The 246147-nt window shown below is 38.8% G+C and overlaps 1 protein-coding gene and 1 pseudogene across 1 annotated transcript; one reads left to right on the top strand and one right to left on the bottom strand.

Moving 5' to 3' along the window:
• Positions 1 to 57153: 57153 nt before the first annotated feature.
• On the bottom strand, positions 57154 to 215144 carry Ddrgk1 (DDRGK domain containing 1). The gene is made up of 6 exons (XM_067142387.2): positions 214954 to 215144; positions 146790 to 146894; positions 110330 to 110469; positions 80928 to 81191; positions 64190 to 64295; positions 57154 to 57419 (listed from the first exon to the last, which is right to left on the bottom strand). Exons 1-6 carry the CDS (start codon positions 215039 to 215041, stop codon positions 57253 to 57255), a joined length of 870 nt encoding a protein of 289 aa, XP_066998488.1. The 5' UTR covers positions 215042 to 215144; the 3' UTR covers positions 57154 to 57252.
• Positions 215145 to 218243: 3099 nt separating this feature from the next.
• Positions 218244 to 242582, top strand: LOC137498524 (uncharacterized; annotated as a pseudogene).
• The last annotated feature ends 3565 nt before the right edge of the window (positions 242583 to 246147 follow it).

The following is a 246147-nucleotide window of genomic DNA, read 5'->3' on the forward strand; positions in this document are numbered from 1 at the left end:
AGTGTCCGAGGACAAGTTCGGCTCGCCAGGTGCAGATCTTTTGAGTTGACTCCCTTAGGTGACCTGCGTGTCATGATGAGGATGAAATGATAATTAAGATGACACATACACCCAGCCCCCGTGCCAGCGAAATTAACCAATGATGGTTAAAATTCCCGACACTGCCGGGAATCGAACCCGGGACTCCAGTGACCAAAGGCCAGCGCGCTAATCATTTAGCCATGGAGCCGGACAATGACATATTCAAATTTCTGATTGGGTTCCAAATGACGTGTTAATTAAATTTGTGTTAATTAGCCTAATATATCGGAATGCTGCCGCCGGTTAGATTACATGGTAAATAATGCTCGAAACTTATTGTTTAAATCGCAGTTCTAATGAATTATAAATAATGATAAAAAGATTATCGTGCAGATAATGTTTTGGAAACACGGAATAATTACATATTCACGATTGTTAAAAGTTATAGGAATATAAAATTACACCCTTACAATCATTTGTGGAGACTAACCTTAGAAAACAAATCAAGTGTGAAGGGGGAAATTAGGGATAACATGCAGTTAATGAATAAATAGATCGTACTCTGTCGTCGATGGATTGTATAATCAGCCGTGAACTCAGTGAATAATAATTGAGGAATATTACTCTAATGTACGAGGAAAGGATGATATCCGCACCAGGGATATTTATAATGAAGCTACGATGAAATGTGAAACTACGATGAAATATATATAAGGAATGTATATATGAGAAGCTACGATGTTGAGGCGCTGGCCTTCTGACCCCAACTTGACAGGTTCGATCCTGGCCCATTCCGGTGGTATTTGAAGGTGCTCAAATACGTCAGCCTCGTGTCGGTAGATTTTCTGGCACGTAAAAGAACTCCTGCGGGACTAAATTCCGGCACCTCGGCGTCTCCGAAAACCGTAAAAGACTAGTTAGTGGGACATAAAGCAAATAACATTATTATTATTATTAACCGTCTGAGCCACTCAGCCCGGTGAAGCTACGATGAAATAATGTCTACGAAAAACACAGAGAATGTTAGTGTCCCCATGTCACTACAGACCTTGAAGGGCCTTGGTCCATCCGGCCGCTGCTTAGCCCGAAGGCCTGCAGATTACGAGGTGTCGTGTGGTCAGCACGATGAACACTCTCGGCCGTTATTCTTGGCTTTCTAGACCGGGGCCGCTATCTCACCGTCATATAGCTCCTCAATTCTCATCATGTAGGCTGAGTGGACCTCGAACCAGCCCTCAGATCCAGGTAAAAATCCCTGACCTGGCCGGGAATCGAACCCGGAGCCTCCGGGTAAGACGCAAGCACGCTACCCCTACACCACGGGGCCGGCATGTTAGTGCCCGGGTACAGGAAAACATAATTATTATGTAGGCGGAGTAAGACAGTTACGGAGAGTGCAGGGATCGCACCTCGTTATAGTACGTACGAGAAGGATGGGCTGCATGCGTAGTTATTTGAAAGTACCACGGCCCCAGAGATCAGAGAGGTTGATAGTCCGCATGAGTGACCGTGGGGTGGAATGATTAATCTCGATAGATTAAACGAAATTTGAATGGGACCAATAATAGTAATAATAATAATAATAATCATAATAATAATAATAATAATAATAATAATAATAATAATAATAATAATAATAATAATAATAATAATAATAATAATAATAATAATAAAATAATACTATACTATTATTATAATATTATTATTATTATTATTATTATTATTATTATTATTATTATTATTATTATTATTATTATTATTATTATTATTATTATTATTATATTTAAAAGAAGCGACATAAGGAACTCTATCTATCGAACAACTCGTGAAACTGCTAATACATAAAGTTGGGACATTGTTCAGAAGATGTTGCTATTGAATAACTAATTTGTTATTTTAAAGTTTCCTAAACTGACTGGATTTCTTGTTTTGTTTTGGTGTACATCAAGAAGTTTGAACTTTTTTTCATAGATGTCTCTACTATAAAAGGTGAAATAATTAATGAGTTAAAGAAGTTTTGTGTTTATAGGTTTTCTCAACTAAATTAACTTTCATATATTTTGGTACTTCAAGGTTTGCAACACATCCTTCTCATCCCGCCAGCTTTTGAATCTGGCCAATTACAAATTTTCTCAAATTATTTTCATCCAATCACAGGCTTCTTGTAGGTTTTTAATGTAACCAATAAATGTGAGAGGGTGTGTCCGGATTTAGTCCAGAGCCTTCTCGAACCCTCCCGTCGGGTATATAAGCTTCCAAGTTACCTTGCCTTATTGATCGTCGGATTTCTGAGTGTGTGTGTGTTAAGACAGGAGGCGGGGTGCCTCATTCTTCGGCAGGCAGAACATCAGCCCAGGTAATGGCCACCAGTTTTATATCTCTGTAGCAACCCCCGCAGACTTACACGAGGGGAATGTTCTAATTTCTAACTATGTAACCACCACCTGTTTTGTAAAATGTAAACTTTATTTCAACTAATGTAAAATTTCTTAAAAGACTTAAACTGTAAATCGGGGATAGAGAGTGCGTTACCCGCTCGAGTTCCCCTTCAATTTATCTTGAGGTGACTACGAATCTGTAACGGTTTTTCTCCTGTTAATTCCCAAGTAACTTGTTCTTCTAGTCACTTCAGTAGCTTAGGATTAGCATCTGCATCATCGGGCCGCGAGCCCAAGTAGGGTTTTATATTAGGTTTTCCTGGAGCGCAAGTCTACGCCTCTATACACTTTGAGTTTGGACTAGTAATTTAACCTGTTCTTCTTTTCCACAAAGGCTTAGTAGTTTGGGTAATATATACCCCTGTGTACAAAAATTGTAAATTGTAGGTTGGACCTTTAGAGGACAGAAGTGTAAGGTTTTTGTGTAATGTTGCCTTGAGTAAGCAGTAAGAAATTGGGAGCATAGCCTCCTAGGTTGAAGTTTTTTTTTGCTAGGGGCTTTCCGTCGCACCGACACAGATAGGTCTTATGGCGACGATTAGGTTGAAGTTGGAGAGCATGTAAGCGGTTTTCTGAGATTGCTGTAACATTGAGGGGTGCCTATGGAAATCTATAATCACAAAAATTCACATGTAAAACATACAATAAGTAAACAAATTAGCAAGAATAAAACTTTCTAAATTCATTATTAAACAATGGATCAAATAATAATATTACTAATGATAACGTAACATCACATAAGTATTAAAATATAATATAATGAACCCATTTTGAGCATTTCCTGGCGTTGAATTTTCATCGCATTTTTCGCCCCTATACAATGAAAATATTCACTTATCTATAAAGTAACACACGGGACACATTTACTTAATACTACTAATTTTACTTTATAAAACTTATAGGCGTTTAGGCCGCCCTCCAAACGCCAGGCACGTAATAAATATTTAATTAGAATAATAATCATAGTTTTTTATTATAATGTATATTTCTTGAAATATATACTTAAATAGGTGTATTTAATATAAATGTATATATAAAATAAATACTTTAATTATTACCAAAAATTAAATAGATAATGAATATAGGTTATTATATATTTATACCAATATCTAAAGTATATATTATATAAACATTTATTAATATATATGTAGATATATACCCCCTACAATGCTAGAAATATCTATAAGATCCTCTTTTTCTCTCTCAAGTATATTTGTTATTAACATTATCGGGGGTTTGTATATCAATAAGTTATTATTAATTAATGTACCTTTTCTATATGTAATTGTAACGGTTGGAGCATAATGTTCTGTCTTGGGAGTTTCTCTCCTTGTCTATTTAACTCTACATTTGCGGCGTTGTAAACTTGTAATTTGGAGCTGGAAGCTCAGAAATTGTAAATTTCATGTATCTACATTGCCTTGTACATGTAACCTTGTTATTCCAAAAAGTGAAAACTTTTGTTAAGTTTGAGATTTGAAAAAAAAAATATAACCTTTATATAAAGTTTTAATTTAATTGTTGATATCGTAGAGAGACCCATTCAAGCCCACACCTTCTTTAACCTCTCTCTGTCTCACGGAAACTCCGTAACAACAACAACAACAACAACAACAACAACAACAACAACAATAATAATAATAATAATAATAATAATAATAATAATAATAATAATAATAATAATAATAATAATAATGTTTCGACGATCGTAAAGATAATAATAATAATAATAATAATAATAATAATAATAATAATAATAATAATAATAATAATAATAATAATCTCAATGAGAAACAGCCCTGAGAGTATGAATGTCAAGGTAAAGAAAGGCGTCAGTGTGGCCTCAGATCATTATATGTCTCTTATAAAATTCAAACCAATTCCCGCAAACACAACGAAGACAACCAAGCAGATCACACGCTTCGACAATGATAAACTTCGGCAAAGGGTCGAGGAGTTCCAGGAGAAGGCTAGACCAAATGACTGTGACTTTAACAACGCCAAAAGTCTCCTTGTTGAGGCCGCCAAAGACGTTGCAGAAATTAAGAGAAGCAAAAAGCATGCCTGGTGGAATGGTACCTGCGAATCAGTCCTCCAAGAAAGACTCAATGCGTGGAAACAGTACTACTCTACAAAATCAGAAAATGATTGGGAAACCTACAAAACCCAACGTGCCCAAGCAGCTAGGGTGTTCAGAACTGACAAACGTAAATACGAAAAGTCTCTCATTGAAAAGATAGAACAAAACTTTAGGAAGAATGAAAGCAGAGAGTACTACAGAGTCTTCAAACGCAAACTCACTGGCTATAAACCACCATCTCTATGTTTTGAGCGAAAGGACGGCACACCGGCGACGTCAAATGGAGAAAATTGCAGCATTCTGGCAGATTACTTCAAGAATTTACTTAATTGCTCTAAACCGCAAAGCGCGATTGAGACCAAGGAACCCTTACTCAGGTACCCAGATTCCAGACCACCCGACAGAGATGAAATCAAGCGCCACATTGCCCGTCTCAAAAATAACAAAGCGCCGGGGAAGACTCAGTAGTAGCAGAACTATGGAAATATGCCCCAGAGGAATCACTTCATATCTTGCAAAAGCAAATAGAAGAAATTTGGAACAAGGAGACCCTACCCGAAGATTGGAAAATAGCTTTGATCCATCCATTACACAAAAAAGGCAGCATGAAGAACATCAACAACTACAGAGGAATATCTTTGCTACCCGTGACTTACAAAATTCTATCACTTGTCATCCGGGAGCGTTTGGAAGCACAAGTCGAACATCAAATAGGTGAATACCAAGGAGGGTTCAGAAAATGTCGCTCAACAGCTGAACAGATCCAAAATCTCAAAACGATCATCAGATATTGTACACTAAAGTCCAAGTAGTATGTGTCTGTCTTTGTGGACTTTAAGAAAGCGTGCGACTCCATTGACCGGGAAGTCCTGCTTAACATCTTGAATGAATTTGGAGTTGATTTGAAAGTGCTGGCATTAATTAGAGCCACCTTGACCGATACAAAATCCAAGGTGAAGTTCCACGGATGTCTCTCGCATTCCTTTGACATCAAAACAGGAGTCCGACAAGGTGATGGGCTATCCCCGATACTCTTCAACTGTGTTCTTGAAAAGATCATCAGAACCTGGCGGGTGAGATTACAGGAAACCAACTATAGTCCATTGAGAATAGGAACCAAATCCAAGGGGATCGCAACAGACTGCTTAGCATTTGCCGATGATATTGCTGTTCTCTCAAACGACATAGAAACCGCTAGAGCTCAAGTTGAAATTTTAAAGGAAATTGTCGAACAAACTGGTTTGCAGATATCGTTTGAGAAAACAGAAGTAATGACTAACATCAAAGAGGCTCCACCAAAACTCCATACAAAATACGGGGACATCACCCGAGTAGACAAATTCAAATACCTGGGTGAGATTATCATGAAAAATGGACTGGACAAAGAAACACTTCAGGAGCGAGTACGCAAACTGGAAATAGCCTACCAAACATCCCGCACAATCTACAACAAAAAATGCCTTTCCCAAAACACCAACATACGTCACTATGAAACAGTTCTGAAGCCAGTAGTTCTATATGCAGCCGAAACTCTGTCTCTAAATGCCAACAAAGGACTCCTTGAAAAACTGGAGGAAAGAGAACGCAAAATTGTGAGAGGAATCTTGGGATCAAAGTACAGAAATGGAATCCATCAAAAGAGATCCAACAAGGAAGTCTACAGCAAAATAGAGAAAATTACCGACACAGTCAGAAAAAGACGGGTACGATTTTACGGTCATCTGTAAAGAATGGACGGAAGAAAGTTAACTAAAGAAATCTTTCACTTTTTTATTCAAACCCCTAAACCACAATTCCCTGGTTTAGAAATACCAAAGAAGACCTGCAAATGCTACATATCTCAGCTGAAGACGCCCTTAACAGAGATCTCTTCCGCAAGAAAATATTGACGAACGGGCTAAACCGAGACGAGCAACCGAAGAGAAGACACGGAGCCCCTTGACAGAGGAGCGTAAGCAGGCCCACTCACAAAGAATGAGGGAAATTTGGGCTCTAAAGAAGGCCAAGTTCAGTGTCAAATGCAACACGAATTAACGTGGTCCTTGATGACCCCAGCGAATTATATATATATATATATATATATATATATATATATATATATATATATATATATTATTATATATGATAATGATGATAATAATAATAATAATCATAATAATAATAATACAACATTGTATACCAGTAATAATGACCTAATACTGATGTTTGGGCGATCGTAAAGAAATAATAATCATAATAATTGTATCGGGCGGTACATCTCCACGCCGCTTATTTAAACTTTGCGCCAGTTGAAACTCCCCTACTGGGAGAAGTCTGAACTTTGTCTTATGTATTAGTTTTCAAGTTACCCTGAAGATGCCACTACTTGGAAATTTTGAAGTTTCTGAACTGTGTTGTTTTCGATGTATTTTTGTTTTGTTTGTAGTAAGAAGTGTGAACATTCTCTTCTAGAGGACACTACTGAAGAACTACAACGGTGCACCCTAGTGCGAAGTGAAAGAACTGTTTTTGTTGAGAAAATTCAATTTCAAAAGTTTGCTAAATTTCTTTCAGTCATTGTTTAAGTTGGCAATATTAACCCTTTCTTTCCCCTTGTTTTTAATCTAGCCAATCCCGAATTTCTCGAATTAATTTTCAACCAATAATATGTTTCTTCTTCGTATTGTGTAGGGGGTTTCTTGATGAACCAATAAAATCCTTGTGGGAGGGTGTTCCCATTCCAAAAACGCCTCGAACTTTCCGCGAGAGTATATAAACTGCTGATTTTCGGGTCTCGGTGCCACTTCAGTACCATCTTTCAGTGTGTAAAGTACATAGCAGGGGGCGGGAAGCGTCTCTTTCTTCGGGGAGCAGTCCAACACCAAGGTAATGGCCTTTTAATAACTTCTTTTCTTGCTAGCTCAGCAGTTTAACTCTCGGGGCGGGTCCGAAGCGTTTCTACCATGTAACATTCCCTAAAATGTAAAGACTCTTAGCCTCTATTCTCTTTCAAAACTACATATTGGGATAGAGAGTGCTTAACCCTCTCGATCTCCCACTCATATTGCATTGAGGTGAACTTATTTTCACAACCGTTCCTTCCCTTCTAATGTAACGTAAATTGTTTCCTTCTAAAAGTCACCTCTTTAGTATGGGATTAGCCCTTGCATTAACGGCCTAGTGCCAAGTAGATTTTAAACAGTGTATTAGGAGTGCAGTTCGCCTCCTCTCAATTGTTATTTTAGAGGTCAAGTAATTAACCTTTTTCTCACTTAATAGACCTCAGTAGGTTGGGTATGTTACCCCTGTGTATATGTCCTTAGAGGACAACTTGAAGGTGGAGTTGGGTGTGGCCTTTGACAGGTTTAAGGTTGAGAGCGAGTGGCTCCTTTTGAAAATTGAGTGTTGTATGCCTCGAGGAGGCTTTTCTGGGTAATTTGGAGCAAGTGCTCCTGAGCATGAATGGGGTTTTCTGCCCCTCTGTTAAAACTTATTTTGGAGTAAGGTTAGGCTGATTGCCCAAGAATTGTGAGTTGGGGGCTCGAAGCCCAAATCTTGTGAATACTGTATTTGTAATTTGTTACCTTGCTACTCTGTACCTGCCATTCGTGTTATTTCTTAATTTTGAAAAGAAAATATAACCTTGTTAAATTTTACATTAACTTTAATTTCATAGTTTGAGACCCGTTCAAGCCCGCACCTTCTTTCACCTCTACCTACCACAAAAATACGGTAACAATAATAACTGTAGTCGCCGTGAGTCGGGTTGATTTTGACCAATGAGTTAGGCTTTCCTTTGATGTCTAGTTTCATAACCTTGTGAGTGAGACCACGGCTAGCAAATATCAGGATTGTACGATATTTTAGCGTCACCTTCCGATACTTTTATAGGTAAATACTTTTATGGTAAATATTAAATTGGGCCTCAATTTGGCGAGCTATTATTGGCATGCTCGTGACTCTTGATAGTTAGGCTAGGGTCCTTCCGTCTAGTTTTCCCTTTTCTTACGATAACATTTCTAGGAATTTCCGAGCTATCTCATATGTGAATAACCGAAGGTAACTCATGTAAAGGAACGTGGAAGCGACCGCAAGGCAGGTTGTGCTCGTACCCGCGTCTCCTCAAATGGTTTCAGGTTTAGTTGTCTAATTACACGGGTCATTGGTTCGATCCATATGGATCAGGTGTTCGACCGATTCAGGTTTACGTGTACAAGCATACGGATCGCTGTTCAACCTCATATAATATTATTCCCACCGTCAAAGTGGTAGGGTGATGAAAACACAGGTTGTAATTTTTTTTCAGGTTTGATTAGTGTCGTGTTTGGATTTCTGTCACAATATAATATTGCCTAATTACTTAAATGAGTTGCTCCTTTTTGCATTTTCAAAAGGAAACAGTTACCGTACATTATCTTTTTATTGTAGACATTCGGTCTTGCCCGTTGTTATGGAATAACGTGTTTAAGCCCCTTCCTAAAACAATTTAGAACTGGCTATCACGCCGTGGAAATGCTCTTCATTTAATCTATTAAAGTATATATTTTCTCCTGTACACCAAGGCGATCTTAGAATTACTCATCCCATGTTAATTGTAATTATGCTTGTAGACTAAAAGCGAATTCATTTAAAACTATCAACACAATTAAACTGGCCTTTTCCTACGGCCTCTGCGGAGTGTTGTGATCTTGCGTTTGCGATCTACACTGGTAGCCCCTCCTACATCTCATCGACCAATCAGTGTACGGCACCAAAGAGGATAGAATAGAATAGAGATGAAACTCAATGATAAATTTTGGTACCAAGCCACTCGCCGCTAGTAGTTTCAGTCTCTCATCCGAGATAGCGCCACAGTGCGCATTTTGTACACTATCTTACCGCTATTATCAACAGATAGCGGAGAGAAGGGACATCCGGCGCAGTGACGCACATCCGGGTAAGCTTACGGCTCCTCCCTCCTCCTTTCCCCTGCCACCAGAACCCGCCCCCTTCCCAAACGGCGATAATAATGCAGTTCTACTACTTCCACGCCCAATACATTGTAATTCATATATTTTCATTTCCAAGTACTTTGATCTGATACCCCTAGTTCGTATGGCATACTATGTTACTGAGAACATAACCACACACCTCAAAGCAGCTTTAACTTCAAATGAATGATTGACACATTAACACAAAACTGATATTATAACAAATAAGAAATCCCTTCGAAAGCAAGACAACAGAGCACATCATATGCAAGACAATTGGGTATCACATCAATATCGAAGTACCACACGAAAATAAAAATAACAGAATTAAATGCGCTGAGACAGGAAATATGTAGAACTATATTAATTGAACCATTCAGCTTTCAGCCCCTGATGTGTACTCAAACAGGAAATACAGGATTTCAGGAGGACTGGCGAAGATATATTTCAAATAAACAAGCACAAGGCACAAAGATTTACAGTTAAGCCCCATTCACAATGCAAACGTAACGTAACGTAAACTTAAAGTTGGCGGCCATCTTATCTAATGGAACCATTCACATTGCGCCGGCGTAAACTTAACTGCGAGTCTGTAAAATTAAGGGATTGCAAACTCCAAGCTCTTGCGGTTAATTTTACGTTAACTTTAAGAACCAGCCAATCAGAGCAGAGGTAAACATTGTGTGTTGTGCACGATATAATGACTTCTTTCGACGAAACACTTGTAATTTTCTTTCAAAATAATCTTTGTGTATAGGTTATGTATGATAGAAGGAAAAAGAATTACAAATACGCTGTACCGAAAAATAATAGGTGGAAATATCCTGTAGTAGTAAAATCTGACGGTAAATGGCGGGAGACAAGCTCGCAGCGCTGGCGAACGGACGAGAGACAATCCCTGTCATAAATAAAACAGTGTCCCTGTATATTTCTTAACATTATGACGGACTACTAGTTTACGAAAACGATATCATCCAAACAAATAGATCCAAACATCTCATCGGGGTGTGATAGATAGGGTCATAGATGTCGGTAAAGGAGACCTTACGTTTCTTTTTATTACAAAAGGGCAAGCAAATCGTAATAAAGGCAAACAGTCCAGGTTTCATCCGCATGTCCAAAAATCGCCCTGAGATAACCTTCTTTGATTCAAGGGATGAACCCATTTTCTGCACCGTTGTTTAGATCGCCTTTTCAGGTACCGTAGGCCTACACAGCTCCCAGGAGCAAAGCATAGATGTTTGAAGTAATATGAATTTCGCTACCACGTTGTTTGATTCCATCGAGGTATTGAAATATAAAACTGCGAGATAGCCCAAAACCTGACTTCCGTACTAAATAACATTGCAGTGTTTTGATTGGCTGCTGTGTACTCATTACGTTAATGTTACGTTCCTCCATTGTGAATACCACAAATTTTACGTTAATTTTACAGTTACGTTACGTCGTTAAGTTTACGGTTACGTTTGCATTGTGAATGGGGCCTTACAGCACAAGTACATAAGCACTTGGAATTCAAACAACACAAATACTGTAGCCAAGACCGACTACAATATATCAGACCTTAATGCTACTCTCGATTGGGAGGAAAATGGCGACTTCGTGGGCGAGCGTTAGGGATATGTGGTTGGTTCATATCTGTGTTTACATTCTGTAAAGAGTGTTATTTTGATCGAGTTTATTGAAGTATAAAAGTATATGTTTGATAAAATAGTAATCTATAACGCTTTATTATTATGGTGTTTTGTTAGGAGTTTATATGATGGTATTTTTGATGTATAATAGTGTTTATATTGCCGTGCTGTATTTCACAAAATGGGTCGTTCCTGCTGCGTTCGTGGTTGTAGATCTAATTATACCGTTGCTGAAGTTTTAAATTCCCTGAAGATAGATCTCTACAGGAGAAATGGATAAGGATTATTCACCGGGTGAATTTGGAAGTCAAAGACCAAACTATCGTATGCTATGTGTAACCAAAATTTGTGGTTAGGGAAGATCTCTTTTCAACCGATAATGGTGAGCCTATTCGTTTTTGTTTTCTTATTCAGTCGGAGTAATTTCATGTAAGTTGACGATAAGTATTAGTTTCTATGTAGAATATAAGTGTGTGAGTGTATTTATACGGGTCAATGGTCACTAGGATCTGTAATTATAGGCAGTCATGTGAGAATATGTTTGTTTTGATCGTGTTGTGAACCGGATTTAAATCAAACTATGGCAGTGCCTCTCATACATCTATTCTTAAGTTCTCTAAGGAATAAAACATTAAGGGCCGGTTGCATAAAAGTTAATCTGAGTTCAACCACCCGAAACTGATCTCCAGTCAAGCTGAACTTAGAATTTTGGTTGTATAAACATTAATCCAAGATCATGTCTTCTTGATGGAAGATCAAATCTGACTGGTGAATTTTCTCAGATTAACCTGGTTGAACTAAGTTCAGCAGAAGGAATATAATTATTATTTCTGTGAGAAATAAATATGTTTAGGTGTCTATGACATAATATCAAAGAAAAATAATAAATAGGCCTACTGTTGATTAAAGTAAAATGATAAGTAGGCCTAATGCTAATTGTAATTATTTGAACAATAATCCTACTATTAACAAGTTGTTTGTTCTCCACTGTTTTATGCTTAGGGCCTATAGGTTATGCTATTTTCAGATTTCAGATTACTCTGACGTTTCATCCGAGAATGGAGAGTTTGAACTCCAAAGAGCTCCTCGCGTGTTTCAACATAGAAGGAATCCCTTGTTAGAACTAAATGATCGAAAATTTAAAATACGGTTTCGACTAGGAAAACGTGTAGTTGAAGAACTAGAACAAAGATTACATCTACAATTAAGGACACAAACTAAACGAAATCATGCACTGAATCGAATGTTCATGATCCTTCTCACACTAAAGATTTTACGCAACTGGAAGCTTCCAAATAGTAATTGGAGATGTACCGGTACGGTATTCAATGTAAATAAAGGAACTGCAAGTAGGACTATACACAAAGTCACTAGAGATATTGCAGCTCTAAAACCTCAATTCATCAAGATGCCTGCTGAGGAGGGTGAAGTAAGAAGGACATATCTTTTTCCTCTTTCTTAAAATTTGCAGTACGCGTCTTCTTGTTACTCATCTTTCTTCTCCATTTTGCGGCTTTGTTTACGTATCGCAGACAAATGAATGTCGAATGGCGTCGAGAATTGTCGATCGTTTCTATCTAAATCGCATGTTCGATACAACTCGATTCGATACAATCGTAATTATCTCTCTTGTTTAGCGATGTTGTCAACTCTGTTTCGTCGACCTTAGATCAAAACTGAACTTGGTTCAGTGATCTCAGATTAGTGTTATACAACTCACATAGAGAAAAGAACCGACCGATCTTCGATCAAAACTGAACTACAGTTAGCGATTTTTATGCAACCGGCCCTAAGAGAGAAGTGGATTAGGAACATACATCGTGAATATTTCTACAAAACAGTAGTGTGCATATGTTACCTGAGAGTAAGTCTGAGATTAGAGAAGACTATTTTTTCTAATTCTAAATGGTGGACCTATTCGTATTCCTCGAAAAAACAATTCATTTAGATAGAAGATAATTGATATGGTGATCTTCCTTCAATGTCTATGTTCTTCAAAGTGTCGCGTGATTTAGATGCAATTGTATTTTGAAAGAATCTGTGCTTGCCTGCGGGAAGATTTGGCTAGATCTTGGTGTATAACAAAACTTATAGTGTGACAGATGGAGCAATCTGTACACTGTTACACAGAAGAAATAGTGACTTGCAGGGATTAACTTCGTTTGTAACTCAGGGGTTTTATTGTTCCAATACCTTCCGATTCATGCTGTGGATATCTGTTATCAAGCAGTCTAAACCAAATTGAAGCTCGTCCATGTAGGTTAAAGACATCATTGTTTAGAGTCAATAGAGTTGATTTACTCATGTTCTTCAATGGGGAAAATCCTATTATATCTTTAGTGTCTGAACACTTCATTGCTAAGTTTACCATCATGGTTGGAAGTGCTACTATATCATATGTCAACATATGATTTAAGAGTTTCCAGTAAGGAAGGCTTAACATCACCGGGGCTGTTCATTGCGCTGGCGTAATCATTTCGGGTGTACTTCATTTTCATCGAGTGCTGAACATTAGAAATTGTCCACCACTTTGAAACTAAGGCAACACGTTATGTTTCACAGTTCTTATGGGAGTGAATAAATTGAGGAATTTCGCACCTTAAATTATTTTTAAACATTCAAAATGGTGTTATAAATATAATTTTAACAGTTTTATAATGTATTTCCATCTATCCAGCGAAGTGTAATCTAAGAGAAAACGTTATTTGACTAAGTGAAATTTCGAAATAATCAGCTTGTTGTTCTCTTTTGCTGTGGGGCTGTCCATATATTCTTTTTTTTTTTTTTTTGCTAGTTGCTTTACGTCGCACCGACACAGATAGGTCTTGTGGCGACGATCCCATCTATTCTAGCAGAATATGTGTGATTCTAGTTGATTATATGTGATGAGTACTTATTCGCGAAGCGTTTTCATACGTGCAACAGTGATTTTCCCTATGATGTTACATTTATCACGTACCTACCTATCATTCACCTACCACCTTTGGCAAAATATGTACGTGATAATTTCGTAATTTTTCTGGCGGATTGAACCAGATATTGTGTAGCTCTTTCAGTGGTATCAACACACGTAATTTAATGTGACGCCGGGCTGAGTGGCTCAGACGATTGAAGCTCTGGCCTTCTAAGCCCAACTTGGCGGGTTTGATCCCGACTCAGTCCGGTAGTATTTGAAGGTGCTCAAATACGTCAGCCTCCTGTCGGTAAATTTACTGACAGGTAAAACAACTCCTGCGGGACTAAATTCCGACTCTCCGAAAATCGTGAGTTGGTTTATCGTCGAAATGAAGTTATTGCGTGCTACCCTAACCTTCATCAGTCGGCAGCTACTGCGCCCACGACGTCCACCATCTTGGTTTTGATATTACGGTCTGATATATTGTAGTCGGTCTTGCTGTAGCATCATGGGAACTATCGATTAAAATCGATATAAGTTCGAAAAAGGTTAATCGATTGGGTAAAGTCGAATCCGATGCAATTCAGCAATATTATCTCCACAATGCTTGACGTTATATGACTAATTAATTTGTTAGAAGTGCCCACTGCTTGAGGTTAGACTTGAAATACTTGAAATACTTCACTTCGAGACAAACTGCCTTTAATTATTAACATGGCTCATTTCATGCTTACTTGCGTGCCATCTACAGTACGTGTACATAACTATTTACACGTTATGAATGACCTCCAGCGCCATCTAAGAGGGGAGACTGAAACTACCTGAAGCTAGCTACAGATTGGAACCAAAAACCCTATTAGAGTTTCACCCCCCATGGTACGGCACCTTAGCAAGCTTGTGTAGCTATGTTAGCGAGCAACGATCTGCCATGATGTGAAGGGACTTCGTGAGAGGATGCCATGGCGTGTAGAGGCATTATGTGGTCTCCGGGATCTAGCGTTGGTTAGGAATATAGACCCCGGATAGTGGTCTTAAATTTAGGGTTTCAAACCCCTATTACGTTCTTGTTGATTTCTTTTTACTCATCGTCCTGTGGATTTCTAATTATTGTTATTTTGTGACCTGGGATATGAACGCGTCTGTGAGGAGGTGATTATCTGATTTACTCTTCGCTGGCAATTGGATCTGTACACGTAAGTTCTTCAAGCCTACTTGACTTTTACTTCTGCGATCATGAGCTAAATTTCTTCTGAAAAATTACTTCACCGAAATCGGTGTGATTTTTAGTGTTCTGGAACTAACTCTCTCCACGCAAGCAGCTATTAAATGGTTTTGATAAAATTTTAAATGAAGTGAAGATGTAATTTTGAAATCTTTCAGCGAGAAGTAATGTCAAACAAATGGTAATATTGTTGGTCGTACAAGGAAATATATTAATTTCCAGTTATCATTATTCTTCCAGGAATAAATTTTACTCGATGATGTAAATTAAAACTATAAGTTTCGCCTATGGTGGCTCGAAGCTTATGAGATTCCGCAGGTGCATTATAATTCTATTTTCCATTAATTTATTTTATCTTTTAAACCCACGGTATAATTTATTTAATCTTGTAATTTAAAGTTCTTGGTGGGATTTGATTTCCTTTTATTTTGCTCATGTTATTGACCTTTGTTGCAGTCTTATTCTGTGATTGGTCGTTTTGCTTGTTCTTGAAATGTTTTTTCTTCGTTGCTATGGCGATCGGATTGCTTTTTGGTGTGGGTGTTGTCCTGCTGATATCTCTCGGGTCGATCGTGAGAATATTTCCGGATTATATATATTTTGCTCTTTTGAAGCACTTGACGAACCCCTTCCCTCTCTTGAATTAATATATTTTACTGCCTTCCCTGTCAGTTTTTGTCTTCAAAGTAATCCGAGTTTTTTAAGATAATTAATTGTGGAGCAAAAATTCAATGCTCTTGTGAAAGCTCAATAAAATAAACCTAACAGAAATGTTGTTTATTAATTGTCATTCCCAAGGTCACCACATTCCTTTTTAAGTTAGTCAAAAAAGACGGGCCCGTGTCGTTAAGTCTTTGATTTATTTTAATATACTATTTTACCATTTCCATGTAATTCGTGTGTAAAAGACGATGGTCAGTTTGGTTATTTATTTTAACTCATACGTTTTCTGAATCAAAATTATTGATTTTATTTAACGTTGAGTTTTCTTTCATTATCTTAAGAAATTTAACGCTGAAAATAGATCCTCTGGGTTCGAAGGTGCCTATTAATTGGTAAGTACTGGGTCTAGTGCTGGTTTCCAGTTTTGTTGTTGTATTTCGGTCCTTGTTTTTTCCTTGTACTTGTCCCACCGGCTCTAAGGTGGTACCAGCCAGTGCATATGTGGCTGACTCTTAGTGTAGTTGTGGGTTATACTACGCTGGCGGGGCACCATGGTAATCAATTCTGTTATTTCCTAGTGCTATTGTTGAGCCTTTCACTTGAGTGTGTCTAAATGAGGCCTTCCCCTATTTAAATGTGCATGCCCCATTCATCCCTGCAGTTACTTGAGTGCCTTATTTGAACGCATTAATTTGTTTTGGACATTTACTAAAGAACCGATCACCCCTGAGATAAATGCTAGTCTGGGACTCAGTTCGAGAATGGGTACAATACGTAACACATTATGCTCGAAAATTTCATGTGGTTTGACTTTTTACAATAGGAACAGGGATGAACCAATGAGTTTAGAATGAGAGATTATCTTTACGGTGCAGTATTAGATACACTACAGGACCACTTTCTGTACAAAAGATCTTCTCGCGAAAATCAACTATTGTATGCATCCAATTTTCTGCTATGAATATCTGCCTATTTTATAATAGGCATTCCTAGTTTTAAAATACCGTACCAGTAATGTTAACATATACTGAAAACCACATACAATAATTTTACGATATTTTGGAACTGCATCTCGAGTCACATTAGTGGAAATTCAGGATACAGGAAAATTTGAGTCACTTGACCAGTAGGCCTACAATCTCATACATGGCAGGGAATATCGTGTAATTGAATGAATAACCTGTAATATAATGAAAAAAGCTAAAAAGTTTCCGCCTGTCCAATACTATTTAAATAGTGAACACCTTATTATTCTGAAGAATATGTACATCCTCTGTAGCCTAAATCAGTCTTAAAAATTTATCCAATACCCACTCATAAGCTATAAATTGGCTTGCCCGAAACAGGAAGTAGAAGACATGTAACACTTGGAGATATTATAACAGCAAATAGTGACATTCATTGAGCTCCAATGACCGACAATGCCATTCATATCTTCAAGGCATTCTCAATACACGAGTCACATTTGTACACAGATATGCTCATACTATGAGCATAAAATAGAAGTGGCACATTAATGCTGAAAGTGTTAAATTGCATGGATTAAGTTTAATAAGGTGTATTCAGTAATGCCATGCCACAAAATGCACATTAGTAAGGCACTTACAAGAGTATTATATTAGAAAATTAACGCACTGATTAACCTTGCTGGCTGGTAAATAACACCTACTACTTCTGCTGAAAGGCATATTCTGTACTCTGTAATCATGATATAAAATGGAGTACGACTACAACTCTTAATTGTCTTGCATCCCTTTTCTTATTAATGAAATACGCGTTCAAGGTGTCCAGTACACAGCTGACGGTACGCAGTTGCAGTAGGTAAAAATAAACATGCAGAAAGTTCTTCAGAATAGTTCGGTTCAGATCAGTTAGTTAGTTCTTTCCCACGCGCAGCATGAAGTCGGAATACGCTTATCGGAAATCTTCGGCTTGCTCCATAAGGGCTTGGCCATGAGGCCTAGTAAGCCCGCTAGGGGTAAACGTCGAGTGAACACAGCTGATCAGAGCTGGCCAATAGGAACAAAGACAATAGTGGAATCTTGTTATTTCATGCTGTCTTGCTTTCAATTCTTCTACAGAAGTATGAATACTTCTTGGGGCGGGATGGTGGGTTTCTAGCAGATATTGTAAAACATTACTTTTCAATAATGCCAAATGATTCGCAAGTGCGGCCTACCTAACAAAGCGTCACCCAAGATAAATATAAATGAGCAGGCTCATTACTATGATTATTATTATTTATTACTAATGGATATGTTTATCTTGTTCATGAACATATTATATGCGTGAAATGTTTCCCATTCATTTATATATGAACATTTATTTCGATCATATAACTTAGGTCTGGTTTTCGTATATGCCAGAAAATAGCGATATTCAGTAACATTGATGCTATTGAACATTTTCAAGACTTTAAGAATGTGCAAGTGCATTTTTTGATAATAGGACCGAGAACATTAAATAAGTAATGCTGAATAAAAAATCGGAAATGAAATAATTAAGTATGGATTAAAAATCTGCCGGACCCGCGGTGTAGGGGTAGCGTCCCTGACTCTTACCCGGAGGCCCCGGGATCGATTCTCGGCCAGGTCAGGGATTTTTACCTGCATCTGTGGGCTGGTTTGAGGTTCACTCAGGCGAAGTGATTACAATTGAGGAGCTATCTGATGATGAGGTGGCGACCCGGCCTAGAAAAACCAAGAATAACGGCCGAGAGGATCCGTCGTGTTGATCACATGACTCCTCGTAATCTGCAGGCCTTCGGGATGAGCAGCGGTCGCTTGATAGGCCATGGCACTTAGGGGCTGTTTGCGCCATGGGGTTTGGTTTTATGGATCAAAAATATATCATGATGATACAGTGTGATTACAATATACAGTAGAACCTCGATTACACGTTTCTGGAAACTACACTTTCCCGGATTATTCGTCCAAATTACGTGGTCCTGCGAGCATCCTAATTAAATCACGTAAAAATTCTGCATTCTCCTCAGAGAAACGATTTCCCGGATCACTAGTCCAGAAATTTCAGCCCCATCAACGCTAAATCCTCGATCAAGCGTTTTTCAGGGAAATGTATCTCACGAAAGGACGGCTACGGCAAACTTGGTGTTAACGTCCAGTCATTGCGATAATTAGAGCAAGTACTGTACTGGAAAAGTGATTGGCGTTGAATTGCATAAGGGACCATCTTAGCATCGCATCTGGGCGGTACTCTTTCGAGAATCCTCTGAAAACATAAAGCAGAGATTGGCCACAATTGGAAGGAGACAGGGCAAATTTCGACAGCTCTACTTGAAAACGTAACGAATTTCGTCAAATGTTCATACTTGTGAAACGTCTTTATTACGTGCAGGGTCAGATTTTTCTTTTTCTTCGATTGTATCGCCGAAAAGTTATTTTGCACATCCTTCAAGGCACTGTATAGTCCCTGAGCTTTCGGGCAGCAATCGAAACTGCTCTTTCTTTACACAAATTTAGTATTTTAATATTATCGATAAGAATGTATTATCGTGATCAGAACAAATCTTGCACCTTACATACATAAAGCCATGGGAGGTTTTGGGATTGCCTATAAATGTTTTAGTCCTAATATAAGACAGAATTTTACGTTTTTGTGCATAAATGTTATAAAAACTACAGTCATTTTATTTGCGCACGTTACATTTAAAGTTCGTATCATTTCCAACTCGTACTGACTTGTAGACCTACAAAATTGGTTACTTTAACCACGATGGCCCAGTCTTGTACGCATTGACTTATATTCAATTTCTATAAAACACTTCCCGCCTTGTCAGTACTTTATATTTTATTATAATTATCTACCGTATATGTTTCGAGAGCTCTTCCTCAGCGGTGCAAAAACATCAAAATATATCCTTGGACTTGAAGCATTTGAACAAAACAGTCATCAACAAAACAAATTATAGGAATACATACATCTTGAAATTGTAAAAAAATCTCTTTTGTGTCTTAACTGTTCACGTACACTTACTATGTCATTTAGTAAATACTTTAAAACTAGAATAATTTTCAAATTATAGAATTAATAAAGCCTATTAAGTTAGTTACTATATACCGGTACTAAAGTTTAAAATGCTGTCTGCTCTGTTTTTGAAAAGACCTCCTTTCCTTATATTCTTGCTTACACCTAAAATATTTATATTTCTAATCTGCTATTCAAATATCTTACTTTATTTCAATAATTGTCAATTAACTTACTGCTGTAGTTCTAAGACCTTTCATATAAATCGGAATTTCTCCTCTTAATCTCGTCCGACAATGCGAGGCAAGTTCCTTTAAAATAAACAACCATCAAAACCAACTTTTTTACGAAAAAGGCAACTCACATAACTAGAAAACCTTATTTTTTACTTATTCCATTCCCAGTCGGTACCAAATTTGTCAAAATTAAAAAATAATATACTTGTCTGAACCGAACAAACATGTCCTCCTGTGCTTGCTGCCACTGAAATTACGAGGCGAGCTGCTACTTGTCGCTAAGCTGTCGATTACGTAATGTAGGGGTGGGTAGCGTAACAACGACCGGAACTATTTCTGTCGCTCTCTCTTTATATCATTTTTTCTTATATGATTGTACGCTAATTTGTACATCGCATTTTCTTCATTCAGCGGTTCATTTCAATTCTCATTATTGTTTCTCTGGTCTATATACGTATACACCTATTTTCTCTGCAGCGTCCATTAATTTTCCTTTCGTTGTCGTGTGCAGTATTTCCATCTTTTATATTCCCGTAAAATCATGACTGTACTCCATGTGTTCATCCATTCCTGAAAACCTTTATTATTATAATAAAATGTAAAGTATTGACAAGGGGACAGTACATGTTACAAATCTCATGTTACGGTCCGTATTGAAATGAACTTAAAGTAAAAGAATAACACTAGATTATAAATTCCAACCTATTCAATACATAAGAGTTTTTTATTTAAAATTTAAGAAATAGATCTTAACATATTAGATACAGGGACATGTTTCGCCCATAATGAGGGCATCATCAGCCTAAAAATCTCATATCTGAAAGAATAAATGTAAAAAAAAATTGTATACGAGAGGTTTCCTTTGCACCTTATGGTTGTCTCTGTGCACTCTCTTCCAATTAAGCTTATTTACATAACGTATTCCTTTGTTCGTGCCTTTAGTTCCTTATCTGGTTTTGTAACCCTAACTCTTGTAATTCTGTTGCTTCTGGCTCTACCCTGAATGTATTTGCAATTTTATATTGCTGCCTGGTTGTCGTCTGACTGTTCTGGGTTATTTTCCATTGAGTATGGGTTTATTTGGGATAGTTCCTGGTCAGTTGCTAAAATTCCCTTTCCGTCATTGGGGTATGGGACACAATAGATTTATTTAAGGTTCTTCTCCATCAACTCATGAGCATTGTCATCGTGTAATCTTTCATTTCTTCATCGTTTATATTTTATTGTATCTCGCGTATTCCGTCTGGCTGGAAGGGTATCTGTGTTGATTGGCATAATCCCACAGGGTGTACTGTCCTTATGCCACCATATTATTAGTTCTGGGTTATCCAGAGGTTCTTTTGAACGCCTGATGGTCTTGATAATACATCTGTGCTCATTATATTTGAAGATTATTTATATGGAGATGGGCTTATCTTGTCTTTTGGCCCTTATTATGCTGCGTAGAGCTAGTTCTGGTTGATTTTGTAATATTTTCATTTCTTGTCAGTTGTTCTCTATCGTCCTGATTGTAATTGTTGGCTGTTATGTGGTTGCTGACCTCGGTAATGGTTGCATGGTGATCTCTTGCGGACACACTTTGTGTACACCCCTCCACCCATTATTATGCTAGCGAAGTCTCCAGTTATTGCCATTGCTTGCTTCTTATTCTTGGTCGATTTTCCATGTGGTCTCTGCTTTATGGTTACGAATGGTTGTGTTTACTCTGATTGTTCTCTCTCTTTGCTACCTGTTTTCCTAACCTTCATGTTCTGACTTACCTGGTATCTGTAGAAGCTTTGTCGTTATGACTACTGCAAGGATCATCCAGTAATTAGCTTTTCCATTGTTACTTCCCTGTACCACCTGTTCATTCATCTTTTCTGTTCATTGTCTTGGGATCCTTCTGGTATCTGTATTGACCTTTAAAATTATGTATTGTGTGGAAGAATGCTAGTATTTCATGTAAATGAGTGTGAAATCTATAATGGTCTTCGACCTATTAATTTGTTGTTTGGTATTATGGTTGAGTCTATTAAATTTGGCTTACTTGCTGGGACTAAAGCTACTGTAACTTACCACGGGATTCCATGAGCCATCTTAAATATTCAAAATTATTTCTCTGATCTCTCGTGTTTAGTCTCGATATTAGAATACTGAAGTCTTGGAATATTTCAGTTAAGTTATTTCCCCCTTCTCTTAATATGTAATTCTTATTCAAAGGTTGGATTGTTAATACTATAATATATAAATTCGTGCTTCAAGGAAATTAGTGTATATTGGCTTACGAGCCAACAAGAATGTAAAATGTCTTCGTTATTTTGGTAATCCTTCAAATGCCGATACCAACAGTGTGGTCTGCCATAATTACGTTAACGATGTTACTTCTATGTTTAACTTGGGTTCAATTTTTGGCAGGTAGAACTTTCATAATCCCTCGAAACTTACTGAAACATTACATGTGTGGTCCCTAACATGTGTATTTGTGCCATTTCCGTTTATTGCCATCTGTAAAGTGCACTTGGTCCCTCTCTTTCTGCTCGTGTGTGTGGTGTTCCAGTTTATTCGCGCACCGTTACATCCATGTATCTGATGATCGGAGATCTAATGCGTGTGATACCTATGGTTGCCTACTGCACTCTACTGGTGTGATCTATGTGCTGCATCATGTACGTCAACTTGTGTGGTGTGCGATGAGACGCTGGCCACATTGCATCCCATTCTGTTCACACACAACATGTTTATCTGCTGGTATTATGTGAAGATCTATATTCCTGCAACCAAGTAAGACCATTTCTTGTTAATTCAACTTGAAAAATATGGTTCGTCTCTTCCCGTATTCAACGTATGAAGATTTGGTTTGGACATTGAAATTATACCATATGGCATGCTATCCATTGTTTGGAATCTTCGCCTCCTCCGTGTTCTGGCTTCGCGAGGGGAGGAACTGTAACGTGAAAATATGTCAACGAATATTTATTTGGCATGTCTACTTGTATATTGAAATGTTATCTACCATTATCGCCCATCGTTTTGAACTGTCGTCTAATGGTGAAATCTACCATACATATTTAATTTAAAAATTGTATCTCCAATTATTACGACTTTGCTGGATCCTTCTGATTCGCTCAATAAGTCGATCGATAGTGGCGCGCTTGCGCAGTGGGAATTCTGAACGCTGCGAACCTCTCACTCCGCCTTCTCTGTGAGCAAGGAAGCAGTTACTTGAGTGCCATCGTGCAAACATGGCTGTGTTCACCGGTGTCCGTAAGAAGACATCTTGGCATTCTCGGAGTGTGTGGAAAATGCAGCGGGACACTCCTGGTTAATCTATGAAAGAATTAAGACTGTGCCTTAATTGATTCTTTTTGCAGCTCCTACCTATATTCAATTTAATAGTGTAAGAAGAAAACTTCGTGTGAGTGTTAACCGTTCTTTACCAGCATGGCAAGTTATAAACGTAATGTAAGTTCTAATACTGGATACCCCACACAAGTAAGTACCGGAAATTATAACTATTTCTGGTGATCTCGTACGGCCATGGATTAAAAGAGTGATCTTATCGTGGATTTGACCCTTTTGTCAACGTCGGTTGATTAATTAAAATGTATAAACGTTGGTAAACAAAATTTTCATGTATCGGTTATGGACTAAATTGCTAAAAGTAAATGTAACTAAATCATGCGGGAATTTGGAATCGCTAGTTATGGGTCTATGAGGTTGTATTTTGTGATTTTTTAAAACTTATCGTCTTATCGTTCGTGCTTGATTGTCTACTCATTCTTCGTAATTATTATTTAATTTTGATGTGTATTTTCCTTCCTAATTTTCTTCGTTGTTTGAATTTGCCTTCTGTGTTGCTATTGCGTTTGCTGGCTGACTGTTTGTATGGGGTCGTTATTTGCATTGTTCGGGACTTTAATTAAATGACACCTCATGTATAGTATGCGCACTTTTTAGTGATAGATATTTGTACTCGTTGGAGAAGTAAGAAGGGTTCCGTTAATAGTGCCAACTGAATGGAAATGAAATCTGAATTGAATCGATAATATGATCGATCGATATGAATTTTATAACCCTTTATTATTATAAGCAAACAACTGTGTCACACACGCAATATATAATACTATATAAAATTTCCCGTTGCGAAACGTGTTCCTAGCATGAATTCTATAGTTTGGCTTTGCTGTGTAAATAACAACAGTACGAGTACTTAAAGTGTACGCCAGATGTCGCACAGCGATGATAAGCGATTTTTAGTTTGTGTTTCAAAGGTTGCCAATACGAATCTCGAAGATAACCGAAGTCGACAAATTCAGCACTAGGGTGTAAATCTATCACTAAAAAGTGCGCAGATAGTATGCGTCTTGGCGTTATCCAAAGCACGCTCTATTCTAAATTATCTAAGCTGTTGGCAAAAGTTTTTTTAAGAAGGCAAATGTAATTTCGTACTATCACCCATGGGAGTAATAATAATAACAACAATTATTATGATTTTTAATAACGTCGAGTCTGTGAAAAATTGAAATTTGCTGGTCGACATTTAATTTAATATATGCCATTCTCTTAACCTTTTCTTGTCGCATACTGCCCATTGTTTTGGGTCCTTGCATTTGTTTATTATTACGTAATGTGTCATCTCATTTTATCTCATGGACACGTTTTAATTTTGGTGGATTTGATGACTATTACGGGATGATGGCTTGGCGTCGGTAACGACTAGTTTTTGTTGTGTGCTTCCGTATTCTGTTATTAAGTGTGGAACGTTTATATTATTTTTCCCTTGTAATTCTTGACTTAGTTGGGATAGTTTTCTGCTATATTTTTATTGTCATTTAATCTTGTTTCGTTTATTTGTATTATATTTATTCGCAGTTGGAGCCACAATCTTCTAAGTATGTGTGTCATTGTGTGTGGCTTGTAAATATTTGTGTAGGAAGTGTAGCAAATTTCAATTTTAAACAGTGTTAGTAGTTGCGGGCCCGTATACTGATGATCATCTATTTAATTTATTTATGAATTTCCCATATACTAATTATCTCGTGTTTATCGTCCAAATATTTATATATTGGTTGCAACCGATTTTTCTTTCTAAAATTTTTGTCCTTCTATACCTTAAGCAAACATTATTTACAAGATTATTTAACGATATGAGTTTTAAGCCTTCCAAATATTTAATTATTTGAAGAAGCCCATGTTGATATCAGCTTCATTTATGCCAATTTGAAATTCATTATGAAATATTGTTTCACGATTTAATTTTCTTTGCGTCTTGGTTTAAATATATATATAACTGTACATATGTATTGTGACATTTAATATTTAATTTATTAAGTAAAATTCTTTAATTTAATTTTAATCTTGCTTCTTATTTAGTAGCTAGTAATATTGACCTGGGAACCCTTCAAGCGCTAATTTTAAGGTCCAGTCCTTTATCCTACATGTTTTGGCCCTCCACGTATTGTATTTTGTGCTACTGCCCCCATGGTAAGTAGCTGTGTTTTGTTTACATTTTGCTTTGTATGTATTTGCATTGTTACGCCTGTGTTCATCATAATGGGGTTGCGAGAGGTCCAGGGTCACTTAGTACTGCAAATTGCACTCCACCACGTGCCTAACGTAGTAGCCGTGAGGTATAGTCTCTAAAGATGGCACCACGGTGCTCTGTTGATTAAGGATGGCAGCTGTCAGCTGTCAAAAAGCACGTAGCTTTGTTTACATACAAGAGAACGTGGAATTTCAAGTTTCCCGCCACCACATGCCAAAGGTGGTACTCGTGAGGTTTAGTGCCGTAAAATTGGCTGCACGATGCTCTGTTGATTAAAGATGGCAATTGTCACCTTAACAGCTGTCAAAAAAAGCACGTGGTATTTCAAATTGCCCGCCACTACATGCCTAAGGTAGTAACCATGAGGTTTAGACCGTAAAGATAGCAGCAATGACTTTGCGATCGTGTGTTGTTTAAATATGGCAGCTTTCAGCTTGACAACTGTCAAAAAAGCACGTGGAATTTTTCAAATTGCCCGCTTCTACGTGCCTAAAGTGGTAGCCGTGATGTTTAGTGCCGTAAAGATGGCAGCACGATGCTCTGTTGATTAAAGATGGCCGCTGATGGCTGTCACAAAAGCACGTGGCTTTGTTTACAAACGAAAGCACGTGGTCATGATCTTGCCAGAGGTCAATGAGGAGGCGGCCTCTCCCGAGAGCTGGACGAGGAGGCGGCGGCGGCAGAACCCCCCCCCCCTCAAAAACAGCTACTAGTCGTGCACCTTCAAGTTTGTTAGTAACCTCAAAATTCCTCTTTTGAAATGTAATTATGAGTCATTTTCATCTATTTCGCCTACCCAGAGTGAGATGTCGTTAGATCTTAGGCATCTATCTGAGGAACAGGCTGAAAGTATTAGAAGGTTGTGTCAGTCTTTTCCTGACGTATTTTCACTAACCCTTGGCGTCACTGACCTTATTGAGTTCAAGATTGAGATAAACGACTCTATTTCAGTGAGGTTCCCTCCTTATAGGGCCATCTCTACCTAAAATGAAGGCTCCTAAGGAAATCATTAATCCGATGTTAAGAGACGGTATTATTCGACCTTCAATGTCGGCGTATTCAACGCCCATTTTTCTTGTACCAAACCCCAAGGTGGTTTCAGGCCTGTCATTGATTACAGGGCTGTGAACTCTGAGGTCGTGTTACAGTCGGTGCCCCTTCCTGATCTTCATTCTTGTTTTTCATGGTTTCGCAATGCTAAGTTCTTTACCATGTTAGATCTTAACCAGGCATATAATCAAATACCTCTGGCAGAAGAATCGAAATATCTAACGGCTTTCGCCACGGTTTAGAATTTGTATGAATACAACCGCGTGCCTTTCGTGTTCCCCACGGGCGCGGCTGTTTTTACTAGACTGCTGGATAGGGTCTTCTCGAACATCAAATTTGAATACCCTTATCATTATCTCGACGATGTCGTGTTTTCGGAGAGCTTTGAAGAGCACTTTATCTGAAAGAAGTCCTCAATCGCCTTCGTAAGTCTGGGTTGACTGTTATATTGTCTAAGGGGGCTTTTACTAAGCCTTCTACGTCATTCTTAGGGCATATTGTGTCACCCGATGGTGTTTCCAGAGACTACTCCAGAACGCAGGCTATTCGTGACTCCAATCCTCCTAAGGACATCAAAGGAATTGCTAGGTTGATTGGCATGGTGAATTTCTTCAGGAAATTTATTCCTAACTTCGCTAATAGGGCGGCGCCCCTGAACCTACTTCGTAGGAGTATCAAATTCGAATGGGGGCCGTCGCAGCAAGCTGCTTTTGAGGATCGTAAGTTAGCGCATTTTCACGGCCCACTATTAGCGATGCCAGAGTTCTCTAAAAATGCATAGTCCAAACTGATGCCTCTTCACTTGCTGCAGCAGCGGTCCTTCTTCAAGAAACGGAACTCGGAAGGCGGCCTATAACCTATGCGCCTAGGACATTATCAGCTCAAGAAGCCAAGTACTCCGTCTACGAACTAGAAGGTTTCACAGTCCTGTTTGCCCGGGAGAAATTCCGATTCTATCTGGAGCATGCCAAATTTGAATTAGAGGCAGACAATCGAGCTTTAAGTTGGGTCTTAGCTAGGCGTCGTCGTACCGGGCATGTCGCCCGTTGGGCTATCAGGATCTCAGTCTTTTAATTTGATGTGCGACGCATTAGAGGGTCAGAAAATGTAGTTGCTGATAGACTAAGCCGCATGTTTTCCAATGAGATTCATACCTGTGAACAGGATAGTTCTCCTCCTCATATGCCCATAACTTCTAGTGTTAGTGCTATTTTGACTGATGCCCCTAAGTTATTTCGTGACATTGAAAAAATCAACGTGAAGATCCAGTGCTGGCTCCTATAATGGAAACTCTTTTCTCTGTGGAACATGTTGTCCCTTTTGTGTTGATGAACGGGGTTTTGTGTTGCCCTTCGGGGCACGATCAGAAGATGAAAGTAGTTGTTCCAGCTGTGCTTGTGCCTATGATCTTCAAATGCTAACATGAGACCCCATTAGGGGGGACATTGAGGCATCTTCAAAACCCGAGAGATTAAGGATATGTTTATTTGGAAGAGCATGGACGGCGAAATTAGAGAAATGGTTAAAAAATGTAAAACTCTCTTGTTCAGCAAGCCCACATTGTCGACTAAGCTAGGGTTATTGTCATCGCATCAGGTGTCTCGCCCAATGGAACATTTGTACATAGACTACGTCGGACCCTTCCCTCAATCAAAGGGGAACGGGAATAAGTTCATTCTTGTATGTGCAGGCGGACTCACTAGATTTTCATGGTTACTTCCTACTAAGCTGGCCACCGCCCAGTCTATCATTTCTCGCCTTAATACGAGCTTTGTTTCTGTTGGTCCCTGCCAATATATAGTTTCTGATAATGCAAAGGCTTTCATCTCTAACTTATTCCGAAAATTCTGTTTTTGATCTGTCCATATCCCATGTAACTACTTCAGCTTATTACCCTCAAACATTTCTGGCTGAGCGGGTCAATCTTCGATCTGCTTTGATAGCTTTTCATCAAGAAGATCCTTCCAAGTGGGATACTTCTCTGCATTGGTTATCTTTTGCTCTAAATTACGCTGTTCATGTGTCCCACAAGTTCACTCCTGCCTCTCTCATGTTCAATTTGGTTCCCAACACGCCACTGTCTAATCTTTGGTCCCTCAATGAAATATTGCCAGAGACAATAGATCGCGATAATATTAGGGACCTGTGGAAGAAGGCTAAAAGTAACCTTAATGCTTCTCATGAGGTTAGAGAGAGATATGATCGTGGACAGAGGCCCACCAATATAAAGGTCGGAGATCAGGTTATGGTTAAGAATATCGTACCGGCAGGCAAGCTTGCCCCCAGATTTCATGGCCCATGTATTATTTTGGATTTCTTAACGGCGGTCACACTTTTGGTAAGTAATCCAGCCACCGAGAGGAGTTTAGTCCATTTATCTCAAGGAAATCCTGTATAAATCTCTTGTTTTTGCAATATAGGCCTCTTAAGTTATGGCAATAACAACTCGGCTATATTTCCTTCCTCAACAGCTCAGTAACTTAAAAGCCATTTGTAAAGTCATTTTGTAAGAGGGGTACGGGGAGGCAATAAGCCCCGCCCTATCCATCGAGGGTATTATTTTGTTGAAGTGTATAACTTCCCCTCAAGTAAGGTTTATTTTCTCCCGTTACGTGGCTGTCATTACCTGTAACCCCACCTCCAAAACAAAGCCTGCAATTCATACATTTATCCTTAATGCCACCCGCCTCATCTAAACCCGCAGAAGAACAAACTCTCCCTCTCCCTAAAACAATCTCTGTCGCCAAGTAAAGGACTGTTTCAGTGCCCTCACTGTCATCTGCAGCCGTATCTCAAAATCTGGCGAGTGATGCTGGCGTGGAGATAGTGGCCACCCTGCTCTGGCCCAGTCTCCTGATTAACGGCGTACGGGAGCACCATCCTTTCCGGCGAGGGCTGAGGTGCGGTAACTAAACCATCTACCTTTCTTGGAGCAGTGTCTCTATACCTGGTCTGTGGCGAACATCACCATGGCTACCCCTCTCAAGGTAGCAGGAGAGATGTATCTGAGAGTACTTGGGGGTCCGAGAGATCCCACCTTGGTATCGGCAGCGGCGGCCGCTCTTGCCGTCTAACTTGAACTTTGCATCCCGGACTTCTACAGCTTCGGAAAGACATCAAGTCTTGTTTTGACATAATTTTTATAAATTGACTTTTTATCAAGAAAATTTATGTCTGTAAAATTCAACTTCAAATTTTTTACCAATCAAGGCTTCAAAGTGTCACCGCGAAGAAAGACTTTCGAGGGGGGTCTGTGGCGGGAGGTACATCCGCCCCGTTCATTCAAATGAAGTGCCTTGAAGAATGGCAGCTACAACTAAAATGTGCAACTACTAATACAAGTAGTTTGGACGTTTTTCTACAGATGTGTCTACTAAAAAGTGACATTATGACATCTGGTGTAAAGAGGAATAATGATTAGAATTGTTAAGTAACTTTTTATTTTAAGGTTTACTACACTGAGTTGACTATTCTTTGTCTTTGGTATGTTAAAGATGACAACACTTCGACCTCTTCCCGCGAACTTAAGATGTTGGCCAACTGAGAATTTTGTATATTTTCAGCCAATCAAATTATGTCTAGTATTTATTTAATTATTGAATAAAAATTGGGGGGTGTGTCGGGCCTTGACCCAGAGCTCTCTAGAACCTTCCTCTCGGGTAAAAAGCTGGCACATTTTCAACCAGGTCGTCTTATTCTTCGCTCCAGTCTAGTGTGTGTGATTGTAAAGGGAGGCGGGGGTGCCTCGGCCATCGTCGAGTAGTCCATCAGTTCAAGGTAATTGCAGTCCTGGTTTTACTAAGTGATAGTCTCTGAAAGCTAGCTCGACGGGAAGTTTTCCGATCTTTAACTATGTAACTTTAATTTTCTGAAATGGAAATTCCAAGTTTGTCGTAGGTACGACATCGTAACTGACGTAAAACCTTCAATTATCATGTTTAATATATTTTAATTAGAGTTTATTTAAGGCTAAATTATATTTTATTAAGTGTTAAACATGACTAGTATATGGTTCCTCTGTAAATATGCAGTATAACTTTGTATAACCTCAAATACGTATGGTTTAACCTCAAATCTATAGAGTCGAAAGGGGTAGAAAAATTCCATAATGTTCGTGTGTTAGACTTATTGTACTATATTTGGTATGTATGAAGGGTTTTGGAAACTTACTGTAAGGTTTTATTATCCAGATACATGTAGAGACATTACGAATGTTGTAGATATTTCCATGTGTGTTTTTAAATATCGAAAGAACATTCGAGTACCCATTCGACTAGCTGGTCGATCGATGTTTCGAGTGTATTTCATTAGAGTGTTGTAAGAACTCTTCCAGAAGTCGATCATTCTAGATGGTTGATCGAATGGTATAAATATCAAGCTGTCAGTCAGTGAAGGCAGTTCTTAGTTCTAAGGTCGCAGATCTTGGTTCTTGGGACTCAGGCAAGTGATGGACTGGGAGTGACTGTTGGGCTCCGAGGTGGAGTCTGAGTATTGGACTCAAGTGAGTCGGGCGGTGAATTCGAAAGAGAGTATGTTATAGTGCGCGCGTCAGTGTTGTTGATATCTGTACTTGTCAGAATCGACTTCAGGGTACTCCGCTATTGGATGTTGTATATAGTGTCATAGTGTCATAATTGTGTGTTGTGACGAACAGTGTAAATAAAGTAATTTAAGAAGGAAGTGAACGTGTTCTCGTGTGATATTTATTTACGTAAAATAAAATCGCAACGCAGTACGATAAGTTCAAGTGTAAATTTCAAACTAGTCGAAAGAACTTAGCCGAAATCAGGGAATAGAGCCTGTGATACCCTCTCAGGTTCCTTATCAACTTGATTTTGAGGTAAGATTTTGTAACGTTTTTCTTTGTAATCCTTGCAATTTAAATATTCTCTCCATCTAGTCGCCTAATTAGTATAGGCTTAGCCTCTCTAACTTCGGGCCATAAGCCCATATAGGGTTTTAATTTTCATTTCGATTTTCAAGGAGCGCAAATATCCGCCTCCTCTCCATTTTGATTTTTGGGTCTGTAACTTAACCTGTTGTTTTTCAAAAAGGCCTGGTAGAATGGGTACTCGATACCCCTGTATCATTTCTTTTATGTAAAGAGGTAGACTGTTGAGCACATAAGGCAGTGCATACTGCTCGAATTGCAAAATGTAGGTTGTGCTCTTGATAGGCCCGGAAATGTCTGGAAATAGATTAGATAGATAGATAGATAGATAAAGCCTTTATTTTCTGTGGCGAAGTTAGGGCTCTTGGCCCTTTCTTACACTTAACCACACACATATTATTATTATTATTCCATACAATGACATTAACTTAAAATACTAAGAACTACAAATAACACTAATTTTTAAGACAAAAATATGAATATATACATGCAAAGAAGAATGAAAGAAAAAGTAACTGCCTACATAATACAGGTTTGAGGAAAAAAAAATCAATACACAACAAAAGAAATAAGAATGTAAAAATACTAATAAGCTTAATAAAAATACTAAATGAAAATTTAACTAATTGTATCCTTGCAAGACTAGATCTAAGTTAAATACTGTACTTACTACTAGCTATTTTTAGACTACTTCTACTTCGTAAATACAATGTGGATGTTTTTAATTTAATTTAAATTATTATATTAAACCAATATTTATTTTATTGTGCAATAATCTCATATCATTTTCACACACAATCACTCGTTCCACTCATACAGGTACTGTACCTTGCTGGAAGCACTTAACGAGGAACTGATGGTAGGAGGTTTTAAATATACTTTTTGATGCAGCATTCTTGATGTCTTTGGGAAGAGCATTCCACCATCCCGAAGCGGTGATAGTAAATGATCGATGGTATGTGGTTGTTCGGTGGACAGGTATTTCTAGGAGGGACACTGAGCGAGTATCATGGAGATGTAAAGAACCAAGGTGACGAAAATTGCTGGAGAGATAAGCAGGGATGTCTTCCGAAAGTACCTGGTACATAAGAGTATTTGCATGTAGTTTACGCCTGTCGTCTAGTCGTAACCAAGATAATTGTTTATAGTAGGGAGAAACTCGAGCGTCATACCGTAAATCCATAGCATATCTAAGACAAGCATTTTGAGTGCGTTGTAGTTTCAAGCTTAATTCTTTTGTTATATCCGTAAGAATTACATCACAGTAGTCAAAAATGGGAAATAATAATGACCGAACAAGTTGAATTTTTAGTGATCGAGGGAATACATTTCTGAAACGTTTTAAGGGGTGCAAGCCACAATAAACCTTTTTGCAGATATTCTTAACTTGCGCTGACCAGTTTAGAGTTTCCGTTATAATAACACCAAGGTTAGAAACTGATTCACAATAAGGTATAACAGTACTATTTAAAGTTACGGGAGGAATGCAATTTTGTTTTAAAATGTGAAGATTCTTTGATGTACCGATGATAATGGCTTGCGTTTTATGGGGATTTAATTTAAGGTTGTTTTTAATTGCATAGCTATCTATTTGCTCAAGGTCAGCGTTTACATTACATATTGCTTGTTGTATATTATTAGTTCTAGTGTGGTAATAAATTTGCAGATCATCAGCATAAAGATGGTACTTGCAGTGCTTAATTGATCTGGTGATATCATTTATATATAAAGTGAATAGGAGAGGGCCTAGGACTGACCCTTGTGGAACACCAATATTTTTTGTTCGCCACGTTGACTTATTATTATTTGCAACCACACACTGCCGGCGGTTTGTGAGGTAAGAATAGAAAAATTCCAGCACTTTCTGGCTAAAGTTTAAGGACTGTAATTTGGAAAGAAGCAACCTAGGATCGACAGTATCAAATGCGCTACTGAAATCTAAAAGAGTAAGTATTGTCACTTGTTTGTTGTCCATTGCATATCTAATGTCATCTGTCACTTTCAGCAGAGCTGTCATGGTACTATGTTTTTTCTTAAAGCCTGATTGGTAAGAGTCGAGTAAAGCATATTTATGTAAGTACGTAAGGATTTGCTCATGTACCAGGCGTTCCAGCACTTTGGACAGGGGTGGTAGGATAGAAACTGGTCGGTAATCTGAAGGAATACTGGGTCCATCCTTTTTTGGGATTGGGATGACGAGGGCATCCTTCCACACCGTAGGGAAAATTCCTTGGGTTAAACAGTAGTTAATAATGTGTGTTACGATCGGCAGGATGGCACCAATGATATATTTGTAGAAAGACAGAGGTATGCCATCGTGTCCAGCAGCATCTGATCTGAGACAATACATAACTCGTTTTACGTCATTTATACCAACCTCTTTAAACACAAATGTATCTTGAATTGGCATAAAATGAATATTATTATTATCATTATTACTGTTATAAAAATTATTATTATTACTTGTACAGTTATGAAAATTATTATTATTATTATTATTATTATTATTATTATTATTATTATTATTTGCTCTTACAGTGGATTCGGCCGACGTGAAGTGTAAATTTAAGTCATCAAGGGATACATTCGGCGCCTGCTTTGATAACGTTCGACCTATACCCATCGTTCGTAATTGTTTCCATATTTCTGTCGAGTTCTTGCATTTCGATACTTGACATATGTGTTTATATTTACTGTTTCTGATTAACTGTTTAACCCTGTTGCGGAGAACGCGGTAATTTTCAAAGTCATTAGCATTACCCGTTCGTTTAAACCTTCTGTACCATGAGTCACGCTTTGCCATTTCTGATTTAATCTCACTAGTCAGCCACGGAGAAGGTGGTCGAGTCACCCAGATCTCTTTCTTGGGAGCAAATCTGTCATACAGTTCTAACACCAGATCAGATAGTTTATTTATTTTTACGTCAATATCATCCATGTGTAAAATATCGTTCCACGGCAGATAATATGCTTCGTGTCGTATTCTTTCCTTGTCCAGATTTTTTATATCCCTGCGTGTTATATATTTAGTTTCATATTTTGGCATCTTTAATGAATAGCAGACATATATTAGATCATGGGTAGAAATACCTGGCACTGCAAGCTGTCCGTGATTTAAAACTTTCTGAGTATTGTTAGTTATGATCAAGTCAATCAAAGTATGAGTCGTCCGGTTTACTGTATGTAGATGGTTAGTAGCATTTAGATGTAGGATGTTCAGGTCTAAGCTAAAGAACATATTTTGTAAATGTAATGAGTCGTTTGTCGCAGTCAGCAGATTTGTATTAAAATCTCCAAGTATAATTATATTTTCGTACAGTGGAATTAACTTTGCTAAGCAAATTTCAAGGTCCGATATATGTCTTACGTCTGGGGGTTTGTAAACTACTCCGATCAGTACTTTTTGATTGTTAGCCAAAACTTCTATAAACATAAACTCAGGTCGATTGGGAATCGTCTGGTCTGAAGTAGCCACTATTTTACTTTTGAGATCATTACGACAGTATATAGCACACCCTCCCCCTATACGTTTTCTTCGGTCTAGACGGTGTAAAGTCATGTTATTTAATTCAACCAGGCCTGAGTTAAGTGAGGGTTGTAACCAAGTCTCAGTTACACATATGCAGTGCAAGGTATTACTATCTTGAAAGAGGGATTGTATTTCGTCAATGTGAGCCATTAACGATTGCGCGTTAATATGACAACACTGTAGGGCTCGCCGATATCTTGAAAGACTTTCCCTGAGAATGTTTCCCGCTGACGCTGCTGAAGGGTAGGGTGAGGGGGGCGACTGGGAAAGGGGTGGGAGCGGGTCACTGACATCAAGGTTACTACAATCGGTAGAAATAGCACTTGTATTGTGACTAGCCATTATCTAGAAAAGACTTCTGCTTACTCACCTTGTTTTCACCACAAGTACTTCCAGGGGCACAATCACATTCACTCACACACATACACGCACATTTACTTAAAACTACAACATTATCCATTAATGCCATCTCAGTAATGAGTCCGTATCAATGCTCACTCGTGTTTTACATTAAACTAACAAGTTGTACCATTGTTGTAATTAACACCTTTCGTCCATTGTCACATAGCACAACAAAGCGACCGTACTGACTCCAGACACGACTTAGGCCAAAGTGATCTCGTGCACGATTTAAAATGTTTTTCCTGGTACCCGTGAGCGATTCCGTCAGGAGAAGGTGCGTGCCTTTTAGCCGACGTTTAGCCCTCCAAATGCGGTCACGATCCTGGTACCGCAGGAACTTAATAATCAGTGGGCGTTTACCCGTGGCAACCACATCAGCCGTTGTTCGCTTCGGAACACCTAGGCGATGGCAACGGTCAATGTCTGACATATTAAGCTCGATATCCAGTTTTTCTTTAATAGTTGATAATACTTTAGCGTACACGTTTTCACCTGGTGCTTCCGGGACGCCATGCAAAATTAGACAGTTTCGGCGGCTGTATTGTTCCGCTTCGTCCATCCGTTCTCTTTGCTCGTCCAGCTTTTCTTCTATTTTTAAAATATTGTTTTTTATGTCTTTCAGTTCACCAGACACTTTCTCTTGAAACGCGCAGAACCCCTCCTCCAGCCGCTGTAGTTTCTCCTCCCGGGTGGCGCTGCTGGTCGCCTCCTTGAGTTGGGCGCGAAAATGCTGCATCGCATCTTCAATTGCCGATACCTTTTGAACTACATCCCGTAGCGTCATGATTTTTGTCAGTATTTGACGGTGATTATTAAAACTATGGAGATTAGGTCGCGAACGGCACTTAGTTGCTGTTTATCTTGCAGATTTACGAGTTAGCCTTGACACACACTTTACACTATGACTGAGCTCTCCGCCAAATTTCATAGATAAAATATGCTCTTTCTAGTAATGTAACTCTTGAATGGTGCCTTTGGAAGGCTGTAATGTCATAAAGTTCGTGGAGTAGTCTCGTAGATTAAGTTGTAAAGCAAAGATGCTCTGTTTTTGATGTAAAAGAACTTGGAAGACCCGTCTCCTTCACTGTTTGTTAATGGGAGCAGTTGCGCTCATGCAGCATTGGTAATTAGGGAGCTGCAAGCTCAAGTTTGCTAATTTGTCAATAGTTCATTTTTCTGATTTTCTAAATGTTGTCACCTAACTTGTAAGCAAACGTTTGGTACCTGAAATTGTAAAGTCTAACTTTGAAAAGAAAAAAAAGGAGAAAGAAATATAACCTTAATTTTCAAGTTTTAAATTAATCTTCTGATTACCTCCTATCGACCCATTCATGCCCGCACATTCTTTCAACTCTGTCCACCACGATATCAAAGTAACAATAAGGATTGATTATATGCTTGTTGTTTTAAGGGGCCTAACATCGCAGGTCATCGGCCCGGATTGATTAAAAGACTTTGTCATAAGAGTACTTATAACTAATGCCTTCCACTTGCTAGGCTAGGTAGAGGTATCCGTAGAAACTCTTACTAAAATATTGTTGAAATTAGGATAGGCTTAATTGCAGTTTGGAATTGTGTAGTTCTTGTATATTACTTTCGATATTCAGTAGTTAACAGCAGCTTTTATCCTGTTAGGGGTTGTAGGATACAAAAATAAAAAAAATAGAGCACGACTAAGTAGTATTGTAGTGTAGTCGTATATTAATTACCTTATTGTTGTGTACTATCCCAGACAATATATCCCTCCGTTCATTTATTTTCTTGCAAATAAGTCATTTTTTTAAAATTTAAAATCTTTCCCCCGTAAAGAATGGCTAAGGAGCGCGAGTGTACTTATTGTGGGTGTAGTGAGGCATTGAGGGGTATGAGGGAGGAGTTGGAAAGTTTGAGGGAGATAATTAGGATTCTCACAGAAGACGGGAAGGAAGATAGGACACCCTCAAACAATGCACAGGTTACAGTAGGTGTACAAGAGGGAGGGGAAGGAAAGGGAGGAGTTGTAGAAGACAGGTGGTCTAATGTTCTAAGGGGAAGGAGATTGCAGGCCAAGGGCTCTATTCAGGATCAGAATTCAGGACAGGTGTCTGTGTGAAATCGGTACGAGTCACTCCAGGTAGAACAACAGAGGGAAGATGAGGGACAGGGAACTGTCGCTGAGATGCGTGGAAGTAGGAGGAAGGGAAAAGGTAGGAAAGGGAAATGTAGAGTAGAGGATAGGAAAAGACAGGTGGAACAGGGTCATGGGAAGGAGAAAAGGGAGGAGAAAGTAGCTTCTGCAGCTATCAGGAAAGATAGGGCTGACCAGGAGGGGAGGGGATCAAATGAGGTGGGTAGGGTTGAGGCTCTGGTCATGGGGGATTCCATCGTTAGACACGTGGGGAAAGTGTGTGGAGGAAAGGGAACCAGGGTAGAATGTTATCCAGGAATAAGGTTGAGGCAGATGTTAAGGAAAGTAGAAGAGAGGGAGGAGGGGAAGGAGAAGGTGGTAGTGTTTCACGTTGGTACCAACAACGTAAGGCAAGCTGATATAAGTACCAACATAGTTGGAGATGTGTGGGATCTGGTAAATGCAGCACGGGTGAGTTTAAGAAAGCGGAGATTGTTATTAGTGGAATACTGTGTAGGAGGGATACTGACTGGAGGGTGATTGGGGATTTAAATGAGACTATGGAGTGGGTATGTGGGAAACTGGGAGTGAAATTTCTAGATCCTAATGGGTGGGTAGGAGAAAGGGATCTGCGCTCGGATGGCCTTCATTTAAACCGCAGTGGTACGTATAAGTTAGGAAATTTGTTTGGAAGGGTAATAGGGAGGGACATTCAGGGAAACGGGATGGCCTAGGGAGCGGTGATATGGGAACAGGGAACTGGAAATCAAGTAGGCATGACATAAAATTGTTAGTGTTGAACTGTAGAAGTATTGTAAAGAAAGGAATAGAATTAAGTAATTTAATAGATATATATTTACCAGATATTGTAAGAGGAGTTGAATCATGGCTGAGAAATGATATAATGGATGCAAAAATTTTCTCACGGCACTGGAGTGTGTATCGCAGAGATAGGATAGGAAAGGTGGGAGGGAGAGTTTTCATTCTGGTGAAAGAAGAATTTGTAAGCTACGAAAAAGTTAAAGATGAGACACATGAAATTCTAGGTGTAAGGCTCATTTCTAAAGATAATAGGCAACTTGATATATTTGGAGTGTACAGATCGGGAAAGGGTAGCACTGATGCGGATTCGGAATTATTTGATAGGATAGTCAGCTATGTGGGAAACGACATGGAAAGAAATGTGATTGTAGCGGGAGATCTGAATTTGCCAGATGTCAATTGGGAAGGAAATGCAAACGACAGGAAGCATGACCAACAAATGGCAAATAAGTAAATATGGGAAGTACAGCTGATTCAGAAAGTGATGGAACCAACCAGAGGGAAAAATATTTTGGATGTGGTGCTGATAAAACCAGATGAGCTCTATAGGGAAACTGAAGTAATAGATGATATTGGTGATCATGAAGCTGTTTTTGTGGTAGTTAAAAATAAATGTGATAGAAAGGAAGGTCTTAAAAGTAGGACTGTTAGGCAGTACCATATGGCTGATAAAGCAGGTATGAGGCAGTTTCTAAAAAGTAACTATGATCGGTGGAAAACGGTAAATAAAAATGTAAACAGACTCTGGGATGGGTTTAAAGAAATTGTTGAGGAATGCGAAAACAGGTTTGTACCTTTAAGGGTGGTAAGGAATGGTAAAGACCCACCTTATTATAATAGAGAAATAAAGAGACTAAGAAGGAGGTGCAGACTGGAAAGAAATAGAGTTAGAAATGGCTGTGGAAGTAAGGAGAAATTGAAGGAACTTACTAGAAAATTGAATCTAGCAAAGAAGGCAGCTAAGGATAACATGATGGCAAGCATAATTGGCAGTCATACCAATTTTAGTGAAAAATGGAAGGGTATGTATAGGTATTTTAAGGCAGAAACAGGTTCCAAGAAGGACATTCCAGGAATAATTAATGAACAAGAGGAGTGTGTATGTGAGGATCTTCAAAAGGCGGAAGTATTCATTCAGCAGTATGTAAAGATTGTTGGTTACAAGGATAATGTCGAGATAGAGGAAGAGACTAAGGCCAAAGAAGTAATAAAATTTACGTATGATAACAATGACATTTACAATAAGATACAAAAGTTGAAAACTAGAAAAGCGGCTGGAATTGATCAGATTTCTGGGGATATACTAAAGACAATGGGTTGGGTTATAGTACCATATCTGAAGTACTTATTTGATTATTGTTTGGCTGAAGGAGCTATACCAGATGAATGGAGAGTTGCTATAGTAGCCCCTGTGTATAAAGGAAAGGGTGATAGACATAAAGCTGAAAATTACAGGCCAGTAAGTTTGACATGCATTGTATGTAAGCTTTGGGAAGGTATTCTTTATGACTATATTAGACATGTTTGTGAAATTAATAACTGGTTCGATAGAAGGCGATTCGGTTTTAGGAAAGGTTATTCCACTGAAGCTCAACTTGTAGGATTCCAGCAAGATATAGCAGATATCTTGGATTCTGGAGGTCAAATGGACTGTATCGCGATTGACATGTCTAAAGCATTTGATAGGGTGGATCATGGGAGACTACTGGCAAAAATGAGTGCAATTGGACTAGACAAAAGAGTGACTGAATGGGTTGCTATATTTCTAGAAAATAGATCTCAGAGAGTTAGAGTAGGTGAAGCTTTGTCTGACCCTGTAATAGTTGAGAGGGGAGTTCCTCAGGGCAGTGTTATCGGACCTTTATGTTTTCTTATATATATAAATGATATGAGTAAAAGAGTGGAATCGGAGGTAAGGATTTTTGCGGATGATGTTATTTTCTATAGAGTGATAAATAAGTTACAAGATTGTGAGCAACTGCAACGTGACCTCGAAAATATTGTGAGATGGACAGCAGGCAATGGTATGATGATAAACGGGGTTAAAAGTCAGGTTGTGAGTTTTACAAATAGGAAAAGTCCTCTCAGTTTTAATTACTGCGTTGATGGGGTGAAAGTTCCTTTTGGGGATCATTGTAAGTATCTAGGTGTTAATATATGGAAAGATCTTCACTGGGGTAATCACATAAATGGGATTGTAAATAAAGGGTACCGATCTCTGCACATGGTTATGAGGGTGTTTAGGGGTTGTAGTAAGGATGTAAAGGAGAGTGCATATAAGTCTCTGGTAAGACCCCAACTAGAGTATGGTTCCAGTGTATGGGAGCCTCACCAGGATTACCTGATTCAAGAACTGGAAAAAATCCAAAGAAAAGCAGCTCGATTTGTTCTGGGTGATTTCCGACAAAAGAGTAGCGTTACAAAAATGTTGCAATGTTAGGGTTGGGAAGAATTGAGAGAAAGAAGAAGAGCTGCTCGACTAAGTGGTATGTTGCAAGTGATAAAAATCATTGCTATCCGTATTGAAGATACTGAATGTAGGATGCTAAAAGGTTAGTTTTTTCCACCTATTCAATACATATAAATTTTATAAATTAGGAATTTATTATTGATTCCACTTGAGACATGTTTCGCCCTTCATTGAGGGCATCATCAGTCAAAATATCACCTCAAGGTAAAAAATCAGGTAACTGGTTGGTAGTTGACATGTACAAATTAATACATATTATTAATACAATTACAAAAATTAAGTATGGGAAATAGTTGTACAAAAGTGATGGTTGAACATATAGGTTTATAGATGAAAAGTCGGCACCAATGCCTAAAATTAACATAGTAGAGTTCGGCAGTGGTGCTCTGGAGAAACAGTTGACGCAATCATAAGAAAATAAAAAGTTAAAAAATATTTACATTAAAACAATTAAGGGAGAAAAGGTGTAGTGTTCGGCGTCAATGTTTGTAACCAAAAATTAATTGGTGCCGACTTTTCATCTATAAACCTATATGTTCAACCATCACTTTTGTACAACTATTTCCCATACTTAATTTTTGTAATTGTATTAATAATATGTATTAATTTGTACATGTCAACTACCAACCAGTTACCTGATTTTTTACCTTGAGGTGATATTTTGACTGATGATGCCCTCAATGAAGGGCAAAACATGTCTCAAGTGGAATCAATAATAAATTCCTAATTTATAAAATTTATATGTATTGAATAGGTGGAAAAAACTAACCTTTTAGCATCCTACATTAAGTGGTATGTTCCGAGCTGTCAGCGGAGAGATGGCGTGGAGTGACAGTAGACGATTTTTAGGCTGATGATGCCCTCATTATGTCCCTGTATCTAATATGTTAAGATTTATTTCTTAAATTTTAAATAAAAAACGCATGTCTTGCATAGGTGGAATTTATAATCTAGTATTATTCTTTGACTTTAAGGGGGACAGTGTTTCATAGACATTGTAGGCCTACAGCGAGCGCGTTTCCAACTGAGTTAAAGTTTTCTATTAACCGTAATATCTGAAGTTTTGATGGCATTTTTTCTCTTTCCACAGTCTAGCCTAAGCAAGCAACGTAGGGGGGCGTGCTGAGTGCCGAGAAGTATGGAGAGAGTTGAGCAATACCGGGCGGCGACTGGGAGATGGCAATGGAGAATTAATTAGAATACAACTAAACGAACGGAAATCAAGGAAGATCTGGGAAAGATGGGGCAGGCGGTTTTGGTGGCAACTGTGGTAACTGTGTTACTGGTTATCGGGGCCGTGGAATTAAACCCCGGCCCGAATGCTGGTGGCAACATCAGCTGGGATGACGTCGAAACGATTGAGGAGGTGGTGAAGGAAGTAGTTAAAGAATCCTTCCAATTTGACCAGATTAAAGAGAAGATACAAGACCAATCTAAGGAGTTTGAAAATATGAGGAAATTGATACAAGAAAAAAATGGAAGAATCAATGACCAAGGTGGGAAGTGATGAGAAAGAAATCGTGATGCTAAGATAGAAAGTTAAAAATCTGGAAGAGGAGGTGTTCAAACTGAAGAAAGAAGCAGAAACCAGCAGTCAGGAACTTATGAAGAAATATATATTTATATAGTGTGCAGGAAGAAGGGAGAGAAAACATGGTGCACATAATATACAAAGTAGTGGACGTTATTCAGAATAAAATGAAAATTAATTTCAGTGAAGTTGACGCAGATGACGCGGAAATGGTAGGTAGAGTGAGAGGACACAGGCCAATCAAAGTGAAGCTGTTATCTACCTTGATGGCGGACATAGTGCTAAGAAACGCGAGTAATAATTTACAAGGTGAAAAATCTTGGTTAAGAGAGACGTGGGAAGAGAAGGGAGTGAGAATTTAAGATTTTAAAGAATCATTTAGTGAGAGCCAGACATCAAGGACTACAGGGCCAACAGCTGGTGGTATTCAATGTCATATGGGTACGAGTTTGGCCAGTGGCGAAACTGCAAGTAATGGAAGAGAAGCTCAAGCAGGAAGAAAGCATGGTGACAAGGCAAGATAAAAGGCAGGTCGCAAATCGAGCGGTGGGACGAGAGGAGGTAAGAGTCGAGCTCAACGCAGGGGTGAGTGGCCAGTGCAGTGCGGGATCAAAAACGAGGATCCAGGTGGTGGTGGAGGGCGATTCTCAAGAAACGGCAAGTACAGAGTGCAGTGGACACGTGCATAACAAAGGTGAAAGTTCGAGGGACGAAATGAAAGGAAGAGAAGCTATGATAAAAGGGAGGAGTCTGAGTTGAAGATATCTGTGGGGTAAGAAAAATAAAGGTACAGAGGACAAGAAGGGCAAAGACCGCCCCAAAATAGCAAGAGAAGATGGGCTGGAGGTAGGAGAGAGGGCCATAGTAACGAGAAATAAAAATAAGGGAAGAAATGGAGAAGGACGAGAGGGCAACTATAACTACATTGGAAGATAGTGTTTGTAAATATTGAAGAATTGTCAAGTAAATTAGGTAATAAGGAGGTCAAAATGAACTGAAAATCTTTGACATTGTGGCACTCTTAGAGACGTGGTTAGAAATAGGAAAGGAGATCACATGGGGTGGGGTTGTGGTCAACTATGTCAAAGAAAAAAGAGCACAATAAGGGGCGAACGCCGGGTGGGATAGTGGTGTTGTTAATAACGGAAGAGATTAGCGAACTAATAGAGAATATTGAGAACAAGCTGGAAGAAGTGGTCTGGCTTAGGTTTAACATGGGAAGGGAGAGTAAAGAAGGTATGCTTGGCTTTTACATACTGTCACACCAAGAGCTCCTTATACGCTGATACATTCTTTGAGGATTTATTACTGGAAACTAGAATGCTAGTATAGGTGAGCAAAGCCCAATGTTCAGCAAAGAGGATGAGATAGAAATGGGGGTAGGAAGAAGACGTGAAGATAAAGAAAGGAATAGTTATGGAGCAAAACTCTTAGAATTGTGCGCAGCAGGAAAATTCTATATTCTGAATGGTTGGTGGGATGGTTATAGGGAAGGGAAATTGACGTATATTACAGCTCAGGGAGGAAGCGTTATTGATTTAGTAATTAGCTCGAAAGACATGTTACGGAGAATCAAAAGGATGGCGGTAGGAGACTGGGTTAAATCACAGCATGTACCGGTCTGGGTGTTGATAGAAAAACGTGCGAGTGGCAAGGGATGGAGAGATGAAGAGGAGTACCGAGAAGGGTAGAAGTTACATCAAATATAAATGGGCAGATAAAGCAAAACAGGAATTGGACGCCCTTATAGAAAACGAGCCACAATTAATTAGGTGTGGTTGGGAAGTTGCTCTGAGGGAAGATAATATTGACAGAGCGTTAGACTCAATTGAATACCCACCGGGCGAGTTGGCCGTGCGGTTAGGGGAGCGCGGCTGAGCTTGCATCCTGGAGATAGTGGGTTCGAATCCCACTGTCGGCAGTCCTCACGATGGTTTCCGTGGTTTTCCATTTTCACACCAGACAAATGCTGGGGCTGTACCTTAATTAAGGCCATGGCCACTTCCTTCCAACTCCTGGGCCTTTCCTAACCCATCGTCGCCATAAGACCTATCTGTGTCGGTGCGACGTAAAGCCACTAGCAATAAAAATTGAATAGCCAATTAAAAGGGCAGCTCAGATAGACAGATGCAAGAGAAGCAAGACGAGAAGGGATGAAGGGTGGTATAACAAGGAGTGCGAGGAATTAAGGAAGGGTCATGAAGTCGAATATAGAAAAAACGGAGGGAATGCAGAAAGAGAAGTTTTCTGTTATTTAAGGAAAGAATACAAACTTCAAATTGTTGAGAGGAAGAAATTATGGAAGAAGGAACAGAGTCAATAAATAGGGAGTGTAGGATGAATCAACCCGAGAGAGTATGGGATAGAATAAACAAAATTAATAAGGGAGAGAAGAACAAATGAATTAATGAGAGGGGGGAAATGTCTTATGGAGAGATATAGAGGTAACGATATATGAACTTTATGAAGAAATTGCAAAAGAGGTAGTAATTTAGGTGGTACGTAAACTTAAAGGTAGGTCGGCGGGGGGAAGTAATGGTATCAACAACCTGTTTGGAAAGAAATTTGTAAACATGGGAATATGATAGAGGGCATAGTAAAATTAAAAGGATTTTAGACGGCGGTAAATTTGCGAAATAGTGGGAAACAGGGATTATATGGCCAATCTATAAGAAAAAGTAACAAGATCTCCCGAGTAACGAAAAAAAAGTAACAAAATTCTCCCGATTAATTATAGAGGAATAACTTTACTGGACTCATTAAGCAAGATTTACACGGGACTTCTGGCAAATAGACTGAAGGACTGGGCAGAAGAGAATTCGGTATTGTCAATTTTTCAGGAAGGGTAGGACATCAGATAATATGACAGTGAAGATGATCCTAGAAAAATACCTGAGCAGGGAAGGAGGTGAAGTATACTTAGCTGCCATAGATTTTGAAAAAGCGTTCGATACAGTAAGTAGAGGAGCATGAATAGAAAAATTAGGAAGGTTGGGGTGTCAAGAATGATTATACGAGCGATTGAGGCGATATATCAGAATGTTTATTGTTGCATTAAACTGGAGGTGCGATTAAAACAGAGATGCAAGTTACACCAGATTCTATTTCTATTATTCATAAACGATACATTGCAAGGGCATGGAGGAAATAATTGGGCGGCACCGGTAGTTAACGAGTTGGAAATCCCAGGACTGATATTTGCGGATGACGTGATTCTACTGACTTTAAAAGGGGGAATGCAGAGAAGTTTGAATGCGGTCTCGGAATATGCTGGGAAGTGGTCCCTTAAAGTTTTACAATTTGCTTTACGTCGCACCAACAGATAGGTCTTATGGTGACGATAGGACAGGAAAGGGCTAGGAGTAGGAAGGAAGCGTCCGTGGCCTTAATTAAGGTACAGCCCCAGCATTTTCCTGGTGTGAAAATGGGAAACCACGGAAATCCATCTTCAGGGCTGCCGACAGAGGGATTCGAACCCACTATCTCTGGCATACTGGATACCGGCCGCACTTAAGCGACTGCAGCTATAGGGCTTGGTCCCTGAAAATTAATGGAAATAAATCAAGGGTGGTGGTATTGCGCAAGAATAGGAGGAAGGAACGAGATTAAATTGGTGGTTCAGGGGGAGAGGAATGAACAAGTAGAATATCTAGGAGTTATTATAAACAGAAGAGCTGGATGGGAAGATCAAATAAAGAGAGTAAAATGGCAGAGGGGGGCGGCCCTGTCAGTTGTTAAAATTCTAGTCGAAGTTTGCGGGGATAAATTATAAAATATTAAGGTTAGTGCTAAGGACATTAGTGTTAAGTAGAGTACTGTATGGGGCTGAATTATGGGGTCTTGAAGAAAAAAGAGATGTACTAAATAAAATTATTTGTAAATTTAGTAAGGCGGTAATGCGACTACCACAGTTCACAGCAAACGACGGGTCGGTATTACTGTGTGGGGAGTATATAGAAGTGGAATACATTAAGAGAGTACTTAATTATTGGATGCGTTTAAAAAGAGGGGAGGGGGATGAAGTGCTGCAAGCGGCTTACCAACAACAGAAAAGTATGAATGCCGAGTGCTGGCTATCAAAAATTGAAGTGTATGTGGAGCAGATGGGGATGGGGTACATTTGGCAAGAAGTCTGGAATAGAAGGGGCAGCAGAAGCCAGAAAGCAATTATAAGGAGGATTAAGGATATATGAAGGCAAAGACAGGTAGAAGAAAGCAGGAATAGATCATCCCTTAGTGTATTTAATAAGGTAATACAAGTTGAAGAGATAAAAATTAGGAATGTGGACAGAATGATGAGAGGGGGTCTATTGTGGTATCTTATGGGATTGTACAAAAATGAGGGATGGATTAAGAAAAAATATAATTTACAAAGTATATTATGCAGGAAAATGATTGCTGACCTACACTTGGTAGAGCAATATAAAGAAACAGAAAAGGTAAGAGGGAAGCTTGTGAGTGCCAGTAATCAAGAGATATTAAAGCAAAGGTATGAACAAAAAATTTTAGGGTGGGTGATTAAAGAATGGAACAGGGGAGGGAACTTGAATCGGTATTTATGTGTGGTCAAAAAATTGTGTAAATAAATTAAAAGAAGTGGATACATAAATTTATAAAGGAGGTATTAAAAAGATAAAAAGCAGTTGTGTTGGCTCCAAAGTGGACACGAGTTTAAATGATAAAGAAGCAGCAAGTTGAAATGTAAGAGGAATTAGGGCACGTACTCAGCGGCTGACGAAATGTTTTGATTGTATCAGCAAGCCTTATTATAGTGGGATAGGACTCGAGTGAATATGGTATGTAATTCTAGGCTTGCTGACACAATCAGGTCAGAGGAGGCAGGTTATTAGCCTCCCTTGAGGAGAGCCGTGTTGGTTCATAAGCATCCTCATGATCCTCTGGCAATCGCCAAGTATCCAGTTATCACCAGGCTCCATCTCGCAGTTATCAATGCTTGGAGGAGTTACTATTCTTATTATTCTTAAGTTCTATTATTATCGTGAGCATCCCTGCTATCCCCTGGCAATTGCCAAGTATCTGGTTAACACCAGGCTCCACCTAGCAGTAATCACTGCTTGGTGGAACTACTATTCCTATTATGCTTATGTTCTATATTGTATAATATACCAAAATTGAAACAAGTATTTGACCAACTTACATAACCCTATACCACTTCATTTGACAATGACAAAATGTAAGTAATTAATATTCGTTGATAAAAAAACAATAACACTTTACAAGAAAAAACACAAATCATCCATAATAGTGAAATTACATACCATACTCAGTAAATAAGACATTCAGCAAGCAAGACTACTTTATATATGCACATGACTCGCTAACATAACCCTACAACCTGTGCACTTGAAAATGACAAACATTTAACCAAAATTCGTTGGTAAAACACAACAACGCACACAAAACACAATACAAGAAAACCACCCATAACAATGAAATGGCATACCGTACTCACTAAATAAGGAATTCAGCAACCTACACTACTGTACTTTAAATATGTACATGACTCACTAACATAACCCTCAGCCAGTACAATTGAAAATGACAAAATTAAACCAACATCCATTGGTAAATCACATCAATGGACAATATATTACAAGAAAAACACAAATTACACAGGACAATGAAACAGCATTCTCAACAAATACACTTTCACCAGCCTAGTCCCACGTGAAATATACAATTAAAGGTGTATTTATAAGAAAATCATAATTATTGATAAAAACAGTTGCTAACACCTTAATGCACTTTTTAATCATCGTTTTTAACTTCACACTGCACTGACACTCGTCAGTTAGCTTAGAACTTTGGCTGGTAAGGTTCTGTCATCTAAGGTGCAATATTGTGTGAATATTGTCAAGGCATTCTCGCTCTTCAAAATGTATATGCTGTAGAGTCAGTATATCTCCAAAAATATTAACACATAGGAAGTTTTGTCCCGGCAACGACGATATACTACTCTCAATTAACTGAAATCCTAACATTACCAGTGCCTCTTTTTGTGTAACTTACGAAATTCTGGTTTGTAACTGTCGCTAATTAACACCCGGAAAAGTCTGAACATATTACAACACAAGGACTTGACCATCAATGATGTACACTTCAAACCACCTCTCTTCACTAGATTAAAATGCATCATCATTTCCCTGTCACTATCCACAAGCAATTCATTTTCAGTCTGCAACATTTGCGCAATGCAGACATCACACTTTTTATATAATATATCAATCATTTGTAAACTGGTGCAGCTAGCAATGCAGACCATAATCCATACTGTATCAAGGGGAACTGTGATGTGAACTACTACTACTAATGCAGGCTGTAACCCAAGAAAATTCACCAAGTTTCATGGACCTCATCTTCAATACACCTAACCCTTTGAGCTTTCTTTCCGACTCCAGAATTTGTTCCAGAGAAACATTATAAGTGCAACCACTCAACCTCCTGTAGACACCAAATCTTCCCTCTAAACTATCTGTCTGCAATTTGGCAATAAGCACATAAGACCAGTAGTACTTACTGAAAATATATTTACACTGTTTTATCACTGTGCTAAGTGGGTGTGTCAATCTTCCTTGTGTTTATGACACGTGTCATGTCTTATGTATGTTCTTAAACATGTAAGGAATGAAAGTTTCATGTCATCAGGACCAGTAATTGGACTAGCATCTTCATTTCTGGTATATTTACCTTTCATGGGATGCTGTACATTACAATCTGACCATGACTTTTGAATTAATTTTAGAAACTGGACTGTGCCATCAGAAACATCCACACCTTGACTTTTAAGCAATTCCAAACCAGCAACATTCTTATGATCAAAGACTTGACTGCTATGATACAATCTGTCTCTATTGTTGTTTGGTACAGAGCCTTCTTAGATAAATTTGGAGTCACTTTTTAGCAACAATCTCTTCTCTGAATGAAACAACTCTTTAAGGCCTGGAAATCTGGCCTTAGCAGCTGTAAATTTACAGACTGTCTCTGTACCAACAACAACACTGATCACTTCACTTAAAACAGCAAATGTCTTATCAACGTTTGGTATAATAAGATAATGCCACAGCCCATGTCAGTAGTTCTGGAGAGTATCTTATTTGATTAGTTATAGAGAACTTTAACTGTTCCGGAACAAATTTTATTTTACTAGTTCTCTCTGCATTAAAGTCACAGACTAACTCAAGTGCATTTTTTCAAAAGTTTCATGAAAAGAAATTTTATCAGTTAAGACCAATATTATCAATAAAATAACTTGCGAGATGACTTTACCAAATTGTCAAACTTTGCGAGATGACTTTACCAAATTGTCAAACTTCGTTCATCTGTCACACTTTAGGTAATCACAAGCATCACATTCCAATATAAACCTAAAATGCTCTGTAGACAAGCACACATTTTTGTGACACACTTAAACTGCAAATGAACTTGAAACTTTCAAACTCACTGTCTCTGTACCAACATCAACATTGACCACTTCACTTAAAACAGCAAATCTTATCAATATTTGGTATAACAAGAGAATGCCACAGCCCATATCAGTAGTTCTGGAGAGTATCTTATTTGATTAGTTATCTCTCTCTTAATTCTCAATCCTAAGATTGGTTGGCAGCAATTCGTCTTCTCCAGTCTTCTCTGTAATCCGCTAATCTCTTCATTTCCACATATGAGCCTGCTCCTACGTCATCTCTGATCTGTCTTGCATATTGCAGTCTAGGTCTTCCTCTTCCTCTTTTACCTTGAATCATTCCTTCCATGACATTAACTATGAAACCATTGTGCCTATAGAGATGGCCAATTAATTGGTCTCTTTTCTTTCTTATTGTTGCTAAAAAGGATCTTTTTTCATCTATTCGTCGAATAACTTCTTCATTTGTGAGTTTTGCTGTCCACGAGATCTTTTCCATCCTCCTCCAGCACCACATCTCAAATGCTTCCAGACGTTTCTTATCACATGCACTAATAGTCTACGTTTCTGAGCCATACAAGGCCACACTCCATATATAGCACTTAATAAATGTCTTCTTAGTCTCCACATTTAAATTACTTGAAGTAAGAAGTATCCTTTTCTTGTAAAAAGCAATCTTCGCTTGGGCAATTCTGCTTTTTATGTCAACTGAACGTTTGCCATCTAGAGTGATTTTACTTCCTAAATAGGTAAAGACATTTACTTGCCTTAGTGGTATATCAATAATTCTAATGTCGACTGCAATATGTTGGCAGTTGCATACCATAATTTCGGTCTTTTTTTGTATTAATTTTCATGTTATATTTATCTCTCAATATCGTATTCATTTTTATTAATGCACTTTGTAGTTTCTCTTCGTTCTCCTCTATGACAGCTATATCATCAGCATATCTTATCATTTTGATTTCTACTCCATTTATCTTTATCCCTTCCATATCCTCTTTACATTCCTCAATGCCTTTCTCAATATACAAGCTGAACTTTAACTGTTCCAGAACAAATTTTATTTTATTAGATCTCTGCATTAAAGTCACAGTCTAACTCAAGTGCATTTTTTCAAAAGTTTCATGAAGTGTACTCGCTGTAGGGTTATGTTAGTGAGTCGTGTGCATATTTAAAGTACAGTAGTCTAGGGTGCAGAATTTCTTACTTACTGAGAACAGTATGCCATTTCAGTGTTATGGGTGGTTTTCTTGTAATGTGTTGTGTGCGCGTTGCTGTGTTTTACCAACAAATTTTGGTAGAATTGTCATTTTAGTGCATGGGTTATAGGGTTATGTTAGCGAGTCCTGTGCATTTATAAAGTAGTCTTGCTTGCTGAATGTCTTATTTACTGAGTACCAACAAATATTACTTACTTACATGTTGTCATTGTCAAATGAATTGATGTAGGGTTATGTAAGTTGGTCGAATACTTGTTTCGATTCTGGTATATTATTTTAAACCGTTTTGTGTTTTCTAATGATGGAAATATGATTTATACAGGGTTATTCATAAAGAAGGAACATATTTAAAATGTTTATTTCTTCCAAACTACAAAAGGTAGAACCACAATTCCAACATTCCTGGACAGACAAAGGTTTAAATTTTGAACAATCAATGTAGAAGCGTCGCTGTTGCAAGTTCCAATCCCAGCCGCACTGGCGTTGCTGCTTGTCGTACCTGGCCGCATTGTGCGCTGGTGCTTATCAGTTGGAGTGTAAGCAAATGGCAACCCAACAGGAAAAAAAATTGTGTGTGCTACAATTAGCAAAACTAGAGTCCATTATTGGAGTTCAACGCGCTTTTTGCCATCAGTTTAATAAACAACCACCTCGGCATTAGCAGATTTACCAGTGGCATCGAAAGTTCGTAGAAGATGGTTGTATCTGCAAAGGGAAATGCACGAGACGTCCACGCACATCAAATTAAAATGTCGAGTGTATTCATGCAGTTTACGAAAGGAGCCCAAAGAAATCCACAATACGAGGAAGCAAGGAACTTAACATGCCTCAATCAACAGTATGGCGAGTTCTGAAACACCGTCTGCATCTGAAAGTGTACAAACTGCAGTTATTGCAGAAATTGCATCCAGACGACTACTACAAAATATTTACTGCTACAACAAAAGGTACGACCTTTGCATTAGCATGCTAGATGATATGGAAGAAGATAATTTTTCTGAACAATTGTTTTTTTCAGATGAATGCACTTTTCAATTTACTGGTAAAATTAATCGGCATAATGTTAGATTTTGGGAAAGGGAAAATCCTACAGCAGTTATTGAACATGAAAGAGATTCCCCGAATGTGAATGTCTTCTGTGCCATATCTGTAAAGAAAGTTTATGGACCTTTCTTCTTCATGGAGAAAACTAATAGGACTAACCTATCTAGAAATGCTTCAAAACTGGTTATTTCCTTAAATGGAAGATGATTCCGATGACTTCATCTTCATACAAGATGGTGCCCCACCTCCTTTCTCCCAGCACGTTCAACGTTAACTAAATTACACCATTCCAGGACGTTGGATTGGAAGAAGTGGAGCAGAAGATAATAATAATGTTATTTGCTTTACGTCCTACTAACTATTTTTATGGTTTTCAGAGTACAGAAGATAACCTTTATCGCCTGTGGCCTCCCAGGTCTCCAGACCTCACTCCTCGTGATTTTTATCTGTGGGGTTACGTAAAAGACTGTGTGTTTATCCCCCTATGGTTGACACTTTTGAAAGTTTGCGACAACGAATTGTTGAAGCTGTGAATTCGATAACTAGAGACCACCTGATTCGTGTGTGACAAGAAATGAGCCACCATTTTGATATTTGTCATGCAACACATGGTGCTCATATTGAAATCTTACAAAAGTGAAAAATGAACTCTTTCTCTTTCCAGGTACGTTGGAATCGTGTTTCTATCTTTTGTAGTTTGGAAGAAATAAATGTTTGAAATCTGTTCCTTCTTTTTGAATAACCCTGTATTTCATATACTAATTCTTCTTTACAAAGATTATAACGTTATCGGCGTTAGTTATATTATTAGGAATTAGTGCCCAGCCGCGTCCCACAGCAAACAGTGAGCCCAATGTTTCCACCATGTTGGATTCTGCATTAAGGTCTGATAGGTTGTAATTGGTCTTGGGTCTGATAATATTGTAGAGTTCTTGGTTCAACATAACCTTTAAAAGTTGATGTAGGCCTAATTTACGTGGTACAAGACTTCCAGAAACTGACTACGAACAGTATACCGGTGACCAAATTACAATGGAAGATTAAAAAAAGGTATTTCCCCATCCTGATGGGTGCTTTTGTATCTAATGTGCTTTATATTTTATTAAATTAGAGAATTAAAAACTACTTGTGTTCAATGGTTGTTTGGGTTGCCGTTATTAGATTTGTCGAAGAGTTGCTGAACTGAAAGAAGTTTTCACAGGAAACTGACAAAGTTTCCCTGGTAAAACTACTGTAAATGTAAAGTTTGAGATTTTTAACTTGCATACTGGAAATTAATGTTTGAAGCCGGGCCTGCAGTCTAAATGACCTGCCTCTATCCCGGAAGGTCCGGGTTTGATTCCAGGCCAGGTCAGGAAGTTTTACCTGGCTATGAGGGCCGGTTCAAGGTCTGCTCAGCCTATGATTACCTTTAATTGTGGAGCTATCTAATGGTGAGACGGCGACCCCGGTCTAGAGAGCCAGAAATAACAGCCGAGGATTCGTCACACTGACCATACGTCACCTCGTAATCTGCAGGCCTTTGGACTGAGCAGCGGTCGCTTGGTAGGCGAAGGCCCATTGGGGCTGTTTTTTTTTTCTTTTACAACTGGCTTTTCGTCGCATCGACACAGATAGGTTTTATGGTGACGATGGGATAGGAAAGGCCTAGGAGCGGGAAGGAAGTGGTCGCGGCCTTATTTAAGGTACAGCCCCAGCATCTGCCTGGTGTGAAAATGGGAAACCACGGAAAACCATCTTCAGGGCTGCCAACAATGGGGTTCAAACCCACTATCTCCCGGATGCAAGCTCAAAGTTGCGCGACCCCAACCGCATGGCCAACTTGCTCGGTAGGGGCTGTAGTTTGGTTTGGTGTAGGAGTGTTTGTAAGATTATAATTATACATATTTCATTTCTGTGATGTTTAGCCAAATTGTTGATGGTTCATTCATTCCCGGGTTTTCAGTTTTCCTGTGTTTTACGTTACTTTTCCGTAGTCCAGTCAAAAACGGTGAATCGAGGTTCCACTGTATTTCTTTCATACATTAGTGCAGATTTCAGCTTATGAATAATGATAATATACACCCACACCCCATTTGATTAGCGATGATATATTCAATTTAGATGCCCACAATGCTGATGATAATTTTAGAACATGAATTCAATGGAATAAAGTTCTAATTTTATTTTTGTTTTATAAATAATTTCACTCATAATATTTTATTAATTTCACGATATAACCCATGGTATAATTTCTAAAGGACCTTAGAATAATTCTTGTCACTCCTAAAATTATTGATACATCTATTATGATCGGATAAACAATTTTATGTGCGACAAATTATTTATCCTTTTACCAGACTAAGATCTTGTAGGCCTATAACGAAACAGAAAATTTATCTCTGTGGCTATCCAATGTATTCTAATTACTTGCAACTAGGTTAGATATTTGTTAATTTAAAAAAATATTTTTAGATTCTTAAGGACACCTGGATCTATCATTTATCGACTATAACTCAATTATAACTAATAGTAAGTATTCAGCAAGTTCAACACACCCTTAGATAAGATGATCTCTCCACTGCCGGTCACAACATTATGTTTGTGTATCCATATGAGGATGTTATATCACGTAATAACCACCAATGAAATACCAACTATGGTTGATGAACTAGAAGTTACGTCCCTTTAAACAACAATTTACTAACTTTCATTGTCCATACTTGTAGTTACTGGGACACCACACAGATCCCAGCAAATCAGTCTTGAGAACTTCAAGATCTGTGGTGACAGTTTCGTAAGATCATTACCCATCCCAAAGAGGAAAAAAATAACAAGATTGAGATTAAGGAAGGAACAGTTCCTTGAAAAATGAATTTATTAGCATAAGAAAGGAGAGGTGCTATGAAAATAGGAGAACTAAGCCTCAGAAACCTAATAATATTGGGGTCAGAAGGGTGAAGAGACAAGTTTTAACAGTTAAACCGGGAGTATCTGGTAAATAAAAAGAAGCCATGAAAGACAGAATAAAAAAGCCTCCCTGGACCAAGAGTAAAGGTACTGCCAGACTCAGCTGAAGACTCAGGCCATTTTGTCTGTGGATATTGCCATAGAATACATCTATGGCTGTCGTAAAAGAGGACAGAAAGGGGAATCCACAGGGACTCCGATCCTCAGTGTGTCAACTCCTAGTTCAGATTGATATTTTGCCTACACTTGTGCCAAGCTCCTCACTTTCATCTTTCCTATGCAACCTCTCTTTGGTCAACACTTGTTAAGTATCAACCAACGCTGACTGTATTAGGTCTGCGAGGCCTAGGGAAACTTTCAATATCATGCCCTTCTGTTTCGTTTATTTGCCATTTCATTTTTGCAAAGGGTCAGACTACTTCCATTTTTCTGTGGATTAGTTTTTTTTTTACAAGTAAGAAATTGCTTTATGCCACACTGACACAGATAGGTCTTATAGCAAAGATGAGATAGGAAAGGGCTAAGAGTGGCGATGGAAGCAGCCGTGGCCTTAAGATACAGACCCAGCAGTTGCCTGGTGTAAAAATGGGAAACCATAGAAAACCATCTTGAGGGCTGCCGATGGCGACGATGGGATAGGAAAGGCCTAGGAGTTGGAAGGAAGCGGCCGTGGCCTTAATTAAGGTACAGCCACAGCATTTGCCTGGTGTGAAAATGGGAAACCACGGAAAACCATATTCAGGGCTGCCGACAGTGGGATTCAAACCCACTATCTCCCGGATGCAAGCTCTCAGTCACTTGTTGTTTAAAGGGGCCTAACATCTAAGGTCATCGGCCCGACGGATTCGAACCCACTATTCTCTAATGCAATCTCACAGCTGTGCGACCCTAAGCGCATGGCCACTTGCTCGGTATATAACCATGTCAAGTCACGTGAAGCGAAGAGAACTGTAACCAAACAAGTATAAACGGAACTGTTGGTACACTGAGTCCAAGCACAATGGACAATGAAGAAAGAACAACGAACCAATGTAGAATTAGTCCTGTACAATCTGCATCTGAAATTGATTTACTCATTTTATAAGTATAAAGTGTTACCACATAGCCCTGCAAAAATCAAATGATATATTAATGTGGGGATACGGGAAGGCATGAAATTTGGGATGACTAGAATGGAAGGAAAGGAAACTTTAGAGCTATATTGGAATTAAAATTTATTTGGTAAGTCTTGTACAAAATCAAAACAAAATCAATCTGGACAAAGATCAGTTAAAAATTAAATGTCCAGTTACTCTAAAATGTATACAGGGTGTCCCACCCAACTCTGCGACCCCAAATAGCTCTGAAATTAAACAAAATATTAAAATTCCAATTGGCCAGGAACGTACCCATGTCAGGGGCTCGCACAATGTGAAGGCACACACAATCCACAAAGGCAAACAAATAACCCTCCAACACCAAGTTGCGCTTTTTTAAATGGACCATGTATGTTTATTCTAGCAAAATGACAACTAGAGCTACAACTAGTGATAACACACTTGGTTCCGCTTTTGTAAACACATTTACTAGTAGCAGTCAGAAACTTCATTGTTGTGCAGTACATCTGGCATGGAAAATACACCCACAAATTACCAGTAGCATCTTGTCTGATGAAACCGTGTCACTTCAACAGATGTTTGAAGTGCCCTCCGTTTGCATCAAAACACTTGTGGAATCTGGTAACAAGAGAGTGTTGCACGGATCGCAGTGTTTCTATAGATATTGCCGCACACGCCGCAGTAATAGGACGTTGCATATCCTCTACTGTCGTTGGCAACACTCTATCTTTCACTGTGCCCCAGAGAAAGAAGTCTAATGGTGTCATGTCAGGAGACCGAGGTGGCCATCGCACAGGACCTCCCCGCGCTATCCACCTATTTGAAAACTTTACATCCACAACGTCTCTGGAAACTCGTGCCGAATGTGCGGAACCATCCATCATGCTGGAACCACATTGATAGACGCGTTTATCAAAGACTATAAACATATTTAAGGTTTAATAACATCAATATCATCCATATAAAATCAAATATTTTATTTAGGACTTTACTGTGTGTTAGAGGAACATATAAAGATAAATATACATTTTCCAGGCAATCAATACCACATTCCTAAGAACTCAACTTTTCACTTCAACTGACTGTACAGGATTCAAGTTGATAAGCTGGTTGCTGCTTTCTGCAAGTTCTGCAATCGATACTCGTCCTCGTTGTTTCACAAACTTTGATACGGCAGTTAGTTCCTCCTGAGAGATGTAGATAAATTTTCCTCGATCGTCAATTACACCTACAATTACAGACAACATTCTAATTTCAGTGCATCATACTTCAAGAGAGATAAACAGTGTAGTACAACAAATACGTTATATACAGCAAAATACTGATAACATAAAGTACCGGTAATCCTAGTGCAGTTATGGCAAGCTTACATGCTATTAGAATGGATATGGGGCAGGCATACTAACTCTAGACAGATACCAAAACACCAGCAGGTTCAGCAAGTAGACAAAGCATAGCAGTACACTAGGTATGGTTAAGGATGGCTATTAGTGATAAGCAGTCTGTGACAGAGTCTTGATATTTCTTGAGAATACCGCAATGACAAGTCTTGCAAGAGGTGTCAAGAGATCTCAACAGCATTTTCCCTGCATTGTGTGATGAGCAGCATGTGGTAGGCCTATTGCTAGGCAGAGATGAATGTTGTTTGTGCTGACTATGCAAGAAGTCAACAACAGTCCTTTTCCATTCCGTAGATGCATGTCACTGAGCATTTAGGCTGCTCAGTTTTATCATGCATCTTTTCTTCTTTTATCGATTTTGGCCAGCTGTGGACCATGTAAATAACTCCTCATGATTTAAATTTTCTTTGGCGCCAGTACTCCTTCATCCTCCTGCTTGCTGCTTGTTTCCTTTCAGCCGACCATTGCTGTTTTTTGTTGGTTGCTGTTTCTGGCTCTAGGAAACCCTTAAATGTGTGTAACTTGTTTCTGAAGGTGGTTCTATTGTGGATGTCTTGACGTGTGATGTTAATTTATTGCAAATCCTTCTGCGTGTTAACAAACCATTTTTCATAAGAGCTGCCTTTTCTACTGGGCTTATTGAAGTGGTTAAAGATTTTCTTAGCAAGTCTGTCATCAGGCATTCTTGAAATATGTCCAAAAAATTTGCTTTCGAATGGTATCTGAAATCCTACTGCATATTTTATATATTTCCTTGTTACTGCGTAATCGATATGTGTCAGTACATTTCTATGGACCGAGGATTTTTCTTAAAATCTTTCTTTCCTTCTTCTCAATTTCTTCAATGTCTTTCCTGGTTGTTAATCCCAAGCATTCTGAAGCATACAAGCACTCTGGTTGAATTACTGCCTGATAGTGGCGTAGTTTTGTCCTAATAGAGATCGCTTTCTTGTTGTATGTGTTTTTTGTAAGGTGGAATGCAAGCTCCATTTTTCTGGCTCTCTCGCAGTTTGCTTCTTTATCAAGCCCATTAGGTTGTATTATCTCACCAAGGTATTTGAATTTTACAACTTTATTTATCTTATCATTGTTTGTTGTTACTATGTATCTTGGGGCTTCTGTAATGTTGGTCATGAAATGTGTCTTTTCAAATGATTTCTGCAGGCCAGTCTTCATTGCTACGTCTTTAAAGTGTTAACTTGTATTATCGCAGATCAATATTTTCTGATAACAGTACAATATCGTCAGCAAATGCTAAACAGTTGATAGTGATGTTCTCTTTCTTGTATCCTATCCTTATTTGGTCTTTAATGCCTTTTTCTGCGAGTTCTGTTTCCCATTCTTTGATGACCTTATCCAGGACACAATTGAACAGCAGTGGGGATAGGCAATCTCCTTGCCTTACGCCTGTCTTGATTTCAAAGGGTTCAGATACCTCTCCCACAAACTTAACCTTTGAGTATGTGTTTGTTAAGGTCTCCTTTATTAGCTGTAAAGTCTTGTTATCTGTACCCATTTCTCTAAGGATGTTAAACAATGTGCTCCTATCAACTGAATCATATGCTTTTTGAAAGTCAACAAAAACTGCTCCATACTTCTTGCCTCTAGCAACTCTGTCCTTCAGTATTGTCTTGAGGTTCCAAATTTGTTCCACACATGACGTCCTTTCCGAAAGCCTCCTTGGTATTTGCCGATTTTGTGTTCAACTACTTGTTCTAATCTTGATAACAGTGCCATAGATACTATCTTGTATCTCTTGAAGGAGTGAGATGCCTCTGTAATTGCTGACATGTGTTCTGTTCCCTTTCTTGTGTAGTGGGTGTATTAAGGCTAATTTCCAATCATCGGGAATCTTACAATTGTTCCAGATTTCTTGCATTAACTAGCATAGGTTCTTGATCATTTGGGGGCTCACATGTTTCCATAGTTCACTCGTTATTGAGTCTTCACCAGCCGCTTTGTTGTGCTTAAGTTTCTTGATTAGATCTGCGATTTCTGTTTCATCTGGCGGTGTTGAGTCGGGGTTCTGTTGTGTATATTCTGTGGCGAGCTTCTCCTCTGGCAGTGGGCAGTTAAGCAGCTGTTTAAAGTATTCTGCTAACAGTTGGCAATTTTTTTCATTGTTTGTTGTGATGGTGCCATCCTCTTTCTTGAAACACAAGCTCGGTGGTTGGTATTTAGAAAGGCTCCTCTTAAATGTCTTATGAAAGTCCCTGGTGTTATTCTTTTGGAAGTTTTGTTCTATTGCAGCCAGTTGTTCTTTCTCGAATTTTCTTTTTTTCTCCTCTTATGATTTTAGCAGTTGATTTTCTTTGTTCTTTGAAGCTGTTGTAATCTTCCTCTTTCTTTGATGAGTACCATTTCTTCCATCTTTGTAGTCTGAGTGATATTGCCTGTTCACATCTTTCATTCCACCACGGATGTTTTCGTGATTTCTTGAGCAATGCTGTTTCTTTGGCTGCTTCTATCATCGTCTGCTGCATTTGCTTCCATTCAGTTGTTTCAATGTCTGTCAGTTTTGATACTTGTTGCTGTTGTGTTTTAGATTTTGAGTGTCGAATCTCAATAATCTGTTGTTTGAGCGTTTCTTCTTGCTGCTGGGAATAAACTTGATCTTGATAATTGTTAAATAGTGATCTGTTTCTATGTTGGCTCCTTTCTTAACTTTAACATTCATGATTTCTTTTTGACCTATGGGAGATTGCAACGTGATCAATTTGATATTCTCCTAATTGTTTGGTGATGCCCAGGTCGTTTGTTTCCTAGGAAGCTTCTTGAAATGAGTGGACATCAGTTTCAAATTAAAGTTCCTACAGAACTCTATAAGTCTTTGCCCATTTCTGTTGGTTCTTCTATGAGCTGGGAAATTCCCCACTATTCTCTTGTAGACTTTTTCTCGTCCTACCTGTGCGTTGAAATCCCCAAGTAGTATTTTCACATGATTATCAGGAATTTTTGATGTCACCAATTCTAATTCTTCCCAAAAGTCATCAACCTTTTGTGGGTTAGTTCGATTGTCGTCATTAATTGGCGCATAAGCATTAATGAGGATGTATATTTTCTTTGCAAACTTAATGGTTAGTAGTGAGAGCCTTCCATTTGGAGACTGGAAGTCTATAACCAAATTTAGAATCTTTTTATTGATTACAAATGCTGTTCCTAAGTGTGGCATGTTGTTCATGATCCTTAGGCCAACCTTGCATTTTAGAATTCTATAGTTGCTTGATTCCATCGCAATGTCATCCGTGAATCTTGTTTCTTGAAGTGCCATGATCAGAATATTTTGTTGGTCCATTGCGTCTGTAAGTTGTTCAAGTTTTCCTGTTTTTAAGATTGAATTTATATTCAGCGTGCCAAAAAAGTGTTTCTGTTTAGGTCTTAATTTTGGTGTATTCAGTTTGGATGCGTGTGATGGCAATGGGTTTCCTAGATGCTCCGTCTCATCTATGCATGGTGGTTTGGGCTCTCCAGAATCCGATGGCCCAAGTGCACTGCTTGTAGAAGTGGTGGATTTCCTCGAGGCTGCCACCTGGAGTAGTTTCCGTAAGAAATGTTTCCATCATGTGAGTTAATGGGAGTTGTTGGGGGAGCAGACCGGGGTCAGCTCAAGATACCACTAAAGTTGTAAGCCTTAAGGTTGCTCCTTTCCAGTAGATGTGTCTGGATTGTAGCTCAACTGTCGGCGATAGAAGATTCTTCACCTTCAACACCATTGAAGTTATGTATTCTATTTCTGTGAAAGCTGCTGGTCGCCTTCTTCGTCTGTAACCCGGACAGGGGCCCTTACAGGGTGTTATCATCCGGAGCCAGATGAACCCTGTTTTTTTTTACGAGGTGTTATTCCTCCCCCTCCTCCTTCCTCATCACTTGCGAGATGAAGCCCCAGGCTATACAGGATATCCATTGTAGCAATACATGCAGCAGTATTAAACATATTCAAGGTTACCCAATAAAACAGTGATTTATATCTTAAAAACAAACTCTTGGCTTATAGACGTACTAAATACTAATTATTGGTATCCACAATTTGTTGCTGTTTTAAACCATGCGTGGTTCTAAGTTTGGTCTCAGTTCTTCTTATATGGTATGTGATTTTTGGTTCAATGCTGCTACAAAATGAGATCATAGCAAAATAGGCATAAAAACATATTTTGCTAAGTACATAACAATATTAGCCTTGTGATGGTGAAAAAAGCCAATCTGGAAAGTTTGTTGGTTTGTTTTACTGAAACATACTGACGTACTGGCTTATCTTTAAATCGTTAGAAAATGAGTCTAACCATCGTCGTCTTGGTCTCCCTCTACTTCTCTCACCGTCCATAACAGAGTCCATTATTCTCCCACATAACTTATCCTCCTCCATTCACCTCACATGACCCCAACACCGAAGCCGGTTTATGCGTACAGCTTCATCCATCGAGTTCATTCTTAAATTAGCCTTTATCTCCTCATTCCAAGTACCCTCCCACCATTGTTCCCACCTGTTTGTACCAGCAATAATTCTGGCTACTTTCATGTATGTTACTTCTAATTTATGAATAAGATATCCTGAGTCCAACCTGCTTTTGCTCCCGTAAAGCAAAGTTAGTCTGAAAACAGACTGATGTAAAGATAGCTTTGTCCAGGAGCTGACTTCCTTCTTACAGAACACTGTTGATCGCAACTGCGAGCGTACTGCATTAGCTTTACTACACCTCAATTCGATCTCACTATATTACCATCCTGGGAGAACACACAACTTAAATACTTGACATTATCTACCTGTTCCAGTTTTGTATCACCAATCTGACATTCAATTCTGTTGAATTTCTTACCTACTGACATCAATTTAGTCTTCAAAAGGCTGATTTTCATACCATACTCATTGCATCTAATTTCAAGGTCCAAGATATTACACTGCAGGCTTTCAGCACAATCTGCCATTAAGACCAAGTTGTCAGCATAGGCCAGACTGCTTACTACATTTCCACCTAACTGAATCCCTCCCTGCCACTTTATACCTTTCAGCAGATGATCCATGTAAACTATGAACAGCAAAGGTGAAAGATTACAGCCTTGTCTAACCCCTGTAAGTACCCTGAACCAAGAACTCATTCTACCATCAATTCTCACTGAAGCTCAATTGTCAACAAAAATGCCTTTGATTGATTCTAATAATCTACCATTAATTTCATAGTCCTCCAGTATGGCGAACATCTTTTCCCTCGGTACCCTGTCATATGCTTTCTCTAGATCTACGAAACATAAACACCACTGTCTATTCCTCTTGTAGCATTTTTCAATTACCTGACAAATACTGACAATCTGATCCTGACAGCCCCTCTGTGGTCTGAAACCACACTGGTTTTCATCCAACTTCTTCTCAACCAGTGATCGCACCCTCCCTTCCAAGATGCCAGTGAATACTTTGCCTGGTATACTAATCAATGAGATACCTCGATAATTGTTGCAATACTTCCTGTTCTCTTGCTTATAGGCAGGTGTAATTACTTCTTTTGTCCAATCTGAATGTACCTTACCAACACTCCATGCTAATCCTACTACTCTATGAAGCCATTTCACCCCCTGCCTTCCCACTATACTTCACCATTTCAGGTCTAATTTCATCTATTCCTGCTGCTTTATGCCAATGGAGTTTATTTACCATCCTTTCCACTTCCTCAAGCGTAATTTCACCAACATCATTTTCCTCCTCCCCATGAGCTTGGTTGTTCGCAACACCACCAGGAAGATTTCCTTTTACGTTGAGAAGATGTTCAAAATATTCCCTTCACCTCTCCAGTGATTCTCTGGGATCTATTATGAGTTCACCTGAATGACCCAAAACACTGGTCATTTCCTTCTTTCCTCCCTTCCTAAGATTCTTTATTACCGTCCAGAAAGGTTTCCCTGCTGCTTGACCTAGCCTTTCCAGGTTATTACCAACAACTATTTGTTTCGCTCTGTTTCTTTCATCTACGTACAATTCCCTGTCTGCATCGGCCCTTGTTTGGAGCCATTTCTGATAAGCCTTCTTTTTACGTTTACAAGCTGCTCTCATTCCATCATTCCACTAAGATGTTCACTTTTTCCCATCTTTACACACAGTTGTTCCTAGACATTCCCTTGCTGTTTCTACTACATCATCACTGTATGCCACCCATTTTCTTTCTATACCTTGAACCTGCTTACTGCCTACTGTTCAAAACTTCTCACTAATCATATCCATGGTGATTTGTCTATTAGCTGAGGGTGTTAAGCTTTGAGTTGACGCCTTGGTGCTATTTGACAGGAGGATGCCATGTGCTGGCACCAGGTTACACTTTCTACCTTCCGAATATCATGTATCACATCACTCCTTTCATATCATTAACTCCTCTAATGTGGTTGATCGGGAAGGCATCCAGTTGTAAACATTTCCTACGAAGATTCACTTCATACCCGACCCCATAGATAAACAAGGGTTGGACATACACATTATTAGATCTTTCCATTGGTGCTATCGCCTCATAATATGTTAAGTTCATTCCTTCATTATCAGCTTCTCTACCTGCTTATGACACCTTATGGCACAAATGCTTCTGATCAGATCTTAATAAGATATTCCCTTTTTACTTACCAGTAAGTATCCCATCTTTCTGAAGGTCTTGAATTCGATCAATTACGTTCTGAGTTTTCAACTTGAAAGTAGCTGCTAGGTCCTCTAAAACAACTACCTTCATATTCTGAAAGAAAAGAAAATTTAAAAAGTTAAAGCTTGTCTGTGATTTCCTATCACATCTGTACATTTCACGTGCCAGAGTATTGTGGAGTAGTGTCAGTTATATTGTTTATAACATTTTAATTATGGACAGTCATCTTATCTGTACGAAATCATCATTTTGATGTGTGGCCTTCAGAACTATGTATAGTTGTGGTGTATAGCTTGTAGATGTTGTTTGTGGATGTTTATACAGAGGAGTCAAGAAAAATGTAGACACTCTTTGATGGTAAATATCTTGGAACAAAATGACACATGGCCAGGCTAAGTGGCTCTTAAGGTGAAGGCGCTGGCTTTCTGACCCCAACTTGGCAGGTTCGATCCTGGCTCTGTCCGGTGGTATTTCAAGGTGCTCAAATACATCAGCCTCGTGTTGGTAGATTTACTAGCAAGTAAAAGAACTCCGGCGAGACTAAAATCTGGTACCTTGGCATCTCTGAAAACCGTAAAAGTATTTACTGGAACGTAAAGCAAATAACATTATTTATTATTATAAATGACATATCATTACAATTCTTGCATGGTAGTGTAGTCCATTGTTTTCTCAACAGATGATGAAAGTCACGTGAATAGTGCGACAATCTTAGCGCAGCAATGAATGAAGTAAGATTGTCGTTTGAGCAACGCAAGGCCATATTGAAGTGGTACTGGAAGTATGACAACATGATGGAGGTACAATGGCAATGGCATAATGTGTATGGACTGCAGCCACCAACACGTACAACAATTTATTGTATTCGAGATAAATTTGAAGCCAACGTTACCGTTCAGGATATGCATAAGGAAAGGTCTGGCAGACCAAAAACATCAACAAGTCCAGCTTCCAGCACTGCTGTGTTGCAGCATTTTACTAGGTCACCTCAAAAATCTGTGAATAAGGGTGCATGTGAATGCGGGGTAAACTGATCAACCGTATGACAAATTCTGAAAGCTGCAAAATGTACATTCTCCAAGATCGTTGCATGCTACGAATGAGGACGATCCGGATCGAAAGATGGAGTACTGCGAGTGGTTTGAAGGCATGCTTTGCGAGGATGCAGGGATGGTTACCTGGTCTGAAGAGGCACAATTCAAACTGAACGGTACTGTAAACCACCACAACTGCATGTACTGGGCTCCTGAAAATCTTCACGTTCACGTGGACAAATGTCTTAATCTAGCCGGTGTTAATGTGTAGTGTGATGTGGTCTGTCATCGTGCAGTTTGATTGGCCCATTCTTACATTCAAAGATAAAGGGTAGGATTCTCCACCTGTTCAATACAACTTAAAATGTGATATAAATTAAAATGTCATATTTTATTATTAATTTTTAGGTACCGGTTTTGGCATTTTTTATGCCATCATCAGCCTAGGGTTAAGCAAACAAGGACATTGAGTAAATTACATATGTATATACAAAAATACACCTTCTAAAAGTCTAGCAATTTATAATTGCATCACAACATAAAACCCTAGGCTGATGATGGCATAAAAAATGCCAAAACCGGTACCTAAAAATTAATAATAAAATGTGACATTTTAATTTATATCACATTTTAAGTTGTATTGAACAGGTGGAGAATCCTACCCTTTATCTTTGAATGTAAATCTTTTTTCAATACGGACCAGTTATGAAGTTTTTGACGTTGAATATGGCCCATTCTTCTTTGATGGTACCGTAACTGTTGAGGTGTATTTTAACATGCTAAAAACATCGATTTTTACCTGCCATCTGAGAGGTGTTTCAAATGAAAGATTTTACCTACAACAAGATGGCACTCCACCTCACTACCACAGAGATGTCAGAGCCTACGTGGATGAAAACCTATCTGGACGATGGATAGGTCGAAGGTCGAAGAGGAGCTGTTGCGTACCCACCATGGTCTCCAGACCTTACACCTCTTGATTTCTACCTATGGGGGACCTTGAAAAATGAAGTTTATTGACAGAAGCCAGCTACACTGAATGAACTATGAGAAGCCATCGAGGCGTCCTGTGCGGCTATCACACCGGCGATACTGACAGCCGTAGTTCGGTCAGCAGTTCAGTGGCATCGATGTTGTTTGGCTGCTAATGGGGGTCACTTTGAACACACAAAATACCCCCCGTGCAAGAATTGTAACGGTATGTCATTTTGTTCCATAATATTGACTCTCAAGGAATGTCTACATTTTTCTGGACCCCTCTGTATTGGATATATTGTTTATAATCCAAATCATCAACAGTCATTTTATCAATATCAATTCAAGAAGAGGGTAGAACTGAACACTGGAACTTCCATAACAAGCTCAACATACATGCAGTGACCAAATGTGATACAGAGAGTGCTTTTTCATGACAACCACTCATGTGGAACTTATTCAAATAAGTGTTTTTAAGCTCTGTGTACGTAGTATTTTAACGTGTTTTTATGTTTTTGGATAAGTTTTTTCTTTTAAATGTTTTGTATACTTTTATTAACTTGCCAATTTAAAATTACATGGCTGAAGATGACCCTACGCAAGGGTCGAAACCGGTCCCATACATATGAAATGGTGTAATTTTTAGTTATGTCATTTAAGTTGTACTGAAAGGTAACTGTCCTGTTCTCCTTATGCAAGATGATGGGTAGTGTGTCACAGGGAATAGAAGGAATGTGTTGTAAATATTTTTTCATTTGCCTAACAAGGCTGAGCTGTAAGATATACCGTTTATAATTGTGATTTATCAGCATGTCAATTATCACACACCAAGGGAAGATATTGTAACTGTACGAAAGTACGATCCCCTGATTTTAGGTTAGGAAATTTTTGTAAATGGATCTACAATATAAAGTATGGAAAATCATGTGATTTGTTACGTTAAGATGTAAGAACATAGTATTATAAGAAGGATTTGTAGTTATGGAATACCGAATATGGATATTATTATATTTTGTATAAGTTGTAACTTTGGGTGAGAATCTGTACATATGGTATAGTGGTGTATATTGCTCAAGACTGTGCAACAGGGGAAATAGTGACTATATCAGGAAAGGAAAGACGGTTGAAGTTGGTTGAAATTGTTGTAACAAGTGGCTTGAAAACCGGGGTTGCAGTCGGGAGATACAAGCTACGGATCATGATGCATCAATATAGATGGAACACATGATAGCACTTATTTTATGTATGGGTGGCTCAACAGCCAATACGAAGGTTCCAATGTTGAACAAGATTTTCTTGATTGATAGACGCTAGGAGATATGTCAGGGAGATTGTTGCTATCAGTCGACTTTTGAAGAAACTATCGTAATATGGAGAGAGGCTTTATAAATGTGTGCGATCGTGTAACTGTGTTCATTTGCTCGTTCATTATCTGGTTTATTCCTCTGTGGGATAATGTATACATACCGGCCAATTTTTATGGTTTATTCATAAAATTTACAGAAATTGTGCAGCATTTTACGGTTTTACGGATGGACAGTGTCATTTTAAGACTTCGCGGACAAAAATTTGAAACAATTGAATGTTTGCGTGGGTCAAAGGCAAGTCCACGATAGTCGATAACTCATTCTTTGATATGATTGGTACTTTTAACCGTGACTTTGTGTCGTCATTGGAATTGAATTTAAAGCCAGGATAACAATTCTTCCATGTGAATCTTAGGTGTCGACAAGCTCTGCTCTGCGAATTCTTTGTTCCGCTCCATTCGCTTGTTGTGATTTAACCCATATTCTTTGACCACGCAAGTGTTGTTCTTTGTTCATGAAGTTGGCGTTCCTTGAATGCTTCAGCCTTATGTCATATTTTAATGAAGTGTTGGAGTTTGTGTGTTATAATTTCATGCTTCGCAGTTTCCTGTATGCCTTGGACTAATTACATTCATTCCACGTGTGTGTGTTTTTTACCATGTGCATATTCTTAGTTCACGAGGTTGGCGTCGTGTTCATTTAATGGTTCAAGACTTTGTGTACTTTGACATGTTTTAATGAAATGTTTGACTGCCTAGAGTGTTTGTTATAATTTTATGTGACGTTCAGTGATCCAGGTTCCTTGCGATGTTTCAGTAGATACTTCGGGACAAATATTTCAGGTTCCCTATGGGAATCAACATCTATATCATCGTTTCAGTAGACATTTGTTCTCGGACATTTTCATACGCTATATTCCTATTGTAGGATTCACAAATCAATCCAACAAGAAACAGTGCTTCCAAATATTTAAAGAATCATATTCTGTTAATTTTCTGTGCATACTAAAATCAAGAAAGGGAGAAAAATATGCCTTTTACATGGTATGTGGGTGTGATATTAATATTGCACATGGTCGAAGAAATGATTTAATCATGCGAAGTGCGATAAACACGTAAGTTATGTTAAACTGAAGGAAGATAACAAGAAAATCAACACCTCATTTGCCAAGTCTGGAAACGCTGAGAGAGAGGTAATTAGGGCCGAGTGTCTGTTTACTTCCTTTTTGGTGGAACACGATGTGCCCCTAAGTGTGGCTGATCATGCTGATGCTTTATTTAAGATGATGTTTCCCACATCAAAAGTTGCAAAGAAATATACCTATGATCACATGAAAATGACAAGCATTGTAAATAAAATGGCAAAAAATGCATCACCTTAAGTTGTTAAGTGTTTTCAGAACAGACCATTTTCTTTGGCAATGGATGGAAGCAATGATACGAATGCTAAGTTGTATTCTATTGTTGTTACATTCTATGATATTCTGCAGGAAAAAGTAGTGAGCACTGTGCTATCCATACCAGCGTAAGATGGCGACTCAACAGGGCGAAACATAGGTAACCTGATGTTATCACAACAGAATTCTCATAACATAACAATTGAAAACTGTGTGGCTTTCTGCTCTGACAATGCTCCTGTTGTAACAGGACACAAAAAAAGTGTTTCAGCAGTTCTGAAGGAAGTTCAACCAGGTATTGCCATCATAGGTTGCATTTGCTACCTGATTAATCTAGCAGCTGAAAAGGTGCTGGAAGATTACCACTTGAAGTGGATGAGATCCTTGTTGATATATTTTATTTCTTAGAGAAGAGTGTCAGAAATTTCAGAACTTGCACCATAAAGAGGCAAAGAAAATTTTGAAGCATGTATGTACTAGGTAATTATCTTTAGGCAGATGTCTGGATAGACTATTGGACCAGTGGGATCCACTTCTTTCTTTCTTCAAGGAGGAAGTATTATTATGTATCCAAAATATTTCCACAAGCTTGACATCTTTCAGAATACCTAGAGTTGATCAAAGTGGATCCAAAGAGTATCAGAAAAAGAGAATTCTTGATTCTGCTACTACACATGCCCTTAAAAAAAATAGCATATTCTTCCAAATGTGACAAACCCATCCTAAAAAGTAACACTTCTGCTACAACATGTGAGGAAAAATTGTTTATGTTCCTGTCCTCAAACTTGAACAAGGCCTTTTGCACATTCCTTCATGTGACTATTACTGCATTTGACAAATTCAATGTTGCCCTTCTCAGACTTCTTCCCTACAAGTTCACTTTTTATCAGAACTTCTAATGGATTTGCTAAAGCAGTTGTTCACCAAGTTTGTTAAGGCCAAAATTGTCAAGAGCTCCTTACTGCTTGAAGTTGAGTACAACTTGATTCAAAATCAAATAAGTGATGATGACTCAGTTATTGGCATTCAGACTTCGAACACAGTGAATGAACTCCAACATGCAGATAAATCCCTTTTCGTTTGTACTGCCTGTGACTATATCAACAAGTTTCCACTCAAGGATGATGTGTTAAAGCGTGTTCCAAGTTGTTAGGTTAGACGAAATTGAAGATGCACAGCTTTCTTCCATTCGTTTTTTCTTCCTATCATGTTATGCAAGGAAGAGAATGAAACTACAGATGAGGTGGTGAATGAGCTTCAGAGGCAGTTCAAAGATCTTCAGGTAGATGATAATTTGGCTGCAAATAAAGATGCTGCAAGTGATTCCAGTTGGGCACAAATATCAAGAATTCGTGGAACCGATGGACTTATTAAGTTAACAGAATTTCTAGAGCAATGTTCTCTATTCTCACCATACCCCCATAGCCATGCCGAATGTGAACGTGTTTTCAGACTTGTGAAGAAAAATAGAACAGAGTTCAGATCATCCATGCCCAATGAATCTCTGGAGTCTATTTCTATTTTGAAGACCAGGAGTTTTGGTCCCTGATATGACAAAATATTTTCTAAAGACTTTTTCCAGGAAGCTAAAAAGACCACAACTATGACTTTCAAGTAGAACTAGCATGTGATTTTTGCAGTGTGTATTATATTATTCCTTGCCTGTGTTACATTAAACAAGTTTTGCTGTGTACAGCCTTTCTCAATTATCGCATATTTGTTTAATTTATCAAGGAAGTCCTGTTATGTATGCTCTAAACAATATTCACCATGCCTGCTGGGGTTTAACATGGATTTCTTCTTGATTGTTATATTCATCCACAAATCATTGGCCTACAATGTAAGCAGATATGATTTCACTGAAGTATCCTGTTTAAAGCATGAATCATTATATTTAGTAGCCCAGAAGTATTATTATTTTAACTGGAATAGGGACAGCTGTGGGGAAGTCATCAAATTTTCTTCACTGTATTTTGAAAAACTCATCTATTGTTCTAAAAGAAATTAATTATACTGTATAAAATATCTAATTATTTGGACATTTGAGAATTGGACTTTTTGATTTGAAAAATCGATCTATTGTTCCAAAAAAATATTAATTATTTTATCATTTTGGAACTGTGAAAAAAAAAATGTATTTATAATTGGAATTATGTTTGAAGAAATTTGGCATTTAAATTATTTGGTAGCTGTGGATGTACAAAATTGTCATGATTAATATGTGAAAGTTTTGTTGTAACTGGTATTTGCAAGCTTTAATAGTTTACTTGTGAAACAGCGTGTACCTACACGTGCCGTTTTTAGAAGAATATTTCCAGTAGTTTCCCGTTACATCAAAAGACATATCTCGAAAAGCATTCCTATTGGTAAGAATAAAAGTGTTTTATTGGTGAATGTGAAAGTCGCGAGTATATTCAGAGTTATGATTGGTCACCTTGGGAGTTGCACCATTTCCTGCTCTTCGCTCCTTTGTGGGAGCGAAGCTCTCTACCACGTTTTTTGCTACTGATCAGCCTAGAGGGCGGACACGCTTTGGCTTCTGTTCCGTCATGGGATACCTACCTTGGGGTAAACACTACTTCTTCTTGTTATTTGGACTTAATCTAACTTAAATGTAAATTTTTCTTTCGCATAAGAGTTTACCTTGTAAGTAATGAATTTCATTATAAAACCGTATTGGATTTCAGAATAAGAAGTTATTATATTAATAAAAACCACCTTTCTAATACATGACAATCCTTTGTATTTAGGATAAAACCATTAATAGATTTTATAATTAGGACACGTTTTGCTCATGCTTCATGAGCATCATCACCTAGAAATAACTTAATCCAAGGTAGATCAGGGCCCTGATCCCGGTATATATAATGTAAAAATGTCTAATAATACATTGATTAAAAACAAATTTTAACAATTTAAAGATAATCAGTAAGATTACATTATGTCTATTAAAACAAATATTGACCATTAAAATTGCTTAAAATGTAAGTGAAATGAAAGACATGAAGATGCTACAATAATTTGCTGTGAGTGATTGTTCCTATAAATCAATGATCATAATAATCTTCGCTCAATGGCATTAGACTGCTTGTAATTAAAAACAGTTTTTCACATTAGGAGTGAGCTCGTGTAATGGACTATGATCTTGTTTCATAGATTAAACGTGATGGGGTGTGTTGAAATCACATGTATTGGTTGAAAAACGAACTGTACAGATGGATAAGACGTTGCCTGGATCGGTGTAAAAAACTTTATGAGACTCCCTCGCATTGTATTTCAAATGTTATTATTATTGGGCTTCAAATGGGGAACTACTGATCTCGTAGGTGAAACTTGGATTTATTTCTAGCTGATGATGCTCACGAAGCATGAGCGAAAAATGTTCTAATTATAATATCTATTAATGGTTTTATCCTAAATACAAAGGACTGCCATGTATTGGAAAGGTGGTTTTCATTAATACAATAACTTCTTAAGTTAGTTGCTTTACGTCGCACCGACACAGATAGGTCTTTTGGCGACGATGGGACAGGGAAGGGCTGGGAGTGGGAAGGAAGCAGCCGTGGCCTTAATTAAGGTACAGCCCCAGCATTTGCCTGGTGTGAAAATGGGAAACTACGGAAAACCATCTTCAGGACTGTCGACAGTGGGGTTCGAACCTACTATCTCCCAAATACTGGATACTGGCCGCACTTAAGCGACTGCAGCTATCGAGCTCGGTGATAACTTCTTAAGAGTTTACCCTCGGTATTCACATTCACCATTTAATCATCGATATGACTTAGCTGTTCAGCTAAGTAGCAACCTTTTGTATTTGGAGGCAATTCCCTTTTCCTTTTATTGAAAGAAAAATTGTAATTAAGATGTCATAACCTTTGCTCAGATTTGCCTCCGGTAGTTCAGTGTTGCTTAACTCACGTCCCGAAAAATGATGTTTCTTGCTGGAAGTGTTTTAGGTGAGAATACTAGGTTTTGGCTCCTCTGTGTTAAGTTTTTTTTAAATCTCCCACCCTTTCTTTGCTGTGTTAATACCTGGTCAAGCCCCTTGCTGAATCTCACTTATGTTATTATGTTATGTCTATTTTCCTTTCTCAAAATAATTTGAAATTGACATCATTTGTAACGAGGATCTGCAAATTTACCTTCATTTGTAAATGAGGTTGTTTATTTCATATTGCTGTTTGGTTTTGATTTTGTTCATCAATTTTAATCGCTGTTTTGTTAGGTCACTTCATTCAAATTTTTGAGGGTAATTACCATCCACGTTTCTTTCCCCACAACGCAAAAGTAACCATCCACCCTCTTAGGGATTTCCATGCCGCTTCCCATGTCCCTTCTTAGCTGTTATGATTGTCAACCTGTTTGTTTATGCTTTAAGCAATTTTCAGGCCGTGAACGTTGTTTGAATTCTGAAAGGTTTTATTGTTTTTAATCTGTAAGTTTTTTATTATTATTATTATTATTATTATTATTATTATTATTATCATTGTATTTTAAATATTTTTTAAAATGTAACCTGTAAATGAGATAACATTTTGGTAGCAAAGGGTGGTTGTGAACGAAAGAGAGGTTGACGGTGATTGCCTCTGAGCTAACCTTAATAATTTCAAGTTAAAATCTTGTAAAAATTTTCTCCCTACTTTTCATGATGTCTCAAGTTGTTTCAGTCACATTGCTGTAACTGCGAAAAGTGTAATTTAACTGATGTCATTTTTCCTTTTAAAGGATGTAATTACTGTGTGTGCATTCCTAATCTCTGTTTATCCATGATGTTTGATCGCGCTCAATATTCACATCCTGAGGGAGTTTGCTATTATCTCCGTATAAGGCATGTGAATGTGTTTGGCATTCTGTCCGTGATGTGGAATCAACCTGTTTTTAACCTGTAATTACCTGAACATTGGAGGAAATGGTAAGTCACTATTCGTGATATTCTTTTTCAGTTTGTTGTCAATTTTGTGTTGAAAAGTTGTGTCTGTGGTAAGCCTTCTGCTAACTGAGTGAATATTTTAAAGATACAGTAAATCATCACATTGCATGTGCCATGTTCTGAGAGTCTTCTGTGATAAATTTCAATATGTGTTCATTAATTTAAAGTTTTCTCGATTCATGTGTTTTGATTGTAACATCTGCGTGATCACCTGTTGCTTTAGGTTATGTCTTTGAATCGTGCTAAGTCGTGTATCTTCCCGTGCGACTTCGTGCTTATTTTTCAAACAGTTGATGTACATATCTGTGGAAGACAGCTGACTGCTTGACCAACTTCGAGTTGTGTGCACCATTCCATCTTAAAATTAACTCGTGTCATTCTTCTTGTTCTTCTTCCAGATTTTGTAATTTCAAATTTAATGATCATCCTGGTTATCATGTACATGTTAGTAAGTGTCCAGCATGGAGTTTCACTAGATTTTCAAAAATGTATTCTGGTAAATTTTGAGTAACAAATTGTGGGTTAAACTTTGTAATTCTTTTGACAATTTTTTAAATGTTTATTTTGTTTGGCAAATTTTGTGTTTTGGTAAATTATTTTCTGAATTACAAATTTTGTTTCTTGTTGCCTGTTGTGTAAGTACATTTCATTTGGCATTATGGATCATACCCGTATGTGTTTAACATTTTCTGTAATGTTGCATTTTGGCTCAGTGTTGTCTAAATTTCTGGTCGTCAACCTTGCAACATTACATGTATCTGAGTGTATTTCGGTCTTCTACTGTACCTTGGTTCGATTCTGAGTATGACATTACTTAGGGCGTTCCTAGTCAGTTGCTAAATTGTTAAAGCAGATAGATTTTGAGGTCTCTGAATCTCTTCAAAAACTTTCCTAGATCTTCTGTTGAGCTTTCCTATCGTGCAATTTTCTATTTCCTTCTCATTTATTTTTATTATCCCGCGTATTCCTATATTTGCTAGGGAGGGTTCGAAGAGGACTTGGATGGTCTCATAGGGTGACACAATGATCACCATATTATAGACCAGGCAATGCTGAGACCATAATGGCAAACTTTGATGGGTTATGGATGTGCACCTGTGCTCACGACATATATTTGAAGTCCGGCGTACATCTAATGTGAAATGCTTTGGCAATCTTTTTTCCTAGGTATCAGATGGCTAGATGTAGGATACTGTCCATTAACTGTTGTGAACTATGAGCTAGGAGGATTTTCTTCAAATGGTTTCCATACCATTATCCCGAGCTATTTATTTCAGTTAAATCTGTTTTGTTGCATCACAGGTCATTAAGATTTGTTTTTCAGTTATTCTAAATTTGTTGTGAAATTTGATGGTAAACTGCAGGTGTTACAGTTTGGTAAAATATCTTCAGCAACCCTTAATTACTGTTGTAATTTTAATTTTCACAGTTATTTATTTTCATCAGTTTTGGAAACACCGTGCCTTCTAAATTTATTTACTGAGTCTACTCGATTATGGGGTCTTGTGGACTGAGCAAGATTTCTAAATTCGGTATCGAGCCTTGTCATATCTGTCCACCCGTATTTGTAAATACTGTAAATATGGTAGATGTCATATGTATTTGTTTTGGGTGCCTTGGTAATGCATGTGAATTGAGACTTACGGTTCCGAGGGTCTGTCACCCTCCTGAGAGTAAGATACTGGCCCTAAGGTAGTCTCGTGCTGTGTGAGGAAATCAAGTTGTACTGAAGGTTATGTTTTACCTTTTGACTTTTAGCCAATTTCAAGGTATTTCCACGCTCGTATTTTTTTTTACGCACGAGGTTGTGCTTTTGTGATTTTTAATCTTTTAGGGTTATGCATATTCACGCCAAAAATTACATTCATAGATGATAAGGGAACAACAATATTGTCCGCAATACGTAAGAGGATACGGAGAGCTCTATTTTGCTCACTGCTTGCTTCCTGTGATATATTTACAAGTGGTGCTATAGAAGCGCATGATGTAACTAAATAGTATGCCTCTAGCAGTGGTCGCGAGTGGACAAGTTAGTGCCTGTCCCTTGTGTACTTATAGTGCGTAATAATGGCTCTGCGGCAAAAAATTACCCCTGTTCAATTATTGACAGAACTTGAAAAGCTAGGAGAAGGCGAATCAGGTGACAAAGATCAGTGGTGGAAATATCTATTGCATCACCTTTCATAATTAACACCTTTTGTTATAATCACTGAATAACTGAGCTAAATTGGCCTGATTCCTCTCTATTTCTAACAGAAATGAATATATGCAATAATTTTTGTCTATTTTATTTTATTCTTAATTTTTGTTTCTATAAAAAGGCCTTTTTTAAAAATTTAATACTTTCTTGAGAAACGGATGTAAGTGGATATGTCAGCTATTCTGTTTGATCTTCTGAAATATGAATACTAATGTTGAAAGAAACACTACATATTAATGTTGTAACATAACACTGATCGATTTTAGTGTTTGTAAATACACAATTGTCTCATAGGAATACACTGTTGCCATTTAATACTTTGTTGTTCCACCGCACGCCTTAATTACCTCTTGGCATCGTGAAGGCATTGAAAGAATTAAAGAATTAACTTTTTAATGTATTCCTCACTCAGTTTATGAAACCACACAAGCACAAGGGTCTCTAACAGTTCCCGTTTATTCTGTGGCTTCTATTTTTGCAGATAGCATTTCCCATAACCTCCCAACTATTCTCAATAGGACTGAGATCTGGGCTATTTCCAGGCCACTTTAATACTCAAATCCCATTTTGTCTAAGGAAGGATTTTACCTGAAATGTAGAAATACGTGATAATTAACCATGAAAGTCATCTGCTTCGTGCTTGGTACAAATATTAATCATAGGACTCACCTTCAAAGCTCTGTGGCAAGGTGTTTGACTGTACGTGTTACACATGATAGCAAGAATTCTTCACCTTCCCACAAACAGTTTTCCATCTAAGCCATGAAAATTAAATTTGGACTCGCCTGAAAATACTCTATTCCACATCTCTGTGTCCATGTCGCAGGTGCTTTTGCCCGTTTTTGCCACTGTTGTCGCATTGTCTTGGTCAATAAAGGCTTCTTTCTAGGATGACAGGCTGGGAGTCCAGCTTCCAGTAGTCTATTTCATACAGTTCTACTGATTACTGAGATGTCCCACATTTCTTCCTAGTCTCACTTTAGTTCAGCTGATGAAAGGCAACGATCGTTGAGCGAAAGCCTTTTCAATACCCTGTCCTGTTTGGCAGTATATGTCCTTTATCGACCTCTTCCTTTCTCGCAATCAACATTTCCTTTTCCCCTGTATTTTTTCAGTAATCTTGAAATCGTAGATTGATTAAAACCTTTCTGGTGCTGAGACCAACAGATGAATAAGCAAGTATTGCAGCTTTCTTTCCTGGCGTTAATTCTACTGACCTGCCCAACTCAAAATGACTGTATAAACTCTGGCTTCATTGTAAAAACAAACAACAACAACAACAAAGTTGTGTACAGTTGAAAAAATGTGAAAAGTCAAACTATTAAGGCAAGAATATGTCAATGATGTTTTACAACAATGGGACTGGTATAACCTGAAGCAAACAGCTGTAAAAGACAAAAAGACAAAGTAATTCATGGTGATGCAATAAATATTTCCATTATCAGACATAGGCGTAACGAGTGACGATGAGGACTTTATACCTCAACAGTGTGGCAATATATCAGATAGTGACAGTGATTTGACTAATGAAAATATGCACACAGCGGACTTCATATCTACAATATATAGAGTTACTCCTTCAACCAGCCGTCATCAATCTTGCAGCAGAGGACGATCTCTTAGCGGCGGGCAACCTGTTCGAAGAGGAAGGCGGCGAGGTGGGAGAGGTCATGAACTAGTAAGTCTCCTTCATTTGCACCACGGGATCAGTTATTTGGTAAGGATGGAACAACTATTTGGACTGTTATCGACAGTAGTAGGAATTCTCCTGGAAGCATGGCTGCGCAGAATGTACTGAAAGAGGCAGCAGGGCCTACTTCTCACGCTAATCACAATGTAGAGACTAATAGCAAGGTAAGTGCCTGGCATTTATTCATTGACACATCCATGTTGAAGCATATAAAGATGTGCACAGAGACCGAAGCTTGTAGACAAACAATGGATAATAATTGGTCTATTTCTTTGGAAGAATTAGATGCTTTTATTTCTTTGTTATACACACGTGGAGCTTATAAACTTAATGGTCTTGCCATAGATCATATGTGGTCATCTTTATGGGCTCCCCCTGTTTTCACTAACACAATGGCAAGAAACAGGTTCAAAGAAATACTACGGTATTTGCGCTTTGAACTCCATAAAACTAGATCCACTCGTTTGCAGACAGATGAATTTGCTTTGGTGACTGCTATTTGGAGTAGATTTATTGAGAATTGTTATACGTGCTACAAACCAGGAGCCGGCCCCACGGTGTAGGGATAGCGTGCCTGCCTCTTACCCGGAGGCCCCGGGTTCTATCCCGGCCAGGTCAGGGATTTTTACCTGCATCTGAGGGCTGGTTCGAGGTCCACTCAGCCTACGTGATTAAAATTGAGGAGCTAGTCGCCGGTGAGATAGCGGCCCCAGTCTAGAAAGCCAAGAATAACTGCCCACAGGATTCGTCATGCTGACCACATGACACCTCATAATATGTAGGCCTTTGGGCTGAGCAGCGGTCACTTGGTAGGCCAAGGTCCTTCGGGGCTGTTGTACCATGGGGTTTGGTTTTTGGTTTTGGCTATAAACCAGGAGCGAATGTTACAGCTGATGAACAACTCTTCCCCAGCAAAGCTCAGTGCAGGTTCACGCAGTACATAGCCAACAAGCCAGATAAATTTGGCATAAAATTCTGGCTACTGGTAGACGTTGATTCTAAGTATGTGTGCAATGGGTTTCCTTATCTTGGGAAAGACAAAATGCAACATGCCAATGAGTCACTGCCTGAAAATATTGTCATGAAACTTATGAGTCCATACCTTATGAAAGGACGTGATCGCTGATAACTTCCGTACATCGGTAAAGTTGGCTGAGAGACTGAAGGAGAAAAAGAAAACTAGTATTCTTGGAACAATCAATCGAGTGAGGAAGGAAATCCTGGAGTCAATAAAAGCACCACGCATGAATTTGTACGAGACTGTTGTACTTCAAAAGGAAGATCACAGTACTCTCACAGTATATCATGGAAAAGTGAACAAGAATGTGCTTCTGCTAAGCACTCTACACCAGAACGTTCAAGTCAGTGAAGATAACAAGAAGCTCCCTAGTATTATTGAATTTTATAACTGAACTTAAGTTGTTGTTTGAGTCATCAGTCCATAGACTGGTCAATCAATCAATCAATCAATCAATCAATCAATCAATCAATCAATCAATCAATCAATCAATCAATCAATCAATCAATCAATCAATCAATCAATCAATCAATCAATCACTACTGATCTGCACTTAGGGCAGTCGCCCAGGTGGCAGATTCCCTATCTGTTGTTTTCCTAGCCTTTTCTTAAATTATTGCAAAGAAATTGGTTTGATACAGTTCTCCATGCCACCCTATCCTGTGCTAAATTTTTCATTTCTGCATAACTACTACATCCTGTATCTGTTCTAATCTGCTTGTCGTATTCATACCTCGGTCTACCCCTACCATTCTTACCACCTACACTTCCCTCAAAAACCAACTATTCAAGACCTGGGTGTCTTAAGATGTGCCCTATCATTCTATCTCTTTTTCTGGTCAAATTTAGCCAAATCAATCTCCTCTTACCAATTCGATTCAGTATCTCTTCATTCGTGATTCTATCTACCCATCTCCCGTATGGTGCGTTAATTTATGGATAGTCTACAGGGAAGTTACGAGACAGAGAATCTTTCGATATATTATATTCTTCAAGTAATACTAAGGTCTGATTTTGTGAAGGCAAGATCCCAGTTGATTGAACTCCCTACACTTCAGCCTGAGCCTCAGAATAAGGTCCAATGTGCCAGTCGTAAGTGACGACAATGTCTAGTGAACTCCAATTGGAAACAAAACAAAACCTCTGACGCATGTTCTTTGTGCAACGAAGTAGTCTGTGGAAAATGTTCGCATAAGGTAGTCACTTGCATAAATTGCTTATCAAGTGCTTGAATAGATCTGTAAACAAATAGAGACTTATTTTTATCTTAAGTTTTCACACAGGCATTCTGCCAAAATATTTCACTGTTATCCATTAGAAGCGAGAGAATATGAACAATTAGTAATATTTAACAATGCATTGGTCTGTATACAATATATCCCAATGGATAACTACGTTGTTTTAAAATTATTGAACATTAACAGGTTTCACATATCCTGGATGCTAGATATATATATCAGTACACAACAGTGGTCAAAATGTCCACTTGCGTCCATTCTAGAGATAAAAATGTAGAGAGAGTCTTAAGACGAAGAGGACTATCAAGGGATGGAGTAAAAAATAAAGGATGAACTGGACATGTACAAATATTGAACATTTCTGTATACTGGAATTAACAGGTTAGCTCAGTGTGTTGCAATTCAGCCAGTTATAGCTGCTAGCTCTGCAGTACTTGGGAGACAGGTGAGTGAATCCCCACCCTCTCAACGATCCCTGAAATGGTTTTCTGTGGTTTCCTATTTCAACTCCAGGCAAATGCCGGGATAGTACCTTTTGCAAGGCATGGTCGCTTCCTTCCCACTCCTAAGCCCATACAATTTCACCTACACCCATAGGCAACACCCTCACACAGCAGTACATGTAGCTCACCCCCATGCGGCGTATCATGAAAATGCAGCTACAGAAATGGTGAACCAAACATGTCCTCATACTATCGCGGCACTAAGAGCGATACGCTAAAAAAAAAACTCGGTATATTGGACACTTATACAACAGAACTTTTGTATATACAATGAAGTGGACATTTTTGTACCATGAATACTTTTGTTTATAAGCTTTGTTGATATTTTTACCTCCTACTGCAGCAATGTACTTTGTAAATTAAACAGAAGACTACAAAAACTCTCACCTTTATATAAGACACAAATACTTTTTAAGAAGTCTATAAACTCTTACCTTTATATAAGATACAAATTCCTGCAATAGGTTCTCCTCCGAGTCTGAATTTCCTCCTTCATCAAAGCCTTCTTCTTCCACACTGAACATCTCTTTCATTTTCATGTACTCTTCCTGTTCCTTGCGTTCCTTTTCTTCCAATGCTTTCCGTTCCTCTTCTAGTTCTTTCTCTCTTTCTAGTTTAGATCTTTCTTCAGACTTCAACCTCTCCTCCTCTTCTACTTCCTTCCGTTTTTTCTTTTCTTCTCGCTCTCGCATTTCAGCCTATAAACAAACCACACAAATTTTGATCAAAAGTCTACATAAATGTTAAGCAGATAATTATATTCTCAGTAACCGACTGTCATACAAAGGCAGAATACAGAGATCACAGTCAAGCAAGCGAAAGAGAAGAGAAAATAGTAATGTAACCAAGCAAGTATACAATGTTGTTGGTTTTGCATCCCACTAACAACTTTTATGATTTTTGGAAGTGTCAAAGTACCAGAATTTTGTCCCACATGAGTTCTTTCACTTGCCAGTATATCTACTGATATGAATATAGCATATTTGAGCACCTTCAAATACCACCAGAGTGAGCTGGGATTGAACTCACCAACTTGAGCTCAGAAGTAAGCACGGGTATAAAATACGAAACTCGCTTGGACGTCTACGTCTGAGATTTAATGAATTTTGTCGGGTAAACACCAAATGTGTCACCAGAGATCTTTTACATGCCAACATCATATGACATTATGAGATAATGTAATGATTGAGAGGGGGATTGGACCTTTATTTATATTAGTAAAGAACTGGAATCACAGATGAAGATGTTCTACTGTATTGAGAAATACTGCAAGTTACAGGATTGTGAGAGGCTACAAAAATATCTCAACAATGGTGAGGGATAGACGGCAGACAATGGTATTGTAGTGAACTGTAGTCACTGAAATGAAGATTGTAGTAATGTTGATACTTTAATAATACTGAACTCAATAGCTGCAGTTGCTTAAGTGCGGCCAGTATCCAGTAATTGGGAGATAGTGGGTTCGAACCCCACTGTCGGCAGCCCTGAAGATGGTTTTCCGTGTTTTCCCATTTTCACACTAGGCTGTACCTTAATTAAGGCCACGTCCACTTCCTTCCCATTCCTAGGCCTTTCCTATCCCATCGTCGCCATAAGACCTATCTGTCGGAGTGACGGAAAAAAAAGAAAAAAAAAAAAAAAAACAAACAACTAGATACTTTAATAGAATATCACTTACATATATCTACTGAACCCTACTGGTTCATTGCCACTGATTTATAAGAAAGGATAAATGAGATTATGGAAGTGAAGACTGCACTTGGTTTGCCAGCATGGTACAATAGAGTCAGCATGTTCAAGCCTGTAATAGCCAACGTGCCAGGAAGCGAATGTAGTCGCAACATCACTTCCTCTAGAAATTTCCATTCAAAAGACAGAGAAGCATGAAAATGGCCAAGAATGGAGAGCTTTGAATTTTCAGTATGACATTTGAATAGGCGAATCACAGCCCAGTAGGTAAGTTAGCGAATGTATTTTACCACAGTGATTTGGAATTACAAAAACAGAATTATCTATGTAATACATGTTTTACTGGTGAAAAAGAAAGACAATCAATGTGTTATAAAATCAAGCAAAGGATATTATCTATTTTGTGGATTCAAACGTCTTAATTTGCTTGAAGTGGAATGAAAAAATAAAATGAGCGAGAGGAATCCCTAGGCTATGCTGTTGGGACAGAAGGAAGCCACGCTGCAGACACTCTTAATGTGAAACTGGGATGGTTCAAACATGTTGCGAAGTTATTCTGGGAGAACATATTAATTCATGTATGTTAGACTATTGGGCACTTTGTCCTGTGAAGCCGGAATGGTTCGGATGTGTTGTGAAGTTTATCTGCAAGAATGTGTTAATTAATGCTCTAATAACTATTGAGCATTTCTGTAATGTGATATTACTAAAATGGAAAGACTTAATCTGCTGGGATTGAATATTATCGTAGAGTAAGGGAGTTATTCATTATTTTTAAAAAAAAAAGCATTTGCGATGATAAAACTAACAATTCCACTGGAGGGCATAAATTGTTGTTGGGGCAAAGCGTACCAGTAATAGGTACTTTATAGTATCCGTGAAATGAAACAATGAGGTTATAACAGAACTGTCAAAGCAAGGACAATAACAAAATACAGGAAAATCAAATGCTCAGATTGTTCTTTAAATACCAGTGGAATGGTGTTGTAGCTAATGATGTACTGCATACAATGACAGTGTATATTACTGTGTGAAAAATACTGTAGATGTTTAAATATCATTGTGCGCATCGTGACATGTCAAGGAATTGTACCGTGTCATATCTCGTGTCTTTTGTGGGCTGCATCTGAAGGAAGATTTGGAGAAGGACGTCATGGATGAATACAGCACTAGTGTGATGATCATGAGGAGAATGGTGTGGCATTGGCATATTTTGCATGTGTATTTTCTTCAAAAAAAAAACCATCAGTGTATGTACATTGAGTTCAAACCAGTGACCCAACCAAGGCAATGCGAAGGATGACAGATCAAGAAAGGAAAAGAGAAGCAGTCATTTAATGATTAAAACAGGATGAGATAGCTAGTTTGTCTAACATATTGTAAATATGAATTTAAGTCTTGAGATACTAATTTGATCTGACTATTTAGCTGTAGCAAGGGCCAGAGGACAAGACTAAGTTTTTTATTTGCAGTACTAATGCCACGGGGAAATTATTCTTGTAAATAGTATTGATCAGAAATGTTCAGCGCTAGCATTTATTTATTTTACGTAGAACTTGGGAGTAGATTCTTTGGTACAACTTGAGTACAGTGTGTATTTCCTTGTAGAGGGATATAGTAAAGATAGAAGGCATTATGTACATTAAACTAATGTCTGCACAGGCTGTGGTGTATTGGCATATTTTGCATGTGCATTTTCTTCAAGAAAACCCATCAGTGTATGTGCATTGAGTTCAAACCAGTAACCATTTACAATTTACACCTAGTGTAGGTAGGATCTTCTTTATGCGAGTTTGATTTTATTTAATAGAAATGTGCGTATGGTACTTCTGAGCTTGCCTCGGAAAATGCTAGGGTGTACCCTGGAAGCGATGCACAATTCCTTGGGTAATGGGGAAACTGTGAAAAATGGATGACTAGTAGCCAACATCATGAAGGTAAGCATAATCAACCTTATGACCATGACAGGAAAGGCAGAAGAAGAGGTCAATTTTATGGAGAAAGAGGGTAGAGAAATGATGGGGCTGAGTGAAGTTAAATGGAAGAAGAAAGAAGAAAATGAAGAAAGGATATACACTACATTGGCGTGGTGACCGAGAGGTGAAAAATAGTGGGCCTGATAATTTCAAAACAGCTGGAGGAGTATGTGGATATGGCATAGTATATCAGCAACAGGATAATGAAAATTAGACTGAGAATGACGAACGAAGTGTACGCACCACAGACAGAGAACAAAGAGGAGGATACTGAGGAATCCCTGGAGAAACTAGAAAAGGAGAGAACTGATGTGGAAGTGATTATAATGGGAGACTTACGTGCACAATGGGAAACTGAAAACAAGGAAAGCAAGAAGTAATCGGACCATTTGAATATGGAAAAAGGAATGAAGGAGCTGTTGATACTGGCCTCTTCGTCGTCATAAAGGCATACTGATTTTACGTCCCACTAACTAATTTTATGGTTTTCAGAGATGTCAAGGTGCCAGAATTTTGTCCCGCAGGAGTGCTTTAATGTGCCAGTAAATCTACCGATGTATTTGAGCACAAGACTGAGCCAGGATCGAACCTGTCAATGTGAGCTCAGAAACCCAGCTCTCTGCCGACCAAGCTACTCAGCCCGACTGTGCCTTCACATATTTTGATGACAGGTTCTACATATTGTGACATTTTCCTTATATCGACACTGATAATAACCATCTTTGCTTCACAGAGAATGAAATCTGCATCTATAATTATCTTTGGAATACGACGGAACGACGACATTTCAATATAGTAATTTATTTTAATGAAAGAATTAATTATAAAATTGTAAAAATGGAGCAATATTTCTAAATTCACGGCATGATTTATAAGGTAGTAACGAGATGGATAATTAACAAAACTGAGTATGGAAACGCAACATTTAAAGTGGGATACATCTGAAGTCGTACAGATGCAGCAAGCTTACATTGCCCATTGTTAACAACTCTCACTCACTCTCTTGCCTGGAAGGAAGCAATCGTATAAGCTGAGCATTTATTTACCATTATTATCACCACATTTCACGCTGAAGATCATTACCGATTTTCACGACAGACGAGACCAGTATTCTGTTGTATGGAATTTAATATTAATCTGAACAGTTTGCTGTGATAATTTCAAGATTGGAATTACAATTTCTTGATCGTATAAATATTGATTTTATTAATTGTAATTTATGCATGCTTTGCCAAGAATAATGTATACTATTTATGTTACAGTGCGCGACATTCAAGATGTGTATTTTCTTTAGTGTGTGTTACATCAAGATAAATTAATATGTGAGGCACCAGGACAATACCAAGATGAACTGTAATACTTCACCAGATCCCGGCAGAGGCGGCTCTACACAAGATAAGTCCTTACCTTTATGTTCGTTAATAAGAATTCTCTTTCAGGTTATTTTCTTTATTTTGATTCTTGTGTATGTATCATTTACAATCGGCAGAACAGAAAGAATATTTGGAAGATGAAATTGATATTATATCTTCAAATAAATCAAGGTACCGTAGGACATAGTATATTTTCAACTAACAATTTCAAGCCACATTTAATGTTGATCATGTATCTAGACCTAAATTATTTGAATTTCTGGATGTTAGTCTTCAGTAATATTAATTTCAGTGTTAAATGGGTCAGGTAAATTAAGATCTTCGAAACACTGATTATGCATCGAGTGTAATAATTTGTACTATTATTGCTGAGTAGAGAGTAGCAATTCTATTTCAGAGTATTCAGCAGATTCAGCAGATTTGTACGGTAACTTTTATTTTAGAGGAGAATCGAGGACAGTGTTAGCTACATATTATTGAATCTTTGTATCTTAGGTCAACGAGTTATTGAATCTATGTATTTTGAAGGTCTACGTGTTTACGAGGTACTGAATCAACGTGTTATTTAAGTTACGTGCTATATTGCATTGAAATATTATAAGAGGTATTTGTTGAATAGAGTCTTTGAGTATAGAGATGAATAGATCGCTTGTAACAATGAAATAAGAAAGGTAATAGAATGTAGCAATCTTCTACATTAATCAATGAATATTAAAAGCTGTATACCGAGTTCTGTTCTTGTTATTTATTACAGATGTATTTTCATGAGAATCTGACTAGAACTGATCCAGTAACCACCAACAGTAGTACTGTAATATTATGTTTGAAGAGTGACGGCTAAGAACGATCATAGTCACATTCTGTTTATTTTTCAGAAACTGAAATTTTGTCTTTCAAGTTGATTATCTAATATTATAATGTTGAGAGGAACATCATAATTGAACTCACTGCGAAGCATAACCTATTATATTAGGCATTACGAAAATGAAATAGTGAAATGTACAATGAAATGAAAAGAAAAAAAGGATTTTATTATTAACAAATACAGGGCATTGATCTCTTTTGCCCATTAAACACAGGGGGGGATCGTTCACAAACTCCACATCACTGTCATTTTCTCCCTGCACATTGTCAGAAACTAGTGCCTAGTAAAATGCCTGAGCATCAAGATTGACCAAAAACCGTGTTAAATGTATGAAGTCCTTCAACTTTTTAGACTTGATTGGTAATGGTCCACTGTACAAATTCTTCAGTTAACCAGGATCCGTACTTCTCGTCTTTTTCTTTGCGTCTCTCTTAGGAACCACAACAATTTGGTTGCAACATCCACAATAATTACTCTTGTGAAAAATGAACACTGGATGTTTTATGTCAATTTTCATTACTCTCATTGGTCTGGTATGCACAGGGCATTTCGGAATGTACATCCCTGAAAGAAACTCAGTCCAAGCTTGAAAGCTGACTTCAGTAGCGCAGTCGATTACTTTGAAAGGTGGAGGTTTGATTCGACTGTTTTTAAGCATATCCCTCCAGTCATCTGGTGTTTCAGTGTAAGATTTTTGATTAACAAGGCTCATATCCTTGTCACTCTCCATAAACGAATGACCGCATATCAGGAACACATCTTTCACACTGTCAAAATGCTTTTTCCTGTGAGCAGTGTAATGCAAGAAGCGCAAAACCGCGTAATTTTGTTTTGGCCGGAGCAAGAATCACAAAAAAATTACTAAATGTCTTAAGCACATTGTTAACATAGTGATCCAACATTGAACATAAATCTTCGGCCCCTTTCTAGCAATACTCTTATCATACGTGTAAAAAAAAACTGATGTTGAGTCTGACAAAACATGAATATTGAATGAAATCTCTGAAAGTCCATTGTTATATCCTCCAGTTCTACACGCTTCCTTGACGCCTTCCTGTACTTCCTTTTCACCAAGTAAAACTTTTCACTTTGCACCAAGGGATTTTCCTGTTTTTTTTCTCTTTATTTTTCATTTTGCTACACAATGATTGTTTAGTTTCTTCATCCTGTCAAGTAGCTACATTTGCTGCCAACACTGAAATCGTCGCTTTATTCATATCACAAGTACTGCATGAGTCTTTTTGTGGGTAACCAAAAGTTGTCAAAAATTACCCACAAAAATTTCATGGAACATTGTATAACCTACTTGGTTGTCCTTGTTGGACTCATTATACATCCTCTGAAGTTTGGCTACAACTAGTTCCTCAGACAGGTACAGTCGAGAAGTATCTTGTAAGGAACAGTGGGATTTTCTACCTCGAAGTGATCTGATGAAACCTGTAACTTTAGATTGTGTTTCACTGGATAATTTATTACGTCTGTTGCTATGTTTTCCTCAGCCATCTGTTTTAGTTTCACAATATTGTGTCAAATGTTTCTTAATAGTTTGAGCGTGACGATTAGAAATATCATGCAGAGATAAAAATGCCTTTTAGCAAACACTAACATCTTGTAGTGTGTCAACTACACGTGCCCTAACACGATAACAGTAAGAGGAGCTATGGAAACTTGCCTCACATTCATCCTTCCGGTTGCGCCGCCGCTGAACAGGAACAGTAACAGCAACAAGTCCACTCAAATATTGACGCTGGGCATTATAGTCCCCCAGTTCACTGAAATGGGAGATGATACGTTTCCGTTCTTCGGAAGAAATTATTTCGAAGCACTTGAACCGGGAACACTTAGAGTCTTCTCTAGTCTCGTGTTATAGCACGTAATTTCTTCATAACATCACTCATCTTGCCTGTCTTTTTTTTCTTTTCTTTGCACTATGTTGTTCACTATTTGCCTGTTCATTGTCTGTGTCACTAATATCACTCAACATAATTATTATGTACGACAGCAAAGTACAATAAACAAAGAAAACACTGAGCTTGACGCTACTATTCCAGCGGTATTTTGTGAACTGACCAGCTAACGCTGTGCGTCATAATGGCGGAGTGGAGGGGAGCCATATGGACTGATTGGTATTGCTCGGCAGCGCCTGGACCTTGATCGCTATTAGCCGTTACCCCATATCTTTTGACGTTAATTACTGCAAGACTGTGATCTTTCTTGGACTGGAGGATCTTATCTTGCTTTCTGTCTGTATTCAGCTACACGATCCCACTGCTAACTCAATTTCATCGAAAAATGGACTATGATCGTTCTTAGCCTTCGTTTGTGAATAAGATTTTATTTCAGCCTTTCGTCGAAGAGTAATCCAGAATTGATCCAGTGTGGCTACATTGTCATATTGTGGGATGTACTTTATCCATTCTAGGATGATGCCACATTCTTCTCATTTTATCAGTATGTTGAGATAATTTATTCTTTACTTGATGGTACCACATTCGTTTATGTTCTTCGAATTGATCTTTAATCTCACATTATTTATTTCTGCATTGGATTGAGTATGTTGTTTGAGAAAGGGAAAATCTCTTTCATATTTTATGGGTATCTTTATGTTGCTGCCATTGAATTATATAACCTGAAGACGAATACTGGCCAATGTAAGTATTTCTCTTAGAACCGCGGGTAAAGGAGACTAGAATCAACCAACGCAAACTCATTTGGACCAATTTATATTCAAATTCAATCATGTTATTGTCAAGTACAATCCAGATTAACTTATATCATGGTGACATGTATTAAATCAATGATTAAGGTGATATTTAAACCACCATTTATGGCAATGTTTTAAATCATTTTCAAGATACTTAAATATTCATTTGAAGATTTATTATTTATGATTAAGTCAATGTTAGACTATATGAAATTTCAAATGGACTAACGATTAAATATTTGTAAATGCAACTGTAATTACGGATATGTTGTCATTTTAAAGGTCATTGTTTAGATATGCAACTGTTGTTACTAAAGACTGCCATTCTTGTCATGTTATCTTAAACAATGTAGGCTACATTGTGTCCTCCAACGATAGCACGTCTTATGTTTCGGTAAATAAACCAGCCATCCTATATTTAAGTTTATTATTTGATAGTAATCGTCCACATTCCTTCATAATTAATTATTACCACTGCAAGAGACGCCTGTCTGTCTCAGGTATATTTTATTCTTTTACGATTATTTTAACATTGTGGTGAAACTGTCGTGAGAACCTATTCTTGAGTTAGGAATCTTATGTTCTAACATATAAATAATGCACAGGAGAGTTTTCCACCTACTGAATACTAAGTAGTATTTACAATGTTATTTACATTACATGGAACTAGTTTCAACCCTACTCGGGCTCATCATCAGCCATATTAAACATACGCAACATCTGGCGAAATCTTAAAACATGTTTCTAAGCAGTAAGAATCTTATGAATATATAAATTTACAACATAATTTACAATATGAAGTGTGGTTGAATTAGGCAAGGGCTATGGCGCTCAAAATATTGCAAATGAAAATGAAATATTACGTGTGACGTAGGTGAGTAATAAAAGTACACTAAACATGCTAAAAAGTCTGAAATAAAAGTACAAATGAGGTGCTCTGTGTTGTTAAAAAAAATTTAGTATGATTATAGACTCATGGAATTCAGTAGGTCCTGGTAATATGTAATGGTTGTGGACCGAGTGCTATGGTACCGTCAAACAGGGCGATTTCAGACACAGAGGTGATTTCGGACAGAATGGTAGATTTGCCTATTTTGTCGCATAGCAACGAGCCGCCGGTGCTTTGCACTTCCGCGCGCGTTTTAGTTTGACCTTGAGGTTATGTTTCCCGCGTTCTGTGCTTTTTATTATGAATCGACTTCATACTTTGGAAAATTTCCCGTGTGCACTGGCATTGTTGAAAGTTCATGCATTATAATTACGGTTCTTAGTGAGATCAACTGTTTGAAGTGTTTATAAATGATTGCTGTGGAATTTTGGTGTGATTTAGTGAAAAATAGTGTTTTACGCACATTTTACTGAAAATTGAAAGCAGCCTGGGTGATTTTGGACAATGCCTAGAAATTATAAGAGACAGAAAGAAACTGCTTCGAGGGGTAATTATGAACCAAAATGATTAGAAAAATCCGCACGTGATATTAACCCTCCGTTACACACGCCGCGGAGTGAGAGTCCGCAATTTATTATTCTTTAGTATCATAGGCCGAAAATGCAAGGCAGAACGGGCTGCCGTTTAGAAGCTTCCTTCTGCAACAATACAAAGGCCGTGACGGCAAGAGAATGTCTGAGTAAACGCCGAGCTGTTGATTATAGAAGTTTATTTTGTCAACTGCAGAGTCCGCAGGCGTGTATTGGTGAGTTGTTAATCTTACTCACTCTTTTGGTAAGTCATCCATTCTTCCGTTACTATTTATTGTAAAATTATATACTTTTATTACCCACAAGTGGAGTAGTGGGCTCATTTTGATATATTTTCTACTTGTGATTATTTACAGTGGGATAAACACGGTATTACAAAATGAGCTGTGAATAATGATTTTGCGTCCTCTTTCCAAGGAGTTCATTCCGAGAGTTATGGATCAAATCGAGCAGGGGCTGGACGACGAAGTTGGTGCAAGTGATGACAGTGATCATAATTCTCAGAGCGAACAGTCCATGTGTGAAGAGGATGTGACTGAAAGTGAGCAGCATGAAATGTATGTTGGAAAGGACGAGATCGAGTGGAATCATCAGCCTCTAATAGAAGGGTCAGGCAACCTGAACATAATATTATAAAACACTTGAGTAGTAGGAGTTGCCAAGAGTACTGAGACGCCAGTTCAAGCTCTGCAATTGTTCTTTACCTACGAAATGCTACATGCACAAATCGCTGTATATACCCTTGTGTCATACAAGTCAAGAAAATACAAAGTTTTATTGGTTCTCTCTACTTTCCATGAAGACCATTATATTTATGATGATTCAGATGGATCAAAACCCTCAATGATTACCTTCTATAATGACACGAAGTCGGGCATTGATAAGGTGGATGAAATGAAATGCACTTACTCCATGACAAGAACATCACGACGTCGTGAATTCTTATTACAAGTCATGAAAATCATTTTTCGTCCGTATTGAAAGTTTCATAAACTGTACATAGGATAATATATTATGTTTATTTCCACCTATTCAATACAATATAAGATGTTGGCGCCTCACACAGCATGTTAAACGGGCCTACAACGCCATAGAACCAATCTATAACAACAATAATTCAACAGCCCCATCAAACTTCCATAATACTCTTCAATAGTATAAATGATCACAATCAACGTTTTTTATAAAATATATTGTCATCGAAGAAGCAAACAACAGTTCGCCAACCTTCACAGCAAAAAACCATACCAACGTTGAGAATTTCAGCCCATCATCATCTCTGCAACTTTCTTGACAACTTAATACAAATTAGGCCAACTATAAACATCTGGTGAACTTCTTGTCAACGCAATCTTGCCGAATAAATCTAAAATAACCTATGAACTGTTGACCAATAAATATCACGGACAAATGCACGCTAACGTCAAGTAACTTTTGTCAAGCAATTGTAATGTTTTTCCTTCATATTTTTATACTAAGCTTTATATTTTGACTTATATCTTTTTACCATATATTAGCAGTTATTTGACCTATTCTTCAAACATTGACTACGGCTTTAAGCCAACAACTGACATTTATAGTCACATGACGCCTCCATTTTTAAATGTACTGCTTATGAATCTGCCTGTTTTTATGTATCTTTTGATTGTATTATATATTCTCATTGAACTGATTTCATATGCCTTCCACTATGTATTAGACATCTATTAATGACTACGGCTTCAAGCCACCTTTTTTACTATAGTACAATCCATCGAAGTCCTATTCAACAAAGAACTACATATGTTTTTATCACTATATTAGTTTTTTAGTTATTTCATGAACATGTTTATAACAAAAGTAAATCTTATCTCTCTTATAATCATCAAAGACATTTTAGAATATCTTTAACCAGATGCCTGGTAAAATAATATGGTTTTTTGATAATGACTGAAGATGCCTCACAGTATGAGGCAAAACATGTCTCATCTGAAAAATGTTTCAACATAAATGCCAACATCTTATATTGTATTGAATAGGTGGAAATAAACATAATATATTATCCTATATACAGTCGTGACTTCTTCCGTGCGATATACATCAATTAATAGAATGTAACGATTGTAATTTTATTCCAAGGAGTAAATTAATAATTAATTATTGATAATTTACCATTATTTTTACTAAGTCCTGTGATTTGCAGTTGATAACTTCTAATTTATTTAAAGGACTGAAATGTTCTTGTAAATGTAGATTGTATACACATTTATCAATATAAATAAAATCAAATAAAGTAATTACGATGTAAGATAGATTGACAAAAGAGAGAAATAAGGAATTCTTGAAAAAATAATTGAAATGAAAGGAATGCAATCTTACAAACAATCGTGGACTGTCAGTCTGCGCGCGTGTAGTGGTGTTACAACAGAGCGCGCGTTTAACGGAGGGTTAAAAGTGGCAAGTTATCTTATAGGAAAGCATTTGATTTCTATGGTATGCCTTGGTCCACCCTACAAAATAAAGTGCGGAATGTACATCCAAAAAATGGGAAGACAACCCATGCTAAATGAGGAAGAAGAAAATGCTCAAGGAAGCTCGTCACCCTCCGGCCGTGCTCCAACCCAACATAACCTGCTACTTCCCACCGCTGCCGCCGCAAATAAAACGTTCTTCCTGGGAAGTTGATTTTTGGCCCTGACTTCCGCCGAGATGAAAGCAGTGCAGAAACAAGTGATGGCGCTGGCAGCAGCAGTGAAAATGAATGTGATGAAGCACACAATGAATGTAATAACATTCTGGTGTTGCAAGAAGAGGCTTTCCTTGTTGCAGATTATAAATACAAGTTGAGGAACAAAGAGCATATACGAGGGCTATTTTTTTTTTCAAGGTCCGATCGGTCGCGACAGTCAAACGCCCGCGAATATATGATGAACCGCTGCGCAGATGTGTTGCGCAACGTCTCTGAAATGACCGTTATGCGCCTCACCTCAGTCCCGTCAGTAGTGAACGTGCAGCACGCTCGTAAACATGGTTACAACGATCGCTTCGCCCGCCAAGTGTGAAGTGCGTGGTGTAATTCGATTTCTTCAGGCTGAGGGGTGCAATGCAGCCGAAATTCATTGCCGAATAAGTCGTGTGTATGGTGAAACGTGCATGAGCGACAGCAAAGTGCGACAATGGTGCAGGAACTTTACAGCAGGGCGTACAGACGTCCATGATGCAGGCGGCCAGGGAAGGAAGCGTGTGTCAACCGATGATCTTGTTCAGAGTGTGGATCAGGCAATTCGAGAAAATGGTCGGTTCACAATTTCTGTGTTGAGTGCTTCGTTTCCTGAAATTTCCAGGTCAGCTCTCTACACAATTGTGAGTGAGACACTTCAGTACTGCAAACTTTGTGCGAGATGGGTTCCGAAGATGCTGTCCGACCGTCACAAAACACAGCGAATGGGCGCCGCTTTAGCGTTTCTCCAGCGCTACCGTGATAAAGGACCGGATTTTTTGAACAAAATTGTCACAGGGGACGAGACATGGGTTCATTTTGAAACGGAAGAAACAAAAGAGCAATCCAAACAGTGGATGCATTCGCACTCCCCGAAGTAAGCCAAAGAAATTCAAGCGAACATTCTCCAACAGAAAGTGTATGGCTACTGTGTTCTGGGACCGGAAAGGAGTTCTGTTGGTGGAATTCATGGAACGTGGTTCCACCATCACTGCAGCCACATACTGTGCGACTATTCAACGTCTACGACGGGCAATTCAGAATAAGCGGAGAGGGATGTTGTCATCAGGCATTGTCCTCCTCCATGACAATGCTCGGCCGCACACTGCAGCTGCCACCACGAACCTCCTGCAGCGTTTCCAGTGGGACATTTTCGATCACCCAGCATACAGTCCGGACCTGGCTCCATCAGATTTTCACCTCTTTGCTCACATGAAACGCTGGCTAGGAGGACAGCGTTTTGACACTGACGAGGCGCTGCAGACCGGTGTACAAAGATGGTTACAGGCGCAGGAGGCGACGTTCTATCAAGAGGGCATTGACAAGTTGGTACCACGCTACGACAAATGTCTCAATCTGCGAGGCGACTATGTTGAAAAATAGCTGTGATGTATCAATAAGTGTTACTAATAGAAAAGTGTCAAATTTGTACTGCTGTTTTATTTCGTGACCAATCGGACCTTGAAAACAAAATAGCCCTCATAGGCAGCATTTTGGCCTGGCCTAAAATATTTGTTCAAGAGATGTGGATGCCAAATACTTGCGCCCATATAAAAACAGCAGAAAAGTGTTTGTGTTCCCTAACATCCCTGCTGAGGATACAATAACTAAAGAGCAAATTTCGAAAATACTTCCAGTCAAAGTTGAGAAGAAAGGAATGTTTATTTTCAAAGAAAACGTATTTTAGATTTATAGGCCGTGACAACTACATGTTCATTGTATCGACCTTTTTTTGCTCTGAGATTTGTATCGTTTGTAAGAAAAATTATTAAGATTTCTCAGTACGATCTCTGTACAGTTTTTAACTATTAATATTTCAATTTCGATCAGAAAACTTTACATCTACCTTGTCAGAAAAAAAAAAGATCGAACAATAACACATTACATTTATCATTACAATGATTTTAACCAGCTAGTCATATTTTGGACACCCTCAGAACACTTAAATATCACAAAATTAAAGCAAAAAGAACAATGAATTGAAATAAAGGACTATTTATATCCGAAATCACCTAATACGCTTTGAAACTTCGGACAGCGGTTTAAAATGCATGTGCGTCCGAAATCACCCGGAAGTACGGGGTGAATTTGGACACTACTTTTTGTTTTCTCAGGAAAACCTGCGTTGGCGTATATTTTTTGTTTGTAGGGTATTGCATTAACTGGATATATTCCTTATTTTTAGGATGGTAAACAATACAATTAAAGATTCCCTTCGTGAGTTAAGACGAAAATAACCTCAAAACCGTCCGAAATCACCCCGTTTGACGGTACTAAGAATGAACACAAAATAAACTGACACACATATAAAAATAAACAAGTATGTACAAAGTCTGAGTAACAATATGTGTAGTTGATACTCTCTAGGAGAAGAGTCCACTATACACTTTATCAGCTTAAGCGGAGAATTTGGCACTTGGTGTCTTAAGTAACCAGGCCGTGTTGATTGGGCTGCATGGTTGATTGTTGGAGTTGTGCAGAATGTGAAGTTTTTGAATTCTTGTTGAAAAGACAGTAGCTGCTACACACACCGCAGCGCGAGGTCAAATTTGTTTTCCGCTATGAACTGAGAATTCCACCAATTAATATCACCAAGAGCAGTGTCTACTGTCTTCTCAACAAGAATTCAAAAACTTCACATTCTGCACAACTTCAACAATCAACCATGCAGCCCAATCAACATGGCTTGGTTACTTAATACACCCACTTAAGCTGATACAGTGTATAGTCGACTCCTCTAGTAGGGAGTATCAACTGCAAATTTTGTTACTCAGACTTTGTACATACTTGTATATTTTTATATATGTGCCAGTTTACATTGTGTTCATTCTTAGTACCATAGCACTCGGTCCACAACCGTTACATATTACCAGGACCTACTGAATTCCATGAGTCTATAATCATACTAAAAATTTTTAACCTACAACACAGAGCACCTCATTTGCACTTTTATTCCAGACTTTTTAGCATGTTTAGTGTACTTTTATTACTCACCTACGTCACACGTAATATTTCATTTTCATTTGCAACATTTTGAGCGCCGTACCCCTTGCCTAATTCAACTACACTTCATATTGTAAATTTATTTATTCATACGATTCTTACTGCTTAGAAGCATGTTTTAGGATTTCGCCAAATGTTGTGTATGTTTAATATGGCTGATGATGACGAGTAGGGTTGAAAGTAGTCCCATGTAATGAAAACAACATTGCAAATACAACTTAGTATTGAATAGGTGGAAAACTCTCCTGTGCATTATTTATATGTTATCTCAGTTCAATAAGGACCAACAACATGAAGTTCATAACCCTTGATCCTATGTTCTGTCGGAGCTAAGCGAAATACAAAAATAAACGCGATATGATGAATATGAATATGCGCCAAACCTACATATGAGATATCTATTACGACATCCTACTTAACAATGATTTTGATGTAATTATGATTCATGATGTACATATCTGCCATTGTTTGTAATGGATTTATGATGAAACCATAGGATGAACGATACTGACAGCGCACATTATAAATAATGTAACAGTTAGGCCCCATATATTTTCACCACGCATAATTTACTTGTAGACAATACGTCCCATTTTTGTCACCCAACTGTGGGGCTGGACTCATATGGCCCAATATGTTTACTCAATCACTTACCTTGTTATATATACTTGAACATACCCACAAAAAATAAAAACAAAACATTCACTACACATCAATATACAACGATAGCTCCCGCGCTTTCACCTCGGCTTCCGCTACACAATGCCAAACTTACATGATTCTGGCTTGTAAATGTAGACGGCTATGCTTCAGATCATCGACACCAGTTAGCTGCTCTGGATGAAAAAATGGGTGCACAAATAGGAAGATCATCATCAACCATTGTCCTGCACATCCAATGGATGTTTATTTGAGGAATGTGCAGTTAGGATTTCTGCCCGGTAACTGCACAACAAGTTGGAGCCTATGGTTTTAAGGGATATACACTCCTTTAAGTCACTTTATAGGAAGAGCCTGATGTAGCCAATTTTATTCCTTATGGATGGTTAGAAAGTATCCATCATAATTTGAAATTTCAATCCTGAATGCACTTCACTTCACTGTGAAGTCTTTGAAGCAGACTACCATCTCAAACTGTTTCTTGAAAGCAGGATTTTTCAGGAATCATCCCAACTCTCAACTGTCAGCAGAGGAGGAAGAAGATGACTTGCTTCCTGATGTATGGAGAACACTGCAGTCAGACTACACTACTGAAGACTCAAGTAGATGATGCTATGATAACTGCAGAGGAAAGAAGTGTGAAGGAACGGGTTACGGAAAAAATAACAGCAGAGTCTCCCACCAATGATAATGTAGAAGATGAGCATACTGAAGGTTGGTTTTTTTTTACAACTTGCTTTAAGTCACACTATAACAGACAGATCTTATGGTGACAACGGTACAGGAAAGGGCTAGGAGTGGGAAGGAATCGACCATAGCCTTGATTGAGATACAACCCCAACATTCGCACGGTGTGAAAATGGGAAACCTTGGAAAACCATCTTCAGGGTTGCTGACAGTGGGGTTTAAACCCACTATCTTCTGAATGCAAGCTGACAGTTACATGGCCAAAATAGCACAGCAAATCACTCAGTATAGTGAAGTGATGCTTACCAGTTCTGAGGTAAGTGCAGCGGTGTATATTTTACGTAGATAGTTGTCATATGTCATCATACCGGGCGAGCTGGCCGTCGCGTAGAGGCGCGCGGCTGTGAGCTTGCATCCGGGAGATAGTAGGTTCGAATCCCACTATCGGCAGCCCTGAAGATGGTTTTCCGTGGTTTCCCATTTTCACACCAGGCAAATGCTGGGGCTGTACCTTAATTAAGGCCACAGCCGCTTCCTTCCAACTCCTAGGCCTTTCCTATCCCATCGTCGCCATAAGACCTATCTGTGTCGATGCGACGTAAAGCCCCTAGCAAAAATTTTTTTATATATATATATGTCATCATAACCTTGAACTTTAATAACTAATAGAGGATATTAGAATAAGAGTAAACAGAGACTGATTCTGGACTATTTCAACAGAAAGCAGTAATTGTGTAGTTTTCCATCTGGAATAAATGTGTGTTGTAAATAAGTACAATAGTAGTAATTGAAATGTTCCATCCAGAGAAAGAAAATGTATTGCATCTTAGAGAATTCCATACCTATTCTCAGAAAGATAACTGGATTAAAAGAATATCTTTCATGCCAGGCATTAAAAGTGTAAGTCATGTTATATTGGATCATCATGGTACAAGTTGTTGATTTAATTTTTAGCAATCAGCAGAAGAAAATGACTATTAAAACTGAAAATAAATCAATTTTCTGAAATATTTTGTTCTATACATTTCAAACTCTCGACAAGTAATAAGGAGTCTGTCTGTTCTGAAATCTAGCTATTCTTGACAAACTCTTAAGCCCTGGCATGAAAGACACATTACACAATATTTTAAGTACCTAAAACCCTTCACTTGGTCAGTGGATGAGCAGAATTACAAAGGCAGTGTAGTAACAACAATTAATTTACACTGGACCTTTATTTGAGGTAATAGAATTAAGGTTGAAATACAGTGAAATCTGGTTAGTGGGTATCCTCATCGACACGTTTTCCCGCTTAACACCTCGTAAATTCGAAGTCCCGATTCTCATCGTATTAAATCTATATAAAAATACCTTGCTTATTGCACCACAAATTTTCACTATTACTCTTAATATCATCACATTTTTCTAGCCCTGAAAATGTTATTTGTCATCCTTTGTGAAGAAATCAGGATTTCCAACTTGGGTATAGTTGAGGACAAAACATGATGACCTCAGTTCCTAGAAGCGAGCTGGCAGCCAGCTGTAAATACCACCCTGCACCCTGCTGAGTTAATGAGCTCTAAGTGATCCTTGTTTATTTTGGAGAGGCTGCCAAACCACTTTCTTCCTCACTCTCTGTAGCATTTACCCTTTCTTCGTGTAGAGTGCAGTAGCCGATTTGGCAACTATGGCTGCAGCGGAGGTAGTAAATCCTATTAGTCGCTAATAGACACCGAGCTGCTGCTGGAAAGTAGTGGTGTGAGGCGAGGTCGTTATGATTTGTCCCCAACTATAGGAGCCGTCACCACAGTTGCGTGATTACGGAAAAAGGCCTTAAATGTCTGAATTCACAGGATAAATTGCACCTTCAGGGAGCAAGTCATTAACCTCAGGAATGTTCAGTTTTGCTTGCTGGTTAACAGCAAGATTGCTCAATAATACAATGAGAATATTTGTGCTTGTATTTCACATTACATTCAGAAGTTAGAAATTTATTTTGTGTTGAGGGGTGCAGTGAAGTGTAGTGAATATTCGCCACATGATATGGTAGCCTATACCTGGATTAGGGATATAATCGTGTGAAACTGATTTAGTGTGGCACACACTTGTTTTGGGATAGCCTAGTTACGAAGACAAAATTAAAATCTGTCAGAAAGTGGACTGGTGCCCGCATCTTAAAGTGCGCGGAGGTTGCGAATGTTGAACTAGTACCTTTGAGTTTCAACTCGATCACTCGAACGGCTCAAAGTTTATTCAAAATGGAAGCCAAAGTCATTCCTTTCAGTCGCACATGGTATAGTATGACCTCCAATTTATTGTCTAAGAGTGTGACCAGAAAATAATGTTTAATAATCCACTGCTCCGAAATAAAAGGCTTCTACTAAAATTTGTTTTACAAACAGTGTGATCTGCAATAACACTTTCATACAGTAGAAGTCCGTTATAATGAGAATTCATAACAGCGAAAAATTTACTCGCTATAATGGATTGTCGTTATATCCGATTTTGTATAAAAGTCGGAAAACCCTTCATGCACTTTAAAATCAGTATGAAACGGCAATCAGCTTGTTCAAAACTTCCGTTTCCGCAGATGATATCCACACTACGGTTTACTTGTTTGTTATTTTTTGTAATCCGATACTACGTGAAAGTGTATGTTTAATTTCATTCTGAAAAAAATATGGTATCGTATTTCTCCGAATCCAAGATGAACCCCACTTTTTTCTTCAAATATTTTTATCAGGCTCAAAAAAAGTTTGTAAAATCATATGAATGCCTTGTTGTACAGTAAGCCTACGCATTTTTAGACTATTTTTAGACGCCGAACATTGACTTTCGTCACGCCGTATTTTTTTTTTTTTTTTTTTTTTTTTTGCGGCTGCACAATTATTCTTTATTTCCGCGGGTTTAAGGACCATTAACTTAACATTGGCATAATAATACCGAAGAGAACTCGTTGAAAATTTTCCGGCAATACCTATTCCATGCGTTTCTACAACACAACGATCCACCAGGAAATTATTCTTGCTGTCTATAAAACTGTTACTTTTACGCAGCGTCAGGTATAACCGCCTACCGCTACACGCACGTCTCGCTTGTCGGGTTCGGCCAATCGCGAACATTGAAAGTCAACGAACGAGTTTATTGTGCCACGGTACGACCATTCCGCCCTTGCGTTTTTCATGCACATACCTCACAATTTCATCTTCGACTTCTTTAAAGCGCCCTGGTTGCGGACCACTGAATGCATTTTTTGTACAGTACGCATTTTTTTAGCTCTTTGTCTTCACGCTAACGCCAAATATTCACTTTAATTAGGCCTATGCCGTATTTTCTTGCGGCTGCACAATTATTCTACATTTCCGAGTGTTTAATAAACATAAATTGCCATCATAATATCAACTAGAACCCGCTGAAAATATGCTGGCAATACGGTACTTTTTCCACGAATCTTTACAATACGACTATACATCACGAAAATATTCCTGCTGTCTATAAACCTTAATTATACTAAGCGTCAAGTATAATAGACGCGTTATGACTCTGCCACTGATAGCCATGGCTTTTCTAAGAATTCGAAGGGTCGCATGTTTTGATGCCATTCTGCAGCTTTGAGAAACACACAGGCACTGTACAGCCGGTTGTCGCGGCTAGCGATGTGTAGAAAGAGGTGGTCGTTTATTGTCGACGAGTTCTGTGCGCGTGTGAAAAGAAGCAGCGTGGTTACCGCGGTAGTTGCCAGTGGTGTCCATTAACTTACTGTTAGGCCGCGAATGCAACAACTCTTGAGTTCTCGCATGAGATTCTGAGAAAAAAGAGGCTTGGATTCGGAGAAATACGGTACCGTATCACTCCACAGATTTCTGTGGCAAACACCTCAGCTTTCTTCTTCAAACAGCGTCACCTAACCGAACTGTATATGTAGCCTATCATGAAAACATATTTGAAATGCATGTAGAGAAATAACCTTCTCGCGTAAAATTTACATGTAAATAGCTGTAACTAGACGCGAGAAGATATGAAATATCATCTGAAACCAGTGATGTACTCTGCCATATCTTGAGGTGTATCCCATTCTTACTTAATTTCCGTATACTGGTATAACATTAAAATGAAGATATTGTTTACTTCAGTCTTTATTTTTAATGAGTTAACAACTGCTATCGGCCACGTTATTTACGCATTTAGTAAGAAAACGTGTTATCCTTTTTCATTTTGAATTTTCTTTAGAGAACAGCAGTCAATGGGTATTACTAATTAACTCCAACATCGCCTTTGAATGTCAACGAGAGAGCTCGCAAATGCACAAAGTGCGAAAACTATACCGTACCGAAGATGATCGATCGTGTTTTGTTGCAAACGTTTCAGTTTTCTTATTCGAACAGTGTCACGTATCCTAACTTAACCGTACTATGCGTATAATGAAAACACACTTCAAGCACCAGTAGAGAAATTATACCTTTCTCGCTATAAATTTTCATAATAGCCTTTCCGTAATTTAACCAGACGCGGCAAAATATAAACTAACCTCTGAAATCAATTAAGCACTGTAACCGTACGTATGTACGACTCCCGAGTTTTTAGGTTAGGAAATTTTCGTATATAGTTTGTTAGGTTAAAATCATGTAATTTTGTTTATATATCATGTAAAAACGTAATATTATAAGAAGAATGTATAGTTAGGGAATATTGCATATGTTCATTATTATATTTTGTATAAATTTCCGTTTGGGTAAGAGTCTGTAAATATGGCCTAGCCGTAAGGATTGTGCAACCGGGAAAACTGCGACTATATCGGGAAGGACGGTTGAAGTCTTGTCTTCTTGTCTTGATCGTATAATTTAATGGGCTTCGCTTGGGAGCGGTATACCCAGCCACGCATCCTCTAAACAAACCCAAAAGATGGAGAAGATGAAAAGGAATATGTAAAATGTAAAGAAAGGGAATAAGGAATTCAACTACATATCTACCACACAGGAAAAGCACAAGGACACAAGGTACTAGACTTCACGCCAGAGTGACCGATACTTGGCGACTTCTACCAATCACAAACAAGACCAGGTCGACACATAAGGGGAAAAGGAAAACAACAACACCGAACCTACAGTAAACAATTAGTGTCATGAAGGAAATTCGAGAGGGCAATTACCGTAGTAGGCGTGGGATCGAGTATCCAACACGTCAATTGAGTGGGTAACGCGAAGTGTGTACAAAAAAAAGGTTGTAACCATTTACGCCTACTAATTTCGAGTAACGGACATTGAAAAAGTAGATGATTAATGGTAGCAATCGACGTTCGACACTGACAGAGGTTAGACGCGACCAACTTCATCCGAAATAATTGATCCGGCGTGCACATGTGGTTAAGCCGCAAACGGACAAGATTCGTAATATGACGTCGAGTGTAAGGATGTTTTGTAAACCACGGAGAACGTGGGACATTCGGGAGAATGGTGAATAAATTCCGTCCTGTTCGACACGCGGGGTTACTCCACTCAGTCTGCCAAATCTGTCTTAGAGTCTCGCAACAACCGCTCCAAAATTCCATGTAGGGCAACATCAAATAAAACGCCACACCCTGACCATGCGCAGCAGCCTGGGCTAAGCGATCAGCCTGTTCATTACCAGTGATATGGGAATGACCCGGAACCCAGAGAAATTTAATCTGTTTACCTCGTTGATGAAGATCGAAACAAATTTTTCTGAGATTCTGAATGTACCAATGAGAGCGGTAATTGGGATTGTGTAAAGCCTGAAGTACACTCAAGGAATCAGAAGCAATAGTGGCAGTTTCGAGGCGGGAGTACTTAACGTATAAGAGGGCTTGACGGATGGCGAAAGCTTCAGCCGTAAAGATAGAAGTCTCCAACGGGAGGGAGAATTGTTTACCTAGGACAAGATCTGGGGAGAAAAAGGCCGCCCCCACACCTGGGGGGTTACAAATTTTGGACCCATCCGTATAGAAGACTGGTGCTAATGTGTGAACATCCTGTGCCAAAATGTGATGGACATATTTCCGAGCACCTTGTGTCCGGGCCGGGCCAAAAGATGGGACCTCCCCGGACATGGGGAGTATCATGTCAGGGACATAGTAGTTTGCCTGAAAGGGAAAGATGTAGTTAGCTGTGGACGGGTTACGCAGAATAGAGTTGCGAAGATAGCTAAATTTCCAATAAGCCCAAGCCAGCGCGGGGAATCTGTGTAACGGAGTACCCATATCGTGATAATAGCGAACGAGTAAAGATAATTTAGGAATGAGAGGGTGAGAGTTTAGAGATAAAGTCCGTAGAAGAAACTTAGTTGCTAGCAATTTTCGCCGCAGATTTAAGGGGAATTCCGCAGCTTCAACCAGGGTGGCATTGTTGGGGGAAGATGGTAGAGCCCCAAGACAAAGTTTAACAAACTGTACTTGCAGTGAATCCAAGTGATTAAGTTTGGTCTTGGCCGCCGTGTCGATAAACCCCGAGCCATAATCCAAAGACGATCGAAGAATGTTACGATATAACAGAAGCATCGTACTAGGATCGGATCCCCAAGATCTATGTCGTAGGGCAACAAAGAGTGATTTTTTTGGAAAGGACTTATCCACCAGGTATTTGATGTGAGAGTGCCATAGTAATTTCCGGTCAAGGTAAATACCAAGATATTTAGTAGACGGGACTATCGGGATCGAAAACCCTTGGAAGCGAATAGGCGGGTGATCTGTACGCCGAGCCCAAGAGAAAATCATCGCACGACATTTGGCAAAAGATACCTCTAAGTTATGATCATGGAGCCACTTTCCAAAATCCAGTAACGTCAGATGTAATGACTTATAAACCTCGTCAAGTTGTGGAAGACTGAGATATAACACGAGATCGTCCGCAAATTGGATCATACGTGCTCTGCGTGTAATAATGTTCTCGAGGGACATCGAATAAATTGAGAAGAGAATAGGACTGAGGATATCCCCCTGAGGGAGCCCCGTAGAGGTCAGACGTGCTGAGATTTGTGGGAAGTGTTTGAGTTGAAGTGATCTGTGCCTTAGCATATTCAAAAGGAGATTAATAAAGAGCGGCGGAAACTTATAATTTAGCAATTTTTGGAGTAAAATTTTTAGGTCAACATGATCATATGCTCCCCGTAAGTCAAAGAAAATTGCCAACAACGGTTCCTTCCGACAGCGTGCTAAACTGATATCTGTAACCAAAAGATGAATGGCATCAGAGGCAGAACGACCCGGGAGGAAGGCAAATTGATATTTTGGTAACAGGTTATAAAAATCGAGAGACCATTTGAGGCGTTCCAGAAGAATTTTTTGGAAAAGTTTCCTAAGGCATTGGCCCAGGTAGATACCCCGGTAACTATCAGTGAGGAGAGGATTTTTACCTGGTTTCAACAGGGGTACGAGATAAAAATCATTCCATGTGGAAGGGGTTCGAGCCGTCTCAAGGCAATGATTGAAAATGTGAAGTAAATGTTGCCTAGCTAGAAGGGGGAGTTGCTTTAATACGGAATACGAAATCTCATCCCGTCCAGGTGTCGAATTGTTGGAAGTATTGATAACCAGATTTAATTCGTCTATGTCAATTGGGCTCATGAGCGACGAAAAAGTATTGGAACTAGGAGGGATAACGAAACCATACTGAGGGTCAACCGAATCCGGCGTGAGGTGATGAAAAAAGTTAATCAAAGCATCCATATTGAAATGTATAGTAGACGGTGGATTAAGGAGGCGGTTCGATAGACCAGCGATTGCTCTCCATATATGTTTGGACGGTGTCTGCCTATTTAACGAGGCAATGAATGTTTTCCAAGCTCGGCGGCGTTTATCATTAAAAACCTTTTTCGATTGTGCTACTATGACTTTATAATGTAAATAAGATTGGAACGTACCCAAACGTCGAAAAGAGCGCAATGCTGCTTTCCGGCGTGATATTAAGGCGGTGCATTCCGCGTCCCACCAGCGGGCATAAACGATAGATTTAGGTGGGAAATATGGTTGTAGTGGATGGTAGAGATCGAGATATTCAGTGATAATAGCTGTGAAGGAACTGTAGGACACCGGTTGACCTCCTAAGGCTGCAAACTTGTGGGCTAAAAAATGTTGAAACTGAGAAGAATTGAAGTTGCGCATTCGTCTGCTTACTTTAACCTGGGGTTGAGCCGCGGGGAGACCGTCAGCCAACCCAATAAAGATAGGGAAATGGTCACTGGAATGGGTGTCCTTGACGACCTCCCATTCCACACGGTGCGCCAGATTACTCGAACAGATAGTTAAGTCCACAGCACTTTTATTTGTAGAAGGGGGCGTAACGCGAGTAGGTGACCCATCATTCAAAATCCGTAAATGATGTGATGCCGCTAATTTAGCTATTTTATTGCCCTTAGGGCACGAAACGTCACATCCCCAACTCCGATGGTGCCCGTTTAAATCGCCCCCCAGAAGAAAGGGGTGCGGCAGGTGTGAGAAAAAAGTCGCCCAATCAGCATAAGTGCCTTGAATTCTCGGGGGGCAATAGATGGAAATAAAATGGATGTTGTTGATCACAATGGCGACCGCCTGTGTACCAGGTATTTTATACGTTAATGATACCGACGAGTATGATAGGCTGTTATGGACCAAAATACACGCCCCGTCAAAACCATAATTGTCATGACGAATAACAGTATAATGGGGTATATGAAAATGTGTGGCCGGAGCCAACCAAGTTTCACTAAGGAAAATGATATGAGGTTTGTAAGAATCAATAAGCAAGAATACTTCATGTCTCTTGTGAACTACGCTCCGTGCATTCCACTGAAGAATGATCATGTAACGATATAAATGATACTAATGAATGGAGTAGTGACTGAACTTCCTCTTGCATGGTGAGGAGCATTTTAGACCATTTAGCATCGTTTTCAGCCGCCCGGGCATAGGCAGAGAGTTTGTTTGAAATAGCTGTAATGGTAGCCGATACCGGGTTCGAGGCCCGGGAACTGTCTTGCTTTGAGTATACAGTAGAATCTACATGCCTGGAAGTGGCCGGGAGGTTCGTCCCCGATATGGAAGGTATAGGATGTATAGCAGTGGTGACAGAGGGAGGCTGTTTGAGAAGAGCACGATATCCCTTGACATCGTAACCTGGCGAACGATCCGGACTAGGTGAAGGCGATGAAACAATCGCCGTAAATTTTCGCTTTCTCGGCGGCTGGGGTTGAGGAAACGACGAAGTGCTCGGAAGCGGAGGAAAGTTGTGCAAGGTCAAAAGGGGGTTGAATCTATTGGCTGTCGGAGTAAAAAAGGACTCTGAGGATAACTGAGGGACGGCCAACGCCTGCTGTTTTTTCAGTTCCTGTTGCCGTTTTTGTTCTGGGCATTGAAGTGAACCTACGGAATGTTCTCCGGAACAATTGAGACAACGGCGGGTAGAATTCTTACATTCTGTAGTTTCATGTTCATGTGCGCAATTAGCGCAACGAGGGTGTTGAGCCCTACAGTTTTTTCTGGTGTGGCCGTATCGTTGGCATCGCCGGCAAATCGTCGGCTGGAAAACAAATGGTTCGACCTGGGTACGAACTCGGTAGACGGAAATGAAAGCAGGGAGAGTCTGGCTGCGAAACGTGAGTCTAATGGTACCAGTGGGAATGTAACTGACGCGGCCATCCTGAAAGGAGCGTCGGTTCATTCTCTGTGCTTCGACTAATGGGGCAGTTGAGTCAGCAACCTTACAAAGTTCCTCGACCGATAAATCTTTATCAACCCCTCGAATAACGCCTATCTTATAGATTGACGCAGATGGAATAAAGGCTTTCAGGTTTTTTTCCTTTAAAATAGGGTTGGTGAGAAAATCGTTAGCTTTTGTTCGTGAATTAAACTCAATTTGGATCCTATGGCGACCTCGCCGAGCAATTTGAGTAACACCCTCAAATTTACGATCATAAAAAATTTTTCCCAAAGCCATGGGATGGATGCTGCCCAATTTCTTACCGTCAGCAAGGGCCTCCACAAATACTACGAAGGGTCCCGTATGAGTCTCATCATATGTCTGTGTGTCAGGTTTCAGAGAATACACATCAACTTTAGGAGAGGGAGCACGGTTACTATCAGGTGGGGGTGGGTCATGTAACACGAGGGTGTTATCCACAGAGAACTCCTGACTATCTACCTCAATTGACTCCTCCTCCATACGCTGTCCCCCACTCGACTCCGCCATGAGGTTCGGAGGGAGTTGAGAAATTAATACATATAGTTACTCACAAGACTCCCACACCGCTCCCAAGGAAGCGAAGAAACTTGAACACCTTACAAACACCAAACCTACTCGCACACTATACCGATTAATACGCTAGCACCGATAGTCACGTCCACTCGCCACCGGGAACCAGCGCGAACTGAGTGTAGGACCTTGTTTAGACGGTTGAAGTCAGTTGGAGGTGTTGCAACAAGTGGCTTGAAAACACGGGGTACGGCAGGTTGTATCGGTTGAAGAATTGGGGTGAATCAATGTGGACATACATGAGTGGACGGTCTATGTCACATCATATACTCGATAGCCAATGCGAGGGCTTTGTTTTGAGCGAGGTTTGTGTTGACAGAGTGACGCGGGAAGAAGTGCCGGTGTGAGCGTTGCTACCAATAACTTTTCAGGACGCGATTACCACGCGTAGCAAGGATATATAAGTGGGTAAACGTGTGCGGCGAGGCATTCTGATTCTGATTCTCATTGTGTTTCTGACTCTGATGCTGATACTGTGTGTTTCTCATTTGTACTGGTCTGCGGGAGCGACGTATTTGCGCAGTTTGCTATACGATCTGCTATTGTTTGGAGTATCTGTTACGGAGTGAACATGGTATAATCTCAACGACTTACCGGCTTTGCAGTGGACTTTCTGTAAAAGAAAGTGTTTGTTTGGAACTTGTAACCCGAGTATGCAGCTTCAGTTGGTGGAGAATTTTGCTGTTTGCTTGCCTCCGGACATGTAACGCTGTCTGCCCAGCCAGCAATTGTGAAGAAATTCAAGACGACGAAGAAGTGTAAATAGGTTAGGGATGCTGTTAGTAAAGAAGGTTGCATCCATATGTAGAGAAATAGTCGTCGTACTTTTCTCTACCAGATTAGGATTCACGGTAACAGCGGAGTGCAGTGGGGCTCTTACCTGGAGGTATGTTAAAAGTATAATGATGTTCGATTTGTAGAGATGATTTTGTTGTATAGTATTGTGTATATTAGCTCTATGTAAACAGCAAGCACTAAGTGGGTTGCATAAGTGTTTATTTTTGTTGGTGTTTGTCACATATTAGTTCTTATTCTGGGAGTAAAATCATAGAATCAAACTTTAAGTGAGTCTTTTGTCAGTGGAGTGAGGCTGAACCTGGCATGTTACCCAAATTTAATTTCAGGGGTTATATAGCAACAGGTAAGGTTACAAAGCAAGTCTGGAGCCTCGTCAGCCTGATGACCGTCGCCTTGGGAGAGGGAGTGGCTCGTTGCTCTACATAATTAAATATTCCTGCAAGTGTTTTGCAGGTGGCGCCCATTATCCTTGTTATTTACACTTATTTGAGTCAACGTTTATCTGTTCAGGAATTTCAGTAGTTTGAAGGGGAGTTACAGCACTCTGCCGGAAAATGAAATTTATAAATAATAATACTCTGCCATATCTCGAGGTGTATCCTAATATTACTTAATTGCAGTATTTAGCCTCAAAATTAAGCGCTCGTTTAGTCAGCCTTAATTATTAACAAGTTAACAACCGTTATCGGGTACGTTATTTACGCATTGATGTTGAAAAATTTGTTCTCTTTCATTTCGAATTTTCTTTACGGACCAGCTGTCGATGGATATTACTAATCGACTCCGACATCGCCTTCGAATGTCGACCAGAGAAGTCGCTAGTGCACATAACTAGGAAACGATGCCGAAGGTAATCGATCGCATGCAGTATCATCGCTGGGGTGCATAAATATCAGTAACGGAAAAAATTGTGCGCGCTTAATCGCTCGTAATAACGGATGCGCCAGTGATAGGGTTCTCGCTGTAACTGAAGGACGATACACAGTTTAATATAGGAATTTCGAAGGGACAGAAAAAAGTCGTCGCTATAACGGAGTTCTCGTTATATGTCGTACTCGCTATATCGGACTTCTACTGTATTTTTATTAGCCCCCGTGCACATGTTTTCATATTTATTGTTTAGTGTTTTTCACACCTTTCAGTGCATTTGTTACTTTACATGCCCCAGCAGAAATGGTTTTCATAATTCGTCTCTCGTGCTTTTCACATCTTTTAATACTCTTCTCATCTTTAGAAATGCTAGATATAGTTTTCACTGAACATGCGGATACACGACGTAAAATGCCCTCATGTCGGAAAAAATCTTATCTAGTGTTTCCGTATCCCTGTTAGAATTTTTATTTGCATATTCAGTAGTACGTTTTCTCGCTTAAAACGTTCTGTTTTGTTGTCCCTTGCAGAAACGTCTTAACGAGGTTCTACTGTACTCAGTACTGTGTAGTCTACATACTTTGTTCTTGTGGCAGCCTCCTCATGGGGGAAGTTGTATTAATCATAATCAATTAATAAAATGCATTTGTGTAACATTTCCCCCCTTTTCCAGATAATTTTTACATACATAAGTTGTTTCACTTTCCTCCTTTTGCACCAGTATTCTCTGAATATCTTGAAAAGTGTAAAAGGTAAGGTATGAATTATTTTTAATTTAGAAAGAATATGAATTAGAAGATTCCATTTCAGTTACCTCCCTATGGGCCTTCTTCTCAGCTTTAGCTTCCAGTTTAGCTCTTTTCTTGGCACCAAGCTTTTCAGAAAATTCAATACCTTTGGGCTCATTTTCATCGTCGTCATCATCAGCATCATCAGATTCATTATAGTGTTGGGCTGAAATACAAAGAGAAATTCAACTAAAAGCTCATTTCTATCAAATTGTAAAATATCTGCACTTAAAGCAAGAACCAATATTATAAATATTTCAAACACAGAAATAACAGTATTAGTATCAGTTAAGTCAACCTTATTTCTTTCCTGTGTTCATGTGATTCTGTAAATGGATTAAACAAAGGAGGAAAGATGAGGAAGTCCCTAACAATATGGTTAAATGCCCCGTAAAATGACTGTACTTCCTGTGCTCTTTGTTACCTGCAAAAGCAGTATCGTTGTATTACGAGGAATAGCAGCTTGTTCTGTGCATCAAGAGTGATGCTACACTTGTGTTCATAACTGAATGCTGTGTGCTCTTTGCGAAAAGTGAAATAGAGTACTCGCATAAACACAATATTTGCATCAAATTCTGCTTCAAGCTATGAAAAAAAAGCATCTGAGTGTCAAAGAATGCTGAAGATGGCTTTTAAGGAGCAGGCTATGGTACATTCCCATATACTTGAGTCATTTTCTCACTCCAAAGGGGGAAGAACATCAACAGATGATGTATACCCACAACATTCAGTGTTTTTCAATGCCAGAAATAATTGTAAAAGTGTGTCAGACTATCCAAGAAGATAGTTGTCGAAACAATGATGAAGGCAGTGCAGTAGTAAAATCAGTCATAGAATGTAACACAAAATGTGAACAGAAGAATTTCACATGCAACATGTTTCACCAAAGTTGGCATTCAGACTCCTGAGTGATGACCAAAAGCAACAAAAACTCAACGTTTACTTGAACCTCAAAGAAAAGGCTGCTAATGACCCCACCTTTCTTTCCAATGTCATTACGGGCGATGAATTCTGATTTTATGCCTACGACCAAGAAACCAAACAATAATCCTGCCAATGGAACAGTCTGGTGTCACCTTGCCCCAAGAAAACGAGGCAAGTTAAAAGCAACACCAAGTGCATGTTGATTTGCATTTTTGATCAGAAATGAATTGTTCACAAAAAGTTTGTTCAACTTGGTCAAACAGTTTATGCTGCTCTCTATGATGAAGTTTTGAAACGTCTACGGAAGGATTGAGAAGGAAGTAACCTGATCAGTGGCAAATTAAAACATGCCGTATTCACCATAACAATGCACCTTCTAATACTCTTCTCTAGATTCAATGATTTTTGGCTAAAACATCATGATGCCACAACTAGCCATTACAAAGATTACAAAAAGAAGAACGCAATGTCCACCTATTCAATACATACACAATTACTGTAATAATCTCTTAGATTGTTTTCATCAGACTTTGGTACATGTTTCTGCTTTAAGCCACAATCAGCCATAAAGAATTTTTACAATTGGTTAAGATATACAGCAGAAAGGATATTTAACCTATATTATACCTACATATTAAAATTATTCAGTTCTAATAAGATGTCTTGAACTATGAAATAATGTGAATGAATGAGAACTACACCACTAAAAGAATGTTATGTAATGATGCTGACAATATTTTAAAAATCTTTCTTATTCATCATCATTGTACAGTTCCACTTTTCCAGGTACTGTTAATGAGCCTCTTCCACTTCTTCCTGCCCATATACAACTTGTCATGGAGTCCATCCTCTGGTAACTAGATCAACCTTGATCATGTCCATCCATCAGGTTTAAGGTCTTCTTCCCCTCCACCTGTCTTTCCAAATTTATTCTGGCTGTTCTTGTAGGCTCCATCCTCATCACATGCCCGTACCACCGTAGTCTGGATGTGCCGATTTGGTCTAATAGGGATGTCTTTATTCTGGCTTCTTTCCTCACCTCTTCATTTCTTAAATTGTCCATCTTAGTCGTCTGGATGGTGGATCTAAGAAATTTCATCTCTGATGCTTGCAGTCTTAATGAATCTCTTTTTGTGAGGGTACACGCTTCAATACCATGGTATGAAATAGCTTTTAAACATCATCAGTTTGACCGGTTTTGGAATCGTGTCATCCCATAAAAGTGTTCTTACTTGTTGGTAGAATTCGGATCCCTTTTGCACTATGTTTGTAATTTCCTTTTGGACCAAATTATCACTGGAGATTACACTTACAAGGAAAGGAAAACTATCCACACACTCTAGCTGGTGGTCTCCTAGTTTTACACTTGCTGGACGCCCTTCTCTGTTGATTGCCATCACCACTGCCTTGGTCTTGCTGATGTTGAGGTTATATTCCTGGAACTGGGATTTTCATATGCTGAGTCTGGTCTGTACTTCCTCTTCTGTTTTACCCCAAATCATGATATCATCAGCAAAGGCTACTGCATTCAGTTCACCTAACTTTTCCTTGATGTTCTTCATTGTATTGTCCATAACAGTGATGAACAGTAGTGGGGACAGTGCACTTCCTTGCTGAACTCCACTCTTGGTCTCAAACCATGATGATCGACCTTCCCCAATTTGTACACAGCTAGTACAGTTTTTGTACATCTGAATTTTCCTTACTAGTCCTTCAGGCACATTGCTATCTCTTAATAACACTATCATAGGCCTTTTCTATATTCAGAAATACAATGAGCAGGTTCTTGCCTTTCTCCCAATACTTTGCCATCAGTATGCAAGTGCTCAACATTAGATCCATTGTTGATCTGTTACTTCTGAATCCATATTACTCCTCTAACTGTGGTTCAACGATGGTTCTCAATCTCCTTTCTATGATCTTCCCTAGAATTTTTAGCCCATGAGACAGCAGGGTTATTCCTCTATAGTTGATGGGTTTCCTTCTGCTGCCTTTCTTAAACAGGGGAATTCCCAATCTGCAGGTATTTTGTTGTCTGCTCATACAGCATTTAGTACTCTGTGCAGCCATTGTATAGCCTGGATGCCTGCTACCTTTATCATGTCCGCATTCACTTCATTTCATTTGAGCATATTATTTAAGGCCGTCTCAGTTTCTGTCCAGGTGATGGGAGGTTCTTCATTGTAGGCTTGGATTTCCAGTTCTATATTTTGTTCTTGAAGTGGTCTATTTTTTATTATTATTATTTTTTTGCTAGTTGCTTTACGTCGCACTGACACAGATAGGTCGTATGGTGACGATGGGACAGGAAAGGGCTAGGAGTGGGAAGGAAGCGGCCGTGGACTTAATGAAGGTACAGCCCCAGCATTTGCCTGGTGTGAAAATGGGAAACCATGGAAAACCATCTTCAGGGCTGCCGACAGTGGGATTCGAACCTACTATCTCCCGAATACTGGACGCACTTAAGCGACTGCAGCTATCGAGCTCGGTGAACTGGTCTATTTAGTAGGTGGTCGAAATTGTTCTTCAGGGCTTCTCTCATGTCACTTTCTGTCCTAACCAGATTTCCATTTTCATCTTCAAGTGCCTTTATGGTATTTTTGGTTTTCTTTTACCTCTGATAACACTATACAGTAGTTTCTTATTGCCTCTGCTGTCTTCCTCCAGTTTCTGAGTGAATATATTCCATGCCTTGGTCTTTTCTTCTGTAACTGTTCTTTTAACGTCCACTTTCTTGTTTCGGTATAATTGTTTGAGGTTTCTGATCTTTGCCTCGTCTCTAGTAAGATCCGGTTTATTTTTCTCCCAATCCCTTTCTTTCTGCAAGATATTTCTTTCCCTGACTGCTACTCTCACTCTTTCGTTCCACCAAGGTGCTTCCTTCTCCCTTATTTTCATACTTGTCTTTCCATAAACTTCAGTAGCTTCCTTAACCAATGTGTCCCTTGGTCTGGTCCATTCTGCCTCTCCATTTTTCCTGTCATCTCTTGGTAACAGGGTTTTTATCCGGTTCTGATACTCAGTCTTCTTATCTGTTTTCTGGAGTTTCCATACTTGGATTTTTGGCATTTTCCTGTTCTGTACTTTTGGCACAAAGAAGTTTCTAAGGTCTGCTGCTAATAGACAGTGGTCACTGTCAAGGCTCTCGCTGGGTATTACTCTGACATCTGTTACCATTCTGCTCCTTTCTTCATCTGAGATGACATAATCAATTACAGTCTTGTGTAGTCCATCCCAACTGTATCGTGTTATCTTATGGCTCTGTCTCTTCTTGAACCAACTATTTTTCACCACCAACCCATTCCTCTTACAGAAGTCAAGGAGATCTTCATCTTTCTTATTGAAGTCCTTTAACTTCACTGACTGTAGAATATTCATTGAAGAATGTATTAACAGTGTTACGCTATGGGATAATAATGCGTGTTCTATTTTTGGTGAACATAATACGGAACTGGAATAATGGATGTGATTGTTTGTTCCATGCTTTTTGTTTATTTGAGAAGAATCTGAGAATAAAAACGAAAAGAGTATAAAGAGGAGGATTCTCTCCAATCTACACTGGCAGAAAAAATATCCTAACACCATGAAATAAGGAATGCAGAATACGGAAAAGTTGGCAATATATTTGTCGAGGTAACATATTTAACTGATTAAAGGTACAAGACTACAGGTTAATATCCGCACGAGAAAAGCCATCACAAATGTGCCATGGTGGTCTATTAATAACCAGCGTAATCTCCTGACCATTGAATGCAGGCATGCAAACATGCATGCATTGTGCCATACAGGTGCCAGATGTCAGCTTGTGGGATGGAGTTCCATGCCTGTTGCACTTGGTCAGTCAATACAGGGACGCTTAATGCCGGTTGTGGATGATGCTGCAGTTGTCATCCAATGATGTCCCATACATGCTCAATTGAGGACAGATTGGGGGAACGAGCAGGCCAAGGCAACATGTTGACACTCTGTAGAGCACGTTGGGCTACAACAGCAGCATGAGGGCGTGCATTATCCTGTTGGAAAACAACCCCGGGAATGCTGTTCATAAATGACAGCAGAACAGGTCGAATCACCAGACAAACATACACATCTGCAGTCAGGGTGCGTGGGATAACCACAAGAGTGCTCCTGCTGTCATAGGAAATTGATCCCCACACCAGAACTCCCGGTGTAGGTCCAGTGTGTCGACGCCGCAGACAGGTGGAATGCAGTTAAAATTGAAATAATTGATAAAGAGATTCAACCTATTCAATACAAAAGAATAAGAAATGTAGTGAATTACATTCCCATTTAATAATAGGTAGAAATGGTACCGGTTTTGACCCTAGTCCAGGTCATCATCAGCCGATTAAGACGATAAACAATGCATAGGATCAGTAGAAGAGGCGATATAAAAATGAAATGGGGGTAGACACTGTAAAACCTAAAAGTAAAATGCAAATCACTCAGACGAAAACAGTGTGCAATTCTCTGAGCGGCAGCAAGGCACATGCAGCACTAAGCAAAGTCCCACAATGTTTACGAATAGCGGAGAACGGTTAAATGAGCCAGTTTTTAGAGTACTGTCAGGCATAAAGTCACATCACAATCGAACACGTACGAAGATCCATAATCGTGCAGGAGTTGAAGACGAGTAGATCCATTGAAGCAACTTGCCAGTTCCCGGTGATCAGTGCGACACATTCAATATCAGGCACTGTGGTGTAGAGTAGCTTGACGATCCAGTCATTTTCTTCGGTTGCGGGAAAGTAAGTATATAGATAAATATAATACAATTCAATATAATTGAATATGTAATTGTGCTCCTATAGAATTCTTAGAACAGTTGACGTGAAAAAACAATTGTGAAGATAAAAAAATACAGTAAAAATGCAATACCGGAAACAAATGAAAACGTATATGCACAGTGCGCAATTTTTTAAAACGTAAAAAAATTCAGGTCTTGATTGAAGTAGTTGAAATCGGCACAAGGCAGGAGTTGAGTGTGAATGAGGAAAACCGAAATGAAGGTGGACTTTTTTTTTAAGAAAAGATAGAATAAATTAATAGAGGAAGAGGAATAGTGGAATAAGAGAAGAATGAAAGAAATTGAAGTTAAATGATGTTGAGGAAGGATAAGATAGGAAGATCAAGGAAGGGTAGTTTAGGGTGGGTTAGGAGGGTGGGTTATTGGAGGTAGAAAATGTGTGTAGGAACTTTGTAAGGCATGGAAAATAGAATTGGGGTTTTGAAATTTAGAATTTTTGAGAAGAAAAATTAGGAAGTCGAAAAGGATATTGGGTTTTTCAGAAATGTCGTTTAAACTGAAATTAGGGTTGAAGTATTGATCGAGGTGAATAAAGCAATTTTCAGTAGTGTTTAAGAGGGGGCCTTTGTTTATGATTTTAAGTATTTTCATGTCTTTTTCAATATTGGTGAAATTATGCTTGGAGTCTTGTATGTGTTGACCTATGGCAGAGAATCTATTGTATTTAATGGCGTTGATATGTTCGACGTATCTGATATTGAAGTTGAAGCCAGTTTGTCCGATGTAGGAGGAGTTGCAGTTGTTACATTGGAATCTGTACACTCCAGATTTAGAAAAAGCATTAGATTTATTTAGTGATTTAGAGTTGTGTAAAATATCCAAATTTCTATTGTTGGTTCTAAAAGAAATTTTCATGTTGTGTTTTTTAAAAATATTAGTTATTTTATAAGCATCTTGAGTGAAAGTGAAAAATGCAGTTGGTTTTGTTATGTCTTTAGATAATGTGGTTTTAGGACGGTGTCTGAATTTGTTGATGATGCGGTTTATGAAGGAGTTGTTAAAGCCATTGAATTTAGCGATGTTACGGATGGTGTTCAATTCATTATTTAAATCTTTTTTAGGCATAGGGGTGTTGAAGGCACGAAAAATTAAGCTGTTATAAGTAGCACGTTTATGTGCTTGAGGGTGCAAAGAATCATGTCGTATTGTCGTTGCTGTTTGGATTGGTTTTCTGAATATTTTGTAAGATAAAAAAGAAGGATGTCTAGTGATAGTTAAGTCTAGAAAGTTAAGAGTTTGGTTGTGTTCTGATTCGAGGGTGAATTTAATGTTAGAGTCTAAGTTGTTCAGATGAATAAGTGTAGAGGCTGCTTTGGGTGATTCTTCATTTAAAATTACCAAAGTGTCGTCGACAAATCTGGCCCAAAAGAGGATGTTGGAGAAATTATTATTATTATTATTATTATTATTATTATCATCATTATTATTGTTTTTTGTGTTTTCTAAGAAGTCAAGGTAAATTTCAGCAAGAATGCCTGAAGCTGGTGAGTCCATGGCCAAGCCATCTTGTTGATAAATGGTGTTATCAAAGGTAAAATAATTATTATTGAGAACCAATTTTAAAATAGACATGAAGTCTTGAATTTCAAGTTTACTTAGGTTACTGAATTTGTTTAGGTTGTTGTTTATTATGGGGAATAATTTTGAAATTGGAATACTAGGGTACATGTTTACAATGTCAAAAGAATGGAGAGAAAAATTTGGTTGGATATTAAAGTTCTTTAATTTGTTGATTAGATCAGAAGTGTTTTTGAGATTTGTTAGATAAAAATCGATAGTTTTTTAGTAAAAATGTTTGGATGAATTTAGAAGTATTGTATAGGGGACTGGGTCTGTAATTGATTATTGGATGGATGGGAATGTTAGTTTTGTGAATTTTTGGGAGGGCTTTGGCAGTGGGTAGACCTGGGTTCATGTTTATTAATTTAGTTTTTTCTTGATCTGTGAGGAGAAAGGAAGTGTTTTTTAAAGTTTGTTTGAGTAGGCATTGGATTTTTGTGGTTGGGTCTTTTTTTACTATAGAAAAAGAAGTCACTGAAAAATTTTTTTGGTTTTATCTAAGTAGTCAGTTTTTTCCATTATGACAGCAGTGTTACCTTTATCAGATTTGGTGATGATAAGATTATTGTCGTTGATTTTCTTTTTAAGGTCCAAAATGAGTTTATTATTCTTCTTCTTTGTCGTTTAGGCCTACTGAGGACCACGGGGCTCGTATCTACTCTTGGGTAAAGTTGTTGCTTTCTTCTTCTTCCAATACTCCTTCATTTGCTGACTATGAGCCAGCTTTCTCTCCTCGGTCCACTTAGTTCCTGTAGTCTTCTTACTTGTAAGGGACGTTGGGAAAACTCCGTGTCGGATGGCTTGACGGAACAGTAGTCGGTCATGAGTTTGTCCCGGTGGGATATCTAGTTGTTCCATATCTGACTTAACTGACGTGATCCATTTGTTCTTAGAAGCCTTGCCTCTTCCTGTTACTGTGAATATCCTGTTGGTGAGTCTTTCGGAATCCAGACGGGCCAAGTGTCCATAAAAGGTCAGGCGCCTTTTCCTTATAGAAGTGACGATGTCCTCCTGGTGTTCATACAGTTCAGCATTATGGCGGATTCTGTAAGTGCCTCCTTCCTCTCTGATTGGTCCTAATATCCTCCTCAGGATCTTCCTCTCTTTTAACTCCAGCTTTCTGAGTGGGCCCTTCCTAGCCATTACAAGGCACTCAGAAGCATACAGAACAGATGGTTTGACTACCGAGTTGTAGTGTCTGAGCTTGAGGTTCTTGGAGAGGCACTTAGATGAATAGATACTACGACACGAGTGATAAGCCCTTTCAAACTTAGTACATCTGGCATCTATGGCTGGGTTCTCGCTCTGATTCGCAGAGATCCATTCTCCCAAGTACTTAACCGCAGGTACTTTTCGTATGGTAGCGTCTATGAGAGGAATTGTAGAAGAGACCTCCTTGATATTGGTCATAAATTCAGTCTTCTGGATGCTGATTCCACTATTCCTCTTCCTCTATTAATTTATTCTATCTTTTCTTTTTAAAAAAAATCCACCTTCATTTTGGTTTTTCTCATTCACACTCAACTCCTGCCTTGCGCCATGCTGATTATTATTAATTGAATTATTATTATTATTATTATTATTATTATTATTATTATTATTATTATTATTATTATTAAGAGGAATGTTTTTGTCATTGTTAAGGAAGATTTTTTGAGTTTTCTTTTTTACTTCATATCTGATTTCATCTTGTTCATCTGTTGGCATTTTGTTAATGGCTATTTCAGATTCAATAATTAAATTAGTGGCTACATTGAAAGTGTTGAGGTTGGGCCAATTGTGCTTGAGGCCCTTCGAAAGAATTGAGTTTTCATCATCACTCAGAGTTGTTTTAGATAAATTTACAATGGGAGGATGGAATTGATCAACATCATTTAACTTCAATTTCTTTCATTCTTCTCTTATTCCACTATTCCTCTTCCTCTATTAATTTATTCTATCTTTTCTTTTAAAAAAAAATCCACCTTCATTCTGGTTTTTCTCATTCACACTCAACTCCTGCCTGGCGCCGATTTCAACTACTTCAATCAAAACCTGAATTTTTTAAGATTTAAAAAATTGCGCACTGTGCATATATGTTTTCATTTGTTTCCGGTATTGCGCTTTTTACTATATTTTTTTCTCTTCACAATTGTTTTTTCACGTCAACTGTTCTAAGAATTCTATAGGAGCACAATTACATATTCAATTATATCGAATTGTATTATATTTATCTATATACTGAAACGGGAATGCCCTACGAGCATTCACGTTTCATTCATTTATTAAGAGGAACTCGCCAACACCCGGCCAAAAGCATTTAAAACTTGCGCCGAGCGCACAGGCATTGTGGAAACTGCACGCAAGCTCGCGCTGTTCTAGAACACCGGCCAAGGTCAAGCGACATCACGTAGAAGGTTCTTTCGTGTTCCATAACATTGCAGCATGAACGAAATGTGATATCAATATTTCAATAACGTCACCTTGCAGGCAGGAATAATGAACGCTGCTAGCCGAAATTTCATGTCAATCGGTGTAAAGATGGCCAAGATATAAAATTTTCTTGGGGCCCACATGTGTAGCCACGCCCACCGACCTTCGACAATATAAGCGAATCGCCAGCCTGGGGTAAAGCAGAGTGTGCAGTGTGGGCAGTGTGCAGCTGCAGTGTGCCGTAGGCAGAGAGAGTGAGAGGAGTCAGCAGTAAGCCGTGAATTCAGTGTGTGTGTGCAAGTAAGCACGTCGCGATATAATTCGTCACTCGGTCCGGCTGTGTACTTGAGTTCAGAAACGTTAGTGTTGGAAGCCTTCGCCGTGGGCTTGAACTTTGTGCATGAACAAAAACGTAATTTCGTTTTAATCAGTCTGTACGACTGGGCGATTATATTTCGTTTGTGGACTATGAATGTTTCTAGCATAAACTGTGCCAACCTTGATTTCATTTAAAGACTGTGTTTCTAGCATAAACTGTGCCAACCTTGATTTCATTTAAAGACTGTGTGAAAACAGCGATAACATTTCTAATATAAAACTGTGCCAGCCTTCATTTCATTCAAAGACTGTGTCCATCCATTGAACTGTGTTCGTAATAAAACTGTGCCAGCCTTCATTTCATTTAAAGACTGTGTCTTTCCATTGAACTGTGTTCGTAATAGAACTGTGCCAGCCTTCATTTCATTTAAAGACTGTGTCCATCCATTTTTCGGAACTGTGTTCGTAATAAAACTGTGCCAACATTCCCTCTTAAAGAAAGTATTAACTTGTGGAATACAGTATCGTCATTTCTTTCCGAGGGACCATGCCAATTCCCATCATAACCTGTTCAGAATCACGTATGATCTTAAGTGCCAGTGATAATCTTCTGAAAATTACGACGTAACAGAACTTGGACTGTCGTTTATTTCAACAAGTGTGTGAATATTGTGCTCATGGTGTACAGTGCACAGACTGTACCCGGTGAATTTAATTTTCTTTGTGAAGTGCTTAATCACTGCACCTCGGAAGGTCCTAGATTGTTTTCGTTTGTTTATTATTCCATATACGATAATTCCTTCCATCTTATTCTCATGGAACTGTGACTCTGACTTTATCCTTGCTGCTAAAGTGTGTTCAACATCATTGACTGTGGGAACTATTTAGGTGTGCTTCGCCTTAGAGAGGTGTCACACCAGAGTCCCATGACGTCCGATGCGGAAGCTCCACATTTCCCCGTTCCTGCCTCAGGTTCGAGTTGCCATCAACACTAATACAGAGAAAACACCAACGATGGAAGACAACGCTGACGCCGACCGCAAGACAACGCTGACGCCGACCGCAGGACGACGTCCCCTCCACGCCTTCAAGGACAACCCCACGATTCAGCTGTAAAAGGTGACAGAATTCTTTGCATATCTATTGAATAAACTGAAGGATCCACTTAATCATAAAAAAAAATTTTCACTACCCTTCTCTCTCACTCTTTTAGCATGGGCCGTACACGCCTTGTCGTTTCTCATGCTCTCCGATAAACTGAAGTACGGGCGTTCCTGTTTCAATACTTACTTTCCGACGACCGAGGAAAATGACTGGATCGTCAAGCTATTCTCCATTTTAATTTGGCATTTGAAACCACAGTGCCTGATATTGAATGTGTCGCGCTGATCACCGGGAACTGGCAAGTTGCTTCAATGGAGCTACTCGTCTTCAACTCCTGCACGATTATGGATCTTCGTACGTGTTCGATTGTGATGTGACTTTATGCCTGACAGTACTCTAAAAACTGGCTCATTTAACCGTTCTCCGCTATTCGTAAACATTGTGGGACTTTGCCTAGTGCTGCGTGTGCCTTGCTGCTGCTCAGAGAATTGCGCACTGTTTTCTTTTGAGTAATTTGCATTTTACTTCTAGGTTTTACAGTGTCTACCCCCATTTCATTTTTATATCGCCTCTTCTACTGATCCTATGCATTGTTTATCGTCTTAATTGGCTGATGATGACCTGGACTAGGGTCGAAACCGGTACCATTTCTACCTATTATTAAATGGGAGTGTAATTCACTACATTTCTTATTCTTTTGTATTGAATAGGTTGAATCTCTTCATCAATTATTTCAATTTTAACTGTAATATTCTTCAATACGGAACAATGAAATTTTTAACTTTAAATAGGTGGAATGCAGGCGCTCACATGGCCTCCTCCTAACCAACACACGGCCATCACTGGCACCAAGGCAGAACCAGCTTTCATTGGAAAACACAACGAACCTCCATTCCATCCTCCAATGAGCTCTCGCTTGACACCAAAAGTCACAGATGGCCGTGATCTGGGGTAAGTAGAATGCACGCCGCAGGGCGTCTGGCTCGGAGCTGTCCTTCAAGTAACCGATTTTGAACAGTTTGTTGCGTCACCGTGGTGCCAACTGCCCCTCGAATTGCTGCTGCAGACGCAGTCCGCTGCGCCACAGCCATACACTGAATATGGCAGTCCTCCCTCTCGGTGGTGCCACGGGGACGTCCGGAGCCCGGTCTTCTTGCGAGCGTACCTTCTCGTGAATACAGCTGCCAGCACGCATGCCCACTGGAGACATTCCTATCAAGTCGTTCTGCAATAGCGTGGAAGGAAAATACACCTTCAAGTAGCCCCATTATACGGCTTCGTTCAACCACAGTGAGCTATTGATACCGGCCTCTTTGTCGTCGTAAAAGCATTCTTGAGCCACTCACAGTCAATCCGTCCAATCTCACAAGTAACTAACGCTCTCACACAGAACAGCCCATATTTAAACAAACCTGATGTGCAATGTCATGGGGCCGCTACTAGCGTCACACCAATGCAATTTGTGAGAAATTGGAATCAATGGGGCAGCTACTAACGCCACGCCAATGCGATTTGTGAGAAATTGGAATCAATGGGGCAGCTACTAACGCCACGCCAATGCGATTTGTGAGAAATTGGAATGAATGTCCTTTCAGATATATAAACATGCCTACCAAAGTTTGTTAATCTAGCACAACCCCTTCTTGGTGTCTGGACTTTTTTTTTTTTTCCTGCCAATATATTAAATGGAAAATGTACTTTACGGGATATATTATGGATTAAATTTCTACTCGGCTCATAGGTCAGTGAAGTGCTGTTTTTGTGGTATGATGTTATTCATGCTTGGCACAGCAGTGACCAAGGAAGAATTCCTCATTCATTCTCATGTTTTAATAGTTCAAGACATCTTATTAGAACTGAATAATTTTAATATGCTTTCTGTTTTATTTAGCTGATGATGGCTCAAAGAGCCAAAGAGAGTTGATTAAAATAATCTTAAGAGATTATTAATTGTATATGCATTGGGTACATGGACACTACATTATTCTTTTTATAATCGTTGTAGTCAATATGGAATCTGAAAAATTAATTTGATCACATGCAACAACTACCCTAGTCACCCAAATTGCACCCTGCGACTTCTCCCATTCCCAAAATAGAAGATGAAAGGATGCACAGAATAAGTGACCTGATGATTGGCAAATTAACACATGCCTTATTCACCATGACAACGCACATACTGCTCTCCTGACTAGACAGTTCTTGGCTATGAACAACATGACCCTCATGCCATAACCACCCTAATCACCCAAACTGCATCATGGCACTTCTTCCTATTCCTAGAATGCAGCTGAAGGAGTACACATTTCAGACAGTGGAGGAAATTCAAACCAAATCAGTCCGTTTTGAACAGCTGCAAGAAAATTACTTCCTAGAATGCTTCCAATTGTTACAGCACTGTGGAATCAATGAAAATGAAAACCTACAACCTGTTTTCCAGTCTTTGACCGGGTCAGGGATGAAATGAATGAACCATATATAGGCTATTATTACAATGGCGTTGCCACTCCCAAGGTGATTTATTAATGACTGATAGATGTTATGAAATGAGAATGGAGAGTGTTGCTGGAATGAAAGACGACAGGGAAAACCGGAGTACCCAGAGAAAAACTTGTCCCGCCTCCACTTTGTCCAGCACAAATCTCACATGGAGTGACCGGGATTTGAACCACGATATCCAGCGGTGAGAGGCCGACATGCTGCCGTCTGAGCCACAGAGGCTTCGCTGGAATCAATATCCAGCCTTAATAGGGTACTAATTTGAGGCTGATGAGGCCAATAATGTCTAAGGTAAACAATGAACTATTTATGAGATAAGTCACGGAATATATTGACTTGATCTCGCACAGGTTTTTTGAGGGATGGCAAAGAACTCGCCACTTTCCCATAATGAGTAATAGAGTCAGAGAAAGAGAGAACAACTTATCCCTAAACCTTTAAACACTATTTATTTAAATGTTGTCAAATATTTTCAAAATAGCATTCAAAATTCATTATGGAAGGACAACTCTTCAAAGCAAGCAAGCTTGTAGATTTTTAGTGATCACAGGGCTGACTGCAGAAACGATAACTAGTTTTAATCTACCTAAACAACATCTAAATTACATACGATGTTTCATTGCATAAACAATGTTCAGACAGTGTTTAGCAAGATGTCGTTTAATGTTTTGCTATTGATTTGAAAGTGGAAATAGAAGCATCTTCCATGCAATTCTTTGCGTGTCGCAACCGATGAAATTTGTTCGTGTTCATGCCAAACGTTAGACAGCTGTCATCTTCCTACACATTACACAAATATGGTTATAGTCCAAATACTTAGTAAACATCCTTCTGAGTGGCCAGCAGGATGTGGTCATGTAGGTAGGGTAGGAGGTCTGTTTAGTACATGCGTGTGAACACACTCTCTCTCTCTCTCTCTCTCTCTCTCTCTCTCTCTCTCTCTCTCTCTCTCTCTCTCTCAACTCACTTGCTGACATGTGTTCTGCCCTTGCCTACACATCTCGTAAGCAAAGCAACAAGTCAACTGATGTAGCCTATGCTCTTGTTACACCTAATAAACAACTCAAGGACCACAAGAGGACATTTTAACCAGTAAGGACGTGTGCTTTGTTTTGTGACATATGAGCCTGTACTGGGTAAATTATACCCAACCAGTTTATCGGCATAAAACACTGTGTATAAGTAGGTCTACTTACTCTAAAAAATGGGATAACAAAAATACCGTATCTACTAGTACATTCAAGACATACTTGTATGTCACTGGCAGGAAATTATATTAAACATAATGCGAAACATGTACAGTACTGCATGTCACCATGTGGGAACACAGAATCTTCATTTCCTCTGCTGGATCTTACTATCTTGTCTCTTATTAGTTACCAGCGTTTCTAGTCCGTATGTTACAACTGGTATGAAATACTGTTTATATAATGTTAATTTTGTTCTCTTGGGTACTTTGTCATCCCATAAAAGCTCTCTGACTTGATAAAATGTTGTACCTTCACTTAGTCTTATTAATTTCAGGGTTGATTTCATTAATAGCCTACTACCCAGATATGTAAACTGTTCTACATTCTCTAACCGTTCTCCGCCTATGTTCACTTGGCTACCCTTTTTCTCTTTTCCACTGTGCATGATTACATTTTTCTTTTTACTAATTACCATTCAAAATTCCTTCAGATTTTCATTCCAAATGTCCAGTCTCCTTTGTACATCCCTTTCCCCAAATCGCCACATCATCTGCAAATACCAAAGCATTCACTTCATCACTACTGATACTCTGTTTTACACGTTTTATGATATCATCCAACAATTTAATAAACAATAATGGTGACAGTGCACTTCCTTGCTTGAGACTATTTTTGTATAAAATGTTTCAGTCACCACTCCCCACTTGTACACTGCTTTTACTCTCACAATACAATATTTTTATCTTGTTAATTAATGACTTTGGTACATTCCTTTTCAGTAGGCATTCCCATACATGTTTTCTCTTAACTGTATCGTAAGCTTTTTCCAAATCCAAAAATACAAAGATGATTTCCTTGTTCCTTTCCAGGTATTTTTCCATTATCGTTTGCACTGTAAATATCAAGTCTATTGTTGATCTATTCAGTCTAAAGCCATATTGTTCTTCCCCTAACTGTGTTTCTATTATATCCCTCAATCTTTTGTCTATGACTTTCTCCGTTATTTTTAGCCCATGTGATAATAGGGTTATACCTCTATAATTTTCACATTTCTTCCCATTTCCTTTTTTGAACAATGGTACAATGCTTCCTTGTTGCCAATCTTCAGGTATCCTTTCATCCTTCCATATGGCATTGAGGGCTCTATATAGCCACTGTAGTCCAATGCTTCCTGCTGCCTTAATCATATCAGCATTGAATTCGTCTTTTCTACTTGCTTTACCTTTGGTCATTGCTTTCACTGCCCTTTCAAGTTCCAACGATGTTACCAGTTTCTCTTCTTTTTTCCATCTATTATTTCCGTTTTCTTATCTCCTTCTTCCTCCGAGCAGTCACCCTAATTATAAAGTTTTTCAAAATACTTTGGCATCACCTTCTAAAGACCCTTTTCGTCATGTACTATGGATCCATTTTCTCTCTCTAATGCCTCAAATTTTTCTTGATTTATTCTTTTTGATTTTATTACTCTGTATAATAGTTTGTGATTTTGACTATCTTGTTCAATTTTGTTGCTGAACTCTCCCCAACATTTCTCCTTTTCTTCCTTGATACTCCTCTTTGCTTGTAGTTTCAATCTTTTGTATTCCACATTGTATCATTACGCTGATAATAAAATGGAAATATTAAGGAGACCGAAATAAATACCATAGCCGGCGGCGGCATCAAACGGAATAAATAAATATATTATCCGCACACTTTATCTTGGTGCATTTACACCCTAGTGTTGAATCGGTCGACCTCGGTGATCTTCGAGATTCGTACTGGCAACCTTTGAAACACAAACTATGAACCGCTTAAGCATCGTTGCGCGACATCTGGCATACACTTTATGTACTAGTACTGTTGTTGTTCACACAACAAAGCCAAAGTATAGAATTCATGCTAGGAACAAGATTCGCATCGAGAAATGTTTTATAATGTTATATAATGTGTACGTGACATAGTTGTTGGCTTAAGATGATAACAGTTTAGAAATTTCATATCGATCGATCATATTCTCGATTCAAGTCAGATTTCATTTTCGTTCAGTTGGCAGCACCAGGCAGCACTATCGATACCGGGACAGCTCCCTCCTTACTCCTCACCCCCGTACACAAATGTACCAAGATAAAGTGTGCGGATAATACAATGTCACTGAAGTCCAGATTAACGTCATAGCAGAAGGTATAGAATCATAATGGCCGTGTAAAAGACCACAATACAGGAGCTGGATTGTTAAAACAACAACAACAAAAATTGACTTCTGAATCGCTTTTTCCGAGAGACACTGCAAGTAAGCTGAAAGGATAAAATATCACATTAAATCATCGCTATAAAAGAAAAAAGCTCATCTAGGAGAAGAGCAACAAGAATCTGTAATCCAATTGCCGATATACAGCGAAAATTACGTGAAGAAAATTCCAAAATTCCAGAAGATTGATCTATAACATCGGAAGAAAATGAGAGTGATACACGCAACTTCAGGCAATCCACCAAGACAAGAGAAAGAATTAAAACAAGTTTAACACTCATATTAGCCAAGAAAATCAGAGTCAATAATCAGAAATCTCATATTTACCATAAATACCTGGAGATATAGCTACAGTATATTAGAGTTTTAATGAATGGTAACAACATGTATTACTTCATACAATATTTACCTTACAATTTCATGAACGAGATCGTCACCATGGAGTCCTTCTAAGATGATGGAATGGACTGCCCAAGATTACATAATTTAGCTCAAGATGATCTACCACCCTGATCAGAGATGACACTCGGAGGAGCAGCAGACAACTATTTTTGCTAGTTGCTTTACATCGCACGGACACAGATAGGTCTTATGGCGACGATAGGACAGGAAATGCCTAGGAATAGGAAGGAAGCGGCTGTGGCCTTAATTAAGGTACAGCCCCAGCATTTGCCTGGTGTGAAAATGGGAAACCACAGAAAACCATCTTCAGGGCTGCCGACAGTGGGGTTCGAACCTACTATATCCTGTATGCAAGTTCACAGCTGCACGCTCCTAACCGCACGGCCAACTCGCCCGGTGCAGCAGTCAACCGCGAGGATCGCATGTAGCAGCTGAGAAGAACAGACCATCCCAAAAAGGTGGAGGAAGCGAAATAAATTTCTTGTTTTTCAAAATTTTATGTATCATTTGGTAGAAAATAACTTCAGTAGCATAATTGCAAGTGTTATATAATCAATGTGCCAAACGTGATCTTCAGAGCTAACCTATTTCACGTGAAGTTACGAATGATTAGTGTGCTAGTCAATGTATATTGGTGATGGAAGTGATAGTGTTATAAGCGAATTCCAATCTTAGCCACAGTTTTGTTAATGCTATTGGAGAATATATTACGAGTAGATATATAGACCCATGTTATGAATGGTGTGAAAATATTACTCATAGGGTCATGTTGGTGTATGCATTTCAATGGGCATGGCAGACTGATCTGTAATAGCAACTTCTAGCTCAGTGAGGAAAGCAACAGGAAACTACCTCACTACTCATTTCCCTAGTATGCCTCTTCAGTGATGCCTAGGCTATCTATGACAGCTGTTGGCAGAACTGTGGGGGATCAAACCAGCCTTTGGGCTGAATATCCAACATAAATACATATAGACCCAAGTCATATTGAAGGTATGGTAAGTTGTCATTCAAAGAGTATTGGAGAGGTTACGTGCTGTATGAAGTTTAGATGAATTCTAAGACATTAGTAATATTAAGACAGGACAATTGCTGTATAATACAAAGAAGAAATAGATCCTATGTGAATTATGCATCAGTCGAGGGAAGTTAAATGTTATGAAGAATGAGAGATATTAAGAAGATATGAAATGAGAAATGCATAATCTACGAAGTGATAGAGTTGAATAGAATATGGAAATGTAAAAGATATGAAAGTGTATTCGTCGTCAATTTTGAAGAAAGACAAAATAATTCTGATATTAGATGACACGAGAATAGGATCATACTTGGTAGTTATTGTATAGCAATGGTTTTTGTCGAGAAGAGAGTATAATACTATGATTACAGAGTGTTCCAACCTTAAATAAAACTCACAGTAATGTCCCTAAACACCTGATAGCCTCTATACTTCAAATAGATATCATGATAATGAAATATGATAGGGTTAGTTGACAAATTCAGAACTACGTTTTTCCAGAGCAAGTAAAGATCGAGGTTTTGAAGTGATTCAATAAATGGCACATGAGAGTATATGTAATGTCAGCTTATAATATCACCACAGAAGGAAGTACAATACATTCTTGGCACACGTTTGAATTCTAATGTTCATTTATGTAGAATGTAAGATAGGTATGACCTAGTAAACCTTGCTGATGTGTTACATGAATTTAATATGTGTATGTTAGATGTAGAACAGATAGAGTCCGAATAAGTAGTGAAAGAACAGTGTACTTGAGTTAGGATACTGACCTGATGATACTGAATAGTTTAATTTTGGTTCGATACGATGCTAAGCTCCAATTCTTAATTAAGGGTATAGACCAAGAAGAAGAATGTAAAGAAACCAGTTTAGGAATAGTCAGATGTAAATGGTAAATGATCAATCTCAACTTGTAAGAAAATATATAAAGAGAAAAACAAACTCATTTCAATTAATGGCACATTTTTTTTTGGTTACTGATATTTATGCACCCTGCGATTATATTTCAAGCAATCAATCACCTTCGGTATCGTTTCCTCGCTATGTCCACTAGCGAGCTCTCTCGCAACATTTGAAGGCGGTGTGAGAGTTGATTAGTTATACCCGGTGATTGTTGTTCTGTAAATAAAAATTTTAATGAAAGAAGACATTCGAGTAAAAATGCGTAAATAATGTGTCCGATAGCAGATGTTCACTCGTTAAAAATAAAGTCTGAAGTAAACAATCACTTAATTTTAATGCTTAATACTGGAATCTATGATCACCTTCCATACTTTCACTGGGGATTATCTTCGTATTCATGCAAATAAGTAAGAATGGGATACACCTCAAGATGTGGCAGAGTGCATCATTTATTTCAGTGGCTAGTTTTGTATTTTCTTGCATCTGGCTAAATTTTGGAAGGGCCACAAACATGGAAATTTACAGCAAGAAGTTTATCATTTCTTTACTGGCGCTTGGAATGTGTTTTCATGATTCATATAGTACAGTTAAGTTAGGTTAGGTGACGCTGTTTGAATAAGAAAACAAACAATTGTCACCAAATGTGATCAATCATCTTTGGTACCGTATAGTTTTCTAGCTGTGTACACCTTTGAACACTCTCGTCAACATTCGAAGGCGATTTCAGAGTCGATTAGTAATACCCGTCGACTGCTGTTCTCTAAAAGGAAATTCAAAATGAAAGAGGATAGCACATTTTCGTAATAAATGCGTAAATAACATGGCTGATAGCAAGTGTTAACTAGTTAGAAATAAAGGCTGACATAAATGTTCGCTTAATTTTTATGTTATATATTGAGATTAAGTAAGAATATTATAAACCTCAAGATATGGCAGAGTACACCACTGATTTCAGAGGAAATATGTTTTTATGATACATATATGGTTAGGTTAGGCGATGCTGTTTGAAGAAGAAAAACTGGAACGTTCCCCACAGAGGCCTCTAGAGTGATACTGTAATTCTTTTCAGAATTAAACATACAATTTCAGGTAGTATCAGGTTTCAAAAAATAACAAATGAGTAAGCAGTAATGTGGATATCATCTGCGAAAAAGCAAGTTTTGAACAAACCAATTGCCTTTTCATAATGATTTAAATGTGTATGGGGTTTTTCCCGACTTTTATGAAAAATCGGATATAACAACAATCCGTTATAGCAAGTAAATCTTTCGCTGTTATGAATTCTCGCTATAACGGACTTCTACTGTATTTTTACAGTAACATTAGTTACTTCCAAATACGAGTTTCTAAATCAGACACACATTTATAAATAATAAAAGGAGAGTGAGGAATAATTTTCTAGAACCCTCAATGGTTTGATGTTAATATATGATATTTTATTCATCATCATTTTCATTTCCCCTTGTTCAGTTCCTGCCAAGTCGGGTTGGTGATGGGTCTTCTCCACCACTGCCTCTAATTCCACCACTCCTCTTCAGTAACTGTATTCCAGTCCAGTCTACTTTTTCTTGTACTGTCCTTGATGGAGTCCATGCACTTTGCTCTAGACCTCCCTCTTTCCTTCTATCTTAGCCTCCAAACTTGGTTTTGGTTCCCTTCCCTCCTGCACCCTTATAACGTGTCCAAACCATTTCAATTTAATCTCCATCCTATCCCTCAGATTATCTACCCCTACCTCTTCCCTGACCTCAACATTTCTTATTCTATCCCTCCTCTTCTTCCCTACCAATCTCCTCATGAACTTCATCTCACTGGCCTGAATTTTACTCTCATTTCCTGCTGTCAACGTACAACTTGTACGTTATCTCTTTAAATTTCATAGGAACGTCTCTGTTCCACACCAGGTTCCTTACATTATGGTAGAACATATTTTCTGCGTATACCCTTCTGCTGATCTCCTTATCCAACCTTGGATCTTGAATTTTAATATTTGAGCTGCAGATGACTCCATAATGAGTTGAAACTGGTCCTCTAGTGTAATAGAACTAGTTCAGAACATAACAAGTGTTGATTTGTTGGAACATCTTTTTAAGGTAATTTTGAAGCCTGTTTTATAGCGAATAGCTCAGACTGAAAAACCGTAGTCTTAGAAACCAATCTGTAACCTCTGCTGAATTCTTCATTGTTATCAGCAAAAACTACAAAGGAGCAACCTACTAGCGCACTTTGACTATTCATATCAACAGACTGAGAGCCATCTGTGTATATATCAGAATCATATCTTGCATCAAACAGTCATTTGTTATACACTCGTGGTATACACCTGGGTGATGAAATCAAGAAAAGGATTCTGCTTCTCATGTTGGTGAAGCATACCAGTATGCCAAGGGCGCCCATATGGTATTTCTTTTTTTTTTTTTTTTTTTTTGCTAGGGGCTTTACGTCGCACCGACACAGATAGGTCTTATGGCGACGATGGGATAGGAAAGGCCTAGGAGTTGGAAGGAAGTGGCCGTGGCCTTAATTAAGGTACAGCCCCAGCATTTGCCTGGTGTGAAAATGGGAAACCACGGAAAACCATTTTCAGGGCTGCCGATAGTGGGATTCGAACCTACTATCTCCCGGATGCAAGCTCACAGCCGCGCGCCTCTACACGCACGGCCAACTCGCCCGGTCATATGGTATTTCTATTTTGATATTAGTTATTGAATCGTGTTTAACTCTAAGAAATAATGGCTCTATACTAGCAATAACAAGAGCCACGTCAGTCAAAATGGTTGGTAATATCTTAATTATAGGAGAACGTGAATATGTTGTAATTACATTCATTATTTAATTTTTCTTGTAAATATCTCGCAAAAATTCAGGATAGTCGTATTTGCGAGCATATCTTATATTCGGACCAATATGGTACTTCATATTTTTTTCATGCTTAGAGTATTGTTTACATTTTATGTGCTAAAAATTGATGCCATAGAATCTGCAAATTTCAGAATTTACTAGGATACTGCTTTGAAGGGATTTTATTAACAATCTAATCATGAAGAGGTGCAATATCCTAATGCATGACTACAGAATTCCTGCAAGTGACACTTAAGTAGTCTAATTTTGTTTTAGTGAATGTGACTTACACACCAATTACCGTATTTACGCGAATAATCCCTGCACCCTAACTTTAGGAAGGCTGATTTTGAAAAGAATAAAAAAGAAGGGGAAAAAAAAGCCAACATTGACTCAAATAAAACCCGCACCCCAATTAAAAAAAAATTTTTTTAAAATATGCGGGTATTATTCGCGTAAATACGGTATGCATTTATATTTATAAAAGTTGGAAAGATCATATGAAGATAAAATTGGAATTCAAGAGGACAAATTGGGGCAAATATTCATTTATAGAACGAGGAGTAAGGGACTGAAATAATTTATCAAGGGAAATGTTTGATACATTTCAAAGTCCTTTGAAAATGTTTAAGAAAAAGCTAGGTAAACAACTGACAGGGAATCTGCCACCTGGATGACAGCCCTAAATGCACATCATTCATGATTGATTTATTGATATCAGTTCAAAACCGTACTACTAGAATAAATAAGAGTAGAGGCTACATGCACATGGTAGTTGTGTAAAAAAATACAAAATCAGCTGATTACTGATTACTTTATTCCATACTTTGTACTGTACTTTGCACATTCGTTCATACATCGAGTAAAAGTTAATACAGTAGAACCTCGATTATACGTTCCCGAAAACTATGTTTTCCCGTATTATTCATTCAAATTAGTGGTCCCGCCAGCATCCTAATTAAATCACGCTGTCAAAATCCTGCATTATCCGTTCCTCGAAGAAATGATTTCCCCGATCAACCATCCAGAAATTTCAGTCCCATCAACGCTAAATCCTCGATCATGCGTTTTACAAGAAACTGTATCTCACAAAAGGATGACTACAACATACTTACGGATTTTGGTGTTACCGGGTAACATCCTGTCATTGCGGTAATTTGAGGAAGTACTGTACCGTACTGGAAAAGCGATCGGCGGTGAACTTGCATAAGGGACTATCTTAGCATCGCATTCGGGTGGTATTGTTTAGAGAATCCTTGGAAATCATAAAGCAGTGTGTGTCCACCACAATTGGAAGGAGACAGAGCGTATTTCGGCAGCTCTACTTGAAGATGGAATGAGTTTCGTCAAATGTCCGCACTTGCAAAACATCTACATTATGCCCAGGGTTACCGGTACATGCTTATTTTTTTTTTTCTTTTTTCGAGTGTATCGCCGAACAGGTTTTCCGCACTTCCCTCAGGGAACGGTATAGTCACTGAGCTTCCAGGCAGGAATCGAAACGGCTCCTTCGTAAGTATTAACACAAATTTTGTATTTTAATATTATTGTATACCGTACCGGTACGATTATGTTATCGAGACCAGAACAGATGTTGCACCTTACATATTACTGTTTTAGTCCTAATATAAGATTGGGAATTTCGTGTTTTGTGTTAAAATAAGATAAAAACTGCAGGTTTTATTTTTGCAAGTTACATTTAAAAACTTAGTATTATTTCACAGTAGTACTGACCTGCATGGCTAGCGCGCTTTCCAGCAAAGTCAAGGTCGCGAATAACCGTAATTTCGGAAGTGTTCATGATATTTTTTCTCTTTCCAATCTGATTGTGATTAGTGATGAGCAGAACTGAATTTCTATTCGTCCTGACCGGTATAATGCATTCGAGAACTTGAGGATTGATACTTACATTCGAAACCATATTCTCGAGTTCCAACGTAACCTTTAAAAGTCTATGTAGGCCTAATTTACACGGTACAAGATTTCCATAAACTGACTACCATTGCTGACTACAAACAGTATACCGGTGACCAAATTACAATGGATGATTAAAAAAAAGGGGATTTCACTATCATGTTGGGCGTTTTTGTATCAAATGTTCTTTACTTTATTAGATGAGAGAATTAAAAACTACTTGTGGTCAATAGGGAACATGCATGATCCGGGGTTTTAATTAAAAATATGCTAATCTGATTCAAAATTGCATGCAGAATTCAAAAATGTGATCAGAATGTACAAATAATAACTCGAAACATGATAAAAATCTACGAAAATGTCACGTCACGCAAGTACGCGATCTCATTGGCCTGACGTCATCGTACAGGTTGACTGAATTAGCAGACGAAGTAACACACAGTGTGCTGTGAGAAGCAGGATACACTTCGCGTATTTCTACTTTACGTTAGTGTCTAGTATGGTTAAATTCGAGGTCTATACATTGGATAATAATCTGAGTGGTATATTTTAGACTTAAAATGAATCCTGCGCAGACAGTGAGGCAGAAAACTTATAAATGGTGTAGAGTTCCAATGTGCAATAGCATACCAAACAAATTGTTTATAAACGTTCCAAAGACGCTAAAACTAGGGAGAAATGGATTTTGGCGAGCTGGAGAAATGCTGGTGATATATCGGAAAAGTCTACAGTTTATTTTTTTGAAGATTTTAACGTAAGATGAATTTGTTTGAATTTTCAAATCACTTTTCCATGTCAGCTGTTCTAGTGGTAATACTTTAAATTTTAATGTATGATGCTTTATTTAAATGCTTCAATTACATCTTGGAATATGAAAGTAATAAACAGTGCATTAAATAATGCTGATTATTAAAGTATTCTCCAAACCTAACCTATGTTTTGGGTGATTCATGTCAAGATAATAAATCAAAGGGGTTATGAACCATTTTGACAGCTCTAATTCTACCAATATATCTTGGCATGGGACAGTTATGTATGTCTTTATTGAAGAGCTTAATTGGTAAAGAAATTTAGGCTATATCTAAATACTCTATAATGTAACAAAGAATAGCGTGTACATCATGAAAGGAAACAACGTGAATTTAACAAATGTATAACTCTACACAAAACCAATGCTTGTCTGTTGGGGTCTTATAAGTTAATAATGCTCAATTATAATAATTATCATAATATTAATGAAATAAATAACATAATTGCACACAGATGAAAATAGTGATGTAGGTGTTTAAAATATTATCCAACTTATCCTAAGTTTTAGGTTATACAAGCCAAGTCAATAAACCGAAGGGTAAAAATACCGCGCGAGTTGCCCGTGCGGTTAGGAGCGCGCAGCTGTGAGCTCGATGCTGAGGCTGTACCTAAGGCCACGGCCGCTTTGTTCCCATTCCTAGTCCTTTCCTGTCCCATCGTCGCCATAAGACCTATATGTGACGGTGTGACGTAAAGCAAAAAAATAAAAGTCACAGCACCCAAAGACATTCCTGTATTGAGCGACTAAAATGTCACCAGGACACTTTTCTTTCCTGATATGCTCAGCTTGTTAAAAGCCAAATGTAATTAATGTTATTGGCTTCACGCCCCGCTAACTACTTCTACGATTTTCGGAGACGCCGATGTGCAGTAATTTAGTCCTGCAGGAGTTATTTTACGTGCCAGTAAATCTACCGACACGAGGCTGACGTATTTGAGCACCTTCAACTACCACCGGACTGAACCAGGATCGAACCTTCCAAGTTGGGGTCAGAAGGGCAGCACCTCAACAGTCTGAACCACTCGGCTCGACTTGTGAAAACTAGATGAAGTCATATTTATCTTTATCATGTTTAACTTTTTCCCTCCACAAAGATATTTAATTCTCTTTCATGGGCCCCGGAAGTGGGTAGGCCAGTCCCAACCATAAATATATACATTTTTTTTGGGAATGATAGATTATAGCCCTATAGTACTATGATCTTTCTTTCTTTCTTTCCTTCTTTCTTTCTTTCTTAATCAGTTTATCCTTCAGAGTTGGTTTTCTCTCGGACTCAGCGAGGGATTTCACCTCTACCACTTCAAGGGCAGTGTCCTGGAACGTGAGACTTTGAGTATGGTGATGAAACTGGTGAGGAGGGCCATTACCTCACCCAGGCGGCCTCACCTGTTATGCTCAACAGGGGCCTTGTTGGAGGATGGGAGGATCGGAAGGGATAGACAAGGAAGAGGGAAGGAAACGGCCGTGGCCTTAGGTGCCTGGAGGAGAAGTAGGAAAATACGAAAAACCACTTCGAGGATGGCTGAGGTGGGATTCGAAACCCTTCTACTGGGTTGACCTCCCGAGGCTGAGTAGACCCCGTTCCAGCCCTCGTACTATTTATTTTCAACTTTCATGGCAGAACCGGGAATCGAAACCGGGCCTCCGGGAGTGGCACACATTAACCACTACACCACAGAAGCGGACTAGTACTATAATTCTACCTATATGTTTGTTAGTGCTGAAATCCGATTTCTTGCTTTACTAATGCTGAAAGCCCGAAAATGTAATGTTATTCTTTAATAGGGGAGTCAGTCTAGAAGGAAATGTTGAAAGTGATGTGATATCTATCCAGGTTCGTTGTTATCCTAATACTATGGGTTACAGTACATTGCACGTATATAAAAGACACCACTTACAAACTTGCTTGTTATCCGTGAATTTCTGCGGCCACAAAAGTCACTATTTTTCAAGAATGATGACATTTACACATGATAGATTGTCTGACTGTGCTGTTTTGAACCTTTCTTCCGTCATTTCTAAGTTATTCGCGATCATCAATAATAAACAATCGGCTTTTAGCAACGGCTGATGCACAACGGCTGGTAGAGCTCCATGCGGTACTGGATCGTGACGTCACAGCGCGCCGCTTACGTCAGAGGCCGTTTCACTCGCCTTGCGGAAAGGCACTATTAAATATTTTTTTAGTGGTAGAAAACAAGGCAACATACCACAATGTAATACGTTTACGTACTATTTCATTGGAGTACTTTTCAAAAAAAATATTTTTGAAAATGATGCATGTTCCCAATTGTTGTTTGGCTTGGCGTTACGGGTATTAGATTTTTTGAAGAGTTCGGCTGATCGAAGTTTTCCCAATAAAAGTGAATGTAAAGTTCCGAGATTTTTAAGTCTCGTACCGGTAATTAATGTTTGAAGCCAGCCCCGTGATCTAACTTGCCTGCCTCTGACCCGGAGGGTCCGGGTTCGATTCCCGGCCAGGTCAGGCATTTTTACCTGGATATGAGGGCTAGGTCCAGGTTCACTCATTACACGATTACCTTTAATTGAGGAGCTGTTTAATGGTGAGATGGCGAACCCGGTCTAGAGAGCCAGGAATAACGGCCAAGAGGATTCGTCACACTGACCATGCATCACCTCGTAATCTGCAGGCCTTCGGACCGAGCAGCGGTCGCATGGTAGGCGGAAGGCCCACTGGGGCTGTTGTTTGGTTTGGTTTAGGGGTGTTTGTAAGATTATAAGTATACATATTTCATTTTTGCAATGTTTAGCCAAATTGTTGATGGTTCATTAATTACCGGATTTTCTGTTTTCCTGTTTTGTACGGTTTTCCCCGTGGTTCCTCCAAGAACGGAGAATCGAGGTTCCACTGTAATCAAATTCCTATAGGGCCTATCCCAATAATATTGCAGTTCAAGCCCCCGGCGTAGTTTTGACAGAAATTATTGTAGACAACCTCTTATTTTTCGGCATTTAAGGACACTTATATTCTCCGTCCCGCATAGCAAGGAAAATAATCGTAATCCACCAGCGGTAAAAATCATATAACCACATTTCAGTTGAGAATTGTAGATACAGTATACAGTGAAAATCAGTTAAGAAGTTCCTGCATAAGAAGTTTTCCCGCCTAAGAAGTGTGATATTCTTGGTCCCTTGATCGGTTGCATTAAGATATATGTATATTTATCCTGCTTAAAGTGTTCTGTTGTAAATATACTTCCCGGTTAAACAGTTCAAATTTTAGATCCCCTTGAGATAGAAAACGTCCGCTCAAAGCAGCTCATGATTAGAACCCTCCAGTCCCCGTGGAAACTGAACCCTGTGTTAGACCGTTTGTGCCTGTCATCAAGCCTCTCCGGGCTTGTCAAGGCCATATGACGTCACGCTGTGACAACACCACCACCAGAAGCTCACTCACACCTTGTGGAATCGAATCGAACTCATCAGTCGTAATTTCCACTTCACCGTTTACATCAAGCAGAATAGAATCAAATGGGATTCTATGCGGGAAACACAAAGCACGCAATGGACGGTTGGATAAAACATTAATGCAGTAAGTCGCGTGCCACGACAGGGTGAAGTCATTAATCGAGGTGGCATCAACATTAATTAAAAACCGAAAAATGTACTTGTCCACAACACAGCAGCTTCTTATGCATTACCGTACTGTTTGTTAGGAATACATGAACGACAACCGTAGGGAATGCCACTTACAAAATTGTTCACGGTAAATACTGTACATTCCAAGCCATGTCAATTATCGTACTGACATACCGTACTGTATATGGACTCCCAACATGATAATATGATTTGAAATAAGGTCAACAATAATTGCGAAATAAAGTACCATATAGGCCTAATCTACCACAAAATTGAATATTCTAACCTGTTTGGTTTACATTCCCTTGCTTATTTCCTTCCAGACATTCTCTCTTACGTTGTTGTTACAATAATGGTTATGGGTCTTGTCGTAGAGGAAATTACGTTTTGGAACTAAACTGATAAGATTTTCCGTGTCCATTATTAGTTACGTGAATAAACTATTACGAAACAAAGAAACATCCTGACTCTATGCAGCAAACAGCCGACCAAAGAGAATGAATGCAGCCGACTTGCCAGCTGATACGTATCATGCCGCCAAACAGCCGGCCGAAAGATCCCGATTGTCTACGAAGTTGAATGAATGTTGACAACCAGCTGGGTGTTGGTGAGAGAGGGCCTGATACATGCACTCAGAGGCATTGCGATACCACGTGTTGGTGTAAAATTGAGTTATTTTTATTTTTACCTTTATACGAGCTAAACATTGTATTATCGTGTCACTCGTAATTATTACATCGCATTATTAGAACGTAGCACAAGGATGAGGAGACATGAAATAAAATTCTCGCGGGGAAAGAAACTGTTTACGTTTAGATGTGCTAGTGTTGCTACTGCGCCTTTATCACTCGCACATAATACCCCAATACTTTCGCATGCACTAATTTCTGCAACTTCGAACGTGCTTTTCTTTTCATTACCTTTAGCATGAAGAGGATTAAAGCAGGAAAATAAACTCAATATCTGCTTGTCCATGCGGTACTTGCAAAACAGCCAGAAACTACGCCCATGGCCGTGACAACTAGTAGGAATGCAGGGGCGATATAGGCCTATGTATAGGTTCTAAGAATCTCTAAGAATAAGTTGCCAATGAAAACTGAGGTGGTTTATGGAAGGTTCAGTCAGTGTGCCTCAGAACACATGGAAGAGAATGTGGGAGGTTTATAGTTTTTTTTTATTTTTTTGTTTTTTTATTTGCAAGTTGCTTTACGTCGCACCGACACAGATAGGTCTTACGGCGACGATGGGACAGGAAAGGGCTAGGAATAGGAAGGAAGCGGCCGTGGCCTTAATTAAGGTACAGCCTTGTGGGAAAATGGGAAACCATGGAAAACCATCTTCAGGGCTGCCGACAGTGGGGTTCGAACCCACTATCTCTCGAATACTGAATATTGGCCGCACTTAAGCGACTGCAGCTATCCAGCTCGGTGGTTTATAGTTCAAGAAAGCAGTAAAAACCTAAAAACAGTCAACCCTGGACAATTTCTTTTCCAAGTAGGAGCCTAGATTTTTGTGTTTGGAAATGTATTTAATGTCTAATGCAGTATGGAATTTACATAATGTACGGTCACCATCTACCGTTTTAATGTTCTTAGTATTTCTTTTATCTCTTGTGCAACGTTTTATATAATATGTTCCTTTCTCCTATCAAGAATTTTTATAATACAGTATGTTCAATTACAGTATTTTACTTTATCTCTAAAAATACATGTCATGATAATCTAATACTGTATTTATATTGTGGCTTTCTTTTAGCAGCTCTTATATATCAGCCTATTTCGGTATTGTTCTTAAACAAGGAAATCTGTTGGCTGTGTGTTTCACATGTATGTCAAAGTACAGAATAAGTTTTCGGGCGTTACCCCTTTTAAGAAGTTTCCTGCTTAAGAAGTTTTTTTTTTTTTGGTGGCCCCTTGAAAAACTTCTTAACAGAGTTTCACTGTATTTAGATAGTAACGTGTCTTGCCTGCTATATTCATGTGTATCTATTAGAGCACAGTACTAATAATAATCTGTCTAAGCATTTAGCTTTGTTGGTTTAGCTTTGTTGGTAATCTTTGAGTACAGTACTTCATGCAAATTTCAAACTTGCAATTATAATTTCTGTTTGTGCTTAGTAGTGACCTATGGTACCGGTATTGTAATTAGGATACGTCTGAACGTAGTTTAAAATTACTGTAGTGTACTGTACAGTAGTATACGAGTAATATCTTATTAGAAAGTAGCATGCTTATTTTATTATTGAAAATATTTGTGTAGTATAGTAGAGGTATCTGTAGAAACTTTCTTACTAAAATTCTGTTGTTGTAATTAGGATAGGCTTAACTGCAGTATAGAATTGTGTAATTCTTGTGTATACCTTTCAGTATTCAGTAATGAACAGCAGTTCACTCAGAACACAACAGAAGCAAATTCCTCAAAGTCAACAATGGTCTGCCTCAAGGGTCGGTTCTATCTCCTACTCTCTTCAACTTATACATCCATGACCTGCCTGAAACAGTGTCCCGAAATTTCATATATGCGGACGATATTTGCCTTACAATTCAACAACCCAACTTTGCAGAAGCTGAAATAGTTCTTAACCGAGACCTTGAACTGTTGGATGACGACAATCAAAGATGGTATCTTCATTCCAACCCACAGAAAACAGTGACATCTACATTCCATCTTAACAACGAAGAAGCAAACTACCATCCAAGGGTATTCTTCAAGGACCATGAACTACAATATTGTGCCAATCTCAGTTACTTAGGAGTAACATTGGATAGGTCTCTTACGTACAAAAATCATCTGCAGAAAACTGCCAACAACCTAAAAAGTTGTAATAACGTTCTCCAACGACTGGCTGGAACTTCTTGGGCAGCGGATGGAAACACATTACGGACAACATCTTTGGCCTTGGTCTATTCTGCAGCAGAATACTGCTCTGGTGTCTGGTTTAACAGTGCTCACACACAGCTAGTTTTTTTCAAATTCGCCAAACCATGTGGATCATAACTGGTACACTTCGTGTTACACTACTCAGCAATATACTACCTCCACATATCAGGAGACAGAAGGCCATTTTTCAGCTATGGACCAGAATGCTGAAGAATGAACATCTAACTGTTCATGAAGATGAAGGCACACGCCTTAAGTCTCGCCAGCCTGCTTGGAAGACTGCCATGAAGATAACATACAGCGACTTCAACCCCACCTCTAAATGGTCAACAGAGTGGTCTTTATCCCCACCTTGGGCAATAGTGGATATTAATAACCCATCCACAAAACTGGCAGACTTCGATCTGCCACGTTGCACCTGGAGTAGACTAAATCGCATGAGATGTGGAGTAGGTATAACAGCATCTACTTTACACACCTGGTACTGGTCAGTTTCTCAATACTGAGACTGTGGGGAGGTCCGCCAAACAATTAAACATGTAGCGCTGGAATGTCCACTCCGTGCTTTCACTGGCACCATGGAAGACCTCAACTCAGCAACACCCGAAGCAGTGAAGTGGGTGGCGGGTTTGGACATTCAAATTTAGTGAAATGTACATCACTCCCACTCAATGTGTATATATGAACTGTCAGAGTTGATAGGTGGTTAATGATGTAAATATATTGTGTTTTCTTCTTGTTCTTTCAAACTTGGTAAATTGCTTTGACTGCATAGATATGATAAATAAACACCAGTTTTTATCTGTTCGAGTGTTGTAGGATTAAAATAGAGTACGACTAAGTAGTACTGTAGCGTAGAAGTATACTAATTCACTTATTGCCGTATGATCTTTGAGTACTATCCTAGACAATATTTCTTTCTGTTCATTTTTTTTTTTGTGCAGAAAACACGTTTTTTCCTCTTCTCTACATTTTTCCCGTAAAAAATGACTAAAGAGTGCAAGTGTAGGAACTGTGGGTGTGGCGAGGCAATGAGGGGTATGAGGGAGGAGTTGGAGAGTTTGAGGGAGATAATTAGGATTCTCACAGAAGACAGGAAGGAAGGTAGGACTCCCTCAAACAATGTACAGGTTACAGAAGGTGTAAAAGAGGGATGGCAAGGAAAGGGGCTAATTGTAGAAGACAGGTGGTCTAATCTTCTAAGGGGAAGGAGATTGCAGGCTAAGGGCTCTATTCAGGATCAGAATTCAGGACAGGTGTTTCAGGCAGGTCATGGATGTATAAGTTGAAGAGAGTAGGAGATAGAACCGACCCTTGAGGCAGACCATTGTTGAGATTTGTTCTGGGTGATTTCCGACAAAAGAGTAGCGTTACAAAAATGTTGCAAAGTTTGGGCTGGGATGTTCACAGCAATTATAATAAGTATTTCTTGTCCACCTATTCAATACAAATCACCTTTATTGGTGTTTACACTGTCATACAGATCCTGTCAAATTTGGTCATAATTTGACTATTTGCTACAGGCCGGCATTGAAAAATTTTATTGTTTGCCAAGAGCTGGATTTGTCATTCAGCGAGCCATATTAGTGTGTCAGGCTGATTTTCACCGGTTCAGGAGGAGCAAGTATTGATCTATTCTGCGATCGAGTGAAGGGGAAATCACGTGACGATCAGGTTCCCCGAGGCTACAGCACGCGCGCGCTGACCAGCAGGCCAGCAATCTACAAATTTCTAGAATAGTCGTAGCCAATTAAAAGAGACACTGGTGAACCAATGGCCGTCTTGGAAAACGACACACCCCCGAGCCAAAAGGTATAAAACTTCGTGCGCACATTAAATCACTCTCTTACTTACTTATTCTGCTCTGCGCTGTCCTGATGTAACGCCGAACCACGTGGAGCTTAATTAAATCCTACAGACGATAATCTTCTAAGCTATTTGAGACTGTAATAATTCAAAGTAAAACTTCACTGAGTGGTACTGGAAATTTAGAGGATTTAAGTTAAGTTTATTTCTCCACGCGATTAGTGAACATTTTGACTGGTGTGTGCATATTTTAATGCCTGTTGTGTCAGTTACAGCTTAACCCTACGTGCATGTGGCGAAGACTCAGCTCAACGGATCGTCGACACTTCAAGATGAATCTTCTTTCTTCAAGAATCACCACAATTTCATCGTGGGACGTCAACTGCTGTGTCTCCATGAGCGGCTAAATATGTAAGGCGATTCTGGCACGGAGACTGTGAACGAGAGGGAAATGCCGAAATGAATGGGACCTCAGCCAGGAGTCGAATACCAGCTAACATTTGAGTACCCATTTATTGTATAACATCTTTCTCATCTATGTAATAACTAGGTGATCTTTCTTCGCTAGATTGTAGTCTATAGTTGCTATAGTTTGATTTATTTCCATTTCTCATTCTTAAAGGTAGATGAGTTACCTGTGTGACTGAAATTTTTGAACTCTATTAGAGTAGTTTCTGTAGTTGATCTTTTGAATGGTTTCTCAAGTGCAGGATTTATATGTGTAAAAATAATTGACCTCGCGATAAACTTTACCCGATTTACGTGTGATATTTGAAATATTGTGATATAGAATTGTACCTAAATTTGAGAAGTAGTGTCGATTTGAGTGTCATGCATGCTTTGCTTACAACTCTTTAGGATCGTGTCATCCATTTTCATGACAATTTCAAGAGGACTGATAGACTTAATAATCATTATTAATAATAATAATAATAATAATTTTAAGTATGAGACCGGGTTAATAAGGTAAATTAATGGTCGTGAGCCATAAATTGAATTAGATATTCTCGAATATGATATTTGATGTGCTCTGTTAATTAACTGTGCCTGGAATATTGGTGATCCTGAGGGATATAATTTGAATAATTTCTTACTGGTGTCGCTGGAACACAGTGAGTTGTAATAAATGTTGAGCACATGTTGAATGCATTTCATGAGTGTAGGGAATAATAATAAATTAACTGAGGCTCATGAACTCTGTATTTGCGACCTGATAACCCATGTGATGGTGATGATTATTTCATTCTACTGGAATCTTCGAATAATTTTCTGGGATTTAGATGGATCGTCGTCGTTCTTAAATGAGCGTTTCAATGAAAGTGATAACCCCAATTTGATCACTGGTCACTAATTAAGCTGATTATGCTAATTGACATAAGTTCATCTACTTGATCTTACTGACCCGACCATGTTTAAAAATAATGGAATAACTAATTAAGTCAGGATTCGTATGTAAATAATGTACATAAAATTTGTGTTACCCTTGTGTGAATGAGATGAGTGAATGAAGTAGTTAGAGATATTTTCAAGTGTTCATTTTTACCTTGTGCTCCAATCCGGTCATGCGTTCACCATGACGACTCAGATAATTCCAGCGTCGGTTTGCCTCAGTGTTGATTTAATTGAAGTGTACTTTAAGGGAAAATTTGTTGAGATTAAGTCCAAGTAAGACTAGATTTGAATTATTTTCTTTTAAAGCTGATTTAGTCGAAAGATCATTTAGTTAAAAATCAGCACACGCACATGATTTATAACTGATTTATTAACGAATCTTCAATTGATTCGCATGTGATTTATAATTAATTTTCAATTGATTTCTAATTGATTTTCAAAGAATTTAAATGTTGTGCAGATAGAAATTAAATGCCTACAGATGACATAGTTAACTTGTAAGCCAAGGAGGTAACAGATAATAATAATAATTAAATAATTTATTTATTTAGCAAGTGAGTCATGATTAAATTGAGAATTTATCAAATGGAATACGTCGATTCTCTGAACACGATCGTGTGATTATCAAAGATAAATGTTATCAGAAAATTCAATGATAATGATGATAATAATTAATCACCTGTGACTATGAAGTTGACTCATATTCAATAGTAGGATTTCTACTGATTTCATAAGTGAGTGTTATCTACCTTGAAAGTGATGTAACTGATCATTAGTTAAAAATGACCACGTGTTAAATCTTTAATGGATAAGTGGAATCGTTCAGCTCAACTTTGCTTCCGTAATAATAAATGAGATAACTGCCAGCTGAGTTTGTAAATACTAATTTGAGTTATAGGAGGCTCAGTCCATATTTTAATTTTTAAAGGCAGTAAAGACCTAATCTAGGTTATATTATTTTTCTTTCAGAGCCTAACCGTTGTCTACGTCGATGAAGATCATTTTGATTTATGTAAATTCACTACTAAAAGACAGGATACAAAGAAATCTTAATAAATTTAAAACACATGAAGAATATTTTGTTTTAAAAGGTGTTTATGTGAATAAATATCAGAAATGTTTTAAAATTATTCTTTGTGATGGTCGTCTATCCTTTTCCCTTAAATGCCTCTAGAAAATTGAAAAGCCATGAACGAACGTTCCACCTTGGGATCGCTCGCTCAGTGGCTGAGTTTAGCCAGGAAATAAGGGGGCAATACAATTAATTCTTCTAAGGGACATGTTTCGATGTAAAGAGAATCTTCAGCCTAATTTTTTAATCTTAAAATGATGTTCCTATGTTAAGCTGACATTGTGATCATTTTAATTGTTTATGTTATGTTTTTAGAAGTGTTTCAATGTTGTTTTTTAGATTTAATGTAATTTGGTTTTTAGACTACTCTAATTTTAATTTTGACTATAATCTTTTTAATATGTTTACGACTGTTCGGGAACATCATTTTAAGATTAAAAATTAAGGCTGAAGATGCTCTTTATATGAGTGAAACATGTCCCTTCTAAGAATGAGAGATGGCGTGGAATCACATTAGTAGATGAATAAGTTTGTGTGGCATCTTTAAAAGTAGGAAAGATCAAAATATGAAGGTAAAGTTGGAATTCAAGAAGACAATTTGGGGCAAATATTCATTTATAGGAAGGGGAGTTAGGGACTGGAATAACTTACCAAGGGAGATATTCAATAAATCTCCAATCTCATTGAAATCATTTAAGAAAAGGCTAAGAAAACAACAGATAGGGAATCTGCCACCTGGGCGACTGCCCTACATGCAGATCAGTATTGATTGATTGAATAAGACTGCATGGGATAATTACCTGTAAACCTTGTGCGTGGCCTAGCATGGCGTGCCCCTACTGCTCTTCTAGGCCTAGCTCCATCATTACCACGGCCTGGAGCTGGAACTCGAGTAGCAGGCTTTTCTAAAATGAGCATATAACAGCTAAAATTAGTTTACTCCACAATATGAAACACTCCAAAACAAAACATAGACCAATCTTCATGGCATAGTCAGTTCCCAAGATAGTGAATCTGATCCTAGATGAGGTCAACAGTGATCAAATCGAACAACTCATCCAGGACAAAATTTTGACACTCCAGAGTCTGTTAAGATTGTTAGGAGTTGTCATTAGACAAATACCATTATTATAAAACATATCGGATCAAATTAACTATACCTAAGCCCTAAAAGAAGTTTGTTTCTTATCTTCAGCTAACTTGCTTACTGGACTGTCAAAAAAGATCTAAAGATATCTCGCAGATGATCAGTAGTACATTCCATACATAGTAGTTTAGTTTGACAGGACAGGATTTGTTGTAACCATATGCAAGGGAACACTATAGTCCCTGGTCACATTATGAGATGCACCTTGAATTTTTAACATAATACGAGTTGAGGAGGTATAAAAAGGTACTAAGATTATTTTGATCTGTCTAAATGAAGGGATTTAATTTTTCAAACATTACAGATTATTAATAACAGATAAACCACACTGTTTTAATATTAATATTGTTTTAAAAAAATGTTTAACCCTTGTGCTCCCAGCGGCGGTATGTACAAGAAATCCCAACGTCCGTATATATATAGAAGTTTCGTAAATAATTTAAAAAATATATAATATGCTCTCAAATATATGCGTAACATACATCAAATTAATCGGGAAGAAATGTTCTACTCATATCAACTACTTAAACTTTAGTTTAGTATACAGTGCCGAAAAAAGCGAGCGAAATCTAGAAGGCATTGACCTTGTGCGCCAGCTGACTATGTGGTTGGAGGGAAGTAAACTGTGCTGATGCCAGCAGGCATGCTGTAGAGAAAGAGTTTTTTGAAAACTTGCCTCCCAAAAAGGAAAGAAACTGCTGTGTATGTAGTGCAGCTAGCACCAAATCTGGAGGCAAAAGAAAAAAGAAAAAAAAAAAATCTACGTTTATATGCTCAAAGTGCAAAAAGGGATTGCACCCTTTATGCTAATCTCTGCACAAATGTTAAAAGTTATTAGCACATATATGTTTGTATATATATACTGTAAATATATCAACTGTACACAGTAAAGTGTAATTTTTAAAAGTTAATATGCTATTTTCATGAACAGTGACATTTTTACGGGTTTTCTTTTTTTTTAAACATATGAAATTTCTGTGCCGAGAAATACAAATTGCTGGTTTATGTTTTATCTTCAATAACTATGTTATTTTTTTCAAATAAACTTCTGAAATTTAGTGGTATAGTTCATATTTAAATGTTCTTTTAAGTGATATGGATGGTTGGAGGGCAGCAATTTTTATTTATTTGAAATGTTTGAAGAAATGTGAAGAGAAAAAAAATTCCGATTTGGACAGTAGATTTTGGAAAATTATATATCATTTTTGCATGACTATTTACTTTTTGCATTTAGTATATTTTAGAGTATGTATTTACAAAAAAGACCATAAAAACAATTATTCAATTTGGACAATAAATAAGTGAAATATGCATATGATGGTAAAATACTACAATAAAGCAAGAAAAGGGCTGGGATTTCTTGCACATACTCTGCCAAAATGTCTGGGAACGAAAGGGTTAATAAGCAGACCTAAGCCAAACATCTCAAACGTTTGTCAAGCTGCCTTTTGCTGTTATCAATGCTGCAATTCGACTTGACATACTGTTAATACAAAAGCTCATCTAGTGTCCTGCATCTGTGGGTGATGGTACCAGACTTGAATAATCTTTTCAATGAGACAACTTTTTGTGGTGATTGTCTCCTTTGCCACTTTCCTTTTCACCAGTTCCCAAACATTTTCTACTGGGTTCAAATCAGACAAATTTCCTGGTCAAGGTAACAAAGGGTCGTTTTCTTGCTGCAAAAAGGTTTTTTACTAATCGCACTGTGTGGCATGGAGCTCCGTCTTGCATGAACACAAATGGTTCCTTTTATGTGAGGTAGGAGCCTCCTCCTCAACACCCCCTCATACTGGTCTTGCTATATTGTTCCCTCAACCATGTACAGATGTCCAGTGCATTTCCCACTTACAACAGACCACACCGTGACTTTGGTGGGATGTTTCACAGTCTGCACAACATAATCGGGGTGGTGATTTTCACCAGGACATCATTGAACAAACTGAGATTTGCCAAAATTTTGGATGTGGACTCGTCATTAAAGCAGACCTGAAACAAAATGAAAAATACATTAACCCATATGTGCCTACTGTCGACATATGTCGACATTAATATCTGAATATTGTCGACCTTATATCTGTAAACCAGAAGAATATTTTTCAGGTGCATTGTTCACAGTTCATTGTTTGATACTTACTGCACAGCACGAAAACAAGGAACACTGGGTTTTGCGCCTTATCGCGTGGCTGCGTATGAAATATCATTCCGTATACACTCAAGAGGATGACTCTTCCGTCCCGTGAGTAATATTTTCTTATAATATTGTTACAGTGAAAGTAAGATCGGACTGTTGTGTTCAACGTAATAACGAAACATGCCTTTAACAGATTTTGAAAACATTTATGGCTGATTTATAGTTGCTTTTGTCTAGCAGAGCACAAAAGTTTCACGTCGACATATGTTCACAGTGGGCGCAAATGGGATTGTCTCAGTACTGATATAGAATTTTAATTTATTCTTTTGAGATTGATCGTCGAGCAGATCATAAGCATCCTGGAGGAATCACAAGACATCCTAGATGCTAATATATACACAGAACCACCTGAACATACTTTCCATAGTGAGGGGGATAGCGATGATGATGAGTCATGTGGATATATAAACAGATTCACTGGTAATCAACTCCGGGCTGGTGCTGAACTAGTGTGTACAAAAATAAGTGAACTTTACCGTTTGACCCCAAAGGGCAAAGAGGAAAATTTAGACCTTCTCGGCTTCACATGATACGTAAAATTCTTTCAAGAATAAAATTACCGTGTCCACCTATTCAATACAATTATATTTTGTAGTGATTAAACCCTACATGAATTATAAACACTAGTTAGGAACATGTTTCACCCTAATTTTGGGCATCTTCAGCCTAATACTAATCTTAAGGTCAAGTCTTAAATCTAATAAACATTGGAACTAAATACAATGGTCTTATGCTAAAAATTTTTTTTACAAAAGTTGTGCTTTAGGTTATATTTACATAGTTTACAATATGTACATTAATTAAAAGCCAGAATTTGTGAACAAGGAAGCAACTAAATTATTTTATTTTATTTTACAATGACTAGACAATGTCCAAAGTGTAAATTAGATTTCTCCTACTGTATGGATGAAAGTTTATGCAAATGTGTTCATATTGACTAGAGATTGATCACAGCGTGAATTGGGGTTTCTCCAACAGTATGGAAGAACATTAGGTTGAAGGTTTTACAACTGGTTCGTTCAAAGGTGGTTATGGTCACCTATTACATGTTGGCTTTTCAGGCGTTTGCTCTATTAACCAGCGTTAGAGCAAACGCCTGAAAAGCCAACATCTAATTTTTGATCAGATTTTTTATATGCTCTATTGGTGGAAAAAAAAAAAAAATTATCTAATTCACTCCATGGGAACTTAGAATTTCCGTTATGGTCACCTATGTCATAAAAATATTGTTACAAAACCAGAACTGTGGTATAAAGCCGATCATGTTGGGTTTGAATATTCCTTTAGAAAGAAGCCTGGTTGGACAGTAATTGTTTATAGGTTAAAACATGTATGTTGGAAATATATTGTTGATATCATTCATTAGTGCTCATCTGATAAAAATTTTTGGAATATTGTGCCATTCTTGTCGATTAACGTTCCCGTCGGTGCATTGTTCAGCCTTGGGAGGAATTATGAGTTGTCTGTAACTGAACAAGAGAAAAAAGGAATTTAGAATGATGAATGGTAGAGCCCAATATAATAACTGTAAAGTGAAAGTTTTTACCCCATAAAAGTGGACGAACTTACTTGTCCTGTCAGATGTTAACTAGAACCACTTGTTCCGGTTATGTTGGAACGACTAACCTTGTTACTTCTAGTGAAATATTGATGCGGTAATGGAGGGGTGGAGCACAGAGGTGAAGGGGGAGCGAGTTTCAATTTGTGCGTCTGTGTTGTTGCTAGAGAGGCGTTACTCGAATTGGATTGGGCGGGCCCATCATTAGGCGTGGCAATTGGAGTGCATGCGTGCTGTGAATTAAACATACTGGGAACTTTAATCTGATTTACGGCCTGGATTAACCTCGGAGTTGCCTCATATAATGGATTTTTGTTGTCAATGATGTCGTTGAGAGTATTATTTTTATTATAAGTTTGCTCCAAATAAATGTACAAATTTTCCATCTCGCTCAATAACTTCCCCTTACCTAGGCTTCTAACGATCGTCAAATCTTTCTCTATTGAGGTGAATTTATGGACTGTTTCACTCATATGCTGGCTCATGGCCGAATACTTGTTATGCTTGGAAGCATTGTAATGTTCCAGATACCTTGTGTAAAAGCTCCTCCCTGTTTGACCTAAATACGTGAAGCCACATTCTGTACATTTTAACCTATAAACACCAGATCTTGAGTAAACATTGTTATTATTATTGACCCTGTAGTGGTTGAGGAATATGTTCTGGTTATTATTTACTGTCCTGAAGGCTATGTTGACACTGTTTTTTTTAAAACATTAGTGATCTGATGGATAGCCGGGCTGTTATACATAAATATGGTGTAGCCATTTTTCTTTGATTTCTCTGGGACTAGATTGGAAGATAGCCTAATTTTGATCTTATTAATTAACCGATTGATTATATTTATTTTAAAGCCATTGAGCTGAGCTAACTGTCTTATGTACTTCAGCTCTATTTCTAAACTTTTTGGTGAAAGAGGAATTTTTAGTGCCCTATATATTAGACAATGATAGGCAGCTAGTTTTTGGGTCTTACGATGCAAGGATGAATCTTTAATAGTTATGGGTTAATGAGTAGGTTTCCTAAAAATATGAAATTCAAAAGTATTATTCAAGCATGTAACTGTTAAATCTAAAAAATGTAAAGAATTATTAACCTCATCTTCTTTGGTAAATTTGATGTTAGGATCTATTTCGTTTAGTAAAACTAATATATCGTCGCTGTCAGTAATGTCCTTACTGATGATCACGAAAGTATTGTCAACAAATCTTAGCCACAAACAAATACCCTTTATTTGTGAAATAATTTGTGTATGTTCTATCGAATCCATGTAAATATCTGCTAGAATGCCGGAAAGAGGGTCTCCCATAGCTAGGTCTTTCTGCTGATAATATTTACCATTAAAGGAGAAGTAATTATTGTTTAGAACAAAATTCAATATCTTCATGAATTCTTCAATTTCCATCTTACTAAGGCTGCTGTGTTTATTGATGTTGTCATGGATAATTTTAATGGTTTCTTTAGTAGGAATGCTTGGAAATATGTTTGTGACATCGTAAAAACAAAATATGGTTGGGTTGCAGTTCCAATTTCTTCAATATTTTGCAGAAATTAACTGAATTTCTTAAGGGGGATTTGTTGTTGAAAACATAATGCTTTCTTAAAAACATATGAATGAATTTCGATACTTTATAGTTAGGGCTATTCCTACAATTTATAATTGGACGCATTGGGGTGTCCTTCTTATGAATCTTCGGCAAAGCTCTGGCGGTACGGATAATGGAGTTCATGTGCTGCTAGACCCCCGCGGTCAGTTCTCGAACTACTGCGTTTATGTTTAGTTGGCTGAACTGCTAATGCTTTGTCTACCTTCATTCACATGTTCGCTTTACACGTTACTGCATGTGTCTCGAGTGTTCTCCGTCTTGGAAGTAAACAGCTAGCTAAAGTGACTGGGGTACCTGTGGACCCCCACGTTACCGTTTGTGGAACATTTTTGTGTACATAATTTCTACAGGCCATATATTTTTGTAATAGCGATACGCGCAAAATTTTTTCATATCCTCTTTCTTACCTATATATGATGTTCTCTCTTTGTTGCTCTTATTCATCGAAAAAAAATTAGAACTTTTTATTAAAGTTTTTAAATTTCGCTGAATTCTTACAGTGGGTCTTTGTTAACTATCGAATAACTTGTATCATTAAAAAATTCTTCTGTTTTTTTAGTGTAAAACTGTTTGTCTAAGAGGACCGTGGAACCTCCTTTATCTGCCTTTGTAACAATAATATTATTGTCGTCTTTAAGACTTAACCTTAAGATTAGTATTTAGGCTGAATATGCCCAAGATTAGGGCAAAACATGTTCCTAACTAGTCTTTATAATTCATGTAGGATTTAATCACTACAAAATATAATTGCATTGAATAGGTGGACACAGTAATTTTATTCTTGAAAGAATTTTACTTATTGTATCAATACGGAACAAAATGAGATTAGTTACTTCACACGGTACATCGTTACAGCATATATCTGATCTTGTGCCGCTACATGTCCTAACGCAGGAAGACTGAGTACGAAAGTATCTTCACGAGTGTTGCCAGAAGTGCATTTCGATGGGGTATTCCATTACCTCGAAACAAGAGAGAAGCACATGCAGTGTGCTCAGTGTGGTAAAGCTTCCAGAAAACAGTGCAAAAAATGTAACATTGGCTGCCACGTCCTTTGCTGCGAGGCATTTCACTCACGCTAAACCAGACTGGATGGCAATAGCCTCGAAACACAGACTAAAGTATTTTGAAGTTCTACTTGTAGTTTTCCTTTTGTGCTATTTTCAGAGAGATCATACTTGCTTAAAATTTGGTATTGTGTGTATAACAAGGACTACAATCATACGAATATTATCGTTTTATTTTGAAATAGTGTGCATTCTAAATTGAGACAAAACTGTTCCTCATTTTTGTTTTGAATCACATTTTGTAATGTTTTGTGCTTATTCAACAACTGTGTGACTAATATTTACTAAATGATTAATTATTACATTCATATGAGCTTAAAATACAAAGAAAAGTTCCTTTATTGAGCATGTCTTTTACCCTAGCCGTCCATGCTCACTGTCGACATATGTCACATATGTTCTCTGTGTTTTAGTAAAACGAGTTCGCAAAATATCACAAAATCTTATTTATTGCACAAATTGAGCGAATAATCACGAAATATACCCCATTTGGTACAAAAAATGCGAAATATTATTGAAAAAGATCACCAGAAACGTTTAAATGCTTTCAGTGCAGTTGCTTGATAGCGCTGTATATTCTCTACACGCAAATCGAAGCGCACTGTGTATCGGAAGTACGTGTATTCAGTTCCGCGATCTGTAAGACAATCGATAAAAATCGATATCTGTTATCGATTACAGCAACAGCGATCATGTAGCAAGACCTGTCTTCGATAAAACAGTGCGCGTTATATTCTTTGGCAGTGTGAGTTTGCTACTCATGAAACTTAACCGGCAAATGCCCAGCATTTAATTATTAAAATGCTGAAAACTAAAGTTACAACAGTTTTTTTGAGGGCCGAGGAGTACAAGAGTGAGGGGTCCTATGTATTTGATGCTGCAAAAAGAATACTAATGTGTAAATACTGTAATGTTCGTATTAAGTGGGAACGAAAGGACACGCCCGATAAACACTGCAGGGAATCAGAAATGTATAACACGAAGAAGAATGAAGGAAGTGAACATAATTCTAAGCGCAAATAACAATCAGCGATACTCTACACATCACAAAGAAGTTGAAAAGTTATAGAGAACAATTTGTGATAGACACAACAAAAGCATTCATGCAAGTTAACATTCCTCATGAGAAATTGGATAACCCTGGCATGAGGGAGTGGATGAACAAGTATATAAAAGGAAAGATAAATAATTCTGTCTTTATTGTAAAATATGACCGTATTGGTAGGCCTATTGTAAATAAATCATCGGGTTGAGTAGTAATAATGTTTTTACGTCCCACTGACTACTACTGTTATGGTTTTCGGAGACGCGGAGATGTCGGAATGTTGTCCTGCAGGAGTTCTTTTACGTATCAGTAAATCTACTGACACGGGGATGACGTATATGTGCATTTTCAAATAACACCGGACTGAGCCAGGATCGAACCTGCCAACTTGGGTTCAGAAAGCCAGTGCCTTAACCGTCTGAGCTACTCAAACCCGGCCGGGCTATATGAAGGTGCTCAACTATGACGGATCCATGTCGATATATTTACCGACATGTAAGAGAACTTCCGCGGGACAAAATTTTGGCAACTCGGTAACTCTGAAAATCGTAAAAGTTGTCAGTGCACGTAAAACCAAAACATTAGCAAGTTACTGGTATTATAGTATTAATAGTATTCCTGTATTCATTTCTATGCTTTTTTTTTTCTACAGGTGCTGGTGATCTTCCACAGGCAAATACTTGCCGCCAAAATTACATTCCATTTGTTAAAGCAGAATATGAAGAGGAAGTGAAAGAAGCTGTGAGAAACAGAAAACTGATAATTCACTGCAATGAAACTACCAATCGGAAAGGGGAAGCAGTTTTCATAATTCTGTTCTGTATACTTCCTATAGATATAAGTTGTACGTTACTTCAGTGAAAATTTTGCAGAATGTTGATTCGCAAGAGTGTTGTCAATCTATAAACAATGCAATTGTGAAGTACTCTGTAGACTACAAAGATGTTGTCAGCATATCCTCTGACAGTGCCCCTTATATGACAAAGTGTGTGCATACTCTCAAAGGTTTAAGTTCAGATGACTTAGTTCACGTGCAGTGTTGGGCCCACAAACTAGATATCATAACCAAGCTTGTGCCCAGCTACTTCACCAGTCTGAATAAGTGCGTAAGTATGACTATGAAAGCATTAAAAAATACCTGGAAGCGCAAGCACAGGTATTTGAAATTCCTTCGGGAGAAATACCGTCGCGGTGAGAAGACTGTCAAACTTTTCCTGATGCCCGTATTAACCCACTGGGGATCCTGGCTCGATTCAGCTGTCTATTTACAAGAATATCTCTGGGATCTGGTTGAGTACTTTAAAGAGTCAGATGATGTCAGTGACGCTGTAAAATATTTCAAGGATCTAACCAGCAATGAACAGAAGGCTATATTGTGTGAAGCTACCTGCAATAAGGAACATTGGACCTCTGTATCTCAGTTTGTAACAGTGTTAGAAGGAACACACTATCCAACTGCCCACAAACTCACCCCTAAACTAGACATTATAATTGGAGGATTTTATTTAATCAGAAAGTTAGCTTTAGATAAAGAGACTACTGTTGCCCTGAACCAGCTTTCAGGAGAAAGAAAAGATAGGAGAGAAAAATCAAGAATCTGGTGAAAAAATGCACAGAAAAGCTGCAAAAAAAAGGTTTGAACAGGATCCAGCTAGAAGAATATTTCAAGCCACTGCAGCATTATTTTATCTTTCGAATGGGCTCAGCAATAAAGTGAACTCTACTCTCATGGACAGTGTGAAGAGCATTCCTATTCTTGCTAGCATATCCACGAACAGTTTCTTCCAGGGCTATATGGCTTTGCAAAAGCTCATCTGGGGGAGGAGAAGAAAGAAGACCTCATTACTGTAGTCTTAGGAGGCTTGATAGAAGACCAAAGTGAATTTGCCTCCAAGTGTTTGCAAGCATTATGGTATCCGACGTCTAATGTGGACAGAGAGAGGGGCTTCTCTGCTTACACAAAGATACTTTCTGACTGTCGTACAACTCTGCATGCTGATAATATTGAAACAATGCTTAGTTTGTACTTTGGAGATAAGTAATTGAACATGTAAAAAAAAATGTAACTGTAATTCATATTACAGGGCAGATCGCCTAACTTTATTTCGAGGTATCAGTGATTTATATATTTGTTTCTATAACATTTTGTATAACAAGCTTATATTATAAGAGTTCTCTTTAAAAACCCTTATCACAAAATTAGATTCAGCCCATACGATAAGGAGGATTTCAAAAGAAACATCGATCGGTATGACAATTTATTTCACAAAATACCTACCGAAATAGCGTTAGTTTTAACACCGAAATCAACAGTTTTATTTCACCAAAAAATAACGCCCTTAATAATTTCACATTGTTGTACGTTGTTGTGCATTTTTTGTGGGTAAGTGATATTACCACTACTAATTAATGAGGTTGTATGCGCATTGTTATGTGTCACTGTTGATATCAGACCTATTGTATTCTTACTATGTGTAGCTTTGTCATTCCCTAGAAGAGAAGTGCCGAAGGAATTTGTTGCGCAGAAAAGAACACCTAATTCCTCACTTTGGGTTCCGGCAAAATATCACACTTGTGTCTTATGCCCCAAAGAAAAATAAGGCTGTGCTAATGTTGTCAACAATGCACTTGGAGGATGATAGCATACATTTGTCTACAGGTGGTCACAACAAACCGAATACAACTACCTTTTACAACCTCATCAAGTATGGTGTGGAAGTCGTTGACGAGTTAAGCACCTCCTACACCATGGCAAGAAAATGTAAACGTTGGCCATTGGTGATCTTTTTCAGAGTTCTGGATATTGCGAGAATAAATAGCAATGTAATTTACAATTGTAACATGCCAGATAAGAAGATGAAGCGTTGTAAATTTCTGGTAGAAATTGGTTTCAAACTTGTTGAAGATGAACTCACAAAAAGAGCACTGAAACCCGAAATACCTAGGCATATCCGCCAGAAAGCAGCCGAGCGAGTGAAGATTGAACTAAGTGATGGTTCACAAGCAGAGCCAGGTCCCAGTGGCAAGTCAAGATGCACCATTTGTTCCAGGAGTAAGAACATAAAGACTAGGTCATTCGGCAGTAAGTTTATGATATATGTGTATAAAGCACACGAAAAATGTTTGTCAAACTTTCGAATCTGAATGAGACTTACAATGAAAGGAATTGCAATAGGAATTAATACTGAGACCTGGGTAGAATTTCTATGATGAGGAAAGTTGTTGTGGAGTGTTATATTTGTAAATCTCTTTAAAGAATGCTCAACTGTGTGATGTGGAATGTTGTAGAATGTAGAATATTTTATTCATATTCCATTTCACTACCTCACCTGTATGGTGTAAAATATTTTTGTGGTATGTTTTATTTTTATTCACTTTGTCCACTTTGTAACTACTAGATTGCAAATGATTTTCTGTAATAGCTGGAACAGTCCAGAAAGGTTGTGTCGCGGACTTCTGGAACAGGATGTGTTGCCCTTTGTCAGTTGTGGATTCTAGAAATATGTCCTTACATATTCTGGAAAATGGAAGGTTCGCAATCTGTGTCTGTATATGTTCGAGACGATTGTATGAACATCACGACCGGACAGAGAGTTGTGATTGGTGAATTGGGTGTCAATAGGCAAACTCCTGCGTTCTGATTGGTCACTCTGTAATCGCTCCAAGGCCAGCGCTCCCCTTTTAAAGGGAGCGAGGCAGCTTTTTGTGGTCTGTCTGTCGTCCTCCCGTCTGTCTGAAGTTAGACGCCTTCGGCAACTCCTCGCTCCCAAGATGGGCCACCTCGCGGTAAGCACTCGTGATTTAAGTTATATTTAATGTTCGCTTGCATTTTCATATAGGAGTTTGCCCTAAACCCACCCAGACTCTCCACTCAATTATGTTTCACAGATGTTTTAGAAAGCGTGTTTTCCTTTCATTCTAATTTGTAATTGTATTTGGTGTGTCTTGCTACCTTCTGTATCGTATTGTAGAATGTATTGTAGAATGTCCAATAACGGACCATTATATTGGTATTATTGTAGAACTTAGGTTATACTGAAATGTTTTGGTTAACTATTTGGCTTAAAAGCAACGCTCTTGTCAAACAACATCTAATCTTGTTTTCGTAAATTATGTGACCGGATTGTTGGATAGATGAATTTTGTGCAGAATTCACCTTGTAAATTTTCATTTTGAAAATAATATTTGAAAATGAGACATCAACGCTGATTTTTCTGCTCTTGTCCTGATTTTGTTTGTGGTGTATTAGGCACAGTTCATTTGATGTTTAATGCTTGTGTAGGGTTTAAGGAACCGTGCAATTTGATTTATTTTCCTCCCTTTTAATTGTGTATCTGTGTAATCGCCCAGTACTGGTTACATACTGGTAGCCGAGCAATCGCGTGGTTGCGGACGAAGGAAAACTGAACGGTGATCGTACCTAATCAAAAACAGGGTAAAGTTTGAAATTCGTAAAAAGCTTTGAAATTTTGTTTCTACCCGTCAGGATGGCTCATGCTGTTCCTAATCCTTTCCACTTGAGAAAGTCGGAACTAATCTATGAACTTAGGATCTGCAAAATGTATTCTACAGGCAATGTCAGAAATGACACTAGCCTATTGAAACAGTCCCGTGATTTACCTGTACCCAATCCCGAATTAACTACGGAAGAGTTGCGCGAGTCTTTGGCAGGGGTTAAAGATAAATTGGTAGAATTTAAGGCCACTCTTGTGTCTTTTGGTGATTCTGAGCCCTTGCGTGGACAATTAGCCCGGGTTAAGGCACAGTTATTACATTACCTGGACAGAATTAGGGATTTGTTGTCTCTTAAATTGCCGGCAAGTAAGCAGCAGGTGTGTGAATCCCTATTACTACAGTTTTCCAGAATATTCGACAAAATCATAGGCTTTATTGAAGGGAAGGAGTTGAGTAACACTAGTTCTGAGGTTCTAGTGTCCACCCCATCTGAAACGTGTGAAAGTGTTAACTCTGGTTCGGCATCTGTAGCTGCTCAAGTGTGTACTCTAACAACTAGTGCTAATGTTATTCAGGAACCTAATGTGAGTAATGCTTGCCTGGGATCGTCTGTTTCATTGTCAAGAACGAGGACACCTGTGATTCATATAATGTATCCTCTTTGCATGTCCGTACCTCTACTAGTTTTCCTGTGGTAACTGGTAGTTCTAAAGCTGGAAAATTTATAATGTCCAATAACGGACCATTATATTGGTATTATAAATTTACTCATTCAGGACAAATATTTTAAGTTCCCTATGGGAGTCAACATCAATATCAACTGGTAGTTCTGTCGTGGCTCAGTGTCTCCCCTCTACTATTACACAACCTGGTTCTTATGCAATGGTGCAAAACCATCCCCCTATCTCAGCGCCACCAGTATCAAGTGCTCCTTGAGGTTGCATAACTGCTACACAAGTGGTTAATGGCCCGATGGTCTCTCAGATTAGCGAGAATCCTTCACAGATGAGATAGTCTGCGCCCGTAACGTTGCAGGCTAACGGTAGTCCTAACCTAACATTCTGCACTCCATCCTTTTTGCAAGAGCGCCCAAATCAAAGGTACAATGCCTCAGTAACCCCTCTGGACCACTCTAAGCCTTCCCAGCACCCTCTACACCTGCTTTCCCCCAGATTTTCTCTTACCTACCTCACCCGTTGGCTACTGTGTTTAAGGGAGTCTCTAAATTTTAGGCTAACTCTGTTGATGAGTTTATTTCTTTCCTTCGGTTCTTAACTGAGTTCAAGGATCAGGCATTAGTGTACAATCTTATTAACGACCACGTGTTTCAAATCCTATACCCGCAGATATCTGGAGCTCTTTCTGAGCATATCGTCAGGGCCATTTTCGAAAGATGGACTGTAGATCAATTTCACGCACATGTACTTGAATTTTTCATTGCTTCTCGTGCCTTGTCTTCATTAGTACAGAAGCACTATTTCAGAGTGCAACATTTCAACGAGTCATTATCTGAATATGTTCAAGATATTAAGCTCCTGGCTAGGATTTTCCGGCTCCACTATTCTGAGGAACGAATGGTTGCCAACATTATTGAAGGTTTCACCCCGAACTACAGATCATATCTGGCTCTTTCACCGTAACCAGCAACGTTCGCTCAGTTGGAAGCTGTCACGGTTTCTGCACAAGGGGTTCGAAATGCAGACCAGTTACGCCTTGCATTAGCCCCCCCTCCTATGAGTATGCCCTATCTTCAGCATCCTAAAACCACCCCTTCACCTGTTTCCAACTCACGTAATCCTCGTTCATGTTTCAAATGTGGGTCCTCTGCTCATCTCAAGCGGGACTGTCCTAAAGTTGGGGCCTTAGGCAATGCTAAATCTGTTATGGGTAGAAGCTCTTCCGCCAATACTTCTTGCCATAACTGTAGGTCAACTAGGCACTTCTCTAGGCAGTGCCCACGTAATACTTCAGGCTCTGGACATCCAGGCAATAGTAACTCTAGATGACTAACTGCCAGTTCTGATGGTAAACCCCCAAGTGTGGCTTCTTGTTTTCTGTCATAACTGTAACTTGGAGGACGATCTACCTAATTCTGAGGCTAATGATTGGTCCCAATCTGACTCTAGTGCTCATTTTTTGCAGTCTTGTGGGATTTCTGCCATACCTTTGTAAATTACCATACTTATGCATAGAGGTAAATAATGGACCTGTCTGTGCATTACTAGACTCTGGGAGTAATATGAACTTGATGAGTGAGACCTGGTACGATTCGATGAAAACTGTTTGCAAGTGACCTACATTAGAACCCATATCCTTAACCTGCCATACTGCTAATTCCAACTCATTGAAGATTGTAGGATCCCTAGATGTCAAGATAAGAGTCCGAGATTTCACATGGAAAATGCCAGTACTAGTGGCAAAAGATTTATTCTGTCAGTTCATTGGGTGCCAATTTTATTGTTAAAACTGGCATGATTTTGGACCTGCAGTTCAACAGATTCCATTTTAAGTTTTCTGCAAGAACCATTGAGCTGTGTGATTGCTCCCCTATCCTGCCTTGTCACGTTAATGCTATTCCTGAAGATTCTGGCAAAACCCAAAACTTTTGATTTTAATCATTTACCCGATGAGCAGGCCAACCAACTTAGGAGACTGCGATAAGTTTCCTGATGTCTTTACCGACAAGTTAGGTGTCACCAATGTCTTAGAGTACAAAATTGAAGTCACGGATAACATACCTGTTCGCTCTCCTCCATATCGGCTGTCACCTCCCAAACTGAAAGCCCTTAAGGCTATTATTGACCAAATGCTCGCCGACGGAGTGATACGCCCTTCTAAAGTCAGCCTATTCTTCTCCCATGTTTCTGGTCCCTAAAACGCAAAGTGGTTATCGTCCTGTACTTGACTATCAGATGTTGAACCGTAAGGTAGTCCTCCAATGTGTTCCCCTTCCTGATTTGCACTCTTGTTTTTCTTGGTTTGCTAATGCCAAAATTTTTACCACCTTTGATTTAAATCAGGCATATTACCAGATACCTCTTACGGAGGAATCCAAGCACCTCACAGCTTTTGCTACCGATTGGAACATCTATGAATTTGAGCGCGTTCCATTCGGACTAGCGACGGGAGCTGCTGTCCTTACTCGGTTACTGGATTATGTTTTATCTGACATTAAGTTCAAGCTTGTCTATAACTACCTTGACAATTTGGTAATCTTCAGTGAAACGTTCAAAGAACACCTTGTCCATCTCAACAAAGTACTTAAAACATTGCGTAAATCAGGTCTAACCCTTAGGGCTACCAAGGTTTCTTTCGCACAACCCTAGACGTCCTTCTTAGGCCATATTGTGTCAGAGAAAGGTGTCTCAATCAATCAGTCTTGTACTGCCGCCATCCAAAATTTTCCCACGCCAAAGGATGTCAAGGCTGTAGCCAGATTTATTTTTCGTAAATTCATTCCAAATTTTGCTGAACGGGCAGCCCCATTAAATGCCTTGAGAAGAAAGAATGCCAAATTTGTGTGGGGTGATGCCCAACGTGAAGCCTTTTGCGACTTGAAATCCGCCTTATGTAACGCTTCATCCTTCAGACTGACGCCACTTCCTCAGGCATATCCGGTATTCTCTTTCAGGAATTTCAAAAGGGGCGTCGTCCTATTTCTTATGCTTCTTGTGCCCTGAATCCTGCCAAAAAAAATTATTCCATTTATGAGTTGGAGGACTTAGCTGTTGTCTTCTCTTTAGAACGCTTCAGAATGTACCTGGAACATCTTACTTTCGATCTTGAAAATGATAATAATGCGCTGAGTTGGGTACTAGCCAAACTGTGAAGGATCGGTCGTCTTGCGCGTTGGGCAGTGCGCACCTCAGACTTCCGATTTGAAGTTCGCCACATTCGTGGCACGGAAAACGTTGTAGCTGATGGCCTCAGTAGGATATTCTATCCAGGCAGCTCTGACCATAAATCAGAGCCTGCAGACCCCTCTCTTGAACAAGTGTCAGCCTTTGTGAATGTAGTTCTCACTGACTCTCCCTTCCTTTTCAAAGATATAACCAAACATCAGGAGGATGACTCTGAGTTAAAAGCTATTATCGACAGGGTTAAATCTGGTGAACATGTTAAGCCTTACGTCCTTAAGAATGGTGTCTTGTGTTGTCCTGCTTGCGGTCGCAGAGACCCCAAAATTGTAGTCCCAACTAACCTGATTCTGGCTCTCTTCAAGTATTTTCATAAATGCGCAGTGGGGGGGGGGGGGGGGTCATCTGGGCATTTTCAAAAAGAGAGAGAAAATTCGTAAGCATTTCATTTGGAAATCCATCGATAGTGAGATCCATACCCTTGTCAAATCCTAAGACTTGTAACATCAGCAAACCCGCCCCAAATACTCGTCTAGGTCTCTTGTCTTCCGAGCAAGCTTCTCGTCCAATGGAGAGATTGTTCATAGACTACATTGGTCCCTTCCCGAGATCACGGAACAGCCATCGTTTCATACTTGTGTGTGTTGACGCCTTTTCGCGTTTTACGTGGCTGTTCCCAAATCACTGGCTAACACCAACATATCTCCTGCTTGAAACAGATATTTGCTTCATTTGGACCCTGCCAATCTAATTTGTGGTCAATTAATGATCTTCTGCCTGACGATGCCAGCCCAGAAAAGATCCGAGCTAATTGGCACCATGCACAAAAACTTACAGGTTTATTTATTTATATATTTTTTTGCTAGGGGCTTTACGTCGCACCGACACAGATAGGTCTTATGGCGACGATGGGATAGGAAAGGCCTAGGATTTGGAAGGAAGCGGCCGTGGCCTTAATTAAGGTACAGCCCCAGCATTTGCCTGGTGTGAAAATGGGAAACCACGGAAAACCATCTTCAGGGCTGCCGATAGTGGGATTCGAACCTACTATCTCCCGGATGCAAGCTCACAGCCACGTGCCTCTACGCGCACGGCCAACTCGCCCGGTTACGGGTTTATTACACTAAGGTCCAGCGTAATTACAACTACGGGTGAAGGCCGCACAATCAGTCTGTGGGTGACAAGGTGTTTATTAAAATGCACCCCGTCACTGGTGCTGCGGACCATGTAATCAGTAAGTTGACCCCCAGATTTCGAGGTCTCTGCATCATCTTAAAGTTCCTTACCCCGGTGTCATTATTGGTGAGCAATTTCGAAATGAAAAGGATCAGCAGAGTCCACCTTTCAAATAAAAGTACCTTAAGTCATACAGGAAGGGGTAAATACCAGTGTTGGTGACCATGTAAATTTAGTTGTAAGGTATTTGTAAGATTTTAGTTGTAAGGTAATGATAAGTTTTGTTGTAAGGTAGTTGTAAGTTTTAGATGCTGGCCAGCAAGTAATTGTGTAGGTAAACATTAGGTATCCTCAAGCATTTATCTACCTTAGTATAATGGATTTAGTATGATAAGTTAGCTAAGTTTTAGTTTAGGGTCACTGGTTGGAATTTATTCCCCTAACATTTCGCACTTAGGGTACATTCCTGTAGTTTCCTTTCAGCCCCACCGTAAACTTCTCTAAAATGTATGGATTGTAGATAGTGCTTACTCCGGGGCTAGGTGCCCTAATATCCCTGGTGTGCGAGGGGGGTCCCTACATGTAGCTCATTGGGCCACCCGTTGAGTGACTCTATGCTAGTCAGTGAATTAAAGAAAGATGTCTAACCCTCCTTGAAAACTTTTTCTCGAAGATTTTAGAGCCCGGCAGGGTAGTTTTGCCTCAAGTATTCCTCTGTCTACTGCATGTTGGTTTATGTTACAGCGGCTGCAGTGCCAACTTCTTCTGTCGGCAACCTAACATGCCAAGTTGAGAGGCACACTGTATACCTTCGGCGCTACCATCCAGCACCACCATCCTGTGGCTAAATGTCCCAATGGGGACAGTCTGGCTAGACTGCGCCTCACCTATCTGCTTATTTGGTTCAAGATACGATTCGGCTGGACTGTAACTTACCTAGCTACCTGGTTTGGACTGAACTTGAATGGAGGCTGTTGGCAAACAGCCGTGTTGGCAGCCGCATCATCAGCAAGAACCTGTGGCCTAGTATGTGCAACTTCGATCCTATGATTGGTGTGGAAGGTGATGCAAGATCTACTTGTTCCGAAACTTTGCTAAGAAGGAGGCATTGGACGCTTTCTTACAAGAAAGTGAAAAGGTTCTGAATTACTGACATTTGGTAGAAGGAATGAGTGTACATCCTTTCTGTGGATAGAGTTAAAATGGTCAAAGCATTTTTGAATGTGGAAAACCCATTTTTGAAGTGTGGTATGATTATCACATTTAGACATTTATGTTGTGTTTATATGTAAACTTTAAACTCCAAACTACTGTAAGGACCTTTGGTGTAGTGACCGTTTTTTTAAATTTATTATTGTTGGAAATTAGCCTCTCGAAGAGTAAATTGATGTCAGTAGGTAAGAAATTCAACAGAATCGAATGTCAGATTGGTGATACAAAGCTAGAATAGGTCGATAATTTCAAGTATTTAGGTTGTGTATTTTCCCAGGATGGTAATATAGTAAGTGAGATTGAATCAAGGTGTAGTAAAGCTAATGCAGTGAGCTCGCAGTTGCGATCAGCAGTATTCTGTAAGAAGGAAGTCAGCTCCCAGACGAAACTATCTTTACATCGGTCTGTTTTCAGACCAACTTTGCTTTACGGGAGCGAAAGCTTGGTGGACTCAGGATATCTTATTCATAAGTTAGAAGTAACAGACATGAAAGTAGCGAGAATGATTGCTGGTACAAACAGGTGGGAACAATGGCAGGAGGGTACTCGGAATGAGGAGATAAAGGCTAATTTAGGAATGAACTCGATGGATGAAGCTGTACGCATAAACCGGCTTCGGTGGTGGGGTCATGTGAGGCGAATGGAGGAGGATAGGTTACCTAGGAGAATAATGGACTCTGTTATGGAGGGTAAGAGAAGTAGAGGGAGACCAAGACGACGATGGTTAGACTCGGTTTCTAACGATTTAAAGATAAGAGGTATAGAACTAAATGAGGCCACAATATTACTTGCAAATCGAGGATTGTGGCGACGTTTAGTAAATTCTCAGAGGCTTGCACACTGAACGCTGAAAGGCATAACAGTCTATAATGATAATGTACGTATGTATGTATATGTATGTATGTTGGAAGTTCTACTTGAAGGAAATCATGGTCGTCAGTAAGGTGACCGTCAAACTTTCCGAGAACTTGTGAATACCATTATGTTATGTTTACAATCTGTGCTATGGTGTGCAAGTTTCCAGAAGCGATTGCCATCCCCCCTCCCCAGTAAGCTTATGTTAATTGTCGAGCAGGGAGTGGGGAGGAAGATTGAGACCTGGGTAGGATTTCTATGATGAGGAAAGTTGTTGTGGAGTGTTTTATTTGTAAATCTTTTTAAAGAATGCTCAACTGTGTGATGTGGAATGTTGTAAAATGTAGAATATTTTATTCATATTCCATTTCACTACCTAACCTGTATGGTGTAAAATATTTTTGTAGTATGTTTTATTTTTATTCACTTTGTCCACTTTGTAACTACTAGATTGCAAATGATTTTTCTGTAATAGCTGGAACAGTCCAGAAAGGTTGTGATGCGGACTTTTAAAACAGGATGTGTTGGGCTTTGTCAGTTGTGGATTCTAAAAATATGTCCTTACATATTCTGGAAAATGGAAAGTTTCCGATCTGTGTCTGTATATGTTCGAGAAGACTGTGTAAACATCCCGACTGGATAGAGAGTTGTGATTGGTGAATCTGGGTGGCGATAGGCAAACTCCTGCATTCTGATTGGTCACTCTGTAATTGCTCCAAGGCCAGCGCTCCCCTTTTAAAGGAAGCGAGGCAGCTTTTCGTGGTCTGTCTGTCGTTCTCTCATCTGTCCGAAGTTTGACGTCGTCGGCGACTCCTCGCTCCCAAGATGGGCCACCTCGAGGTTAGCACTCGTGATTTCAGTTCCACCTTAAGTTATATTTAATGTTCGCTTGCATTTTCATATAGGAGTTTGCCCTAAACCCACCCAGACTCGCCACTCAATTATGTTTCTCAGATGTTTTCATTTCATTCTAATTTGCAATTGTATTTGGTGTGCCTTGCTACCTTCTGTATCGTATTGTAGAACTTAGGTTATGCTGAAATGTTTTCGTTAACTACTTGGCTTAATAGCAATGCTCTTGTCAAACAACATCTAATCTTGTTTTCGTAAATTATATGACTGGATTGTTGGACAGATGAATTTTATGCAGAACTCACCTTGTAAATTTTCATTTTGAAAATAATATTTGAAAATGAGACATCACCATTGATTTTTCTCGAAACTCGCAACTTTCGCTTTCCTATGACCTTTGGTAGGTTCCCAGTCCCCGTTCCACGCTCCTTGTTTATAGTTGTCAAGTTGTCCAACCTGATTTTGTTTGTGTTGTATTAAGCGCAGTTCATTTGATGTTTAATGCTTGTTTAGGGTTTAAGGTACCGTGCAATTTGATTTATTTTCCTCCCTTTTGTGTATCTGTGTAACCGCCCAGTACCGGTTACAAATACGATTGCAAACTGAATTACCATTGCATCAGTGATTTGTATCTGTTTGTTGATGTGCCAATAACATACTTTACACTATATTGTAGACTTATTCTCTGTTAAAACCTCTCTTACTGTTTATTTATAAAAATATAACTTTGCGTTATTTCCAATAACACAGACGACGGGAAACTGCTGGGGGTCCGAGGACACCCCACGTTACTATTAACGTTACAAAAATCCCCGTTTCCACTCCCGGGTTAAACAATGATACATGAGCCAGTTTACAAAACCAGACCCCAGAAACAAATGAAATGTAAAAAAATCAAGTGTGTTTAACAATATCGCCAGGGACTGTATGCAGTCGTTTTTTTTACTGGGAATGGGGGAGTAATGTTCAAAAGCTACTGAAACAGGAACGGTGGGTCTATGTTTGCCCTGTTAGCCAGGCTAACACCATCTTAAACACAAGATCAACTAATATGACTACATACCATTACGGCATATAAATTGTTTATTCAATATCGTATAATATAACAGTAAAGCCTATTCTCTTATGCATATCACTAAGTAACGAAAGCTTTGCATCTGTCGAATGATGAAGATATAATACCAATATAAATGGTCCGTTATTGGACATTCGAAATTGTCCAGCTAACTCATTCCTGGTTGCCTGTGTTTCGCCCCTCGTGTGCCAAGTTGGGCTCATCAGTTGGTACTTAGCACACCCACTAAGACGCATGGCTAGTGCATACCGGAGAGGCCACTGCGTAGGCTACTTGGAGCCACCGGCAGTGCCAATGCACTATGAGACTTGGAAATACTGCACAGAGCTGACCATGCTGGCTACTAGGTTCGTGTGTTTGCCCCAGTCGAGAGGCTAACTTAACAATAATCGCTTGCATTGTTCAGTGGTGTTTGTTATGAGCATCTTCTGCCTGCAACGGCTTTATTTTTGCTAAAGAGAAATTCAGTTATGGTGGAGGACAAATGCTGCAGTGATAATGAAGACTTATTAAAACACTCATTCATGCTGCAGTGTTACTGAAGACTTATTAAAACTTTCATTCTCTGGCCTACTATTGCTGCTAAAGACAAATCATAGACAATAGGAGATCCACCCCCAGTAAATCAGCTATGGTAACAGAAAGAATAGGCAAATTGCATTGTTTTAATGATTCCTGGTATACAAATGATACATGGCTATGTGGCTGAAGGAAGTCGTGTTCCTTGTATTGCTGGCCTTGCCTTTTATTTTCAATAGATACGAATGTTTGGACAACAAAAGGAGTTTGTGATGTTAACAGTTATTATGTTCTAAAGAAACAGAATGAACAGTCTGTAAACACGTTAATTCCAAAGTAGCTTTACTGAAGTTCATTAGCACTAGAAAAAAGGAATCCCTAAGCCTTGCCTTCAAAATTAATTGGGACAAACATATTGAAAAAATAAAGCAAACAGGTATATAGTTAGTTTAATAGATACTGTTTGTTTCCTGGTGGAGAAAGAGCTGCCTTTTAGGGGTCAAGCAAAAGTCTTGTTGAACATTTTACAAACTAAAATTTACGACATAAGATATTGTGCTCTCAAGGTTGATGAATTACAAAGATTTTTGAATGACTAACATGATACATTTTATTTGTTTTGGAAACAGTGCACAGACGAACATTCATAAGTTTTATGAATTGAAATAGAAGTTAATGTTAAGATACACCGAATTGGCGATGTGGAAACTGACAAAAAGAAATCATATCAATACTGAGACTGTATTGTGAAATACTTGATACTATGGTTCGACATGTAATTTACCGTTTTTCCTGAACTGGATAAGCTGGAATTTCTTTCTTTTTTGGATTTTGACTTGTTTGAAACATACACCGAGACTCTTTTCCTGCTCGGCCATTTGAGTCTCAGGTTAAATCATATGGTTACATCATATGGTAGCTACTTCAGTGTCTTGGTACTCGAAACCAAGTCGTCAGCCATCTATGCATCAACAGAATTTAAGAAGTCCTGCATACTAGAACTTCATAAATATTTAACACGTTCACGATTGAATGTTGCATACCTGAAGTAACCAAACTCTGTTCTTTAATTTTGATTATTCCTGCTACTTGAACGATCCTTTTCAGCAATGAAACGGATAAACGTTAACAGTATTTAAGAAGTATGCAAACACAAGAAAAATGATCAAAACTATCATCTATATATATAAAATAAGAGTTTTGTCTGTACATTGCTCAGAATTTGAAAATAATGGTATTTCTGTATCGGTCATGTCCATAGTAACAAGAAAATGCACTTTTTACTTTTCCGTAATTTCTGTCTGTCTGTCTGTCTGTCTGTATGTATGTACACGCATCACGAGAAAACGGTTGAAGAGAATTTAATGAAAATCGGTATGTGAAGTCGGGGGATGAGCCTCTACAATCTAGGCTATAAATCATTTTACTCACGCTGAGTAAAATGGTAGTTTAGGACAAGGCCTAAAATTGAATTCTCAACTATTTATGTTATTGGTGGTCTAATGAAAATCGGTATGTGAAGTCGGGGGATGAGCCGCTACAATCTAGGCTATAAATCATTTTACTCACGCTGAGTAAAATGGTAGTTTAGGGGAAGGCTTAAAATTGAATTCTCAACTATTTATGTTATTAGTTGTCCTATTTTAAAGAAAATGGGTATGCAAAGTTGGGGGAATAAATTGCTACAATCTAGGCTGTCAATAATTGTATTCACGCTGAGAAAAATGGTAGTTTAGGGGAAGGCCTAAAATTTAATTCTCAAATATTGTTGTTATTAGTAATCCTATCTTGATGAAAATCGGTATGCAAAGTCAGGAAATAAGTCGCTATAGTCTAGGCTGTAAATTATTTTATTCACGCTGAGTGAAATGGTAGTTTAGAGGAAGGCCTAAAATGTAATTCTCAAATATTTTTTGTAGAAGTGTAGTGGATGAAAGCTATATAACTAAGGTTATATAGTGTTAAATTTCCTATTATTCATGTCTTATACATTGTTACCGTACTGGCTATGATCACCAAGATATTCATGAATTTGAATTTTTGTTACTAAGTCCATATCAGCGCCGAGTAACGAGAAAATGGGTAAACAGTATTTAATGAAAATCGGTATGTAAAGTCGGAGAATAAGAAACTACAGTTTACGGTATAACATATTTTACAAATCACAGAGTCGAAAGAAAACTAAATGTGTAGGCCTACAATATAGAAAGCTCATAACAATGATCAACAATAACATTACATTGAACGTTGTTTGTCGTGATGTGCTTTGTGTCTTCTGTTTCCCCTCATCTCCGGTAGATAGGATTACTGCTGCGTACAGAGTATTTTTTATTTGATTTCCGCCGCACCGACATAGATAGGTTTTATGGCGACGATGGGATAGGAAAGAGCTAGGAGTGACTTAGGCCGTAATTAAGGTACAGGCCCAACATTTGACTGGTGTGAAAGTGCGAAACCACGGAATACCATCTTCAGCGCTGCCGACAATGGGGTTCGAATCCACTATCTCTCGGATGCAAGCTCACAGCTGCGCACCGCTAACCACACGGTCAACTCGCCCAGTCGGACAGAGTGTAACAGCCTGCCTGAATATTGATGGGAAGTAGCTGGTGAGTTAGATAACTTTCTTCTTTAGCATGCCATTCCCCTGGTTTATAAATTTTCTGATACTACTGGTACGTAACACACTGGATCATCATAGCATTCGTGCTATTCAATCCCTACTCTGAGGTACTGATTGGAATGAACAGTGTGCATATTTAGCAGAATAATGGCAGATGAGTGTTAATGGCAATCTGCGGTCTGGTCATCCCAGCTCTGGAACTTTGGACTATTAGATTGGCACCGCAATCTAACCGCAGCACTGTTCGTTAAAAGTGATAAAACGTGCGGCTTTCCATTTGATCGAGTATTTTATATGATCGCATTGCTTTTAATCGCTACATTCATACTTATGTTTTTGTAATGACCTATGTTGATTTCAGTTAGGAAAACCACAAAGTCAGTCTTTCTGAGAATCCCGTAGCGAAGCACGGGTACATCAGCTAGTTAATTTTAATTGAGAAGAACATCCTGAAAAGCTGTATGTACAATCCAGGTTTCCATTATTTTGTTACAGACATTTTTGCTGCCAAAAATCGCCAGTTAGAGCTGTGTTAAAAGAAGTAATATATGCAGATGAACAGAGAGGTTGATTTGTGTAAGTTTAAAAATGCACACTTCTATTTAATCTTTAATACCCATACATTGTTTTTATCCATGTTTCTACAAACTAGTGTGCTAACTCTTTGATAAGGGTCACGCATCGCTACTGTATTGAACAAAAGTTACAATAAAATTTTATTGCAGCCAATGGCCATAAAATTAAACTACATGTTTCTCAGTGCTTAGCTGAGACTCGTAATGACCCAAAGACCTTGTAATGTATCGTTCGGAAACTTACTGGACCTTCAGCTGTTCTAACAATCCAATAAGGGACAAATTAGCACATTACTTCTCATGAAAGATGGCAAAAGATACTCAATGGGTTCAGCACTTTACAGAAATGTTAAACCTACCAATTTCACCACATGCCTACAATTTTGCAAATGAGACATCCAAGTAGGACCTACAAGTAAACATAGACATTACACAGTTACAGGAACATGTAGCCCAAGAGCGCTCAAATGGAACACAGCAGCCGATCTGGACGAAATATCAGCTGAAATTTTTCAACATAGTATCCAGTCCTGCCACATGTCACCAGATTGTGCAACAAACATACTGTGCAAATAACTGATGATGAAATGAAATGGCGTATGGCTTTTAGTGCCGGGAGTGTCTGAGGACATCGATGATGATGACTGTTGTTTAAAGGGGCCTAACAGCAGATGTCCCTAATGGTACGAGATGCAACGAAATGACACGATAATTAAAACTTCAAAATGTATCAACTGACTAGAATCTAAAACAAATGGTGATGAAAAAATGACCATGAATTTTAAAAAAATCAGTGGATCCAATTCATAATTCCTTATTTTCAGATATGATGCTTGTTGTCCAAAGAGGTCCAAAATCCAGGTCACTGGCCCCTCATAGTAGTACTAATCACAGGTAATACAGACCCATGGTATGTCACACATAAGGGCACCACTCACAAGCAACGCAGACCCATGGTGCTCCTCACATAGTGGGACTAATCTGGGGCACTGGTATTCCCGTGGTGTTCCTCACATAGTGGAACTAATCACAGGCCACGTATACTCACATCGTTCCACACGTCGCTCACATAGTGGTACTAAACAAAGGCAATATAGACGCACAGTGTATCACACATTATAGTACCACCCACAGGCAACAGACCCATGGTTCGTCACATGATGGTACTAATCTCCGGCAATGCAGACCCATGGTCCTTCTCACATAATGGTACTAATCACAAGTATCACGGTTCTAATTTCATCATCCCTTGGTTGCGTACTTTAGTCGCCTCTTACAACACGTAGGGGATTCCGTGGGTGTATTCTTCATCTGCATCCCCCACCCACAGCGGGTACTTATAATTCTGAAGTGTAAAAGTGCTGTTGGTCAAACAATGACCAATGGAACACAGCAGCCGATCTGGATGAAATATCAGCTGAAATTTTTCAACCTAGTATCCAGTCCTGCCACATGTCACCAGATTGTGCAACAAACATACTGTGCTCCTTCATGCAGCAAGGGTGGATTATGCTTCACAATGAATAGTGCAATTTCACATCAAGTTGGAAATGGACTACAGCTAGTTGGCCAAAACTTTCAATGGAAAGAGAACCAAAAAGACGTTGAATGCCATCATATTAAAATGAGGTCTTCCATCTGCATTTGATAACACAAAGAAAGGTGCTGAGCAGTGATGGGACATTTGATTCATTTTACTGAATCGATACAGTGATCCGATTCATGGCACATTACAGTCATCGCTCCTACTGCATTTGTGTAGTATGTACTGGTAAGACAGCAACAACAGCATTCAGTGCTCGCTGCTGCCATCTGGTCTTCATACTATGAACTCCTTTCCTAGAAAAAATGCTAGTCACTCCAAGACATCGAAGGTTTCTGGTGATGCAGGATGGGAAAGGTCTAGGATTAGGAAGGTAGCAGCCATGGCCTTAATTAAGGTACAGTCCCAGCATTTCCTGGTGTGAAAATGGGGAAACTATGGAAAACCATCTTAACGGCTGCCGACGGTGGGATTCGAACCCACTATCCTCTGAATGCAAGCGCATAGCTACGCGATACTAACCGCATGTCCAACTCGCTCAATCATTTTTGAAAATATGTATTTTTCTATCAGCGGAGGATTTTTTTAAGTCATCACATTTTGTATAGGCTACCTGAGATGTACAGTAGCCCACTGGTTTTCTGATGCAACATACTGTTGGTTAAGTTATTCCGTCAGTCGCTCACTTACTGTCCACATATGATTGAAGTCCTGTGCAACGATGTGACATATGAACTGAGAGAATACTGAGCCGTTCTTCCCAATATAAAACTGGTACTTTTGAGTGGTCATGAGCATGACTACTAGTCATTGGGCAGGCTAGAGTCGAGTTTAATTAATTGTCAAATGTCAACTAAGTTATAATACTAAGATTCATTAAACTAATAAATAGTATAACCTAATAGCCTACATACTTACTAGTTACTTTGGTTTTATGTTTTGACTACCTCTTTAACACTGCAAATAAATCCATCTATTATTTAAATCTCCCTATAAGAAAATGTTAGTGAATGCAAGTGGGCATTATTTTCAAATGAGCTGAGCTTGAGAGTCCATTATAGCATACGATTCTTTCAGTGTACCATGGCTCTGTATGTATTGCTTCAGAGGAAGTTTGGCTCCCCGCCAATGTACAGTGTACCGATAATGAACCGTGTGTGTTGTGTCTCACTGATCCGTGACTGCGTACGATTGTTTCGGTGTGCCATGGCTCACTGTATATCTCGCTGCAGCGGAAGCTTGGCTCTCCGCCAGTGTTCAGTGTGCCAACAAGGAGCTGTGTGTATCTTGTGTCTAACTGAGCCGTGCATGTTCACGATTCTTTCGGTGTGTCATGATTCACTGTCTTGCTGCAGCAGAAGCTCAGCTCCCCACCTATGTCCAGTGTCCTGCTAGTAAGCCATGAGTGCGCCACTCAGCACTGTCTGCTGGGAGTAAGCTGCAGCGTGTGCCGTGAGCTCGCTGTTCCTGTGAATCGATTCACTCGGACACTTGAATAAATCTATACACTGCTTTGAATCATGCATTCAGTAGCTAACACTAGTGCACAGGTTAGTTAGGATGACAAAACATAGTGTCATGTTTCAGTATGCAATTCTCTGCATACTATATATTGAAACGGGAATGCCCTGCGAGCATTCGCGTTCATGTATTTCTTGAGAAGAACGCACAAACACCCGACTGTAAGGATTCAAAACGAGCGCCGAGCGTGTGGGCATCATGGGTGATACACTGCAAGCAAAACGCTGCTACAGAGTGCCAACCAAGGCCAAGTGATGTCACACCGAAAGTTCTGTCCGATTCTATGGCATATCATCACGAACAGAAGGTTAAATTGTAATTTCGAGAACGTCACCTTGTAGGCCTGGTCAACAAATGCTACTACCCAAAATTTCATTAAAATCAGCGGAAGGATGGCCGATATATGAATTTTTTAAGATGCTCATATTTCCAGTCTCGCCATCGGACCTTGGGCAATAAAAGGAGGTCGCCAGCCTCGAGGAAGTCAGTGTGTGTGCGAGCGAGCACATTGTCGTGAACCAGTCGCCTCGCTATGTGTTACGGTTTGTTACTCTGTCTGGCTTAGGACTGGGGTTTTGAAAGTACGTAATACGAGTGTTGAAAGCCTTCTCTGTGAACTCTAATTTTGCGTGTAAGCGAAAGCTTATTCACTATTAATATTGGTCTGTCGAGCCGTGTAACATTATTTCGTTTTGTGAATTTCGTAATTGAAGAGACTGTACATTTTGAAACTGTGTTTAAAAGACTTAGGGCATAAAGAATGTGCATTAATTATTTCCTCTACAAGAGACTGTGTTAGGCTATTTTGTGAAATTGTGCCCTAGTGAAAGTACAATTCTCACGTGTATTTTTTTCTCTCAGTGTCCTTTTTGACAACTGAGTATAATAATTTCGTATGGCTATTTCTAGCTGAGTGCAGCCCTTGTAAGGCAGACCCTCCGATGAGGGTGGGTGGCATCTGCCATGTGTAGGTAACTGCGTGTTATTGTGGTGGAGGATAGTGTTATGTGTGGTTGTGAGTTGCAGGGATGTTGGGGGCAGCACTAACACCCAGCCCCCGGGCCACTGGAATTAACCAATGAGGGTTAAAATCCCCGACCCAGCCAGGAATCGAACCCGGGACCCTCTAAACTGAAGGCCAGTATGCTGACCATTCAGCCAACGAGTTGGACGACAATTGAGTGATTATATACAATTGAAAATGTCGGAATGTGACAGGGAGCACGTGCGAATGTGGTTGGAGGAGGCAGAAAGCGATAATCAAAGTATGCTCGGCGTTGAGGATGAAGACGAACTAGAGGAGAATTTTGTAGAAGAAACTGCAGAACACAGTGATACTGAGGAGACACCAGTACCGATAGTAGAAGAAGAGGATGAAGAACCTGTGCCGATACAGTCTTCTCCGACTCTTACAAAAACACTTATCATGTAATTTTGTTTAATTATATGTGTTTATAAAAATAAAAAGTTTTAATTCATAACATGGGTTTTATATCATATATTTTACACACCCAGGTCCAAAATAATTGATAAAGTGATTTTAACAAGTGTAAAAAGAAATTAACCTGTGTTCTACAATAGTAGAACGCGCGACCATTCATGTAACGCTATGAGGCGCGACCACTGCAGTGTTCAGATGGTCATATTTCCAGTCTCGCCGTCCGACCTTGGGCAATAAAAGGAGGTTGCCACCCTTGAGGAAGTCAGTGTGTCACTGAATGTGTCAGTGTGTGTGCGAGCGAGCACATCATCATGAACCAGTCGCCTCGCTATGTGATACGGTTTGTTACTCTGTCCGACTTAGGACTGGGGTTTTGAAAGTACGTAATACGAGTGTTGAAAGCCTTCTCTGTGAACTCTAATTTTGCGTGTAAGAGAAAGCTTATTCACTATTAATATCGGTCTGTTGAGCCGTGTAACATTATTTCGTTTTGTGAATTTCGTAATTGAAGAGACTGTACATTTTGAAACTGTGTTTCAAGGACTTAGGGCATAAAGAATGTGCATTAATTATTTCCTCTACAAGAGACTGTGTTAGGCTATTTCGTGAAATTGTGCCCTAGTGAAAGTACAATTCTTTTATGGACAGTGTTATTTGTTTCATAAAGGACAGTGCCTACTTTTCTTTCAAAGACTGTGTCAATTACTCCGTGAGAAAAACAGTGCCGACATTTTCTTTTCATAAGACTGTGCCAACCTTCATTTCTGAAAGATTGCATTAATCCATTTCGCAGAACTGTGCTAACATTTATTTTCATAAAACTGTGCTGATATTTCCTTTCAAAGACTGTGCTGATTCGTGAAATACGGTGCCTTTATTTCTTGTCAAGGGACTATGTCAATTCCCCTCATAAAGACTGTGTCTACATTTTTGTGTAATATTGTGCCACAGTGGAAAAGTTATCTCTGAGAAATTATGTGATTTTTGTTAAGACTGCGTCATAATAGAACTTGGTTCTCTTTCACAAGACTGTGTCATGAACTTATTTTTTTCTGTCTTCGCAGAAACTTTAACTTATTTCTACGTGTGCGTGTGTTAGAACATTGCCTGTGCTCATTTTAAACTGTACAAAGACTGTGTCCGAAAGACTTAATTTATTTTCTTTTGCACTGAGATTAAGTGAAGTGGCAAACCATCGTATCTCAGAAAGTTCCAGATTATTTTAATTATCTATCACTTTGAGTTCAACAGTGACTATTGCGCGAACAATATTAATCATTTACATAGAACTGAGTTCATCTCTTTTCCAAAAGTAATGTGTGTCCAACACCATTCCTGGTTGAACTTGTTCAACCAGTAAACAGTGTCTCGCCATAATTTGCACTGCAGTTCAGTAGAGAAGTGTCGTATCAGATTCTATTGACATTCTGTGCGAAAGTTTTATATTTCTCTACCCCCTTCATGGGACTTAGTGGAATACAAAACTCAACAACTATTCCACGCTGCACTATTATCAGACGACCGCCCCAGGTCCGAGTCTCCTTCAACAAGCGCTGTGGGACGCCGCCGATGCCGCAGAACGACACCTTCTCCACATCTTCGAGAACATTCAAATCATTCGTCTGTAAAAGGTGATATAATTTCCATGCATTTTTTTTAATAAACTGCAAGTTCCACTTTAAATATGAACTCATTTCACTACCCTTCTCTCGTACTCTCTAAAGCATGAACCGTACACGCATTGACGTAATCCATGCTCTCTACAAAGCTGAAGTACTGGCGTTCCTGTTTCAATATATATATATATATATATATACATACACACACACATGCATATATATATATTCTGCTTTCCCTATACTACGGCTAGATATATTTAGTTCACTACAAATCAGACAGTAGCCCATATCATCGCAAAATCCCTGGAAAACCCACACATTCCTAACAGATTTCCTGAATTCAAAGTCAGTTAAGACATGGTCTATTATGGATCTGGTGTCCTTACTCTGTCATGTGCAGTGGTGAATAGCTCTAGTTTGGTGTTTCAATTTGCTTTTAGTCACACCGATACAGGTAGGTCTTATGGCGACGATGGGATAAGAGAGGACTACAAGTGGGAAGAAAGCAGCCATAGCCTTAATTAAGGTACAGCCCCAGCATTTACTTGGTGTGAAAATGGGAAACCATGGAAAACAGTCTTCAGGGCTGCAAATCGTGGGGTCCGAGCCTACTATCTCCTGAATGCAAGCTCACAGCTGTGTGACCATAACCGTAGGGCCAACTCCAACGGTATGCAGTGAATAGACTTATGCTTGTAGAATTTATTCATAACTGCCTATCCCATAATAGCACAGAAGTCCAATAAACTATTCCAATTCATATTAGCTTCCATATCTTCCCCATATTGACCCACCAACTTCCCATATCCTTCAATTCTATTTCCAAATCCAGCATTGAAACAGCCCATTAGCACTATCCTATCCTTGCTGTTGACCCGGACTCAGCCAGTTCTACTTTCTTCCATTAGCCCCATCAATATTGATAGCTACCCATCGAATTCTATCTTGTTCACCAAGTGCTTCATAAAACTTGTCAACTTCCTCCTCAACTGCACACTCACATGGTGAACAGACCAAGACAATTCTCATCCCAATTCCTCTAACTGCAAAATGTACCCACCTCATTCGCTCATTTACGAGCCTAACAGAAACTATGTTGCGTCCAATAGTAGAACAGTCCTGTAACATACTCTGCCCTTCCCGTTTGAATTACCCGTCAAGAACACTTTGTAATCTTCTATCTCTTTCTCGTTATCTCCCCTTACCCAAATATCTTTAACTCCTAACACATCAAGACGTATCCTCCTTGCTGACTCTGCCAGTTCTACTTTTTTCCATTAACCCCATCAATATTGATAGCTACCCATCGAATTCTATCTTGTTCACCAAGTTGTTTCCAAGGAGTCCCTTGCCTATCAAATGGAAGTAGGACTCCATTACTCCTACTGATCCGAGGCTTGCTTAAAACGTTCTGAACTCGGAAAATTCTGTGAAGCAGGATCCTACCCTACTTACACGTAGTCCCAGTGTGGATCTCTCCTCTAACGGGTTAAGGACCATCAGTGGATTGTACAGTTCTAGCCGCCTGAGCACAAGGAAGGCCATGACTCAGAAAATGTCCAAGATGCCCACTCCCATTCCATAGCAACGGGATTCCCAGTTCTCAGGAACACTTACTAGGCCATTCAGCTGACCTTTCCTGAAACACATACAATTAGTTTCACTTCCATATAAGAGAAAATTCTAAGCTGCCAAATGGGATCTTTGAACAATCTTTTGATTATTAACATAAAATAACTATGAAAAAGAAGTGTAAAAATTCTCATCTATAGCATACGAAAATTTGACAGAGGGAAATTTACATGAAAAATAGCTGAAGGTTCTAATTTGATTAATGACTAGAATAAACAACATTCAATAAGAAATATTATTCAATATGCAGACAACACTACATCAAGTGCCAGATACCTGAATTTCTATTCATGTCTACATTGTACCCTCCAATTCAACAGGTGCAAAATCAATGTTGGAAGAAAATGTGAAGATAGCCAGAGTATTGTATACCTATGTATATGATCTTATACTGGTTTCTCCCTCCTCTGCGAACCATGTGACCTTGCCGCGGTGGGGAGGCTTGCGTGTCCCAATGATGCAGATAGCCGAGCCGCAGGTGCAACCATATCGGATGGGTATCTGTTGAGAGACCAGACTAACGAATGGTTCATCGAAAGGGGGGTAGCAGTCTTTCGGTAGTTGCAAGGGCGGCAGTCTAGATGATATTGACTGATACGGCCTTGTAATAATACTCAACATAGCTTAGCTGTGTTGATACTGCTACACGGCTGAAAGCAACGGGAAACTACAGCCGTAACTACGTCCCAAGGACATGCAGCTCTCTCTGTATGAATGATGTACTGATGATGGCTTCCTCCCGGGTAAAATATTCCGGAGGTAAACAAGTCCCCCATTTGGATCTCCGGGTGGGGACTACACGAGAGGGGGCGATCATCAGGAAGATGGATACTGACATTCTGCGAGTCGGAGCGTGGAATGTTAGAAGTTTGAATCGTTGTGGTAGGTTAGAGAATCTGAAAAGGGAGATGGATAGGCTAAAGTTAGATGTAGTTGGTATAAGTGAAGTACGTTGGCAGGAAGAACAGGATTTTTGGTCAGGCGACTACCAAATTATCAACACGAAATCAAACAGGGGAAATGCAGGAGTTGGTTTAATAATGAATAAGAAAATAGGGCAGCGGGTAAGCTACTATGACCAGCATAGTGAAAGAATTATTGTCGTCAAGATAGACACCAAACCAATGCCCACTACAATAGTGCAGGTCTATATGCCTACTAGTTCAGCGGATGATGAAGAAATTTAAAGAATATATGAGGAGATAGAAGATTTAATACAATATGTAAAAGGTGATGAGAATCTAATTGTGATGGGAGACTGGAATGCAGTGGTAGGCCAAGGAAGAGAAGGTAGTACAGTAGGAGAATTTGGATTGGGACAAAGGAACGAAAGAGGAAGTCGGCTGGTTGAATTCTGCACTGATCATAATTTAGTCCTTGCCAATACTTGGTTCAAACACTACAAAAGACGGCTGTATACGTGGACGAGACCTGGAGACACCGGAAGGTATCAAATAGACTTCATTATGATTAGGCGGAGATTCAGAAACCAGGTGTTGGATTGCAAAACTTTCCCAGGAGCAGACGTGGACTCTGACCACAACTTGTTGGTCATGAAATGCCATCTGAAGTTGAAGAAAGGAAAGAATACAAAAAGATGGGATCTAGACAAGTTGAAAGAAAAGAGAGTGAGGGATTGCTTCAAGGAACATGTTGCACAAGGACTAAATGAAAAGGCTGAAGGAATCACTATAGAGGAAGAGTGGAGAGTCATGAAAAATGAAGTCAGTAGGGCTGCTGAAGAAATGTTAGGAAGGTAGAAAAGATCAACTAAGAATCAGTGGATGACTCAGGAGATACTAGACCTGATTAATGAACGACGAAAATACAAGAATGCTAGAAATGAAGAGGGCATAAAAGAATACAGGCGATTAAAGAATCAAGTGGATAGAAAATGCAAGGTAGCTAAGGAAGAATGGGTGAAGGAGAAGTGCAAGGATGTCGAAGGCTGTATGGTCCTGGGAAAGGTAGATGCTGTATACAGGAAAATCAAGGAAACCTTTGGAGAAAGGAAATCTAGGTGCATGAATATTAAGAGCTCAGATGGAAAGCCACTTCTAGGGAAAGAAGACAAAGCAGAAAGATGGCAGGAGCATATCCAACAGTTGTATCAAGGTAAAGATGTAGATAATTTTGTTCTGGAACATGAAGAGGCTGTTGATGCTGATGAAATGGGAGACCCAATTTTGAGGTCAGAGTTTGACAGAGCTGTGAGTGACCTAAATAGGAACAAGGCACCTGGAATTGATGATATTCCCTCTGAATTACTGACTGCCTTAGGAGAAACCAGCATGGCAAGGTTATTTCATTTAGTGTGCAAGATGTATGAGACAGGAGAAGTCCCATCCGATTTTCGACAGAATGTTGTTATACCTATTCCCAAGAAAGCCGGTGCTGACAGGTGTGAAAACTACCGCACCATTAGTTTAGTATCTCATGCCTGCAAAATTTTAACAAGTATTATTTACAGAAGAATGGAAAAACAAGTTGAAGCTGAGTTGGGAGAAGATCAGTTTGGCTTCAGAAGAAATGTAGGAACACGTGAAGCAATCCTGACTTTACGTCTGATCTTAGAGGATCGAATCAAGAAGGACAAGCCCACGTACATGGCATTTGTAGATCTAGAAAAGGCATTCGATAATGTTGATTGGACCAAGCTATTTATGATTCTGAAGATGATAGGGATCAGACACCGAGAACGAAGAATTATCTACGATCTGTATAAAAATCAGTCTGCAGTGATAAGAATCGAGGGCTTTGAAAAAGAAGCAGCAATCCAGAAAGGAGTGAGGCAAGGCTGCAGTTTGTCCCCTCTCCTTTTCAATGTTTACATAGAACAGGCAGTAAAGGAAATCAAAGAGAAATTTGGAAAGGGAATCACAGTCCAAGGAGAGGAAATCAAAACCTTGAGATTTGCCGATGATATTGTTATTTTATCTGAGACTGCAGAAGATCTCGAGAAGTTGCTGAATGGTATGGATGAAGTCTTGGGTAAGGAGTACAAGATGAAAATAAGTAAGTCCAAAACAAAAGTAATGAAGTGCAGTCAAACGAAGGCAGGTGATGTAGGAAATATTAGATTAGGAAACGAAGTCTTAAAGGAAGTAGATGAATATTGTTACTTGGGTAGTAAAATAACTAATGATGGCAGAAGCAAGGAGGACATAAAATGCAGACTAGTACAAGCAAGGAAGAGCTTTCTTAAGAAAAGAAATTTACTCACTTCAAACATTGATATCGGAATTAGAAAGATGTTTTTGAAGACTTTTGTGTGGAGCGTGGCATTGTATGGAAGTGAAACATGGACGATAACTAGCTCAGAAAGAAAGAGAATAGAAGCTTTTGAAATGTGGTGTTACAGAAGAATGCTGAAGGTGAGATGGATAGATCGAATCACGAATGAAGAGATACTGAATCGAATTGGTGAGAGGAGATCGATTTGGCTAAATTTGACGAGAAGAAGAGATAGAATGATAGGACACATCTTAAGACACCCAGGACTTGTTCAGATGGTTTTTGAAGGAAGTGTAGGTGGTAAGAACGGTAGGGGTAGACCAAGGTATGAATATGACAGGCAGATTAGAGCAGATGTAGGATGCAATAGTTACGTAGAAATGAAAAGATTAGCACATGATAGGGTGGCATGGAGCACTGCATCAAACCAGTCTATGGACTGATGACTCAAACAACACTGGTTTCTCTGTAAGGTATAGCTTCAGTATTGACCACCTCCCAGAACGCGTCATGCTGGGCACGGCAGACAAAGCTCTGTTGTTAGTTGCTACATCACAAGCTCAGATAATGCTACCACACCTGCTCTGGTAAATCCTGAGAGAGATTTGTTTGCATACATTGACAAAACACCATTGGTCTAACAATTCAGGCGCGCTTAGCAATGAACCTCTCAAAGGGAATGTGGTCCCGCACAGCAGGGCTTCTGTTTCATGAGAGACCATTTTTTGTCTAACAGTAATAATAGTAATAATGAAATGGCATATGGCTTTTAGTGCTGGGAGTGTCCAAGGATAAGTTTGCTACCCAGTTGCAGGTCTTTTGATTTGAAACCCGTAGGCGACCTTCGTGTCATGAGGAGGATGAAATTATGATGAAGACGACCCATACACCCAGCCCCCGTGCCAGCGAAATTAACCAATGATGGTTAAAATTCCCGGCCCTGCCAGGAATCGAACCTGGGACCCCTGCGACCAAAGGCCAACACGCTAACCATTTAGCCATGGAGCCGGACATAATAATAATAATAATAATAATGCATAACTTACTGTTGTTCATAAATTCTGATTAAGACTTTTTACTGTTTCACAGTTGGTAACAAAATATGAATTCTGAGAGTAATGCCATGCTGATTTTGTGTCAGCCAATATGAGTGTTCCTTCACCTGCCTACTTTAAAAAATGTTGGTAGTTTAACGATGTTTTTTACTATAAAAGTGAAGTTACTTCTTAGTGGGTTGGTGGGTCCTCAGCAGTGGCAAAGAGCACTTCTATTTCCCCAACATGTCAAGCAGGGTAATATATAAAATTCCGTATCTTAAGTTATATATTTTCACTACAGGGGGAAATACTAAAGTTTTAACCTCTATAAGAATGATAAACTTTCATTTTATTCCAGACAGCACTTATGCTCTTTTCTACTAGCTGATTACCCTCAAGTGTCTCCCATAAGCCCAATCCCTTGTCCACATCGTAGGAGATGGGCAACGTTAGAAGTAGGGGAATGCCTGTAAGGGTGAAATACATGGGGGACCCTGGGACTGCTACGGTAGCTGTGAAGGCCTTACAGGAACCCTGAAAATAGTGACTAATAGGGCTCTGGTAAAGCTATTGCCTTGTAGTATAGTGAGTTGGTTTTCCAAAGGCTACGGGAAGAAACCCTGACAGAAAATCAGCATGCCTAGATGCTATAGGAGGCAGCCCCTCCACTGGGCTTTGGGTGCTGTGGGCTAATAACTTGCACACCCGAGAATCATGTACTACCTTAACACATACAAAAGTAAACCGGACGGATATCTTGATCACAACTTCTGGAATGAAAACTCGGACTCTAATTGATTTCTGAAATGTGCGAACAATGTACAAAGCAGGAAAGTTGGAACAGATTTCAAAGGAAATGGATTGCTATAAGATTTGGACTGAGTGAAACACGATGGAATGGATTTGGAGAGCATCAGTTGAGAGATGGCAAAACATTGTTATATTCAGGAAAGGAAGAAAATGATGACCAAAGCAGAGTGCGACTGTTGCTGACAAGAGAAGCACAAAAATGCCTCCTTAACTGGAACCCTGTTTCAGACTGCACCATTACAGCACAGTTCAAGACAAGAGTTAGAAATATTAATCTGGTATAGTGCTGTGCACCAACAGAAACAGCAGAGCTGGAAGAAAAGGACCATTTTTATGGACAGCGTGAAAGTTAAAGAAGAAATGCTAATGGGCGATTTGAATGCCAAGATACATACATACACATACATACATTATCATTATAGACTGTTATGCCTTTCAGCGTTCAGTCTGCAAGCCTCTGAGAATTTACTAAACGTCGCCACAATCCTCGATTTGCAACTAGTGTTGTGGCCTCATTTAGTTCTATACCTCTTATCTTTAAATCGTTAGAAACCGAGTCTAACCTTCGTCGTCTTGGTCTCCCTCTACTTCTCTTACCCTCCATAACAGAGTCCATTATTCTCCTAGGTAACCTATCCTCCTCCATTCGTCTCACATGACCCCACCACCGAAGCCGGTTTATGCGTACAGCTTCATCCATCAAGTTCATTCCTAAATTAGCCTTTATCTCCTCATTTCGAGTACCCTCCTGCCATTGTTCCCACCTGTTTGTACCAGCAATCATTCTTGCTACTTTCATGTCTGTTATTTCTAACTTATGAATAACATATCCTGAGTCCACCCAGCTTTCGCTCCCGTAAAGCAAAGTTGGTCTGAAAACAGACCGATGTAAAGATAGTTTCATCTGGGAATTGACTTCCTTCTTACAGAATACTGCTGATCGCAACTGCGAGCTCACTGCATTAGCTTTACTACACCTTGATTCAATCTCACTTACTATATTACCATCCTGGGAGAACACACAACCTAAATACTTGAAATTATCGACCTGTTCTAGCTTTGTATCACCAATCTGACATTCAATTCTGTTGAATTTCTTACCTACTGACATCAATTTAGTCTTCAAGAGGCTAATTTTCATACCATACTCATTGCACCTATTTTCAAGTTCCAAGATTATAGACTGCAGGCTTTCGGCACAGTCTGCCATTAAGACCAAGTCGTCAGCATAGGCCAGACTGCTTATTACATTTCCACCTAACTGAATCCCTCCCTGCCATTTTATACCTTTCAGCAGATGATCCATGTAAACTATGAACAGCAAAGGTGAAAGATTACAGCCTTGTCTAACTCCTGTAAGTACCCTGAACCAAGAACTCATTCTACCATCAATTCTCACTGAAGCCCAATTGTCAACATAAATGCCTTTGATTGATTTTTATAATCTACCTTTAATTCCATAGTCCCCCAGTATGGCGAACATCTTTTCCCTCCGTACCCTGTCATATGCTTTCTCTAGATCTACGAAACATAAACACAACTGCCTATTCCTCTCGTAGCATTTTTCAATTACCTGCCGCATACTGAAAATCTGATCCTGACAGCCTCTCTGTGGTCTGAAACCACACTGGTTTTCATCCAACTTCCTCTCAACGACTGATCGCACCCTCCCTTCCAAGATGCCAGTGAATACTTTGCCTGGTATACTAATCAATGAGATACCTCGATAGTTGTTGCAATCCTTCCTGTTCCCTTGCTTATAGATAGGTGCAATTACTGCTTTTGTCCAATCTGAAGGTACCTTACCAACACTCCATGCTAATTTTACTACTCTATGAAGCCATTTCATCCCTGCCTTCCCACTATACTTCACCATTTCAGGTCTAATTCCATCTATTCTTGCTGCTTTATGAAAATCGAGTTTATTTACCATCCTTTCCACTTCCTCAAGCATAATTTCACCAACATCATTTTCCTCCTCCCCATGAGCTTGGCTGTTCGCAACACCACCAGCATGATTTTTTCCTTTTACATTGAGAAGATGTTCAAAATATTCCCTCCACCTCTCCAGTGATTCCCTGGGATCTATTATGAGTTCACCTGAATTACTCAAAACACTGTTCATTTCCTTTTTCCCTCCCTTCCTAAGATTCTTTATTACTGTCCAGAAAGGTTTCCCTGCTGCATGACCTAGCCTATCCTAGTTGTTACCAAAATCTTCCCATGACTTCTTTTTGGATTCAACAACTATTTGTTTACCTCTGTTTCTTTCATCTACGTACAAATCCCTGTCTGCCTCGGCCCTTTTTTGGAGCCATTTCTGATAAGCCTTCTTTTTACGTTTACAGGCTGCTCTCACTTCATCATTCCACCAAGATGTTCGCCTTTTCCCATCTTTACACACAGTTGTTCCTAGGCATTCCCTTGCTGTTTCTACTACAGCATCCCTGTATGCCACCCATTCACTTTCTATATCCTGAACCTGCTTACTGTCTACTGTTCGAAACTTCACTAATCATATCCATGTACTTCTGTCTAATTTCCTTGTCCTGGAGATTTTCTACCCTTATTCGTTTGCAGACAGATTTCACTTTCTCTACCCTAGGCCTAGAGACACTTAGTTCACTACAGATCAGATAGTGGTCTGTATCATCGAAAAATCCCCGAAAAACTCTTACATTCCTAACAGATTTCCTGAATTCAAAGTCTGTTAAGATATAGTCTATTATGCATCTGGTACCCCTAGCCTCCCATGTGTAGCGGTGAATAGCCTTATGCTTGAAGAATGTATTCGTAACAGCTAAACCCATACTAGCACAGAAGTCCAGCAAACGCTTCCCATTCCCATTAGCTTCCATATCTTCCCCACATTTACCAATCACCCTTTCGTATCCTTCAGTTCTATTCCCAACTCTCGCATTGAAATCGCCCATTAGCACTATTCTATCCTTGCTGTTGACCCTGACCACGATGTCACTCAATGCTTCATAAAACTTGTCAACTTCATCCTCATCTGCACCCTCACATGGTGAATAGACGGACACAATTCTTGTCTTAATTCCTCCCACTGACAAATCTACCCACATCATTCGCTCATTTACGTGCCTAACAGAAACTATGTTGCGTGCAATGGTATTCCTGATAAAGAGCCCTACCCCAGACTCTGGCCTTCCCTTTCTAACACCCGTCAAGTAAACCTTATAATCTCCTAGCACATCCAGATGCATCCTCTTTGCTGACTCAGCCAGTTCTACCTTCTTTCTTCCATAAGCCCCATTAATATTGATAGCTCCCCATCGAATTCCATTTCGTTCGCCAAGTTGTTTCCAAGGAGTCCCTCACCTGTCAAATGGGAGTTGGACTCCATTACTCCCATAGGTCCGAGGCTTGCTTAAAGTGTTCTGAGCTCGGTAAATTCATGAAGCAGGATGCTGCCCTACTTGCACATAGTCCAAGTGAGGATCTCTCCTCTAACGGGTTATGGACCACCGGTGAATTGTATAGTCCTAGCCGCCGGAGCACAAGGAGGGCCACGACTCAGAATATGTCCGAGATGCCCACTCCCATTCCATAGCAATTGGTATCCCGACTCTCAGGACCACTTACTAGACCACTCAGCCGTTGCCCATGGTTCACGAACTAGGACGTGACTACAGTAACCCACAAACATGAACCATGAATGCCAAGATTGGGAATAAAAATGATGAGGTGGAAAGAGTTCTAGGGAAACACGGAGTGGGAGTCCAGAATGACAATGGAGAGTGCTTTGTAGAATTCTGCCCAAATAACCATTTGGTGATCGGTGGATCAATTTTTCCTCACAGGACATGTCACAAAGTAACATGGGGTTCGCCAGAAGGGGAAAACACAACATCAAATTGATCACTTTGCAATCCGCCAGATGTGGAGAATATCCCTCTTAGACACTCGGAACAAAAGAAGCGCAGATTGTGGAAGCGACCATGACCTGATAATAGCCAAAGTTAGACTGAAAATTGCTGCAGTAAACTGAAGAAAAAAACGAAGTGGAAAAAGAAAATTCAACATTGAAAAATTGAAAGCTGCTGACATTAAAAAGGATTTTGTAATCAAGCTGAAGATAGGTACAGTTCACTTGATCTAGATAACGCGGCATGAGTCCCAAATGAAACGAGAATGAATGGAAAATGGGAAAAGATAAATTCAGCCTTCCTAAAAACAAGTGAGGAGATACTGCGATTCAAGCAAAACAGGAGAAGACAAAGCTAAATCATTACAAAGATGAAACAATGAAAAGAAGCTTGATAGAGCAGTTCACAAGCTGCAAGAAATGATAGAAGGAACCATGTAAATAGCCTAGCAGAGTTGCCACAGGAGGTAGCACTTAAAGGAGACTCAAAACAGCTCTACATCACAAAACAACTGTCTCAGAAGAAATTCAATCAGCACAGGCCAGTAAAACCCAAGGAAGGTAAGAAGCTTAAGAATAGTGAAGAACAAATGAGAAGATAAAAAGAGCATTTCAGAGAAGTGCTGAACAAAGTCATGGTACAGGAGGATCAAGGAGAGGAAAACTATAGAGACGTTCCGGAATTGAGGGTGAATATCAACCTCCTGACAAAGAGCGAGGTCAAAAAGTCACTGAAAAGCTGAAAGGAAGGCAAAGCACCTGGCGTGGACAATATTGTGAAGGAGGTGCTGAATGTACACGAGTTGACAGCTGAGATGCTTTTGCCATTGTTCGAAGACATATGGAAGACAGAGACACTCCCAGGGGATTGGAAGAAGGGTATTTTGATAAAACTACCAAAGAAGGGGGATCTGACTTGTTGCACCAACTGGCAGAATTCTCCACTCCCATTCTATACCTCTTATCTTTAAATCGTTAGAAACCGAGTCTAACCTTCGTCGTCTTGGTCTCCCTCTACTTCTCTTACCCTCCATAACAGAGTCCATTATTCTCCTAGTAAAGTTTTTTCGAGAATCATATTGAACCGATTGAGAGAACCATTGGAGGCTAAGGTCCGGAAAGAGCAGGCAGGTTTTAGAGAACACCGATCCTGCATAGACCAAATAAATAGCTTACGAATTATAGTAGAACAGTCCATGGAATATCAGTCTTCACTGTACTTGGCATTCATTGACTTTGAAAGAGCTTTTGATAGTGTACAGCGCCAAGCAATCTGGAGAGCGATGAAGGGGTATGGGATTCCAACAAAAATCATCAACATGGTAAAAATGCTATACAGAGAATATACGTGCCAAGTGAAACATGGTGGAGACCTTTCAGAGCCCTTTCAAATAGAGTCAGGAGTGGGACATGGGTGCCTGCTCTCACCTTTGTTGTTCTTGTTGACATTAGATCAGGTCATGAGAAAAGTAGTTGAAGGGAAGCAGAGGGAATACAATGGGGGATGACAGATCGTCTGGAAGATTTGGACTTCGGGGATGATATATGCCTATTACACTCACTCATTTAGACATATGACTGAGAAAATGAAAGACCTCAAAACGGAAGCACAAAAGGTGGGACTCAAAATAAACATTGCCAAGACAAAGGAGCTAAGGATCAATGCCAGAAACACGAACCCACTGGTATTAGAGAACGAGATAGAGCGAGTTGAGAATTTCTATTTCTAGGAAGTATTATTTCTAGAAGTGGAGGGGCAAATGATGTCCAAAATAGGGTAAACAAGCGCAAAGGGGCCTTTGCTCAGCTCTGGCCAGTGTGGAAGTCCAGAGAATTGAGAACAAAGACTAAATTGAGGATCTTTGAGACAAATATGAAATCAGTGCTCTTCTACGGGTGTGAGACGTGGAAGGTGACTGGAGAGATAACACGCAATGTCCAGACTTTCATTAACAGATGTTTAAGAACCATCCTAGGAGTGTGATGGCCAGATATTATATCAAATCAGGAATTGTGGGAGCGTACCCAACACCACAAGGCTGAAATCCAGATAAGTAAATGGAAATGGATAGGTCACACACTGAGTAAAGGTCCTGACAGCATTCCAAAACAGGCCCTTGCATTGAATCCACAAGGAGCTCTAGAAGAAGAGGGAGACCAAGGATAACATGGCGTCGAACAGCGGAAGTGGAGTCAGTTGGGAAGTCCTGGTAGAATATCAAAACTGCGGCAGCAAATCGAGTCAGATGGAGAGCTCTTGTATGTGCCCTATGCTCCACCCAGAGTAATAGGTATTAAATGAAGTAGGCCTAAGTAAAAAATTACCCTCAAGTATAAGTCATGGCAGCTACCACATAAAGCTTGTAATTTTCTTGTTCTGAAAGACCATGTTTGAGCATGAAATATTCTCCTTTTTAAAATGAGTAGAACAAAGTGTTTCATGATCATCTTGTTATCCAATGCCTTGTCCAGTGGCAGGGTCAGGCAAGAGGTTCTGCTGTCTGCATTTGATTTGGTCATGGACCGTGTCAGCCCATACATTTACTGTTATGCAGCATATCAGGCCTTTGTTGATAAGATAATCCCTTGGCTCACCTACAATGTGTAACCATCTTTACAACTGTATCAGCTCCTGCTCACAGCCTATGCAACCACTTGTGCAGAAAGGGACCTAAAATCAGACTCTTCATTTTTGAGATTTTTGTGGTTATGATATTGGTATAAGATAATGAGCATGTAACCAGAATGTACAGCTAACGGTGGAGTCAGAATTCTATGTGAAGATATAAAAATACAAGCAGATATAGCTAAAAAAAGTAACAAAATGGTTAAGATTAAAGACAGAAAATGGGAGGGAAATACTACACAGTATTTAGCATACCAACACCAGATGAAACATCTACATGATGAGTATTGGGTAAACAGGGTACAGTACAATATAGTTTATTGCCGTTAGACAACATACAGTTGCTATAGACAAAGTCAAATACAATACATAAGTTACAGTTTAAAAAATATAAATACATCTAATTGTCATTAAACAGAGCACTACATATAAAAGGTTTATATACACTGAAAAGTAAAATGAAAGCTTATCATGACACTTTGGGCTATTAGTCTATTGAATAGTAACCCAGAATTTGATCATAACTACCAGTGTTACCTACCTATTAGGAAGGTGCTGACTTACTTATTCTTCAAATTCAGATAGGCCCCTAGTGAATAAAAACTTTTTAATATCAGCCATTTTTTTAGATATGTTTTGAAGTTAAGGGCATATCTTTCTACCATTTTTAGATAAGCTTATTGAATAATTTAAACCCATTATATCTATAATTTTCTTGTGTCTTTTTCAATCTAATGTGTGGTAAATCTAAATCATTCCTTCCCCATGTATCGTATGAATGTACATTTCTACGAGATGTCAGATCATCAAGATTTTCTTTGATATTAAGGATGCAATAAAACAGGTTATGTATAGTGATGGGAGAGTCACAATACCAAGTTCTTGAAACATAGGCCTGCATGACTCCCTATTGGCCTTGCCTTTTATACAACTATTTGCCTACTTTTGCTACTTAAACACATCTTGTGCGCCTCTCGAATTCTCCCAGAATATGGTACCTTATGATAAATGTGATTGGAAGAAAGAATAGTATGCACACAACATCCGATTACTACTAACTGACTCTTTCAGACTTCGAAGTAAAAATAACCTCCTAGACAGTCTTTTACAAAACTTTTGTGTGTGAGTACATCAGATTAACTTAGAATCCAAATGTATTCCCAATAATTTGACAAAACTATGTCCCTTACATGTAACAAGCTTTAATAGCTTCATTTCTATTAATACCGTATTGTGTGAATTTCTCTAATTAATTTATCTTTCACATTTGTTAAGTCCTTACCACTTGTTATGATGGTGATATCATCTGCATAGAGTACTGGTAAATTACTTACCATATCATTTATATACATATATGAGGAAGAGAAAAGGTCCTATAACAGATCCCTGAACTACGCCTGTTTCTATTTCGAGTGCTACCGATTTTTTGTTTTCAACTTGTACAATTTGATGTCTGTCGTTGAGATAGGATGTGATTAATAATAATTCTACATCTTTAACCCTGTAATAGTTGAGCTTTCTTATTAGTATATCATGTAGTACAGAATCAAAAGCTTTACTGAGGTCTAACAATGTAGCACATGTTATGTGGTGAAATTCAAAACCAAGCATTACCTCAGTCACAATATTTTCTACAGCTTTAATGATGGATTTATCAGTTCCAAAAACAATCTGCAGTATTTAATAAATTGTACTTTCAAAATATGCTGATAACTGCACTTTTATACAATGTTCTATTAATTTAGGTATAATTGAAACAATTGAAATGGGTCGATAGTTACCTGGATCCAATCTATCACCATTCTTACGGACAGGTATTGTATAAATGTATCTGTTTACACTGAAGACATAGCCACTCGCTTATTTGGAGATCGGTCTTATTTGCGACATTAGCACAATGAAAATGATACCCTTCATCACATTTCTTACACTGAATACAAATTTTTACCACTCTGTTACATTTACCACATTTATCTTCACATCTTAACCCACTTTCTATTAGAGATACCACCAACACGCACACAGTAGCAGCCGCCATATTATAAAGAGACGTGGAGAAACAATGAAAACAATGTACAACCAAATGTAAAAGGAAAATAAGGATGCTAGATAGAATAGGAATGGGAGACATTTAGGATAAAGAGGTCCAGAAAGAAGAAAAGAAACTGAATAAGAAAGTAATTATTAGAATGAAAGACACTGAGAAAAAGATGATTATATCAGAATGTAGAACCAAAAGAACATTAGAGGAATTTGGTAAAATTAGCAAAAAAAACTGTTCCAAAAGAAAGAAAGAAAGAAAAAAAAAGAAAGAAAGAAAGAAAGACTTACAAACAGAGAAATAAGAGGTATATTGTAGTGGCTAATCTATATATACGAGGGCAGATCAAAAATAAGTTGCACTTCCCAGTTATGGCCATTTATTACACCACCTATACAACAGCAACATGACTATAATGACATACACTGTAACGTCACTTTTCCACATAGTTTCCAAGAGACTCCAAACATTTCTGCGAACGCACAACCAACTTGTCGATGCCGGATGGATAGAAATTTCCTCCAGCGTTCTGCAACCACTCAGAGACAGCGGCCTTCACCTCCTCATCGGTCTGGAAAAGTCGACCGAGGTACGTTTTGAGCTTACCGAACAGATGAAAGTCACATGGCACTAGGTCGGGACTGTAGGGTGGATGTTGCCAGACCTCCCACTTAAAACGCTGCAGCAGTTCTCTCGTTTAGCAGGCCTTGTGAGGTGTTGCATTATCGTGCAACAAAATCACACCGGTGCTCAATTTCCCCCGGCACTTCTCTTTAATCGCTTTACGCAGCCAGTGCAACATTTGACAATACGACGCCAGGTTGATTGTCGTTCCTTTCGGCATGAATTCCACGTGCAGCAAACCTTCCATGTCAAAGAACACTGTTGCCATAACCTTACCAGCTGAAGGTTGAACCTTGGCCTTCTTTCGCTGTGGTGATGAGGGGTGCACCCATTCCATTCATGTTCGCTTCATTTCAGAGGTGAAGTGGTGGACCCATGTTTCGTCGCCTGTGACGATTCGCCGCAGAAACCCGTTGCCGTCTGCGGCATAGCGTTCCAAAAATGCCAGGGAGGATTGGAAACGTTGTCCCTTGTGCTCATTGGTGAGAAGACGTGGGACTCATCTTTGACACAGCTTATGATATCCAAGGTCCTCGTGAACAATGGCGAACACACTGCCATACGTCATGTTCAGCTGCGTCGCGATTTCTCTCAGTTTAATGCGCCGGTTCTGTCTAATGATCGCATTCACACTGTTGACCTTTGCACGGGTCCTGGACGTTGCAGGCCTGCCTTCGCGATGGTTGTCCGTGATATCCATGCGTCCGGCTTTGAATTGCAGACACCACTTTAAGATACCTTGCCCGGAAAATGGCCCGCTCCCCATACACAGCACTAATTTCACGATGAATGTCCGTGCAAGTCTCCCTTTCGGCCCATAGGAATTGGATTGTCGCACGCACCTCATATTTGGAGTGAACATCCAGTTGACGCGCCATTGCATTTGGCCGCTATTCACACAATACTAGACGAGACACCACAGCGACCTGCCTAACAGACGTGTGGGCAGTGTCTGTCCCTTTCTCGGCTGTGCCCATGTTTGTGACACACAGCGCGCTGCTGTGGCGCGTTAGTGCAACTAACCTTTTGATCCATCTACGTATATATCTTATATATATAAAGCCACAAGACATAAATGTTTACCCACTTCGACATGAGCTAGAAACTTGATATTTGGCAATGTGATAGCTATTTGTGTGTAACCTATGGAAAAATTACAAAAAATTTAAATTTATAATATTTGCCCCCCTCCCCCAAACAAAATGGCGGACACCGTGATGCAGTGCCCTATAAAATTAAAATTTGGCAAAGTTCTAGCTCCTAGTCTGTAACCGACAAAGAAATTGCAATAAGTTAAAATATTTAATATTTTATCCAGTAAAAAATTTGAAATATTAAGCCCAATTTAATGACGGTGCAGGCTTTCGTTTCTAGCTCTCTTGTGGCAAAACGGTAATTGTTATCAATAAACAGACTGCATTTTCACCTCCTAAAATGAAGAGATCTACTACAACTTTGGTCCTATGACTTTTTGTCGCATCTCCAACCCTTCTACTTTTTGATTGAGCTTCATTTTCCCTGTTTTGGTCAATTTTGTCAAATTTCCATAATTTATTTTACTGATTCACACACTCATAAGACAGATAGATGAACGAAATTCAGCACGCTCCTTGGCAACATCATTGGCCATATGTAGACCAACTTTCGTTATTCTAGCTGCCTTGCAAGTATGGAAAAACGGAAGGTATATGTGGAAACACTATTGAAATTTCAGTCAAATTTAAGATTCTTAAGCAATTTATGGTGAAGCCCGTTGAGATACGGCAAAACCACAAATAACCAAAATTATAGGTCATTTCATCGTCAACCTGCCTTCCAAGTTTCAAGAGTGTAGCTGTCTGCTAAGTTGGCAAAATTATTTTTCAACTTGTGAAAAGTGGACGAAATTTGACATGGATCAAAACGTTTACCTCTTTCTATGGTATAAATATGCGGGATATGAGAAAGCGGCTAAGACAGTAATGCAGACGACAAAGGGTCGCCTGACACCGCAATCCGTACCTCGATACGATGCACCGTTTGCCCGCAATAAATTTCCAAATGAAAGTCTGCACTATTTAGCATGCACAGCCTGGCCCTATCTTATCTTATCTTATCTCTTATATATATAAAGCCACAAGGCTCACTCACTGACATAAATGTTTACCCACTTTGACATAAGCTAGACACTTGAAATTTGGCAATGTGATAGCCATTAGCGAGTAACTATGGAAAAATTACAAAAAAATTTAAATTTTTAATATTTGCACCCCTCTCCAAACAAAACGGCGGACACCGTGATGCAGTGCCCTACAAAATTAAAATTTGGCAAAGTTCTAGCTCCTAGCCTGTAACCGACAAAGAAATTGCAATAAGTTAAAATATTTAATATTTTATCCACTAAAAACTTTGAAATATTAAGCTCAATTTAATGACGGTGCAGGCTTTCGTTTCGAGCTCTCTTGTGGCTAAACGGTAATTGTTATCAATAAATGGACTGCACTTTCGCCTCCTAAAATGAAGAGATCTACTACAACATTGGTCCTATGACTTTTTATATGTAGACCGACTTTCGTTATTCTAGCTGCCTTGCAAGTATGGAAAAACGGAAGGTATATGTGGAAACACAATTGAAATTTCAGCCTAATTTATGATTCTTCAGCAATTTATGGTAAAGCCCGTTGAGATACGGCAAAACCACAAATAACCAAAATTATAGGTCGTTTCATCATCAACCTGCCTGCCAAGTTTCAAGAGTGTAGCTGTCTGCTAAGTTGGCAAAATTATTTTTCAACTTGTGAAAAGTGGACAAAATTTGACATGGATCGAAACGTTCACCTCTTTCTATAGTATAAATATGTGGGATACGAGAAAGAACATATCAGATGTAAGGCTTTTCAGGTGTTTGCTCTATCAACCAGCGTTTCGTCTTGGGTCTGACACTAGACTCATCAGAGTCCCTGACGCTGGGGTGTATGCAGGTGAACTTATCAGAAGCCTTTATAAAAAGCACAGTCTGATAACTGCATACGCGAGATAAATCTCCACAATGGAATTATTGCCCCCCTAGCAATTCCGAATGGAAAATTCTAAATTCCCATGGAGGGAAGACACTAATGTAGACGACTTAAAAGGGTCGTCTGACGCCGCAATCCGTACCTCAATACGACGCACCGTATCTGCACTATTTAGCATGCACATTGCCTGGCTCTACCTTGTATATACAAAGCCACAAGGCTAACTGACTGACTCCCTGACATTAATGTTTGCCCACTTCCAAGTGAGCTAGGAATTTGACATTCGGCAATCTGATAGCTATTTGGCTGCAAATCAAGGGAAAACTCCAAATTTTGGGTTAGACCCTTCCAGATGAGCTAGGAACTTGAATTTCAGCAATCTGATAGCTTTTAGACTGTAACCCAAGGGAAAATTACAAAAAAAATCAAATTTTTTCATATTTAGCCCCCCTTCTGAATCAAAATGTCGGACTCAAATTTCGGGTTGGACCCTTTCAGATGAGCTAGGAACTTGAAATTCGTCAGTCTGATAACTATTAGGCTGCAATACAAGGAAAAATTCCAAAATATTCAAATTTTTCCTATTTAGTCCTTCCCCCACGCTCAATCAATTTATCGGGCTCAAATTTCAGGTTAGACCCTTCCAGATGAGCTAGGAACTTGAAATTCGGAAATCTGATAGCTATTAGGCAGTAACCCAAGGAAAAATTCCAAAAAAGTCAAATTTTTCATATTTAGCCCCCTACCGAATCAAAATATCGGACTCAAATTTTGGGATTCACCTTTCCGCCCAATCAAATTATCGGACTCAAATGTCGTGTTAGACCCTTCCAGCCGGCAATATGATACCTATTAGGCTGTAACCCAAGGAAAAATTCCGAAAAGTTCAAATGATTCATATTTAGACTCCCCCGCCCAATCAAATTATCGGACTCAAATGTTGTGTTAGGCCCTTCCAGCTGGCAGTTTGATACCTATTAGAATGAAATCCAAGGAAAAATTCCAAACGGATGAAATTTTTCATATTTAGCCCCCCTCCACCGAATTAAAATATCGGACTCAAATTTCGGGTTAGACCCTTCCAGAAGAGCTAGGAACTTGAAATTCGGCAATTAGGCTGCAACCCAAGGAAAAATTCCAAAAGTTCAAATTTTACATATTTAGCCCTCCTGCCCAATCAATATATCAGGCTCAAATTTCGTGTTAGACCCCTTCCAGATGAACTAGAAACTTGAAATTCGGCAATCTGATAGCTATTAGGCTGCAACCCAAAGAAAATTTCCAAAAAGTTCAAATTCTTCATATTTAGCCCCCCTCCACCCCAAATCAAAATATCAGGCTCAAATTTCGTGTTAGACCCTTGCATATGAACTAGAAAGTTGAAATTCGTCATTCTGATAGATATTGGGCTGCATGCGAAGGAAAAATTCCAACACATTCCAATTTTCACATTTATTCCATCCCGCCCAATCAAATTATCGGACTGAACGGTAATTGGTATCAATAAAAGGATTGAACTTTCTTGCTTAAAATGAAAGAGTTCTACAACTTTGGTCCTATGACTTTTTGTCTACCTCGACCCCTTCTACCTTAGACTGAGCTTCATTTCCCCGGTTTTGGTCAATTTTGTTAAATTTCCATATATTTCTTACTGATTAACACACTCATAAGACAGATAAATGAACGAAATTCAGCACGCTCCTTGGCAACATCATTGGCCATATGTAGACCGACTTTCATTATTCTAGCTGCCTTGAATGTATGGGAAACTGAAGGAATATGTAGAAACACTAACCTAATTTCAGCATAATGTATGTTTCTTAATCAATTTATGGTGAAGACCATGGAGATATGGCAAAACCTCAAATACTCAAAATGGTAGGTTGTCGCATTGTCGTCCAGCGTGCCAAGTGTCAAGACTGTAGCTGTCTGCTAAGTTGGCAAAATCATTTTTCAATTTGTTTAAAGCGGACGAAATTTGACATGGATCGAAACGATCACCTCTTTCTTTGGTATAAACAGGAAAGATACGAGAAAAAACCTAAGACAGTAATGTAGACGACTAAAGGGGTCGTCGGATGGTTCAATCCGTACTTTGATACGAAGTACCATTTTGCCGCAATAAATTTCCGAATCAAAGTCTGCACTATTTAGCGTCCACATTGCCTGGCTCTGTATTATGTATATAAAACCGTTTGGCTCACTGGCTGACAAATATTTACCCACTTCGACATGAGCTAGAAACTTGAAATTTGGCAATATAATAGCTATTAAGCTGTATTGTGGAAAAGTTCCAAATGTTGATTTTTTATTATTTTTACTTCCCTTCCCTTAAATTAAATTGTGGAGGATATGTTGCAGTGCGCCACAAAATTAAAATTTGTCGCAGTTACAACTTTGGCCTGCAACAGACGGAGAAATTCGGAAGAGTTGCATTGTTTAATGTTTGTATCTCCAGAAATTATCGAAATCTGGAAGCGATTTTCATTATGGTGCTAACTAACGTTTCGAGGATTTTGGTGGCTAAACTGTAAGTCGTACCACCAAATGGGCAAGACGTTTGGATCCGATCATGAAGAGATCTACAACTTCGGTCCCGGGAATTTTAGTAGTATCTTGATCCCTTATGCCTTGGACAGAGCTGCATTTTTCAGATTTAACGTCAATTCGTTACATTTTCCGCAATTAATTTTACTGTTTCACACTGTTTTAAGACCGATAGAATCATGAAATTTGGCAGGCTCATTGGAACGTTCGTGGGTCATATGTGAGCAAAATGTATGATTCTAGCACTGTGTACAAATGGAAAAACGAAAGTAATACGTAAACACTGTACTTCTAATCCAAGGTTCTAAACCAATCTACGGTGAACTCGATGCAGATACGACAAAACATCAAATAACGGAAACATAGATCGTTTCAACCACGGTAAACCTGCCAAGTTTCAAGACTACAGCTCCCCGTTACGTTAGGAAAATAATTTATCTTGTGAGAATCGTACGTAATTTTCACCACGCCAAAACGTTTAACGCTATCTTTTCTATAAATCGTGAATATATGGTACAAGAAAATATTAAAGGACCAAATATGTAAGCGAATATATGGGCCATCTGGTGGCAAAATCCGTTTTTCGTCACGAAGTACCGGTTCGTCACAGTAATTTTCCATGTGACCACTTGTAATGTAGAGGAATTGGGGGTGGAGCCCCCAACTAGCGAAGACGAGTATATATATATATAAAAGATGATGTCCTGACTGACTGACTCATTCATCATCGCCGAGCCAAAACTACTGGAGATAAAGAAATGGAATTTTGAGGATACAAGAAAATGCTCGCTAAGAAAATATTTTGGGATATTCCATCGCTAAGGGGGTGAAAAGGGGGAGGGGTGAATTTTTAAAATGAATGTATCTCAAAACTTTAAAAGTTTACAGATGTAAAAATTGGTATTTAGAATCTCCTTCAAAAATAAACACACATTTTTTTGTTTTCAGAAAATCCCACTAGGAGGGGTGAAAAAGGGGTAGAATGCCTTTAATGAAGATACTTATATCGGAGAAACTGAAGATATTACAGATCTGAAAATTGGTATTTAGAATCTCCTTTAAAAATAAAGAAACAAGTATTTTTTTTGTTTTTGGAAAATCCAATTAATGGGGGTTAAACAGGAGTGACAAATGGGGTGAATTTTTAGAAAGACTATATCTACAGTAGCCTATGTCTCAGAAACATAAACTGTTACAGACGTAAAAACTGGTAGTTGGAATCTCCTGTAGGTGATTTGTTTTCGGAAACTCCACCTAAGGGGAACTAAAAAGAGGGTGAAATTTTAAAATGAGCATGTCTACAGTATATCTCAAAAACTTAACATGTTACAAAAATGAAAAATGGTATTTTTTATCTCTATTAAAAATAAAGAAATATATATATGTATGTTTTCGGAAAAACCACTTCTTATTAGGATACTGATATCTCAAAAAATGAAGATGTTACAGACGTGAAATTCGGTATTCGGAATCTCCTTTAAAAACAAAGAAATACACTTTTTTTGTTTTCGGAAATCCACTTAAGGGGGGCAGGGGAAATTGAAAAATTAGTTGAATTATTTATATGAAGATACTATTATTTCAAAAACGAAAGATTTTGCAAACATGAAAACTGGTATTTGGAATCAGCTTTAAAAGTAAAGAAACACAAATTCCTTTGATTTCGAAAAATCTGACCGGGGGGGGGGGGGAAGTGAAAAAGAATTGAAAAATTAATTGAATTAATTTTATGAGAATACTTACACGTACATCTAATAAAAACTGAAGTTGTTACAGACGTGAAAATTGGTATTTGGATCTCCTTTAAAAACAAAGAAAAATGTATTTTGGGGGGCAGAGTGAAAAGGAGTTTAATTCCTTTTATGAGGACACATCTCAAAAACTGAAGATGTTACAGTCATGATAATTGGTATTTAGAAGATCCTTTACTAATAAAGAAACAAGTATTTTTTCCAGAAAATTCACTTAAGAGGGAGAGTATGAAAGGAAGTGAAAAAAAAAAAGGAATTATTTTTATGGAGATACGTATATCTCAAAACTGAAGGTAACAGACGTGAACATTGGTATTTGGAACCTCCTTTAAACATAACGAAACATGCCTTCTTTTTGGGGGGGAAGGAAATCATCTTAACAGCAGTAGGGTGAAAAAGGTGTTGAGGCCAATTGATTTTACTGTTCATAATGTACTTGATTCTGATCATAAACCGATCATTTTTTATCTTTTCTGGGTTCGTTTCCAAGAGCCATCTTTTCCTTTGGAGAACTTAAAGTTAGATTACAGTAGATTCTCCTGGCATATAAATAAAAATTTAAACACATTTGAAATGAACGATAGGAATGATATTGACCATACAATTGTTCACTTCTATAATAAGGTCAATAATGCACGGAAGTATATTATTCGTATCACCAGAAATCCTGCGCACTTGCCTACGCGTGACAATAGTGCTGGTCACGTTGTCAGCAATGACAATGGCAGCAGATCTAATTTACCGCCAAGTAGCGGTCTTGCATCTTGCTGCGGGGTACAGAACATCAATAATAATAAGTACAATAATAATAACCTAAATTCAACTAATATCACCCACCCTAATAATAATAATGTTCTGGACCGTTGTCAAAATGTGCGGATCACGCTGGAAACAGGTCCTGGCTGGGTAATTACTACGAATGCAGTCCGACCACAGGTTCAGTACTGCCAAGGCACCCAAGATGACACCACGCCGGATCTCCTTAAGGATTTGATCCATATTAAAAATGCTTATAGGAAAGAAAAAGATGGCAAAGATTTAGGGACCCAACTGACCGGGCGGAATACCTAGAGCTAGCCCAGGAAGTACAAAATCGATTGCTAGAAAGAAAGACTGAAAAATGGGAGGAACTTTGCCGTCAGATTGCAAATTTTGGCGGATTATATATAAAACGTTAAGCATTCAATTATAAATTTCGGTATAATACCGTAGCGAAGCACGGGTATCTTGCTAGTGGATAACTATAACAATAAGGGTCTAAGAGAGAAAAATGAAGAAAATTGCTGTTTGTTATGTGGGGATTTAATAGAGGAGGCACACTTGTTGACAGTATGTAGTGATTGTAAAGCAAAAATAGAAAGAATTTTATACACTGTAAAATTGTTAAACAAAGTATGGATCGCACTGCGTTGGACAGCAATATTTTTTGAGATAGTAAATATTATGTTACCTATATGAATGGTCCGTTAGTGGACATTATAAATTTTGGTATTATAAATTTACTCATTCGGGATAAATATTTCAGATTCCATATGGGACCAAAAAAGAAGCAAAGTAAAGAAAGAAAGAAAGAAAGAAAGAAAGAAAGAAAGAAAGCACTAAGTCAGCTTTTAGTATTATGGTTGTATTGTTGTTTTCATTAGGGTAAATATTTGTTAATTGCATGTGAACTTCCTTAGCTTACAATAGATTAATGTTCCTTCCTTAGCTGCTGGAGTTCCGTAGCTGTAGGCTGAGATTCATTCATTCAATAACAAGAGCTCTCTCCCCAGTTGGTGGTTATCCGTGACTGAGAGAAAGACCTGTTTTTCATGCGTGCATGAATTCAGTTCGTTCATTCATGCATTCATCCACATGGAATGTTTTCAACTTATCTGATGGAGTTCCATAGATGTAGACCGAGAGCATTAAATTCATTCAATCTTTCATTAATGAATACTCTCTCTCCCCATTTGGTGGCGATCCGTGATTGGGAAAGAGGACTCTGTATCCACTCATGCGTGCATGAATACAATACAATCAGGCAATTCGTTCATTTAGTCATTCATTCTTTCATACAGTCATTCAGTAAATTCATAATGTCTATTTTAAACTAAGAATAACACTGTTCAGAATCGTGACACAAATACTTGCACAAACACAAACTGACAGGGGTAAGATACATGTTGGCGTAGACTATATAACAATATTAACGTCTAGGATAAAAATAAAAATATTAGAAACTACAATTTAGAGATCGGGTGTAAATCGTAAATAGGCGTACTTGTAATATTTAAAGTAGTAATAAATAAATTAACTGTAACAAAATCATCCGTGTATCAAAATAATCTGGATTGCAAAAAATGATTTCTCTCTCTCCAGTTCCCTGCAATCCAGAATTAGGCGATGGGAGTATTCTATTCTACTCAGCATTCAGGAAAGAATTCATACTTCTAGGTGTAGTACTTAAGAAGACGTTAATTGCTGACTGCTGCTATTAAGAAACTGTATTTTTAGTAAAATGTAGTTACAGCTTTCACTAATTTTCATGACATATTACACCCCCGACACTTTTGTTCAGCTCTACACTAAAATTTACATTGTTGACTTTGGGTCCCCTTCTGCGCAACGGGTCACATTTATCTAAGCCATTGTAGTTGACCTTCTTGTATTTTCTCTTGGATTTACACAACACTAAATCGTTTTCTAAATCTTTGTTGAAAATGTAATCGTACTTAGTGATGCTAGTTGATCATCTTTGACTCCATGACATTTCTCTCAATGAACTCCAAGATCATTGTCTGCCTTCCATCTTCGACAGTGATATTTTAAATTCATGAAATTCTGTGCTCCGTACTTACAGATATATTACAGAACAATTTAACTGAATACTGACTTTCCAAAGTTGTTTCATGCTAACTTGTTGCTTCTGTGATCTTGTCACCATACCAGGTGATTCTTAGCATCGTTGTGCCACCTCATTGCCCAATAGTGTACTACGCTTGGCAAAGACCTCCCTTCCTTCCCCTCTTAAGCCCCAGTATAGAAGGGACTCAAAACTTCGCAACTCCATTCACTGTTCCTGTTATATGGTTAGAGCCCTGCGTGGATATACAAAATAACATCCGCACTTCCTTCATCCGCACCCGCATCCGCGAATGGTTATCTGCATCCGCAAATAGTTATCCATGGATATTATAAATATTTAACTACAGTATATTACAACCAAGATATTGAAATGGATAGAACTATTTACATAATACAATAGGCCTGACACCTGGCACCAGAACCGCTACAGTCCCAGGTTTATGAGGGATTTTCTGTTGCAACAACACCGACGTATGGACTTTTGTTCCTTCCTTCCACTAATTGCGGGCAGAAGGCAGTTAGGCTTAGGTCAGATTTACGGCTTTATGGACTCAATGCTCTATATATCACCCTTCTCCCATACCAATGTCAAGGGTCGCCTAACTACAAGTAAAAGTAAGAGTATACCTGAGTGAAAATCAATAAACATTATTTAGAAATTATCAGTAAAATTATCTGCACTGGCATACACTTTCTATCCGCCAAGACACTAACTTCGCGGATATTCACGGATATCCGCATCCGTGCAGGGCTCTATATAAGGTGTCCATGAAGGAGGAACTGATTTGCAGCTGGTCTGTGGTTAATCGTTAGTAGGCGAGGTAGGGTTCTGCGAAACAAAAAAGTAAACTGTTAACATTTGTTTTCACCACTGGACATTATATTATAGCAACTTGTCATGGACTTGCTGGAAAGATCTCATGAATCCAAGTCAGTAAAGGAGCAAAAATTATTTTGCTAGCCTTCAAAGTATTATTATAATTAATAATAATGTATTTTTTCTCTTCTTTGCATTGAAGTCACACTTTTTATAGGCTGTGTTTTTGGTGCATGATTTCCCCATATTTTAATGTGCTATTCAACAGGATGAAATTACTCATCAAGCTATCCCATTGCTTTCTGCATACTAATTGGTCAAGAAAATAAAGGGGGATACGACTTTGGAACTTTGCTGAGGGTTGAAGGTGAAATCAGTAAAGAAAATAATTTTTCTCTAAGACCTTGCTACAGCACACACACACACACACACACACACACACACACACACACACACACACACACACACACGCACGCACCATTTTTCTTTCTTTTTCCCTTATGAAATTCTCTATATATTAATCTTCTTTGTATTGCTTGCCGGATGAAGTTCATTACCCTCTTTTGGAATTAGCTATCGGGTGTAATTCTATTTGTTTTCATAGTATAGCATTTTCTTGTTTGTACCACCCCCTCCCCCACACACACACTTTTTTGTTGAGGCTTTTTTTGCTGTAATTTTTCCTACCTACTACTCCTACTATTATTCACTACCAATTTTTTTTTTTTGCTAGGGGCTTTACGTCGCACCGACACAGATAGGTCTTATGGCGACGATGGGATAGGAAAGGCCTAGGAGTTGGAAGGAAGCGGCCGTGGCCTTAATTAAGGTACAGCCCCAGCATTTGCCTGGTGTGAAAATGGGAAACCACGGAAAACCATTTTCAGGGCTGCCGATAGTGGGATTCGAACCTACTATTCACTACCAACATGATCATGTAAATTTTTGTAATACCTAGATGATGGAGAAAACAATTGTTGGAGTGTACTGTTACAAAGTTTTTATTATTTCCATATTTTAGTATGTTATCATGTTGTTGTTAAAAAAGGGAGACAGAACAAATGAGAAAAGAGATTATGAAAATATAACAAGACAACTCAAATAAAATGTGTTGGTATAATGTGTATTAGATTAGTACCCCTGTGATTCCTGTTAGACTCTGTTCTAATATCATTCATGTTTTCATTAACACCCAGGCACAATTGATTCAATGGTTCTGTTCTCCAATACGCACATTAAGTTCCTGGCGTCGTTCACCTTCCCCCTGTGCTTTGCATTACGTCACTGTTCCTCAAGTCAGCTGTGTGCCTTTACCTTAAGTTTGATTTATGATCTGTTTCTCTAACTGATTTTCCAACAATGTTATTAAGCTTGTATTTGGTGAATATAGCTCCCCACCCTCACCCTCCATGGGTATTAAAGTCTTTGTCCATTTGAATTGCATCTCAGAGAAACCTTAACATGAGGAGTTAAGGAAAGATTATTGTGTTACCTTGAACATAGTCTTATTCCCCGATGCCTACCTAAAATGTCACATAATACTTTGAAGGGCATTAATTGATTTCTGATGGCCCTGTGCAAACTACATGTTTAGTTTTTAGTGGTTTACACATAACTTTCAAATGATTGGTCAGTTTTATTTATTTACAGTATGCCAGGAGTGTTAGGATTGTGCAGCTCGCCTGGTGGAGATCTTTCTATTTGATGCCATAGGCAACCTCCGAATATAGGTGAGATGATGATGATGATGATGGGAGAGGGTGAAACCCGGCGTTCACACAAAGCCCACTCCTGTCAAATAACACCAAGGGATCTGCTCAAGGTTTACCATCTTCATCCAACAGATGAATTATCATCATCATATGCTCACATTCCGCATCAACATTGCAAAGAGTTTTGGAACTGAATCCAGGCGTTTGGCATGCAATCTAGTGATTAGAAATTGTATGCCTTCACCTCTCCAACTCTACTGCCCAACATTCTGATGGTGAAGATTTTTTCCACCAATGAGACTCGAACCGGCTAACCATAATGACCATAAAGAGTTTACGTCTTAACAATCATGGCCAGCAGGTGGGCTACTGACAGATGTTGTATCATGGCTATTTTACATGGAACATCTTTGAGGTCTTGACAAAGACCAGGATGTAGTCAATTTGCATGCCACTGTAGAGGATAATTAAATCGGTTATTTCAGAAACAACATATTTCGTTTTCTTAGTTTTGAGAATAAGGAAAAAACTTTCCCTTTTGAGTGAAACTTAAAATACTGACACCAACAAATTATATATGGTAAACAGGTGTATTTCAGATCTACTTGTGAAAAAAAAAATAATTTCCAAGTCTATTTGAAAGGCCACAAATAACAAAAGAAGTGCACATATGCTGTTTCTGCAGTAATGTGGCGATTCCCACACATTTTCATGGTTTAGCCTATATGTACTAATATTTATATTTTCTCCAGAAATCATATAAATGTAACAATATAGAGTTAAGAGTAGACCAACATAAAAAAATCTGATTTCACTGATCATCACCAGGTCCATCCATGTCTTGCACCTCTAGTGCAGTTGTAGGCCAACTGAGGATCTCATCGTAAAAGAACTCGTAACCAACAACATACTGCTTAAGTTGTTCAAGATCTTTGATTTTCTTAAGATTTATTGACACTCGGCCCTCAGGGTAAGCCTTTCGAGTAGGAGGAAATCCAATGTCGCTTGTTTTCGAGAAGGAAAATGTGTTGAACACTATAGAGTCAATGAAAGGATAAACTAGTGCTCTACCCTTATTTAGTTTAGAGAACCTGAACTCTTTGTATGTTGACACTTTGAAAGCTATTTTCTTTTCTTTTGGTACAAGGTGGCCAGAAGTTTTAGCAAAAAATACATTTCTTTTGTAGTGCTTGGGCCACAATAACTTAAAACTCAGAACTAGTTGCAACATGATGAATGGTAAAACGATTACTCCTAGTAGCTTTCAAAAAAAAGTCTGCATACTGCTGAGGTGTGTAAACATGGTCAGTTTTGCGTAGGACTTTTCTTATACATCCAAAATCCCTATCACAGGCCATAAAAGAATGGCCACGTATTGGAAAATAGTGAACTACTTTCTTGAATTTGCCACTATCACAAAGGCCCATTAAACAACTGTATGATTTCTGCTCTGTCCGCTTGGTCCATTACTGAACAGTATTACTTTTTTAACTGAAGGAGGCAGGGTAGATAAATACATCCACAAAAACCTGCAAATCTCATCAGGTACCTTATGGGCTTGACCCTTGTGATACATGTACAATTCAGACTTATTAGATTTTAGATTGTGAATACAAAAAAAAAAATTCAACTGCAACTGCCGCAAATAAAATACCTCTTGGACTGGAATCAATGGAAGTGGCTGATTTTGCATAAAGTCAAATGCGACAACAACCGTACCATCATCTTTATTTGCTGCCATCTCATTCATCTTCAAATAAAACTTTTTAGCTCGCCTCTGAAGAACCATTTGCTCAGCAGCAACATTTCTTTTAGCATTTTCACTTAGTTCTGGACCTTTAATCTTCATTTTAAAGTTTTCACAGGTGGAGCAAACGTCCACCTGTGGTCTTCCAAAAGAATACCCAAAGTTTTCTCGGAAGCATGTCCGAAAAAAACTGTTTTACTGCATTCGCTACGTCAGGATTGTCTTTTATAAAATGGTCATGCATCACTGTAATGTTCAGCCCAGCAGCAATATATTTTTTAGGCTTACCTCCGTAGTGGGTAACTTTCACTTCGTATTTTGAGATATACTCGTTGATCCTCACAAGTACATCACCACTGATAGCATTACTGCTCCTCTGTTTTCCTCACTGATCGAGAGAACTTACACCAGCACACAATAAGTTACAGATTCAACAAACTCAACTTGCAGTAACACCGAAAAAACTTATGAAAGCCCTTTTGCAAACCTCTGTTAAGTTCACCTCTGACCTTAAGTTTATAAACAAAGAAATGTTATTTCTCTTTTCTTGCATGCACCGGTACTTGAGCTGCCAAACCAATTCCTTGTTCTCCTTCAGCAAAAAATCATGCACCCCTAAGGGGACTTGCATTTCTTCTTGCAATGTGTCCTTTAGCTCTAGGCCTCCAAGTTTTGGATTCAGGTCTACCTCCTCATTTGGGCCCAAAACTGTCCCCTTCCTTCTCCTCTTCACCTCCCTCTTTTCACAAGTGTTTGTAAGTACATGCCTAACATTCTTGCTTTCTAGCAAATGATAATAGTTCCCTACTTCCTTTCTATGTTCTTCAGTTATGTTAGTAAAGCATCGAACAGTACACTTGCAATTATGAAAAGTTTGATTTTTTGCTGAAACTTGTTTACCACAGTAAGATACGTAAGCATCACCTTTCAGTCTTGCTTTCCTAATAATATCTCTTATCCTCGTTAAAATATCTCTCTTATTCTCCTTAAAAACACCTTTTCTTGTTTTAGGCTCCGACTGTATTTCTTCACTACTATCACTTCCACTCATTATATATAATTTATTATTTGGCTAAAACACTGCTCATAAATGCAGCTATAAATCAACTAGGTTATGTCTGTAATATTCAAAGAAAAGAAACAATTAATTCAACACCTGGGAACACCAACTTACTTTAATAAGCTCAATGCTGCCAAAGATAACTGGTAGCCGAAAATTTCCCTCGCTGTAGAAACAATGCATGCGCTGTTTCTAAAAAAAATGGACTTTTCTAATCAGTTTTTTTCAAGCTTGTAGACATTGCACATGTTTCTTTTATGCATAAAAAGATGGGCCTAAGATTCTTTTATCCAAATCCCTTTCTAAATCAATACCCACAAAAATGACAAGTTGTGTTGTTTCTGAAATAACCGATTCAATTAAATTTCAATTAATATTTAGAATCCAGAGTTAAAGATGATCAGATTGTAGGTTTCTCCATAATCAAGGACCTGCTAACTAGCACAACAGTTAAATGTTATTTCACAAAGTTGTTGCAAAGTAAGCAGAGAAGTAAAAATGACTACAGCATCTGATAAATCAGTAATCATATATCCAGAAATTGTTACTGACATTCCCATTAATCTAAACATGTAGTTTTCTCTGGTTATTCAAACCTTGTGTAATAGCTTTCCTCAAAACAAACCCATGGTGCAAAAGTTAATTAGGATCTTGGCCTGCCAACATGAATTCGGCTCAGCCAGATTGTCAGCAGATTCTGGAGGCCATGTGGTCAGAGTGACATCATCGGCCATATTGCTTGGAACCTGACAGGGTTTGCTGCATCTTGCATCAGTCAGCCCGTGCCAAAAGGGATATTTATTGATACTTTGTTATCTATCTTTCAATTTTTCCTGCTCGTTTTGACAAGTTCAAGTGAATATTGGGGCTTAAGGAGTTATTAGTACATGACAAATTAAAGTGAGACCCTGGAAGGCAAGCACTATAAGCGCTAGTTCTGCAAGGTGGTGCAACAGAGAGAGAGCAGGGTGAGTATGAGAGAAAAGACTGTGTATGCACTGTTGCCAGTGTAGCAAAGCATAACAGTCATAACTCAATACAGAGCAACACTCAGCACGACAGCCGGCAGCACAGGTTATTTTGGCCTGTTTAACGCCAGCACCCACTTTGGTGTAATCAAGCTATGCGCAGTAAGAGCCAAAGCACGGATATAGTAGGCTTCAATGTCAGCTCAACAGAAATGTCTCCCATGACACCTGGCCAAGCACTGACCTGTGATCACTATTTGAGATCACTGGGTGATCTTCACTTCAACTGGCTCGCAAAGGGATACTCCCTTCTACAGATTAGAAAGCTATCATTGGTCTTGAATGATAGGGGCCAGAAGGAAGTAATCTGCAGTTTACATTCTTTAAAAGGTTTCAGTTGAAGCTGCTAAGCTCTAATCACATGCCTTGTTATTATTTTCTACAATTTGCTATACGAGACACTGACACAGGTAGGTCTTATGGTGGCGATGGGATAGGAAAGAGCTAGGAAGGGAAGTGGGTGTGGCCTTAATTAAGGTACAGCCCCAGCATTTGCCTGGTATGAAAATGGGGAAACCATGAAAAACCATCTCCAGGGCTGCCAACAGTGGGTTTCGAACCCACAGTCTTCTGAATGCAAGCTCACACCTGCGCGACCCTAACCACCCAGCTAACTCGCTCCATATTCCCTGTCATAAGGAATATGGTAGTTTTAGAACTACTTTAGGCATTCAGATAGTGAAGGACTTTTTGACGATGTTAGATGTTTCCATAACATCAGAGGCCTCTGCATATTCCTTATGGAGGAAGCACACATTCAAGTCTACAAGTCAAGTTCCACTGAGAAGAATCCAATGTCTGCAGTAATATAAGGTTATGTTGGTGGACCTTCTAACCAAAATATTTGTTGGATGTTTTGGTAGTCCAAATAAATCAGTATGCCCTTATGTAGGCAAGTCCAGTAGGTACATATCTATAGTCTCACAAAAAAAGTTTTTTTTTTTAAATTGAACGCATAGTGTTGTATGTTCCTCGCATTTAATATTTTATCAGACTTATTTTAAACAGTATCAAAATAAAATTCATCTCCCATGTAGGTACAAACCTGTGGATACCAACAACAAACATATCTAGGCCAATAGGTTCAATTGTTTCTCTGAGAAAAGTGAACCTGGAAAGAACTTAAATACAGTACCATGCACTCATTTATTTTTCGAGCGACTGTACATTTCTTGAAACTATCATAATAATTTCCACTAAAACGAAACACAAAGTCTCTTTAATACAGGGCTCTTAAAAACTTCCCCCTGAGAACTTAAGATTTTATGCATGTTGATTATCTTTTTAAAAAATGATCTACTGTTGCAGCACAAACAGCTTTCATCTTAAAATGGCCATGCCAAATAGCTCAGATAGCAGGCTACAGCTTTAACTTTCTTAAGACAAGCAGACAAGTTTGATGCTGGCTCAATCCAGTATTATTTGAATGTGTATAATATGTCAGCCTCATGTTAGGTACAATTAATATACCAGCACAGACATTCAGATGTCTTTTCAACCTGGGGATTTGTCTCAAATTTTCTTCATTCAAACAAGTATCATTACTAATCAATTAAGCAGCGGAGGTGATGTGCAGGTGAGTGTACGTATAGATTAATATTTCTAGTCTTCCGTGTGCACCATTACTCCACTGATGGGGTGAAAGTTCCTCATGGGGATCACTGTAAGTACCTAGATGTTAATATAAACAAACATCCTCACTGGAGTAAACACATAAACAGGATAGTAAATAAAGATTAAATATCTCTTCACATGGTTACGAGGGTATTTAGGGGTTGTAGTAAGGATGTAAAGGAGTGGGCATATCTCTAATAAGACCATGACAGAGTATGGTTCCCTCACCAGGATTATTTGATTTGGGGCCGATGACCTTAGATGTTAGGCCCCTTTAAACAACAAGCATCATCATTATTATTTGATTCGAGAACTGGAAAAAAAAAAAAATCCAAAGAGCTTGATTTGTTCTGGGCGATTTCTGACAAAAGAGTAAACATAACAGCACAATTAGCTGCAGTTCCAAACTAACTGTCGCTGAATAAGGACAGCAGCAAGGTCAGTATGCCGAGCTGGCAATACGCAAGTGACAACAACATGGGTAGAAAAGGGAAGGAAACAACACCAGAAGAGAGAAAGATAAAGATAATTTTGCAAAGTTTGGGATGGGAAGACTTGGGAGAAAGGAGACGAGCTGATCGACTAAGAGGTAGGCCTATATGGAGATAGCTTGGAATTACATTAGTAGATGATTAAGTTTGAGAGATGGTTTTAAAAGTACGGAAGATCACAATTTGAAGATAAAGTTGGAATTCAAAAGGATACATTGGGGTAAATATTCATTTATAGGAAGAGGAGTTTGGGATTGGAAAAATTTACCAAGAGTGATGTTTGATAAATTTCCAAATTCTTTGAAATTAAGAAAAGACTAGGTAAACAACTGATAGGGAATCTGCCACTTAGGCAATTGCTCTAAATGCAGATCAGTGGTGATTGATCCACAGTCCTCTTTAAGCACCACAACCACCTAACATTTATGTCATTGGTCCCTCAACTGTAATAATTAGAAGCAGAATTAATCTATTTTTTCATTGATAAATACTACAAACGACTACCGGTGCATACACTGGTGGAGAGAAGTATTCACATACAGTCTTACTGAATGTGGATCCTACCTTTATAATCAAGGTGATGAACTGTCGCCTTTGTTATGTCCATTAATTGTATCATGTGCCGATAATGTCTGCATATACACAAACTTATGTAAGCATTGGTTTAAAGCCAGAGACAGAAATGCTGATAGGTGTTGTTGTTGATGCAGACATAAGTATTCAGGCACTGGGGGTACAATGTAAACATAACAGCACAATTAGCCGCAGTTCCAAACTAACTGTCGCTGAATAAGGACAGCAGCAAGGTCAGTATGCCGAGCTGGCAATACGCAAGTGACAACAACATGGGTAGAAAAGGGAAGGAAACAACACCAGAAGAGAGAAAGATAAAGATAATGTTACATGAAGAGGGCAAATCATATGTTGAAATAGCAACGATCGTTAAGAGGAGCCGTTAAACTGTGTCCAGTGTTGTTAAAATGTATAAAAAAAACAAAAAACATTGATAAAATTTGCATCATGTTGGAAGACCATGTCACCTTTCACAAAGAGCAGAGAGGCACATTCTAAGGATTAAATTTTTTTTTAAATGCCTAAAATAAGTTCATCAGAGATTGCTGCACATATACGAAAGCTTCATGGGAAACAAGTTCACCCAAAGATTGTCAGGAGGAGGTTTCATTGAGCTGGCTACAATGCTCAAGTTCCAAGAAAGAAGCCCTTTATCACCAAGACAAATAGGAAGAAAAGGCTGCAATTTGCAAATAAATATGTGACAAAGGACTCAGAGTTCCAGAACAGAGTAATTTTCTTTGATGAGAGCAAGTTCAACCTTTTGGATCATTATGGACGTATTTTAGCGTGGAGAAGACGAAATACTGAGCTGAACCTGCTAATATGTCATGTACTGTGAAACATGGTGGTGCTGGTGTCATGGTCTGGGGGTGCATGGCTGCTTCAAGAGCGATATTTAGTGATGGAAATATGGATCAGGATGTGTATCTGAATATTTCAAAGAGAAATATGAAAGTCAGTGCCAAGAATATAGGTTTGAACACTGACTACAATTTCCAACAGGACAATGATCCAAAACATACAGCATATAATGAACTTACTTGAATTCTCTATAATAACAGGTTCCACACACCCTACAAATGCCATGTCAGTTCCAAGACATGAACCCTATTGAGCTTTTGTGGGATGAGTTAAAGAGAAGAATCAGAAAGCATCATATTTCCAGTAATACATAGCTGAAGGAAATGAGGGAATACTGATGAAGCAGTAACATGGAAGCTACTACAATGAATAGGCTACATGACAGACTGAAGGCTGTTACTATAAGCCAAAGGGATGCATACACACTACTAGAAGTATGCAACTAAATCAAACAGTGCAACATACAGTAAGTGACTGTGTGAATACTTATGTCCACCCAGAAACACAGTATTGCTAAAATTTAATGGTTATTTTTTGTTTATGTTTGGATGTACAAACAGAAATACTTGTCACTTGTATTAATAGGGCCTAAAAATTATAAGGATAAGTAAACATTAAAGGTACGTACACCCTGATGTGTGAATATTTCTGTCCACCAGTATATATATAGCTAACTCCCCAATCAATCATAAATCCAGCAGTTGATCTGCCACAGTACGGTGCAGGTCTCATGATTCAACAACATCAGGAAGGCCGATGACCTAGATGTTAAGCTCCTTTAAACAACAAGCATCATCATCATCATTCTTCAGGAAATTATTATATGGAATCACTTTTCCTTTCAGGATTCTGAAGAAACAAAGTTACGTCAAACTAACCTAACAGAAAACCTGAAATTAAACTGAAATACTATGTCTCCACACGTTGCTACGGAAAAGTGGAATACATGTCCATTCCCTACCATAACACATTTCACTGCCACAATAAACATACGGAACATAACCTAGTTGTCTCCACGTAGATATAAGAAAGGATCATTTTCATATAAACAAGCCTACATCTGACTTAAATAAAGTAACGTACCTTTTGAACTCCGTTGTTTAAAAACGACGAGGACACATAACAATACGATAAGACCAGAAGCAACAGATATAAGTAGAATTATATCCATCTCATAAATAGATAAACAACACCGAACCAAATACCGAACCCCCCTGCGATACAATATATAAAACACGATTCTCTCGATAGTCGCTGTCTATTATCGCAGCAAGACCAACCAAGACCGATTCCCAAAGAGATTCCACTCCTGACCAAGACCAACTACAATTACGGATATTGTAGTTGGTCTTGCTGAGACCTTAATCAAATCGTTGCCTACAACGATAAAATCCAGCCGATCGTTCAAAGATAGCAAATCGAGTAGCCGGAATTGTTGGAAAAGTGGATTTGTGTTGGTTTGTTGTTATTGGATGTAGTCGGTGTAATTTTATGAAAGTTGACGATAAATTCAGTTTCTTTGTAGAATATAAGTGTGCGAGTGTATTTATATGAGTCAGTGGACACATAGGATCTCTAATTCTACACAGTAATGTGAGAAAGTACTTGTTTTGATCGTGTTTTTACCCATTACAGAATTTGAGTGCAATAGGTGGACCAGGTTTTAGTCTACCTATGGCAATGCATCCCATGTTGTTGTTGTTTGAGTCATCAGTCCATAGACTGGTTTGATGCAGCTCTCCATGCCACCCTATCCTGCGCTAACCTTTTCATTTCTACGTAGCTATTGCATCCTACATCTGCTCTAATCTGCTTGTCATATTCATACCTTGGTCTACCCCTACCGTTCTTACCACCTACACTTCCTTCAAAAACCAGGGTGTCTTAAGATGTGTCCTAATATTCTATCTCTTCTTCTCGTCAAATTTTGCCAAATCTATCTCCTCTCACCAATTCGATTCAGTATCTCTTCATTCGTGATTCGATCTATCCATCTCACCTTCAGCATTCTTCTGTAACACCACATTTCAAAAGCTTCTATTCTCTTTCTTTCTGAGTTAGTTATCGTCCATGTTTCACTTCCATACAACGCCACGCTCCAAACGAAAGTCTTCAAAAACATCTTTCTAATCCCGATATCAATATGTGAAGTGAGCAAATTTATTTTCTTAAGAAAGCTCTTCCTTGCTTGTGCTAGTCTGCATTTCATGTCCTCCTTACTTCTGCCATTGTTAGTTATTTTACTACCCAAGTAACAATATTCATCTACTTCCTTTAAGACTTCATTCCCTAATCTAATATTTCCTGCATCACATGTCTTCGTTCGACTGCACTCCATAACTTTTGTTTTGGACTTATTTATTTTCATCTTGTACTCCTTACCCAAGACTTCATTCATACCATTTAGCAACTTCTCGAGATCTTCTGCAGTCTCAGATAAAATAACAATATCATCGGCAAATCTCAAGGTTTTGATTTCCTCTCCTTGGACTGTGATTCCCTTTCCAAATTTCTCTTTGATTTCCTTTACTGCCTGTTCTATGTAAACATTGAAAAGGAGAGGGGACAAACTGCAGCCTTGCCTCACTCCTTTCTGGATTGCTGCTTCTTTTTTCAAAGCCCTCGATTCTTATCACTGCAGACTAATTTTTATACAGATTGTAGATAATTCTTCGTTCTCGGTGTCTGATCCCTATTATCTTCAGAATCATAAATAGCTTGGTCCAATCAACATTATCAAATGCCTTTTCTAGATCTACGAATGCCATGTACGTGGGCTTGTCCTTCTTGATTCGATCCTCTAAGATCAGACGTAAAGGCAGGATTGCTTCACGTGTTCCTACATTTCTTCTGAAGCCAAATTGATCTTCTCCCAACTCAGCTTCAACTTGTTTTTCCAATCTTCTGTGAATAATACGTGTTAAAATTTTGCAGGCATGAGATACTAAACTAATGGTGCGGTAGTTTTCACACCTGTCAGCACCGGCTTTCTTGGGAATAGGTATAACAACATTCTTCCGAAAATCGGATGGGACTTCTCCTGTCTCATACGGTACATCCTGCACACTAAATGAAATAACCTTGCCATGCTGGTTTCTCCTAAGGCAGTCAGTAATTCAGAGGGAATATTGTCATCAATTCCAGGTGCCTTGTTCCTATTGAGGTCACTCACAGCTCTGTCAAACTCTGACCTCAAAATTGGGTCTCCCATTTCATCAGCATCAGCAGCCTCTTCATGTTCCATGCCTCTCATACAAGAGAGAAATAGGAATATACATCGTGATTATTTTGAAGTCCATGAGAAAACTGTAGAGTGCATACTTCATTTTTAGAATCAGTCTGAGTTTAGGGGAGCCATTTCTCTACTTCCGAACTATTCGTGTTTCTCGAAAAATATTAATTTAGAAAAAATATATATTGTGTTATTCCATCAGTGTCTATATGCTTCAAAATGTCGAGTGATTTAGATGAAAGTATATTTTACAATAATCTGTGCTTTGCCGGCAAAAATGTTTGGCTGGATCTTGGAGTATAACAAAACTTATAAGTGTGACAGATGGAGCAATATGTATACTGTTACACAGAAGATATAGTGACTTGAGGGATTAGCTGGGTTTGTAACGTAGGCCTTTACACTACCAACACCTTCAGATTCATGCTGTCGTTATCTGTTATCAAGCAGAAAACGTCGAACTGAAGCTCGTCCATGTGGTTAAATATCAATGTTTAGTCAATAGAGTTTTTGCACTCATGTTCTTTAATAGTTAAAAACCTATTATACCTTTAGTGTCTGAACGTTTCATTACTCAGGTTACTATCATTGTGTGAAGTGCTGCTATACCATACGTCAACATTGTTAGCATTACCAGGGCCGTTCATTGGGTTAAGATAAGCATTTCGGGTGTACGTGGGCTGAGTGACTCAGACGGTTAAGGCGCTGGCCTCCTGACCCCAAGTTGCCAGATTCGATCCTTGCCCAATCCGGTGGTATTTGAAGGTGCTCAAAAACGTCAGCCTTGTGTCGGTAGATTTACTGGCATTAAAAAACTACTGCAGGACTAAATTTCGGCACTTCGACGTCTCCGAAAACCGTAAAACATGTAGTTAGTGGGATGTAAAGCCTATAACATAATTATTTCGGGTGTACTACCCAGTCATTGGGTGCTGAATTTATGAAATTGTCTACCACTTCAAAACTAAATTATATTAATCCAATACTATTTTACGATTATTATTTTTTGTTCAATATGTTTTGCACTAGGTTAATATAAATTTCTGCCGCAAGGTGGAATCCCAAGTAACTTCACGTTGATTAATTAAATGAATTTCCAGACTGTTCAGAGGATCAAGGATGATAGTGGCGACAATCCTATATGGATAATGCTGGACGAGGCGACAGATGGAACTGGGCGGTTTGTTGCTAACCTGACTTTTGGTAAATTAACATCCACTGAAACTTGTAGACCACATCTCTTGAGCTGTAAAATGTTCGACAATGTCAAAAATGAAACAATAGCACGTTTCACAAATGAATCTCTCCGTAATTATTATTTATTTTAGTAATCATTTTAGTATTAGATTTTCTCGTTCGGGTAGGCACATAAAAATGAATACCAAAAATCTCTGATATTATATAAATACTAGATGCTGTACCCGTGCTTCGCTACGGAATTCTACATTGTATGCAGAATTGTAGGTTAAGAAGAGTACACGTGAGCAAGACATTTTAAATTGCATAGTTCATAACGTTACCCTGGAAACGCGACGAAGAACTCATCAAACATGTTTTCTCATATGAAGAAAAGCGTTAGGGAATTTTCATTGTAATGTCAGACCCGATTTCCTACCATCATTCACAAGCAGGTTGGAGAATTGCATTATAATGGCTGACACTCACTCTCCACCTGCCTTTTTACATCCTCAGAACGACACTCTTAGTGGTTTACCCAATCGAAATGAACAAAGTTCCTTACAATGAAGTCAGTAGGAATGGCGCGAGTAAAAGCAATGATAGTAGTATAATAGGCGGATTCTGCCGCCTCCTCCAACGGGAAATTTAAATTTTGGCGGGAAATTTGAATTTTGGCGCGAGATTTGAATTTGTAAACAAAACCACGTGCTTTTTGACAGCTGTCATCGACAACAACGCATCGCTAACCTCACTGCTGCCATCTTGACGGGCCTAAACCTCAGTAGTACCAACTTAACCTCGCAAGCGTGAGATTTGAATTTGTAAACAAATCCACGTGTTTTTTGACAGCCACGTGCTTTTTGACAGACAACAACGCATCGCTAACCTCACTGCTGCCATCTTGACGGGCCTAAACCTCAGTGGTACCAACTTAACCTTACTAGCGCGAGATTTGAATTTGTAAACAAATCCACGTGTTTTTTGACAGACACGTGCTTTTTGACACACAACAACGTATCGCAGCCATCTTGACGGACCTGAACCTTAGTGGTACCAACTTAACCTCACTAGCGCGAGATTTGAATCGGTAAACAAATCCACGTGCTTTTTGACAGCTGTCATCCGCCATCTTTAAACTACAGAGCACCGTGCTGCCCTCTTTATAGCAGTAGCTGCAAATTCGTCATCTGTCTTCGGCAGTGCTGCCATCTTGGCGGGCCTAAACCTTAGTGCTACCAACTTAACCTCACTAGCGCGAGATTTGAATCGGTAAACAAATCCACGTGCTTTTCTGACAGCTGTCATCCGCTATCTTCAATCTATAGAGCACATTGCTGCCCTCCTTAGCTACTTACCTTTGAAACGTGGTGGCGGATAATTTGAAAAAAGGTTTTTGACAGCAGCCATCTTTGAGCACCGTGCTGCCCTCTTTAGCTAGATACCTTTGAAATGTGCTGGCAGACAATTCCATGTGACAGCAGCCATCTTTGAGCACAGTGCTGCCCTCTTTGTGGTGGCGGCAAATTCCACGTACTCTTGTTTGGAAACAAACTCACGTGCTTTCTTCTGACAGCTGTCATCCGCCATCTTGCATCACAAACCTCAGTTCTGCACTCTTTAGCTAGATACCTTTGAAATGTGGTGGCGGCAATTTGAAAAATTCTACATTCTCTTGTTTGGAAACAAACCTATGCGCTTTTTTGACAGCTATCATCCGCCATTTTTAATCTAGAGAGCACCGTGCTGCCCTCTTTAGCTACTTACCTTTGAAATGTGGTGGCGGCAAATTCTACGTGCTCTTGTTTGGAAACAAACCCATGTGCTTTTCTGACATCCGCCATCTTTAATCCAGAGAGAACAGTGCTGCACTCTTTGGTTGAAATGTGGCGGCGGCAAATTCTACGTGCTCTTGTTTGGAAACAAATTCTACGTGCTCTTCAGCTGTCATCCACCATCTTTAATCAAGAGAGCACCGTGCTGCCCTCTTTGTGGTGGCGGATAATTTGAAAAATTCTTTTTGACAAGCAGTCATCTTTAATCCAGAGAGAACAGTGCTGCCCTCTTTAGCTACTTACCTTTGAGGCGGTTAATTTGAAAAATTCTATTTGACAAACTGCCATCTTTAATGAAAAGAGCATCGTGCTGCTATCTTGCGAGTAATTTTTACGTCACAGCTGTCATCCACCATCTTGCATTGCTAACCTTAGTGCTGCCCTCTTTAGCTACTTACCTTTGAGGCGGACTATTTGAAAAATCTATTTGACAAGCTGTCACCCGCCATCTTGCATCGCAAACCTCAGTGCTGCACTCTTTAGTTGAAATGTGGTAGCGGATAATTTGAAAAAAATATTTTTTGACAAGCAGCCATCTTTAAACTACAGAACACCGTGCTGCTACCTTTATCGTAGTAGCGAGCAATTTAAAATCTAGATGCTTTTTCTAACAGCTGTCATCCGCCATCTTTAATCTAGAGAGCACCGTGCTGCCCTCTTTGTAGTGGTAGGAAATTCCACGTGCTTTTTTGACAGCTGTCATCCGCCATCTTTAATCAAGAGAACGCAGTGCCGCACTCTATGTAGTAGCGGATAATTTGAAAAATTCTTTTTGACAAACAGCCATCTTTATTCAACACAGTTACCGCTATCATACATCGCTTACCTCGGTGCTGCACCCTTTAGTTGAAATGTGGTGGCGGTGAATTCGAACAAGTTTAATCATACATCGAGGGAGCTAGAGTAAGCACGTGCTGCAGTGATGACGTCATCATGCATGTTTACACTTGTCCGTTTTCTTGACAGTAAGTCGGTGTAAAGGAATGTGGTGGCGGTAAATTCGAACTAGTTTAAACATGCATCGGGAAAGCTAGAGTAGGCACGTGCTGCAGTGATGACGTCATTGTGCATGTTTAGACCTGATCGTTTTTCTTAAGAGTAAGTGGTCTGAAGCAATGCAATAAGTACAACATTTTTGAATGCGATCATATATTTATTTACAAATGTACTACAACAGTGTTCGCTTTTGCTGCTGACAAGGTTGGTATGCTTCTTAACAACGTATGCTTCTGAAATGCCTCCTGCAACATTCAAATTAAACAAAACATTTAGAAATATATTATACTAAGTATGTTATGCTTTACAGAGAAGATCATATACTTCTTACCTTGCTGTTATTCCTTTTCGGAATCATCATCATCATCATGAGGTACTAGAGAAAGTTCATTCATACACTGTGTACAGTGTTCAATCCTCGGATTTGGTCCATCCCAATTATCATCAGCATTTTCTCCTCGATGCTTGTAATGTCGTTGACAAGTTCTGCATAAAGCCACTTCGATCGACATCTTACTGTGTAGAGGAAGGATGCCCCAAAAATTATGTACGTAAGAGGCAACGTACGTAGATAAAAATCCTGGTGGTAAGTATTGAATAAGATGTTTCGGCATCGACGATCAATGTTTATAGAACATCTTAATGGCCTCACTCACTCGTGTAAGATAAATAAGATGTTGCGTATGAGCATGCAAACAGCATGCACATTTGCAGTTTTGTTCCATAGCGTACGATGTCGAAGCACACACTAATGAAAATGATAAAGAGCTATTCTTATTTATAGTCTGGTAACAATATTCGTTAGCGGATGGTAGGTAACATCACTCATATGAATAATAAGACAATAGGCTGCTGTGTTAGCAGGAATGTTTTCAGATGTTTCAAATACTAAACGAATATCAACTGGAGATTCTTTTATAGATTCTTCATGATAAGAGCAGTCTATAACTACATTCGGTGCTTTATTTTTAAATTCTTGATGTGTAAATAGCGGACGATCTTCTTTCTGATAATACGATGATTGAAATTTACAAAACATGTCATAGAGCATTACAAACTTATTTTTCTCAAAGTTAATGTCTATGTTTTCGTAGGGATACGTAATTCCGTTGAGATATAGTCTAACGTGTCTTAATTTACAGTGATCAAACAGTGAGCTATCTTTTTCGTGATTGAATTTACGATTAGTTTGAAATCCAAAAATAATGTACAAGGGCTTCTCAGTAAAACGTGATGTTTTAACAGCCCAGCTATGCTTGTTTGTAGGTGGTAACACAGGATATTCATGCAGCTCCCAACTTCTAAAACGTATAGGTAATGGTGTATCATTTTCTACAATCTTGAGAAATCGAAGTTTTTCACGATCAGATAAGGTTACATGTGGAATCCTCCACAGTATACGATGCAGTGTTATTTTCGATTCTACTGGTGTTTCTACTGCTTTAAGAGAATTGTAATCACTTCGATCACGGATTAGAATAAGCTCTTGTTTTGCGTTGATTATAATACGTGTAAAGTCTTCTGCGAATCAAAAAATATGTTTCAGTGATAACATACCCGTAAAAGTACCATCCTCGTTAATCATCCAGTTGTTAGTAGCTTTTGGACACCATCCAGCCATCCGCAAAAGATTACTTTCTTCATCACAGAAAGAAGGGTAGAGTTTCATTGCACTTGTAATAAAAACATTCTTCGTTCGATCTATTTCAACATTATTTACTTCATATCGCGCTTCAGAAAAGAGAAAAGCTAGGGCATGGTTGTTTAGTTGTGAAGTGCTTGGTCCACTTCCATCCGACTTTTCTAGTCGTCCTTCAATATAGAGGTAGCTTTCGTGTGGTAAGGTGTATACATCTTGCTGATTAATAATAAAATGAATTTCATCATTGTTATTTAATCCAAACGTAAAAGGTTGATAGGAATGAAGCTCACTTCGTACTACACCTTCACGACTTTCTACTGTATTCGTAATGTCTAGCATTTCTTCCATTCTGTTGTAGCAGTGTATATCCTAAATCTTGGAGTATCTGCTTATGGGTATCTGTTAACTCGATGAGTCTCTGCACACATGTAGTATTCTTCGGAATGTACACCGTGTTTTATAGATGGTTTTCATACTTGTTTAAGATGTAGTTTGTAAGCTACGTACGCGTGCTGATCTAAATGAATAAGCTGATTATGTTTATTTACAAGTCTAAGAGTAATGTTGCTAATGTGTTTTACAGACACAGGATGATAAAGAACTACTGCTGGTTTCTCACAAGTAGCATATCCACGTTCCTCTGTAACAATAAAGTCGTGCAGGACGTGCGAAGGTTGTAGATTACTATTCAAGTCTGTAATAATATTACAAGTAATGTTCACATTATAATCATCGAAGAGTTTTATAGGTTGATCAGACTCGTAACGTACGTTCGGTAGGAGCTCCCTCGATGAAAATCCAAGCAGTGGTCCAATCGAATCAGGTTGTGATTTGAAGTCAATCTTAAATGATGATTCAATAACACATTTATGTGTAATGTTGCTTATAGTGATTGAGAACTTGTAATTATGATTACTAAAACTATCTTCCCCAAACTGATCAATTAACGTACTTTCAATATAGTCGTGAATATCGTCTACTGTATAACTACCTGAGGGTAGTGTTAGCACATACTCATCGTAATAGAACTTGTTTACACCATCACGCACATTATAGATTTTATTGTAGCTTTCAAACGATACTAGTCCAAGACTATGCGGCTGATAAACAAGTTCGATTGGTGGATTAAAATAGACAGTTGTTTCAGGTCCTTCTCCACGTACAGCAAAAGTTCTTTCACTGTTCGTCATCACGTAGACACTAATGCACTTTCTCTACTGTCTGGGTTTGATATAAGAACATAAGACATAATCGTCCGCACATGCGTGTATTAAAGTTTTGCACACGGTTTTTATTGTAAACAATGTCTGCACTGCTTCTGAAATAACGTATGAACTCAAAAGGAGGAGGTAAGTCTCCATAGCTATCAAAATACCATACTTTAGATTTACGTTTTACATAAGCAACGTAATGAGTTCCAGGTCCACGACTGTCGTCCCAGTTAATTACTGCACTTTCACGTTCACGTGGGCGCGCTGGTAGTTGATCGCACATACACACTCCTCGAAAATAATCAATTCCTAGTTGTTTAGCAAACGTAAAAACATCATGCGTTAGAGCTCGATGTGGCAGTGCATTCAGTAGACGTTTTTTGGAGAAATGTAGATACCAAGCCCTTTCTTGTATGGCGCTAGCTTCATGTTCACACCTTTGCCTCGTAACGCAATTGCCTCCATCGTCTTGTTATGACGTTCACTCTCTTTCAACTGTTGTTTCGCTTCTTCTACAGCTTTGACAGTTCTCGCTACAGCACTAGCACCACCTAGCAATGGTTCTAAAGCTGCTAAGCCAGCAAACAGCGCAGGAAGAAATCCTCCTCGTTTTGGTACAGGAATAATTCGTGCACGTTTACTAAATATTGCTCTGCACTTTGGAGAAATTCTCGCTCTTGCTGCGCGTAACGCTTTAGTAATAGCTACACGAGGATTGTATTTCCCTCGAATAGCTTTTTGCGCAGCCTTTATAACAACTTTCCATCCAACAGTTTTTACTTTCTTCTTCTTCTTCATGTCGTTTGGATATCGTTGTTTCACCATGCTGTACACGACTTTACTAGTCAAGAGCAAATCATAAACTAACCGTTGCCTCTTGTTTCGCTTAATATATATATTACTATTACGTACCTTATGATTCAGTTATCATGAAGATTATAAAGCAGCAAGACACACTACCTGTTACCGACATTGTACCACATCTCTTACCTAGTTCTAGTACATCTACAAGAAAACGTCATGGAACGTTGTTTCTTTTTAATGTTCGATGTATTATATCAGGTCCGTCGGGATGCGGTAAAACAAATCTTTTACTCACACTTATTACTTCTGTAAATGGTGTACGCTTCGAGAATATTTACGTTTTCGCAAAGTCACTCTATCAGCCGCTATATACTATTCTACAAACTGTAATGCACGATCTAGTTAAAGATGGAATAAGATATTTTAAATTTAATTCGCATTAGCAAATACCATCACCAGACGATGTGCTTCCTAATGCTCTTATGATCTTTGATGATGTCGCAACAGAACAGCAAAACGTTATTCGTGCATTCTTTAGTATGGATCGGCATATATATGTTGATTGCATCTATTTGTGCCAAACCTATTCTCGTGTACCTAAGCAGTTGATACGCGACAACCCAAATGTTATTGTGCTTTTTCGGCAAGATGAGCGCAACATGCGACACGTGTATAACGATCATGTTAACACTGATATGACATTCGATGACTTTAAATGTATGTGTGCTAAATGTTGGTCATTACACCGTTACAGATTTTTAGTTATTGATAAAGAAAGTGATGTACAGCATGGACGATATCGCATGTGTTTCGATCATTTTATATGCATTAACACAGAATTACAGTAACTACTTGATTAAAAACCATCATCATGTTAACATCTAGCAAGGAGATCACAAAACATATCATCCAAGCTCGAAACAATATTCGACGGAAATTTAAAAGGCTTAAACGTATTCAAGCAGACACGGATTTATTTTTAAAAATACAACTAAGTAAACCACTCAAAGAAATTTTTAAATCTACTTCATTACCGCAGTCTACTTCAAGTTTTGCTTCTATGCAAACATCATATCATAAAGAGAAGCATGAAGAAGAAAACCATGAACAAGATAAGGAAGAGAAGAAGCAGGATGTAGATCAAGAAGAGGAAGAGGGAGAAGAAGAAGAAGAAGAAGAAGAAGAAGAAGAAGAAGAAGAAGAAGAAGAAGAAGTAGAAGTAGAACCTAATGATACATCACCATCTAAGCGTGTTGAGTTTTGAACTACAGATGTTATTGCTGAAACACCTACTACATCGACGCAAAATCTACCATATTTGTCTGAGGTTATGATTACACCAGAGTATCGCAATCAGTTTAGAACTTTTATTCAAGATACCTATGGATCTCTCTTTGCACCTTATATAGAAAAACTTTTTACAGGAAAAACTGACACTACCTACGGTATTCGCTACGAAGATGACTGTTTCCGGATTGGAAATTCAAATGTTAAGATTAATAGCAACAAACTCATTGTAAAAGATGTTACCTATAAACCTACGAAAGGACTCTTAGAACTTCTTTTCTCACGAATACCTGACAAGGATATAATTTTCAAGATGATCTTAAAAAATATAAAGCAATACTTTTTGTTACTGACGCAACACGACGTAATTACAAGAGAACAGAAGCTGTAAATGCGAATAAGAGTTACAAGTATCGTGAGTTTATTTCTAAGCTGTTTCCGACTGCACGTAGTCTTGATGTTATCTACAAGCCTTTGTTGCCGTATGTGGATGTAAGATACTGGAATGACCCAAACTTCCTCGTTGAACGATTACAACTTTTAAGAGCATCGCAAGAGGCTGGTCACACTGATCACGGATCAGAAATTCTAGAAATAGAAAGAGAACTACGTTATGCCGGTATTATTTTGTAATGGCTCGTCAAGAGAAGATCTCACCTGTAAAGGTAAACATCGCAAATGAGTTACATAAACCAGCACGTCGCACCTACTGTCGCAGACGCGTTATTACACGAGGAAAAGATGATCTCTGGCAATCAGACTTAGTAGAAATGATTCCATATGCCTCTAGTAATAAGGGGTATAAGTATCTACTTACTGTTATCGATGTGTACTCGAAGTTTGCTTTTGCACAACCCGTGCGTTCTAAAACAGCAGCTCAAGTTAAAGAAGCATTTAAACATATTGTTGAAGAATCGAAACGCTGCCCAAGGAGTCTTCAAACTGATCAAGGTAAAGAGTTTTACAACAAGGACTTTTCTTCTTACCTCAAGTTACTTGACATTCAACACTACTCTACGTTCAGCAATCTCAAGGCAAGTGTTGTAGAACGCTTTAATCGTACACTCAAAACAATGATGTGCCGAGAATTTACAGCGCAAGGTTCATATCGATGGATTGATCTGCTACCTAGACTTTTATCTACCTACAACGATACACCTCATCGCACTATCGGAACAAAGCCACGTCTTGTTACAAAGAATACACCTCGTATAAATGCTATTCATCTTGTAATTAAAACAGCTGATCCACGTCGCCATCGCTTTAAAGAAGGTGATTTTGTTCGCATCAGCAAACACAAGTCTATCTTTGCAAAAAGGATACACATCTAACTGGAGCACTGAAATTTTTTCAAATCAGAAGTGCTAAGCCTACTAATCCAGTTACGTATTTACCTCGCGATCTCAGAGGACAGCCTATTGAAGGAGGATTCTACATCGAAGAACTGCAGAAAACAAAATATCCTGATCACTATTTGGTTGAACGTGTTATTTGACGTCGTGGCAATAAACTGTATGTTAAACGGCTTGGTTTAAATAACAGCTTTAATTCATGGATTAATAAAGAGGATGTACTTTAAATCTTATGTGTGTTTTCTTTTAATCCTCTACGTTTCCTTTCTTCTAAGTCACTAGGACATGCTGTAGGTTTAAACAACACCTGTAATATGTTTTGACAATTCATATTTATTTTAGAATATATACACTGACTGACAGAGCAAATGCAACACCAAGGAGTGGTTCGAAAGGGATGAAAGTTGGGAAAAAACAGAGACGGCACGGACGAATAATTGATGTTTATTTCAAACCGATATGCAGGTTACACAATGCACACGGCATCGACTCAGTAGGATGTAGGACCACCGCGAGCGGCGATGCACGCAGAAACACGTCGAGGTACAGAGTCAATAAGAGTGCGGATGGTGCCCTGAGGGATGGTTCTCCATTCTCTGTCAACCATTTGCCACAGTTGGTCGTCCGTACGAGGCTGGGGCAGAGTTTGCAAACGGCGTCCAATGAGATCCCACACGTGTTCGATTGGTGAGAGATCCGGAGAGTACGCTGGTCACGGAAGCATCTGTACACCTCGTAGAGGCTGTTGGGAGATGCGAGCAGTGTGTGGGCGGGCATTATCCTGCTGAAACAGAGCATTGGGCAGCCCCTGAAGGTACGGGAGTGCCACCGGCCGCAGCACATGCTGCACCTAGCGGTGGGCATTTAACGTGCCTTGAATACGCACTAGAGGTGACGTGGAATCATACGCAATAGCGCCCCAAACCATGATGCCGCGTTGTCTAGCGGTAGGGCGCTCCACAGTTACTGCCGGATTTGACCTTTCTCCACGCCGACGCCACACTCGTCTGCGGTGCCTATCACTGACAGAACAGAAGCGTGACTCATCGGAGAACACGACGTTCCGCCATTCCCTCATCCAAGTCGCTCTAGCTCGGCACCATGCCAGGCGTGCACGTCTATGCTGTGGAGTCAATGGTAGTCTTCTGAGCGGACACCGAGAGTGCAGGCCTCCTTCAACCAATCGACGGGAAATTGTTCTGGTCGATATTGGAACAGCCAGGGTGTCTTGCACATGCTGAAGAATGGCGGTTGACGTGGCGTGCGAGGCTGCCACCGCTTGGCGGCGGATGCGCCGATCCTCGCGTGCTGACGTCACTCGGGCTGCGCCTGGACCCCTCGCACGTGCCACATGTCCCTGCGCCAACCATCTTCGCCACAGGCGCTGCACCGTGGACACATCCCTATGGGTATCGGCTGCGATTTGACGAAGCGACCAACCTGCCCTTCTCAGCCCGATCACCATACCCCTCGTAAAGTCGTCTGTCTGCTGGAAATGCCTCCGTTGACGGCGGCCTGGCATTCTTAGCTATACACGTGTCCTGTGGAACACGACGACACGTTCTACAATGACTGTCGGCTGAGAAATCACGGTACGAAGTGGGCCATTCGCCAACGCCGTGTCCCATTTATCGTTCGCTACGTGCGCAGCACAGCGGCGCATTTCACATCATGAGCATACCTCAGTGACGTCAGTCTACCCTGAAATTGGCATAAAGTTCTGACCACTCCTTCTTGGTGTTGCATTTGCTCTGTCAGTCAGTGTAACTGTACGAAGCAGATTTTAACAGCTACACGACATACTCTACGCAGGCAGCATGTAACTACGTTTCAGGCGAAAGTGTTCTAGGGCCGCAGGGGAGATGAAGCACGAAGAAAAGATCAATCACTCTATTGATGAGTCTACGCACAACATGCTTCCTCATCTTTTTCCCAGCACGTTTCTTCACCTTTTCCTTGTTTACTCTCTCCACAGCCATGATAAGTGTTTATAAGCGAAGACAACTCGTTAGTTTTAGGACCGTGATACAGTTTAATTAGTTGACATGTACGGCACTGTCTCACAGAAAGTCTTCTACCCAAACTCACGTGTTCATGATATAAACTACACGTTTGAAGCTCTAACAAAACAGGATCTTGAGTCCACTCACGAGGCACCTTTTCCCAAATCTTCTTTACAGCATTCGCAGCTACATTAACCAAAAATGCCTTTGGTAATGCATTTAACTCTTCTTCAGTAAAAGTGTTTAGTTTCTTTTTGCATGCATAAAACTTTACGATCGCCTTTTCAACTGCTTTACAATTAGTATCTGTTAGAAATGACATAATGTCTTCACTCTACAAACGTTTCTTTTACACTAAGGTTATTTCGACACTGCAGTTTACATATGTTGTTCACTTCCCGGCATGCACTGCAACGCAACCAATCAAAGAGCATGCATACATGTTGTAAAGAATGTTTACTTGTTTCTCTACTATGCTCTTTCGGAAGAGTTTTAAATGATGGGCACCCCAATTCAAGCATGTCGAAAATTTCACACGATGATGGTAGAAAATCACGCAACCATTCTTTCCTTTCACAACCGTTTAAAAGAACACGATCTGCTCTTGACAAATGTGCATTCATCATTAAAGGTAGGAAACGATAAGGTATTCCTTTTTCTTCCCACTTAAAACTTAAATTGTCTTCAATCCACTGAGTCAGCTTTTTATCTTCATCTGTTTGGAAACAGTAAGGGAACGGTGGGCTAAATACTAAACTAACAAGTTTTGGTGCCCACAACACACTGCAATCTAACACAGCCACCTCTTTAAACACAAATTTGTTTCCGTTTTCTTTAAAGCCTTGCACACCAACTATTAATGTTTTCGTCATGTTTGCACTCTACACTCTATCACTGTTTCTCGAAGACTAAAGCTTTTAGTCAAGGAACGGGTTTAAACATGCGCACATACAATAACGTCATCGCTGCAGCACATGCAAACTCGTGTTTTTATGATGCATACTTATTGCATTCCTTTACACCGACTTACTCTTACGAAAACGACAAGTCTAAACATGCATGATGACGTCATCACTGCAGCACGTGCTTACTCTAGCTCCCCCGATGTATGATTAAACTTGTTCGAATTCACCGCCACCACATTTCAATTAAAGAGTGCAGCAACGAGGAAAGCGATGTAAGATACCGGTAACTGTGTTGAATAAAGATGGCTGTTTGTCAAAAAGAATTTTTCAAATTATCCGCTACTACATAGAGTGCGGCATTGCGCTCTCTTGATTAAAGATGGCGGATGACAGCTGTCAAAAAAGCACGTGGGTTTGTAAAGCACGTGGAATTTCCTACCACTACAAAGAGGGCAGCACGGTGCTCTCTAGATTAAAGATGGCGGATGACAGCTGTTAGAAAACAGCATCTAGATTTTAAATTGCTCGCTACTACGATAATGATAGCAGCACGGTGTTCTGTAGTTTAAAGATGGCTGCTTGTCAAAAAAGATTTTTTTCAAATTATCCGCTACCACATTTCAACTAAAGAGTGCAGCACTGAGGTTTGCGATGCAAGATGGCGGGTGACAGCTTGTCAAATAGATTTTTTCAAATAGTCCGCCTCAAAGGTAAGTAACTAAAGAGTGCAGCACTAAGGTTAGCAATGCAAGATGGTGGATGACAGCTGTGACGTAAAAATTACCCGCAAGATAGCAGCACGATGCTCTTTTCATTAAAGATGGCAGTTTGTCAAATAGAATTTTTCAAATTAACCGCCTCAAAGGTAAGTAGCTAAAGACGGCAGCACTGTTGTCTCTGGATTAAAGATGACTGCTTGTCAAAAAGAATTTTTCAAATTACCCGCCACCACAAAGAGGGCAGCACGGTGCTCTCTTGATTGAAGATGGTGGATGACAGATGAAGAGCACGTAGAATTTGTTTCCAAACAAGAGCACGTAGAATTTGCCGCCACCACATTTCAACTAAAGAGTGCAGCACTGTTCTCTCTGGATTAAAGATGGCGGTTGACAGCTGTCAGAAAAGCACATGGGTTTGTTTCCAAACAAGAGCACGTAGAATTTGCCGCCACCACATTTCAAAGGTAAGTAGCTAAAGAGGGCAGCACGGTGCTCTCTAGATTAAAAATGGCGGATGATAGCTGTCAAAAAAGCGCATAGCTTTGTTTCCAAACAAGAGAATGTAGAATTTTTCAAATTGCCGCCACCACATTTCAAAGGTATCTAGCTAAAGAGTGCAGAACTGAGGTTTGTGATGCAAGATGGCGGATGACAGCTGTCAGAAAAAAGCACGTGAGTTTGTTTCCAAACAAGAGTACGTGGAATTTGCCGCCACCACAATGAGGGAAGCACTGTGCTCAAAGATGGCTGCTGTCACGTGGAATTGTCTGCCAGCACATTTCAAAGGTATCTAGCTAAAGAGGGCAGCACGGTGCTCAAAGATGGCTGCCGTCAAAAAGCATTTTTCAAATTATCCGCCACCAAATTTCAAAGGTAAGTACCTAAAGAGGGCAGCACTGTGCTCTATAGATTGAAGATGGCGGATGACAGCTGTCAGAAAAGCACGTGGACTTGTTTACCGATTCAAATCTCGCGCTAGTGAGGTTAAGTTGGTAGCACTAAGGTTTAGGCCCGCCATGATGGCAGCACTGACGATGACAGGTGACGAATTTGTAGCTTCTGCGATAAAGAGGGCAGCACGGTGCTCTGTAGTTTAAAGATGGCGGATGACAGCTGTCAAAAAGCACGTGGATTTGTTTACCGATTCAAATCTCGCGCTAGTGAGGTTAAGTTGGTACCACTAAGGTTCAGGTCCGTCAAGATGGCTGCACTGAGGTTAGCGATACATTGTTGTCTGTCAAATAGCACGTGGCTCTCAAAAAACGCGTGGATTTGTTTACAAATTCAAATCTCGCGCTAGTTAGGTTAAGTTGGTACCACTGAGGTTTAGGCCCGTCAAGATGGCAGCAGTGAGGTTAGCGATGCGTTGTTGTCTGTCAAAAAGCACGTGGCTGTCAAAAACACGTGGATTTGTTTACAAATTCAAATCTCGCGCTTGTGAGTTTAAGTTGGTACTACTGAGGTTTAGGCCCGTCAAGATGGCAGCAGTGAGGTTAGCGATGCGTTGTTGTCGATGACAGATGTCAAAAAGCACGTGGCTTTGTTTACAAATTCAGATCTCGCGCCAAAATTCAAACTTCCCGCCAAAATTCAAATTTCCCGCGGGAGGAGGAGGAGGCGGCAGAATCCGCCTATTATACTACTAATGGTTTTACATGAACTACTGGATCAAATAAAAAACCAGATATTTTCTCACTTTTAACGAACAGTACTACGCTGCCGATTTAAGAGTATGGAATGACCAAGCCGCAGACAGAAAAAAATCTATCTGACTTGGAGGCAATTTTTTCCTCCAAGCCAGAGGAGAAACCCCTCTTTACTGCTAATTTTGAATAAAATGAATGTAGAATTTAATAAAAGTGATGAGGAAGAAGCTATTCTCAAATAAACGGCTCTTTTCAGTGTTGAATTTTGAGTTATTTAGTGAATTGTGGTGCTATAATTGGAATTTTCCTCAATTATAATTCTAGACCACGTCATACTACTACTACTACTACTACTACTACTACTACTACTACTACTACTACTACTAAGTGAGCCTCTGCCTTAAGAGCGCACACTTCTCATTCAAAACGGCCGGGCGAGTTGGCCGTGCCGTTAGGAGTGCGCCGCTGTGAGCTCGCATCCGGGAGGTAGTGGGTTCGAACCCCACTGTCGGCAGCCCTGAAGATGGTTTTCCGTGGTTTCCCATTTTCACACCAGGCAAATGCTGGGGCTGTACCTTAATTAAGGCCACGACCGCTTCCTTCCCATTCCTAGGCCTTTCCTGCCCCATCGCCGCCATAAGACCTACTGTATCTGTGTCGGTGCGATGTAAAGCGAATTGCATTCAAAACAGCGCATCAGAGTAGGGATCGGATAGCCGAAATACTATGATGAACCAGTGAGTTACGTACCAGCAGTACAGTATCACAAAATGTATGAACCAGAGGAATGACATGCTAAAGAAGAACGCTTTCTAACTCCCCAGTTATTTCCCGCCAATATTCAGTCAGGCTGTTATACTCGTTACGAAGCAGTAATCCCATCTATCGGAGTTGAGCGGCAGCATAAGAGACAAAGAACATCACCACAAAACAATGGTCAATGTAATGTTATTGTTGATCAATGTTATGCGATTTCAATATTGCAGGCCTTCACATTCCGTTTTCTTCCGACTCTGAAATACCACTCTTATCATAGCCGGTACGGTGAAATTGAATAAAACATAAATGTTTGGAAATTGTATTCCCTATAACTTTTCTTATGTAGTACTTTTCGATAGGACCAATAACATAGGTATTAAGAATTAAATTCTAGGCGCCTTCCTCTAAACTACAATGCCATACAGGGCGAATAAAATTGTTCATAACTTGGATTGTAATTTCTTATTCCCCGGCTCTACATAGCGACTTTCATTAAATCCTTTTAACCCGTTTTCTCGTGGCTCGGCGTTGATATGAACTTGGCAACAAAAATACAAATTCATGAATATCTGTGTTATCAAAGCCGGTACGGTAACAATGTATGACATAAATGATCGGAAATTCAATTCTATATAACTATAGTTATGTGGTATTTATCGATAGGACCACTAATAATATAAATATTTGAGAATTCAATTTTAGGCCTTCCCCTAACCTACCATTTCACTCAGCGTGTGTAAAATGATTTATAGCCTAGATTGTAGTGGCTCATCCTCTGACTTCACATACCGATTTTCATTAAATTCTCTTCTGCCGTTTTCTCGTGATGCGTGTACATACATCCATACAGACAGACAGACAGACAGACAGACAGACAGACAGACAGACAGACAGACAGACAGACAGACAGACAGACAGACAGACAGACAGACAGACAGACAGACATTGCGGAAAAGTAAAAAGTGCATTTCCTTGTTACTATGGACATGACCGAGACAGAAATACCATTCTTTTCAAATTCTGAGCAATATACAGACAAAACTCTTATTTTATATATATAGATATAGATATGTCTAATATGTTATTTTAAATTAATATTAAAAGTTGTAAATATTTAAATCTAGTTGATGTTCCTGTACTTCGCTACGGAATTTTTAGAAAGACTGTCTTTGTGGTTTTCCCAACTTAAGTCAACATAGGTCATCACAATGACGTCAGTAGGAAGGTCGCGATTAAATACAATGTTATGACATAAAATACTCGATCAAATTAAAAAACCGCACAATTTCTCACTTTTAACGCTGTCGATCTAACAGTCCAAAGTCCCAGTGCTGGAATCACCAGGTCGCAGACAGTCGCGAACACTCTTCCGCCATTATACCGTTAAATATGCACACTGCTCATTCCAATCAGTGCCTCAGAGTAGGGATTGGATAGGAGGAATACTGTGATGAACGAGAGTTTTACGTACCAGTAGTATACAATTTATGAACCAGAGAAATAGCATGCTAAAGAAGAGAGAGATCTAACTCCTCAGCTACTTCCCGCCAATATTCAGATAGGCCGTTATACTCGGTACGCAGCAGTGGTGAGTGGCAACGGAAGACACACATCACAACAAACAATGGTCAATGAAATGTTATTGTTGATCAATTTTATGAGGTTTCTATATTGTAGGGCTTCACATTTAGTTTTCCTCCGACTCTCTGATATTAGTGCATCTTATAGAATTACTAGCTGATGTACCCGTGCTTCGCTATGGGATTTTCAGAAATACTGTATTGTGGTTTTCCTACCTGAAGTCGTCAGAAGGAATGTAGTGATTAAAAGCAACGTTATATAAAATACTCAATCAAAATCAGTAAACCGCATATTTTCTCACTTTTAACGAACAGTACTACGGTGCCGATCTTACAGTCCAAAGTTCCAGTGCTGCAATGACCAGACCGCAGACAGCCATGAACACTTCTCTCCCATTATTCCTTTAAATATACACACTGCTCATTCCAATCAGTGCCTCAGAGTAGGAATTGAATAGCTCGAATGCTATGATGAACCAGTTTGTTACGTATCAGTAGTATCAGAAATTTATCTAACTCCCCAGCTACTACCCGCCAATTTTGAAGCAGTCTGTTATACTCGGTACGACCAGGTGAGTTGGCTGTGCGGTTAGGGGCGCATAGCTGTGAGCTTGGATCCGGGAGGTAGTGGGTTTGAACTCCACTGTCGACAGTCCTGAAGATGTTTTTCCGTGGTTTCCAATTTTCACACCAGGAAAATGCTGGGGCTGTAAAGTATTTAACATAGGGGCTGCTTCCTTCCCACTCCTAGCCCTTTCGTATCCCATCGTCGCCATGAGTCATATCTGTGTCGGCGCGACGTAGAGCAGATTTAAAAAACTCCGTATACAGCAGTAATCCCATCTATCGGAGATGAATGGCAACAGACACACAAAGCAAATCACAACAAACAATGGTCAATGTAATGTTATTGTTGATCAATGTTATGAGCTTTCTGTATTGTAGACCTTCACATTCAGTTTTCTTTCGACTCTGTAATATAAGGCCGTCTTATAAAATTAATTATAGCGTAGACTGTAGTTCCTTATTCCCCGACTTTACATACCGATTTTCATTCAATTCTGTTTACCCATTTTCTCGTGACGGCGCTGATATAATCTTAGCAACAAAAATCCATATTCATGAATATCTCCGTTATCATAGCCGGTACGGTTAAAATGTATAAGACATAAATGATCGGAAATTTAATACTATGTAACTTTATTTATATAGTAATTGTCGCTAAGACCACTAATAACACAAATATTCGAGAATCACATTTTGGACCTTCCCCTAAACTACCATTTCGCTCAGCGTGAATAAAGTTATTTATGGCCTAGTTTGTAGTGACTTATTCCCCGAATTTGTATACCGATTTTATTTACGATGGGACAACTAATAACAAATATTTGAGAATTAAATTTTAGGCCTTCCCCTAAAGTACCATTTCTGACAGCGTGAATAAGATTATTTATGGCATAGATTGTATCGACTTATTCGTCGACTTTGTATACCTATTTTAATTAAGATAGGACCACTAATAACACAAATATTTGCGAATAACATTTTAGGCCTTCCCCTAAATTACCATTTCTTTCAATGTGAATATATATTATTTATAGTTCATATTGTAGCGACTTACTTTAGAACTTTACATACCAGTTTTCATTCAGATAGGACCACTAATAACATAAATATTTGAGAATTAAATTTCGGGCCTTCCCCTAAACTACCATTTCACTCAGCGTGATTAAAATAATTTATAGCCTAGATTGTAGCGGTTCATCACCCGACTTTACATTCAGATTTTCAATAAATTCTCTTCAGCCGTTTTCTCGTGATGCGTGTACATACATACAGACAGACAGACAGACAGACAGACAGACAGACAGACAGACAGACAGACAGACAGACAGACAGACAGACAGACAGAAATTACGGAAAAGTAAAAAATGCATTTTCATGTTACTGTGGACATGACCGATACAGAAATACCATTCTTTTCAAATTCTGAGCAATGTACAGACAAAACTCTTATTTTATATATATAGATTAATTTTAGTGTTGTTCTGCCTTATTATTTAAAAATTATATTAAATGTGTATTTCTTTTTGTTTCACTGTATTAACTATTAGATCTTGTTCCATTTGTAACAGATATGTGCAATAAATATCAAAAATAGCTAAAATATTAAAAAATATTTAAATGTGAACTGAAATAAGCATTCACATTGAGAAAGTCTTTTCTTATGATACATGAAAACGAAACATTTTGAGGGGATATTACTGCCTTTAAATACTGGTATTTCTTTATTTAAATTGAATTATCTTGTATGCTGTAATATCATTTTTGTTTTTCTTTGCAGGTGGTAGACAGTTTTGATGCCAGTTCAGCACACTGTGTGGTTCTGGCACAGAAGGGGATCAGAAGTGATAGCGTTAAGGGCTATCTTGCCTACATCTTTACTCATTTCAGCATACCACAGGCCATAGAAAAGCAGGAATGCAACAATGTGACATTAATGTCTGCCATTCAGAAAGTGGAAGATATGAGGGAGGCTGTTGCAGATATTCCTAGACCCTAAGGGAGAATTGTATCACAAAAATTTGAATCTGTGCTGGATAAAAATAAGTCTTACCAGGTACTGAGTGAATAAGGTATGACAAACATCATTCCAGCGAACATGGCAGTAAATGATGTAGCATGCTACAAATATGCTCCCATTACATCATGTGATGTGGAACGAAGCTTCTCATCATACAAAATGATATTGACAGATAGACATTACAGTTTGATTCCTCAAAATTTAGCAGAATTGTTAGCTGTATATTACAACAAACGGAACTTTGTCCTCTTCAAAGTTTCGGCCTTTGAAGAATTCTAAAATGGCATATTGATTGCAAATAAATATAAATTATAATTTACCCCATTACATTTTGTAAATTACTGGGAGCCGATTAAATTAGCACTGTCTTTAAAGAAACGTACTAATATATGTAAAGTAAAACTTCAATCTAATACTTTGAATTCTGGAATGAATTCCTCCCAATCAATCAAATCAATCAATAAATACTGACCTGCATTTAGGACAGTCGCCCAGGTGGCAGATTTCCTATCTGTTGTTTTTCTAGCCTTTTCTTAAATGATTTCAAAGAAATTGGAAACATATCCCTTGGTAAGTTATTCCAATCCCTAACTCCCCTTCCTATAAATGAATATTTGCCCCAGTTTGTCCTCTTGAATTCAACTTTATCTTCATATTGTGATCTTTCCTACTTTTATAAACGCCACTCAAACTTATTCGCCTACTAATATCATACCATGCCATCACTCCGCTGACAGCTCGGAATATACAACTTAGTCTAGCAGCTCGTCTTCTTTCTCCCAGTTCTTCCCAGCCCAAACTTTGCAACATTTCTGTAACGCTACTCCTTTTTCTGAAATCACCCAGAACAAATCGAGCTACTTTTCTTTGGATATTTTCCAGTTCATGAATCAGGTAATCCTGGTGAGGGTCCCATACACTGGAACCATACTCTAGCTGGGGTCTTACCAGAGACTTATAAGCCCTCTCCTTTACATCCTTACTACAACCCCTAAACACACTCATAACCATGTGCAGCGATCTGTACACTTTATTTACAATCCCATTTATGTGATTACCCCAATGAAGATCTTTCCCTACAATAGTTACAATGATTCCCAAAAGGAACTTTCACCCCATCAACACAGTAATTAAAATTGAGAGGACATTTCCTATTTGTGAAATTCACATCAAGACTTTTAACCCCGTTTATAAACATACCATTGCCTGCTGTCCATCTCACAACATTATCGAGGAAACGTTGCACGTGCTCACAACCTTGTGACTTATTTATTACTCTATACAGAATAACATCATCCGCAAAAAGTCTTATCTCTGATTCCACTTGTTTACTCATGTCATTTATATATATATATATATATATATATATACGAAAACATAAAGGTCCAATAATACTGCCTTGAGTAATTCCCCTCTTAATTATTACAGGGTCAGATAAAGCTTCACCTACTCTAATTCTCTGAGATCTATTTTCTAGAAATATAGCAACCCATTCAGTCACTCTTTTGTCTAGTCGAATTGCACTCACTTTTACCAGTAGTCTCCCATGATCCACCCTATCACATGCCTTAGACAGGTCAAACGCGATACAATCCATTTGACCTCCTGAATCCAGGATATCTGCTATATCTTGCTGGAATCCTACAAGTTGAGCTTCAGTGGAATAACCTTTCCTAAAACCGAATTGCCCTCTATCGAACCAGTTATTAATTTCACAAACATGTCTAATATAATCAGAAAGAATGCCTTCCCAAAGCTTACATACAATGCATGTCAAACTTACTGGCCTGTAATTTTCAGCTTTATGTCTATCACCCTTTCCTTTATACACGGGGGCTACTATAGCAACTCTCAATTCATCTGGCTTGGCTCCTTCGACCAAACAATAATCAAATAAGTACTTCAGATATGGTACTATATCACAACCCATTGTCTTTATCCAAAGAAATCTTATCAATTCCCGCCGCTTTTATAATTTTCAAATTTTGTATCTTATTGTAAATGTCAGTGTTATCATTTGTAAATTTTAATACTTCTTTAGCAGTAATCTCCTCCTCTATTTGGACATTATCCTTGTAACCAACAATCTTTACTTTCAAGTATCCAAATTAAAACAAGCACGAACAAATTCATATAATTTCATATTTCGTCATTTTAAACTACACATTTTCATAAATTTTATTTCATATTTTGGTAAAAATTTCTTCATATTTTTACTCGTTCTAATGACTGATAATGACCCTTTTCTTCAGAATTACCGTAAGTCATGATTTCTTGATACCTGTTTATCTTTGCCCTTAAAAGTTCATTTCTGTTGCAATCCGGTTCGTTGTGTGATTCAATTACGTTAGATATCCGGGTTCCTTCTTAATTTATCTCCATAATGGTCCTAAAGACGTGTCTTGTGCTTGGGCAATGGTATGATAGAGGCCTATTTCAGTAAAAAGTACACCAAACATGGTGAATACAGTATTTTACTGTAGTGTTGGCTACTGAATGTATGATTCGAAGCAGTGTATCGATTCATTCAAGTGTCCAGGTGAATCGATTCAGAGGAACGGTGAGTTCACGTCACACGGCTCATTTTTTGCCAGTGGATTTACGTCGCACCGACATAGATAGGTCTTATGGCGACTATGGAATGGTAAAGGCCTAGCAGTTGGAAGAAAACGGCCGTAGTCTTAATTAAGGTACAGCCCCAGCATTTGCCTGGTGTTGAAATGGGAAGCAACGGAACAACATCTTCAGGGCTGTTGACAGGCGGATTCGAACCCACTATTTTCCGCGCCCCTGATCGCACGGTCAACTCGGCCGGTGCACACGATTCAGGTGATTCGCAGCAGACAGTGCTGAGTGGCACAATTACAGATCAGTGAGACACAACACACACACGGTTATTGATCGTTACAGTGGACATTGGCGGGGAGCCGAAATTTCCACTGCAGTGAGACATGTACAGAGCCATGGCACACAGAAGTGTCATACGACATAACGGTCTCTCACTCTCAACTCATTTGAGAATAATGCCCACTTGCATTCACTGTCCTATTCTTACGGGGAGGTTTAAATAGATGTATTTATTTGCAATGTTAAAATAGTACATTATGCAACAAGCCTATAATAGCAATAATTAAGAAACGAGTATGTTTCTAAAACTCGCTTTGCACGTTTTATAATTTCCATACCAGCGTCTTCATTACCATTATATAGGTGGGCCGGTACAAGGTTGCACTTGACAGTTATCGTTCATGTTGGCACTACTACAAAAAATAATTGAAGAACGTCACCCGTCAATCAGAACGACCAATCCATTCTTTTTTATGTCAGATACAGTTATGGATTTTAAACATATTAGTTCGTATTTCATTCTGTAGAGTGCGTATAACCATTTATATATTTACAAAAACATGAGCATTTTAAAAAAAACTGTAATGTTTAAGCGAGCTGCAAAATAAAGATGAACTCTTTTCATTTGGTTGTTGTTGTGGTGCCATCAATAACTACCCTAACTTCCGTATTGAAGTGTTGCCGCTTGTCTGTCGTCGCTAGCACGTGGTCAGGTGTGATTCGCGCGTTGATGAAAGTGGTGTTTGTTTGTGAGACAACTGTGATTTTTTGTTACTAGTGCAGTGCGAAGTCATCGAAACGACAATATGATGAATCGCGAAGTGATAATCCTTTGCGCCGAGGAGTGCCCCTTAATACCCAGGCATGTGAATTATTGCGGAGAACTCGCGAGTTTTACGAGAGGGAGAGGGAATTCGTACGCTTGCACGGTCGTCCCTCTGTTCCTGCAAATCAAGTCGTGGAACGTACAAGTCAAACATTAGGGCTTTCAAAGCGGACTGTGGTTCAGAAAGGTGTTCTCCTCCAGGAACTGAAGGAAAAATGGACTGGGGAACCTAGCAGTAGCGGAAACGGGGCTGAGAGTGGGAACTTGTTGCTTAGCACTCCAGGGAAGAAACGATTTAAGCCATCTCCTGTAACAGTAATTTATTCTTTCCAGGCTGATGCAATACGTAGACACGTGTACGATTATTATAACAGTAAGGAATACACTGTGGTAGCAAAATTACTAGTCTCCCTTAAACAGAAAAATATTTTCTCCGGGGGTAAAATTTCCTTAAAATCGGTACTGCGAGCCTTAGGTTTCAGATACAAAAAACTGAACGGAAGAAAACTGCTGCTTGAAAAGTCGCACATCGTGATGGCTAGGAGTATATTTCTAAATAAACTTGTCGGTAAGGATCTCCACGAGGTAATATGGTTGGATGAGACGTGGGTGAATGCTGGGAAGAGTATTGATGAATCTTGGACTGATGACAGTCCTAAAAGCTCCAGTAATCAACCGACTGGAAGGGCGCCAGATTAATAATAGCGCACGCAGGTTTATCCAGTGGTTTTGTGGAAGGTGGTCTTCTAATGTTCCGATCGAAAAAAAACGGTGATTATCACGAAGATTTGGACCATGTTCGCTTTTTAGATTGGTTTAAGAAGCTCTTGCAACAGCTCAAAGGCCCTTCTGTCATTGTTATGTACGATGCACCTTACCACTCGGTAATAATGGACAAGACCCCCAAATTCGAGCGCCCGTAAAGAGCTGTTAGTAGAATGGCTGCAGGCAAGAAATATCCCAGCGCATATGGGTATGACTAAATTAGCTTTATATGCACTGGTGAAACAAAGCAAACCGGTTTCACCGACGTACGTAGTCGATGAGGTAACGAAGGAGAAAGGAAACGAGGTTGTTAGGTTGCCGCCGTACCACTGTCACTTCAACCATATTGAATTGGTATTGAGTGATGTGAAACGTTACGTTCGAACACATAACAAATCCTTTACAATTACTGAAGTGGAAAGACTGTTCCGAGAGGGTATTGCTCTAGTGGATGCGGCTTCTTCGAGGAAGAAAGTTAGCCATGTCGCAACATTAATTAACTCGGCGATGACCATAGATGGCATCATCAGTAACTGTCAGTAGTTGATGATCTGCCTGGAGGATGACGACGACAACAACAACAACAACAACAACAACGAAGGCGACGGTAGTGATGGCAGTGATCTGGAGGGTATAGAGCCTCTACCAATGTCAACAAGGTAAGAAGAATAACGTTTCTGAATTGTAGTGTACTATCAATATATAGGAGATCGATGTGTGTGTTGCTTTGGATGTAATGGCGACTGTCAATAAAGAGGTTGTTTATTTCTTATAAATCGCTAATTACTCAGTACATTGGCGCAGTCGGTAAAATCCATTGGTTAAATCCGTAAACTAAACATTCAGAAGATATTAAAATGGAAAGAAACAGCACTAGCCCTATACCAATTTTCGATGTAAATGGAGATGTCACCAGCCTTGCTTCTAGATGGAAAAAATGGAAACCTATATTGCCGCAAAAGGAATAACAGATTCTGCTATAAAACAGGCAATTTACCTACATTCGGGTGGAGAAGGCTTGCAAGACATATTTTATTCCATCCCTGAACACAACACTATTCCTAAGGTAAAGCTGTGCATGAATATACTTTAGAATTGTTAGATAATTTTTTTTACCGAAAAGCAATCCGCTATTTGAGCGGCATATTATGAAGTCTATGAAACAGGATGTTAGTGAAACATCTGACGCCTTTATATCTAGGTTGCGTCAACAAGTCAAGTGTGATTTTAAAGATACCACAACAAAAAAAAAGAATTAGAGGACATGTTTATATGTGACCAATTCGTAGAGGGTTGTAAATCAGCTGAAGTCAGAAAGAGAATATTGGAAAAACCCTCTGTCACAGTAGACGATTTGGTTGACATTGGACGGGCTCACGAAATGATAAACATACATCACATTTTAGTAAGGACGACGGTTCTGAGCAAGAGGTGTATAGTATGTCGAATAGGAAGAAATATGGGATTTCACAAAGAACTATTTCCAATAGTGGCAAAAACACTGGTGCTCCGCCGAAAACTAGTTATAATAGTGAGCCGAACTAGGGAAAAATTTTCTTGCCATGAGTGGGCGACTACCTTTTTCCTGAATCGAACGCTTAGTCCCGCGGCGTCTTTCTCCTTTCGAGCTCTACGAGTGGGTAACAATTTTTTTCTTGCACCGTTCTTATGGGTGACTTTATCTAGAGCCGTGCTACAGTGCCTATCTCACCTTTCGGTCCTCCTCAGCAATCAAGAAAATTCATTGATCGAACAATATCTCAGGGAATAAGTTACATCAGCATTTTTTTACCGTGAATCCGACTGGGATAACCCTCTCTACCTTTCATTATATGCGAACATCGATTGGAATATTTGGTCATGAAGACTCGGTTTCAAACTCAATTAATTACCATCATCAGGTAAGATTTTACCTTAAATTAATCTTATAATCTATTAATAATATAAAATCACTTAAATTCTAAATTATTAATATTTATTCAAAATTATATCATATTTTCAGATAAGGTAAATGTTTTCTAAATATTTTGTATGTACATTGGTATTTCATCCAAACAAAAAAGTCTTGAAATCGTCCTTGAAATCCATGATCATTAATCAAAAACTACCTCATTATTGCCTATTGTCTCATCCTACCAAATAAATCTTCTCCTAAAATTTTTCATGGATTAAGATTGTTCGATGAATTCATCCTGACTTATTATGAATTACAATCTATCTTCATATTCTCATTCTCTTATTAAAAAATTATAATTGTATAGTTCTTTATATTAACATTTAGAAATTAATTAGATTAATGAATTAGCTTGAAATTGTGTAAATGACACAACAAGAGTAAAATAAAAGTGAAACTCTTTTATGAATAAAGTCAAATTCTCGTGAAATATAAGATTCTATGTTAAGCTCCAGCAGAATGTCGAGTTCTGACATACATCCAGTTTCGGTTATTGATATTTTACAAAGTTTCAAACTTAAGAATCCCAGAATATTTTTTTCTGTTTTTTTTTAACTTTTGGTAAGTAAGCTTAATTATCTGTCTGGGCTCTTCAACTAACTTTATCTTTCAGAAAACACACGCAGAATAAGAAATGTTTCATGATTGTAGCTCGTAATAGCTACCTACGTTAATATATATATAAACACACACACACACATATATATATATCATTATTCATGACTAGATGTGATCGAAATATTCCTATGAAACCTGTAAAATCTTCAAGATAGACTCTACACCTTTGCATTCAGGTTATAATATGTCACACCGCTTAATAAATTCAATTATATGTTTGCAATAAGTCAAGGAATACCTTAGATGACAGTTCCTAAGCCATTAATAGTGATTAGCTAACATTACGATGACACTAATTTCATACCTGCCGACACTAATCTAGTGTTTCAGCTTAAATCAACTTAAATATCAAATAGGATGTGGAAATTTTCTTTGAGGTTGCCATAATAGCCTGAGTTGTAGGTTAATTGAGATTAATTTCCGATGACCATACTTCATTAACATCCTGTAAACCAATCTTCAATTTGCCAATACGTCACATATAGATTATTCGAGGTTACGTCGATTTAAGCATTAAATGAAACCTTAATTCTACACTACGTTACATACACTCTCATTAATTACTTATACGTGAGATTCTTTCCTCAAACGACCTTCCATTTATTATCATTCCCCAAACAAATATTCAAGGATATCTATTATTTATTATTCGCACTCCCTATCTCATATTTCCATCATATCCTTACATCACCGCATACATAAACTTCATTTGAATAATTCCATATCCCAATGAAATTACAATATTATGGATCGACAACATCTATTTCTGACAATATGCACTTGATTAGTCAATATATATATATAAATATAACCCATATTTACTCACGTTTGGCAATAAGTTGGTATTAATGATGATCTTGGTAACCTACGATTCGATATGCATTACCGGTATTTACTTACTCCAAGTACATTTGAACGGCTTGATTATGGCATAACTCTTTGAAAATCGACTGACAAGACGTTATTATTGTGCTTCATTGGCGAATGCGACATTTCCTATATATGGAAGTCCTTATCTGCTTTTGAAGATTACCAAACACCTTCATCTGAACAGCACTATCAATACGTTCGCGATGAAACTATCTTTATAAGTCATCTCTCGAAGATACATCGATCCATTCCTTACATCAACACAACCAAATTACTACATGATACTACACAAATATCTACTTTTGAAAAATACAGCTTTTAAACTTATCTTATTCTGCCTGTGTTTTGGGCTGGTACTGCTGTAATTTCGTCCTCTTATGTGGCGATCATCTCTGGTTTATATCTGCGGCATCTCCGAGTCTTGATCGCTGGACTTGTGTTGTCGGGCAAGGCCGGTTCGGTTCCCGTCTGTCGCCAATCCCATCTCCATCTAGCAGGCCATCACAGCGTTTTCACGTACATGCATGAAAAACATAGACAAATATAACATTAATTCCACGGTCTCCATAGTTATAAAGCCTTCTTATATTCTTTAGGTTCTTATGAGGAGAATATGATGACGTAAATTCAACTATTGCAGTTTAACGACACGAATGGTGGCTTAAA

The sequence above is a fragment of the Anabrus simplex genome, chromosome 1, assembly GCF_040414725.1.
Source record: "Anabrus simplex isolate iqAnaSimp1 chromosome 1, ASM4041472v1, whole genome shotgun sequence".
NCBI lineage: Eukaryota > Metazoa > Arthropoda > Insecta > Orthoptera > Tettigoniidae > Anabrus > Anabrus simplex.

What these genes read in the sequence shown, in the direction of transcription:
- Ddrgk1 (XM_067142387.2), bottom strand. Translation starts at nt 215,041, where the DNA reads ATGGATATAATTCTACTTATATCTGTTGCTTCTGGTCTTATCGTATTG. An exon ending in GCCACGCACAAGGTTTACAG is followed by an intron (nt 110,470 to 146,789) that starts GTAATTATCCCA and finishes TTTGTATTTCAG; the next exon opens with CCCAACACTATAATGAATCT. An exon ending in AATTTGTATCTTATATAAAG is followed by an intron (nt 64,296 to 80,927) that starts GTAAGAGTTTAT and finishes CTTTTCTTTCAG; the next exon opens with AATATGAAGGTAGTTGTTTT.